At 46.3% G+C, this 229086-nt stretch overlaps 1 protein-coding gene and 1 pseudogene across 9 annotated transcripts; one reads left to right on the forward strand and one right to left on the reverse strand.

The window, feature by feature from the left end:
• Positions 1 to 47380: 47380 nt before the first annotated feature.
• LOC308255826 (eukaryotic translation initiation factor 5-like) lies at positions 47381 to 48986 on the reverse strand (annotated as a pseudogene). The gene is made up of 2 exons: positions 48873 to 48986; positions 47381 to 48595 (listed from the first exon to the last, which is right to left on the reverse strand). The product of its transcript is annotated as a eukaryotic translation initiation factor 5-like (transcript).
• Positions 48987 to 53727: 4741 nt separating this feature from the next.
• PPP2R5C (protein phosphatase 2 regulatory subunit B'gamma) lies at positions 53728 to 199396 on the forward strand. 8 transcript variants are annotated; one of them, XM_080647525.1, is made up of 17 exons: positions 54414 to 54539; positions 55450 to 55515; positions 72382 to 72544; positions 141182 to 141381; positions 164812 to 164922; positions 165985 to 166077; positions 166160 to 166290; positions 171200 to 171259; positions 173090 to 173198; positions 174867 to 174920; positions 180049 to 180219; positions 182803 to 182930; positions 185645 to 185746; positions 186998 to 187070; positions 191830 to 191946; positions 194993 to 195064; positions 196720 to 196856. In XM_080647525.1, the coding sequence occupies exons 1-16, from the start codon at positions 54513 to 54515 to the stop codon at positions 195038 to 195040; spliced, it is 1653 nt and encodes a 550-aa protein (XP_080503651.1). In that variant the 5' UTR covers positions 54414 to 54512; the 3' UTR covers positions 195041 to 195064; positions 196720 to 196856. The 8 variants fall into 8 exon arrangements, with proteins under 8 accessions (XP_080503654.1, XP_080503650.1, XP_080503651.1 ...); XM_080647526.1 differs by lacking the exon at positions 196720 to 196856 and adding an exon at positions 195149 to 195244 and having other exon boundaries at positions 194993 to 195051; XM_080647524.1 differs by lacking the exons at positions 54414 to 54539; positions 194993 to 195064 and adding an exon at positions 54170 to 54188 and having other exon boundaries at positions 196720 to 199395.
• The last annotated feature ends 29690 nt before the right edge of the window (positions 199397 to 229086 follow it).

The raw sequence follows: 229086 nt of genomic DNA on the forward strand, positions 1-229086 counted from the left end.
CCCCCTCATCATCCAAGAGTCGGGTTTCCACCTCAGTTGCCCACTGTTTATCAGTGAATTTATTTGTTTTGCAAAAATTTGAAAATATTTACTTTTGATTTGCTTTTGTTTTGCACAATTTCCATTCTATCACCAGAAATGTGTTTTTCTTTATCTCAATGGGGATGAGTTTTGGTATTAGATGTTCCCAATAAGGCACAATTGGCTTTAACTTTCCTGATTGCTTCTTCATTTCTTAATTTATTCTTGGTTTTTTTAATTCTCACCAGAGGATATTTTTTTTATTGATTTTTTAGAGAGAGTGGGAGGAAGAGGGGATGAGGGAGGGGAGAGAGAGAGAGAGAGAGAGAGAGAGAGAGAGAGAGAGAGAGAGAGAGAGAAATATCAATATGAGAGAAACATATGGGTTGGTTGCCTCCCACAGAAGCCCTGATGGGGGCCACGGATCAAACCTGCAACCCAGGTATGTGCCCTTGACTGGGAATCGAACTTGAAACCCTTTCGTGCTCTGGCCGATGCTCTAACCACTGATCCATGCTGGCCAGGGCTTAATTTATTCTTAAAAACTGACTTTACAGTTAGCCAAAGTCTGATTCCCAATTAAATCTCATCATGAATTATTATTTGATTTTAGAAATTAAGAAACAATGCTTACATGTTTAAAAAATAATAACGTAACATACTTGAAGCAAATTGGTTCTTTAATGTGGGCATTTACAGCACCAGGCAATTTTTTTGAAATGTATTTATTATACATTGCGCGTAGGTAATAGTCACATGTTGTGAATTTCATTCCAGAGTTAAAAACAAAATCAATATTTTACTGCATCCTATTTTGTTCACCACATGCTTATTTTCATTTTTACTTATATTTTTTAACATTTAATAATGCAGACAAACCTTTTTTTAAAACCCTTGAAAACTTGATGTTCAGAATCTGCAAAGGCCTCACTCAGGTCTTCCTAAATACTGTATCGGATGTCCCTTTTTACAGATATTTCTACTCCCTCCATAACGGACAACATTTTAATTAAAGCCGGAAAGTTATCATAGTCACAAAACAAGCAGTAATCCCTCCTCCCCCCACCGCGCCCCCCCAAAAAAGTCTAAGTCGTTAATTAGGCAACATAATGAGAATTGTTGCACATTGCGGGCCCTGTGCCCTGACAATTACCCCCCCACACACACCTGCCTAAATGTGCTATTGATTAGAAGAATTACCCAGCCCTGGCCAGCACCTGACCACGCACCACCCATGTTGTGTGGAAGGGGGCGGGGTGGGGGGGGAGGGCGAGCCCTGACCTCTTACCAGCATCCACCAGCTCGAATCAAGAGAGAAAGTTCTTCGCCGAGATCAATTGCCCCGGTACCGGATGGAGCCCAAGGAGCTGGTTCCAAGGTCGAGCAATTAAGAGCTAAAGCTGAAACGACTCCCATAATTGCGGAATCGCTCATTTTAACAGCCTGATTGGAAATTGTCAACACTGTGTCTGAGACTAATGAAGCAAAGGAAATGGAAAAGGTGACATTTTCGAATAATATTATTAGTAAACGAATTGACGACATGTCAGATAACAAAGACAGTCCCAATCCAGGGGTTTATTAAGTCCCAAAAAGTTTTCACGGCAGATTGATGAGTCGAGATATTAACGCCTTACTAATTGGGCTCCGTGAACAGCGCTAATTAGAATCCCTAAAGGAGAGAGTCTAGGGAGGCCCTGTTTGCTCTTTAAAATAGTCCCTAAACAAATTACTGGGAATGAAACGTTTAAAGGGTAAATTAATACTTGGAGAGGCCCCGCTCATCACGCAGGCCCTGCCTCGGCGCGCACACACGCGGCTGGGACGATGCAAGGTGTAACCAGCTCCACGTCGAGGGTGTGTTCTGGGAAGCGCTGAGGTCTCAGTCACACGTGGCATTCTTCACCGCCTCTCCCAGCTAAAGCCTGTGCGCAGAGCTGACTTCCTCGGTGAATGACAAGATCAAACGGGTGACTAAGTCCGAGCTGTGACAGTACCATCTGTCTCCGCGTCATGTGGGTGGGAAAATGGCATCGGAATAGGGGGCTCGGGTGTTTCACCCCCCCCACCACCCCCCCCCCCACAAGTGGCTGTCCAAGGAATGATATTTGTCAGGAGTTGAAGAGTGAAGAGAAGATCAGGGGGTGGAACATCGTAAATGACTCACTTAGCCATCTCACGCGGCTTGACTAAATGGTGTACTTAACCTGACAGGGTGGGACACCTACCATGAATGAACTTCACTGAAAATTGCAAAGATGATCAGGCAGAGCGGTCCTTCGCCCACGCAGGCTATGAAACACAGACTCCAGTGCACAAGCACCCAGGAATTATGCTCTCCAGCCCTTGCCCGGGAAACTACTAGAAAGCTGGGGATGAGCATTACTTACGTATATTTAATTGTAGATCTGGAAGAATCACAAGTAAATGTTATATGCTCTAACAAAATAGGAGACATGCAATCTGAAGCGGGAGAGAAAAGAGGAAATGGAATTAACTTGCGGATTATCACCTAAGTATTAGGTGGGAGACAAGGGATGTCACTTAACGCTGACAAACCATATGCTATCCACTTGCAGGTCTGAAGTTGACAATGCCTGATCATGTCTGACCTACAAAAATGACAGTTTTATAGGGCGCAAGCTAATTAAACATTATGAAAGATATTAGAATAGAAACATCCAATGAAACAAAAACACAATCTTCCCTCACTTGGCAAAGAAATGCAAACACTAAAGCATGCGGGATGTGGGAGGACCTTGACGTGAAATAAGGCCGACCCAAGGACAGATACTGTGTGATTCCGCTTGTCAGAGGTCCCCAGAGCCGTCTGGCATAGAGACAGGAAGTAGATGATAGGTTGCCAGGGGATTGGGGGGCGGGGTTGGGGAGAGGTGGGTGTTCTTGCTTAGTAGGGATAGCATTTATGTTTGGGTTGATGAAAAATTTTGGAAATAGTGATGGTTACACAACATTGTAAAGGAACTTTATGCCCTGCGTTGTACACTTTTAAATGGTTAAAAAGGATACATTTTACATTAAATATATTTTACTACAACTTTTTAAATATGTTTTTTTTCATTGATTTTTAGAGACAGAAGAAGGGAAAGGGAGAAATAGAAACATCGATGAGAGAGAAACATGGACTGGCTGCCTCCTATACCCTCCTCCCCACTAGGGATTGAGCCCACCACCTGGGCATGTGCCTTGACCGGGAATCAAACCAGCAATCTCTTGGTTCATGGGCCAGTGCCCAACCATTGAGCTACACCGGCTAGGCTACAGTTTTTTTTAATCTATTTATTTTTAATCCTCACCTGAGGACACGTTTTCATTGAGTTGAGAGAGAGAGAAAGGGAGAGAGAAACATTGGAGTGACAGTGAGAGGGTGAAACACTAATCAGTCATCTCCTGAATGCACCCTGACCGGGAATCAAACCCCGGATCTTTCAGTGTATGGGGCAACGCTCCGATCGACTGAGCCCCAACAGCCAGGGCTACAATTAAAAAAAAACATTAATAATGTTATATACCAAAACCCATTCAATTGCACACTTTAAATGGGTGAATTGTATGCTATTTGAACTAGATCTCAATAAAGCTGCTTACTGAAAAGAAAAGGGGGGGAAGCATGCTAAGTTATGCCTTAAAAAATAAGAACAAAGAAAACAGATCACCTAGAGAAAGAAATAGAATCACTGTAATGCAATATACACAGTAAACATTATGCACGGTAACACGGCAGCGCGGAGACCAGCATGTCAGTCATAGCAATGAATGCAAATAGGCTGAACTCATCTATTCAAAGAAAAAGATTTCCAATCAGCTCAGAGAGCAGCCAGCTCTAATCAGAGTGATTTAGGGAGACCGAGACTCCCAGGACGGGCGAAGGTATAGCAAGCGATGGAAACCACGCACACAGGGCGCTTGGACTCAGATATTAGACAAGGGAGAAGCCGGGCCAAAAGCATTTACAGTGACAAAGACGTTATGTTATTAGGCCGACGGAGAGTTAACGGTCAGGCATGCAGCATGTAGCCTTTGCCGGGACACAGCTCCGGGGGAGGAGGGGAGAAATGGACAGAACCGCTCTCCGGGTTGCAGACTGCGCACTGCTCCTGGGCAAGTGAACAAAACCAAATCAGGAAGGTCATAAAATAATTGAACACAAGCAAGGAGGAAGGTCTGGCATTACAGCCAAAGCGAATATGCCTTCTCCAACGTACGTGCGGCATTCACTGACACACACACACACACACACACACACACACACACACACACACATTGCCACAGTGCTTTGCCTTAAGCAGACCTGATACAGATCAACTCTGTTGATCACATCGTGGGTTAAAAGTTGAGAATTCAAAACAAATTCAAAAAAGCCAGGTTTCTGCCTGGAATTTTGTATTTTTTTTTTCCTTCCTGCCTGGAAATGTAAAATGTCTCTCAACAACTCTCAGGTGAAAGGCAAAGTACAAATTGCAGCCGCAGGGTTTCTCTAAAAGCACAGCGGCGCAGCATCGCGGGGGGAGAGTGAAGACAGTGAGGGGGAAACCAGGACTTCCAGCACTGCTGTCAGCAAAAGCAAAATAATGGAAATGCGTCCACTCAGCTCCCAGCTCCAAAGAACCAGGAGCCGAGCAACAAAGTCGCCAGTAGCCTGCACAATAAGGAAGCCGCGGAGACGGCGGACGTTCGTGAGGCGGTGGGCATGGCGACCGTGGAGCCACGTTAGGGGGGCAGCCTGGCAGGTCCTCGGACGTTACACCCTGCGTTACCCTGTGACTGAGCGATCCCCCTCCAGGGATCCACCCAAGAGAGAGGAAAACGTGCATCCCCACAGCAGCTCGGGCATGGATGTGTATAGCAGCATCCTTCATCCAAAGGGACGGTGACAAATGTTGCATCTAAAGAGAGCGGTGTTTGCACACTATTGTGAACACTAAATACCACCGAACGATACACTTGAAAGTGGTTAATTGAATGTGATGCGGCTTGCACCTCAATTTAAAAAAAAAATTAATGAGGTAGAAAGTAGGAAAAGCTATATAGAACTAATAAATCAAAATCTTGATCTTTTGGAAAAAAAATAACACACGAGAGAAGGCTTTTATTATCGGGAAGGAAGGGATAAAGCGCATGCATACAGATAGACTCGGGGAGAAGGTTACACGCTGCTGAACAGGAGTTGTTAAAAACCATAATAGACCACTCTGCCCAACTCTGTGAAAACAAATGAAAACTCAGATGAAATGGAGAGTTTTCTAAGACAGTACCATTTACCAAAATTGGTCCCAGCAAAGACAAGAAATTTAAACAGCCTATTTTCACAAGAGAAATAGAGAAAATTATGAAGGTCTGCGGAGAGAAATAGAAAGAAAAAGAAACAGCTGAAATTGGTTAGCTCTCAGAGCAGGAAACTTAAATCGATTTTCAAATGCTCAGATTCCCTCCATGTAAGGGAGAGCGAGACATCTCTGAATATACCTTTTCAAATGATTTTGAAGTTGAACCATCTTAATATTATTACATATTCATACAATTCAAGATTTGGGGGGGAAACTCTGAAATTGAATACAAACAGGAGCCAATGGATATAACTGCATATTAGTTTGATAACATCACCACGGAAGAGATACAAGAATTAACCCAAGTGCTTTTTAACCACATGAATCTGCCCGTGGACGGATAAGAAGAACTAAAGGAATCCTGGAACTTTCCTGAGACGTTTATGGCCGGCTGCTGCCATCCTTAAACTGTTTTCTGTGGAATGCAGCCTTGAGCAAAAACTAAACCTATGGGTGTTATAGAAAATCAGGGTTCTTTGTAGGAGAAGGGGGTGCCAAATGCAATAGAGATGGATGGGAAGCACCCTCCCCCTGGGGTGTTGGGGTGAAATTACAAAGATTCATTTGCACTCATTCTTCAGTGTTTACTCTCTAGCTCTCTCCACTGCATCTAGAGGTTGGTAACAGGCCTGGGACAAGGAAATTCCACATTACTTGTGCCAGGTAGTAAGAAAGCATTCAAAACTGACGGAGACGTGCGGAGATTTCACAAGAACCGGCGTGTTTGTTTAGATCATGAGCATTCCATTAGGTTTGAGCTTATCCTGATCGCTGTTTTCTACTCCATCTGGTCTCCGTCCTCTTTACCCTCTTTCTCGGCCTCCTTTGGGGTTACTTGAGTATTTTCCAGGGTTCTATTGTATCTTCTTTTTTTTTTTTTTTTTGCTTTATTCAACCTCTTCATTGTTTTTGTGCTTACTGGAAAGATTACAGCACACACCTTTAACTCACTGCCGTCCCCCCTGAATGATGGGCCATTCTGTGTGTAACGTACAACAGCAGACTTCCATGTCTTCGGTCTTGATCTTTGCGCTGCTGCCGTCGTACGTTGTTCCTTTATAAATGTATGAAGCCGACAGTGTGTGGTTACTCCTTTTCTTTTGAAAGGATTTAAATAACGTTTAAAATCCTATCTGTTTACCAACGCAGCTGCCATTTCAGACACATCGTTCCTGCGGTAGAGCTGCGTCCCTACGCCGTCCCGTTTTCCTCCCGTTGACATTTCCTTCACCATTTCCCCGCAGCTCAGTCTTCGTTCTTCTGAAAAGGTCTTTATTTCACCGTCATTTTTTGAAAGATATTTTCATTAGCCCTGGAAGCCTAGGGTTTTTTGTTTCCCCCCCCCCCCCCTTTTCACGCTTCAAGGGTGTTGCTCCACTGTCTTCTTGCTTTGATTGTTTCTGATGAGGAATCTGCTGTCATTTTCCGTTTTGCTTCTCCGTAAGTGTCTTTCCCCCGCCTCTGGCTGCCTTCTCGATGTCCTCTTTATCACCGGCTTTGGGCAGTTTGATAACGATGTGCTTTCAGATGGTTTTACTCAGGTTTCCTGTGCTTGGAGCTCATTGAGTTTCTTAGGGGGACTGAGTTGATAGTTGTCATCAAATTTGGAAACAATTTTAGCTATTATTTCTTCAAATGCTTTCTTGTGTCTTCTCCCTTTCTCCTCTCCCTCCGGGATTCCAATTACCCGCATATCAGGCAACTTGGAATTGCCTTACAGCTCACTAATGTGCTTGTCATTTTTCATTCCCTTCTCCCTGGTCCGCTTTAGATTGTTTCTATTGCTATGATTTCAAGTCCCCTAATCTGTTCTTCCCCCAACGTCCAAACTTCTGCTAATACCATCCAGTATGTTTTTCATCTCACAAATTGTTGTTTCATCTCTGGAAGTTTAGCTTGAGCCATTTATTTCCTCCGTCTCTGTACTTAACTTTTGGAACATATGGAACACAGTTATAATAGCTGCTTTAATATCCTTGTCTAACTCTAACATCTGTGTCAGTTTTGGGTTGGTTTCAACTGATTGATTTCTTTCTCCATTGCAGGCTGTACATTTCTGCTTCTTTGCATGCTTGGTAAATTTTGCTTAAATATCAGTCATCAATTTTACCTGGTTGGGTGTTGGGTATTGTTGAATTCCTTAAATATTCTTTCCTTTCTGTTTATTGATTATGGAGAGAGATGGGAAGGGAGAGAGAGGGAAGAGAGAGAGAGATTTGTTGTTCCACTTATGGATGCATGCATTGGTTGCTTATGGTATGTGCCCTGACCTGGGATCAAACCTGCAACCTTGGCATATCGGGATGATGCTGTAACCAGCTGAGCTACCTGGCCAGGGCTATTCCTTAAGTATTCTTGAGCTTTGTTCTTGGATGCTCTTAAGGTCCTCAGAAATGTTGTGATCCCTTTGGGTCTTCCTTTAAAAGGGTTGTTAAGTGGACCAGAGCAGTGCGCAGTCTAGAATTAATTCTCTCCCACAACCGAGGCAAAGCCCGCCGTGTACTCCACCCGATGCCTCATGAATCTCTGAGTGTTCCCATGTGGCTGCTTGGAGCGGGCTGTGCCAGCCCTGTGCGAGCACTGCAGACCAGCCCCTCTGCCCTTTGGTGGTCTCTCCGAGACTCGGGCAGTTTCTCCTGCGCGCACACTGATCGCTACTGAGCTGAACACTCAGGAGGGCGACCGTGCTGACCTCTGGGGCTCTGTCTGAGCACGGCTCTCCCCTCTCAGGTCCCCTGACCTGAAGACACGAGGTACCTTGTCCTCCTGGAACTCTCCCTGCAGGACCCCACCAAGCTCCACCTCAGAAACTGTCCAGGCAGCGAGCTGGGGCGATAGCACAGCTCACCTCGTTTACTTTCATCGCATAGGGATCGCCGACCTTGTGGCCTGACTCTCCGTGTCTTGAAAACCATTGCTTCATATTTTTGTCCATTCTTCGGTTGATTCAGGAGGCGGGACATAGCCAAGCCCTGCCATTCAAACAGAAGTCTCTAGTTGTCCATATGGCGTGTACCTATTCATCTATTCAGGTTTAAATACACATAATCACTGAGATATTTGGGTTTAACAAGTTCTTTACACGATCCCCCTTGATCTATATTCCTTTTTCTCTCTTTTACAATCTACTTTCAATGAATTGTTTTTTTATTATTCCAATTTTTTTGTACTCTATGAGCTTGGAAGTTATGCAGTCTTTTATTATTCTTTTAGTAGTTACCCTAGAGATTATAACATGCTTCCTGAGTTCATAAAAATCTCATATTAAATGATACTTTTATGAACAGTGCAAAAATCGTAGAGCATTTTAACTCTAGCTACCCACGCGCAAATTACAGGCCCACGTTGCCATGCATTTTCATTCTACCCATGTTTTTAACCCACCAGGGCATTACTGTTGTTCTGTACTTTCAACGTTAACTTCTATTTGCCTGTATATTTGCTGCTTTATTGTTCTTGACCTCCCTGCCCTGCTAACTTCCCTCCTGAGTTCATCCTTTTGCCTGATAAACCTTTCAGTATTTCCTCCAGTGTGGTTCTTCTGAAGCCACACTCTCCCTGCTTCTGTCTGTCCGGACACATCTTTGCTTTACCTTCAGTCTTGAAGGCTATTTTCTTGGCAGAGAAAACCCTGGTTCGGCAGCTATTTTTCTTGTAGGAGTTTAAAGATACCCTTTGAATGCCTCGGACTCCCCCTTATTCCTGGTGAAAATCCGCTGGAAGACTAAGGAAAGGAGGAGGACCCCTGCCCCTTGCTTTGGTGGGGGCCAGTGGCTGGTGTAAGGGTAACCCAGAAGCATTGCAGCCTGTTGGGGTGGGGGAGAAAAATTCACCTTAGTCATCCTGGTTGCTAGGCCCAGGGAGGGTGACCGTGGAGTTCTGGCGCCCTCTGGTGCCTGGAGGGAGACTTGTCCCATGTCTAAGAACTTCTGTGATATGACAAACACAAGGTCTGTCCCCCAATAATCCTACAAAGAAACAAGGCCAACTGTGTGGGAAAACAAAACAGTAACCAGACCACCAGCACCCAGATATGGAAATGACCGTAAACTGTCATCCATGGGTCTCAAAAGAAATATGTTTAAGGAGATGAAAGATAAGATGGAGAATGTTGGCAGAGCTCTGAAAACTCAGAGGTAGGATTGTACCTAGGCCTCTCCAGACCAGTGCAGACTCTCTCAGTCTCGCTCAGCCAGAACCTCTGGCCATGCGTCTACCTCAGCGCCCACAAGGATGGCTGGGCCCAGGGGGCTCCACCTGACTCCTACCCCAGGTCTTCCCGGTCACCACCTCCAGGACTCACCCCGCACTCACATATGTGCAGCACAAGGTGGGGTGATCAACTTTCCCCCAGGGAACCATCGATGAATGGGTGGGGCTCTGACTGGTGAGTAAACGCTTCCCCTCCTCCTCAGAGCAGAACCTGCTGAGACCCAGCCACGTCACAGCCTCTGGGAAGATGCTGCTGAGAGAGGGTGACCATCACATCGGCCACCTGCCCCATCCCTGCTGGGCCTGGACACTCCAGCCCCTCTCACTCCTGATCGCCTGATCCCCCCTCCATGAGCCAGGGCCTCCCCCTCTCTCCCCAGCTTGGCTGGTTTCCTGCAGCTGCCATGGCCAAGGACCACAACCGGGTGGCGAAAACCGCAGAAATTCTCTCTCACCACTCTCGGGAACTGATGTGTCAGCCAGGCTGGGCTTCCTCCAGAGCCTTCGGGGGAGCGGGGAGCATCTCTCCCGGCTTCTTCCAGCTTCCGGGGCCCCAGGCGTTCCTGGGCTGCCATACCCGGTCTCTGCTCCCTCTTCACGTGGAGTTGTCTCCTGCATCTTCCCACTGTGCTTGCCAGACTCTGGGTCCAAGTTTCCCCTTTTTCATAAGGACACCAGTCATATTGGATTAGAAGATGAAACATACATGTGTGTTACACACACACACACACACACACACACACACAAAATAAGAAAGAAGACAATTTTGCCATTTGTGATAACATGGATGAACCTAGAGGGTATTGTGCTAAGTGAAATAAGTCAGACAAAGAAAGACTAATACCTTATACAGGGGTCCTCAAACTACGGCCCGTGGGCCACCTGTGGCCCGCCGAGGACATTTATCCGGCCCACCGGGTGCCCCTGCCTGTCCTGCTTAGCAGCCGACTCGTCCCGGGCCCGCAGTGCGCATAGGAATTTGTTCATAGTTTTTTTTTTAAACTATAGTCCGGCCCTCCAATGGTCTGAGGTACAGTGAACTGGCCCCCTGTTTAAAAAGTTTGAGGACCCCTGTCTTATAATTTCACTTACATGTGCAATCTAAAAAAAAAATCATAGAAACAGAGTTTGATGGTGGTTACCAGGAGTTGATGGGTTGGGGGGAGCGTGTTGGTCAAAGGGACACACACTTCCAGTTTTAAGATGTGTACATTCTGAGGATCTAATGCACAGCATGGTGACTGTAGTTAATAATACTATATTGTATGCTTGAAAGTTGCTAAGATGGTAGATCTTAAATATTCTCACCACAGAGGGGGAAATGGTAATTGTGTGAGGTGAAGGAAGTGTTAACTAACCCTATTGTGTTAATATTTCCATATATATTATATACACAGACACACATACACTGAGTGGCCAGATTATTATGATCTCTGAACGCATAATAATCTGGCCACTCAGTGTATATCCTATATAATAAAAGGCTAATATACAAATTGTCCCCTTGACCGGGAGTTCAACCAGCAGGCAGGCCGGCCAACCACCCATGTCCCCTCCTCCTGGCCAGGCTGGCTGGACTCCACCCATGTAGGAATTCATGCACCGGGCCTCTAACATATATATATATATATATTAGTGGCCAAATTATTATGTATTCAGAGATCATAATAATCTGGCCACTCAGTGTGTGTGTGTGTGTGTGTGTGTGTGTGTGTGTGTATATGGTCATCACACTGTACAACTCACACAATGCTCTATGTCAATTATCTACATATATATAAAGAGCCAGGGTCATAACATCCACAATGACCGGAGGCTCGACCGAATGCCAGGCTGTGCGTGCAGCAGGCGAGCGGGCTGAACTGCTGACCTCTCAGAGAGAGAGAGAGGCATGGCTGATCAGCAGTGGCAGCGGCTGCTGGCAAGGCCCAGAGAGAAGCACGGTGATCAGACCCTGCTTCTCTCTCCAGGCCTCACCAGCAGCCAAGCCTCTCTTTCTCTCCCAGAGGTCAGCAGTTCAGCCCACTGGCCAGCAGCCTGGGGCAGCTGCTGATCAGCCCTTCCTCTGATCAGGCCTAAAGATAGGCCCGAAGATGCTGACTGGCATAGAAACCAACCAATCAAAACCAAATCTGGGTGAATTGTGAGGAGCCAAGGGCTGCCTAGGAGGCGGAGCTTTTGACGCTGACTGGCATAGAAACCAACCAATCAAAACCAAATCTGGGTGAATTGTGAGGAGCCAAGGGCTGCCTAGGAGGCGGAGCTTTTGACGCTGACTGGCATAGAAACCAACCAATCAAAACCAAATCTGGGTGAAGTGCGAGGAGCCAATGGCTGCCTAGGAGGCAGGGCTTTTGGCACTGACTGGCATAGAAACTGACCAATCAGAACCAAATCTGGGTGAACTGCAAAGGCAGAACCTAAGGTGGGGGCTGAGGAGGGGTTTTAAGGGCAACAGCTGTTTGGTGTAAGGTGTAAGAAAGTGATTCAATTTTTTAATGACAGTTTGGCAGTATAGTGCATATGGCTGGCTATCAGTCCAGATATAGGGATTATGTGTTTTTGTCTGCCAAGAGCATCTCCTCCTGCTGAAAAAGGCTTCCCCCGACCCCATTTAAGCAATCCTATTCTATATAATCTATCTATACTAATAAAAGGGTAATATGCTAATTAGACTGGGTTGACCGGCCATCTTCCACACATCTGACTTCCTTCCAAACAAAGCCATGGTGGTGGGGGCTGAAGCAGAGACCATTAGGCGCAATCAGGCTGGCAGGGGAGGGCAGTTGTGCATGAGATCAGGCCAACAGGGGAGGGCAGTTGGGGGCAACCAGGCAGGCAGAGGCAGTTAGGGGTGATCAGGCCAGCAGGGGAGGGCAGTTAGGGGCGATCAGGCAGGCAGGCAGGGGGGCAAGGTAGGGGTGATCAGGCCATCAGGCAGAGGGGTTAGGGGTGATCAGGCAGGCAGGCAGGTGAGTGGTTAGGAGCCAGTTGTCCCAGATTGCGAGAGGAATGTCTGACTGCTGGTTTAGGCCCAATCCCTGGGGATCGGGCCTAAACCAGCAGTCAGACATCCCCCAAGGGGTCCCAGATTGGAGAGGGTGCAGGCCAGGCTGAGGAACCCCCCTCCATGGACGAATTTCATGCATCAGGCCTCTAGTATCTCAATAAAGCAGAGGAGAGAAGAGATGTGAAGAGGAATAGAGAAGTAGAAAGGTCCACCATATATATATATAAAAGGCTAAACGACCGTTGCATCCGAAACAACTGTACAGATGACCGAACAGGCTGTGTGGGGTGACCAGGCTGGCAGGGGGGTTAGAGAGGGACGATAAAATGACTGAACAGCAGGCTGCGTGGGGTGACCAGGCCAGCAGGGGGTTTAGTGAGGGGCAACCAGGCTGGGGGGGGGGGGGCAGTTGGGGGCCACCAGGCCAGCGGGGGGGGGGGGCACTAAGGGGCAACCAGGCCAGCCAGGGGGGGGCAGTTAGGGGTGACCAGGCCGGCGCGGGGGGGGCAGTTAGGGGTGATCAGGAAAGCAGGCAGGTGAATAGTTAGGAGCCAGTGGCCTTGGATTTTGAGAGGGATGTCCAACTGCCGGTTTAGGCCCAATCCCCAGGATCGGGCTAAAACTGGCAGTCGGACATCCCCCGAGGGGTCCCGGATTAGAGAGGGTACAGGCTGGGCTGAGGGGACCACCACACCCCCCCCCCCCCCAGTGCACGAATTTCGTGGACCAGGCATCTAGTATATACATATATGTAAAGAAAACACATATGTAAAGAGGCAAAACCATAACTGAACAGTACTTCAGTGGGACAGAATAATAATTGAAGAAATAGTGCCCCAGAATTTACCCAAACAGTTGAAAGGGATCAAGCACAGATTTAGGAAAATTGTTAAACCCAAGCAAGAAAAGTAAGAGGAAACACACACCTGGATACATCGAGGTACAACTGTAAGAAACTCAAGCAAAAGAGAAAATGTCCAATATAACCAGACTGTGAAAGACGTCTCACTTTCAAGGAAAGCACCCTTCGGTCTCTTGGTACCTCCCCCCCAGAATTAGCATCCCCCTGGGGAGAAGCAGCCCCAAAATGCAAGGCTCACCTCCCTGGTTTACACTCCTGCCAGATTCTATTCTAGTCATTTTTCTCTGTCTCGTTATGCCTCCAATACCTTCAAGCTGATTTTTTTAAATCCAGCTTTTCTTGCTGTCATCCAAAGAGGGGTTGTTCCAAATTACCTGGGTTTTAAGATTATCAGAAGCAAGATCCAAATGTTAACGTTTAAAATGTCTCAATGATGGTATTCCCCCAAAAAGAGCTAAAGGCCCTGGTGGGTTTATAAATGAGTGCTAGCTAACATTCAAATAGGGTTGATTTCTATGTCAGTTGAAGTATTCCAAGTCATGGAAAAAGTTAGGAAATTCCTCAATTAAATTTGTGAAATCAATGTATCCTTGGCATCAAAGCTTTCTTAAGTTATTCTTTAAAAAGAAAGAAATGAACAAATTCTATTTCTTAAGATGGATGGACAAATAAGTAAAATTAAATCGAATTTGTATTAAACAAATACAATATGAATTTATTTTTATTCCAGGGAAACAATGATGTGCCATTATTAGGTAAATAATAGATATAACACATTAAAATGACAAATTGAAGGATTACAAACTAAATTGGAGTAGAAGGAAACTCCTATACTTAGACTATTTGCTGAAAGCCAACAGCAAACATCTGATCACACAGTGAAATTCTAAAGCCATTCCTATAAATATAAAGAACTCAGTATCTCCACTGTTACACAATAGTGTCTTGGAGGTGGTAGCCACGTTACAAAACATGGAAACTAAAAGCCAAAATTCTGCTTTTGACATAAGCTTGCAGAACAAATTCTTTGAGGCATAACTGACCTCACCAAAAACAGGGAGGTTTGGTGAGCTATATGAATCTCCTAAAATTATACTTAATCTCCAAGTAAAGAAGGCCATAATCCTGCCTAACAATATACAAAGAAAACAAAGACACACACATACATGCACACGCACACAAAGACACACACATACATGCACATGCACATGCACTTACTAAAGCCTGAGCATCAGGCAACCAGGAGGGGCAGGAGGGTTCTGAGGACAGAGAATGGCAGTGCCCTAGGAATGCTGGCAGACAGGAGCTCAACCTGGACATCCTACAATGATGGCATACCTTCAAGGGAGGGGTAGGTGATCCCAACTTGGAGCCATCTCTTGCCTACCAGTAAGAGATGAAGAAAATCCTCTCAGGAGGAAATCGTCCCCAGTTCACGTCCCCAGAGGATGATCAAGCCATAAGCTCATAAACAAAGATCACCAAGCATGGGAGGAGGTGAGTGGGTGAGTAGAAGAAAAACAAGCAGCACATTGGGACTCCCAGAATATTGGTGGTTATATCAGCAAATCCTATATAATAAAAGCCTAATATGCAAATAGACCGAATGACAGAATGACCGGTGGAATGACCGGTTGCTATGACATGCACTGACCACCGGGGGGCAGACACTCAATGCAGGAGCTTCCCCCAGCCCTCAGGCCCCAGGCCAGCCAAGGTGGGTGCCAACAAGGGGGATACATCACCCCACTGGTTGCCCCACAGAGGGAGGTGACCAATGGCGAGGGAGGTGGGGAGGGCCAGAGAGCGGGCAGCACCAGGCCAGCCAAGACAGGTGCCAGCGGGGGCCCCCCGGTCGCCCCACCAGTCACCCCGCAGATCAGCCCTGATCACCGGCCAGGCCTAGGGACCCTACCCATACACAAATTTCATGCACCAGGCTCTAGTAGAAAAAATGATTAAAGGAATTTGGGCACCATCCCTACTAACCGAGAGATAATTGGGGCAATATCCACAAAAACAAACAAACAAACAAAAAACAGGGAAATGATGACAAGCAATGATGCCTCCATTACAGTGAGCTCAGCAAGCATCCAGATTTTGGTTTCTAAATACCGTTTTCCTCCAAAGGGGACTTCCTTTGAGAAATAACTGATTAGAGATCTGGGTAAGGAATGACAAGGTGAGGCTGGGACAGCTGTGCTAAAATCAAGGAAATGCTCAAAACTTATTCAGTTATTGTCAAAAGATAGAAGCCAGCTGGCACTACACTGAACATGTTTAGTAAGTGAAAGTTCGTGTGTTTATATCGACATTCAGAAAAAGAGAGTAAAAGGAGAGGGAGTTTCTTACAAAAGAATGCTAGCAGGTTCATCTACAGGAACGAATGGGTTTAGAATATCACAGTTTTGAAATCACCAATAAGAGCCCTAGCCAGTTTGGCTCAGTGGATAGAGTGTCGGCCTGTGGACTGAAGGGTCCCAGGTTCGATTCCGGTCAAGGGCACGTAACATGGTTGTAGGCTCCTCCCTGGCCTGGACCCTGGTCAGGCCACGTGCAGGAGGCAACTAATCGATGTGTTTCTCTCACAATGATGTTTCTCTCTGTCTTTCCCTCTCTCTTCAAAAAAAAGGAAAAGAAAAGAAAAGAAAAGAAAAAAGAAGCCACCAATAAGAGATAGATGGTAGATATGGAAAGACAGAGATAGATAGAAATAGAGATAAAGGTAGAGATACAGGTATAGCTACAGATATAAAGAGATTGTTAGTGAGGAATTGGGTCACGTGACTCTGGAGGCTGAGGAGTGCCATAATCTGCCATCGGCAATCTGAACCCAGAAAAGCCGGTGCTGTCATTCAGCCCAAGTCTGAGAGGAACACAGGAGCCGACAGTGTAACTGCTCCCAGTCCAAAGGCAGCAGATGAGGTGAAATGTCTGACTCAAGCACTGAGGCAGGGAAAAGGGACAAATTCCTGCTTCCTCCACATTTCATTCCCTGCCCAGGCCCTAAACGGAATGGATGCTGCCCACCCACACTTGGGAGGACCATCTATGCCACTGAGTCTAGCCGTTTAATGATAACCTGCTCTGGAAACACCCAGAAATGATGCTTCATCTGGGCTCCCCACGGCCAGTCAAGTTGACACATAAATGAACCATCACAGGTCTACCCTTTGTCAGCTTGGCAGCTATAGGAATCTCCTAAAATTATACTTAATCTCCAAATAAAGAAGGCCATAATCCTGCCTAACAATATACAACCTCTCCAACCCCTGGCCCAGAAGAGGAGGAAAGAACTCAAAGACACACACATACATGCACACGCACACACGCAAGCGTGCACACACACACATACACACATGCATAGTCATCCTATATAATAAAAGCCTAATATGCTAAGTGTCTGGTCGACTGTGGGCCGTTCAACCAATCAAAGTGTAATATGCTAATGATATGCTAAGGCCGCTCAACTGCTCGCTATGATGTGCACTGATCACCAGGGGGCAGACAGTCAACCAGTTGACCAGTCGCTATGATGTGCACTGACCTCCAGGGGGCAGATGCTCTGATCCGTAGGTTAGCTTGCTGCTGGGGTCCGGCAGATTGAGACTGAGGGAGATGGGCGGGACATGCCCTGGAGCCCTCCTGCGGTCCCTCCCTGGCTGGCCAACCTCCTGTGTCTCTCCCCAGCCCCAGTCATGCACCAGTGGGGTCCCTCGGCCTGGCCTGCACCCTCTCGCAATCCGAGACCTCTCCGGGGATGTCAGAGAGCTGGTGTCATCCCGATCCCACAGGCCAGGCCAAGAGACCCCACTGGTGCACGAATTTGTGCACCGGGCCTCTAGTAGCAAAATAAAGACAAAATATTTCTGTCAATTATAGTCCTCATTTCTGTAACTGGTCACACGGTAACAGCTGGTCACTGTCCCCAGGTAAGCATCTCTCTCAGCATCCTGGCTGCCATCCACCTGGGCAGAGGGGGCATGTCAGCCACTGAGAAGTGGGCATCTTAGCCAGCACCTCACTGAGGAACCTGCTACACCCACAAGGGGTTCACATCCCTGACCGGGACCCCTTGCCCGCACCTGCTCTCTTTCTGCTCCCACATGAGCCCCGATTTCCCCCGGGTGCTCTTCTCTGCCCAGACCCGCCCCAGGATTTGATCTCTCCTTCTGGTCCCACTGACGTGGCCCCTTCCTGACTTCCCTGGGGCCCTGTGATTCAGCTAGGCCTTCCCTGCCCCCATGGGCAGGGTCTACAGGTCAGGAATGGAGAATCCTGGCCCACGTCAGCCTGGGGGTAACCTCCTAGGTCCAGAGGAACCCTTCGGGCCTGGATCCATGTGGGAGATGTGGCTGCAGAGTGGGCAGTGGGTCCCTGGGGAGCTTGTGAGTCTGGGAGTAAGGACACTTCCACTCACTCAGCACATGTTCACTGACAACTTCTGGGAGCAAGGCTGGGGACATGGGTGGAATGTGTCATCAAGGGGGGCAGAGACAGACTGGGCACAGACATGACCAATCCTTTCTTAAGAGCCCAGAGAAGGGCTGTCCTATAGGGAGACCAGGGAGGCCATCCTGGAGGAGGTGGCACCTGGCCAGACCTTGCAGGATAGGGGAGATTTCGCCATTATTATCGTGTGGCTGCTGTTGTTTTCCAGGCACCGGACAAAGGGCTTCCTCTCCCCTGCAAGCAATAAGGGGGAGGGGATCTGCAGAGAATGTAAACACCGTGACAGAACTGACTGAAAATCCTTCCAAATTCTAAGCATCCATGATAAAATACTCCTCCGGCCCTCGGGCCACGGGATACGAGTGCCGGGTCAGAAACTGGCCTGTTCTCCTCGTCTCTGTCCTGTCACCTTTGATTCCTGGTGATGGACTGACTCAGCACAGGAGGCCGCTGGGCCAGTGAAGGAACACGCCCGGCCGTGGACTTGGCCTCTCTGGTCCGACTCCTCCGTGGACTGGACAGGGTGCTGCTGACAGCCGTCCTCGGGGCCTCCCAGGGCCTTGTGCGGACTCGAGGGCACACCTGTGATGTCAGGGGCGTGGGCAAGAACGGGGACGGCCACGGGGACATACATTCACAGCCACGGGGACCACGACCGAAATGGTTCAGGCCTCGTCACGGGCCTGGTGACCGTGGAAACGCTGGTGGGAGGGAGTGGGGCCTGTAACCCACCCTGGGGCCCGACAGAGCTCCTGGGCTCACACCCAGTGCTCCGACCCCAGCACAGGCAGGCCAGCGCCGGACAGAGACCCAGGGAGGCCACCATCCAGGGAGACCCCTGGATCAGGGCTTCAGCGGCCCGGTGCCCAGCAACCCTCTCCCCACCAGAACTGGAGCCCCACGTCCTTGCTGTCCCCCAGCACCCGGAGAAGCGCCTGGCACCCAGTAGGACTTCTGTCCAGGACAGGTCCAGGGTGTAGGGAACCCACAGGAACACAGCAGAACCATAGGGATAGTAACAGCCGGGATTAAAAATCCGGATGGAGGGCCTGCCGTTCACACGGAAACGTGAGGGCTCACACACACACATGCACACGCACACACGCACACATGCACACACACACACGCACACACGCACACATGCACATACACCCATACACACACACACACTAATATGGGAGGGAGGGGGCCTCACAGCAGACCCCATCTCCAAGGCCCTTAACCACGTGCAGGCCCCTCCCAGCTGCTGTGGGGACAGTTTTGTTAATCAGCCCTGTGAGGGTCCCCCAAGGCTTCGGGGACAGGAGTTCGCTCTGAAGGGTCCAGGACAGGGTGGGAGAGAAGAGGCCTGTCCAGTCAAATCCTCCTCTTTCCTGAGGAGGCAGCGTCTTACAGGGATCAAGGCCACAAGTGGACAATTATCTACCTGGGCACAACCTGGAGTGTAATGATAGATTTTGACCACCAGATGGCGGGCAATGATCATCTTTGCTTTCAATATCTCAGAAAATGTATGGACCAGTGGTCGGCAAACTCATTAGTCAACAGAGCCAAATATCAACAGTACAACGATTGAAATTTCTTTTGAGAGCCAAATTTTTTTAACTTAAACTTCTTCTAACGCCACTTCTTCAAAATAGACTCGCCCAGGCCGTGGTATTTTGTGGAAGAGCCACACTCAAGGGGCCAAAGAACCGCATGTGGCTCGCGAGCCGCAGTTTGCCGACCATGGGACTATACTGAAGCAGAAGAAAAAGCAAGGAAGGCTTAAGTTGTTGGTCATTCCATACGTGCAAGACACTATCGCAAGTGCATTTATTTGCTCATTTGGCCTTCACAAGCACTCTGGGAGTTAGTTATCAGTTGTCGTTTTACATATGAAGAATCCAAGGCTCAGAGAGCTTGAGTAACCTGCCTGAGGCTGCACAGCAGTGACCCAGGGGTCAGATCTAACGTAGGCCTGTCTGCCCTCTGCACTCACTATACTGTTTCCCATTTGCCCTGCATGATTGCTCATGCATTCAAGTTCATGTTCCAGCAAGTTTTTTCCCTGTGATGCCAAAATAACTTGAAATGTCCACTGGACTTTGGGGCACACAGGAACCCTCCAGGCTCCCTCATGCCCGCCAGGGTTCGCAGGGTCCTGATGGAAGGAAGGAGCGGGGAGAGGTGGAGAGAGGGAGGGAGCGAGGCAGGAGGCAGGGGGTCTCAGACGGGCAGCATGGTCCACTTAAGGACCTGTGGGTGCTTCCAGGAAGCTGGCATGAGGTGAGGGGGGATATCTGTGGCTGGCAAAGGGCCCCCCAGGAAGCTATGAAGGAGCCTGGTTCTCTCTCCCCCAACCCCCCCGCAGTCCTGAAGGGCCTGTCCCCCCTTGAGAGAGTTGACTCACATATTCAGTAATTTCAAAGACTGGCTGTTAAGCACAGCCTTTGTTGAAAGTAATATATAATCTTATCAACCAGTATCACCCCAATAAATTTAATTTTTAAAAAGTAAATTATGTAAATGTACAATGAAATTCTATTGAAAACAAAGATAGTAAATATTTAAAACTTATCACCTCCTCACTGCACTACGCTTTGCTGTCACCTCTGCTCTTGAGGTATTTCCATCTGTCCGTGTGTAGAGAGGAAAAGCCTTGATCGTTGGCTACCTACACCTCTCCCCACCTCTCCCCGCCACAGCCTGGACTTTGCCTGCAAATGCAACCAAGGTGGCAGCTGCCCCGCGGGCATCTTAGCGGGACCCCACATCCCTTCCAGTGACGCCTTTTCTTGGGGAAGAATCCAGACCAGACAGCAATTCCAGAAACTTCCTCCCCTCCCTCATTATTATCCTGGCACCTCAGACCCTCCGTGTAGCCCCTCCTCCGGAGAGCACCCCTGGGCTTCACCCAATGGCAGCACCCTGACCTCCCCCCCATCATCCAAGAGTCGGGTTTCCACCTCAGTTGCCCACTGTTTATCAGTGAATTTATTTGTTTTGCAAAGATTTGAAAATATTTACTTTTGATTTGCTTTTGTTTTGCACAATTTCCATTCTATCACCAGAAATGTGTTTTTTTTCTTTATCTCAGTGGGGATGAGTTTTGGTATTAGATGTTCCCAATAAGGCACAATTGGCTTTGTTAACTTTCCTGATTGCTTCTTCATTTTTTAATTTATTCTTGGTTTTTTTAATCCTCACCAGAGGATATTTTTTTTCCGATTGATTTTTTTAGAGAGAGTGGGAGGAAGGGGGGAGGAGGGACGGGGGAGAGAGAGAGAGAGAGAGAGAGAGAGAGAGAGAGAGAGAGAGAAATATCAATATGAGAGAAACATATGGGTTGGTTGCCTCCCACAGGAGCCCTGATGGGGGCCAAGGATCAAACCTGCAACCCAGGTATGTGCCCTTGACTGGGAATCGAACCCAAAACCCTTTCGTGCTCTGGCCGATGCTCTAACCACTGATCCATGCTGGCCAGGGCTTAATTTATTCTTAAAAACTGACTTTACAGTTAGCCAAAGTCTGATTCCCAATTAAATTTCATCATGAATTATTATTTGATTTTAGAAATGAAGAAACAATGCTTACATGTTTAAAAAATAATAACGTAACATACTTGAAGCAAATTGGTTCTTTATTTATTTATTTATTTATTTATTATTGATTTTAGAGAGAAAGGGAGAGGGAGAGATAGAAACATCCATGATAAGAGAGAACCATGGATTGGCTGCCTCCTGCACACCCGCTGCTGGGAATCGAGCCCGCAACCCGGGGATGTGCCCTGACTGGGAATTGAACCTGTGACCTCCTGGTTCATAGGTTGATGCTCAACCACTGAGCCACACCAGCTGGGCACAAATTGGTTCCTTAATGTGGGCATTTACAGCACCAGGAAATTTTTTTGAAATGTATTTATTATACATTGTGTGTAGGTCACAGTCACATGTTGTGAATTTCATTCCAGAGTTAAATACAAAATCAGGAACAAGAGAGATGATATCCACAGACTCCACAAATATGAAAAGGATTATAAGGGAGTATTATGAACAACTTTATGCACATAAATTAGACAATTCAGATTAAATGCACAAATTCCTTGATTGACACAAATGATCAAAGTTCTCTCAAGAAGGAATAGATAAACTGAATTGGTTTATCTATTAACTGTTTATCTATTGATTATCTGTTCAGGGCATTTGTCTGTTAAAGAAATAGCATTTACTTTGAAAAACGTTCCCTCAGGAGAGAAACCAGGATGGTGGCATAGGTAAACACCTAAACTGCTGCCTCGCACAACAATTTCAAAACTACAACTAAAAGACAGAACGGACACCATCCAGAACCACAGGAAAGCTGGCTGAGTGGAAATTCTACAACTAGAAGGAAAGAGGAAATCTCAGGGAGAAGGAGCGGCAAAGAGCAGAGGTACGGGGACACGCGCGCAGAGAGGAAGGGCGGCGGAGTGCCTGGCTGGCTTTCTCTGGCGGAAGGGGGAAAGAAGCCCCCGACTGCACTGAACCCCAGTTCCGACTGCAGTGAACCTCAGTTCCGGGCGAAACCCTGTGGACCCAGGCTCATACAGGGGGAGTTTGGACTGTCAGGTAGAGAGAAAGGCACACGGAGACTCGGAGACTCGGGAGCCGCGGCGGCAGGGGCAGGGGTCTGGAGGCGTGAGTGCACACAAAGACTGACTGTGGAGGTTGCCACAGGCTATCCCTGGCAGAGGGGAGTCAGAGGCTCCTCACTGCACTGAACCGCAGATCCGGGCGAGCCCCTGGGGACTCACGCTCTTACCGGGGAAATCTGGACTGTAAGGCGGAAACTCAGGAAACTCGGGAACCTCGGAAGGCAGAGGTCTGGAGACCCGCCCAAGGGCAGGGCTGATGGGAAGCCGAGACTGTCTGCCCCGCCCTGAGACTCCACCCCTTCCAAGCTGAGCACAAAGGCTTTTGCAATCTGGCAAGGCTAATCCTATAAGGCTGTCTCCAGCACCGAACTTCTCCCAGCATAGACACAGCTAATCCTCACAGCCAACTGGCCTGCAGGTCAATTCCTCCCAGTGATACCAACAACAATCAAGACTTAACTACAACAAGGCTGTACACACAGTCCACAAAAGGGTGCACCAAGAGTGTCCACCTCAGGTTAACTGGGGAGGCCGACCCACTGGGCCATATAGGAAACCTAGCACACAAAGCTACTCTACCAACTCAGCAAAGCAGTGAAAAATGGGGAGACGAAGAAACAGATCACAAACGAAAGAAATGGAGGAAAACAAACGACTGGATATAGAATTCAAAACCACGGTTATAAGGCTCTTCAAGAATATCCTAGAAAAGGCCGATAAATACAACGAGACCCTCGAAGATATGAAAAAGGACCAACTACAAATTAAACATACACTGACTGAAATAAAAAATATTATACAGAGACCCAACAGCAAACTAGAGGAACGCAAGAATCAAGTCAAAGATTTGAAATACAAAGAAGCAAAAAACACTCAATCGGAAAAGCAAAAAAAAGAAAAAAGAATTCAAAAAGTTGAAGATAGTGTAAGAAGCCTCTGGGACAACTTTAAGCGTACCAACATCAGAATTATGGGGGTGCCAGAAGAAGAGAGAGAGCAAGATACTGAAAACCTATTTGAAGAAATAATGACAGAAAACTTCCCCGACCTGGTGAAAGAAATAGACTTACAAGTCCAGGAAGCGCACAGAACCCCAAACAAAAGGAATCCAAAGAGGACCACACCAAGACACATCATAATTAAAATGCCAAGAGCAAAAGACAAAGAGAGAATATTAAAAGCAGCAAGAGAAAAACAGTTAATTACCTACAAGGGAGCACCCATACGACTGTCAGCTGATTTCTCAACAGAAACTATGCAGGCCAGAAGGGAGTGGCAAGAAATATTCAAAGTGATGAACAGCAAGAACCTACAACCAAGACTACTCTACCCAGCAAAGCTATTATTCAGAATGGAAGGTCAGTTAAAGAGCTTCACAGATAAGAAAAAGCTAAAGGAGTTCATCACCACCAAACCAGTATTATATGAAATGCTGAAAGGTATTCTTTAAGAGGAGGAAGAAGAAAAAAGTAAAGAGAAAAATTATGAACAACAAATACATATCTATTAACAAGTGAACCTAAAAATCAATTGAATTAAAAATTTGAGGAACAGAATAAACTGGTGAATATAATAAAATCAGGGGCATAGAAAGGGAGTGGACTGATAATTCTCAGGGGGAAAGGGGAATGGGGGGTGCAAGAAGAGACTGGACAAAAATCGTACACCTATGGATGAGGACAGTGTGGGTGGAGGTAAGGGCAAAGGGTGGGGTGGGAACCGGGTGGAGGGGAGCTATGGGGGGAAAAAGGAGAAACAAATGTAATAATCTGAACAATAAAGATTTATTAAATTAAAAAAAAAGAAAAGAAAAGAAAGAAAAACCTTCCCTCAGAGAAAATTCCAGGTGCAGAGGTCTTCAGTGTGAATTCTACCAAACACTTAAGAAGAAATAATGCTCATCATTTAAAAAACAAACTCTTCTAGAGAACTGAAAAAGAGTGAATATTTCCCAATTTATATGAGACCACTATTACCTTGGTATTACTAAAAGGAAGAGAGAGAGAGAGGGAGAGAGAGGAAGGAAGGAAGGAAGGAAGGAAGGAAGGAAGGAAGGAAGGAAGGAAGGAAGGAGAGAGGGAGGGAGGGAGAGAGGGAAGGAAGAAAGGAAGGAGGGAGGGAAGGAAGGAGGGAGAGAAGGATGGAGGGAGGGAAGGAGGGAAGGAAGGAGGGAGGGAAGGATGGAGGGAGGGAAGGAGGGAGGGAAGGATGGAGGGAGGGAGGGAGGGAAGGAAGGAGGGAGGGAAGGATGGAGGGAGGGAGGGAGGGTGGGAAGAAAGGAAGGAAGGAAGGAAGGAAGGAAGGAAAGAAACTACAGACCTCATGCACATAAACGCAAAAACTCAAACAAAATTGTAGCAAATAGAGTTCAATAACCTACAAGGAAGGATCATACGCCCTGACCAGGGAGGCTTGTCCAGAATTCAAGGTTGAACTGCGGATCAATGCTACAACACAGATGATCTCAACATCACGGTGCTGAGTGAGAGAAAGCAGGTGTAAAAGGTCACACGCAGTATGACCCATTTGTGGGAGTTCTACATCACGTACAGCCATGGAGAGCAGGCCAGTGGTGGCCTGGGGTGGGGGACCAGGAGGGGCATGCGGGAGGACGCCCCACCGACTCGAGGAATCCGTGGGGTGGGGCCCTTTGTTATCTTGATGATGGTGTAGGTTTCCTGGGTGTGTGTCTAGGTCAAACTGTATCGAATTGCACTCTTTAAATATGCGCAGTCTATTGCACATCAGGCGATTGGACGTCGATAAAGCTGTCTGTAAAGATAAGACCAAAAATCCTGCCCGTGAGAAGGTGCTCGCTCTTCTCTTGTCCAAAACCTGCTTCCCTGCTCGGCTCTTGGCTGTGGCAGCGCTGGGCAGGCTCAGGGGACCCGGGCTGGTGCTGCGATCTGGTGACAGAGCCCAGGCCGCTGAGGGCGGGACTCCCTGGGGCTCCTGGCGGCCAAGCCCTTCCTCCCAGAGACAGTGATTCTAGTGTCACTCCTGAAGAACCCAGGCCGGAGCTTGATGCCATCACGGATGGCTCAGACCAGGGGTTCCCACACTTTGGTGACATCTGCATCAAAGGCAGGGGGTGGGGGGCTCACTGAATAAAAGCTCCAGAGCAGACTCGGGCACCTGGCCTTTATATTTATTTATTTATTTATTTATTTATTTACTTACTTACTTACTTACTTACTTACTTACAGAGAAAAAGGGAGAAGGAGAGAGAGTGAGAAACATCGATGAGAGAGAAACATCAATCAGCTGCCTCCTGCACACCGCCTACTGGGGATGTGCCCGCAACCAAGGTACATGCCCTTGACCGGAATCGAACGACGCTCTATCCACTGAGCCAAACCTGTTAGGGCATCGGGCACCTGGCTTTTAACAAGCTCCCCCAAGAGATTCTAGCATCCACAAATGCTTGCAAAGCCCTCGCTTGGGACCTGGATGACCACCACAGCACTGTCCCCCAATGCAGTGTGCCAACGGTGGCTCCTGCACGGTGGCTCAGAGGGGGAGCCGAGGGGGCCACGGTCCACAGTAAAAGGGAGACTTGCTTCCGTGGAGGCCTTTCAGGGATGAGTCAGGCACGGGGCATGGACCGGGCTTGTGGGAGGAAGATGGGCTTCCCTGCGCTCTGGGCACCCAGCAGGGACCTGCAGAGGCCCCCACAGAGCTCAGGACACTGCCCTCCTGCAGCCCCGCCTCCTCGGAGAGTGCCACATCCATAGTTTGGACTCAGCCGCCCTCACACACTAAGATGTGGTCCTGTCACAGAGAGACCTCGGACTTTGCATCGACAGAGGAGGGTCACATTCCAGCGCTATCTGTTCCCACCTTATCATCCTTTACAGGCTCAAAGGTGCATTGACTGCAGAGCTAACTAATTTGCCCTGCAGGTCCCCCAGCTCCTGGGGCCTCCCAGGCCCTGACCCCCCTTTGTCTTCTTCTTCCTTTTTTTTTTTTTTTTAATATATTTTATAAATCTTTTACAGAGAGGAAGGGAAAGGGATAGAGAGTTAGAAACATCAATGAGAGAGAAACATCGATCAGCTGCCTCCTGCACACCCCCTACTGGGGATGTGCCCGCAACCAAGGTACATGCCCTTGACCGGAATCGAACCTGGGACCCTTCAGTCCGCAGGCCGATGCTCTATCCACTGAGCCAAACCAGGTAGGGCTGTCTTCTTCCTATTTTAAAAAAATTCTCTTTTAAACATAGCAGGCAGCTAATATTCTGATTAATTTCAGACATCTCTTAATTAGGCTCTAGTGAATTGGGGGGACGGATACTTCTTTTTAGGTTTTATTCATTCCTGCAGCCTGGACTGGTATCTTCCGCACATGCTTAGAAAGTACCTTTTGTTCCCAGCATTTTGCCAGGAGGTGGGGAGATAGCTCTGAACATCCCTGCACATATGCAATTTATAGGCTAGTGGGGAGAACTGGTTTACCGCTTAGAAAATGTCATCTGAGATTCAAGGAATTAAAACTTCAAACCATGACTTTTTATGGTGACCATACAGAGCGGAGAAAGAGATTAGAGAAAACTGCTCAAGTGACTCCAGGTTCCATGAGCAAAAGAGAAACCTAATATTACACTATCTGTTTCAACAGGGGCTACCAGACTAAAGGTTAATGGGTCAGTGATTTGGCCGAGGGGGCAGCTGTCCCACTGGTTAAGTGCCTTTGTCTTCTAAAAGGTGTTCTTTCCCTACAATGAGCCTCCTGGTGTGAAAGCTTCAGGGCTCAAACTGGATCCACCCCTGAGGTCCCGGGCCACCTCCCTGGGGTAATCGCCACCATCCTGGAGGGTGGCTCTAGAGCCGTGGTTCTCAACCTTCCTGATGCCGCGACCCTTTCATACAGTTCCTCATGTGGTGGGGACCCCCAACCATAAAACTATGTTCGTTGCTACTTCATCACTGTAATTTTTGCTACTGTTATGAATCGTCATGTAAATATCTGTGTTTCCCGATGGTCTTAGGCGACCCCTGTGAAAGGGGTCGCGACCCACAGTTTGAGAACCGCTGTCAGGGGTCGCCTAAGACCATCGGAAAACACAGATATTTACATTACAATTCATAACAGTAGCAAAATTACACTTATGAAGTAGCAACGAAAATAGTTTTATGGTTGGGGGTCCCCACCACATGAGGAACTGTATGAAAGGGTCGCAGCATTAGGAAGGTGGAGAACCACGGCTCTAGGATGAACAAGGTTGTGATAACCATCGTGTCCCCCGAAGGCGTGAGTGCTGGTGCCTGGTGTCCGCCGGGCACGGCATCGCCTTGACCAGGAGCTCCTGCATCATTCGGGTTCCTCTCTCCACCAGGGGCTGAGATGAAAGTCAGGTGGCTCTGCCCGCACATCTTAACAGCTTTCCGAAGGAATGTCTTTCAATATTTAGATACTGCGGTCTTCTGATTGGTGCTGGGACGCAAATACCAAACACTCAGCCCGCAAAGGGACAAGACACGAAATCAGCAGGTTTATCATTCCACGGCTCTCAGGTGAACATGGCCAATAATGCCGGCTTAGCTACATTACCTTTGGGGCCCCAGTTCCACCATGATCTGCATGTCTGTGCACCCCACACCCTCCCACCTCAGAGAGCATCACGGTGAAGTGAGCGGGGCAGATGCAATTATGCGTCGAATATACAATATTGTGTGTGTGTGTTGAAGCATGTCACATGTTAACAACAATGAGCATTTCACAATAAGTATGTATTACATCACCTCCCCCTCCCCCATTCTGGGGGGCTGACTGGGCTTAGCTGGTGCTCCGTGATGGGGCCCTCTCGTGGGGTTCAGTCAGTGGCTAGGATTAGAATCATCTGACGACTTCGCCACTTACACAAGTGTCTTGCTGCTGCTGGAACACCCACACCTGGCCTCCTCACAGGCACGGGGCTTCCTTACAGCATGGAAGCTGCGTTCTGTCCTGGTAGAAAGCCGTTTATGACCTAGTCTCAACAGTCACATAGTTCTACACCCACCATAGCCACAGGCCTGCCGGGTTCCCAGGGGAGGGAACATATCTCCCCGCTCTGGGCAGGAGGAATGTCCTTGTCACATTGTAAAAAAGAGTGTGTGGGGCTGGAGACCTTGTTGTGGCCACCTTTGGCGCGTAATCTGACCTTTGAGCACAGAGGAAATCATTGCATTCTCCTTTATTCCATCTCTACAAGGCCTGATAGGTGGTTCTCTGAACCTGGTGGTCATTGCTGTCTGAATTATGAACTTGCAGCTAGTGAGCATGCATTTCTTTGAACAACAATCTAATTCTGACTTTTTGCTAGTCAAGGTCCTCTTCCCACTTTCCCCAGTAAACACGGTTCTGCCGTCCTTCAAGGCACGTTCGTCCCCCAGTCATGCTGGCTGCTCCTGAGGCTGGGAGTTTTGCACCACGTGTGAAGGCAGTGCCCCAGTCACATGGGTTAGCGGTTGGGGCAGGTGTCTCTGGAAGCAGGGAAACCGAACACAGTTGAAACTCAGTTGCAGTGGCTGGGGCAGGAGCAGGATTCAGACACAGCTCATAGGTCCCCGCCCAGGTGACAGGCAGTAATGGGGTGGAGCAAAGAACAGGGACTAAGGGAGCCCAAGAAAGTTTGCCAGCCAGGTGATGGAGAAGGAGAAGCCCCCAAAGAGTTAGCCGGACGGGTGAGGGGATGGGGAAGGCAAGGATGGCCTCCGGTGTGGGTGGGGGCTTGTAGAAACGCGGGAAAGGAACTGTGGTGGTTCTATTAAGGCTGGAGTGAGGGAGTGGGGTGGGGGAGCAAGGTGGGGGTGAGGGGTGAGACTGAAGAAGTCAGTGGAAGCCAGGTGGCCAAGTGCCTGGGAAGCCACACCAGGGGGTTGAGCTTCATCTTGAAGGCCCTAGTCAGCTTCTAAAGGGATTTCCGTAGGAAAGGGACTCGATCCGATTTGGGTTTTTATGGGTGTTTCTGGCCGCTGGGCACAGCGGGGTTGGAGGAGAGAGGAGTGAATTCTGGGGCCGTGTGATGGGCGCTGAGAAGCAGCGGATCCATAGTTTGAGAAGCCCACCCCCGCCATGTGCATCAGATAGGACGTGAAACACACCCACCAGCTACACTGGAAATGCAGTTCTGCCACGCCATCAGGTGTGCATGGTCCCCCTAATCTGCTCTTTCAGTTCCCCACAGTCAACTGCAGTCTGAAAATATCACGTGGAAAATTCCAGAAATAAACATTCCATAAGTCTTACAGTGCGCACTGTCCTAGGACCACTTAGCTCCCTTCCCCCCAGCACCATGTGAATTCTACCTGTGCCCAGCGTCTCCGGGCTGCGGACAGTCCCTGCCCTCTGGTCACTTAGGGGCCGTCTCAGAGATGAGAGCGGCTGTCGGGATTGCATGCTTGTGCTCAAGTCACCCCTCGTATACTGAACAAGGCCCCAAAGGGCAAGAGTGGCGATGCTGGCAATGCAGACCAGCCACAGAGAAGCCGGGAAGTGCTTCCTTTAAGTGAAAAGCTGCAAGTTCTCCACTTAATAAGGAAAGGGGAAAACTCGTATGCCGAGGTAGCTAAGGTGTATGGTAAGAACGAATCTTCTACCCATGAAATTGTGAGAAAGAATGTGTGCAGGACAATACGGTGTTTTGAGGAAGCGGGAGTGACCACATTCACATAACTTTTATTACAGTACTGGTAGCCCTGCGCACGAATCTGTGCACCCGTAGCTCTCTGCAGGGCCTGGCCGCTCCACGCCTGCAGCCCAGAGGCCCATCTGCGGCTGGATGGGGAGCGCTTGCCTCGTCACCAGGGCGACGAAGCAAGCATTCTGCCAGGCCGCTCACGCTGCCCGCTCTCAGCGGGTGCCCCCTGCCCCCTGGACTGGGGGACGAACTGAAGGGGCTGAGAGGACTGGGCGCCACCATCTTGTGGCTATGGGCGCCACCATCTTTGTGACGGAGTGACGGTTAATTTGCATATTGCCCTTTTATTAGATAGGATATTGTTATAATTGTTCTGTTTTCTTATTAGTTACTGTTGTCTTTCTGTGCCTAATTTATAAATGAAACTATCATAGGTGTGTATGTATAGAGAAAAAAACTAGTATATGTAGGGTTTGGTAGTATCCGCAGTTTCAGACATCCACTGGGGGTCTTAGGACATATCGCCAGTGAATAAGGGGGGGGCGGATACTGTATTTGAAAGATATTTTAAAGTTTGTTTTTGAAATTCTTGGTTTGTGAGTAGCACATTTCATGGACGCTGGGCTGTGACTTATTGTGTGTGCCCACATACCCACTTCTCGTATTTGGGGGTTAGGAGCAAGAGTACAGATGGAGACCGGCCACATCTGTGAGGGCTTCATACATTTCATACACGTGGCCGTGGACATCCTGGTCCCCACGTCCAAGACCCACTCACCCCGCCCCTTAAACAGTTCCCTCTTCCCTTCCTTGTGCCTAGGGGCATGCACCCAGCAGTGTGACCAGCGCTTGGAGGGACCCTGGAAAGAGACTTAGATTAGGGTTTGGTACAAGGTATTCCAGGATCCCAGATACCCGGAGTGTGGCCTTGAGGGGGTGGGATGGGCTGGTGTCCTTGGCCCTTGAAGCCAGGTGGCTATGCTGGAGGTGCTGGGTCAAAAGCTCAAGGCCCTGGGCGTGGACCCCCCAAGAACAAGGGTAGCAATGTGTCCTGAGGGATCCTTCCAAAGTAGGAGACTCGAACCCAGCAAGCGGTTTTAAGATAGCTTTATGTGCCCCGGCCAGTGTGACTCAGTGGTTGGAGCATCGGCCTACATACAGAAGGGTTATGGGTTCGATTCCCGGCATGCACCTGGGTTGCAGGTTTGATCCTTAGCCCCAATCCGGATGTATTCGGGAGGCAACCAATAAATGTGTCTCTCTCACATCAATGGTTTTTTTCTCTCTCTCTCTCTCACCCCTTCCTTTCCCTCCTTCCCTTGCACTCTCTCTAAAAATCAATGGAAAATATCCTCAGGTGAGGATTAACAACAACAAAAGATAGCTTTATGTTAATACCCAATTTAATCGATTAATAAAATTGACATAACTCCAACATAGCCTATATGTGTTTTTCTGGTCCCAGAATTTTGTGGAGGCTCCCAGTCCCTGTATCCACTGATGAGGTGGCCTGGCTGGGACCCCAGGGAGGGGTGGTGGTGGGGCTTCCGCAAATGGCGCTCAGAACACCACCTGCCTCTGCCCTCCGGGGCTTTGCTAATCGGACACAAGCCCTTCACAGAAAACAGGCAGCCTGGCATCGCAGTCTGCTGGCAGGGGCGGGCCTGCCTGCCGGTGCGTGGAGGACGGGGAGGCAGGGCCCCCTGGACTCCTGCCCCGGGCTGCGGGGCCGTGGGGAGCAGGAGCCTTTCCCAAGAGGCCTGGATGCCACTCAGGACGCTGGGCACACTGGCTCTCTCTTAGCTGAAGCTGCCCTTGCTAGAGGAATGGCCCACAGTCCATTCCTGCCCAGCGCTCTCGTCCTTCTGCCCCCTTTTATCACCTCCGGAAAACCTTGGTCAGCTGCCGGGTTGGCAACTTTGAACCCTTCCAAAACGCGCAACCTTCGAGATGTAGGGAGTTGCCTATTTTCTCATAAACTGCCCCCACCTCCACCTTTGGACTCCTAGTCAGTCCCTCCCCACCTTTTCTCCCGCACGTTCACCGCCCAGTTCTTCTTCCCCATCCCCCACATCACACATCTCACAGCCTGATTGCCAAGCATGTTATACCTGACAGAACCATCCCCACAACCTCAGTCTCAACATGAGCTGCCTCAGCATGTTGGGAGTGTCATGTTGACCCCACTGCCTAGACCTCCCCTCCCTGAGGTTCATGCTTCCTCCAGCCTTCTCTCTGCTCCTGGCCCTCTGCCCCTCTGCCTAGTGTGGGTGGAGGGGCCTCAAGGGACAGTGGGAAAATCTCAGGGCCCCCAACCAAAAGACCCTGATGTAGGCTCATCATAGTCATGTGATCTAGACAAGCTGTTAACGCTCTCTGGCCCCCGGTCACAAGGTCCCCTCTTCTGCTGTGATTGCCACCCTCCACCCCCCAAAAAAGATGCATTGGAGTCCTAACCCCTAGGACCTCAGAATGTGACCTATTTGGAGATGGATCTTTATAGAGGTGATCAAGTCAAAGTGAGGTCATCAGGGTGGGCCCTAATCCAATGTGATTGGTGCCCTCAAAAAGGAGAAATTGGGACCCACACGAGGACGACGTTGTAGAGACACAAGGAGCAGACAGCCATCTACAAGCAAAGAGAGGCCTGGGACAGACCCTTCTCTGCCAACACCTTGATTTCAGCCTTCCAGCCTCCGGAACTTCCCAGCTTGTGGCACTTTGTTACAGCAGCCCCGGGACACTAATCCCTCTGCCCTGCTGACTTCCTGAAATGGAATGACCACGTGGAGGTGCTGTGTAGAGGACAAAGGCCAAGGACTCACTCATACTGTGAGCAATCATTTGAGCACTTACAGTGTGCAGGGGCCACGCCCAAGTGCTGGGGTCAGCATGGCCAACTTGCATAAGTCCTTTCTTTGTTTCCTTTACTCTCTGGGCCAACTTTTTTTAAAAAAAAAAAAATATGTTTTTATTGATTTCAGAGAGAAGAAGGGAATGGGAGAGAGGGGGTAGAAACATCCTATCTAATAAAAGAGTGATGTGCAAATTAACCATCACTCTGCTACACCCACAAGCCACGCCCACCAGCCAATCAGGAGCAAATATGCAAATAAACCCAACCAAGATGGCTACGGCCACAGAGAGCAGGAGGGAGGCTTGGGTTTCCCCGGCGATGGAGGAAGTCAAGCTTTCCGCCTGCCCTTGCCAGCCTAGGCCTCCACTCAAGGCTACAAAGTTTCAATGATAGAAGATACATAAACCCAAACAGAAATGGCAGCAGCCAAGGAGCTGGAAAGAGCAGGAAGATAGGGTTGCCCCCGGCGATGGAGGAAGCCAAGCTTTCTGCACACCCTGGCGGGCCCAGGCCTCGCTTAAGGCTACAAAGTTTCAATTATAGAAGATACATAAATCCCAATAGAAATGGCTGCTGCCACTGAGCAAGCAGAAGGCTTGGCTCCGCTCCAGGCTACAAAATTTCAAATGTAGAAGATAAATATACCCCAGATACCAGGGCCTTCGCTTGGGTCACCAGGGGGCATGGCTGGCCTGCAAACCACCACAGGCCCCTCGCCCAGGCTGCCCCATGCCCCAAGGGAACCCCCACCCTGATCCAGGACACCCTTCAGGGCAAACCAGCTGGCTCCCACCCATGCACCAGGCCTCTATCCTATCTAATAAAAGTAATATACAGATTGATCATCACTCCAACACACAAGATGGCTGCCCCCCTGTGGTCAAAGATCCTGCCCCCATGTGGACACAAGATGGCCACCACAAGACGGCCAGCAGGGGAGGGCAGTTGGGAGGGACCAGGCCTGCAGGGGAGGGCAGTTAGGGGAAAACAGGCTGGCAGGGGAGCAGTTAGGCATGAATCAGGCTGGCAGGGGAGTGATTAGGGGGTGATCAGGCTGGCAGGCAGAAGCGGTTAGGGGCAATCAGGAAGGCAGGCAGGCGAGCAGTTTGGAGCCAGCTGTCCTGGATTGTGAGAGGGATGTCTGACTGCCCGTTTAGGCCTGGTGGGATCGGGCCTAAATGGGCAGTCGGACATCCCTCGAGGGGTCCCAGATTGGAGAGGGTGCAGGCTGGGCTGAGGGACACCCCCCTCCCCCGTGCACGAATTTCATGCACCGGGCCTCTAGTAAATAATGAGAGAGAATCCCTGAACGCCCCCTACTGGGGATTGAGACCACAACCAGGGCATGTGCCCCAACCAGGAATCAAACCGTGACCTTCTGGTTCATGGCTCAGTGCTCAAACACTGAATCACACCAGCCAGGCTCGGCCACCCTTTAAGTGGAATCCATCTCCAACTGTTACAGTTTTCGCAGCTCCTAAATAATCATTAAGGTGCATAGTAGGTACATAAGAAATGCCAATAGAATTGATTTCATTTAGATTTGTAATAGCTGCAAATGATCCAATGGACAAATTTGTATGTGGTCACAACCCACAGGTTGAGAACCGCTAGCAGGGTCGCCTAAGACCATCAGAAAACACAGATATTTACATTACGATTCATTAACAGTAGCAAAATTACAGTTATGAAGTAGCAACGAAAATAGTTTTATGGTTGGGGGCCACCACAACATGAGGAGCTGTATTGAAGGGTCACGGCATTAGGAAGGTTGAGAACCACTGCTTTAGGGCACAGGATCTTAGGCCCTAAGCGACAGCATCTATTTGCTTTCAGGACTTCATCCCACCTTGCTGGGCACAGGTCATGGCTTTGGAGACTGTTCTGAAGTGAAGTTACATTTTCTTGGTGTAGCCGACTGTAGATAAAAGGCATTTCACGCATGAAACATGCAGAATCTTAATAATCCCAATAATCCTGTAAGTCATTCTTAATAGACCTTTTGAGAGCTCTACTTTATTCTTCAGTAAGAAAGGAAGGGATGGAGGGAGGAAGAAAAAAACATACTTGGGAGTCCCTGCAGTGTGTGGACACCCAGTGATGCTGGGCAGAGGGTCTTCAGCATGAAGAGATGAGAATACCCAGCACATAATTTAGACTGCCATCTTTTCCTGCAAACAGTGAGTAATTATAGATGCCAAGTGTCTCAGGGAAAATCTGCTGGGCATATGGTCCTTTTTGGCCTTCATGCCACTTTTCTTTGCTTCTTCAGGGTCCAAAGAAACCAGCATGAATTTGCAGCTGGCCACAGCATCCCAACCCATGAAAAATAAATGAGGAAACATCTTCAAGTTCCATGGGGAACATGCTCCCATGTTCAATCCAAAACACACTTACTGAGCGTATGGTGTAAGGAAGGGTCCTCATGAAAGGAGTGTGCAACCTTGCCTGACAGCCCAGCTCCACAATCATTTATTGAGTGATTACTGAATACCAGGCACTGTGCTCAGTTGTGGGATGGGGGGTGTCGGGGGTGGGGGGAGACCAAGATGAATATGCCAAGATTCCTACCCCTAAAGGGGTTATAGATTCATGTGGAATATTCACAGAGGCACATATTTTCTTTTTCAGTCTCATAGCCACCTATAAAGGAGGCACAGTCATCACACTCATTTTACAGATGTGGCAACTGTGGCATGAAGTTCAACCACTTCCCTGTGTGGGGTTAGGAAGTAGATGAGGTGGAGTGTGGATGGAGCCTGGCTCTACACATTGGGCTAAAGTGGTAATTCCAAAAGATGTGAGAGATCACAGGGAACATTTGAGGCGGGTAGAGAGGTAAGCAGCCTGCAAGAGAGGACAAAGAAAATGCTTCCCTAGAGATGCTGAGAGGTGCAGAGAAGGAGTGACCCCAACAAGGAGACTGGGAGGCATCAGGAAGGGGGTAGATTTTGAGTTGAGTTTGAAAATTAATGAAGATTTTTAAAAATATACTAGGGGCCCAGTGCACAAATTCGTGCACATTGAAAGGAACTGCGGGCCACGAGGCTGTGGTGGGCACAGGGGCAGGACTCAGCCCATCCTCCGTGCCCTGCCCGGCCCCTCCCTCCATTGCCCCTGGTCCCCTGTCTGCCGGCAGCCCTTCTCCCAACGCCGCCGCTCCCACACACTGACCGCGCTGGCCCCGCTTGCACCTGCTGACAGCGCAGAGCGATTGGGGCCGGCACCGGTAGCAGGTGCAAGTGCTGAGTGGGACCACAGCACGCGGGAGCAAAGAATTTTCATTAACCACCAGAGGCTCACCCTGATGACAGCAACCGGCGGCCCACCTCGGTCTGGTGCCCCTGCTCACCTGCTTCACCATCCCGCCGTGGCCGATGCCCGCCATGTCCCCCACTCCGCCACCTGCTGGCAACACCCGCCACGTTGCTCGTGTGTCCCCCAGTGGTCAGTGCACATCACAGCGACCGGTTGTTCAGTTGTTCCACTGTTCCATCTATTTGCATATTAGCCTTTTATTATATAGGATTTTTATTGATTTTAGAGAGGAAGGGAGAGAGAGATAGAAGCATCAATGATGAGAGAGAATCATTGATTGGCTGCCTCCTGCATGCCCCCTACTGGGGATTGTGCCCACAACCCCATGCATGTGCCCTTGACTGGAATTGAGCCTGGGACCCTTTGGTCTGCTTGCCAACGCTCTATCCACTGAGCCAAACTGGCTAGGGCAAAAAATTGGTGAAGATTTTGATAGGCAAGGAGGCCAGGGGAGCCCAGCACAGATGCAAGCAGGAGCAGAGGCAGGACCCTGAGGGCTGGGGGTGCTGGAGAAGTTGAGAGGGATGTGGATGGAACAGAATCATCACTAAAAATAGCACATTAAAAAAATTATACACCATGACCAGAATATAAATTCCTGGAATTTATTCCTGGAATTCAAAGAGGGGTCAGCATATGAAAATCAATTGATGAAATACACCACTTAACAGAATATGGGGAATGGAGGAGCAAATGATTACCTCAATTGATGCCAAAAAATCATTTGATAATATTTAACACTACTTCATGATATAAACACTCAATAAACTAAGAATAGAAGGAAACTACCTCACCATAATAATGGCTATATGTAAAAAGCCCACAGCTAACATCCTATATAATAAAGAGGGGATATGCAAATTGACCATCACTTCGCCACAAAGATGGTTGCGCCCACAGCGGAGGCTGAGTTCCCGTAACGAACCTTAAGGAGCAATCAGCAGGGACCTGAGGCTGTGCCCACCCACCATGGGGCTTGACGGGGAACCTCAGGCCACACCCTCCTGCCCCGGTGCTGAGCCGGGGGACCTCAGGTTGCTCCTCCCTCCCCGATGCCAGGCTGGGGGACCTGAGGCCATGCCTCCCCGCCCAGTGGGGCTTGATGGGGGACCTCAAGGTGCACCCCCCTGCCCCAGTGCTGGGCTGGGAGACCTCAGGCTGCTCCCCTCACCCCAGGCTGGGGGACCTCAGGCCGCGCCCCCTGCCCAGCGGGAATTGATGGGGGACCTGAGGCTGTGCCCCCCTCCTGGTGGGGCTTGATGGGGGACCTAAGGGTGCGCCCCCTCCTGGCACCAGGCCGGAAGACCTGAGGCTGTGCCCCCCACCTAGCAGGGCTTGACCGGGGACCTCAAGGCACGCCCCTTGCCCAGTGGGACTTGACAGGTGACCTTCAGGCCACACCCCACGCCCAGTGGGGCTTGACAGGGGATCTCAGGCCGTGTCCCTCACCTGGCGGGGCTTGACGGGGGACCTCAGGCTGTACCCCCTGTCCCAGCGCTGGTCCAGGGGACCTGAGGCTGCACCCCCCCACCCGATGGGTCTTGACAAGGGTGGGACCAGCCGGGTCTGGATCTAGCCCAATGAGGGGGGGCCGGCCGGGTCTGGGTCTCATGCAATTTTGAGGCGCACATGGGTGGGCAGGGACTTGACTCTGGGTCCCATGGTGCACCCCAGACTCTGACAGGAGGAGGATTTTCATATGCATTTTACTATTTTTTTCATCTCTGACACTTCTATTATAGAGAAAGGACAAATAGCAATATTAAAATATTTCCTCTAATTAATCCCCCTTTTTTTTAAAAAAATATATGTTTTTAATATATTTTATTGCTTTTTTACAGAGAGGAAGGGAGAGGGATAGAGAGTTAGAAACATCAACGAGAGAAACATCGATCAGCTGCCTCCTGAACACCTCCTACTGGGGATGTGCCTGCAACCAAGGTACATGCCCTTGACCGGAATCGAACCTGGGACCCTTCAGTCTGCAGGTGGACGCTCTATCCACTGAGCCAAACCAGTTAGGGAAAAAATATATTTTATTGATTTTTTTACAGACAGGAAGGGAGAGGGATAGAGAGCCAGAAACATCAATGAGAGAGAAACATCGATCAGCCGCCTCCTGTACACTCCCCACTGGCTATGTGCCCACAACCAAGGTACATGCCCTTGACTGGAATCAAACCTGGGACCTCTGAGTCCACAGGATGATGCTCTATCCACTGAACCAAACCAGTTCGGGCTAATTAATCCCCTTTTAATATGCATGAATTTTGTGCACTGGGCCACTAGTACTTAATGATGAAAGACAAAGTTTTTCCTCTAATATCAGGAACAAGGCAAGGATGACTGTTTTCACTACTTCTATTCCACATAATACTTGAAGTGCTAGCCAGAGCAATTTGGTAAGAAAATGAAAAAAAGGGAGGGAGCATCCAAACTGGAAAGGAAGAAGTAAAATTATTTCTGTTTGCAGACAACATAATCTTATATGTAGAGGACCCTAATGATTTCCTTAAACAAGAAAGCTGTTAGAATTAATCAATGGATTCAGCAATGTTGCAAACATCAACACTCAAAAATAAGTGGTTTCTATCAACACTAATAAAAGAGAAAGATGCAAATTGACCATACCTTCACGATGCCCACCAGCCAATCAGGAGTGAGTATACAAATTAACCTAACAAAGATGGCGGGTTAATTTGCATACGCAGGTGCCGAGCAGCCAGGGACGGGATGCTTGCATCATCGCCATGGCAATGACACAGGCATTCTGCAGCGCCCCAGCCGCTCCGGGCCTCTGGGCAGCATGGGAAGGCGGAAAGGCGGCTCCGGCCTGAGTGAAGGCGGTGCTGGCAGCCAGGGGAAGGAAGACCCATTCTTGCACGAATCTTCATGCATCAGCCTCTAGTAGACTAATAATGAACACTGGAAAAAGGAAATTAAGAAAACAATTCTATTTACAATACCATAAAAAAAATGTAAAAAAACTTAATCAAGGAGATACAAAACTTGTATACTGGAAACTACAAAACATTGCTACAAGACATTTCTTTATTGGTGTCTGCAGACTCCAATAAGTTAATAGACATCCTGTGTTCATGGATTGGAAGGCTTAATATTGTTCAGATGTCAAAACTACCCGAAGTAATCTACAGATTTAATGTAATCCTTATCAGAGTCTCAATGGCATTTTTTTTAAGAAATGGAAAAATGCATCTTAAAATTAATTTGAAATCTTAAGGGATCCTGAATAGTCAAAGCAATCTTTAAAAAGACAATGTTGGAGGTCTTACACTTTCTAACTTCAAACATTACGAAACTAGAGTAATCAAAATAGCATGGTACTGGCATAAAGCAGACATGCAGAATAGCAGAGTAGAATAAAGAGTCCAGAAATAAACCCTCACACATATAGTCAAATGGTTTTCAACAAGGGTTCCAAGACCATTCATGGGGAAAGAACAGTCTCTTCCAGAAATGGCTTGGGAAAACTGAAAATGCAAAAGAATGAAGTTGAACCCTTACCTTACATCATACACAAAAATTAACTCAAAGTGGATCAAAGATCTAATAATGAGAGCTAAAACTATTAGCTCTTAGAGGAAAACACAGAGCTAAGACTACTGGTATTAACTCTTAGAGGAAAACAGAGAAGAAGCTTTATGACTTTAAATTTGTCAGTGATTTCTTATAAACATCAAAAGCACAGGCAACAAAAAATGGATAAATTGGACTACATCAAAATTTAAAACTTCTTTGTATTAAAGGACACAATCAACAGAGTGAAAATGCAACCTATGGGATGGGAGAAAAAATTTGCAAAAAATATATATGGTAAGGGGTTCATATCCAGAATATTTAAGGAACTCCAACAACTCAACAACAAAACAACCTAATTAAAAGATGGGCAAAAGATATTACTAGATATTTCTCCAAAGAGGATATACAAATAGGCAACAAGCTTATGAAAAGATGCTCAACATTGCTAATAATTAGGAAAATGCAAACCAAACCACAATGAGATATCACCTCACACCACTTAGGTTAGTTATTATCAAAAAGAAAAAAAAAAGTGCTAGAGAAGATGTGGGAAAACTGGAACCCTGTGTACTGTTGGTGGGAATGTAAAATGGTGCAACCTCTGTGGTAAACGGTATGGCAGTTTCTCAAAAAATTAAAAATAAAATTACCATATGATCCAGCAATTCTACTTCTGAGTATATATCCACCAATTTTAGCAAGATAGCAACCAAAACCTATATGTCCAAATGTAAAAGACATTAAAGAACAAGCCATAGTATTAGGGAAAATCCACACTGAACAAAATATACAGTATATGTCTAAACATGTTGAAATTGTTGAAATTGTAATTTAAACCACAAAAGCTATAAAATTATGCTGTTTTTTGCTAGACATTAAGTACACCTTTTCCTTCTTCCCCCAAATAAAATCATGGAACTTACTATTTAATCATACCTCAAAGCTTGAGCTTTCTGTCAGCACAAAGCAACAGCTACATAGACATAAAATGTTCATCTATCTATCCTATCTAATAAAAGAGTAATATGCAAATTGACCATACCTCCGCTACACCCACAAGCCATGCCCACCAGCCAATCAGGAGTGAGTCTGCAAATTAACCCAACCAAGATGGCTGCAGCCACATAGAGAGCAGGAGGCTTGGGTTTCCCCGGCAATTGAAGAAGCCAAGCTTTCCACCTGCCCTGGCGGGCACAGGCCTCCACTCAAGGCTACAAAGTTTCAATTATAGAAGATAAATAAATCCAAACAAAAATGGCAGCAGCTACAGAGCTGGAGAGAGCAGGAGGCTTGAGTTGTCCCCAGCAATGGAAGAAGCCAAGCTTTGGCAGCCCTGGCTTGCCTTGGCCTCCGCTCAAGGCTACAAAGTTTCAATTATTTTTTTTTAAATATATTTTATTGATATTTTTACAGAGAGGAAGGGAGAGGGATAGAAAGCTAGAAACATCGATCAGCTGCCTCCTGCACACCCCCCACTGGGGATGTGCCCGCAGCCAAGGTACATGCCCTTGACCGGAATCGAACCCGGGACCCTTCAGCCCACAGGCCAACGCTCTATCCACTGAGCCAAACCGGTTTCGGCCAAAGTTTCAATTATTGAAGATAAATAAATCCCAGATACCAGGGCCTCCGTTTGAGTACCCGGGGGGCATGGCCAGCCTGCAAACCACCACAGGCCCCTCGCCCAGGCTGCCCCACGCCCCAAGGGAACCCCCACCCTGATCCAGGACACCCTTCAGGGCAAACCAGCTAGCCCCACCCATGCACCAGGCCTCTATCCTATCTAATCCTATCTAATAAAAGAATAATATGCAAATTGACCATCACTTCAACACACAATATGGCTGCCCCCATGTGATCAAAGATCCTGACCCCTTGTGGACACAAGATGGCCACCACAAGATGGCCAGCAGGGGAGGGCAATTGGGAGGGACTAGGCCTGCAAGAGAGAGCAGTTGGGGGTGATCAAGCATGCAGGGGAGGACAGGTAGGGGTGACCAGGCCAGCAGAGGAGGGAAGTTGGGGGTGACTGTGCCTGCAGGGAAGGGCAGTTGGGGTGGCCCAGGCCTGCAGGGGAGAGCAGTTGGGGGGGACCAGGCCTGCAGGGGAGGGCAGTTAGGCATGAATCAGGCTGGCAGGGGAGTGGTTAGGGGGTGATCAGGCTGGCAGGCAGAAGCGGTTAGGGGCAATCAGGAAGGCAGGCAGGCGAGCAGTTGGGAGCCAGCAGTCCTGGATTGTGAGAGGGATGTCTGACTGCCCGTTTAGGCCCGATCCTGATAAGCGGGCAGTTAAACATCCCTCGAGGGGTCTCAGATTGGAGAGGGTGCAGGCTGGGTTGAGGGACATACACCCCCGTGCATGAATTTCGTGCACCAGGCCTCTAGTCCTATATAATAAAAGGCTAATATGCAAATTGTCCCCTCGACCAGGAGTTCCCTACCTGGATCGGGCCTAAACGGGCAGTCAGACATCCCTCGAGGGGTCCCAGATTGGAGAGGGTGCAGGATGGGCTGAGGCACACCCCCCCCCCCCCGTGCACGAATTTCATGCACCGGGCCTCTAATATATATATATATATATATATATATATATATGTATATATATATATATATATATATATATATCCATCGCAACTGAACGGACGACCAAACTGGCTGCATAGGGTGACCAGGCCGGCAGGGGGGTCAGTGAGGGGCGACCAAACGACCAAGCAGCAGGCTGCGAGGGGTGACTAGGCCTGCAGTGGGGGCAGTTTGGGGTGACCAGGCCGGCAGGGGGGGGGGCAGTGAGAGGCGACCAGGCTGGCAAAGAGGGGCAGTGAGGGGCAACCAGGCTGGAGGGGGGAGCAGTTGGGGGTGACCAGGCCAGTGGCGGGGGGGGGGGGCAGTTAGGGGCAATCAGGCAGGCAGGCAGGCAGGTGAGTAGTTAGGAGCCAGTGGTCCCAGATTGTGAGAGGGATGTCCAACTGACAGTTTATGCCCAATCCCCAGGATCAGGCCTAAACCAGCAGTCGGACATCCCCTGAGGGGTTCCAAATTGGAGAGGGTGCAGGCTGGGCTGAGGGCACCACCCCCATTCATGAATTTCATGCACTGGGCCTCTAGTATATATATAAAAACCTAATATGCAAATTGTCCCCTCAGGAGTGCAACCAGGAGACCGGGAATTCAATTGCTCACTATGATGTGCACTGACCACCAGGGGGCGGTGCAAAACAAAGGAAGGCCCCGGTCAGCAGCCAGAAGGCCCCAATTGGCCCTGATCACCGGCCAGGCCTAGGGACCCTACCCATTCATGAATTTCATGCACAGGGCCTCTAGTTTGTTAATAATTTCCCTGGCTCATCCAACTTACAATGCATATGACTTCAAAGACTACAATTTGGGGCAATGTTATGTAAACTGGAAAAAAAATTCAAGTTTCAAAACCTGCTCTTAAATTTATTTATAGGAGACCAGAGAAACCAAGATGGCAGCATAGGTAAACACCTGAAATTGCTGCCTAGCACAACCACTTCAAAACTACAACTAAAAGACAAAATGGACATCATCCAGAACCACAGGAAGGCTGGCTGAATGGAAATTCTACAACTAGAAGGGAAGAGAAAAGCACACTGAGACTCAGAGGAGGTGCTGAAGTAAAGTGCAGAGGTATGGAGGTGTGTGTGTGGAAAGGGCTGGCAACTGGGTACGCAGTTATCTTTCTCAATCGGGATGGAGACACAAGCTCCCGACTGCTCTAAACTCAAGTTCCAGGCGAGACTCTGGGGACCCAGACTCATACGGGGAGAAACTGGACTGTCTGGCATCGGGCGGAACTCAAGGGCGGCTTTCTCTCAGAGGTGCTTGCAGTGATTACCAAGGGACACTGAAACCCAGGGGCCTCATAGGGCAGGGCTGAAGGTCAACCATTGCTGTTTGCTCAGTCCTGTGGATTCCCTGAGACCCCACCCCACCCAAGCTGTGCACAGAGGCTTTTGCATATGAATGGCTTGGCCCTTTGCAATCTAAAATTACCTAACAAACTGCAGCTGGGACAGAGAGATCCAGAACATCCAAAAGAAGGCCAAGGCCCCACAGCAGCTTGCATTGTTTCACATCTGGGCCTCATCTGGACACCTCCAAACCCCAAACAAAGAAGAGAAATCTCCAGATCTCTCCGTAGCTCCTGCTGGGTGGCCTCAGGCAGAGGCTAACTTAGCACCTCCTTAGAGATCCAAGAGCCAGTGTACCAAATGGTCACAGTGGGACCATCCAGATTACAACTCCTCAGATTCATAAGGTATACACTCAGGGGGCAGACTCAGTGAGCACCAAAGCCCCACTGAAGCAAGTCTTGCCCCATAACGGTGTCTCCAGCACAGCAGTTCTCCCATTGTAGACACAGCTGATTCTCACAGCCCATTGGCCTGGAGGTAAATTCCTCCCAGTGATACCAACAACAATCAAGGCTTAACTACAACAAGACTGTGCACACAGCCCACAAAGGGTGCACCAAGGAAGTCCACCTCAGGTAACTGGGGAGGCTGAGCCACTGGGCCCTATAGGACACCTAGCACACAAAGCCACTCTAACAACACAGGGAAGCAACGAAAATGCAGAGACAAAGAAACAGGTCGTGCACAAATGACAAAAATGGAGGAAAGCAAACGACTGGATATAGAGTTCAAAACCACAGTTATAAGGTTTTTTAAGAATTTTCTAGAAAAGGCCAATAAATTTAGTGAGACCCTCAAGGATATGAAAAAGGACCAATGAGAAATTAAGTATACATTGACTGAAATAAAAAATATTATACAGAGATCCAACAGCAGACTAGAAGATCGTAAGAATCAAGTCAAAGATTTGAAATACAAAGAAGCAAAAAACACCCAACCAGAAAAGTAAAAAAAAAAAAAGAATCCAAAAATATGAAGATAGTGTAAGGAGCCTCTGGGACAACCTCAAGCATACCAACATCCGAATTATGGGGGTGCCAGAAGAAGAGAGAGAGCAAGATACTGAAAACCTATTTGAAGAAATAATGACAGAAAACTTTCCCCACCTGGTGAAAGAAATAGACTTACAAGTCCAGGAAGCACACAGAACCCCAAACAAAAGGAATCCAAAGAGGACCACACCAAGACACATCATAATTAAAATGCCAAGGGCAAAAGACAAAGAGAGAATCTTAAAAGCAGCAATAGAAAAACAGTTAGTTACCTACAAGGGAATACCCATACGACTGTCAGCTGATTTCTCAACAGAAACTATGCAGGCCAGACGGAAGTGGCAAGAAATATTCAAAGTGATGAATAGCAAGAACCTACAACCAAGATTACTTTACCCAGCAAAACTATCATTCAGAATTGAAGGTCAGATAAAGAGCTTTACAGATAAGAAAAATCTAAAGGAGTTCATCACTGCCAAACCAGTATTATATGAAATGCTGAAAGGTATTCTTTAAGAAGAGGAAGAAGAAGAAAAAGGTAAAGATAAAAATTATGAAGAACAAATACATATCTATCAACAAGTGAATCTAAAAATCAAGTGAATAAAAAATCTGAGGAAAAGAATAAACTGGTGAATATAATAGAATCAGGGGCATAGAAAGGGAGTGGACTGACAATTCTCGGGGGGGGGGGAAGGGTGTGGGTGGAGACTGGACAAAAATCGTACATCTATGGATGAGGACAGTGGGGGTTGGGGGTAAGGGCAGAGGGTGTGGTGGGAACCGGGTGGAGGGGAGCTTTTTGGGGGGGGAAGAGGAACAACTGTAATAATCTGAACAATAAAGATTTATTTTAAAAATTATTTATAGGACACTCAGGTCATTTTTACTCTTCTATAATAATAAAAGCATAATATGCTAATTAGACCAAACAACCTTCCAGATGACCTTCCAGATGAAGCCGGGGTTGGGAGGGCCGAGGTGGCCAGTGCCAATGCAGGGGCCGAGCCCCTTGCATGAATTTCGTGCATCGGGCCTCTGGTAGTAAGATAAAGCTGTTGCACTGTCCACCTTGGTATAGTAAGAGTGTACATTACCAGATGCCAATTTGAGGGACTAGAGATAAGTCTTAAAAAGTACTGTGTTTCTTCATGGCTGAATAAGGTAATCCTATATAATAAAAGGCTAATATGCAAATAGAACGAAAGGCACAACAACCAGAACAACCAAACAACCGAACAATCGGTCACTCTAATGTGCGCTGACCACCAGGGGGCGTGTGCAGAACATGGCGGGCATTGGCCACAGCAGGATGGTGGAGCAGGTGAGAGGGACCGCCAGACCAAGGCGGGGTGCCAGTTGCTGTAAGCGGGGCGAGCCTCTGGTGTTTACTGAAAATTCTTTGCTCCTGCGCACCACAGTCCCACCTGGCACTCGCACCTGCTGCTGGTGCCAGCCCCGCTCACACCCGCTGCCTGGGCCTGGCACTGGTCCTAATCACTGGGTGCCATCAGCGGGCGCAAACAGCAGCTGCCAGCCCCGATCATCCCTGAGGGCTTCTCCACCTCCCCCTGCTCCTGAGGGGCCATTGGGGCAGCAACCGCTGCTCACACCTGCTGACAGCGCCGGCCCCGCTCGCATCCACTGCTGGCGCCAGCCCCAATCGCTCCGCACCATCAGCATGTGGGAGCGGCAGCAACAGGAGCGGGGCTGCCAACAGACAGGGGACCGGGGGCTGCGGCAGGAGGGGCTGGGCAGGGTCGCAGAGGATGGGCTGAGACTTGCCCCTGTGCCTACTGCAGCCTCACGGCCCACAGTTCCTTTCAAGGTGCACGAATTCGTGCACTGGGACCCTAGTCTATATGTATATAAAAGCTTAAACGACCGTCTGACCATTCGACTGTCCGACCAGTAGCTATGACACTCACTGACCACCAGGGGGCAGATGCTCAACCCAGGAGCTGCCAAGCTGCAGTGACTTGGCAGCTGCGGTTCTCAGGTGACACACCCGGAACCAGAGAGGAGGGAGCCTGATTCTGGGGTGCTTCACCAGAGAACTGCCCTCTCGTAATCCGGGACCCCTTGGAGGATGTTGGAGAGCTGGTTTCAGCTCGATCCCTGCAGGCCAGGCCAAAGGACCTCTAGTTAAAAATAAGTTTATGCTCACATTCTGCTAAAGACCTGTTTACAATCTCAGCACCTAATAGTTTCTAACCAGCTCCAAGAATCCCTATCAGGTTAAATGATGGCTCAGTGTTCTTCAAAGGAGCCAAATGTTTCAGCAGCTTAAGTCATTCAGAACCAAAAAATTTAAGAATGACCAAAATCAAATCTTTATTTTTATAACTGTATAAATGTGATCCAAATGTGTCCATCACTAATTTTTCAAAAAGAAACATGCTGTAAATAAGCAAACTACATCTGTTCACTGATATGTGTATGGACTCCCGAGGTGTCTCATTGGGGCTTAATTACAGACCACTCCGAGCAATACGTTTTTAGCAGAAAGTGGTATAGCATGATGTTAAGCCATGTTAGCTTTTGCACATACATGTTGCACCTCTGGCTGATGATGCAGAACGATTCTCAGCATTACAGATAAGATGGGCTGCACCCACCCCTATAAATGGCCTCAATAGCAATGTCAGCGTCCTTGTTGTCAGATTTCACAGCTTCAACTTTCAGTACACTGGCAGTCTCCAAATACACCACCTCCATATTCTCATCTTCATCTTCTTCTTCACCACCAGAAGATTCCTCCTTTGCTTCCTTCAACCACTTTATAAATGGTTCTGCTTTGACACGAATCTCTTTGGCAAGTTCTTTTCAAACATATTTCTTTGAGGCCTTTTCTGACCGGCTGATGATGACCTCTTCCTCCAAAAGGTCTGCGTCATACATTTCCTTCAGGATATGTGGAATCTTGGAGATGAGCTGAGCTTGATGCACTGCTGCCGCACACTCCAAACCATGAAGAAGGTAACGTTGAGCTTTTCTATTGTGACAAAATCGTAGGAAATGGTGCCTGTATTTTTTCATCTGTTCTCTAATCTTCTCATTAGAAAGAACTTTGGTCAAAACAAGAGGTCCCATAGCTTTTACATTCAGTCTTTCTGCTTCGGCAACAATTTCTTTGTCCGATGAGTCAATAATACCATCTTCTTTCCTTTTCTTAACAAAATCAAACAGGATATTGACCCGTTCTTCAACAGTTCTTTCCAAACCATCACTGAGTGTTAGAACGTTTGCATGGCCATTCTGTGCTTCTGAGCTTCCTCAGTGGTATCCTCCCCCAGTCATCATCCTCTTCTTCTTCCACAGCATGTGGAGGGGGACTGGTTTCATTTGATGGAGGTGGTGGTGGTGGTGGTGGTGGTGGTGGTGGTGTCGTCTCTCTGCTGGGCACAGAGCTGTTTTCCTTGTCTTTGCCCTTCCTATTTTTCTTTTCTCTTTCTTTCTTTCCTGTACCACTGTGATTGTTCTCAGGTGGGTTTTTGAGAATGAATGTGTGGAGTTTACGATGTGTGTCAAGCATGCCTTGATAACCACAGGCTTTACAAGAATTAGCTATTGTTTGCTTCTTTGGTTTGACATGCAGCTCTGTTTCAGGATTCTCACACTCAGAACAAAAAACAAAATTTTTAATGAATCCATCCAACATGCCTTGCAGCCTATTATCCTCATGAGATCCATGGACAATGTAACGATCATTCTTAACATCAAATTGGGTCTGTGCTCCAGCTCACAACCAAAATATTTGGTGGGATGCGTTGGAAGCTGGTTAAGCGCCTTTGTAACGTCAACCATCTATAATAATAAAAGTTGAACGACCTTCCGGACATCATTCCAGACATCATTCCAGACATCCTTCCCAACGAAGCCCCAGTGGCGGGGGCCAGGCAGAGGTGGTTAGGGGCAATCAGGCAGGCAGGTGAGTGGTTAGAGGAGATCAGGCAGGGAGGAAGGCAGGCGAGTGATTAGGAGCCAGCGTTCCCGGATTGCAAGAGGGTGCAGGCCAGGCTGAGGGATCCCCCTCCCCCCTGCCCTGCATGAATTTATGAATTTCGTGCACCGGACCTCTACTGTTGACTATAACTGTCTTGATTCCGTTTCCTTTGCCCTCAATCTTGGCAATCAGACGGGGCATGTTGTAGCGATAGAACTGGTCTGACACACTGCGGTTGACGTTGACAGACATTCTGGCTTATTAGTGGCTTTATCAATAAGATGAAGAGATCTTTGATTGCAACTTTTTGGTACCTTCTGTCTGGAGAAGAAGAGATGACATAAATGACTGCAAAAGCTCTCGGTGTCTGACATGAAAAGTTTTTGCCACCGAGGCTGTAAGCTCCTTGCTTGTGTGCAATATTCCCCCAATACAGGTACCAACGGCTGCGCAACAGCTCGTTTTAGTCAAATAAAGACATAAACCCGCCCTAACCGGTTTGGCTCAGTGGATAGAGCATCGGCCTGTGGACTGAAAGGTCCCAGGTTCGATTCCGGTCAAGGGCATGTACCTTGGTTGCTGGCACATCCCCAGTGGGGGGTGTGCAGGAGGCAGCTGATTGATGTTTCTCTCTCATCGATGTTTCTAACTCTCTGTCCCTCTCCCTTCCTCTCTGTAAAAAATCAATAAAATACTTAAAAAAGAAAAGAAAGAAAGAAAAAAGTCATAAACCCAACGCTGCTCGCCGGGACTGGGATGAAGTGAGGCCCGCGGGAGCTGGAGTCCGAGGAGGGGCAGCGGAGGAGGAGCGCGGCGAGCAGCGGCTCCGCAGGCGCTGAGCAGCGGGGAGGGGGTGCCCAGCGACGTCCCGGGTCCACACCCGTCAGCGGCCGGGGCCTGGCGACCTGGCGCGGAGAGCTGGCGCCGTGAGCCACGCGGACGGGCGCCTTCCCCGCCAGCCAGCGTCCCTCGGCGGTCGAGGAGGCGGGGAGGACTGGGGAGGGGCGCGGGGCCGCCACCGAACGGTACACTTTTAAATAGTTAGCAATGGTGGTTTTTATGTTGTGTGTATTTTACCACTAACATACCATAAACATTTGTTTAGCCCTGATCAGTGTGGCTCAGTTGCTTGGGCGTGGTCCCAGGCACCAAAAGGTCACTGGTTCAATTCCCAGTCAAGGTGTGTGCAGGAAGGAGGCAGCCAGTCCATGTTTCTCTCTCTGTCTCCTTCTCCCTTCCCCCCTCTCTCTCTAAAATCAACAAACAACTTCAAAAAAATGAGCAGCGTAAAGAAGTTGTTTTTTTAAAAAGGTGGTCTTGCTCCCTTGCAGTTAGTTATAACCTGGGTGGCAGTTCCTGTGAAAGGCCGTCTTTCCATCTCCCAGGACAGACCTCACCTATTATCCCGGAGGGGATTGCGCTCACTGGAGCGGGCACCGCAGAGTTCCGTCCAGATGGACAATTCCTTCTGCAGGGAAGTCTGCAGACACAGTTCTGGCCTCACACCCACTCGCTTCTGCGTTGCTCACAGTAACACAGAGGGGCGGGGTGGTGTGTCCTAGCGTTTCACGCGGTTTAGACCGAGCTTGCTCCACGCGTACTGCTGACACCTGCGGCAGGAGGTGTCTTTGTCATGGGCTGTCCTGTGCACTGCAGGATGTTTAGCAGATCTAACCTCTAAATGTCAGTAGCACAGGCGCCCCCCTTCCCCCCACCCACCACCCCCGCCACTCCTCAGCTGTGACAACCAAAATGTCTGCCAGGTGTCCCCTGGGAGAAAGCATCGCCCCCATTTGAGAACCATTGATTTACAGGGTTTGAGCCAAGGCCACAGAATCTTCTCTTGCTGGAAACCAAGATCAACAGTAATTCATATAAATGTGAGGAGGCCACCAAAAGGCTGAGTTTGGACTCCCTTTGATAGTCACAGGGTGAATGTTTACATTTTATCACCTACGGCTGCCTCAATGGCCTAAAACCGTGGTCGGCAAACCGCGGCTCGCGAGCCACATGCGGCTCTTTGGCCCCTTGAGTGTGGCTCTTCCACAAAATGCCACGGCCTGGGCGAGTCTATTTTGAAGAAGTGGCGTTAGAAGAAGTTTAAGTTTAAAAAATGTGGCTCTCCAAAGAAATTTCAATCGTTGTACTGTTGATATTTGGCTCTGTGGACGAATGAGTTTGCCGACCACTGGCCTAAAACAAACTCCCCCAAACCTGATAATCTTACTGTTTACTAAATATTACCACTGATATGTCTGTTTGCATTCCCAAAGGCAATTGTGTATTCTAGTAAATAAAAGCAGCTGGGAAAGGAGACTCAGTGGAACTTGACTACTACAGTTGAGCTTTTCCCTGGCTTCCCCCCATAATCAAATGAATATTTCTTGTCTTGTGTATCAATTTGTGCATCAGCTCTTTCTCCAAGCCTTTGAACCCGAAAGCCACATTCTCAGTCATCTCCCATTCCTCCCCCTTACAGACTTATCCTCCAATAAGACCCCCTGAGAGCCACTGCCACCCTTCTTGTCCCTGCTCCATCCAGGGAACATCACTGGCCTCCTGGCCCTCTGGCTCCAAGTGGCTGGGCCAGCGGGAGGCACAGGTGAGAGAGGAGAAGGGGAGAGAGGTCGGAGTATTTCCCCTCCCTCCCTCCTTCCCTGCGCACTGGGTTCTGATGGCGACTCAGCCTGGTTCTGGGAGCGCCAATGCCTCCCTCTGCCCAGTTAGAGGAATGGAGCCAGCTCCCAGGCCATCAGCCCAAGTGTGCTGTACCCTCTGCAATCATTTGCTTGACCCCTGCATACCTCTGCACATAGATTTTTCATTAATTTACTTCCAGTTAGACCTTCTTGACTGGGCCATCTATTTCCTGACTGTGAAAACCAATAACCCCAAACTTAGGACAAGAACTCAAACTCAACACTTAGCACCCTGCAGCTATGTATCCAGGCCTTGCTTCCAGTACGTTTCTGCCACCTGCCACCCCGGGAATGTGCCCTCCCCCCTCGGAAGCCTCCTGACCCTGGGTCGCTAATGCTCTTATGCTATATGCCTCCCCACCTCATCCTGCCTTATCCCTGCCCCTGGACATAGGGATTTGGGAGGAAAAAGAAAGTAATTGTATTTCACCCTGTGCACACGGACATGGAATTATATTCTGTGCTGCTTCTCATTTTCCTCAATTCTTGGATATAAAACTTACTCAAATGTTTTTAAAACATTTTTTAGAACTTTCATAGGTTGTTTTAGAACAATCTATGACACTCCCGTTTTGAATCTTCATTTGGTTTTTGTAGAAAGTACTCCAGGCATGAGCTGCGGCGTCAGTGGAGTTTATTCCCAATCGGCAGGGACTGGTGGCATCTCTCAAAGCTCTTCAAGGGCCAGGCAAGAGGCTTGCCTTTATCTAATAGAGCTCTCTGGGTGCCCTTGGGCCTTGAGGTGGTGACTTTTGGGTGTTGCCTCAAAAGTGAATAGCACCTCACATCCAATCTTTGTCCACTGGAGGGCCACGAAATGCACTGAGCGCTTGCTGTGAGCCAGGCACTGTGGTCAGCAGCATTTACATGGACAGTTTCAATGTAATATGACTTCAGTTGCTCCCTACTCCTTCACCCCAAATCTGCAGGCAAGTTTGTAGTGCTGAATCAATAGGCCCACATTTATTTATTTATTTTTAATATATTTTATTGATTTTTTTACAGAGAGGAAGGGAGAGGGACAGAGAGTTAGAAACATCGATGAGAGAGAAACATCAATCAACTGCCTCCTGCACACCTCCTACTGGGGATGTGCCCGCAACCAAGGTACATGCCCTTGACCGGAATCGAACCTGGGACCCTTCAGTCCGCAGGCGGACGCTCCATCCACTAGGCCAAACCGGTTAGGGCAATAGGCCCACATTTAATAAGAAATATGGACATGAAACGAGGAAAAGATGAAGGGAGGAGAGCAGTGGAACTTCTCGGGTGGGGAGCACCTCCGGGGTGGCCTTGAAGGATTCACTGTCCAATCCAGGCCATGGGCAGCCCCTTTCCAGGAGAGGTGGGGCGGAGAGCTGTGATGCAAGAGTACTGGAGGCATGGACTTATCTCTGAGAAGCTCCCAGCCCCCTTAGAGCTTTGTGATCATAGTTTTAGAACTAAATCTTTTTTATATGGATTTATACTGGGTTTATTATATTGATAACATGCATTTTATTTTTAAATGAAATATTATTTAATTAACGAGGGCATTGCTCTGCACGTCCTATATTTTAACTACTTGTTTTGGAGAAACTATTAACCCACTTAAAAGACTAATCAAAACCCATTTCTTCTGCACATATAGCTGTTTGAGGTTGTGCAGTTCATCGGCAATTATTTCTCTGAAAGCCCACATTTAGACACCTGCAGGCAGAACTTACTTTCAGGACCTCCTACACACTCCTCACTTTAGGTCCTCCCTCTACCCCCCACCCCCGCCCCTTTTCTGTCTTTTAGCTTTCCCATTGCTGAGCAGCACAGAATTGCCAAAATGCTTTGCCTGGCAACTTTCAATGAAAAACGAAAACCGGGACCTAAGAGAACGCAATGAATTCCAAGTGCCCAGTTAAGATCTAGCTCCTTAATCATCGCGGGTGATGCTCCAATACTTCTCAGAAGTGAAATCCGTTCACTGCTAGATCTTACTGCCTCCTGTGTTTCTTCAATCGCGATGCCTGTCATCGGGTCTCCACTAAGTTTTGGCACTGGACAGAATGTGGGAGTAAATAGTATGCACAGCATAGTAAACTCATCTCCCCAGAGTCATTAGCGAGGTAAGAGAATCTTGTGACCAGTGGTCATAATAATAGAGGTTTCCTCGCATGGCTATGATCAAGCCAATTAAAGAATTGAAATACACTGGAGCTGCTGGAGCCTAGGGATGGGCATCGGTGGGCGGGGCCTACGTTGGAGGAGGCGGGACCGGGACTGGTAGGCGTGGCTGACGCTGGAGGAGGCGGAACGGATACAGGTGGGCGGGGCCTAACGGGGCCCGGCGAAACCGCCGCTCCGGCGATTTCCGGGCCTCCCTGCCGTTCCGTGCACTCGCGCGGGTGCCTTCGAGTGCGGCGAGCACCACAGCGAGGGGGCGAGGCCAGGAGGCCGCTGTTCGCGCCGGTCCGCGCCCCGCCGACTGCACTAGTTGTTGCCATCCGTTTCAAACGTGCTCTTTCCACGCCTTATTTGCCCCCTGCTCTCTCCATCCCGCACCTCCACCGTGAGCACCGGTCTGTCCCTGCAGCCGCAGCCCCACACCCCCTCCTCTGACTCGGCTCGGCTTTCCGGGCCGGAACCTCGCTGCTGCCGCCGCCGCCACCAGGCCTGAGACTGACGTGAGCCGGAGCGCGACAGAGAAGAGTGAGACGAGGCCCAGCTTAGGGAGCAGGGATGCAGGAGAACGTTAGGGCACGTGAGGGCGCCTTGGCCAATGGTAGGCCGCCTAGAGGGAGGGGGCGTGGCGTAGGCGGGGGCGGGGCGGGCGGCCCGGGATCGGCGGGCTGGGAAGGGGAGGGGCTGCCCGGGGGAGGGAGGGGAGGGGTGGCTCGGGGGAGGGGCGGAGAGACGCCGCCGCCGCCGCCGCCGCGGCTGCCGCAGCCTCTGGGAGCCTGGAAAAGGGGAAGCGGGAGCGAGCGAACGGCTCAGTCCCCGGGGCGGCGGCGGCGGCGGCCGGGAGGGCGCGACGGCCGGGGCGGGGGCGCTACTGCTGCTGAGGGGCCGGCAGCAGGAGCGGCAGCGGCGGCGGCCCGTACCAGCCATGCCGAATAAAAACAAGAAGGAGAAAGTGAGTCGGGGCCCGGGTCACGGGACGGGCCGGCGGGAAGGGGAAGGGGCCGCGCGGAGGGCGGCAGGGAACTGCCCGGGAGCGGGGCGCGGCGAGGCTCGGGGTCCTGCGCCTTGACCCCCCGACCCCGGAGTCCTGAGGGCTCTGGGGGCGCCGCTCTGCCCACTCCCGGGGTGGGGGCGGGGGCGGGTCGCGCCGAGGCGGCGGTGCCCAGGCCGGGGCGGGGGTCCTGACGCCCGGCGTGGGCACCGGGGCGGCGCGCGCGGTGGGCGTGAGGGGGCAGGTGCGGTCGCGGAGGTGGTTGACCCAGCCTCGCATACCTGGAATGGGGCTTCGGGGTGGGGGCTGCAGACGCCTCTGAGGGACCCCGGCCGCGGAGAAGGGGAGCGAATGGACCGCGTTTAATGCTTATGAAGAGCGGTCTGCTCTCCAGAGGGCCGCCCTGGACTCTGAAATACTATCATTATCGGGGTGGCGGCGGGGATGGCTGTGAGCGTGTGTGCTGCGTGTGCATGGGGGTGGCGGGGTGTTTCTGCTTCAGGTGCAGCTCTAGCGTTTCGGTGTCACCCCAGAAATCCCCGCTCACGGGGCTTATCTGGGAGGGAAGAAAGGGATGAGATGTGGATCTTTCAAAATGCCGACAGCGCTGTATAAATGTGGGTTTATCTGTTTCTGCTTAAAGTTTTCAACCCAAGTACGTAAAACAAGGGGAATCTGAAAATGAGTGTGTGGGGGGTGGCGTCGCAATACTGTATTTCTAATTAAACAATATGATGGAGAATTTCTAGACGGTGTTGATTAAACCCATTGTAATGGTCTGAATCCATTTTTAAACTGTATTTTGATTTATCTGTTGTTTAGCAGTCTAAAACTTTGAGAAGCCTAATTAATCCTGCTTGATGTTTCCCAGGAAGTACCAAAAGCAGGAAAAAGTGGAAGAAGTTTAAAAGAAGCACAAGACACAGTAGAACCAGAGGTAACTATTCTGAGATACTCACTTTCTACTTTTTCGTGAACAGCTCTGAGCTTAGGATAGAAAAACCGAGGCTGATAAAACTTAGGGTTTTGTCATGTTTCCCTGTGTGAGATTTTTTCTAGTGTCTGTCATCACCTCGTTTTAAGTTACTTTGGTTTTTATTATTCTACTCTGGGTAGATATGCGTGTGTCTGAGAATTGTGCCTGTTGGTGCTGCTAGTAATTTCAGTTTCATTCCCTCCACCTCAAATCTAGCAGCCATCCAGCAGAGACTGGGGTCATGGGCTCTCTCCAGCTGGAGTTGTGCATGTTCCTTTTAGCTTTCATCCTGCCCCTTCCTTTGCAGGTGCCAGGTCCCTCTCTCAGCAGCTCATTCTCCTTCCACCACCTTGCTGTGCCGGATGCTGCTGGTTTCCTGGGCCAGCTCTTTGATGTCTGATCCCCTTAGCCTCTTTCCCCAATAGTGTTGCTATATTTTTGGTTTATCTGGTTTGGGTATATTTATATAGTCTTCTACCTTTCATGTTTTCTTTCTGTCTGTATTGGCCAGTTCTGACTTCTTTTGCTTCCTCACTTGGGGATCATTGTGGAACAGCTGAAATGCCCAGTGCAGGTTGTGTCTACCCAGGGAAGTCAGTGTGGTCCCTGACACAGTTGTGCTTTGAGAGCATTTGCAGAGCCAGCCCCTGGCTTTGCCTTTTCTTCCTTGTGACTAGGCTGAGGGTCCAGGGAGTGGTCTGCAGCCAGGCGGAGCTAACAGGCCCTTTTGAATCACTGGGAGCAGAGAAGCTGCTTGATGCAGTGGCCTGGTTCTCCTCCAGAGCCGGATCCTGGAGGTCTCTGGTCTTATCACAGATGGCATTAATTTGCCAATGTCAGACCCCTTCCTGTAAGCCAAATTAGAATGAGTTCAATTCTGTGTGGCCATTATTTGCAGTATTCTGTTTTTGAGCCCCAGGTTATCTTGGATGTATTCTAAGCATTCGGCAGGTGGTTTATTCCAGCAAATCTCTTGCCCTCCCCAAATCAAAAAGTGGAAATCCTAAAGATTCCTTAACTATCTGTAGTTAGGGATTGTCTGTGCCAGTCTTTTCCTGCCCTTTCCTTATAGCAGACAATCAAGTTTTACTGTTCTTGCATTTGACTTGCTTACTTCCGTTTCACTCTTTTGACTACATTGACTCAAATGGAATTTAGTGTCTCTGAGAGGGTGCTTTTTGTTTTCTTTCTGTTAGTTTGTGGATCTTTCATTAAGGCTGCTAAGACCTCCTAGTGCTCCCCAAGCCTTTCTTGCTCACATACCTGCTCCTCTCACTGTTCTCATCACAAAGATGTATCCGTGGGTATGGTTCTTTTATTCCTGTTTTAGTGGAAAGAACCTGGCTATAAGGATGGATAATATGAAGTTTGAGCCTGAAAAAGCCATCAGTAACTGAAAGATACCAAAGCCACTAACATGTAAAATGTTTTTAAGGTGGATGGAGTTCCCAGAATGTCAGTTGAGGAAGACACTTGAGGTGTGGCCTGCATTGTCTGATGTGATGCCCCAGTTGTCTTTTTGTATTTTTTCTGTTGCTACTGTCTTGAGAGGCAGACCTACAGAGCTTGAAATTACCCCTACAAAATACTGACCTGCCAGGTCCCTCACTACTTCCTCATAAAGATACCAGAGGCAACATGGCATATTAAGCATGACACTAGGCAGATGACTGTGTAAATTATTTTGCAGGAATACAAATTGAGGCACTTAAGTTCATCTGAACTTTGAGTCGAACCTTACTTTTTTATTGTTGTTTTCTCCCCTTAGTCTTCATCTTGCTTCTTCACATCGAGTCCCACCCACTTAGCAAACATGATTGACTCACACTCTTTTCCTCTCCTGCCTCTCAGTATTACCCCTGAACTTGAATATTTTCACCTGAACGATTCAAATCAGTTTGCCATTCCCATGTTGCTTTTCAAGCCCTTTTAGTATCACATCCTCTTCAGTCAGCCCTTCGCTCAGGTTACCCTGTGAACGCACTTCTGTTAGGATGGTTCCCACATTCGGGGCTACAACCTGAGAGTGTGCAGAACAGGTATTCAGCCAGGTCAGGTTGGCCAGATTTGGGTATAACCCCCACAGGGAATATGCCCCAGAACGTGGCCTGTGGTTGAGTTACTACATGGATCTGAGTGTGGGAAGGTTGACACTATAGTCCTGGCTAGTTATAATCTAGCCTCACAGGCTTACATTGCAGAACATTTTTTGGTTCAAACAAGGAACATCTAATGGCCTGGGCTTTTAGTAAGGAAATGAAGTCCTGAGGTAAAGGATAGAGTGATATAGGGGAAGCATTTCAGCCTGGGGATTGAATGATGAAAATGCTGATCCCTGATGGTTGTAATCAATGACCTAACTGCTGTGGCCCTGTTTTCCTCACCTCTAAAATGACTTGGTGAGTTTCAGATTTGCCATTTTTTTACTATATGGGACTAGGTGTGACCCGTCTTGAAACAATTTTTCCCTGTAATATGTGTGACAGGCTATAGCTTTCAATGCAACAAAATACCAGTCATAACTACTGCGGTGCAGTTTTTGCCTGTTTCTCTTTCACATAGAATGTTTACATTTGACTTGCTTGTCCAGCTGTGTCCTGGAAATAAAAATTTCTGCCCAGTACCTACTGCTGGTTCATTTCATCGCACACTTTTAAGGAGTGAGGCCACAAATGGGCTCATGGACCACTTGTAGTGGGGTACTCTGGAGGTTGACGGAGAAACTCATCTTGGAACAGCTGTTCTTGGTGTAACACTCACATCTGTGGAAACATAACAGGGGACATCTTATGCATATTTAGAATCTTAATAAGTTGCCCAGAGAGTCCTAAAGCCCATTTTGGAGGACTAGGCCATGCGATGGTGTTTTTTGTTTTTTAATTTGTGTGCTGTGCCCAGAGTTACGATTTAAAGTGCTAATGCTTTGCCCAGCTGGCATGGCTAAGTGGTTGAGCATCATCCTATGAGCCAGGAGGTCACGGTTTGATTCCCAGTTGGGGCACACGCCTGTGTTGTGGGCTCTATCTCCAGTGTGGGGCATGCATGAGTCAGCCAATCAATTATTCTCTCTCATCATTGATGTTTCTATCTCTTTCTCCCTCTCCCATCCTCTCTGAAATGAATAAAAAAATATGAATAAGTCCGGGTGGCGTGGCTCAGTGGTTGAACATTGACCCTTGAACCAGGAGGTCACGGTTCAATTCCCTGTCAGGGCACATGCCTGGGTTTCGGGCTCGATCCTAGGGGGCATGCAGGATGCAGCTGATCAATGATTCTCTCATCATTGATGTTTCTATATTCTATCTCACTCTCCCTCTCCCTCTCTAAAGTCAATAAAAATATATTTTAAAAATATATATATATAAATAAAGTGTTAATGCTTTTTGTAAAGTGATTTGCTTTAAGTACATTTAAAGTTGTACAAGTATTGTTCCCTAGTTGTGCATTTTACATATCCTGCCTCAGCTTAGTTTTTGTTTGAAAGTCTCTACAGCAACTCTTACATAATATCTGTTGCTGGAAAGAAAGCTGAACAATCCATTCTCCAACTTGATAGCTCATTTTGACACCTACCTTTGGTAATAACTTCTTCCTCTTTATACTCTGTCTCTTTACATTCCCCTGCCTCCACCCCCTAGTATCCCAGAGACAGGGAGCCAGGCTAGCTAGGGCCCAAAGATGTAGGGCATGGAGCCATGTTTTAGAAAATAACACTGAAATTTTGAAAATATGTATTAGCTCATGTAATAATAATAACACCTGTTACATGTTAACATAAATAACATTTTTATGGAAAATACCTTTCCAAGAAAAAGTTTTTGACTTTCTAGTCACTTGTCTCTATAGCAGGGATTTTAACCAGAGTTGGAAGAAGACAAGGAAAGTCGTTTTGTTGGCAGGTGTGTTTTCTGGGGAGGCAGCTGTGACTGTCACCCTGGGAGAGTAGAGTCCCTGATTCCCCGCCCTGGAATACCAAAAGCCACTCTCTGCGGGCTCAGTTCTGAACTCGGGGTTCTGTTGGGGGCCTCCCACAGCACATTTTCAATCGTTCTCTTCCCAACTTTTTCCCATACAACCCTAGATTGAACTGTAGAGAAACTCAGAGATGACCCAAGGAATAGTACTTTATATATATATTTTTAATTCATGTGTAATTAATTCCCCATTTTTAATTGGTTCACTCTCCCCCGCAGCTCCGTTGAGGAAAGATGAGGCTCTGCAGAGAAGATGGTCAGGGATGGGAAGGTATTTGAGTTTGGCGGAGGGGAGCTAGGAGCTTACCTCCCTTGGGGCATTGGGGAAGCAGTTCTTCCCCGAGCTGTCCCCTTTCTAGTGCCCACTCTTGTCCTGCTTCCAAGCTGGATGCTTGGTAGACCCTGGGTGCCTCCCGTGAGATCTGCTGCTCTGGGGCAGACATCCCACCCTTGGTAACCTGTGTGGGGGCGGTGCTTCCCCGTAGTCCTGTGCTCTGTAGGAAGTTCACCAGTGTCCTTGTCCTTCCCCAGGAGATGCCAATAGCCCCCACCTACTCCAGTAGGACAACCACAGTGACTTCAAACATTACCGGATGCCTCCTGGAGGGCAAAATGGCCCGCTGCAGAGATCACTGCTCTAGAAAGACCCCTCCACAGAGTACATTAGCTTATAAGTCATGCCCAGCACATATATGTCTAAGAATAATGTCCCTTTCCTTTCAAGCAGCAGTGCTCAGGCAGAAGGGGTGTCAGCACCTTTACAGTCTTAAAAGTTAGCAAGGACCCAAAGAGCTTTATTTAGTTGGTTATAGTGTCTGATAGGTTTCATATTGAAATTAAAACACATTTTAAACATTCATTAATTCATCTACTAAAAATAATCACACACCCATTACATGTTATCATAAATCACATATTTTTATGAGAAATAACTATAAAATTCCCTGAGAAAATGACATTGCACTGTTTTTGCAAATCTCTTTAATGTCTGGTTTAATAGAAGAAGCTGGCTTCTCGGGTCTGCTCCTGCATTCAGTCTGTTTTGGTCACTTGTCTTCTAGCCAGTGAAAAATCAACATGATGGTTGTAAGGGCGAATTGTGTCTTAGTACTGTCATAAAAACAACTGACCCCAGAAGGGACCTAAGGGACCCCACTTTGAGAACCACTGTGGATCCTCTTCCATTCCTTTGTACTGCCCATCTGAATCCTTTCATCCTCTTAGCTGCAACTCAAGTTCATTTATCCTGAGATTTGAGGGGGATTTTTCTCCCCATTTTGGGTCATATTTTTTCCATCTTTTAAATATGAGTAGCAATATTTGCTCTGCTGATTATCATTTGTACTGCCTGGGACACCTTCATTTGTACTTCCTGGGATACCTTGATTTGCCTCCCTAACTAGATGAAGTCCTTGAAGACAGCATTTAACTTGATGCTTCTTTGCACTTGCCATTTTTGTTAGGGCCTGGAGGCAGGAGGTGTGTATAGTGGAGAGGCACCCTGCTGCATCTGTGAGAGCCACCAGCATGAGTCATGGTGACATTTTCCTAAGTCACAAGGAAATTTCATCTGAACGATTTCAGCTATAAAAAAGCTCCAAGATTCTCTAAAACATCGGGAACCCACCAAGGTCAGGGTACCAGGGTGTCTGCTTCGGCACAACATCATAGGTAATTGTCTTGCATTTTCTAGTCATTATCTCAGTTTTTGTTCAGCAAAGACTTCCCTGCTTTTTTGTCGGGTTGGAGAGCAGCCTGTGCGGAAGTGCCACTTCCCAAACCCAAACCTACGCCATCTTTGTTTTCTCCACCTGGGGGAGCAAGAGAACAAGCCTAGAAAGTTAAACTCTCCTGGAAAATGCAGTATTGGTTGAAAACATGGGATTATTTTGTTTGTTTTAAGATGAGGTTTATTATGGCTCTAAAGGGGAGCTGCTCTGAGCTTGTGCTGTGTTTGCCAGTGGGACTGTCAAAGTGCCTGAGAGCTCTGCTGTGTTAGATCTGTGCTGTGCAAGACGTCAGCCTCTGTTTGGCACGTGTGTCTGTTGAAATCAATGAAAATTAAATGAACTTGAGAAACTCCGTTCCTTGGTCACAGTAGCCACAGTTCAAGTGCTCAGGAGCCACATGTGGCTAGTGGCTGCGCTACTGGTCAGCAAATATAGAACATTTTCTGCTTCATAGAAAGTTCGATCAGACAGCTGCCTTATACCTAGCAGTGTTTTCCAAAATATTTATAATGTGAGTATATTTAACTTAGTTAGCTATCACTTTTTAATATGAAATATCAAATTTAAGATTAAATTTAAAGGAAAAGAAGACACATTGGCAAAGGAGAAAAAAGTGGATAAGATTAGGGAACGGAAGAAGGAGAGAAGAAAAGGGAATTCAGTGGTAAGATGGGAGGGAAGCCTTGACATCACTTAGTCTGGTACCCGCTACGTTCTGAGGACCTGATACGCAGAAGAAGATCTGCCATTCCCATAGGAGTGGGCCTAGGGACCCAAGGGAAAGTGTCCTTCTCGACTTCCTTTTTAGACTTTTTGTCTTTATCAAAACACAGGGTTAAAAAATGAAATCGTTTTGCCCTAGCTGGTTTAGCTCAGTGGTTGGAGCGTCGGCCTGCAGGCTGACGGGTTCTGGGTTCGGTTCCGGGTTTGATTCTGGTCAAGGGCACATACCTCGGTTACAGGCTCAATCCCTGCCCCTGTCAGGGGACACATTGATGTTTCTCCCTCTCTGTCTGTCTTTCCCCCTCCCTTCTACTCTGTCTAAAAATCAATGGAAAAAATATCCTTGGGTGAAGATTAACAAATATATTTAAAAATTTAAAAAGATGAAAAAAAAAAGTATGAAAATCTATAGTTCCCATGTCGCCTAATCCACTGTCATCGCATGGTAGAGCAACTTCTTTCCACTGTTGTGCTGATTGGCCCGACGTCCAGGACCTCCTCCTCCCCGGGAAGCAGAGTGTGTGGTAGAGGGTGGGCTCTACAGCCAGACCCTCCTGCTCACGGGACTGGTCTTTCTTTCTACCTGTCTGTCATTCTCCCTTTATCTTGGCCTTTCTCTTTCACATTGCAGATTGTGTGCTGAATGCCATTGTAGGTGCTGGGATTCGGTGCAGGACACAGCAGGGTGCCTGAACCCCTGTGGTTTACTTTCAGTGAGTGCTGTGTGCACTAGTTTTTCTCTGGGGCACTGGTGACATTTGGTGTGAGGGCATCTCACACTTTGCAGAGCAGTGGCTCTGGGGCTCTGGACACCAGTAGCTCCCTCTGGTCATTGTGTTAATCAAAACTGTAGTCACAAGTTTCCAGAAACCCCTGGTAGGGCAGGACCACCTCTGGCAGCCCCTTTGCTAGAGACCCAGGTGGTCAGAGATGGTCTCGCCAAGGTGATGATGGTAAAGGTGGGAGCAGAATGTGAAGAAGGAGCCAGTGGTGCAAAATCTGGGAAATGGAGGTGCAGCCAGTGGAAGCAGCTAGTGCAAAGGCCTTGCGGCAGGGGAGCTGGGAATGTCCTCCAGAAAGAAGGCTAATTTGGCTGAAGAGAAGTGAGGGTAGCTCAAGCAGGAGGGATGAAGTCCGAGAGATAGGCAAGGCAGGGTCCGGTAAGATCTTGTCAGCAGCCATCAGCAGGGTTTTGGATTTTTATTCTAAGGATGATAGGAAACCATTGAGGAATTTTGAGCAAGGAAGTGGGACAATCTGACTGAAGCATTTAAAAGACCTCTGCAACAGATCTCTGTGTAGGAAATAGAGCAGCAAGAATTGAAGCAAGGAGACCACTAGAAGACAAGGCCCGCTCAGATGCCTGGTGTCTTGTCTGCACTTGCAAAGATGAGGAGGCCCTGCTACAGCTGGCTGTGGGTTCTGGACTTGGGTGGCTTGTCAGCTGACTGCTTGCTTTACAGGCCTGAACTGAGAGCTGGCTTTTGTGGCTTCTGACTTATAGAGACCAGAATGCAGAACTTTGCTCAAAAGGAGCAAGCTCCAGCACTAGCAGCCTTAGTTTTCCCTAGACCAGTGGTCGGCAAACTGCGGCTCACGAGCTGCGGTTTGCCGCTCTGTTGACTAATGAGTTTGCCAACCACTGCCCTAGACAGTCTCGTTTCTTTGAAGAATCCTTTCCTCTCCTCATAAACACCTGGTTCACCTGTTGTGCAAATGTTCAGTGGCTGTGGATAGGTCATTATTCAAACCAAAGACTAAACTTTTCCGCTCCATGACTTATTCCTGCCCTCCAGAGTTTCTGAGTCCTGAGCCTCTGGGGGCCTCTGTGTGGGCAGATCACCTGCCTTCTACACCTAGCCACACCCACCTCTCCGTCTGCTTTCTACTCCCAGATATTTGTTGAATGCTCTTGTCCTGAGGTGCACCAATTACTCCCCATGCAGATTTTTCATATTGGAGGTTTTAACTTCCCCATTCTTTCATTACCACTTGTAATGGGGGCTCACATGGTTTGCTGATTGGTGTGAGTGCATGGTCAGTCTTGATCAGGAAAATCCCTTATTTTCACCTCTCAGCCAGGGATTGTTGGCTTAATGTAGGGGTCAGGAAACTTTTTCTGTAAAGGGCCAGATAGTAAGTATTTTAGACTTTGAGTGCCATACAGTCTCTGTTGCAACTACTCAACTCTACTGTTGCATCAAGTGAGCAGCCATAGATAGCATGTAAACTAAGAGCCATGGCTGTGTTCCAGTAGCACTTTTTTCACAAAATAGGCAAGGGGCCAGATATGGCCCATGGGCTTTAGCTTGATGACCCCTGGCCTAGTGGAATCCAAATCAGGTTCAGCACTTAGAGGAACTTTGGCAGAAGCTGGGCACTGTTGTTACTTCGTAGGTCTCTGTGTGGACTCTTACCTGAGACAAGCAGTGCTTATGCCCCGTGAAAGAAGTATCCCTTTGTTTTGTTTTTTCACTCCATTCACCATCTGGAAGCTATTGAGAGACCAGTGGTTTGACCTGCCCAATCTATATATATATATATAAAAGGCTAATTTGCAAAGTGTCCCCTTGGGAGTTCGATCGGGAGTTCGATCACTCGCTATGACGTGTGCTGACCACAGGGGGCGGCACAGAACATGGTGGGCGACCAGCAATGGCGGCAGAGCACTGAGGGAAGGAGGAGGCGGGGAGCCAGGAGGAAACCCTTGGTGGCTGCATGGGTGGTGAGGGAAGGCAGGGGGCACCTGATCGGCCCTGATCTCCAGCTAGGCCTAGGGACCCTACCCATGTACGAATTTCATGCACCGGGCCTCTAGTTGAACAATAAATGTCTTACATCTCATTGTGAATATTTAGACTTGCAGTGTTTGACTAGAAGGGAAGAGGTACTGCTTAGTACAGTGATCCCTTTTATGGGAAGACTTATAGAAATGAGGCTTTGTCACAATTTCAGGTGCCTACTTCGTTGTTTGAAGGAAATATCTCCAAGTACAGAAAACCTCCAAAACACTTGGGGTGTTTTTTTTTCACTCTGAATTTATGCAGGTGCTATTGCCTGGCTATACAGAAGGTTGGGGGATGGGGGTGACTGCCAGGCACTGAGATGTGCAGGTTTGATGCATCTTTTTAGAAACTGCAGTGGGTCATTTTTTCCTAAGGGTGAAGGAAAACTTCTAGAATCTTGTTCTCTCTGCCTACCAATGTGCAGCCATGCACAATGGCTGCTGTGGAAGAATTGGGAAGATGCCTGGCACGCCTTAAGCCAGGGGTAGGGAGCGTCCAGCCCATGGGCTATATAAGGCCCATGAAATCATTTGATCTGGCCCTGCCAATGCATTAGGGATGAGTTAATTCGATGTTTGACCAAATCTAGCAGGATTTTTGTGTGTGTGTTTTTTTTTATTTTTATTATTGATTTCAGAGAAGAAGGGAGAGGGAGAGAGATAGAAACATCAATGATGAGAATCATTGATCAGCTGCCTCCTGCACGACCCCTACTGGGGATCGAGCCTGCAACCTGGGCATGTGCCCTTGACCAGAATCGAATCTGGGACCCTCAGTCCACAGGCTGACGCTCTATCCACTGAGCCAAACCAGCTAGGGCAGGCTGATTTTTAAGTTGGTAATTTTGTATGGCCCACTAATCTTATCCTATATAATAAAAGGGTAATATGCAAATAGACAAATGACAGAACAACCAAACAACCAATCAAAGTGTAATATGCTAATGATATGCTAAGGCTGCTCAACCGCTTGCTATGACATGCACTGACCACCAGGGGGTAGATGCTCCGACCAGTAGGTTAGCTTGCTGCTGGGGTCTGGCCCATCAGGACTGAGCAAGATGGGCCGGGCATGCCCTGGAGCCCTCCTGCGGTCCCTCCCCAGCTGATTGTGCACCATTGGGGTCCCTCAGCCTGGCCTGTGCCCTCTCCCAATCCGGGACCCCTTGGGGAATGTCGGAGAGCTGATTTCAGCCCGATCCCGCAGGCCACTCCCCTTGGGAGGGTGACAGACACAGGGTTCATGGCTGGAGAGCGCTGCTGCGGCAGCACAAGCCTGTCCTGATCAGCTCCTGATCAGGACTGATTGGGCTCGAGCCCGTGCAGGCGCAGTGGGGCTGGGATGAGTGGGAGTGGCAGGTAGGAGCTGCAGGCGGCGTCGGACTGCAGGTTTCGGCCCGATCTCTGCAGGCTACCCAGAGAGACCCCACCCATGCATGAATTCATGCACCGGGCCTCTAGTGATGTTATAAATAATCCATATGGCCCTTGGCAGAAAAAAGGTTCCCCACCCCTGCCTTCGGCAGGCAATGCTTTTGCCTCTGCACCTCCCTGTGGGCCCGGCACTGTGCAAGTTAGTGTACAAGTTTTTGTTTGAACACCTGTTTTTAGTTCTTTTCGATTTACCTAGGAGTGGGATTGCTGGGTCCAGACCTGCCAGGGACTGGCCACTTCCCCTTCCCCTCCTCTAAGACCCCACTGCCAAAGCTTCAAGGGTTCCAGCGTCCCACACTGACAAACGCCTCTATGGAAGGGCACAGCTCTCACTTCATTGGGATAGCTTCAGTTTGAGTCTCAAATGGTTTTTCAGATCATCCCAAAGTCCCCACATCCTGCCTAGGAAATGCAGTTGCTTCTGAATGTGGTGGGGAGCCGCATGCTTGCTCAGAAAGCCAGGGGCTGCGACTTGCAGTGACAGGAAAAGGTCAGCCATTTTGATTTGGGATTGATACCTAATACTGACTTTGGTAAATAATTCCCCGTCACTGAGCCAAAAATAGAGGCTACAGTAGATCCTGAGCATCTGTCACTTCACCAAATGAGTAGATAAAAACAAAACTGCCATACCCTCCATTCCCGGAGTGACAAAAAAAAGGAAGATCTAAGTCTATTTTAGATTTTACCCAAGTCAAGTAGCTAAACATGTTCATACTTTTTTGCAAAACTTTCTTGTCATTTCTGGATAGATAAGCCAGTGTCCATGCTGTGAGTAAACACCTAAACTGGAGCAGCACAGCTGTTGTTTATCACTTAGTGTCCCTCTGGCGTTCATGCCTCCTCCAGGCTGGGCACAGTCCGGCCTTCGAAACAGGCATGCCCCTTGGCACCCAGGGCACCTGCTATTTGCATCCGCCTCCAAGAATGAAGGGGGACAGAGGGTGGCACTGGTTAGCAATGGCAGGCTCGTGCTTCCTTCCTCCAATGGTTTCCTCCCTTGCTGTGTGCCTGGCACTGGCCTCGACACTGGGTTCCTAGTTGAGCTTTCAACCTCCTGTCAGAGAGGAACCCACCATCCCAGTGTGAGAGCAAGAGAGCTGGTATGTCTCGGTGCTTGAACTTTGACCCATGAACCAAAAGGTCACCGGTTCTGGATTCCCAGTAGGGGGCATGCAAGAGGCAGTTGATTGATAAATCTCTTTCATGGATGTTTCTGTCTCTCTATCCCGCTCACTTCCTCTCTTTCTAAAATTAATAAAAACATATTTTTAAAAAGTGGGGGAGGGAGGGAGATACCTGGCTGGTATTGCTCGGTGGTTGAGCATCGACCTATGAACAAGGAGGTCACAGTTGCGGGTTTGATCCCCAGTAGGGGGCGTGTAGGAGATAGCCAAACAACGATTCTCTCTCATCATCGACGTTTCTATCTCGCCCTCTCCCTTTCTCTCTGAAATCAATAAAAATATATTTTTTAAAGAAAACAAAAAACAGAGAGAGAGAGCTAAGGCCAACTTTGAGGTCAGAGGGGTAACAGAAGAAGGAAGCTCCTGATTGTGCCTGGGGCAGTGCGAGGGGGTAGGCGGGGGTTTTCCTGAACAAGCAGAGCTGGAACAGATGAAACACTTCTTATATGCAGTGAAGTACACATAGCACAACTTTTACCACTGTTGGCATTTAGTGTGTTTATACTATTGTGTAACATCCCCACTGTCTAGTTCCAGGGCATTGTCCTCACCCCAAAAGGAAACCCTTACCCATTAAGCAGTAGCTCTTCAAGTCCTTCCCCCAGCCCCTGGCAGCACTGACTCACCTCTTCTCTTTGTGGAGTTGCCTGTTTTGGGCATTTCATGTCAGTGGATCATACAACATGGGGCCTGTTGTGTCTGGCTTCTTTCACTCAGCATCACGTTATCAAGGTCCACACACATAGCCTATGTGAGTACTTCATTCCTTTTTATGGCTGAATAATATTCCATTGTTTGGCTATAACACAGTTGTTTCATCAGTTGATGGACACTTGAGTCATTTCCATCTTTGGTTATTTTAGTACTGCTACTGTGAATATTAGCTAGTGTACGACTTTTTGTTCGAACACCTGTTTTCAGTTCTTTGTGTATGTACCTAGGAGGGGGATTGCTGGGTACTATGGTAACTCTGTGTTAAACTACTGAGGAACTGTTGCACAGCAGTCACACCATTTTTCTTTTCACCAGCAGTGTATAGGGTTCCAATTTCTCCATATCCTTCCCATCACTTACCTTCCATTTAAAAATATGTATTATAGCCACCCTGGTGGTTGCAAAGTAGTATGTCACTGTGGTTTTCATTTTCATTTCCCTGATGAACTAATGATGTCGAGCATCTTTCCATGTGCTTATTGACCATTTGTATAACTCCTGAGTCACCACCATTCGGCATATTCAGACCCCTCTCCTCCCTAATGCACAGAGAACATCCTCTGACTCTGCTTCTTCCCCTGGTGCCCCGCCTGCGTCCTTCTCCCCCACCACACTTTTCTTAATCTTCACCAGAGGATATTTTTTCCATTGATTTCAAGAGAGAGTAGAAGGGAGGAGGGAGGGAGACAGACAGAGAGAGAGAGACCGATGTGAGTAAGACACATCGATTGATTGCCTCCCGCATGTACCCCAACCAGGGCCAGGGGTTGAACCTGTAACCCAGGTACCTGCTCTTGACTGGGAATCAAATCCATGATCTTCCGGTCCACAGGCTGATGCTCTAACCAGTGTTCACACACTGTTCAAAGGTGTTGTGGATCCTCTGGGTCTTCCTGCTGCATCCTCCGTGCCCTCACTCAGCCCCCACAACCTCTGAGATATGAGTCCAACAGACATTTGGCGTTGGTGGCATTTGGTGGAGTTGACCTTCCTTCCTTCCTGAACAGCTTCTTCCCTTGGCTTCATGATGCCCCGCCTTCGTTTGCTTCGCCAACCGGGTCTCTGCAGCTCCCTTTGTCACCTCCTCCTTCACCCCTCTCTGCTCACTGCATGCTCTTGGACTAGGCGGTCTCATTCATTCCCTGACCTCAGTGACCAGGTAGAGAGTTGACTCCAGGTTGACATCTTGGTTCAGAGGATGGTTTCCTGAGTGCCAGCTGTGCAGCACCCAAGATGGAGAAGGTAGATGAGGGCAGGCCAGTCTTGCTGTCTCCAGAGTTGGTGGGACAGACAGTAACCAAGGAGGATGACACTTGGTATAACAGACAGAGGAGGAGAATGGTGTGGAGAAAGAGGGAGAGGAGTCACTGGAACTCCTCATCCCGGACACTGGCATCGCCGGGGAGGCACTTCCAACTCAGCACCTTCACAGCTTCTTTCCCTCTTTTCTTTCCTATTTCAGCGACTTGTCCCACGTCCCCATTCCTGTGTCACCCAGAGGTCTGGGAGGTCTCCCTGACTCCTCGTCCTCTTCATCCCCCACTTCCATTCCATCCTGTCAACTAGCGCCTTGATTTTCCCACAGATTCTCTGCTCTGCCCAGTGTTCCTTTTGCCATCCTCATCTCTTGTCTGGAGAACTGGAAAAACCTCCTGTGGCTCCTCTGCTTCCCTAACCATCCAGACCGGATGCCACACTGGAGCCTTAGGGGCCTTTCAGAGGGAAAATGTGTTTGTGTCATTGCCCCACTCTGACCATTTCACTTGGCTTCTAGTTTCCCTTGAGATAAGGATCACACTCTTTATCCTGGGCTGGTGGCTCTGAGGCCACCCCAGCCCCACCCTGACTCTCTGCTCTGACCTATGGCTGTGCCCAGCCTCTCGGCTCTCAATGACACCTGCCTGGACACTTCTCCATGCACACACGCGCACACATGGACATACACGTGCACACGCTGTCAGAGGAGCCTTCCTGACCTGGCAAGTTCCTTGGACTGCTGTCATGTATTGGGCAGCCCTATGTTTTTCAAAGAACTGGACAGTGTGGTGTCTAGGCCAGACAGGCCTGTCCCCCAGGAGCTGACAGTCCTCACTGGGGGAAAGACATCCACTTTGTAATCAGCAAGTGAGCATCAAGTTATAGCACGTTGGTTACAAAGGAGAAGCCTGAGCTGAGAGCTGCAGGGCGCAGGAAGGCCTGGCCCCACCTAACAGAATGGGGGTCATGGGGGAGATGGGACCAGGTTGCCTTTTCTGGAAGTCACTCTGCCAGCCTTGAGGAGGAATGATCCGGAGGGAGACACGGGAGGTGAGACCAGCAGGGCCCATGGGAGAGGAGATGTGTGGAGTCAGCAGGTCTTGGGGAGAACTTTGTTTTCTCAGGCAGTGGGAGCCTTACTCAGTGTGCCCACGGTGGGCTGTGGATACCACAGATTTCGTTCTGTTTTATGACTTAGCCAGATGGCCACTTGTAGTGTGAAGGCCATTCTGTCCAGGGAGCAGCAGAGAGCTCACCTGTTCAGGTTTGACCCAGTCGGCTTCCAAGGTGGTTATGTTGGTAGCACTGGATTTGGCATTATAAAAAATAACAGGCCCACATAAACTTCCATCTACTGGACACTTGTGTGTGTGTATCATTTAAAACAACATCTCCTGGGAGGAGCTGTTGGTGACTAAGTAATACTAAGCTTTTCTGGGGGCACTGGAGAGAACCCAGCAGGAGAGTTTTAATATGGGGAAGCCCCTGTAGGAGGAGAGTGATGGATGGGGTTTTCGAGGAGGAAAGACCCATGCTTTCATGATCACGTGAGAGAATGACAAATGTCAGGAATAGAGCCCAAGATGCCCATATTGAGGAAGAAGCTCAGACTGTGGGGAGGCAGGGAGCCCAGGCCCTTGTCCCTGTGCAGGTTCATCTGCGTGTGGAGCTCCGACAGCTTGCAAGCGTCCCGGGCCTGGCATTCTTAAGCACCTCAGTGAAAGGTAAAGCAGCGCGTACTTCTTAGTAAAACTCCCAGTCAAGGATGAAAGTAAATAGTTAGGGGTCTGAGTCGGTAGGTCTGCTCTCCTTGGCCCTGAGTGATTGGAGGGGCTTGTGGGTGTGTTATTCTAGGATGAGTTTGATGGGTACAAAGTCCATTTCTCTAGGCAGACTGCAGGGTGGGAGAGTGAGCACCTTCACTGCACACATAACCTGGGTGGTCCACACTCACGAGTGCATCTGTCAGCTGTCATTGCCTTGGCCAAGCACAGCTGAGCTCCTCAGGCTCCCTGTGCCGGCCAGTCCCCTCAGGCCTACCTGGGAGGTAGAGGGCCCATTCCGCTGTGTGCCCTCAGCACTCACCCACCTCCGCTTGAGGGTGTGCGCTGCTCCTCACCTTGCAGGAGGGCGGGCTGCGTGTCATGGGACAGCCCAGCTGTGGTGATGCAGTCGGGAGACAAGCACTGGATCTGGAGCCCGGAGATGAATGTGAGGAGAGAGCAGCTAGAAAGCATTTTCCGAGGCTCTCCTGTAGCCTCTCCTGAGTCCTGAGGCTGAGTGGTGCGCTAGCAGGGAAACTTGTCATTTATGAGCTGCTCAGCATATTAGTTTCCTATTGGGCTGCACCAGTGACCACAAACTTATTGGCTTAAAAGATCATCAGTTTTCTATCTTACAGTTCTAGAGGTCAGTAATCTGAAATGGGGCCGAAATTAAGGTGTCGGCATGGATAGTTCCTTCTGGAAGCTCTAGAGAAGAATTTGTTTCCTTGCCTTTCCCAACTTTTAGAAGCTGCCTGCACTCCTTGACTCATGGTCCCTTCCTCCATCTTCAAAGCCAGCAGTGTGGCGCATGCCAGCCCCTCTCTGACCTCTGCTTTGTCATCTCATGCCTTCTGTCTTGTAAAGACCTGTGTGGTTACCTGGCGTTCACCTGCTACCACAGGACCCTTCACCTCATCACATCTGCAGAGTTCATTTGCCCAACTGAGGTCCCGGGATTAGGGTGTGAACATCTTTGGAGGGTCATTATCATCAGCCTTTTTCATACCAGTCTGTATGGTAAATATTTAAAAGTCAAAAGGAAGATAAAGGAAATTAGGTAGACCCGTGATCTCTCCAAATCGAGCATTGCCAAAGGTGGACGGAGCCTCACAGTCCAGAAACTGTGAGGAATTAGATTATTTACAGTGGAGTGGAAGGCACTGTCCTAGGGTGGAACTTTTATACATTTTTTCCATAGTCTAATTGTGCTATAAAATAAAATCATTTGACATATTTTTGTTTTTATTTTGTAAATAGATTTCCAGCAGGAAAAGCAGCCTTGGTTCTGTCTCGTCTGCAATATCTAGTAAAATTAAGGTGCCAGCCACTCAGTCCATAGTGAAGAAAGAAAAACGGCAAAATTCCTCCAGGTTTAATGCCAGCAATGATAGAGAACTTCAAAAGCTACCATCTTTAAAAGGTAATTTTTATTATTTGTCTTTTAAAATTAAATTTTGCCTATTTAGGGAGGAGTGATGTTTTGATAGTTTGCTAGCTTTTTATACCTTTACTGTGTTTATATTCTGTAGGGTCATCTTTTCTTCTTTATGGAGTTTTTGTTTAGATTGAATGCGATTAACTTATTTACTCAACCAATATTTTAAACTCCAGAGCTACTTAAGATAAAAATCTAACCACAAATGTATTGTAGGTATAATATACTAAAAAGTAACAGAGGAAAGACTTAAAAGCTTCTCATATTAATTATAACTAAGCTAGCCAATTTTTCTTTTAAGTAATTCTTCTCTTTCGTCTGTCTCAGAACTCTACAGCTCATAAAGGAGCCACCCCAAGTCGAGTAATTGTGAAGACTATGGTAGAACCCCTTTGTTTTTCTGGTGTTGGAGGAATGAGGACTGGAATTATAGTCCTTGATGGACTTCTCCTATGAGTCATTGGGCATTACTTTACCCATGGATTTCCTATTTGAGAGGAGTCAGGGAATGGAGCGCTTTGCTTTGAATTTCCCCCAAATGGCACAGTTACCCCTTTCTACCTGAGGGTGTTCAGCCCTAAAAGTGGTCCTCCGGAGATTTTGAGATTGAAGTCCATAAAACCATATCAAAGAAAATAGGGTAAGGGCCCCAAAATCAAATGTGAACTGCTGGAAACTTTGTATTTTCTAAATCTAAGACTAGTGTAATACATAAAGAAAACATCAGACATTTTTCATATCTCAAGTACATAATAATGGGTGTTTTACAATGAATTTTCATTTCGTATGAACTTAGGAGCTTGGTGCAGATGTGTGGGCCAGTGGGATTCAGGGAGGCCTGGAGGAAGGGAGGGAGTGAAAGGTTGGTGGAGGGAGGGACTTATGGATTCTTGGATGCACTTCCTGCTCCTGGGTTGCTAGGAATCCACTCAGTGCAGTTTACAGAGCGTGTATCTGACTTTGGTTTAGCTTTGTGGTAGATAATATACATTCTAAGTAATTTTTGAGGAGTCTTCCCCTCCCAAATAATTCCTTTCTGGGGCTGTTAATGCATTTAGCAAATACTGTATTGAGTAACTACAAAAACAGGCTCTATTCTAGGTACCGGGGTACAGCATTAACAAAAACCAGGGCCTGCTCTGCTGGAGCCAACATCCTGTCCCAAGGTGGGAAACAGCCAGTGAGAAAAGGAGTGTGTGCCCGTGACTCCTTCCAGTGCCCTTAGGGTGCTGGCCACCATACATGAGATGTCTGTGGTGGAGAAGGTGTCCCATAACAATTATTGAGCCTTCTCTGTCCAAGCCCCATCCCTAATACCCATCATGAGTATTAGGCTTGGCTTCTGCCATTAGGGCCTGTGCCCGTGCTCAGGGCACCATGCAGAGGCCCAGCCCTGTGGCTTCCTTTGCTTCTTCCAAGGATTCTCTGCACAACCCTCTTTCTCTAGGTCTCATTTTGTGATTCTCAAGCTCCCTTTTCTCTTTTTTCTTTATACCAAGTAAGAACGGCATGCAGTCTGCTTGCACTATTCTCAGAGGCATCAATTTTCTGTTGTACATCCACATATCCAGGGAATTCATACTGGTCAAGTCAGTTCCCTTCACTGATTTTGTTTGATTAGTCTTTCCTGGCTGTTCTGAAACATAAGTGCTTCTGCACATATGTTAAAATAATTTTGTCTAATTCAGAAAAAATAGCAGTTGATTGGAATAACATTGAAGTTGTATGTTAATTTGGGGAAGATTGATTGACACTTTTATGATACTCTTTTCCCATCGAGGAAGATGATACATCGCTTCCATTTTTCTGGGTCTTGTGATTTTCTTTTAAGTTGCTACCTTTTCATTAAATTTATTCCTAAGTACTTTATAGTTTTTGCTACTCTTCTGACTGGGTTATATTTTTTTCATTTCTGCCTCTAATTAGTTCTAATCTAATGAAAAGCCGTTGGTTTTTTAACATTTTCTTACTCTGTTATCTTACCAAATTTTCTTATTAATCTTAGTAATTTTTTTACAAAAGTTTGCATATATAGTTCTGTCATTTGTAATTAGATACTTTTATCTTTCCTCCAATATTCATACCAATATATATTAGTTATTTTAATTTTAGGACCAGTAAAACATAGATATCAGAGATGAGAGCAGGTCTCCCTCTTTTCTCCCATTTTGGTAAAAGGCTTCAGCATTTCCTGTTTCTTGTGAAAATGACTCTTGGTTTCTGATAAATGGCCTCCACCCAGAGTGTAGATGGTCCATGGTCTACCTTCACATGGCTGTTACCGCCCCTGTGCTGGCTGGTTGGTGCCATGCACTATTGCTGAGCTTTATCCGATGTCATATGATTTTTCTCCTTGAGATGTTAACATAGTAATTGTGTGTGGATAGATTTTCTGCTTTCGAACTATCCTTACATTACTGGGATAAATCTCAGTATTGCACAGTATGTGGTGACTTTTATGTGGTTCAGTTTACTAATTTTCTGCTTCTGTATTTATCACATGGAGCTGGCCTGTTGTCTTCCTTTTTCGTATTACTGTATTTTACCCACTCTTAAGATGTGCTGATACTGGCCCGTTGTGATCTTTCCCAGAGGTGGCCTGCAGGTTTCCTGCATCTCTCTTATGCTGCTGTCCAAAGGCAGGGACTGTTCTGCAGCAATCAGACGTGGAATGACGTGTGTGCTCTCAAAGTCCAGAACACAGGGCTGAAGGTTGACTTAGAACTCAGTGGGCCTAGTGCTTTCCTCAGTGATAAATCTGTAGATTCCTTCCATGTTGGGTCATTTTAGAGTATATCATGTGTTAACTTGTACATTATGTTCTTAACGAATCTTTTAATGTCTTCCACATCTGAGGTGGTAATGTCTCCTTCTGAGCTCATTTGTTCTTTTGGTTATTTTGTTTTCAATATCATTCATTTTCACATTTATCTTTAATTATTCTATTTTGCTTTATTTTATTCTTTTCCTCATTTATTTATTTTTTTAACAATATTGTTTTTATTTTTTTACATCAAACAACAAAATAATAAACGTAGTTGCTCTTTGGATCTTTTCCTCATTTATTAAGTTAAGTACAGAGTTCACTTATTTTAATTTGTTTTTAATAATAAAAGAATTTAAAGATGTTTATTTCTCTGAATATAACTTCAGCTATATTCATAGATTATCTTTTTTTTCCAAATCATAGACTTTTTTTTTAGTCTTATTGAGGCATAATTTACATGCTATAAAATTCACTCATTGTTATGCAACCATTACCACAATTTGTTTTAGAATATTTCTATCTAAAAAAGTCACCTTGCCGAAACCGGTTTGGCTCAGTGGATAGAGCATCAGCCTGGGGACTGAAAGGTCCCGGGTTCGATTCCGGTCAAGGACATGTACCTTGGTTGCGGGCACATCCTCAGTGGGAGGTGTGCAGGAGGCAGCTGATCGATGTTTCTCTCTCATCGATGTTTCTAGCTCTCTATCCCTCTCCCTTCCTCTCTGTGAAATATCAATAAAATATATTTTAAAAAAATAAATAAAATAAATAAAAATAAATAAAAATAAAAAAGTCACCTTGTACCATTTGCCATCAATCCCCACTCCTATCCCCAGTTCCAAGCAACACTGATTGGCTTTCTGTCTTGGGATTTGCCTTTTCAGGCCATTTCCTATCAATGAAATCATGCAGTATGTAGTCCTTTACATCTGATTCTTTCGCTTGGGAGGTTCCTCTGTGTTGAGTAGTGTTTCTTTTTCTTTTCTTTTTTTTTTTTTAATGTATTTGGGTGCTCCTGTATTGGGTGCATATATATTTACCAGAGTTATATCCTCTTGTTGTATAGATCCCTTTAGTATTATGAAGTAGCCTTCCTTATCTCTTATTATGGCCTTCACTTTGAGGTCTATTTTGTCAGATATAAGTATTGCTACCCCAGCTGTTTTTTTGTTTGTATTTTTTTTTCATTTCTGTTTGCCTGAAAAATTTTTTCCCATCCCTTCACTTTCAGTCTGTGTGAATCCTTTGTTCTGAGGTGGGTCTCTTGTAGACAGCATATATATGGGTCATGTTTTCTTATCCATTCAGCCACCCTAGAGTAGTGTTTCTTTTTTAATGCTGAATAATATTCTATTATATGAACATCTCACCTTTTGTTTTTCTATTCACAAATTGATGGACATTTGAGTTGTTCTTTGGCTATAATGAATAATGCTGCTATGAACATCCGTGTACAAGTCTTTGTTTGAATATATATTTTCCTCTGTCTTGGGTTGATACCTAGGAGTGGAATTGCTGGCTTGTATGGTAGGTTTTTGTTTTTTTTAAAGAAATTCGTCAAACTGTTTTCCAAAGTGGTTGCACCATTTTACATTCCTACCAGCCACATCTGAGGGTTCCAGTATGTCCACATTCTTGCTAATACTTGTAATTGTCTGTCTTTTGGATTATAGTCTTTCTTGTGTGTGTGTAGTGGTATCTTCTTCCTTATATTTTAATTTGTATTGCTCTAATGATTGTTAATATTACACACCTTTTCATGTACCTGTTAGCCATTTCTATGTCTTCTTTGCTGAAATGTCTATCACAGCCTTTAAGTTGGATGTCCTCTTATTATTGAACTAGGGGCCCAGTGCACAAATTTGTGCACCTTTTTAAAAAAATATTTTTATTGATTTTCTACAGAGAGGAAGGGAGAGGGATAGAGAGTTAGAAACATCAATGAGAGAGAAACATCGATCAGCTGCCTCCTGCACACCTCCCACTGGGGATGTGCCCGCAACCAAGGTACGTGCCCTTGACCGGAATTGAACCCGGGACCCTTCAGTCCACAGGCCGACACTCTATCCACTGAGCCAAACCGGTTTCGGCAATTTGTGCACCTTGAAAGGAACTGTGGGCTGCGAGGCTGTGGTGGGCACAGGGGCGGGTCTCAGTCCATCCTCCACGCCCCTGCCCGGCCCCTCCCCGGTCCCCATCTGCCTGCAGCCCTGCTCCTGCCACCTCTGCTCCCATGCGCTGACGTTGCCAGCCCCACTCACACCTGCTGATGGCGCAGAATGATTGGGGCTGGTGCCAGCAGTGGGTGCAAGCAGTGGCTGCTGCCCCGATCGCCCTTCAGAAGCAGGGAGAGGTGGAGAAGCACTCAGGGGTGATCGGGGCTGGCAGCCGCCACTTACACCTGCTGACAGTGCCGAGTGATCGGAACTGGTGCTGGGTACCGGCAGCGGGTGTGAGTGGCGGCTCCAGTGCTGACAGCAGGTGCGAGTGGGGTCAGTGCCGGCAGCAGGTGTGAATGCCGGGCAGGACTGCGGCACATGGGAGCAAGAAATTTTCAGTAACCACCAGAGGCTCGCCCCGATGACAGCAACCAGTGCCCTGACTTGGTCTGGCGCCCCTGCTTACCTGCTCCACCATCCCGCCTGCTGCTGACGCCCGCCATGTTCCATGCACACCCCCTGCTGGGCAGCACACGTCATCGCAACTGGTTGTTCGGTTCTGCCATTTGGTCTATTTGCATATTAGGGTTTTATATATATAGATTACAGTTGATCCTTAAACAACATGGGGGTTAGGTTTGCCAACCCCCTTGTGTAGTTGAAAATCCATGGACAACTTTCGACTCCCCAAAAACTTAATTACTAATAGCCTACTGTTGACTGGAAGGAAGTCTTACCAGTAATATAAAAAGTCAATTAACATGTTATGTATTATATACTGCATTCTTACAATAAAGTAAGCTAAAGAAAATAAAATATTATTAAGAAAATCATAAGGAAAAGAAAATATAGTATTTATTGAAGAAAATTTGCATATAAGTAGATCCATGCAGTTCAAACCCATGTTGTTCAGGGGTCAACTATGTAACAATTATTTATATATCCTTTATAAGGTATATGGTTTACAAATACTTTATCCTAGTTTGTGACTTGTCTTGTTGCACTCTTTTGTGTGTCTTTGTAGCATAAAAGTTTTAAATTTTGATGAAGCCCAATTTATCATGATTTTCTTTTATAGATCTTGATTTTGCTATTGTATATGAGAACTCTTTGCCCAACACAAGGACACAGAGTGTTTTTCCCCGTGTTTTCTTTAGAAGTTTTATAGTTTTATATTTAGGTCTGTGATCCACTTCCAGTACAATGTGAAGTAGAAGTACCAATTCATCTTACTGCCCGTGCATCTCCAGTTGTCCCAGCTCCATTTATTGCACAAGCGACTCTTTCCCCATGGAGTTGTCTTGGCAGCTTGTCAGAAACAAAGTGACCATAAATGTAAAGATTGGTTTCTTCCCCTTCCCCTTTTTATGGTTTTGCTCTCTGCTCATGCTGGGCTCTTAGTTTTATCCCATGGATCTGAATGCCTGCTTTATACCAGAACCACACTATTTCATTGTGCCATCTCATTGTTTTACTTTGCATTTCTGTGATGAGGTCAGGTATCTTTCAAATGCTATTTTCCACTGGGCTGCCTGACATTTTCTTAATTTTTTAAAAGAGTTCTTTGTTTGTTCTGGATCTGAACTCTTTGTTGGTTATATGTGTTTTGCAAATACATTTTTCCCACTATAGCTTGTCTTTTTCCTTTTAGCCATTCCAGTGAGCTGGTTTCAATTTCTAGTTAATTGATGATGGATGAAGTCCAACATCTCTTTAGGTGTATGGCCTGTTCAGATAACTTCTTTTGTGAAGTACCTGTTTAAGTCTTTGGGCTTCTCTTTCTATTAGGTTGTACTATTTCTTAAAAATTAGATTTGTAGGAATTTAGCTATAGGTCCTTTGTAGATACAGGAATTGAACATTTTTCTTCTACTCTATTTGGAATTTTCATTCTCAAAAACATTATCACTTTGAGAGGACTTTGTATGTCCTCTTTAATTAATCTTTGTCTGCTACAAAGTAATGAAGATGTTAGCCTGTGTCTTTTTCCCCCCCTAAAACTTTATTTTACCTTTCACATTTAGCTGTACAGTCCATATAGAATTACTTTCGTATCTGTTGTGGTGTTAGAAGTCAGATTCCGGTTTTTCCTGGTGGCTCTCTGTTTGGCACAGCACCCTTGGGGGACAAGATCCTCCTTCACTCATTGCAGTCTTAACTAAGTACCATCGGAGTGTGGATTCATTCCTGGGCTGTCGCACCTTGTATCAGTACAACACTAACCATCCTAGTAGGTTTTTTTTTTTTTTTTAATATATGTTTATTGATTTCAGAGAGGAAGGGAGAGAGTAATAAAAACATCAATGATGAGAGAGAATCATTGATCAGCTGCCTCCTGCACCCTCCCTACTGGGGATCGAGCCTGCAACCCGGGCATGTGCCCTTAACCGGAATCAAACCTGGGGCCCTTCAGTCCACAGGCCGATGCTCTATCCAGCAAGCCAAACCAGCTAGGGCCCTAGTAGGTCTTGATATCTGGTAGTGTAAGCCCTTCAGCTTTTTCTTCATAATTTCCTTGGCTCTTTTCATTTCCTTATAAATTTGAGAATCAGCCATTTCTCTTAAGTCCTGGTTCTCACTCCAAGATTTCTGGTTCTCAAGGACATCAGAGATCACAGAACTTAAATATCAGGTAATTATGTACTTCATCCCATGTTACACACAAAATATTCTCAGTAAAATAAAACCAATATAACCAGTGTGATGATTGAAAGGTTAAAATTTTTTGCATTTTTAAATTTTCTTCCTCCTCCCCTTTTTATGGTTTTGCTCTCTGCTTATTGTCAGACACTTAGCCATTGCAGACTGTTCTAGCCCTCCCATCCTGTGCAAACTCATTCCCACATGAGTGTGTAGTTAGTGCTCACCACCAGGCTCCATGCCGACACTGCTCCTCTGGAGTAGGCTTCCACTTCAAACTTCAAAGAATGTCTGCCTAGGAAATCCTGGGCTAATTTTTTCTTTTTATGGGAGTCTTAGGGCTGTTCCTCCATTTCCTCTGTAATAAAGCATTGCTGTCAGAAGCTGATGTCACTTTAATTTTCTGTCTCTTACAGGTTACTTGGTCTTTTTGCTTTCATGCCTAAAGAGTCCAATTTCAGAATGTATCATTCTGGGTTGGTTTTCCACATACATGTCATGTTCTTTCTATATGTAGTAGCAGATCTTTTTCTTGGATTATTATTTTGAGGATTTGGTCTGTTTCCTTGCTTTCATTTTCTCCTGTGGCGACTCCTGTTGTATAAATAGTGACTCTTCTTTGCCTCTTTTTATTTTTGTTGTTTCTCTCTTTGTGCTTTTCATTTCTTTTTCATTTAAATTATTTTTTTTCATGTACTATTCCTTGTAAGGCATTTTACATTGCGTTTATTGGCTCTTTTATTTCTTGCCGTTAATTTTCATTTCTGAAATTATTTTCATTTTATTTTTAATTATTTACAGAGTTATATTACCTATTTCTGAGTTTTTCTATTAAAGATTCATGTTGTCCTTTCACACATTATATTATTCCTTTAATGTCTTTGGCTCGTCTTGAAGCATTAAGTTGTAGTTTTAATATCTTTTGTGGGATGTCTTTCTGACATGCTTTTACTGTCTGCAGAGATGTCAACCTGTTCCTTGTTCTTTTCCTTTCCTTATAATCACTCTGTGTGGGACTTGACTTTGATCCCTCCTATTGAGAGGGGGGAGGGGGCTGGAGAGGAGGGTTGGGTTCTAGAGCTCTAGCTTAGGTTATTTTTGTGAAATTTTCAAAAAGATGGCAGCTCACCTTCTTAGTGCCCTGACTCATCTTTTCTATCTGGACCTACTTTTCCCATTTCCTCTCTGTCCCTGCTGCTCAGTTGGGATTCTCTTCCCAGCAGTTTCTCCCCAGAGTGGCCTCGTTCTGAAAGGGAACCTCAGCTGCTGAGTTTTGAGGGTCCTGGGCTCAGACAGGTTCAGCCCCTTTAGGCTTAGCCGTGGCCATGTTGCTCTCACTACTGGAGGGTACAGCCACTTTTGTTTGCACTGCTGTTCTCAGGTGGGCTCACCCAGCTCTCTGAGTGTTTCTGCGCTGTCAGCTCCATGGGCATCTTGCTTGCAGATGCTGATATCACGCAGGTCTTATAGCTGCTGATAGTCTAGCCCCGTGGTCGGCAAACTGTGGCTCGGCAAACTGTGGCTCGCGAGCCACATGTGGCTCTTTGGTCCCTTGAGTGTGGCTCTTCCACAGAATACCATGGCCTGGGCAAGTCTATTTTGAAGAAGTGGCGTTAGAAGAAGTTTAAGTTTTAAAAATTAGGCTCTCAAAAGAAATTTCAATTGTTGTACTGTTGGTATTTGGCTTTGTTGACTAATGAGTTTGCCGACCACTGGTCTAGCCCCATATGCTTATACTATCTAATAAAAGAGAAACATGCAAATTGAGCATACCTCCGCTACGCCCACAAGCCATGCCCACCAGCCAATCAGGAACGAGTATGCAAATTAACCCAACCAAGTTGGCAGTTAATTTGCATATCCAGGCGCAGAGTGAAGACTGAAGACAGTGTAGAAGGAAGCCAAGCACTGCAGAAGGGAGCGAAGCTGCGGAGAAGCAGGTGGGGTGGCGGAGAAGGGAGGGAAGCAGGCGGGACAGCAGAGACGGCTGCAGGAAGCCCTATTCTTGCATGAATCTTCCTGCAATGGGCCTCTAGTGTGTGTATAAGAATACATTGTCACCTAATTCTGTTGTAGATGTTGGCCACAAGCTTCTGTTTTTGCCATCTTAGTTGCTCTGGATGATTTTATGTAAGAATTTGGAGAGATTAAAAAACTATACCATACTTTTTTCATAATTTCCAAAATTTGGAAGCCACCCTCCAAGATATCCTTCAGGTGTTGAATGGATAAATAAGCTGTGGTCCATCCAGATAATGGAATATTGTTCAGCAATAAAAAGAAATGAGCTATCAGGCCATGAAAAGACATGGAGGAATCTTAAATGCATATTACTAAGTGAAAGAAGCCATGGCTGCATTCTGTATGATTCCAAGTACATGACATTCTGGAAAAGGCAAAACTATGGAGACAGTAAAAAGATCGGTGGCTGCCCTGGCCAGTGGGGTTCGTTTGGTTGGGGTTTTGTCCCATGTACCAAAAGGTTTGGGGCTTAATTCCCAGGTGTGAGGGGGGGCGCACTGAAGGCAGGCGATGGATGTTCTCTCTCACAGTAATGTTTCTCTCTCCCCCCCCTGCCCCCCTTTCTTCACCCTCCCTCCCTTTCTAAAATCAGTGAGCATGTTCTCGGGTGAGGATTTAAGAAAAGAAAAGATCAGTGGCTGCCAGGGGTTGGGAGGAGGGAGGAATGAACAGATATAGTGCAGGAGAGGTTTAGGACAGGGAATCTTCTCTGTGATTCTATAATGGTGACTACATGGATGGCATTTTGCATTTGTCAAAACCCACAGGATGTACAACTGGAGTGAACCCTAATATAAATCGTTTTTAGTTAATAAAAATGTTCATGAATTATAACGAATGTACCACACTAATGCAAAAGGTTAATAATAAGGGAAACGGAAGAGACCACTTTTTTTAAGTGACTTATGGGGGATTAAATTAATTATGGACTCTATTTCTTGAGGCATTCTCCCCATTTTAGAAAAGAAAGGCTTGGGAGAAGTCAGAGTTATAATAGAACAAGGTAGGACTTAATAACAGTTAACTGAAACCATGGGACAGAAATTTAGTTGCTACGTATTTGATGTTTTGGGAAAGAAGTTGCCACATTGTTGGGAAAGTTTACTAGAATATTTTTAAATTGGCTTTTGAATGGCAGTTAAAATTTTATGTTTCTCCTCCCCACCCCCCTTTTGTGAAAATATAATACTTCAACATCATTCAGCACAACCTTTTTTCTTATATAGTTGAAAGTTTTGCCACCATGTGGATTGTTTTCCTGCCTAAAAATGAATTAGAGGAACTTAGCCTCTTGCCCATTAGTTGAAGAATAACAGAAATGGAGAGAGACGTTCCCAGACTTGACACTGCTTTCATCCATCTTTTCTCCTCTGGTCGAGTCGTGTCTTCTATCGTGTTCTGATTTCTGTGTCTTCTCCTGACCCAGTAATGAGGGGAAGGAGCCTTGGGTCTGGTGAGGCAGGTGCCAGTTCCCAGTAAATATTTACTGACCACCTGGGTTGTGTGGAGCATGGGGAGGTGGTCAGGACAATAATGGACCTCATTCTGGCCCCTCTTGACTGCGTTCTTCCAGCAGCTGGGCAGCAGAGGTGCAACCAGGGCTGCTCTTGTGAATAAGTGAGAGCTGGTCTCATGTATGACAGCCTAGCCAGGCGGCAAGCCACAGCCAGCCCAGCCCATTCTTCTTGGGCCACGACGAGGCTGTGACTCCAAGGTGAGTCTCAGGCCTCTGCTTGTCATACTCCACGAGACCCTCTGGGCAGAACCTGGGGTTTGGTGTCAGCGGGCAGCTGTAATCACAAATGAATGTTTAACGCAGGCCTTTCCCAAACCTCACCTGGATTTCTCCCAGCATCTTACATTCATTCATTCTCTCTCTCTCTCTCTTTCTCTCTCTCTCTCTCTCTCTCTCTCTCTCTCTCTCTCTCTCTCTCTCTCACACACACACACACACACACACACACACACATACACACACACACTGTTCCTAGAATGGTCCCATCTTCTTTCCAGTCCCTCTGGGGCCCTAGGGCCCTGAGTTTCCTTGGTGCCCTACCTTCCCCAATGGTGGTCTCCCCGCTGCTGGTTCTGTCTCCTCCAGTAAATATACAAAGCATAATATTTAGCATTTTTACCATTCTTTTTTTTTTTCAAAATTGAAAACATTTGTATTTTAATTTAATAAATTTTTATTGTTCAGATTATTACAATTGTTCTTCTTTTTCCCCCCATAGCTCCCCTCCACCCGGTTCCCACCACACCCACTGCCCTTACCTCCCCACACTGTCTTCATCCTTAGGTGTACGATTTTTGTCCAGTCTCTTCCCACACCCCCTACACCCCTTTCCCCCCGAGAATTGTCAGTCCACTCCCTTTCTATGCCCCTGATTCTATTATATTCACCAGTTTATTCTGTTCCTCAGATTTTTTATTCACTTGATTTTTAGATTCACTTGTTGATAGATATGTATTTGTAGTTCATAATTTTTATCTTTACCTTCTTCCTCCTCTTCTTAAAGAATACCCTTCAGCATTTCATATAATACTGGTTTGGTGGTGATGAACTCCTTTAGCTTTTTCTTATCTGTGAAGCTCTTTATCTGACCTTCAATTCTGAATGATAGCTTTGCTGGGTAGAGTAATCTTGGTTGTAGGTTCTTGCTATTCATCACTTTGAATATTTCTTGCCACTCCTGTCTGGCCTGCATAGTTTCTGTTGAGAAATCAGCTGACAGTCGTATGGGTACTCCCTTGTAGGTAAATAACTTTTTCTCTTCCTGCTTTTAATATTCTCTCTTTGTCTTTTGCTCTTGGCATTTTAATTATGATGTGTATTGGTGTGGTCCTCTTTGGATTCCTTTTGTTTGGGGTTCTCTGCGCTTCCTGGACTTGTAAGTCTATTTCTTTCACCAGGTGGGGGAAGTTTTCCGTCATTATTTCTTTAAATAGGCTTTCAGTATCTTGCTCTCTCTCTTCTTCTGGCACCCCCATAATTCTGATGTTGGTACGCTTGAAGTTGTCCCAGAGGCTCCTTACACTATCTTCATATTTTTGGATTCTTTTTTCTTTGTGCTTTTCCGGTTGAGTGTTTTTTGCTTTTTTGTATTTCAAATCTTTGACTTGATTCTTTGTATTTCAAATCTAGTCTGCTGTTGGATCTCTGTATAATATTTTTTATTTCAGTCAGTATATGTTTAATTTCTAGTTGGTCCTTTTTCATATCCTCAAGGGTCTCGCTAAATTTATCGGCCTTTTCTAGGAAATTCTTGAAGAACCTTATAACCGTGGTTTTGAACTCTATATCCAGTCGTTTGCTTTCCTCCATTTCTTTCGTTTGTGACCTGTTTCTTTGTCTCCACATTTTCGCTGCTTCCCTGAGTTGGTAGAGTAGCTTTGTGTGCTAGGTGTCCTATATGGCCCAGTGGCTCAGCCTCCCCAGTTACCTGAGGTGGACACTCTTGGTGCACCCCTTTGTGGACTGTGTGTACAGCCTTGTTGTAGTTAAGACTTGATGGTTGTTGGTATCACTGGGAGGAATTGACCTCCAGGCCAATTGGCTGTGAGGATCAGCTGTGTCTACGCCGGGAAAACTTCTGTGCTGGAGATACCCTTATGGGAGAAGACTTGCAAAATTGCAAAAGCCTCTGTGCTCAGCTTGGATGGTGCAGAGTCTCAGGGCTGAGCAGACAGCCTTGGCTTCCTGTCAGCCCTGCCCTGTGAGGCCCCTGGGTCTCAGTGTCCCTCGGTAATCACTTCAAGCACCTCTGAGAGAAAGCCGCCCTCAAGTTTTATCCGCTGCTAAACAGTCCAGTTCCTCCCCCAATGAATATGAATTCCCAGATTCTCGCCTGGAACTGGAGTTCAGCACAGTCAGGAGCTTCTGTCTTCCCCCCGCTGGAGAAAGCCAGAGGCACAACTCAGCAGTCAGTCCTCTCTGCGCACACTCACGTGCTCGCCTCCAGACCTCTGCCTTTCGCGGCTCCCCTGAGTTTCCGTGCGCTCCTCTCTTTTCCCGACAGTCCAGACTCCCCCCGTATGAGTCTGGGACCCCAGGGTCTCGCCCGGAACTGGGGTTTAGTGCAGTCAGAACTGGGGTTCAGTGCAGTCCGGAGCTTCCATCTCTCTCCCGCTAGAGAAAGCTAGCCAGGCACTCAACCGCCCGTCCTCTCCGCGCGCATGTCTTCATACCTTAGCCTTTTGCAACTCCTCTAAGTCTCTGTGTGCCCCTCTCTTCTAGTTGTAGAATTTCCACTCAGCCAGCTTTCCTGTGGTTCTGGATGATGTCTGTTCTGTCTTTTAGCTGTAGTTTTGAAATTGTTGTGTGAGGCAGCGGTTTAGGTGTTCACTTATGCCGCCATCTTGGTTTCTCCCATTTTTACCATTCTTAAGTGTTCAGTTTAGTAGCATTAAATACATTCACAATGCCCGTCACTGTTGTCTATTCACCATCCCCACCAAAACCCTGTGCTATTAATCCATCACCCCAGCCCCTGGCAGCCACCATCTGTCTCTGTGATTTTGACTCCCCTAGGTCCCTCATAAGTAGATCATACAGTGTTGTTCTTTGGTGAATGCTTATTTCACTGAGCATGATGTCCGCAAGGCTCATCCACATTGTAGCATCTGTCAGAATCTCCTTCCTTTTTAAGGCTGAGTGGCATGGACCTCATTCATTGTAGATGGACCTCATTCATTGTAGACACTCAGGTTGCAGAGCACTCTGCACACATGGCTTCACCCACCACACGTTGTCTGGAGCATCCCCCATGGGCAGAGGCTGTCTGCATGTTTGTTGTGGTGCCCAGTCCAACATGTGCCAAGAGCCCCAGAAGCACGTTTGATGAAGGAATGGAAAGCACTTCAGGGCCCCCTGCCTGTCCTTTTCCACAGAATTGCTGTGGTGTTTCCTCTCATAGGTCAACTAGAACCCATCCAGGTTCATCACTCCCCCTGCCTCAGGTTCTTTGTAAAATGAATTTGTCATTGAGAGTTGACACGAAAGCACTTCAGTCGGTCACGTGTTCTCTGTCTACTCTGTGGGTTTCCCGCCTCCTCAGGACAAGGAAGGGCTATAGGGACCTGCCTGACTTTGCAGGTTCCCCAGCCCAGGTCCCCTCACGGCGCTCAGGGGAAACTTTCATCCGTCCACTTCACTGCCTTCTGCTGGCCTGCCCTGGGGATGACGTGGTCCACCCTTCTAATCACTCGCAAGACTTTCTCCCATCAACAGGACAGATGTCTGTCCCTCTGTCCTTGCTATTGGCATCAGGAAGTCCTCTGGCAACCTTTGAATACAGCTGAATGCCAGGTAACTTTGATCTGCCTAAGGAAAGTCTATTTTAAACTATAAGTGAAGCCAAAATTTTTAGGTTAGATTCTTACCCGACAAAACATACATCGCCACACTCATAGAGTTTCCAGTTAAAGTGGTTATAGTGCCAATGCCTGTGGTTAAGATGCCTGTTGTCTAGGTCCAAAAAGACAGCTGCCTCTTAATGAAACAGCCGTAAAACTTTTTCACTAAAATGGAGCATACTTAATTTGCCTACAGAATTTACTGGGGATGTGAAAAATAAAGCCTTTGCTGAATTTAGGAACGAAAATTTGAAAGTTTTATTCAGAAATGCTCCCTAGAAATAAAACCAGTGGGAGGTGTTTATAAGCCATTTGTTTTTAAATAAAGACCAAAACGAAGTGACAGAGAATGAAGGATAATTCCTTTCTGAACCTTCATTTTGGAGCAGTACAGAGATGCTGTGTCTGTAATGTCCCGTGGGAATGCATTGAGACCTGAGACTGTTTGCCATCTTCCTTTCTGGAAGGTGCACTGCCCTGAGCCATAGCCCCTGTCCTCAGCGTTAGCTCAAGCCCTTCCCAGTGCGCCTCGGTGAAGGAGGAGAGGGGCTGGTGTCACAGATAGGCGGTGAGGCCACAGAGGGCAAGGAGGGCCCATCACAGCGGCTGGAGTGCGCACTGAGAGACTGGACCTGGCTTCTGTGTTGGGGGTGGTGGTTCTCCAGGTGATCAGGTGGCACGTTTCTCTGAGTTCTGTGCTACAGAGAAGGCATTTAAGAGTAATAAGAGAGCTTTGTAGAGTCAGAATTGGGCATTATTGCTTGATCATTCGCTTGGTAACTTAGGTTGCACACTTCTGTGCGGAGCACTGTCCAGGGCCTGGGCAGGAAGGGAAGAGGAAGGCCTCCTGGAGGGGTTAGTCCAAGCCAAGAGCCCTTCTGTGGCTCTGCCACACCCCCCACTGAACCCTGGGGGCTCCTTCTAAAGCGCACCAGTGTCCCCTGCTGCCTGCACTCACCTGTCATAGCCAGAGTGACCACGTGTGGTTGGATCCTGCGTGGGTCAGCTGCTTTTTTCTGAGCTCTCCATTTCACCGCAGCAGAGTGGTATACTCCTAACAAGCGAGGAGTAGGGAGATCACATAAACCCCTTTTGCAATGAGGAAGGGCCTCCAGCCCCAGGGTTGTTCAAGATGGCCTCTCCCAGTGCCAGGGAGAGGACTGCATTCACGCCTTTCCTAGGTGGCACTGCTGAGTGCTTGCTTCATCAGGGAGGGACTGAGCCCTGATAGCCTAGATGAGCACATAGATTCCAAGCAGCGGTGACAGCCTTTCAGTAAAAGAAGTTGTCCATACCTGATCCTTCAAGACGGAATTGACATCCTCTTACTTGTTGGTTCAGTTTGTCACACCTGATGAGGCTAAGTTTTGTTTGTGTTTTTACATACATGATCTCCTTTGTGCATTGCAAAAGATCTTTCTATCCTGTTGCCTGGCTTCCTCCCATCACAGTCCTTTCTCTGTTATTAGCCTACTGCTGAGAGGGATTCTCCCTGCTGTAACTTAATCTGTGTTTTTTCAAAAATAATTACTTTTAATTTTCATGAAAGTATTATATGCTTATTTTAGCAATACTGAAAAAAATATAGAGGGGTTTCAGAAAGCAAAAAACATTTCTAGCTATAACACTCAACAGTGATTACTGTCGATATTTGGCGAGTATTTTTTATGATTATATACTCCTAAAAAATTACACCTCTTCACTTATTTTCATTTTACAAATTTATAAATATTTTTAAACATTTTTAATGATTTCACAGAGGAAGGGAGAGGAAGAGAAAGATAGAAACATCAGTGATAAGAGAGAATCATCCATCAGTTGCTTCCTGCATGCCCCACACTGGGGATCGAGCCTGTATCCTGGACATGTGCCCTGACTGGGAATCGAACCGTGACCTCCTGGTTCATGGGTCGACACTCAACCACTGAGCCACACTGGTCAGGCTAAATATTTTTTACTAGAGACCTAGTGCACGAAATTTGTGCATGGGGGGTCCCCTCAGCCCAGCCTGCACCCTCTCCAATCCGGGACCCCTCAGAGGATGTCCAACATCCCTCTCACAATCCTGGACCGCTGGCTCCTAATTGCTCACCTGCCTGCCGGCCTGATCGCCCCTCACTGCCTCTGCATGCCGGCCTGATCACCCCTAACTGCCCCCCCTGCCGACCTGGTCATCCCTTACTGCCCACCCTGCCAGCCTAATCACCCCCAACTGCCCCCCCCGCCAGCCTGGTCACCCCCAACTGCACCCCCCCACCAGCCTGGTCACCTCTCACGGCCTCCCCACTGACCTGGTCACCCCACGCAGCCTGCTGTTCAGTCTTTTGGTCATCCCTCACTAACCCCCTTGCCGGCCTGGTTGCCCCACACAGCCTGCTTGTTCAGTCATTTGGTCGTCCCTCACTAACCCCCTGCTGGCCTGGTCGTAGACAGCCATCTTGTGAGGTTGTGATGGTCAATCTGCATATTACCTCTTTATTGTATAGGATGGGTGTAGTTTTTTACTGTGATATAATCTCTTTGAATTAAGGTAGTTTCTGATATTTCAGAATCATAAATAAAAGTGTGATGCCCTTAAAAAGAATAAAATATTTAGGAATTAACCAAAGAGGTGAAAGACTTGGACATTGAAACCTACACAATCTTGTGAAAGATATTAAAGAAGACACATATAAATAGACACCTATGTTTTGTGGGTCAGAAGAATGAACATTGTTCAGACGTCAGTACTGCCCAAAGGAACCTACAGGCTCAATGCAATCCCTGCTAAAATTCTGACAGTATTTTTTTTTCCAAAAATAAGAAAATCCATCCTAAAATTCACATAGAATCTCAAGGGACCCTGATAGCCAAAGCAATCTTCAAAAAAGACGAACAAAGTAGAAGGTCTTACACTTTCTGATTTTAAAACTTGCATAAAGTTACAATAATAAAAACAGCATGGTACTGGCATAAAGACAGTCATGTAGAACAGCATAGTGGAATAGAGAACCCAGAAATAAACCCTCTCATATATGGTCAAATGGTTTTCAGCAAGGGTGCCACCCATTCATGAGGAAAGGACAGTCTCTTCAAGAAATGGTCTTGAGCTCAGCCAGTGTTGCTCAATGGTTGAGCGTTGACTCATGAACCAGGAGATTACTGGTTCAATTCCCAGTCAGGGCACATGCCCGGGATGCAGGTTCAATCCCCTGTAACAGCGTGTAGGAGGCAGCTGATCAGTGTTTCTCTTGTCATCAATGTTTCTATCTCTCTCCCTTTCTCTAAAATCAATAAAAGTATTTTTCTAAAGAAATGGTTTTTTGAGAAAATTGAGTATCCACATGCAAAAGAATGAAGTTGGACCCTTACCTTATACCACACACAAACACTAATTCAAAGTGGATCAAAGACCTAAATATAAAAGCTAAGACTATGAACTCTTAGGGGAAAACAGAGGAAAAACTTTTTGACATTGCATTTGTCAATGATTTCTTGACTATCACACCAAAAACATAGGCAACAACAACAAAAAGGATAAATTAGACTACATCAAAATGTAAAATTTCTGTGCATCAAAAGACACAATCAACAAAGCGAAAAGGCAACCCACAAAATGGAAAAATATTTGGAAATCATTTATCTGATAAGTGATTAATATCTAGAATTTATAGAGAAATCCTACAACTCAACAATAAGAAAACAAATGATCCTATTTTAAAATGTGCAAAGGATTTGAATAGGCATTTCTCCAAAGAAGAAATACAGATGGCCAATAAGCACATGAAAAATGATCAACATCACTAATCGTTAGAAAAATGCAAATCAGAACCACAGTGAGATACTTCACATCCATTAGGTTGATTACGATAGATAGATAGATAGATGGATACTAAATGGTACATACATGCTTTGGCAAAGATGTGGAGAAATTTGAACCCTTGTGCACTGTTGGTGGGATTGTAAAATGCTGCCGCTGCTGTGGAAAACTACATGGTAATTCATCAGAAAATTAGAAATAGAATTACCATATGATTCAGCAATTCAAGTTCTCAATGTACCCAAAAGAATTGGAAGCAGGGACTTAAATAGTTTTTGTATACCCATGATATTACAGCATTATTTACATTAGCCACAAGGTGGAAGCAACCAATGTCCATCAAGGGATGAATGGAACAAGACGTGGTCCATCCATATAACAGAATATTATTCAGGCCTAAAAAGGAAAGAAATTCTGAGAATGTGGATGAACCTTGAGGACATTGGGCTGAGTGAAATAATCCCATCACAGAAAGACAAATTCTGTATGATTCCACTCACATGAGGTCCTTAGAATAGTCATACTCATAGACAGTGGAATGGTGGGTGTGGGGCTGTGAGAGGGGATGAGGAGGTAGTATTTATTGGGAGACCAAGTTTCAGATTTTCAGGATGAAAGTGTTCTGTGGATGGATGGTGGTGACGGTTACACAACAATGTGAATGTATTTAGTGCCACTAAACTATGTACTTAAAAATGGTTAAGGTGATAAATTTTATGTTATGTGTATTTTAGCAAAATTTTTTAAAGTTAAAAAAAATGTGGTGCTCACTCATGGCTACTGTATTTCTAGAATGGATTCCCAGAAGTAAAATTACTTAAGAAATCTTGACACATATTATCAAATTATTTTCCAGAACAATTTATAGATTTTTTTTGGCAGGGTTACAGCTTGCTTTTACCAATATTGCGTAATTATAATTCTTAAAAATTATTGCTCATTTGATAGGTGAAGAAATACTTTTTCATACAATTCTTGATAAAAGTTCTTTTGTGAACTAAATCATTTAAACATTGAGGCCTCAGTTTTTTTCTAACCAGTTATAGTATATTGTTAACTCCTTGCATTTGTAGCATTTATATTTCCTTTTGGTATTCAGAGGAAACATACAGAAATTTGAAATTTTTTAATGTGAGCAGTATCCCTTAGGGGTTCAGTGTTTTTAAATGTTCATTTCTGCTTGAAAATTGATGTTCACTTCCCTTTTCTTCTAAAGGCTATGGAGACTTAGGGTTGTCATTTCCATCTATTTAACTGCTTAACCCAACTCAGATATTATTTTTGGTATGAAATTAAGACTTAAGTTGATTTTCCCTTACATATAGCCAACCAGTCATCTTTGACTTTAGATTAATTATATATCATAATATTATGCTTGTATAAATATATTTATTGGTTTGGGTCTGTTGCTTCTGTCCCATCAACTTGCCTCTTTAGCCCATATCACACTGTCATTAATTTATACACTTTATAGTTGGTAGAACTGGCCTTTTTTATTAGAAGTGTTCTCATTCTTCTTCTTATTTTTCCTGGTGAACTTAAGGATTATTTTGTCAAGTTACCATAAAAATAGAGACCTAGGTGAATTTTGACTATAAACCAATTTGGGGAAGAATTAACACCAGCCTATTTAGAGTATTTACTAGAGGCCTGGTGCACAAAATTCGTGTACTTGGGGGGGTCCCTCAGCCCGGCCTGTGCCCTCTTGCAGTCTGGGAACCCTCAGGGGATGTCTGACTGATGGCTTAGGCCCACTTCCTCTGGGAGTGGGCCTACGCCATCGGTCGGACATACTTAGCGCTGTAGCGGAGGCAGGAGAGGCTCCCGCCACTGCTGCTGCGCTCGCCAGCCATGAGCCCGGCTTCTGACTGAGCAGCGCTCCCCCTGTGGGAGCGCACTGACCACCACCAGGAGGCAGCCCCTGCATTGAGCATCTGCCCCCTGGTGGTAGTGCACATCCTAGCGACCGGTCGTTCCGCCGTCAGGCCGAAACCGGCTCTCCAACATCCCCTGAGGGGTCCCAGATTGTGAGAGGGCGCAGGCCAGGCCGAGGTACCCCACTGGTGCACAATCGAGGCTGGGGAGGGACATAGGAGGTTGGCCAGCAAGGGAGGGACTGCGGGAGGACTCCAGGGTGTGTCCAGCCTGTCTCAGTCCCAATCGGCCAGACCCCAGCAGCAAGCTAACCTACCGGTCAGAGTGTCTGCCCCCTGGTGGTCAGTGCACGTCATAGCGACTGGTCGACTATCTGCCCCCTGGTGGTCAGTGCACAGTTATAGCAAGCAGTTGAGTGACCTTAGCATATCATTAGTATACTAGAGGCCCGGTGCACGAAATTCACGCATGGGGGGTGTGTCCCTCAGCCCAGCCTGCACCCTCTCCAATCTGTGACCCCTCGGTGGGATCGGGCTTAAATGGGCAGTTGGACATCCCTCTCACAATCCAGGACTGCTGGCTCCCAACCGCTCACCTCCCTGCCTGCCTGATGGCCCCTAACCGCTTCTGCCTGCCAGCCTGATCACCCCCTAACCACTCCCCTGCCAGCCTGGTCGCCCCCAACTGCCCTCCCCTACAGGCCTGGTCACTCCTAACTGTCCTCCCCTGCAGGCCTGGTCACCCCCACCTGTCCTCCCCTGCTGGCCTGGTCACCCCTAACTGTCCTCCCTTGCCAGCCTGGTTGCCCCTAACTGTCCTCCCCTGCAGGCCTGGTCACCCCGAACTGCCCTCCTCTGCTGGCCTGATCGCCCACAACTGCCCTCCCCTGCCGGCCATCTTATGGCGGCCATCTTGTGTGTTGGAGTGATGGTCAATTTGCATATTACCTCTTTATTATGCATATTACCTCTTTATTATATAGGATTACACTTTGATTGGTTGAACAGATGACCGGACACTTAGCATATTAGGCTTTTATTATATAGGATGTTTCTAGTCCAGAAACATACTTTATCTTTACTTGTTCAGGGTTTTTTTTCCCCTATATTATTGATTTTTTGTTTCTATTTTAGAGTGTGTTTCATTGGTGATTTCCAGATCACAGTCTTTTAGTTCTTTAAAGAACTACTTCATATGCATAAGGCTCAAAAGAGCATGCAGAGTCACTAAGAAAGTTGAGATCCTTTGATCTGAGACCATTAGGGAAAAATACATCAGGAAATGTCTTCACTTTTTCTTTGACTTCTAATCTGAATATTTTATATAAAGACTAGGGGCCCAGTGCACGAATTCATGCACCTTGAAAGGAACTGTGGGCTGTGAGGCTGTGGTAGGCACAGGGGCAGGTCTTGGCCCATCCTTCGCGCCCCCACCCAGCACCGCCCGCTGCACCCCTATCCCCTGTCTGCCAGCAGCCCTACTCCCGCCGCTGCTGCTCCCACATGCTGACAGCGCAGAGTGATTTGGGTCGGCGCCAGCAGCGGGTGTGAGTGGTGGCTGCTGCCCCAACACCCTTCAGGAGCAGGGGGAGGAGGAGAAGCCCTCAGGGGTGATTGGGGCCGGCAGCCACTGCTCACACCCACTGACGGCGCCGAGCAATCGGCACTGGCACCAGAGGCCGGCAGCAGGCCCGAGCAGTGGCTCCGGCACCGGCTGCGGGTGCGAGCAGGGCCAGCGCCAGCAGCGGGTGCGAGCGGCAGCTCCGGTGATGGCAGCAGGTGCAAGTGGGGTCGTCACCGACAGCAGGTGTGAGCGGTGGCTGCCAGCCCCGATTGCTGCTCAGGAGCAGGGGGAGGTGGAGAATCCTTCAGGGGCGATTGGGGCCTGCAGCTGCTGCTTGCACCCGCTGATGGCACCGAGTGATTGGGGCTGGCGCCGGCAGTGGGTGCGAGTAGTGGCTCTGGCACCAGTAGCGGGTGTGAGCGAGGCCAGCACCAGCAGCAGGTGTGAGCGCCGGGTGGGACCACGGCGTGTGGGAGCAAAGAATTTTCAGTAACCACTAGAGGCTCACCCCAATGATAGCAACCGGTGCTCCATCTTGGTCTGGCGCCCCCGCTCACCTGCTCCACCATCCCACCGTGGCTGGTCGACACCCACCATGTTCCATGTGCGCCCCCTGGTGGTCAGCGCACGTCATAGTGACCAGTTGTTCAGTTGTTCCACCGTTCAGTCTGTTTGCATATTAGGGTTTTATATAGAGAGATTCTAGGTGGTTTTCCCCCCTTATTTCTGCATTGTGATTCATCAGCACAATCTTAGGACAGGCACTTTCCTCAGCTTGTCTCAAATGAAAAATTAAAGTATTTGAGGGCAGGTCTCTATCTTTTTAAAGTACAGACCTGCAGTAAGCATGTGCTTCTGGACCCATTACCGAGCCCCCTGTACCCCTCATTCCTAGTTGTGCTTAAGTCTGAGTTCATCTGGCATCACTCTGTGGGTGAGGGGGTGATGGGGAGCCATTTCACCCACCTCCAATGAACCCAGAGGGTCAGCATCCAGAAGCTAAATTCACATCACCTGACTCCAAGCACAGGCTGTTTTTGTTAAGCCACATCTGCTGTTCAAATGGCAGAGGAGCCAGGCAGGTGTGAGGCCCCCTCAGCTGTGCCTGCTCCCTGTTGCTTGTTATAATTTTGTGGCCAGCTGTAGACTCCGGCAGCATCCTCAGCTCTGTGGAAAGAGGGGGTAGGGGTGGGATTTGGTGTGTTTTTACTTGTTTATTTGTTTTTAATTCTCACCCGAAGATATATTTTTATTGATTTTGAGAGAGAGAGAAACATTGATGTAAGAGAGAACATCCATCAGTTGTCTCCCATTCTCACCTGGACCAGGAATTGAACCCTGGTATATGTGCCCTGACTGGGAATTGATGTAACTGTCCACCCTAGTCGTGTTCCAGGTGTTTCTCCTTATTAATATAGTTAGGGACCAAAGGGTTTTTACATTCTTGTTCATAAGTGATCAAGAGGGGTGGGGGGAGTTGTGTGACAAATTATAAAAAGAGGTACGTGGTTGAGACAAACTTAGTTGTACATGTGAAGAAGTGAGGAATTTCTTAAGTTCTACCTGCCAGAGAAATTATTCTTAGAGTTTACTTGTTTTTATTTGGTGCTCATATGATATTTCTTTGTGTAGGGAATCTGTCCAACCCTCCCCCACCCCCCAGGATATTCCAATTTAGAAACTGTCTTTCTTCTTGGAACAGCTTTTTCATTAACCTTTTTTATAAATAGGAAATTAAGACCTGAGCAATAGCTTTTAATACTAGCCCCATAAAAATAATTTTAAAATATTTTTAATTTTAAATGTAAACAAAATATCTAAAACATAAAAGTATCTAATATGTTGACATCTTTAAAATACAATAAATACTGCATTTTGTTTTGTCTTTTTTAACTGCTACTTTCTATCTATTAAAGAAGTTTTCATTTTCCATATAATTTAAATTTTTTTAAGTTTTAACTTAATTTTTCCAATAAAAATTAGAGCTCAGGAAGAACCAGTGTTTGATTATTATAAGTTTATAACTTGGTGGTAGGAGAGGTTGACAAGAGTCCAAATTTATGAATTGGGACTGTGTAATATTTGAATAGCTGTTTGCTTTTAAAAAAAACACACCTGGATTGCCAAGATGCTAAATAAAATACAGACATTAAAGTCATTAGAACTAGAAAATAGAAGGCGGCCAGTGGGTATAAAATCCATTGACTTTGGGGTACCAGTTAGGGGACTACTGAAATTTCAGGTTCCGGTACAGACACCCATACACACTGGTTTTGGTAGCTCTCAATCATGTTTACAGTCTGGCGGGGTTATGGCCTCAGACCTGCCCCCTAAGAGATGGGATCTTTGCCTAAAAGTTATTGAAATGAATACTGCAGAAAGCCAAAAATGCCCAGGCTTCCCGTGCACGCTGACAGCCAAACTGAAGGCTCTTTCCATTTGCAGGTTTTTTTTTAGTGTCATTTTAAGTTGCAGCTTCCGGCCAATCGGCGGGCTCCGTGCCTGCTGACATCACGCGGCAGCCAGTTCCCTCCAGCTGCAGAGCTTCAGTTTGTCTTTTTTTTTAAACTAAAATGGAGGCTGCTTTCTTGCCTTAAGGAGTCCATTGCCTTCCCCGCCGAGTCTAGATGTTGACATGTAATAAAGCGGGGGGCAGGATGGTGGTGGATGCGGCCAACTCCAATGGGCCTTTCCAGCCCGTGGCCCTTCTCCATATTCGAGGTAAGTTATTGTGCGTTTCACTGAGTCGGAACCTTCTGTGGCTAGTTAATAAATGGCTATTGTGCTTCAGATAAGACAAGCAGGAAGTCCTTTCCAGCAGAATTCACGGTTTCACTGAAGACTTACCAGGGGCGGCTGGGCGTGTCCCTGCAGTTTGGCTTTTTACAATCTACTCACAGAATTTGAGTCTTGAGAGAGGCCTTGCATGCATAGTTCAAAGCTGGTTTTTCTGCTTTCTGCTCGCTCTCCCATCCCCCTTTCCGAGCTGTGCTGATGTCAAAGGATGTGAAGTCACCGCCTGGGGAAGGTGTTGGGTGGGGGGAGGAAGGGGAGGCGGGTGGCAGCGCCTGGCCAAGTTGTCTGTCCGTCCGCAGAGTTTCTGTTACATCTGTGTTGCTTAATACTGCAAAGGTTTCATCAGGGACACATCCCTGAATTAAAGATGAATTGCAGTCAGAAAATGTGCAGAAACCATTAGGAAAGAACTTCCTTTGAAAGGATTGTTTTCATTCTTGCTGTGGATCCTAAAAGACATATACTCCTGCTCTGAAATATCAAAATCCATTGTGGGTCCTAATTTCTGAAATATTAGTGCTTTCGTAGACACCTAGGACATATTTTGCATTTAAATTGGCTCTGTCTTGCCATCTGACTTTAATATTTAACATGGCAACAAGTTTTCAATGTGTATATAGGTTACTTTTAATAATTACAGTTTGCCTCTTATAATTTATACAAAATTTGGCTTAAAAAAACAAACTTAGCTTAAAAGACAGTTCCTATAGTAATTAATGATAGTAACATTAAAATGTGTCCATGTAGTACAATGCTTATTCTTGGTATTTTAAAATATTTGTTATGCAGATTTTTGTTTGGGTGAAATAGAACATGGATGTTAAAAGCTTCTTCAAAGCACTTCAAAATGTATATCACAGCTGTGCCTAACAAGACCATTTGACCTGTCAGAATCCCCTTTAGGAAGGGTGGGGGCACGTTTTCTAGGTGACTGAATAGTCTGTGTGACTAAAGAGCAGGGCAGGATTTTTCAGAGCCCAGCGTGGACCCAGGGATGATAAATGCAATCAGTTGGAATAAAATGGGTGTTGTTCTCTCCAACCCCCTTTACTGAAGCTGGTGGGAATGAGTGTCCGCAGTGACCAACTTATAGGTCAGGCTGTGAATTCGCTGTTTTGCTGTGTGCCCAGGAAAGAGCAAACGCCGCCGAGCATGGCATGTAGATAATTCAGCTGTAAGAGCCATGTGGGCAAAAACAAATGCAATTGTGATTTAAGTTGGCAGTACTTATTTTAAAGTATCTTATAAATAATAGACATTTTTGATTTGTGAGTTTTCTGATTTTATTAGACACTTGTGTACCAGTTATTTTTTGAACTATGAATTTATTCTGAAATGAAATAATTTTATTTTTTATCTTATACCACATTGATTTTGTTTTTTTAATTCCAAGACTTTGTTATGGCCTATTTGTACTTTCTGCTGTTGAGTGAGTGGTTGGTTGGTTGCTCTCTAACCTCGGAGGGAAAGGAGTGGAGTGCATTAGCTGGAAGGGACTTGAAGGGGTCACGTGACCTTTAGGGACCTAAAACTAATTTCTAATTCAAACGGTGGGGGTGCTTTCTAATTTCAAAACTTGAAGAATGCTTGATTTACTGTTAAGAACTTTTAGAGAAAAAGCATGTTAATTAGAGATTTAGCAAAGTGTTTTATTTATATTGGCTTTGAGAGTCTAGATCAGTTTTACATCCGGTTAGCAGCTCTGCTGTGTGTTCAGTGCCGAGGGTCATTAAACATGACTGAGAGACAGCCCCACTGCAGAAGAGCCCAGGTTCAGTGGAGAAAACCAGCAAGGACCCTGGTGCAGGAGAGACACCTGAGGAGCCAGCCCTGGGCAGGTGCACTGGATAGCAGGCCTGATGTAGTGATGCTGGGAAAGGGCCCAGGAGCAGCACCGAGGGGCTCCTCTCACCCTGGAGCACCATGGCTCCCGCTTAGGGAGGAGGGTCTTCCTCAGGGACGGGAAAAGAGCCTGCCCAAGGTCACACAGCCTGTAAGTGGCAGGGCCAGGCCTCAAACGGGCTACATTTAGATCATTTAAAAAAACCACCTCGTTTAAAATTGAAATTTGGGCTGTTTGTAGAACCTTTGCCACAGGATTAATAGCAGTTTTTTCCAAGGCCTTATCAACATCCATCTGTTTCAGCAGCCTTTTTTGTATGACAGTTTTGTGCCCAGGACTGACTTCTTCATTTATTATACAAATATTTGTCCAGTCCCTGCCTCCTGCCAAGCAGGGCCCTGTGAAGCAATGGCGATGGCCCAGCTTTCCTAGAGTTTACGGGAGGGGCCAGGGAGCAGGGGAGCAGACAAGTAAACAAATCAATACTATCACTACACTGATTAGTTGTCCCAATTGGCTTGGAGGTTTCCTTCTATCAGATAGTCTAACATTTTCCGTTAATATGGTGAATTAGCATATTCTAAAAAGTTCAAGTGTGAATGTGACATACTATTGAACACTTCTGCCTGTAGAAAGAGGGAGGTGCCTGGACCCCAATGGCTGTAAATTTAACTTCATGATTGAAATCCTGTACTTCCAGTGCTGTCCAAGAGAACTGCTCGGTGGCAGAAATGTTCTCTGTGCTATCTGTCCACTGCCGTGGCTCCTGGCCACATGTGACTGTTGAGCACTTAAAATGTGACTAGTGCAACTGAGCAGTTGAATTTTAAATTGTATTTTATTTCAAATTTAAATAGACATATGTGTCTAGTGACTGCTGTATTGGACAGCATAGCTCTGGATGGGATTGACAATGTTTTCAGTGTCCTGGCAGTTACTGTTTTTGGCTGTGATGAAAGCAACCATAGACAATAAGTAAAGCTCTCTATACAAAAGCAGGGGGCAGGTTAGATTGGGCCTCTGGTTCTAGGCTATTGCTTGAATTTTTTCACTAATCCTCACCCAAGGATGTGTTTTTATTGATTTAGGAGAGTGAGAGAGAAACATCAATATGAAAGGGAAACTAATCAGTTGCCTCCCGTACAGGCCCCAACTAGGGATCAAACCCAAAACCTTTTTGATGTACAGGACAAAGCTTCAACTGAGCCACTCGTCTAAGGCTATTGCTTGAATTTTTTAATTGCCTGTTAAGAATAGTAAAATAGCTGGCTAGCATGGCTCAGTGGTTGAGCATCAACCTAGAACCAGGAGGTCACGGTTCGATTCCCAGTCAGGACACATGCCCAAGTTGCAGGCTCGATCCCCATTAGGGGGCATGCATGAGGCAGCTGATCCATGATTGACTCTCATCACTGATGTTTCTCTCTCTCTCCCTCTCCCTTCTTCTCTAAAATAAATAAAATCAATAAAAAAATAGATATTTTTAAAAAGGAATAGTGAAATAGGTGTCATGTGGTCTTCCCTCTACTTAATGGCTTGGTGGGGTTTGGGGAACTGGGCCCTCCATAGATAGAACCCACACTTATGTCCAGAGCTGGGCTCAAAGCAGGAAGAGCCAAGCCAAAATGACATTCATGGCCAGAGAGGAAGAAAGCTATCTGATCCTTTTCCAGCTGGCTGTTATTCTGGCCTCAAGAAAGTTGTTAACTGCTCTAATCTTCTTCTAGGCCTTAGCAAGCTCACCCATCTATGAGTCTGTCTTTGAAAGACTGGTAGGGAGCCAGAGAGCAAATTACTCTTTTTGTGTAAGCCCATTCTTCCTGGGAAATGGAGGTCTGATGATAGAAAAGTTTGGTTTCTCACGAGTCTTCCTGGATCACCAGTTAAATGGAAATCTTCACCTTAGAGAAAAGTGTGCAGGAAGGCTATGTGGAGTGGTGTCATTTCCTGCTACACTCAATCTAATGGCTTAGCCAGTACTACTAGTAAAACCTGTACACACTCACGTGGGTTCCTAGATGGAGAACACACCTGTGTGATGTGCAGTCAGTAAATACTAGTGAGGACGTGCCTAGGATGATCCTCACTCCCCTAAACTAGGAAGGAAAAGTGTTTCGGTGATGACCAAAAATAAAAAAAACTCTCCAAAAGATCAAGCCAGTGACTCATTCCCTGAATAGTGCAGCAACTCAGGATTACCTCACAAACAGCTGTATGTTGTGTAACTGTCGCACTCTGCAGTGACTTTTTAGAAATGTACCTTTGAAGCTCACTGGTAGTGACCCTCTATGTAAAGATGTGTCTTTTGTGTTCCTGAGGTGTGGAACTTAACTAAAGTATCACAGGGCAGGGGGAGGCCATGTTTGTGTAAAGACTGCCCATCATTGTTAATTGGTCTGCCCTTGAACTTGGGTACAGTGTCTGCTCAGGTTTTTGGTCATGATTCCTGCCTTGCAGCAAAAGCTAAACTAGGATTTTTTCATTAGAATATGAAAAATAAATGAACAAGAGGAAGAGTTAGTAGTCAAGAAAAAATGCGTACATTTTTAATCCTAGGAAAAGGACAGACACATCACAGGCAGTGTGGTTGGGATACATGCTACTTCTGGCCCCATGGCAGGGTGGTTTCTCTAACCCTACAACACAGCATACTGAGAGGTGAGCAGGAATGGTCCTGCTGTCTCTCCCCAGGGTCACCAGCTTGTATGGACGACTCCAGGCCCCAGCCCCCTACCCCAGTGGCTGTCCCAGGAGAGGCAGTGTGTATGGAGCACCTTCAGGGTGCGGGGCCAGGACCAGGCCTCCCCCTCTGTCTGATCACTGAGCCGCCAGCACTGTTAGACAGTGTTACTGGCCTGTTCTAGTAAAGCAGGAGCACCCTCTTTGCCCAGGGCCACAGCGATGATGAAGTGGGCGTCAGCCCAGCTCCCTCTGCTCCAGGGCAGGGTGTTGAGGAGTGGCTGTAAAAGCTCCGTCAAGTGTACCCTCTGGTGGTTATGCTTTCTATACTGGAATATATTTCAGTGTCTGGAGTTCAAACTCGTCTCAGGTTTAAGGAAAGTTCGCGAAGCTCCAAGCATTCATTCACGTTGTGAGGGGGGAGTTGAAGATGTCCTTCTCTGCTGTCCCATTTCCCTTGCCCAGTCGGCCAGGTATTCATCACTGGTTTAATTTTCTTATTTCCTCCATGAATTGTAAGTGTCCTGGGGAAGGTCTTGGTCAGCTGGTTATTATTTCTCATGACGTCTGAGACCACCTCTGAGTGTAAGCACTGGTGGACTGAAAATTAAAAGTTGTTTCTCTGAATGACCACTCAGAGAATAGTTACTGGTGTGTTTCTTAGCTAATTACTTGGTCAGTCAAATAGTACTTGTCAGTCTCATGAGAAGCTGTACGAGTTACCTGGTTGAAAAAGTTGACCACAGGTAACCACTCTGCCTCGCCCACCTGATCTCTTCTTCCCTGTCAGATGGAAATAGCGCCACCAAGGATGTGGAGACAGGAAAACTCTAAAAAATGGGGCAAATTGCTTCTCTCGTGATGTGCTTAAAGAAAAGTCTTTTGAATCTTGAAAACACATTGGCTCAAGTGCACGAGGACCCACTGCTGCTACAGCAAGTAAGGTCTAGTTTTCTTCAAGCCCTTGAATTCATCATCCATAAATCAAAACCCCTTCAACTTAAAAAACAAAAAAGATGTAATAATGAAATACAGTGAGCAAATCTGTATCGGATCTTTATTCTGAAAAGACAAAATCAAAGCACAGAAGACATTGCTGGGGCAGTTGGGGGATCGTGATCCTGTTATCTGCGCAGCTGTGGCAGGAGCTGTGCTGCCGGGCCGTCCTGCTCTGGGGCTTGCAGGAGGGTCCTAGGAAGGCCTAGCATCATCTCCACAAGCACTTAAAACATCAGAGAAAAGTCACTGTGCCCAAGTGTGCTCAAATGCAGACACCTGCCAGTTCTAGGGCAGTGGGTATACAGGTGTCCTGTAGGTTTAAACTTTTCTGTAATGTTTGAGAGAAATATCTTTAAAATGTTCTGCTTTAGAAAAAGTGTGCAAAGGAAATGGCATTACTTAGAATTGTTTCCTTAATTGTGAGCAGCAGCCTTTTATGTTCAAGCTTCAGCCTTTTCCGTGTTTTCCTTTTTATTTCAATGTTGACAAATTAGCCATCTGGGTGGGCAAGGTTGAGACCCAACCGATGCTGGCAGCCTCACCGCAGGGGTACCCCCACCTGCTGGCACAGTCTCCTCCTTGCTAACTCAAAGTGGCTGCATAGACCGCTACACCATCTTACCAAACGGTGTTGGAGGTGTACACCTTTTTTTAAATGTTTATTGGCATTTTATAGGTCTTTTAAAGGGTAACAGCCTTTAAGGCACACTCTGAGAGAAAACTAAGGTTCCCTCTGAACTTGAGAGGCAGGGTGCTTGGTGGTTGAGTGTGGGGGAGGCGTTCTGAAGCCACAGGGCTGGGGTAAGCTTCCTCACTCACCCCACCCCTGCTCTAGTCTTGGGCAAGCGACTCAGCTCTCTGTGCCTGGAAATAGGAATGACATGAGAACAAGGTGACCCACCTCTGGGTTCTGTGAAGCTTAAATGAGTGTGTGTAATCCGTGTGGAAAAGGATGCCGGCCACGGTGTAAGACTCGGAGTGTTAGTGGTCGCCGAGGTCATCCCTTTTCTAGGTCATGTGTGGCACTTCAGAGCCCAGTGCCTTAACCGCACTCGCTTTATTTATTTGTATTTGTTCCTCTTGTCCTTTCACCTCCTGAAGAAATTAGCGCCATCATAGCCCTGGAGTGTGTGTGCTGCTGGTGGGTTGTGTATGGAATGTCCTCACAGGATGAGCTGAGACTCAGTCTCCAGGGCATCTCCAGGGTGTAGACTGCTCCCGTCACTTCTCTTGGGTCCATCTATTAAGTAAAATAAGAGGCCAGTATTTATACACATTCCTTCCCTCCCCATTTTAGCTCTTGTGAAAAAAATAGTTTTCACATTATATGTGAAAGAGACATTATATGTGATTATCACAAATAGGATAACTTCACTTGTCACATCCCTTGAGTTTTTTTAATACAGATGTTACTTTCCATTTGTTAGCAACTTGACTTCCCAAAACATTCTGTCTTATTGTCAAACTAGAGGCCCAGTGCATGGGTGGAGGGGAGAGGTCTCCTCAGCCCAGCCTGCACCCTCTTGCAGTCTGGGAGCCCTCGGGGGATGTCCGACTGATGGCTTAGGCCCGCTCACCCCGGGGAGCGGGCCTAAGCCAGCAGTCAGACATCCTTAGCACTGCAGCAGAGGCGGGAGAGGCTCCCACCACCACCACTGCACTCACCAGCCGTGAGCCTGGCTTCTGGCTGAGCGCACTGACCACCACCAGGAGGCAGCTCCTGCATTGAGTGTCTACCCCCTGGTGGTCAGTGTGTGTCATAGTGACCGATCGTTCCACAGTTTGGTCGATTTGCATATTAGCCTTTTATTATAAAGGATCCCATAATATTAAACTCCTGAATTCCTTTTTTGTGTTAAGATTTTTTTAATTGGGATAGTGTTTGAACTAAGTGGGACCTCAACTGTAACTTTAGATCTTATTGTTTTAAGTTTTAATGCTGTGGTATTTTTCATAGAATTTGAACTTAAACACTGTTTGGGTAGGTTTTTCCATCTCTCTCATTGATGTATGTGAACTTTTAGTGCAACATTTGGATTCTTTTTTTTATTACTATTGATTTTTAGGGAGAGAAAGAGAAACATTGATTTGTTGTTCCATTTGTTTATACATTCATTGATTAATTCTTGTATGTACCCTGACCAGGGATCGAACCCACAACCTTGGGGTATCGGGATGATGCTCCAACTGAGCATCCCGGCCAGAGCACAGCATTTGGATTCTTGTCTGCGGTTGTGTTACTCATGAGCAATATGCTCTAATTACAGTATTTTGACTTATAAAACTATGGAGAAGAATAATATTTCACTCTTGGAACAAGCTCAGTTCTTTCTGAGTAGCTGGTCCCTGGTTCTTGGTGGTGAGGGTGGCACATACGTGTGTGTTGGTGGTTGTCCACCATGTCTATACATATAAAACTGGGACTGAGCTTATCCAGGGGCAGCACTTGCTGGCCATGTTCTCAACTCGGAAGTTGTGAAGGTGTCCTCAGTCTTTACATAGGACAGCATTCACAGTAGAATCCTAGAGCCACTTTCCAGGGATCTGCAAGGCCACAACTTTCTTCATAAGAATACCAAGGCCTCAGTTGCCCTTTCACTGTGTGGCCATTTGCCCGCATGGTGCCAAGGCAGCAGTAGCTATTTACATAGAGCAAGGCAGGGTGTGCAACCAGCGGCACTGTGTGCTCCACCAGGTGCATGCAGGTCTGACCTAAGAATTCTGGGTGAAGCATGAGGTGCTTGGTTTTATTAAATCTCAACCCTGCATACTCAGCTTTTCACATTATATGATGAAGGCAAAGTCCACATAAAGCCCTCGGCACAGTGCTATCTCCAGGGGAACTGTGCAGTTGTTTGTTTGAGTTGCAAGCTAAACTAGCCACTTTCTCAGGAACATCATTTTTACTGGAAAGAACAAAAGTCAGACAAACTGGGTATTAAGATTTGAATATTTGACAGCCATTTCCTCAAAAAGAAACCAAGTGAGGCTGTCAACTCAAGGGAAACAACAGTGACACCATTTGTTGCACATGATAAAATTTAAGCTTGCAAGAAAAAAATGTGAATTTTGGAGAACTTGAATCTGCTAATGTGAGATTGACCACTGCCAGTGGTGAATGGGTGATGCTGACAAAGGGTTTCTTGACATGGACAGGAGAGGAAAATCTGCCTGACTCCACGCCAGCAACAGCCAAATGCTGCCACAAAACAGGCGTGGGCAGAGGAGACATTCAAGTGCAGGACACACCCAGGAGTTGACGTAACTGAAACACCCACCAGCACGGTTTCAGATTCCACACTGCAGCCAATCTTTGAGAAACTACCACTTGTCAAATCTTAATGTAGAAGCAAAGAACATTTTTTTCAAAGCAATTGAAATACCTCCCTTTTGTAACTAAACATGTCTGTATGAGGCTGGCTCTGTGCTCAGAAACTTCAACCGAAACAGCATATCAAACAGATATGCGAGTCTCATACAGAAGCGGAAATACGAGTGTCCCTGTCTTCTGCCAAGTCAAACACTGAGAGATGTTCCACAATGCAAGAGTGCCATTCTTCCTATTTTTAAATAAAGTTATTTTCCTAATGATACTTGAGATAACATGAGATGAGCCTCTTCTTGTTATTTTTAATGAATTAGTAAGTAAATATTTTAAACATTCTCTAATCTGGTTAATGTCATAGGTACAACCCATGTAACCTAAGCTCTTCCGGCTCCTCCATACTTTTTTAAGAGTACACATGGACCCTGACACCAAATACTTGAAAATCTTTGGCCCAGGAAATCTCTCTAGTATGGGCAAGATGTGTCCCTGACCCTGTTTTCACAAGCTTCTGTGTTTCCCACCCCCCCCACCCCGTCAAAAATAAATTGCCTAAATTCACTAGTCAGTTAATAATGCGAACAGGCCTCAGGGGCCACAGTGAGAGGCAGTACCTGAATCCGGCGCCTGTGGGGTGGGCAGTAGAGTCACCCCAGGACCCAGAGCCGCCCTTTCTGCCTTAGTCAGCTGCCTTTTTTTTTAATTTTTAAAAAATGACAAATAAAACTAAAATTCTTCCTGGCTTTATCCCCCAAATCAGCCTCCTCTTTCCTGGCCATCTCAAAGTGAATCGTTTGGAGTTTGCTGTGTATCATTCTAGACATGCATGCGTGTGTGTGTTTTCACATAAATATTATTTATATGCATTTATTCACAGAAAGTATATAGTATTTTTTATTTCTTAAGAAAAAAATTGACAAGAGCAGTTTTCAAAACCTAAACATTTTACATACTTTTAGTCTCCTGACAGTGCTCTAAAATGATTTTTGATGCTTGAGCTAATTGGTTACATTGTGTCATCCTGTAACGTGCTGTATGTACACGGGCATGGCATACTAGTAAACTCTTAGTGTGCCCTCCTAAGTCTGCTAACTTGATTTAAACTCTCAGACTAAGTGGGCATCTGGGAGGAGTGGCTAGTGGAGCACCTGCTCTTGGCTGGGATGGTCCCAGACACTTCACTTCCACAGCCTGGCAGGAGAGAGGCTCCACGCTCAGTTTTATAGTTGTCTAAATAGTGTCCACAGAGGGCCGAACCAGACCGTGAGTGACGAGGCCAGAAGAACCTGGTGCTGTCTGGCTAAAACTTAGGCTGCTCCTGCTACACCAGGCTGTGGGGAACGTGGGGTTTTGTCCCTGTGCTTGAGACCTGGTCTTCAGGAGATTTTTTTACTTCAGATAACACCAATAACCCTTCTGTACCTGCTTTTAAACATATTTTACTACTAGGGAATATAGTCAATAATAATGTAATTATTATGTACAGTGTCAGGTGGGTACTAGACTTATGGGGTGATCACTTCGTAAGGTATGTAATTTAAAATCACTGTGTTACACACCTGAAAGTAATATAATATTGTGCATCAACTATAATTGAAGAACAGATTTTAAAAATATATTTTACTAGATTTGAAAACATTGAGGTCTTGTTAATTTAGTGACCCACCTCTCCCCCCCCCCCTTACCCCCTACACACACCCCTTCCTAAATTAGATTCAGTCACACCATAATCTGGAGCTGTCAGATCTGGGTTTAAGGCCTACCTAACAGTGTCCCTTATTGGGGTCCTTGATTAAGTCTCGATCCCTTCCTGAACCTGTGGACATTTTATTAAATTTCTTATTTTCAAGGGAATTGAAAGGAAGAAGCTTAGATTGCCATTCCTGGTATCCCTAAGGACAAAAAGCACAGTGACAATGCACAGATTTCTCCCTTTATGTTATCCTTAGTTAAGAGATAAAATGCCAGTAGAAACCTGAAGTGACTGTCCAGTGAGGGAGGGGTTCTTTGTAAGACTAATAAATTCAAAAGTTTTCTTTCTTTGCAAATAAAGTCACAAGTGACATTGAAAAGTAAGAAGTAACCATTTTTAAAGAGAGGTTAACTTAATTTTACACTATAAGCCACAGTTAAACTGTGTTCTGAAATTTTTTACTTCCTCTCTTCCTACTTCCTTCCCTTAAGCCCTTCTTTCTTATTTTATCTCATTTATTTTTCAGGTGAGGCCTTCAGGTATTGAAACTGACCTTTTCTAAAACATGTGAACTCTTATTCAAATAGTGCAATGTCAGTGGTTATGAATCCTGCATTTTTATTGTTTTGTGCATTCATTAAATGCATATTAATCTTGAATTTTTGCATTTCTTATATGAGTTGCAATTATCAGTACCCAATTAAATGAATATAGATTGTCCTGCCTACATGGGTTAGAAAAGTATATTTGGGGGGAGTACATGTGTGTGCATGTTGTGTTTATGTGAAGCCAAATACCAACTTATAAAAACCAGTTCAGTCTGTAGTCTTATTTAGTATAATTGATGGGCTTCAGCATTGTTTATTTGAGCCTTTTCTCTATTTTTTAAAAGAGAAGGAAAGTCTTTAAGTGGAATGTAAGATAGGTTTGGAGCCCCTAAAATAATTGTTACACTGTACTTCATGTTTAAATGTTAAAAACAATAATAAAAGGAAACTTAAGAAGCATGTTCAGTAAAGCGTTCTTGGCAGGAAACAGGAACTTCTCAGCCTAATAGCTTTCACTGTGGCATCCATAGTAACTACAACATGCTGCCCGAGTAAATATTTATACCAGTTCAGTGTGTGTGCAACTGAGGCGGGCAGCCCAAGAGCTGATCAGCTCAGTGTCTGCCATCTTGCACAGATCTGCTGCACCAGGCCTGGCCGTCACTCATGTCTTCCAGTGTTTTACAGTTGTTTGAGAAGAGCTGATTACTGGGCGCACTCGGGACTCCCAGTCTTCAGCACAATGGACGCCCAAAGGAGAATGCTTGGACGAGTTTGTCATTAGCACCCAGGAACCTTCCTAATCTTCAAAGCTCCTTGCAAGTGTTCATTAACCGTCCTCTTTCCTATGAGTTGCAAACAGGTATTGTTAGTCCCCTTTTTACAGTTGTGGAAACCAAAGCAGAGAGGCTCCCGACTTGCCTGAGGTCCCAGGAGGAATTGGTGACTGAGAGCAGGCGAGCACTGGGGTTTTCTGACTCAGGCCGTGGGCTCACACCTCTGAGCGCAAGCGCGCACCAGCTGCTCCTGCAGGTTCCTTTATCACCGAGATCTAGCCACGCAGTACTTTGTGCTCTCGGTTTGTACAGCGGTGTAGAGTGCAGTGCAGCTGAAACCAGGCTAGTTGATCTTATGGTGTCATCTAGAACAACAAGAGATGCAGATTCTGGGTCACGAAGGTAAGGCTGTACCTTGGGGGTTCGTGGTTGTGGATGAAATGAACTCAACTGAGCCTTACATTGTCTAGCAACCGGAAGGGCCCCCTTGTCCCTTAGTATATAGCCCAGCAGCTCTGAAGACACACAGCCCTCATGACTGTTCCACTTGGGTTAAGGATTTTGGACATCTTGAGGGAGTCATGTTGAAGTTGCATTTTCAGCATAGCCAAGGAGAGTATTTCAGTGCTAAACATAACCTGGCTGCTACTAAAGGTTCCTCATGAGTAATCTTAGTTTGGTTAGATATATTGCTCTGTTGGTGTAAGGCAGTAGAGAGCTCTTGGGGAGTCAGGGAGAGAGGCATTCTTTATCTAAAAACTGGCTGTTTTAGGAGAGGCATTTATCCTAGGGGAGCCGGTACTACACAGAACTATTTCTTGATGCTGTATACAATTGAAGGGTTGTTTACACTGTGGTAAAAAAAAGGTCTATGATCCTGTTTCTGATTTACATAAAGCTGTACAAACGTCCCCCTTCCTCATTCTTTGCTTCTGCACACTCGGCATGTGTGCTCTTGCTGATGTAAGCCCTGGTGGTACAGCAGCCCTGCACTCTTTGTTGTGCCAGGTAAGGTCAAAATTAAGACCCAGAATTTTTCGTTAAGCTGGTATGACTAAGTGGTTAGAGCGTCAGCCCTCACACTGAAGAGTCCCGGGTTCCATTCCGGTCAGGGGCAAGTACCTCAGTTATAGGCTCAATCCCGGCCCCGGGCGGGGAGCGTGCCATCAATGTGTCTCTCTTACGTCAATATTTCTCTCTCTGTCTCTCCCCCTCCCTTCCACTTTCTCTAAAAATCAATGGGAAAAATATCCTTGGGTGAGGATTAACAAAAAAAAAACAAAAAAACACAAAAACAAAAAATTTAGTTAACTGAGTTCATTCAAAAGGCAGGAAAACTTTGTGTAATATACTGAACATAGAAAGGAGAACACAGTTTAGCTGTGACCTTCTGCCTTACAAAAGCCACCGAAAGCTTTGTTTCATTCCTTCAACACATTTAGAAGTCACGGCCTTGGACGTTGGCTGTGCTCAGCGCTGAGCATCTGTGCCATCACAGACACTCCTGCCTCACAAGGCACAGGGGTGACAGCAGCTTGTGGGCAGGGGCGGGGCCTCCCAGGAGTCCCACTCGAACTGCTCAGTGGTGGATCACCTCAGTGGTGGTCCCAGAAAGCAGTTGGGGACAGGGATGACTCACTCAGCAGGCTGGGGAGTATATAGTGTGGGTGTGGCGAGAAGAAACCCTGGAAAAGGGTTTTTATTGAGTAAGCGATGACTCTATGGACCTGCAGCGTCAGGGAGCGACTGAGTGGAGCAGGGGGTGCGGAGTGGGGACATCGGGCCACCTTGTCACTACAGGGGCTGGAGGGACATGTGTTAAGGTTCTAAGTGAAACTCTAAGACAAACAAGAAATTAAAAGTGATCCCTGAGCTGGTGGGATGGAGGGTTTTCACTGCGTGTGTATTTGGCCAGGTGAACATATTTTCTATTCAAGAAATTAAATAAGAAGGGAGAGCACTCAAAGTGAGAGGCATGACCTGATGGCTGGTCCTCAGTCAGAGCCACGGGCTACTCTCTCTGCACCTTTGAATTATCGCTGTGCTTTCAGTCAGTTGACTGGCTAGAACAGTGGTCGGCAAACTGCGGCTCGTGAGCCACATGTGGCTCTTTGGCCCCTTGAGTTTTTAGCAAAGGCCAGCTTAGGAATACCCTAATTAAGTTAATAACAATGCACCTACCTATATAGTTTAAGTTTAAAAAATTTGGCTCTCAAAAGAAATTTCAATCGTCGTACTGTTGATATTTGGCTCTGTTGACTAATGAGTTTGCCGACCACTGGGCTAGAACACAGCATTGAAAGGCTGAGAGCTTGGGCTTGGATGTGAGACCTGGCCAAAGGTGAGCTCTGCCCCTTCTTACCCAGCACTGGCTCCTGCTCCTGCCCGGCCTGGTCAAGTGTTGCCCGGATTTAAGAGGGCGCCATACGTAGATGCAAGGGGGCGGGGCAAGGCAGCCACCCCATAACATTCTACTCAGGGCCTCACTCAGATGGTATCATTCTGGTGAAGCTGACCTGTCATTGTGTGTCATTTAGTTGAATGAACCGGTTTTGCTATATTTCAGATATTGTCACTCTACAGCAAGCATGTCAAACTCACGGCCCGCCCGTTGACATGCTTGCTTTACAGTCAGCCCTGTCCCTTTCTTATCTGTGAATTAAGGCTGTGAAAACCAGGTCGGCTGAAAACCAGAAATGTCATTGAAGAGAGTCATCTTCAAGAGCCAAGAGGGTTTTCACAAATTTCTGGGGAGGAAGGGAATTTAAAAAGGAAGTTGGTGAAGGTAGGGACTAATTGATTTGGTTTTCCTGGTGGCACAAGAGGCGAGGCCTGTGCAGAAAATTAAGGAGGGAGGTAAGGTGGGAAGTGTGGAAAACGAAGAGGGAGCTGACCAAAGACTGGGGAGTGTGGAGTGGCCTGAAGGGCATGATCCAGGGTGGCAATCGGAACTTTGTCACAGCTAAGTCTTCAGCGTGGGGCAAAAGTAGTTTACAGTTGTTTGTATAGAAAATGGTACAGCCGTGGGCAAACTACGGCCCGCGGGCCGGATCTGGCCCGTTGGGCTGTTCTATCCGGCCCGCAGAGCCGAAAGAGCGGAGGGTTCTCTTGCTCTCCCCTCCGCTCCTTTACTTTGAATTTATATTAGTTCACACAAACACTCCATCCATGCTTTTGTTCCGGCCCTCTGGTCCAGTTTAAGAACCCATTGTGGCCCTCGAGTCAAAAAGTTTGCCCACCCTGAAATGGTACAATAATTAATACTAATATAAGAATAAACTGTTTCATGTACTCAGAGCTGTAAACCTAATTTTGCCCCACCCTGTCTCGTGATGCCAGTCCCTCATAGATAAGCAGAGAAAATATTTTCTCCAATCTGTGGGTTGGCTTTCACTTTCTTGATGGTATCATTTGCAGCACAAATGTTTTTAATTTGGATGAAGTCCAAGTGATCTAGTTTATCTTTTGTTGCTGTGTTTTTAGTGTCATATCTAAGAAACCATTGCCTAATCCAAAGATTTGCTCTTATGTTTTCTTTCAAGAGTTTTATAATCTTAGCTTTCATATTTGCTCTTTAATCTATCTTGAGTTAATTTTTGTATATGGTGTTAGGGAAAGGTCCAAGTTCATGCTTTTGCATGTGGATATCCAGTTTTCCCAGCATCATTTGTTGAAAAGACTGTTCTTTCCCCAGTGAATGGACTTAGCACGCTTGTGGAAAATCAGTGGACCATAGATGTGCGAGTTTATTTCTGGACTCTCTTCTATTCCTCAGTCTGTATGTCTGCACCAGTCTTGATTACTGTAGCTTGGTCAGAACTTTTAAAATCAGGCCGTGTGAATCCTCCAGCTTTGTTCTTCTTTTTCCAAATTGTTTTGGTGTTCGCTTCCCTGGCATTTCCATGTGAATTTTAGGGCCAGTTTGTCAGCACTCCTGGCCTCTTTCTGGAGCCCTGTATGCACTCAGATTGGATAGATGGGGACAGTGTGGCCCAGACTCTCCCTGGCAGAGCCTGACTGAGAGGAGAAACCTTGCTGTAGGGACTCTGGGCCTTGGCCCTTTGTGGTCTATTAAGAACCCCCAGAACCTGTGTTTCTGAAATCTCAGGATTTGTCATTAAAAGCGAATTGAGCCCTGGCCAGTTTTGCTCAATTGTTAGAGCGCCAGCCTGTGCACCGAAGGATCGCGGGTGCCATTCCCCGTCAAGGGCATGTACCTTGGTTTCGGGATTGATCCCCGTCCTCAGTTGGGACAAGTGCAGGAGGCAACGGATCGATGTTCTCTCTCTCATATCGATGTTCTCTCTCTCTCCCCACCTCATCCCTCCCTTTCACTCTATCTGAAAATCAGTGGAAAAAAATATCCTTTGGTGAGGATTTTTTAAAAAGCGAATTGAATTTTGCATTCTATTTCATAACTATTATAGTTTAATATAAAAATACTTAACATGATTGAACTGCATTGTAAAACTGGTATTCTAGGAAGTATATCACGTTTACCCTATGGCTTTATATACCACCCAAATGCATATTCTAGTTTAAATGCCCAGCTGGGGAAACCTTCCTCTGAGAGCTCTTGTCCTTGTAAAAGTGGCTTCTTTGGCCATTGCCATTTTGCTTCTCCAGCCCCCCCGGGCGCACGTATCTGTTCCGGCAAGTAGTAAGTCCTGACTCACACACAGATGTTGGTGTCTCTTGCGAAGCTGCTATCCTTTCTGTGGACTCGAGATAGGCTTAGATTCTGTCAGCCGTGGCCATCAAAAAGATTTCATTCTTACGGGATAAAGTCCATTTTGTTTCTAAGTTATCTTTTTTGGACAATCAAAGTTTTTGGCCAGGGAGCACACATACTTAGTTTATTTAGGTGCAGGTGTACCAAAGGCGGTCCAGGATCAGGGATTCCCAAACACCTGTGCCACTCAGGCAGCGCTTTTACCTGTCCACAGCAAAAGTAGAGGTGATGTAGTGTGAGTTTTTCACAAAGCTACATTTACTTCGTATATAGGACTACTTTTTAATCTAAGATTGTCCTTTTTAGTATTAAAATATCCTTTCTGTGTGTGTTTTTTAATGTTCTTATTTGTTAGGTTGGTAAACCAATGTCAGTCTTTAAGATTCTTTACAAATTTTACTGATCTGTGAAATCCTAACTCCAGAACAAAATTTTAAACCACAAATACCAAATTTTTACCTTGTTTACATTTGGAATTACCACATAATATTTCAGATATCTTATATAACTTAAAAGCCCATTTTTTTATTGCTTTGAAATGTCCAAGATGGGCAAATTCATGGAGACAGAAAGCAGATTAGAGGTGTCGGGGCCTGAGGGGAGGGGAAGATGTGGAGTGATCACTTAAAGGGTACAGGGTGTTATTCTGGGATACAGAAAAAGTTTTTAAACTAGAGAGAGATTGTGGTTACACAACATTGTGAATGCGTTAAGTGCCACTGAATTGTGCACTTAAAATAGTTTATTGTGTATTATGTGAATTTCACCTTTCTTTCCAAGCCCACTTTATTCACTAGTATAATTATATATACTAGTGTATATATATGTGTGTGTGTGTGTGTGTGTGTAGTGGGAGGGGGAGTGTTTTATTCAGGTTATATATATCCAGGTGAGCACACGATACATGCTTATACACACACACTTCATACACATGCTACACATACATTATTCACTTGTATCTCAAAGCATAACCATTAGAAGCTATTAGGTAGACAGACTTACTGCTTTGGAATAACAGGAAGGTTTGTTTTAACATTTTACTGAGACTCAAAGATTTCCCTGTTCTCAACCTCAGAAACAATACACATCCACCAACATTTTCCAGCCTCTCACACTGGAAAGTTGAAGTTTTGAAATCACCTTTTGAAATCTGTAGTTTCTCTTCCCACTCTGTAGTGGATCTGTTCTCCTTGTTTACTGGGACGCTGGCCACCAAGCTGAGGGCAGGGAGCCAGCCAGCTCTGTTCTGTAAACCCTGAAAGGCAGCATGCGCGCTTTCCTCCCCTCCCCCAAGAAAGAAAGGAATGGAAAAGAAAAAGACCCTGCATTATGTGTAAGTGAGTAAAATCTTTATTATGAATTCTGAGGGCAGCATTTTTTAGACTTTCTCTCCCTGCTGCTTCCAGAAGGAACCCACAGAGAGGAAATGCTGGGTTAGGGCCCCACCTGGACTTGGGGGTTCAGGGCCGATCTGAACATTCATTATTGTTCAGGTTTTTGGTTTCCTAAAAATTGAGCTTGTCACCTTAACTTCACCTAAAATACTGATTGAGCTTTACTTTCCATAGAACATTAAGATCTCATAATATTTCATAAAGTTGGAATTTTTTCAAGAAAGATGATTTTTTTTTTCCCCCTTAACTTGGATTGCGTTTGTAACTGTGTTATGTGTTGTCTGTGTTCAGATGGCTTTCTGTATACAGACCCTGGTCACAGGACAGTCTTGCGTACCCTGGTCACAGGGAGGAATTCAGACACACAGCTCCGCATGGTGGCAATTTCTGGCCCCCAAGTCCCATCCCATCACCTTCAATTGCGCCTTCCAATTGCATTTCCTCAGGGGCGAGCAGTTCAGTCCCCCTTTTGTTGTCGTTTTCCTTTTTGCAGGATTGAAATTGTGCTCCTAGAAACCGAACACTGGTTTAGTGTCCATAGTGATAAACAAGAAAAGTTTTCTGAAGTTGTCTCTTTAGTCCCCTGCTGCCACAGCTGGTTGCTTGGCATTCTTGCCTCATAAGAGCTGGAACTGAAATTAGGACATGCATGGTATTATCTGAACCTCAGAATCTGCGAGTAATAATTTGTAAAGAACGCATCTGCTTTTGCAGGCCTGTCATTGAGACAGAAGATCTTAGTTAGATATATTTATGACATAGAAGCACTGAAGTGTAATTCTTAATGATGCCAAAGTGTTCTCCCAGTGTTCTTTTTTTAAAATATATTTTCATTGATTTCAGAGAGGGAGAGAGAAATAGAAACATCAGTGATGAGAGAGAATCATTGATCTGCTGCCTCCTGCAAGCCCCACACTGGGGATGGAGCCCTCAACCCAGGCATGTTCCCTGCCTGGGAATCAAACCATGATCTCCTGGTTCATAAGTGGACACTCAACCACTGAGCCATGCCGGCTGCACTCACCCATTGGTTCTTGAAGATTCGTTGTGCTTAGTCCATAGGAGAGAGAATTTCCAAATCCATCAGCCCAGGTCGCAGTTACAGCTCATATTCACAACCCCTGAAACACGTATTTCAATGCTGTCTTCAGTTATCACAGGGGAATTGCAGACCTCTAACTTAACACTGCTCTCACCAGAACTGGAGGCAAGTCCTCAGTTGTGACTTGAAGGTTCTGATCCGATTTGGCCCTGCTTTGAGGCTGACCCGGGTCAGCGGAAGTTGGAGCAACCTGATAGGGTGTGTCTGGGAGGGACCTGGCAGCAGTATGTCCGATGAGGTGGATCATTCTAGCAAAGGTACTTAGTGAAAATTCAGCATATTGTGTTATTCTGTTAAACACACGATTTCTGTTAGTTTGGCTGAAATTATAGGTACTTGAGTTTAAAGGTGTAAAAGGAAAATTCAAGAACGTAAGGTAAAGAATACAAATATAAGCCAGAAAGCCTGTCCTCAGGAAGTTTGCAACCCAAGTGACTAGAAGGACACAAATATCAATAGTGGAAAGTCAATGGGAGCAACTAGAGGGGCAGGAGGATGGAGAAATGCTAAGTGTCCCTGCAGGATTAGGCTTCGGAGGACCAGGCAGGACAACGGCGTGGACGGGCAGGGTGCCAGGAGGGTGGCGCATTGAGCCCTTGTTGTAAATGTATTTGTTCCCCACATATTTCTGAGCACTTGGTGTCTGATAGCTGTCGCACAGGTGAAAAGTGTGAGGCCCACGATCCATGTGCGGAGAAGTGTGTGTGTGAGCAGGAGAAACAGCTTGTGCGGGGTGTCAGCCGAGCCCAAGGAGGGCGCCAAGCTGAGCTCCGCTCCGGGGGACAAAGTGCTGCTTCTTGTTTGTTTGTTTGTTTGATTGTTTTTTCACCACAATTGAAATACAGTTCTCGTTGACATCTATGATGTCTTACTGTTTAAGACATGCTATGCATTTATATAGGACATTATATCTTGGCTCCTTCCACAAAAGAATTTTGATATGGCCTAAAATGTTAGAATATATGCAACATATATTAAAAGAGAAAAGCTTACTAAAAACTAGTTTGGAGGGCCAGTTGGAGTTTCAACACAGTTTCAGAAAAAGTGTATGCTGCTCATGGGCCAGTGGGCACAGCATCTTCTTGGCTCCCTTCTAGTTTGTGATGCTAAAACCATTGCGCAAAGTCACACCGCCTGTGTGACTTAAGATGGGACATGCTACCTATCATTGTACCTCCTTTATATAAGTAAAAGAATGAGCCTGTTAAAGTTGGGTTTAATTTGTCCAAAGATACTCTTAAATAGATGCAATATTACAATGTAAATATGAAGGCAAAACTGAAAAGAACTAATTGATAGCCTGAGATTGGTGGAGAGATTCCAACACTGGGTTTCTAAACAGTTTCAGTTTATAGAACCAAAGACTGGCCAGGGGATCAGCAGAGACTGAGAGGAATTGTCTGTCTGGCTGTCCTCTCAGTCAGAGACACAGAATGTACAATAAGGGTAGAATGATCTTGATCCTCTTTTAGGACAGGCGATGGAGACTCCAGATCCTGCACTGTGTTGACTGGTAATAGTCAACTAGAGAAATCTATGAATTAGGGGAATTAGGGGTTCTTGTTCTTTATTCAGTGGGTGGCCCCAGATTCCCAAGCATGGGAGATGCACCCTACCAGGGGTACAGGAGATGATTTAGTGATCAGAGTTGAACATTGTTTTAATATTTGTCTATTGATGAATATAAAGTATATAATTAGCAAATCAAAATCATGATTTCTTGGATTACTATTGCTTAGGTCAGAGCTTAGTAAAAAGTGTGTTCATTTAAAGAAAAGCACCAAGTAAATAATAGCACAACTGGTCACAGTTGTGGAAAAATCGAGAAGCCATTGGTGAATGCCTAGTGTGGGGAGCCCTGGGGCCCCCCTCCCGTTCACTCCTTGAAGACTCTTCTGAAGAGCCCCTCCAGTCTCGAGTTTGGTTCCAAGCACAGGAGCCCTGCAGCTGCACTTGCAGGCTGACAGCCAGGATCCTGGCAGCCTGGGGGAGGGGCACCGGCAGCACAGCTCCCAGCTCCCTCCCTCTTGGCGGCCTCCATCCCTGCCCCTCCACTTCCTGGCCATTCCCCGGGTAATTTCTCTGCCTGTCTCTTCACTTCTGCTCCACGGTATTATGGCTAGTGCCAGTTACTTAACCTGCTGAATACCTGCTGCTTCTTTTGCAAAATGGGAATAATAATTCTCCCCATGGAATAGTTGTGTGTTTTTAATGAGATGAATGTGAGAGAGCTTGGCACAGAGTCCGGAACACACTAAAATCCATAATGTTAGCAGTGACAGTGGATGATTTGATCTGCCTGATTCTTCCCATGTTTCCAAATTCAGATTCCAGTTAGTGAAAACTGATGGTTGATAGCTTCAGTTTTCAGGAGAAAAGCTTCAATTTGGCCAAAACATTGCCCTCTAATCAAGTTGTTTGTTACTCTTGGCCCAACCCACCTGGTAGGGAGGTCCAGGTGTTGCAAAAACCTGCAGCTGGGCCTGCCCCTGTGCGCAAGGTGGGCACCACTGCTAACCGGCTAGTGTTGGGGCTCTCATTAGCAATGGCAGGGAGGGGGGTTCCTGCTCCAAGGCAGCCTCCCCCTTCTAGTGTGAGCTCTTTGGGCCAGCTTGGTCTGGCTGGAACAGATGTTTTAAGGAGATGGGTTACTGAAGGTCAGCTAGTAGATTCCTAGACTCAGAAAGTTTTGCACAAGTTGTTATGTGATCACCAAGTTGCCTAAGACAACTGATGTAATTATGTGGTTTATTCTTCAGAAACTACCACCCGTGGTAACCACTGTGCGTAATTTTGCATTCATTCTTGGCTCTGATCACCCAGCCCCAAAGCCCCCTCCTCCCTTACTTACATTTGGAGAGGACACAGTGTGATGGAGTGAGAGGACCTAAGTTGGAGCTCTGTCTCTCCCAACTATTGTCAAGTGAAATAACTACTCCAAAACGGAGTTTTCTCATGGGCTTGTGAGGAGGAGCAGGCAGCATGATGTTTGTAAATATGCTGTCTAAAGCACTGAGGTACTACAAGTAGGTTTTCTAATACAGCTGGGAGTGCTTTGGCTTAACTTCTGTCTTCATTGATTCCAGAGTTTGAATGATCTAGTCCTCTGGTTAACCAAGTGGTGCAATCAGGACAGTTATGTCACACATGAGGCTAGAAGCAGTGACAGCGATACTGAGGCCAGTTTCAGGAAGAAGAAGTGGTCTTTTAGATCTATACGAAAAATAGTCTTCACAAAAACAGGAGATGAAGAAAGATTATGACATGAAATGATCCTGATAAGGCATCTAGGTGTAGCTGTTGACGTCTGCGGCCAGCAGTAATTTAACCTGGATAGGTATTTTCCTCTGTGGTTCAGGCGGCGGTTCCAAGACAAATGGCTCAAGGGAAACACTCTTCCCAGACTCTTGTATCCTGGCATCCGAGTCCCTTCAATTACAAGGTCATATAATGGCTGCTTAACCTCACAGGCTGTCAGGTTGCTTCGAGCATTTGTACAAAGGATTTATGCATAAGATGCTAATTTGGTTTATCAGGAGTCTGAATGGGGATTAGAGGAGTGAATCTTGATTGTATGCTGGGAAAATCAGAAATTAACACTCCAGTAGACTACCACTAGCCTTTCCTCGTTCAGGGTGACTAGGCCAAAAAGCTCTGAGAAAAAGTCCTCAAATCTTGGAGATTCACTTTCTTAAATTCAGCTCCTGTGAGTATGTGATAAAAAAGCCTCAGAAAGGTTAGGTCTAGCAGGAGCTTCTGTTTTGCTTCCCTTTCTTCCCAGATTCCTGGAGAAGTGTGTTGCTCTCAGGAGTGTGTTCGACCATGTGAGCAGTGAGGAAAACATGGCCTTTGTCTTTTAGGCTTGGGAATCTCTGATTCTGCCTGCTGATGGCCTGGAACTGTTCCTTACAGTCCAGGGACCATGGCTCCTTGGCTGGGACCATCGAAGGGAGACTGCCTGGCACATGCAGGAATAGCAATGTTCTTAGTCCTGAAGACCAAAATCACAGATTCTAGAATCTCACACACGTTCATAGCTAGTTTTTGTGATGTTCAATCCTTATTGTAAACTAGTGCCCCAGTGCGCGGATTCGTGCACATTGAAAGGAAATTAATTAGAAGGTGACCGGCGGGGCGGGACTGGGCAAGATAGGCTGGACATACCCTGGAGCCAACCTCGCGTGGTCCCTCCCAGGTGGCTGCACCTGGGGCAGCGTGGTGGTTCGAAGGGTGCCTGCGGAGTGGACGGGTCCCTCTGGCTGGTGGGGTCCCTTGGCCTGGCCTGTGGGATCAGGCCAAAACTGGCTCTCTGACATCCCCCAAGGGGTCCCAGATTGCGAGAGGATGGTTCTCAGGTGACGCACCTCGGAATCGGGCTCCCTCCTCTCTGATTCTGGGGTGCATCACCTAAGAACCGCCACTGCCAAGTCACCGCAGCTCGGCAGCTCCTGTGTTGAGCCTCTGCTCCTTGGTAGTCAGTGCGTGTCATACCTACCAGACAGTCGGACGGTTGCTTTGCCTTTTATATATATACATAGATGGGTCATTCTGCAATTTTGGAAATTTATATCTCAAGGATCTGAAGATCTTTTCAAAATGCTATGTAAACTGAATAAATGTATTTAAATATAATATCTAAAGTTACGTTTATCCTTATATGTGCACTACTCTATGTAACAAATTGAATAAATGTAGTTCAGACTTTGGCCTTAAATCCTAAAATGAAGTGGGTAATATGCAGAAGGGCATTCAAAAGAATATAGAAGAAATATGGAAATGAAAAAGGAAGTATGTTAAGCATGTTAACCTGAAAATAAAAGGCCTTTCATAGTGAGAGGCAACAAGTATTTATTTGAGATCAAGAAGAATAGCTTTTCCTAACACACTGACTCAGGCAGAAGGCCAAATAGTGTTCCGATGAGGAGACAAAGGCAAAGGGAGGGAAAACAATTACATCCATAGAAGAAGGCATTTCTATTGGTGCAGATAAAGCTAACACAGTGATGCTAATTCTAAACAGCTTAATTTTCTGTCCACTTCTCATCAGTCCAGTAGTCATAATATCTTTGCAAATGGTTCTTTGGGGCACAAGGTTGTTTTGGCCCAGTGCAAAGGTTATTTTGCCTGCTTTAACAGTCTTCTGGTGTGGCAGTTCCGGCTCCATGTTAAAGTGGCCTCGTGGTATTGTCGTTGTTGTTTTTGACAGGCAAATGCAAAAGAAAAGCAGAGGCCAAGACCTTCATTCTAAGCAAAGGTGAATTCAAGGCAGAAAAGATTTAGGCAGTCAGGAGTGCTTCCTCACACTAAAGCACAGTCCACAGGATGACAAAACCACCATGAACATACGTGGCCTAGTGATTGAACGGCAAGAGCTGGAGGGACACAGTCCCTGAGGCCAGGGATGGAGGAAGACGCGCCCACTCCCAGAGCAGATGGTGACCAGGAGTAATTAAGTGAAATGGGGGACTTCCCCAAACAGGTGCTCACCAGGGTTTTAACATACAGTCGTTCACAGAGAAAGACTACAGTTTCTCAAAATTTAAAATGAGTAGAAACCATATTCTCTCATGTAATGCAATAAAAATAGGAATAAATGCGGAAGTAGAAGCATGCCTCCCGGTTGGTGCTGGGCTGCCTGGCTGGAGCTTCCGTGGGCATGGCCCAGCTGGTTCCTCTTTATCTTCCATGTTTCAGCCGGCACTCGTCTTCAAGGACAGGCCCCCAGCCCCATCCAACCCATCACTAGGATTTCTTCTTCCCTAAGATTGTTTTGTTGGTGTTTTGTTTTTGTTTTTACTTGCTTGTCTCCCCCACTTGAGTGTACCCTCCATGAAGGCAGGGACCTTTTCTGTTGGGTTGAAAGCTTTATCCTCAAAGTCTAGAACACTGCCTGGCCCTCAGTAGACTGAACAATGTCATCAGATGAACAACAGTTAGTAATGGGAACATTATGCTGCAAGGACCGTCCTGTGCACTTACACTGTTATCATAGCTACTCCTTACATTCATTCCGAAGGAGGCATGGCCAGTGTCCCCATTGTCCCCTTTGGAGTCGAAGCCTAAGCTCAGCCACCCACCACAAAGTGACAGCAAGGTGAGCCAGAGGACTGAGCTATGAGCAGGGCTGCCTGACGTGGGCTGTGCTCTCAGATCCCAGGCCACCCCTGTCTCCGTGAATAACCTTGAATTAAGGTGACATCTTACAAAAGTAACATGTAAAGACAGTTACTAAATAAGGATGAGAAGAAATCATCGAAACACTTTTTTAAAAAGATAGAAAAGGACCAAAATAAATTAAAGGATTTCTGTATTCTATAAAGACAGAAGGAGAAATGAATGAATTAGGAAACTGAAAACAAAAAAGAATAAAACCAAAGAGCCCATTTGGAAGAGGGTGGGCGGTGGAGGAAGGGCAAAGGCAGGCACAGAAGCCTGTGGTGGAAGTCGCCGCACAGCGTGTCACAGGTCAAAGGAAAAACGGGAGGGAACATCTCCATAAATCTGAAGGTGGCTTTGGTAAAATTCAACTTCCATTCCTTAATTTTGAGGTATTATTGTTTTTAACTTTTTGAAATAATTTCAAATGTATGGAAAGTTGTTGAAAAGTACAAAAACTTTATCAAGTTTCGCCCATTTGTCAGTGTTCTGCCACATTGACTCCAAATGGGACAATGGGGACGCTGGCCATGCCTCCTTCTGCCACATTGTCGTTCCACTCACTACAGATTTACCTTCAGGGAGACTGGTTGTCCAAGCAGCCCCTTCAGCCTTCAAGGGCCCTGGGTTTCTTTCTGCCTCAAGAAGGGCAGGGTGACCCCAGGGCTCACCCCCTTGGTTTCTATTGTCTTGTCTTCTTGAACCTATAAATCCTCACTATTTTGTGAACTTATTGGTGTCTTTAAATAAATTGTCTTAAAAATATTTTCTCAAGTTTTTCTCGCTGTAGAGGAGAGACCTTACTAGCCTTTGTAGTCATGGGGAGGGGATGGAAGCCAAGAGGTCTGTGGAGGATGACTGTTAAGGACCTCTCCCCACTCTGCTGTCCGTGCCCCCCCCCCCCCCCCTGCAGCCTGCTTTGTGGGGCCTGTGGCCATTCTTACTAGGGCCTTTGGGGCCTCACCAGTGTGTTCAGGTTGCTTCCCCACCATCCACAGCCACACCGTGTCCTGTACCCCTCTCCCTGCTGGCCAGCCAGCCTCCCTCCCCCACCTGCTCTCCGGCCAGCAGTCCCATTGCCTTGAAGGTGTGAGCCCTTCAGAGTTCACTGTCCTTTTTCGTGAAGTTTTAGGTGGGAGTAGTACAACTAGATAAGTGTGTTCCATCTTCCACCTGTAATTATAGCTACAGATTAAAGCATTATTTGTAACCTTTTTTAAAAGAACACTGAAAAAACTGGTTTAACTTATTAAAATATAGCACACATGTACAGTGAAATGCCAACCAATGTTGGATGATGTTGGTCTATTTATTGATCTACGGGACATTCTTGAAGCAGTTGAGGGAGGCAAAAATGGGGCGTTAGGAAGCCTGATGCCCAACAGCTTGTTGACACAATTCAGCATGTGGCGGGTGTGGAGACCAAGTGGGCGTGGAGACCGGGTAGGCGGTCGTCAGTGGGCAACAACGCTTCTCTGCATTTCCCTTTCGTTGTTGTTTGGATATTTTTTTATCCTCACCCGAGGGTATGTTTATTAATTTTAGAGAAAGAGGAAGGGGGAGGGGGAGAGAAAGAGAGAGAGACAGACAGACAGACATCTGTGTGAGAGAGAAACATCGATCGTTTGCCTCTGATACGTGTCCCGACCTGGATCGAACCCGCAGCCTTTTGATGTATGGGACAGTGCTCTAACCAACTGTTCGGAGTTTTTAAAAATTTCACAGTGAACATGTATCATTTTTCTGAAAACAAAATTCATCAAAAATAGGGAATACGTGTGAATATATCATATATTAGCAATTAAATATTAAGTTCCAGTTTTATTGAAAGACCAGTTATCAACCATATGCAGAGAGAGAGATTTTACGTATGGGTTTATGCCCTTGGCTTTTTATGTTTCCTGCTGCGTTACCCACTATCAGTTCCCGTCCTGGATTTAGAAAAGAAAAATCACAGGGTTCTTGCCCTGTTCCTGTCTGGAGACCCTGCTGTGTTTCTGTCCTGACTGCTGCTGGCATGCTGGTCTCTGAGAGGAGCTCCTTCACATCTCCTGGAGACTGAGGCCCGGAAATCTCAAGGAGCTGGTCACAACTGGGTCACCACAGTGTCTCATGCACCCTGGTCTGCTGGCCACTTTCCAGTTTTACTGATCTTCTTACCCTGTTAGCTTCTAGCCCTACTAACTCTCCCCCCTCCCCCCCAAAAAAAGCTCCACTATAATCCTTTATAAGCCTATCAAACTTTAAGGATATTTTTCCATCCGAATCTAGTTATGCCTCAAATTGATAGAATGGAAATGTCTGTGAACCCGCGGAGGGTTGGCTCCCTGGTGACCTAGCAGACACATGTGCTGTAATTGGATTTGGTTCGCTCAGTCTCTCACCACGTTTAAGTAGCTGCCCTCGCACTGCACCACTCGGGAACCCGAAGAGCAAAGCGGGTCCCTACGCTCTGTGCCAACACAGCCACGTAATTGAGTTCTGCACAGCCAGACACCGCCAATCGAGAGCCCACCTTTGGTTAGGGACAAGCTTAGTTGCTGAGTACAGTGCATTGGTGGCCTGTGTGGAAATGCCTGGGGAGGACAGATGGCGTTGCTTCCATAGTGAACATTTTTTTAAGGACAGAGCATAAACAGTATTGAGTGATAGAAGCTAAGAAGTCTCCTGATGCGCAAAAGCAAAAGCCTGTAGTGTTTACTGCGGACATATTCTATCTGGTACATTGCCCTGAGCACAGCACACACATTTGTTAATTCACAGGAACCCACTAGGGACAGTGATCCCCATTTTCCAATTGAGGAAACAGGCCCCCAAAAAGTAAAGTACCGTGCCCATAGGAACAGATGGAGCTGGGATTCCAACGCAGGTATCCCCACTTTCCCACCCAAGTTCTGACCCCTTTGTTCTGCTGCCAGTGGCTCAGGGACTCTGTTAGTGTTTGTAAGTGAAGGAGTTGGCATCAGAAACCAAGAGGCAGCTGCACCTCGTTATGGCCTCAGAGTGCCATGAGCATATGTTGTTTTGATTTAACTATAAAACTTGGGCCATAAAGAACAAGTTTTTCAGAATGCTTTTTACAGAGTCCTAGAATTTATAGAAGACTAGACCATGGAGATTTCCTGAAAAGGCACCAGCTTAGATCACCACCATCAACAGGCGGCTCCAATGTGGGGCACAGGGCAGCATCCTGCTCCAGGTCCCATAAATGTGCTCTGTGTCTAGCCGGGCACTGCCACTGCTGGGTACACCGGCATGGCGTTCTGTTTGTAATAAAACCCTCCGGTTTCAAACACAGAGAGCAGTCTGGAGTAAAGGTTTCAGGGGAGGGGAGCATGGTTGCCTGCCAAGGGGGGAAACTTGGAGATCAAGGGAGGCAGTAGGCCGGACCAGGAGCAGGGCCCGAGTTGGGCAGGTGACCCAGAAGCGGGTATTTCCCAGGAAGAGCACATTCAGTCGACCATCATGTTGCGCCCATCCTGTCTCAAAGACCATTGTGGCTCCAGCTCCCAGGGGAACTTCTTATGTATGGTTCCTCTTGGCACTGCTGGAAGGTTGGCACTGCCTGCAGTGGCTGCCTCTTGGCATCCCCACAAGAGCGTGGACAGAGGAGCTCCTCTTCCCAAGCCCAGGACCAGCTCACATAGCCTGAGGCGGAGCCCCATTGTACTAGCTGACTTAACCCTTACCAAACCCTGCCTCCTCAAGAAAGGAGGAATTGAATGGAAGTGTGTACATATATGATTTGAAATATAATTTCAATTTCCTTTGCAATTAAAAAAAATTTATTGAATTCATTGGATGACATTGGTTAATAAAATTATATAGGTTTCAGTGTACAATTCAATAATACATCATCTGTATATAGTATTGTGTGTTCACCACCCAAAGTTGTTTCATTCCATCACCATTCATTCCCCCTTTACCCTCTTCTACCTGCCCCCACCGCCTTTCAGTTTCTTGTGCAATTTGGGATAAAATAAGCAGAAAAAGAATTAGTTAAATGTCTTTCAACAGATACTGGAAAACTAGAGTATTTCTCATTTTAACTAATAATAAAAACATCACATGTTAAAGTGGCATGTTCTTCTCCGGGGTAGTGGGCCCTGTGGTGATACACTAAATGAATTACAGTTGTGTGTGATTTGGGCAGTGTGATGTGCTCAGGCCCTTGTATAAAGTGGCGAGAGGTGGGTGTCTCCAGGGCCAGAGTCCTTTTATCAGAGGAAGGCAGGGGCCACTACACTCCAGGCTGGTGACTTCGCTTAGTAGTTAGCTTTGCACAGCTGGGGAGCCGCCACTGGAGAATTTCCTAAAAAATAGCAGTGAGCTTTGCTTTTGTCCTCTGTGTGTGCTCCGTCCAAGGACCCACCTAGACTCGGCCTCAGAGCCGTGACTCCCCTTGTGACAGGATGTCAGGGAGGGTTTCATCACAGAACAGTGTCACCACTAATTACTCCTGCCATAAAGAGGCGTGCTCTGTGGGAGTGAGCAAGGTGCTGGGTGTCTCCCCCAGGATTACCCTCCAGTTTCACAGACCTGGGACCAGGCCCTGGCCAGTCACACCTGCCGGGCACAGGTGGACAGGCCTGCTGTGGGCTCGTCTTCCTGCCAGAGTGGCCTTCCAGTGTTTCTGTCTTACTCTATCCAAGCTCTGAGTTTAAAGCCTTCTCTTTTTAATTTATGTATTGAGATAATAAAGTGGCCGGCGCAAGCAGTGTGAAGTTTCCCTTTAGTTTATGCCTCAGGATTCTTTCTTGCCCTCTACACTGGGCAAGGGGTGAGGGGCCCTCTGTCTAAGAGGGATGCCTTATGCAGGAGTGTGGAAATCACTGGTTATGGACACCTGCAGTTTTGTCCCATCAGCATCATTAGTTAATGTGACACATTTGTTGAGCACCTGTCATTTGCTGGGCTACAGAGGAGGTGGAGGATGCCATACCCCCTCTCAGCCTCTGTTCCGCCTAGGATTACAGTGAGAGTCAGGAGGCCCTGGGGAATGCTTGTCCAGTCCCCAGGAGGCCATAGGCCACTCCCCACCAGGAAGAACTATCATTTTTCTTTATTGGCTTGTATCTTTACACTGCTGGCCTCCTACCAGGATTAGTTGATGACCAGGTGAGATACAGAGTGGAACCCAGCATAGGTTAATATTAACACTATTGCCCTAGCCAGTTTGGCTCAGTGGATAGAGCGTCAGCCTGTGGATTGAAGGGTCCTGGGTTCAATTCCGGTCAAGGGCATATGCCCGGGTTGCAGGCTAGATCCCTAGTAGGGGGCATGCAGGAGGCAGCTGATCAATGATTCTCTCTCATCATTGGTTTTTCTATCTCTCTCTCTCCCTCTCCCTTCCTCTCTGAAGTCAATAAATAAAAAAAAATGAACGTTGTTAACTAATACTAATCCCACAGGGGTGGAGATGAGGAGGTCAGCAGATCCTGGGAATGGGGACTAGAGAGATTTAGCACCAGTTTTCATCTGCTCCACCTCCCCACGAGAACGCACATGGGCCCTGATTTTGTGGTTCCCTGTACGTGTCATGATGCCTGTATCACCTTAGGGCCCTGAGTCCCAGGGTTCTCTCTCAGGTCTTGGCACACAGGCCCTGAGGCTTATTTGACTGTGTTGTCCCTTGATTCCCCCCTGCTGCAGCCCTCCAGAATTCATCATAAAAGCGTTTGTGTCCAGAAAGAACCCCTTGTATCTGTCTGAGACACAGAGAAAGGAAAGGGGGATATAAAGTAGAAACTGAAAAGAATGTGTGTATATTTTCAGCATGTCCTTCCCACAGCTCTACACTGTTCTGTCTGCTGGTAAACATATTCAAATTTTCGGAATCTTCCTTTGGCAGTTCCTTGTTCATCATATGTGATAAAATCAGCTATTTTTCCTGAAATGGTACCTGTCCTTATGCTTTAGATAATGAGCTATGTTGGTAATTGGTCACCATTTATGTACAGTAAGATTAATATTTAGTGTTTCACCAAAAGTGCTAGTCTGAGTGGAAGTTGAAGTGATATGGATCCACTCAAGGTGTTGAACTCACTTGACCTAATGGGGAGTGTCTAGCTGTTCCCCACAAGGCATTCCAGAATAAGGTCTAAACAGGAAACAGGGTCCTTGTCAACAAGTCAGGCTGTTTGGGGATTTATGTCTTTACTAGAGGCCCGGTGCACGGATTCGTGCACCGGTGGGGTCCCTCGGCCTGGCCCATGGGGATAGGGCCGAAACCGGCTCCCTGACATCCCCCGAGGGGTTCTGGGTTGTGAGAGGGTGGTTCTCGGGTGATGCACCCCAGAATCAGGCTCCCTCCTCTCTGGTTCCAGGGTGTGTCACCCAAGAACTGCCGCTGCCAAGTCACTGCAGCTCGGCAACTCCTGCGTTGAGCGTCTGCCCCCTGGTGGTCCGTGCGCATCACCAGGTCAGACGGTCGCTTAGGCTTTTATATATATAGATTCCTAGGAGTCTGACTCATCTTCATCTTTCCCTATAAAAAAGCCAAGGCTTCAAATTCAACTAAGACCACTTGAGTTTCTCTTACATGTCAGCTGTCCCAGGAGATGACGACATGTTTCTGAACATACATGTGGGTCTAAAGAGGTCATATAGCTTAAGGAACCTGAGGCTTAGATTGTCATGACTTCACCCTGTTTTTACTATAGTGGAATCTAGACTAGAAATTATTTGTTTCTTCCAGGATACTTCTTCACTGAAAAATTCACTTGCCTTAAGAGCTTTTCTGCAGAAACCAGTCTCTCCTAGCCTTCTCTTATCTCAGTGTGCCGCACTCCCTCCCCACCCAGTCCCTGGTGAGGATGCCAGTTCTCAGGGGCAAAGGGCGAGGCGAGCTAGACCTTGGCTCCAGTCACTGTTTTTTGAAATGGAAGTATCTGTCTTATAAAATTACAGTGTAATTTTTGAGAAAGGGGCAGTGGGTGGGAGGTGGTGGGGGAGCGGGTGTTGTGAGGAAAGTAAATATCACCCCTTTCTATATGTGCAAATAAAGGCGAGCTGAAGAATCACAGAAAAGCCGAAAGGGAGGGCAGATCTCTAATGTCGGAGGAGGGAGGAGAGAGCTTCAGGTTTGGGGCAAACAACTTGGCTGTGGGATCTACACAAGATCTGCTCATCCTGAGCTGGTTTCCACCCCAGACTTGACCCCTGATGGACTACAGAGTTGGGTTTAAAGGGAACATTCAATGGATTTTTAGATACTAGTTGTCTTTAAGAAAACATTATTTTAAGATGAAAGTATCCATGTAGAAACTGCTGACCAGCCTTACAATATTACCACATTTCTATGCAAAGAAGCGTAGTAGGCAGGACACCTGGAAAAGGGGCCAGAGTGCTGGGAACGGAGGAATGCTCCCTGTTTCTGACTCTTTCTCTTGGAACACTGGCTAACAGAAGCTCCATGCAGGTAGCCAGCACTGGCATTCTTCAATAGTGAGCACTCCTGTCTGCTTTGAGTCACCACTGTCACTCCATCTCCTTGACATTAGGTCGTGTAGACAATGCTTGGGGGCTCGGTGTTTATGAAATAACTAGAGACCTGATGCACAAAATTCGTGCAAGGGCCTTGGCCCCCACCGCTACTGAGGCTTTGTCCGACAGGAAGGACGTCCGGTCTAATTAGCATATTACGCTTTTATTATTATAGATAACCGCTGAAGCCTAACCACAGTGTCTCCTTGAGTCTGAGTGCTACCGAGCAGAGGGCAAACCATTTTAAAGGTAACCAGGAAGGCAGGAGACAACAGCTGTCAAGTGAAAGACATAACTTGATTTGGGGGACATTCACTTGAAAATGTATGTTAGAACGGACAAACTGATACTTGCATTTTGACATTGAGAAGTTTATTGTCATTTTGAAGAACATTGAATTAGGAACAGTTGAGTTAGGATTAACTCAACTTTGAAATTATGTGGATGCTAAGGGTCAGGGTAGAAGCTAGTCTTACTGCTTCAAATACATAAAGTGAATACTTCATTTAGTCATGTTCATCTTGCTTTCAAGTTGTAGACGTTTAGATTTATAGGGTAGGAGTTCATTGTTACCGAAGATGATCCCTGCTGGGCCCACACCTGAGGAACCAGAGCCCAGGCATCCTGGTTGCCTCCTGAGAAGATTGGGAAACTGGTTTCATGGACCAGCCTTCTCTTTCAAAGTAGATCTTCGTGTTTCCAGCATCTTAATTTCAGTCCCTCAGTCCCTTCTGAACAGATCTTTCTTATTCCCAGATCAGGTTGTATCGCTCATCTGTTAAAAGCCCTCTGTGATTCGAATCTCTCTACCACTAGTACTGCTCACATTTCTCTATCAAAGTGCCTCTGGCTATGAGATAGATCCAGAGTGCTAAAATGCCTGTTATCAGCAGTTTCTTTGAAGACCTTGGTTTTATCTTAAGTTTTTGTAGACTTTGCATTCTATTCTGATACTTGTGAATATAAATAGGTTTTAAATTATGCTACCTCTCAGTTAAATTATCTGAATTTGTTTCCTTTGGATTGATTTGTTCATTCAACAAATATTTGAGGTCCCACTGTGTGCTCAGCCAGTGTTAGCAATGAAGGCTAAAGTGGTGAACAAGACAAAGGCCCTCCTCTCTGAGAATTTCTGATCAAGGATCTTGTATTATTAATTTAGGGCTTGAGAAATAGAATCAGTAGTGTCCTAATTTAAGGTTCTGTCTTTTGGGGAGGAATTGGTTTTCCAGGAAAAAGCATCCTATTTCATCTGTCCCATAACTTCCAAGGCCCTCTGATCTGAGAAGTGGGCCCCTATAGATAATATCTTCCCCCTGGTGGTGCTTCAGTGCCTCCACAACAGGCCTCAGCCTCCTGAAGCTGACGTGGCTCCTGCTCACTCTCCTCCAAGGCCAAGCTCAAGGGACCCCAGAAAACGTTTCCCTCAACCTGCATCCCCATCCCCCAGCCCCTGGATCCCTACTGTTCCTCACATGTCTCGGTCATAGCACTTCTCACAGATTTTAGTTGTTTTCTTTTAGATCAGGTACAGTCATCCCTCCTTATCCACAGAGAGTATGTTCCAGTATCCCCAGTGGGTGCCTGAAACTGGCTAGTACTGAGCTCTACCTCTACTATGTTTTTCCTTACATATACCCCTATGATAAAGCTTGATTTATAAATTATGCACCCTAAGAGATTAATACTAGCGAATAATAAAATAGAACAGTATACTCTAATAACTATGTGAATGTGTTCTCTCAAAATATTGGTATTGTACTTTTCTCACCCTCCTTGTAATGACATGAGATAGTGTCTATGTGATGAGATGAAGGGAGAGAATGAAGTGGACATTGTGACAGAGTGTTAGACTACTGTAAAGGAGACTCGAACACAAGCTACCTCGGCACCACGACAGTTCATTTGATAACTGAGACAGCGCCTAAGTGACTAATGGGCTGGTAGCATACACAGCGTGAATATGCTGGACAAAGGGATCAGTCATGTCCTGGATGGGACAGAGTGGGACAACATAAGATTTTATCATACTACTCAGAATGATGCACGATTTGAAACTTAGGAATTGTTTATCTCCGGAATTTTCAACAATATTTTTGGACCTCAGTCAGCCACAGGTAACTGAAACTGCAAATAAGGGGGCTACTATATCATGGTTTAATTTATCTCTGTGTTGTCAATGTCTAGTACAGTGCCTGGCATGCATGATGGATAAATTTTTTAATTCCTTATGATACAGGCTACGTACTCAGGATTGGAGCCCACTCAAACCTGTTTCCATGTCTCAGTTGCTTCACACCAGATGCATTAGATCTGATAAGCAAGTCATACCCCCAATTTGTATTATACATTTGGGATCATAATTGCTTATCTTTTCTTAGAAAAAGAGGAAGAGGGAGAAACTTTATATAAATAGAAAATAATTAGAGATCACTTAGAACTTCATCTTGATTGGGAAATTTTTTTCATTTAAAAATAAAACACAACAATACCCAGAACTTAAATTCTTCAACATAAACACTATGTAGAGGAATGTTAGAAAATGTGTTGGGAGTGCGCATTTGTGCATGTGTTTCAAGGTTAGTTTGAAGGTTTTCAGTGTTGAGTCATCTAAAGCAGTGGTCGGCAAACCGTGGCTTGCGAGCCGCGGTTTGTCGCTCTGTTGACTAACGAGTTTGCCAACCACTGATCTAGAGCATTGTGGAAAAGGCTTCCACGTACATACAGTATGCCTGGGGTGTGTCATGAAGCAGCTCTGGGGACACACCAACTGGTGACAGTGGGTGCCTTTGGGAGGAAAGAGGGTGTGTGTGTGTTTGCGATATGCACATATTATGTAGCCTTTTTAATTTGAAATATAACTCACATACAGAAGCATATAAAGCAAGTACAATGCATAATTATAAAGTAAGTGCTCATGTAACCACCAGCCAGACCACGCACCCAAAAGCCCCCTCTTAGGGTCTGTATTGGTTTCAGGATGCCATTTCTATGCTTTATGTAAATGAAATCATACTGAATTAACCCGTTTTATCGCCCCTCTTTTCACTCAGCAGTGTTTTGTAAGATTCATCCTTATTGTGTATAGCTGTACTTCATTCATCTCCATAGTTTTGGAATATTGTAAGATATCCACTACTGATGGACATGGGCTGCTGTGAACAGTCTCTTACCTACGTTGTTGAGCACGTGTGTGTGAGCCTCATTGAGTGGGTTACGTGCCACAGCACGTATGTCTACCCTGCGCTCCACCCGACCTGCAGCCCGCTCAGCACTGTGGGAACTCGTGCTCAGCACCTCCCAGCACTGTGCATCTTCAGACTGTTTAATGATTGTCTATCTGTTGGGTGTCTAATGGTATCTCATTGTGGTTTCCGTTTGCATTTCTCTAGTTATTAATGGGTGACGATCCTTTCATACGTGATTAGCCGTTTGGGTACATTTTGTGAAGTGCCTGGTTAAGACTTTTGCCTACTTTTCTCTTGGTACTCTGGATTTTTCTTACTGATTTATTGGAAAAGTTAATATATTCTTCATATGAATTCATTGGCTATTATGTATTCAGGTAGTTCCCCTACTCTGTGGTTTGTCTTTTTATTCTTGGTGGTGTCTTGATGAAAAAAAAATGTTTGATTTTATATAATTCAATTTATCAGTCTTTTAAAATTCCTGTTTTTATATCTTAAGTTCTTCTCTGCCTCGTCCTTTACATAATAATTTTTCTGTATTATTTTCTAAAAGCATTCAAGCTCTGTCTTTTAGATTTAAGTCCTAATCTTCCAGGAGCTTATATTTTATTTTTATATTTAACCAGAGGCCTGGTGCACAAAATTCATGCACTGGAGGGGGGGTCCCTCAGCCTGACTTGTGCTCTCTTGCAGTCCGGGACCCCTCAGGGGATGTCCACCTGCCAGATCAGGCCTAAGCTGGCAGGCGGACATCCCTCTTACAGTCCAGGTTCCCTCTCACAGTCTGAGACCCCTCGCTCCTTACCGCCTGCCTGCTCACTGCTCCTTACCGCTCGGCTCGCTGTTCCTGAGCACTGCCGTGGAGGCTGGAGAGGCTCCCGCCACCACCACTGTGCTCGCCAGCCATGAGCCTGGCTTCTGGTTGAACCGTGCTCCCCCTGTGGGAGCACACTGACCACCAGGGGGCAGCTCCTGCGTTGAGCATCTGCCCCCAGGTGGTCAGTACGCATCATAGCGACCAGTCGTTCTGCCGATCGGTCGATTTGCATATTAAGGTTTTATTATATAGGATGTAATCCAACTTCCTTTTCTTTTCCTTTTCCTTCTCCTCCTCCCCTCACCTTTTCCTTCCCCTTTCTCCTTTCTTCCCGTTTTTCTTTTCTTTTCCCTTCCTTTCCCCTTCCTTCTCATCCTTGGGTACCTGCTTGTTCCAGCACCATATATTTAGACTGGTCTTTTTTTTTTTTTTTTTTTTTTTTTTTTCTTTTTTTTTTTTTTGCTGCTCTGTAATCTACTTGTCATAAGTCATGTATCCACATGCACACAGGCCTGTTCTGGACTCTGTTCTCTGTGGTATCTCAGGCTTGGCTGTCTTGATTAGTGAAGCTTTACAGTTAGTTTAGATTTCTGGAACAGCAAGGCCCCCTTCCCCCCCACCCCCACCCCCACCCCCTCCACACACACACACACTGTTGTTCTTCTGCCAGGATCCTGGCAAGTGTTGACCCTTTGTATTTCCATGTGCGTTTTAGAAGCCACTTATCCAGTTGCATGATCTCTATTGAGATAGGGATTGGAATTGCACTGAATCTGTATGTCAGTCCCTTCATCTGGAAGGTGTTAATCCACAGAGCCCTAGTGCAAGCATCGAACTCAGTGGTGAAGCAGTGAGAGCTTCCCTGGAAATGGGCAAGAGGTGAGGATGCCGTTCTGGCCACTTTCTCACAACTCCGGCAAGCAGCAGAACAGCGGTGGCATTTGCAGATGAAATGACAGTATACACAAAAAGCCAGAAGATTGACAGATACTTCTTAGGATTAAGGCTAAGCAAGCTAGCTGGATACAAAAGTGATAACCAAAATCATTTTTTTTTATATTGCAAAAGCAGCTAGCCGTAACCGGTTTGGCTCAGTGGATAGAGCGTCGGCCTGCAGACTGAAAGGTCCCAGGTTCGATTCCGGTCAAGGGCATGTACCTTGGTTGCGGGCACATCCCCAGTAGGAGGTGTGCAAGAGGCAGCTGATCGATGTTTCTCTCTCATCGATGTTTCTAACTCTCTATCCCTCTCTCTTCCTCTCTGTAAGAAATCAATAAAATATATTTTTTAAAAAAAAGCAGCTAGAAAATTGTCTTTTTAAAGACACTATATTTACAATAGCATCAGAACATAACAAATACCTAAGAATAAATCTAAAAAATTATGTGTTGCAAAGATCTCCACTCTCTCCAGATTGATGTGGGAAATATAAAAGCCATGAATAGTTGAGACATGGAGCAGAGCAAGACAAAGGGCAGCGTCTAACAGGCAGTGAGTCTTACTCCAAGGCTCTGTGGTGCAGGTGCGGGGAGCAGTGACCGCTACCAAAGAGTGCCCACGCCTGCAGACACGTGTCTAGGCCAGAGGACACACAGGAAACGGGGGGAAGTGGCCAGTACAGTAATTGGTGGGTGAATTTTCTCTTTCATAAACAAAATCATATTGCCGAACATTGTTTTCTTGGTGGGGGAAACGTGCCATCTGCTAAGTTCCCTCATATAGGAAATCAAGTTAAGTGGAATTTAGTACATTTTCATGAAGAATACCGAATTTAATCCAGACTGTTAGTGTTGGATATAACTTTATTCTTGTTCACTTTGTACTAAGAATGAATGTATTAGAAAAACAAGGTGACACAGAGCTGAAGGTTTGGCTCTTGGCTTTGGAGAGATTGCTCATTTGTTTTCGTTTACTTTCAGAGGCCCCACACACTTAGCTCTTGGGAAGGCAGAGTGAGCACTCAGAAGGTGTGGTGACACGAGGTCTCCGTGAAAATCGAGCTGCTTCCGCTGCTTAGCCAATAGCATGTGGGTGACCGGGCAGTAGTTCGTACCCTCCTGAGCGTACCTGTGGACATCTCCTGAGTTGGCATCCTCTAAGCCTGTAGTGTTTGCAGCTCTGTCTCTGTTTCACTGGGGTCATGGTTATTTGAGGAAAGCCATCATCTCTGCATCAGAACAGCCTGGTTCTGCTATCTTTGTGCAACTGTCCCGCAGAGATCTGGTCCTTTTGTATCTTGGAGTGTTTCTTTTCACCACCAAAACTCGTCATGTGAAAGTGGGCGTGGCTTTTTTTTTTTTTTAATCTGTCACAAACAGAGTGCACATGGTGTCTCTTCATATATACCAACAGTTTGGTAATTAAGCCTTATCATATTACGGTGTCTTATGTCATGTCTGTCAGTCCCTCTGGAAGTGTTGTACACATTGCTTGCAGCACCTGTGCAGGTGGTGTGACATGATTGGCTGTTTTGGATTGCCGTGTACAAACTGTGAGGCTCCTTACTGCCTCTCATGGTCTCCAGACTGATCACACATGCTTGGCTGCAGAGCAGTCTCAAGCACACACCTCCAGCATGTATCAGTTTATATAGTAAATGTTAGCACCTCTGACTTTTTTATTCTTTGTAGCAGAAGAAAATAAAGTGGAAGTTTGTTGTCACCTTGGGTAACCGGGGCTTGCCCCCACGTTGGAGGTCAGAAGTCAGTGGAACAAGCCCACTCTGTGTAGCTTGCTCGGTGCTACTGATGCACTGTGGGACCAGGAACACCTACCGAGCCAGAAATGGGTGCTCCCTTCTGCTCTAATGGTAACCTTCATTAAGCATCCGTTCACCATTTGTTAACTACAGGATTCCCTTTAGTAAATACGCTTTTAAAATAAGATACGCACATCCTTAAATCCACCTTCTTTGTGTTATTTCCGATGCCATGGTCAGTCTTCTTCCCTTCTCCCCCTACAGCTTTTGCACAAGGATACCCATACATTTTGCTCCTGATATCATTAAGGATTGGCCTTGAAATAATTGGAAAGTATCCCAAGTTCACCATAGCAAATCAGTGAAAATGCCAGGGAGGGTTGGGAGGGTAAAGAGACTTATACAAACCTAAGATGCTTGTGGTGGTATTTGTGGAGAAGAATGTTACAGCTCTTAACTTTAAAAATAATAAGAGGAAGTATTAATGAATATTGAGACTATTAGCCTAAGCTCTGTGATAGCCTCTTTAATGTTCCTCTTTCTGTAAGGTCAGTAGTTTCAACATAGTGTTGGACTTTTGGGTGGTGTCATGGGACTTTTCCTGGCAGGTGTCCTTTTTACACCCCTTTCTAGTCCAAGAACCCTGTCCATGAGCCTCTCCAACAGGCTGCACTTGAGTATGTTTTGGAACAACTGTGTCAAGGTTATTACTCTGTGTATAATTTAAGATTAAAGTAAGCCACTATTATTCATGGGAAGAATTCAAAATTCTTCGTTTTTTTTTAAATTCTGCTCCAAGAGGTAATTGGAAAAGTTGGGTCAAGTCTTAGGGTCATGATTGATTATGTAAGAGTCAGGCAGTCTTGGATACCAAGCACGAAGTGTAATATACCAAGTATCAATCCTGGTTAGTTTCTCTCATTTGGTTCCCTGGTTAGTTTCTCTCATTTGGTTCCCATGGGTAATCGAAGGAGTCAAGTACAGGTTATATTCTGTCATACCTCTTTATCTCCTTCAAGATTAGCAGTGCTAACTTATAAAGACTTTATTTTTTAATTACAAAAATAACTCATACTGTTAAAACATCAGAATACATTGAGGCCAAAAGCCTATTCTTTCACTGGTTTTTACTCCCCAATGGTGCAGTCCTATTAACAAAGCAGAAAGTAAGACTTTTCAGTACACTGACCAATAAGAAGCTAAATTAAGTGGCTTTCAGAACACATATGGAAACATCTGACAGGGATTAGGGATGTTATTGTTGTTGTGCTCAATTTTATTATTATGATACAGATTTTTTTTAAAAATAGTAAAATTGTAAAAATAGCCAAATGAGGTTTTTAAAAGTAAAGAGAGCCCATGAGATAATAATCACAAACTTTTATAAACTATAAATAAAAATAGTACAGTAACATCTTCACTGTTTGGAACTCTGGAAGAATTTATATAATTTCTACAAATTTGATATTTTCTTGCCTTTTTTGAGGAATTTTAAATAGAAATTTTATGGGGGATGATTTTAATTTGCTCTTCCTTCTTAATTATAATGGATTCGTTTTCGTGTTTTGGTGACAACTGAGTCTTCTTTTGTGAATGTCGGTTACTGTCCTGTGTTTAAAAGTGGCTGATGCTTTCAGGACCTTTTTTAGATGCCTGGAATGACCCCAACATCACCTTGCCTTCCGATGCCCTTGTGTTAGAGTATATTGTACAGTCACATCTGTGCTGTGCCACTTAGCGATGTGGTGGCCATGAGCAAGGCATTTGGGCTCTCAGTGTGTGTGTGCTCTCATCTCCACATGGTACGGCGGTGTCTGCCTGGCACTGTCCTTATATAAGGTCCATGGAGTGTGCTTAGAGGGCTCACCTGCCACTTCTTAGAAGCCACACAGTGTCTTGGGTGTCAGGGTGGCCCTTAGGGATAAATACAGGCTTCCCTGCAGTGCCAAGAACGTGAGAATACCCAAAGGTTCCAAATATACAAGCTGTGGCTACAAAATGAGCTCATAAGGTAATCCTGCAAACTGAGGCTGAACAAAGGCTATAAAAGTGAGTGAGGATTGAAGTCAGGCAAGGAGGCCATTCAGAAAATGAAAGCTTTTCATTGGAAAAGGCTGGATGTTTTAATGTTAAGAGACCCAAACATTATAATGACGTTACTAATTTAAAATGGTTGCATCGTCACTGAGTGATTACAGTATTTATGAATCAAATTTTGATTCCCATAGTCTCCTAAGTATTCTGTAGGCCTTAAGGCCCTTGCCCTGCTGCATGCAGTACAGGAAGCAAGGGAGCCAAAGTTCCCCACACAGTGGTTCAATTCAGGCTTGGGCATTAGGGGACAGAGAGCTGAAAAACATCATAACCTGGCACCTGCCCTCCAAAAGTGTCTAGTTGGGGAAGATGGCTACCTGTTTAGAGCAACAGGAAGTGCTAAGTGGCCAGCTCAGAGTAACACATCCGCTCTAACTTGGAAGAAGGAGAGGCCTGTAGAAGAACCCTGAGCAGGAGGTGGACAGTTAGGGTTGGAAAGAGGAGCCAGAGGACTCGGTGGGAAAGAGGTGGTGATCCCAGCGATGGAAGCCCTGCGGGCACGCCCTAGACGCAGGCTGGTGTGGGCTGGTGATCTGAGCACCTTCCGCCTCAGGACCCCTTCACACTACGACAGTGGTCGGCAAACTGCGGCTCTGTTAACTAATGAGTTTGCCGACCACTGCACTAGGAGAAAGTATATAGGACTCCACAAAGCTTTTGTGATGTGGGTTTAGCTACCAATATTGACCACATTTGAAATTAAACCACACAAAAAAGGTTTAAGCATTATTCATTCATTCATTACTAAAATGACTAACCTATTGCATGTAAACAGAAATAATATACTGTTATGAAAATAGCCATGTTTTGTAAAACAACTCTAATGAGAGGGCGGCATTGTTTTATTTATTTATTTTTTCCAAATCTTTAATGTCTGGCTTCATAGGAGATAGCTGGATTCTCCTGGGTGCCTCTGAGTTCTGTTTTGGTTGAAGTGTAGGAAGGCATGACTGGGAAGAGGAGTATTTTAATAGCCTGTTCAGATTGTTGTGGACGTTTTCTTTGATGTTATACCAAACTTAACAATGGGTAGTTTCCAGAAGGAACCTGCAATGTGGAATCTAAAACCATATTAATAGGCTGTCTGTACATTTCATCACATTAAAATCCAGAGGACTATCTTGCACTTTGAATGGCTCTTTTGTCCTTGAACGATACTGAAACACCATTTATTGATCCCTTGGAAAATACTGGTCACTGAGTTACACAAATCTTCTAAGACAATTGGCAAATCATGGACAGATTTCAGTGCCTGTATCAATAAACCCCATTGTTAGTACCCCCTGATCTCATCCTTACCCCAGGGAAGCTGTCAAACTCGCCCTGGCAGATAGTTTTCCAAGCTTCCCGGAATTCTGGAAAGACATACAGAGCTCCATTACTTTCCAACTCTACACTGACCCTCTAGACCTATTTCTTAATCTTGTATCATCCTAAAGGATAAGTGAAACCAATGTATAAATACTTGGAAAGCTTTTAGGATGGTACCTGACCCAGGTAAGCACTCAGTGATAGTTGTTATTTGTACTTTCCTGTGTCGCTGTCATCATATGTAACATGTGTTGACCATAGCCCAAAAAGAGGAGTGAAAGGTGCTTTGTGGAGCACCAGGGTACAGGCTCCGCTGGGTGTGTGCAGCCACTCATTTGGGCAAGCTTCAGACTTCCCCTGTAGGTTACAGCAGCAGCGACCTGAGGGAACGTCTTTCGTGTGACCTTTTCTTACCTTGCCTGCACCTGTGACCAGTTGTCATGTTGGTGTGAGTGTCCATGCCCCTCATTTGCCTCTTGTTCCCTTGCTCACATGGTGGTGTCTGGTGCTCAGATAATATTCAAATGAATGCATTTAGAGGGAATTTGTTTTGAACAGCACTCAACGTGGTCTTAGACTTAAGAAATATAGGAATTTTATCATACGAAGCATATGATCTGAGCAGTGACTAGAGGTTTTTTTCCTTTTCATTTATTTAAGGACTATTTAACCTCTGTTCACCGCATCCCATTTCTTTTTTCTTGAATATCTATTCAGACTAAAAATAGTAGAAAACTTGAAGTGTTTCACAATAATTTGGGGTTAAACATTTTTGCGATCAATATACTTTGCTTTCTGCTTTTCAGATGTTCCTCCTGCTGAACAAGAGAAGCTTTTTATCCAGAAGTTACGTCAGTGTTGTGTCCTCTTTGACTTTGTTTCCGATCCACTAAGTGACCTAAAGTGGAAGGAAGTAAAACGAGCTGCTTTAAGTGAGATGGTGGAATATATCACCCATAATCGGAATGTGATCACAGAGCCTATCTATCCAGAAGTGGTCCATATGGTAAGTGATTGCAGCTTAACCAGCGTGTCCCAACCCTGAGCTACACCAGGATTCTGACATCTTAGAATAAGCTGAGATACTGGAGCCTAACACAGCACTTCCCACAGAAAAGTCCTCCTGTTCCAGAGTTTGTGCTTGCACCTTGAAGAATGGAAATCTTAGCATTGTGCCCTGGATTATCGTGATAATATCAGTGAGGGAAATCGGGTGCCTCACTGATATCATGAAGAGTTAATTTATTTAATCCTTACAGTCACCAAATGGGGTAGAAATGTTAGAATTTTTATTTCTACTTATTATCTTATCTTTAAATTTTTGTGTGTGTTTTAATATACATAACCTTAATATAATAATGTCCATACATAATATAGAAGTAAACATGTTCTCCATACATGTATAGGAAAATTCTAGTGGTGGGTTCAGTGCAGATAGTGATGGGATCCAGCTGGTATCAGGATAGTCCATCCTGATTGGCTGAGCCAGCCTCCATCTGTCAGTGCTATGTCAAGACACACCCAACTCCATCCTACAGTTAACTCATGGCTGGTTTCATTCAGCCCCCAAATCTCAGCCTCTGCTGTCTCCTACTTTACAGCCTGTTTCGGGTTCTTTGCATGCTCTCACTGTGACCTCAGTGGGTACCACCTGGAAACATTTCATACGAGGCCTCGAGTTATTAACTTACTGTTTGGCACTGAACTCGTTTCTCATTATTTTTGAATTATTGATATTTTATCTGCCTTTGAAATTAGTACTCCTCAGTTATTAGGGAGTCCTTGTTGCTTAAGATAAAATTTTAAATTCTTATTTTCATTGGACTCCTTACATTCAGTGATTCTTCCCCCACCCCCGCCCAAAGCTATATATTTCAGAATTGACTAGACGTGTTGACCTAAAATGTGTTCATTTCTCACTTTCGTATGTTTGCTTTGGAAAAGAAGATGAAAGTAATGTTCTTTTTGTAATTCACAATCTATTATGTCAGGAATTGAGATCAACTTGATTATTTTAATATATTATTGTTAACTCTTTGAAGTTCCAAATTTACCAGTGTATTGTCAGACTAGGGCTGTGAAGGCCGAGTAGGTTCCTTCCCCAAACTCATTCCTGAAGAATAGTCACAGGTACATATACTGAACGGTAAATACTCTAAAACCTTACCCATTTACATTAAGGAAGATGGGGGAATATCTTTTTTTCTCTTATTAATTTCAATTCTCAATTACTTTGGAAGGCCTCCCAAATCACAAAGAAAAATCTCTATTTTCTCCTCATACTTCCATATTTTCTTGTTCACAATACACTTTATAATCCTCCTGGAATGTTTATTTTATTTTTTTTATAATACTGTGACTTTTATTTATTTTTTTAACCTTTAATATTCTTTGTGGTATGTAGCATACATAGAAAAAGGTAAATATAAATACATATATAGTTTAAAGAATAACAAAATAAGCATCCATGGACCTACCACCTAGCTTAAGAAGCAAAATATTGCTAGGGCTTTGAAGATTTTTTTTTTTTTAATTCTTTATTGTTTAATGTATTACATATAGTATTACATATGTCATCTTTATCCCCCATTGACCTCTTCCGGCCACCCCCACCTCCCAGCACATTCCCTCAACCCCCTAATGTCTGTGTCCATTGGTTATGTTTATATGCATGCATACAAGTCCTTTGGTTGATATTCCTCCCCCCGCCCCGCATCCTCCCCTGCCTTCCCTCTGAAGTTTGACAGTCTGTTCGATACTTCTCTGTCTCTATCTATTTTTGTTCATCAGTCTATGAGTGAGATCATGTGATACTTATCCTTCTCTGACTGGCTTATTTTGCTTAGCATAATGCTCTCCAGGTCCATCCATGCTGTTGCAAATAGTAATAAGAGTGCTTTCTTTTTTACAGCAGCGTAGTATTCCATTGAGTAATTAAATACCATTTTTTAATCCACTAATCTGCTGATGGGCGCTTAGGCTGTTTCCAAATCTTAGCTATTGTAAATTGTGCTACTATGAACATAGGGGTGCATATGTCCTTTCTGATTGGTGTTTCTGGTTTTTTGGGATATATTCCTAGAAGTGGGATCACTGGGTCAAATGGGAGGTTTCCTTTTTAATTTTGGGGGGAAAGTTCATACTGTTCTCCACAGTGGCTGCACCAGTCTGCATTCCCACCAGCAGTGTACGAGGGTTCCTTTTTCTCCACATCCCCACCAGCACTTGTTGTTTGTCAATTTGTTGATGATAGCCATTCTGACAGGTGTGAGATGATATCTCATTGTCATTTTGATTTGCATCTCTCAGATGATTAGTGACTTTGAGTATGTTTTCATATGTCTCTTGGCATTCTGTATGTCCACTTTCGAAAAGTATCTTAAGTCCTTTGCCCATATTTTTTTATTGGATTGTTTATCTTCTTTTTGTTAAGATGTATGAGTTCCCTATAAATTTTGGAGATTAGGCCCTTATCAGATATAACATTGGCAAATATGTTCTCCCATGCAGTGGGCTTTGGATTTTTTTTTTTTTAATGAAATAGGGTAGAAATTAAACTTTATCGTCTTCTAAAATAATTGAAAAATCATTCATCCCTACCCTATGTATTGAATTTTCCATTTCCCACATTGATTTAAGTTATTTTAAATCAAATATATTAAATTTATTTTATTTTAAATAAAATTGATTAATACATTATGTATTAAATTTATAAACATATACATTTATTCTATGTTAAATCACATGTATGTAAAGTTTTTCTGTTCTTAAGGAGTCTTGGCTGCTAGCAGCCCAAGTCCCATCCTTAACCCAAGAGAGTAGATTCTGCAGAGAACAAGATTGGCTGGCCTGGTTTGGATCAGGTGCCTGCCCTTCACCCAAGTTCGGGCCCACCTGCTGCATCAGTCTTGCACTCACATTTCACGGTGGCAGTGTGCATTAGTAGAACCTCTTAGGGTAGTTAAGTCCTGAAGACTTTTAGTTTTTTTTTTAATAATTTTATCACTTATTTTTTTATTCCCATTCTCACATTTCCTAGATTAAATACTCCCCACTTCTCCTCACCCTGTTAAAATCCTGTTCTAAATACTAGATTATCTTCCTGCTGTCTTCACTGTGTTCCGACCCTGAAATTCATGCTTGATTTCGGTGTTGGACAGTTTGCCCTCCACAGCTCTTAGCAGATACTCAGTGAGCATCCACCGTGGCCCAGGTGGGTGAGAAAATAGAGCAGTGGACCAGATTTCTGCCTGCCCAAAGCTTTTCTCCACATGGAGGACAGGCCTAAAGTGAGCCACCCAACAGTGCGTCACTTAGGTTACAGTAATGCTGTGAAGACAGTAACATGGGAAGAGGACACACATGCAAGACTGCCATGTGTCGTGTGGGGGAAGCAGGGTGCAGAGAGAAACCTTGGGCAGGATAAATTGGATCATCGCATGAAGATACGTGCTCGTGGGGTGCTTTTCTGTGTCACTGAGAGAACGGGGACAGTTCATTCTTCCCTCCCTGCTGTGACGAGGGAATGCAGGGGAGAGCATGGCCTTTCTCTTTGGGGAGCTTCGGGGGTGGAATGAGGGATGGGGCAGATAGGATTCAGGGTTTTACTTGCTGGTGGTGTTTTGCTCTACAGACAGAAGGCATGGATGAAAGGAGAGAGTGTGGTGGGATGGTACCGGCAGTGGTTCTGATCCTCTCAGTAGAATTTGAGCATCCAGTAGGAGGCCTCTGTCCAGCCGTGCCTGCACAGGCGTGCCCGGTGGAAGAGATGTGGGCCCCTCAGTTCCATTCACATGCCTCAGTGTGCTGGCCACTGAAGCAGCATCTGCCAGGCTTGCTTGAAGGAGTGTGTGTGTGTGTGGTTTTGTTTTGTAATAGTATTTTTATTTATTTTTTAATTTAAATTCTTTATTGTTTAAAGTATTACATAAGTTTCCATTTTCCCCCATTGACCTCTCCCCAGCCCCCCTACTCCCCAGCACATGCCCTCACCCCTATCTCCCCCACCCCCATCTGTGGCCATTGGTTATGCTCATATGCATGCATACAAGTCCTTTGGTTGATCTCTTTTTATAATAGTATTTTTAGATATTAATTTCCACTTACTTTGAAGAATCAAAGCTCTAAAGATATTATAATCCTTATACTTGCTTCTTACAAATATTAAACTGGAGTGCTATATATTTTTTCAAATATATATCTTTATTGATTTCAAAGAGGAAGGGAAAGGAAGAGAGAGATAGAAACATCAGTGATGAGAGAGAATCATTGATCGGCTATCTCCTCCACGCCCCCTACTGGGGATCGAGCCCCCAACCTGGGCATATGCCCTTGACCAGAATTGAACCCAGGACCCTTCAGTCCGCACGCCAAAGCACTACCCACTGAGCCAAACCAGCTAGGGCTGGAGTGCTATATTTTTAATAGATTTATTGAGAGAGAATTCACATACCATACAATATGCCCATTTAAAATGTACAATTCCATTATTTTTAACATATTTACAGGATTTTGTCATTGTCACACCTAATTTTATACCATTTTCATCACCCTAAAAGAAATCCTATACCCTTAACATTACTGACATATCTTCCTAACCCGCACCCCCAGCCCCTGGCAACCACTCATCTCCTTTGTCTTTGGATCTGCCTAACCTGGACGTTTCCTGTAAGTGGAATTATGCAGTATGTGTCCTTCTTTCACTTAGCATAATGTTTTCAAGGTTTATCCATGTTGTAGCATGTGTCAGAACTTCTTTTTAATGCTAAGTAATATTCCATTATATAGATAACCACATTTGATTTATCCATTCATCCGTTGATGAAGGGTATTTCTGCTGCTTGGCAGCTATGAATAATGCTGGTGTGAGCATTGGTCTACAAACGTTTGTGTGCAGATGTGTTTTCATTTCTCTTGAGTATTTACCTAGGGGTGGAACTGCTGGGTTACATTAACTCTGTGTGTTTAACCTTTTGAAGAACTGCCAGGCTGTTTTCCAAAGTGGTTGCACCAGTTTACAGTCCCCAACCGTGTATGAGGGTTCCAGAGTCTCCACATCATCGCCAACACATGTTATTGTCCGTCTTTTTGATGACAGCGTCACGTTGGGTGTGAAGTGGGGTCTCACAGGTCTGGATTTGCACTTCCCTCAAGGCTGTGTATTTTTATATATTATAGACTTTAGCCCTGAAGTTTTACAGAACCTTACTGATCATCTAGCTCTAGCCTGACCCTTTTTCCAGATTTAACAAATTTAGGTTCAGGGAGATGAGAATGAAAAAGAGCAAAACCCAGAGGCGAAGACTCTTGACATCTGGGTTCTCAGGCCTAAATCACACCAACTCCCCTATCTCTCCATTTCAGGCACTTTTAAATTATAACCCCCATCTGTTTTTCCCCAATTAGATTATCTAGTTAATCTGTTTTTCAGGCTTTCACACTTTTTTTTTCTTTTTTGTTATTTTTGTTTATTTGTTAAACCTCACTAGAGGATATTTTTCCTTTGGTTTTTAGAGAGAGTGGAAGGAAGGGGGAGATACAGAGAGAGAGGAACATGGATGTGAGAGAGACACATCAATTGGTAACCTCCTGCATGCATCCAGACTAGGGCCAGAATAGCCAGCCTGCAATCAAGGTATGATGTACCCTTGACCGAAATGGAACCTGTGACCCTTCAGTCCACGGGCCAGTGCTCTGTGCCAAACCGGATAGGGTGCTTTCATACTTTTTTTTACAGTTAAAACACTGATAGCAAAACCAAGTAATAGCATAGTCATTTTTTTCACAGAATTCCAGTTTTACTTAAAAGGATGACTGACAGAGAAACTGCTTATTCAGACTTGAATAATTAGCAAGCATTTTCTCAAAAATAAAATGAGAGTGTCACTTTAATGAAAATAACTGACAGTGTTTGGGTCCATGACCAATTAATTCAAGCTTTCCAGTGAAAATTTGAATTTTGGAAAATTTTTATTCACTGATGCAAGCTTCTTCCTGGTACCTCAGTTTTTCCTGTCGAGATTGGCAGCAACATGAATGAATGGGCTCTACATAATTCAGTGACCAATATTTTCCAGATGAGCAATTAGTGATGTTATAAAACCGGGTGTGGGCCAGAGAGCCATTCAAGTGCAAGACAAGACAAGTGTAAATCACAGTTACCTTATGTGATTGAGTCCAGACCCTGGTTGATAAGGTTTCAGACTCCACATAACAGTGGGCCTTTCATAAACTACCACTTGTCGAGTTTTGGTGTAATATCAAAGACGTCCCCAGGGCCCCCAGCTGGTGTGGCTCATTGGTTGGGCATCATCCCATGCACCGAAGGGTCACCGGTTCAGTTCCCAGTCAGGGTACATCCCTGTGTTGTGGGTTTGATCCCCAGTGTGAGGCATGCAGGAGGCAGCCGATCAGTGTTTCTCCCTCTCTCTCCCTCTTGCTTCCTCTCTTTCTAAAATCAATAAAAACGTGTTTTTAAAGATAGAGAATAGTCATTACCCTCCCAAAAAAGTGCTATATGCTACCCCTTTGTAATCAGGCCTTCCCCTTCTCCATTATCTCTGACCACCACCCATCTGTCCTCCAGTTCTGTCATTTTGTCTTTTCCAAAATGTCATATAAATGGATTTGTACAGTATGTAGCCTTTTGAGTCTGGCTTCTTTCACTTGGCATAATGTGTTTGAGAGTCATTCATGTTGTTGATGTACAAATAGTTCATTCCTTTTCATTGCTTGGTAGTATCTCATTTTATAGAAGTACCAGAGTTTATCCATTTTCTAGTTGAGGAAAAGTTGGATTATTTAGAGTTTTTGGCAATAAAACTATTATAAATATTCATGTATAAGTTTTGGACATAGGTTTTTATTTTACTTGGGTAAACAAGAAGGCGTGGGATTGTTGGCCATATTGTAAGTGTATGTTGAACTTTCTGAGAAGCCGCCAAACTGTCACAATGTGGCTATCCCATCTTTGCACTCCCACCCCCAGTGTGTGAGTTCTGGTTGCTCCACAGCCTCCTCAGCATTTGGTGTCATCAATCTATTTGTTTCAACTTGGCTTTATTTGCATTTCCCTATTTATTAGTGATGCTGGGCATTTTGTCCTGTGCTTAGTTATCATTTGTATATCTTCCTTGGTAAGGTCTCTATCTAGATCCTTTGCCGGGTTTTTAATTAGCTTGTTTTCGTATTACTGAGTTTGAGACTTCCTTACATATTCTGGATAGAAATTGTTTGCCAGTTATGTGATTTGCAAATATTTTCTCCCTCTGTGGGTTGTCTTTTTACTTTAACAGTGTCTTTTACAGAGTTTTTCATTTAAATAAAGTCTAATTTATTATTTGTTTCTTTCACGAGTAGTACTTTTGTTATCACATCTCAGAAGTCCTTGTCTAACCCAGGTTCACAAAGATTTTCTTCTAAAAGTGTTACAGTTCTGTATTTCACATTTAGGTCCATGATCCACTTTGAGGTTAATTTTTTTGGTATGTGGATGTCCAGGTATTCTATTTGTGGAAAACTGTTGAAAAGATTAACCATTCTCCTTTGAATTGCCTTTGCACTTCTCTCAACAATCATTTGACCATATTTGCAAGTCTTTATTCTGTTCCATTGATCTAGGGATCTACTCACTGATACCATATTGTCTTCATTATTGTCACTTTATAGTAAATATTGAGATCGGGTAGTGTGAATTCTCACACTCTTCCAAAAATGTTTGTCTATTCTAATTATTTTAACTTTCCATATAAATTTTATTTTATTTTTATTTTTTTTAAATAAATCTTTATTCAGCCGAAACCGGTTTGGCTCAGTGGATAGAGCGTCGGCCTGCAGATTGAAAGGTCCCAGGTTCGATTCCGGTCAAGGGCATGTACCTTGGTTGCGGGCACATCCCCAGTGGGAGGTGTGCAGGAGGCAACTGATCGATGTTTCTCTCTCATCGATGTTTCTAACTCTCTATCCCTCTCCCTTCCTCTCTGTAAAATATCAATAAAATACATTTAAAAATAAATAAATAAATAAATCTTTATTCAGATTATTACAATTATTTCTCCTTTTTCCCCCCATAGCTCCCCTCCACCCATTTCCCACCCCACCTTCTGCCCTTACCTCCCCCCCACTGTCCTCATCCATAGGTGTATGATTTTTGTCCATTCTCTTCATGAACCCCCCATACCCCTTTCCCCCTGAGAATTATCAGTCCACTCCCTTTCTATGCCCCTGATTCTATTATATTCACCAGATTATTCTGTTCCTCAGGTTTTTAATTCACTTGATTTTTAGGTTCGCTTGTTGATAGATATGTATTTGTTGTTCATAATTTTTCTCTTTACTTTTTTCTTCTTCCTCTTCTTTAAGAATACCTTTCAGCATTTCATATAATACTGGTTTGGTGGTGATGAACTCCTTCAGCTTTTTCTTATCTGTGAAGCTCTTTATCTGCCCTTCAATTCTGAATGATAGCTTTGCTGGGTAGAGTAATCTTGGTTGTAGGTTCTTGCTATTCATCACATTGAAAATTTCTTGCCACTCCCGTCTGGCCTCATAGTTTCTGTTGAGAAGTCAGCTGACAGTCGTATGGGTGCTCCCTTGTAGGTAATTAACTGTTTTTCTCTTGCTGCTTTTAATATCCTCTCTTTGTCTTTTGCTCTTGGCATTTTAATTATGATGTGTCTTGGTGTGGTCCTCTTTGGATTCCTTTTGTTTGGGGTTCTGTGGGCTTCCTGGACTTGTAAGTCTATTTCTTTCACCAGGTGGGGGAAGTTTTCGGTCATTATTTCTTCAAATAGGTTTTCAGTATCTTGCTCTCTCTCTTCTTCTGGCACCCTCATAATTCTGATGTTGGTACGCTTGAAGTTGTCCCAGAGTCTTCTTACATTATCTTCAACTTTTTGGATTTTTTTTTTTGCTTTTTGCTTTTTCGGTTGAGTGTTTTTTGCTTCTTTGTATTTCAATTCTTTGACTTGATTCTTGTGTTCCTCTATTCTGTTTCTGGGTCTCTGTATAATATTTTTTATTTCAGTCAGTGTATGTTTAATTTCTAGTTGGTCCTTTTTCATATCTTCGAGGGTCTCGTTATATTTATCGGCCTTTTCTAGGATATTATTAAAAAGTCTTATAACCGTGGTTTTGAATTCTATATCCAGTCGTTTGTTTTCCTCCATTTCTTTCGTTTGTGATCTGATTCTTTGACCCCGCATTTTCACTGATTCCCTGAGTTGGTAAGGTAGATATTTGTGCTAGGTTTCCAATATGGCCCAGTGGGTCTGCTTCCCCAGTTAACCTGAGGTGGACACTCTTGGTGCACCCCTTTGTGGACTGTGTGTACAGCCTTGTTGTAATTAAGTCTTTATTGTTGTTGGTATCACTGGGAAGAATTGACCTCCGGGCCAGTTGGCTGTAAGGATCAGCTGTGTCTATGCTGGGAGAAGTTCGGTGCTGGAGACAGCCTTATAGGATTAGACTTGCCAAATTGCAATAGCCTCTGTGCTCAGCTTGGATGGGGTGGAGTCTCAGTCTTGGCTTCCTGTCAGCCTTGCCCTTGCGCGCATGTGCGCTTTCAGTCCTCCGTCTTCCCCAGCTCGAGTCTCCGCCTGAGAGTCCAGACTCCCCCCACAAGAGCATGGGTCCCCAGGGGCTCGCCTGGAACTGGGGTTCACTGCAGTCAGAACTGGGGCTCAGTGCAGTCAGGATCCTCTGACTCCCTTCCACTAGGGAAAGCCTGTGGCAACCTCCGCAGCCTTTGTGCGCACTGGCCCGCGCGCGCCTTCAGACTTTTGCCTTTCCCAGCTCGAGTCTCCGCCCGAGAGTCCAGACTCCCCCCGTAAGAGCGTGGGTCCCCAGGGGTTCACCCGGAACTGGGGTTCAGTGCTGTCAGAACTGGGGTTCAGTGCGGTCGGAGGCTTCCTTCCCCCTTCCGCCAGAGAAAGTCAGCCAGGCTCTCAGCCGCCCTTCCTCTCTGCGCGCACAAAGCCCCTTTGCCGTACCTCCAATTCTCTGTGAGTTTTTCTCTTTCCTTCTAGTTGTAGAATTTTCACTCAGCCAGCTTTCCTGTGGTTCTGGATGGTGTCCGTTCTGTCTTTTAGTTGTAGTTTTGAAATTGTTGTGCAAGGCAGCAGTTTAGGTGTTTACCTATGCCGCCATCTTTCCGGTTTCGGGGGTCTCCATATAAATTTTAGAACCAACTTGTCATTGTCTACAAAATATCCATCAGGGATTTTGATTGGATTGCATTGAATATGTAGATTTGGAGAGAACTGATAACTTAACAATATTGAACCTTTCAGTCCATGAGCACAGTATATCTCCCCATTTTGCCCTTCTTTGTTTTATAGTTTTCAGCATACAGATCCGACATGTATCTTTTTAGACTCATAAGTAAGTTTTTTATTTTTGGGTACTGTTGTAATTGAGGCTGTTTATTTTCTATTTCTAATTGTTTATTGTCTATTTTTTCTTGAAGTTCTATCAGGTTTTACTTCATGTTATTTGGTATGAATATTAATATTATTTATTAGTTGAATTAACTTCTTTATCATTATAAAATGTTCTTCTTTATCCCTGCTAATATTATTTACTCCAAAATCTATTTTGTCTGATGTTACTATAGCCACTCCAGCTCTCCCTTGACTAGTGTTAGTATGATATGTCTTTTTCCACATTTATTTTTTTGATTGGATGTTGCTTTTTTATTCAGTCAAACACTCTTAATCTTTTGATAAGAGCGTTCAAGCCATTTACTTTCATTGTGAGTATTGATGTGTTGAGTTGAAATCTACCATCTTGCTATATTTTTTTTCTATTTGTCCCAAATGTTCCCTTTTTCTTTTGTTCTGCTTTCTTTTAGGTCAGCTGAGTACTTCTTATGATTCCATTTTATCTCCTTTGTTGTTTTTTAACTATAACTGTTATTGTTTGATCTCATTTATTTAACTTTTCTCAAATACATCTTTAATTTCCCTCAAGCGATAACATACTATTTCACATAGAATATAAGTTTACAACAGCACACTTCCATTTCTTCTCTCCCAGCCTTTTTGCTATTGTTGGCATACATTTTACTTCTTCATATGTTATAAACCCCACAATATATTAATTTTTATTTTTAAATAATTATCTTTTAAAGAGATTTAAGTAATTTTTAAAACATATTATATTTCCCAGATACTTACCTTTTCAGTGTTCTTTTATTTTTTAATATGTTTTTATTGATTTTAGAGAGAGAGGAAAGGAGAGGGAAAGAAATATCAATGAGAGAGGGAAACATCAATCGGCTGCCTCTTGTATTTCCCCTGCTGGGGATCAAGCCCGCACTCTGGGCATATCCTCTGACCAGAGATGAAACCCACAGCTCTGGGCATATTGAACCAGCCACCTCTCAGTGCACAGGACGATGCTCAACCAACTGAGCAACACTGTCCAGGGCTATTTTCAGTTTCTTCACTCTATTCTCTGAATCCAGAAATCCACCTGGTATTAGTTTTCCTTCTGACTGAAGGACTTTCTTTAATATGTTCGAAAGTCTTTCTTTTACTTTTGATTTTGAAAGGTGTGCTTATCGAGTTGAGGGGGGCCTCTGCAATCTCAGTGTTCTCTCCCTGCAGCTCTCTTCTGTCTGGGCCTTTGCCTTGCAAGTTCTAACCACCGTTGTCTGCTGGACTCTCCCTGGTTCTTTCTCCCTGTGCTGCAACCTGGAAGTTCTATCCAGGCAGGAATCTGGGCAGTCGTAGGACTCACTGCACTGTTTCCTAGTTCTCAGGGTCTCTGTCCTTCACCTGAAAGCCAGGGTCTTGAAAGCCATAATTCCATATAATATTTTTCCCAGGTTTTTGGTCAGGAAGTAAGGTAAATCCCATTCCTATTACTCTTAAGTGTAAGTCTCTGCTTTATTTATAATAATCAACACAGCTCCATGTAGCAATGATTCTAAAAAGATACACTGATCAGCCCTGACCAGTTTGGCTCAGTGGATAGAGCGTCGGCCTGTAGACTGAGGGGTCCCAGGTTCGATTCCAGTCAAGGGCATGTACCTTGGTTGCGGGCACATCCCCAGTAAGGGGTGTGCAGGAGGCAGCTGATCGATGTTTCTAACTCTCTATTCCTCTCTGTAAAAAAATAAAGTATTTTTTTTAAAAAAAGATATACTGATCAAAGGCTACTTGTATAATTTGTAATTCCATAATGACATTAATTGGCCAGATTATTATGATCTCTGAACACATAATAATCTGGCCACTCAGTGTATATCCTATATAATAAAAGGCTAATATGCAAATTGTCCCCTCGACCAGGAGTTCGACCAGCAGGCAGGCCAGCCAACCGTCCATGTCCCCTCCCCTGGCCAGGCTGGCTGGACCCCACCCATGCACGGGCCTCTAATCCTATCTAATAAAAGAGTAATATACAAATTGACCGTCACTCCAACACACAAGATGGCTGCCCCCATGTGGACACAAGATGGCCAGCAGGGGAGGGCAGTTGTGAGCGATCAGGCCAGCAGGGGAGAGCAGTTGGGAGGGACCAGGCCTGCAAGGGAGGGCAGTTGGGGGCGATCAAGCCTTTAGGGGAGAGCAGTTAGGGGTGACCAGGCCGGCAGAGGAGGGAAGTTGGGAGCAACCGGGCCTGCAGCGGGGAGCAGTTGAGGGGGGGACCAGGCCTGTAGGGGAGGGCAGTTAGGGGCAATCAGGCTGGCAGGGGAGCAGTTAGGCATCATTCAGGCTGGCAGGGGAGTGGTTAGGGGGCCATCAGGCTGGCAGGCAGAAGCAGTTAGGGGCAATCAGGAAGGCAGGCAGGTAAGCAGTTGGGAGCCAGCAGTCCTGGATTGTCAGAGGGATGTCCGACTGCCCATTTAACGAGGGGTCCCAGATTGGAGAGGGTGCAGGCTGGGCTGAGGGACTCACGCCCCCATGCACGAATTTCGTGCACTGGGCCTCTAGTATATATATATATATATATATATATATATATATATATATATATATATATACACACATACATACATACACTCACACACATACTGAGTTGCCAGGTTATTATGTGTTCAGAAATCATAATCTGGCCACTCAGTGTATATACATATAGTTTATGGTTAGGGACATAGCATGAAAATGGTTGGCTATACATGTATGACTAGGAAATCAGTACTTGAGCTCTGAAACTTTCCTTTTCAGTTTATTTATATAATGTAGGCTACAGAATATATAGTTTTGCTATTCTAAAGCATTCCTAAACTTTCTCACATTTTATTGCAAAAAAAAAAAAAATCAGAATATGTGGTAAAGCAAATATGTTAGAGTGTAAATGTAAAACCTAACTGGTGGCTACTTAGCTATTCTCTATAAGATTAAACTTTTTTGATTGGTATTTTTCATAACAAAATATTGGGGAATATACATCATTCAGAATCTATGCAGAACTAACCTTTGGTCCAGAGTAAATCACCTGAGAGAAACTTCCAAATTGAGTGTTATCATTAACACTAATTGAATTAAATTAAAAGTACCTTAAGTCCTCACTTTAATGTTATCAGTAGGTTCCTGGAAACTGACTTTAAGTGAAACAATGTAGTATAACAAAACTAGTTGTACCCTAGGCTAATGATATAAGCAAGAGTTAAGTTCCTGTGGCATATTTCTAGTCACAGAAACATCACTAGGTTTTTAAATGAAGACCCAAAACATTTCTCACATTAAACATTGAAATAAATGTGAGCTATACAGACACCTAAGAACGGTGAATAAAAATGAGTCAGATAATTATTTTTTAACCCACCAATTCCAGTTCAGGGTCACGGGTAGCTGGAGTTTCTCCTGGCTGCTCAGGGTACAAAGATGGGTCTACTCTGGATGCCCTCCCATTGCAGGTGACCTCACACCCACTCACACTTATACTCACACTGGGACTGTGTAGACAAAGCATTCACCTCCCATGTAACGCAGGAGGAAACCAAGTTCCTGGAGAAAACCCATGCAGATCAAGGACACCAGGCACACTCCACAGACAGTGGCCCCGGACAGGAAACAGAGTTGTTTTTACTCAGAAACATTATAACAAAACAATGTGGGACAAAATGATGTTATTGAAGGAACTGCTATATTACAAGTCATTGCTTCTCTTGTGTAAGTAATCTAATTTTAAACTCAAAAATTAAAATTAAAGAATAAACATATACATAATTATAAATGACTAGCATATTTTCATGCTTATCTGAGGACTAGAGGCCCAGTGCATAGATTTGTGCACCGGTGGAGTCCCTCAGCCTGGCCTGCAGGGATGAAGCGGAAACCGGCTCTCCAGCATCCCCTGAGGGGTCCTGGATTGCGAGAGGGTGGTTCTCAGGTGATGCACCCTGGAATCAGGCTCCCTCTTCTCTGTTTCCAGGTGTGTCACATGAGATCCATAGCTGCCAAGTCACCACAACTTGGCAGCTCCTGCATTGAGCGTTTGCCCCCTGGTAGTCAGTGCACGTCATAGCTACTGGTCGGACAGTCGGACGGTCACTTAGGCTTTTATATATGTAGGTAGTATTGTACGTTTAGTTGTGAAATAGTCATAAAATTAAAATAGTCTTTGTTTTAAAAAAATGAGACTAAATTTTCTTTAATAGGGTTTTAGGGTTTTTTTATTTGTATGTTTTTTATTTCCACAATATCTTTTTTTATATATATACTAGTGGCCCGGTGCATGAATTCATGCACATTGAAAGGAAATTAATTAGAAGAAATATTTTAATATCTCTATTCGCCCTTTCTCTATAATAGAAGTATCAACCAAATTCACGATCAACAATGACAGATTGAAACACACACGTGCAATTGGCGCCAGCAAGGGATATATATATATATATATATATATATATATATATATATATATATATACACACACACACACACACACACACACACACACACTAGTGGCCCAGTGCATGAAATTCGTGCACATTAAAAGGGAATTAATTAGAGGAAATATTTTAATATTGCTATTTGCCCTTTCTCTATAATAGAAGTGCCAGAGATGAAAGAAAATTAGTAAAATATATATGAAAATCTTCCTTCTGTCAGAGTCTGGGGCACACTGCGGGATCCAGAGTCAAGTCCCACCCGTGCGTGCATTGGGCGAGATCCAGACCTGGCCGGCCCCACCCCCGTCAATCCCGGCCGGGCAGGTGCGCATCCTCAGATCCCCCGGCCCAGTGCCGGGAGAGGGGCGCAGTCTCAGGTCCCCTGGCACACGCCAGGCGTGGGGCGTGGCCTGAGGTCCCCTGTCAAGTCCCACCGAGCAGGGGCACGGCCTCAGGTCCCCTGTCAAATCCTGCCGGGTAGGGGCATGGCCTCAGTTACCCTGTCAAGCCCCACCAGGTGGGGGGAACAGCTTCAGGTTCCTTGACTTGGTGCTGGGGCAGGGGACGCAGCATCAGGTCCCCCGGGCCGGGGCAGGGGGCGTGCCTTGAGGTTCTCTATCAAGCCCCAGCAGATGGGGGGCGCAGCCTGAGGTCCCCCATCTAGCCACGCTGGGCAGGCAGGGGGCACAGCCTCAGATCCCCCATCCCGGCTCGGCACCACGCAGCCTCAGGTCCCTGCTGATCGCTCGTTATAGGAACCCCGCCTCCACTGTGGGTGCAGCCATCTTGTGTTACAAGAACCCAGCCTCCGCTGGGCGTGCCACCATCTTGTCATGGGTGAGGGTCAATTTGCATATTATCTCTTTATTATATAGGATAAATAAACTTGCTTAATTAGACCTGCTTTCTGATTTAGCTAAACTTTTTCCAGCCCAGTGAAGCACCCCAACTTCTCTTTCAGATAATTGTCAGCAACACAGCAGTAAATGTCAACATGAAGCAGATTATTATTGTAGATCACGCAGGGAGAACAAGGGTAAAATATTTAACTGCAGCAGTGTTTGACTATATTCTGCACAGTGAGAAAACCTGAAGTCATTTTCAAGGTCCACCATTTCTTACTTCTTTTCAGTCTGGTCAAGTTTCTAAGCTTTCTAAGTCTCCATTTTCCCAGCTAATGAAAAGAAAATAGGATTCCACTGAGTCTCTTATCTACCTACTCCAGGACTTCTGTGAGGATCAAATGAGATGAGGCACATGAAAATGCTTCACAAACATTTGGTTAAAGTGTAAAATGTTTCCACCTGACTGTAAAGTAAGTCATGTTCCTGGGCTAAAGAAACTCCAAGGATGCTAGTAGGGAGAGGAAGCAGGGAGTTGGTATATGACATCATTACCCAGTGCCCACAGCCACCATTTCCAGGCTGGGCTGGGCTGTGGGCTGCATTTTGTGCCATGGGGTCTCAGCAGCATTGGCTGCGATTTGGTGGGGTACTTCTTCAGGGTGGTGGCGGGGCCTTTGTCCCACTTGGGAGAAGCCAAGTGTTGCTTTGTGGGCTCCAGGTCCATGATGCCGTTTATTGTTAAACAGGGGCATTGGGCATAAACCGGCAGTCGGACATCCCTCTCACAATCCAGGACCACTGGCTCCTAACTGATCACCTGCCTGATCACCCCTAACTGCCCCCGCCCCGCTGGCCTGGTCACCCCCAACTGCCCCCCCCACCAGCCTAGTTGCCCCCAACTGCCCCACCCCTGCCAGCCTGGTCACCCTTTACTGGCCCCCCCCCCATGCCTGCCAGCCTGGTCGCCCCACGCAGCCTGCTGTTTAGTCATTTGGTTGCCCCTCAGTGACTTCCCTGCCGGCCTGGTCACCCCACGCAGCCTGTTCGGTCATCCGTTCAGTTGTGATGGTAGCTTAGGCTTTTATATATATAGATGGCCTGTTGCTAGGGAGAGGAAGCCTGGGGTTGCTACGTGACGTCATTACCTGGCATCCACAGCCACTATTTCCAGTCTGGGCTGGAATAGGCTGGGCTGTGGGCCACATTTTGCACCATGAGGTCTCAGCAGCATTGGCTGCGATTTGGTGGGCTGTCGCTCCAGGGTGGTGGCGGGGCCTGGTCCCACTTGGGGGAAGCTGAGTGTTGCTTTGTGAGCACTAGGTCCGCAGTGCCATTTCTCTGTAAATGTCCAGTGTGCGTCACTGCAGCTCCTGTGCATCTGCCCCCTGGTTATCAGTGCATGTCATAGCGACTGATCAGACGGTCGGACACTTAGCATATTAGCTTTTTATATATATAGAGAGAGATTTTTTATTGATTTCAGAGAGGGATAGAGAGATAGAAACATCAATGATGAGAGAGAATCATTGATCGGCTGTCTCCTGCATGCCTCCCACTGGGGATCGAGCTTGCAGCCTGGGCATGTGCCCTTGACTGAAATCGAACCAGAGACCCTTCAGTCCACAGGCCGATGCTCTATCCACTGAGCAAAACTGGCTAGGGTTCCACAATATCTTTAACTCTTACTTAAGAACATAGTTGAATGATTATTAAAAAAAAAAGCTATTCAAAATAAAAATCCTATGTAATAAAAGCCTAATATGCAAATCGACCAAATCGTGGAACGACCAGTCTCTGTGATGCGCACTGACCACCAGGGGGCAGACGCTCAACGCAGGAGCTGCCCTAGCCCACAGGCCCCAGGCCAGCCAAGGCAGGTGCCAGTGGGGAACCCCTGATCGCCTCACCGGTCACCCCACAGATCAGCCCTGATCGCCAGCCAGGCCTAGGGACCCTACCAGTGCACAAATTTCGTGCACCAGGCCTCTAGTTTAATAATAGTTCTTTTCTTAAATATCACATTCTGGCATCTACTTGGAGATAAACTATGTGATTTGATGGCTCTTGCCCAGTAATTTGTTATGAAACATACCAATCAAAAAGTGGCCATGTTGCTTTAGGGAAAGGGGGACCCTGCTTCCCCCCCTGTTTACTGAGTGCTCGTCTGTGCCACTCAGGCAGTGTGATGACCTGGGAGGTGGCACTGGAGAAAGACGTTAAACCAAAAATGATCCAGCCATCCGGTTATATTTGAGACAAATATCAAGAAGAAAATGTACTGCCTGACAGATGAGCTTAAAGTCAGAGACCCAATTACAACTGGGCTCGGGAAAGGCTCCGTGACAAGCGTTGCCTGCAACTGGGATCTCAGGTGTCAGTGGAAAGTGGTCACAGGTTTTAGTAATTATGTGGCATTGCAGTTAATAAGGTGAGTGGCAGCAGGTATTGAGGACCTCGTGGGTGACGCCCTGCGGCAGGTGCTGGAGAGTAGGCAGTGAGTGCATTGTGGCGCGTGTCCTCAGGATGACAGCTGAACTTGGCCGGGAAAGCAGATTTGGACTAAGTTTACAACTAAGAAAGAGACAGTCTCTCTCTAAGATTGCTGCTAAGACTTTTATTATCCACCTAAAGTTTAAATTACATCCATTGAGTTCATTAAAAAACCTCAGTAAGAATTGTGTTTAAAATTGTATTTGGTGTATGAGCTACCTCGTGGAGAAGCAGCATCCCCCCACCCTAGAGAATGGCCAGTCCCGTCACCCGTTGGGGAGCTCTTCAGTGCCCATCGCTAGGGTTGGTAACTAACTGGCCATTGTAGTGGCTGTGTACCTGGATAATCCCATCGGTTATGTTTTCATGTTGCTTATTAAAGGTGAGGTTGTTGCCATGAGGTTTGTATTTTTGGCTTTTGTTGGGTTGCGTCCGTGGCCCTGCTGAGATATTCTGTCTGTTGCCTCTGTTGGTTTTTACACATACATTGTACTACTTATAAGTAAATATAATTTTTTTATTTAAAAAAATTGTCGATGAGCTTCCACTGCCCCCACCCCAAATGTGTCTCTTAGCAACCTGACTCAGAGCTTAGAATTTCTATTACAGGAGGAAGAGTGTCTGGAGGAACTATAATTTGGCCTTTGGTGAACTCACCTTTATAAATCCTGCTCACATGCATAAAACAGCATCACTGTCATAGCCTTGTGGTTGTGAACAAAGAACTGAATAATCAACCTTTCTTTCCTGATCATCTCTGAAATTAGATTATCAGTGTTCTCTGGAGTGAATCCCTTTATATCTTACACCTCTACGTGTCCCCTGTGCTGCAGTGACCTCTGATCTGAATGTGTTAGTACTTCCCCTGGTAGTGACTATTACAGTCATAGAAAGGCTTCGTGATACTACAGAATCATGAGGATTTTCCATAATTTGGTTTGCATCTAATTCAGTAAATGTAGCAATTTGGTACTGATTTTAAGTACTGAAAGTGGGAGTGTCAAGAAAGCTGTTGCCGCAACTGGTTTGGCTCAGTGGATAGAGCGTCGGCCTGCGGACTGAAGGGTCCCGGGTTCGATTCTGGTCAAGGTCACGTACCTTGGTTGTGGGCACATCCCCAGTGGGAGGTGTGCAGGAGGCAGCTGATCGATGTTTCTCTCTCATCGATGTTTCTAGCTCTCTGTCCCTCTCCCTTCCTCTGTAAAATATCAATAAAATATATTTAAAAAAAAAAAAAAAGAAAGCTGTGAAAGCAGGTGCTTCCTCATATTACAGTCAGTCCACGCCACCACAGTGGCCGTGTAGACCACAGGCATGTGCCCACCCATGTGGTGACTCTTTATGCTTAGTGCTTTTCCACTTCACCTGTGCCCAGTGCAAAGAGGGTTTACCCTCTTTCAACAGATGAGGAAATTGAGGCTTGGAGTGCGGAATTTGCAGTCTAGGGTCCTGCTTCTGGGTGGGAGGAGGCCTGGGGAGGCTGCCCCCCGAGGCCATGCTGCTCTGTGTGACCTGACTCTACCTGCATCAAAGCCCCTCAGCTGAGCGGGACAGTGGACCTGTGTGATCCCATCAGACTCCCTAGACCCGTGGTCGGCAAACTGCGGCTTGCGAGCCACATGCGGCTCTTTGGCCCCTTGAGTGTGGCTCTTCCACAAAATACCACGGCCTGGGCGAGTCTATTTTGAAGAAGTGGCGTTAGAAGAAGTTTAAGTTTAAAAAATGTGACTCTCAAAAGGAATTTCAATCGTTGTACTGTTGCTATTTGGCTCTGTTGACTAATGAGTTTGCCGGCCACTGCCCTAGACCAACAGTAGACACAAGGTTCCCTTTGGCTTCCATGGCATGACATTGACAAAGGTCACCTTCTCTGTTTCCCTCAGACAGAACTCCACGCATCTGGACAGCACGCTCCCTTCGAGCACATGGACATCAGCACCACGGCACTCAACAAATTTGACCCCTGTAGCTTTTGTGCTAAGAAATGTTGCTAGGATAGAAACCCAAGAGTAACTCCAAGTGGCCTCCTGTTTGCCGCCTTCTCTCCTAACCTTTTCTAGATATGAGAGTTAATGCAATGTAATGTGGTCGGGAAGGTGGGTGGAAATTACAGTGCGAGTGAGATTTGTTGCCTAAAATAAATAACTTTTTATCATTAGAGTTGGCTAATAATGACACTTCCTGGATCTAGGGTGACCATTCTTCAAGAATACCAAAATGGGGACTTCTGCATTAAAAGCAATTTGGTCCACATCCCCTTGCAGCCTCCTAGCTCAGGATCTAGAACTCACTGAAGGTACAGGTGCTGCTGATGGGCCAAGGCTGTCAGAACGCTGGGCATGGGGCTTCACCCTGAAACTAGAGCCAGCCCGCCGCTGAGTCTGTCAGAGTGCTGCCAGAGAGCAGACCAGCGGGGTAGAGACAGAGAGGTTGATGGAGCATTCAGGGAACTGTCTTCCACCTGTGGAGGTGACTGGGCCAGGCAAACGCCGTGGGGCAGGGCCAGGCTGGACTGGGGTAGGGCTGACAGCTGTTCACATGGGATTCCTTCTTCCTCAGGGACCACAGTGTCACTCCTAAGGCGTTTCAACTGAATGAGTGAGGCTCACCCATATTCATGAGGGTGATCTCCTTAAAGTCTGCTAATTGGATGTTAACTACTACCTACCTTCACAGTGACACTCACATTATTGCTTGATTGGATAACCGGGTACTCTAAAACTGACCATTGTCTTTAACCATGACTTGTGGAGTCTTCCTTTCCTGCCCCTTTTTGTCATCTTGGTGATAGCTGTCCTACCTAGCTTAACGCTTTAACCCCAGACTCCAGCCTCATCTGTGCCCTCCGGTGAGCAACTTGAGTGGGTGAAGCACCTAAAGTGGGTGAGGCACCTAAAGTGGGTGAGGCAAGGAGTGGGAACTAGCCCAGGTCCAGCAGCGGGGGCAGCGGCTGTGTGTGTGCTGCATGCTACCTAGGCCTCTACCCATGTGTGGTCCTTCCTGCACACAATGTCTGTGCTCCGGAGACCCCCCCAGAGGGGCAGCCTTCTCCCCTTTTCTTCAGACCTCTAGCCCCCATCTGGGTGAACTGACCGCTCCCTAGGCAGTTCCTGGGCATCCCCACTGCTCCTCTTATCCCTCCACCCGTGTGTCCCCTCCAGGTGCAGTGCACCCCGGAGTCACAGGCTGCTTCAGCACATCTCTTGCCACTGAAGGCTTTGAGAGGCAGGCAGTGTGTGTTTATAGACACCTCTGCCACCAGGGACACGGAGCTTGCGGCTGTCATCCACCAGCCCCCAATCTCTGAGTGACTCTCTTGGAGTCCCCCAATCATTTGGCTTTGAGGGCGAGGTTAGAAAACCCCAGATCACAAATGACACACTCCTCATGAAGGCCACAGCCTCTGCCTCTCCTCTGTGCTTTCTTACCCCTGGAAGGCACCCCCTGGGGGTGACGGTGCCCACCCAGGGTGTGGCCTTTCCTTTGAAGGGCGGGGGCGGGGGGCGGGGGGAGGAGGCGGTGTCCTCTCCACTGTCTTATGCGGGCTTTGGGATCAGGGTGCCTGGAGGAGTACCCTGGGGCCAGTGATTGAGGGTGTGCCCACTACCTGGTAACACCTGTCACAACCTCTGTTCGTTAATCACCTGTTGAATGCGAGGTCCTTCCCAAGTGAGCCCTGTACACAACCTGTTCACAGGTTCCAGACTTCTTTCACTTTCTACTGTGTCTTAGGAGCATTACTCATATTTTTACTACAAGTGTTTTCACCTATTCGTTTCTGGATTTCTAACCATTGTTTTCATCCCTCCCCTCACCCCCTGTCCTGTCTCTGCGCCCCATCAGTTGCTCTGCTGCAGCCCATCCTCCAGATGACACAGAGAACAAACTTGGTGCTCGGGGCTGTTACAGCAATGGCTAAAAGAGCAGACATTTTTCTTCATGAAAAATGATGTTACCGTTTGGGGTTCAGAATCAGTAAGAGTGAAGACAGGATGAGCTGGATGGTGGCACATGCTGGCCTCTCCTCCACAGACACATTCTAATTGTTGTCATGGAGTCGGGCTCTGGCGTAAGGTCAAGTGTTTCGATTTTGTGCTTTGGGGAGTGATGGGGCCAGGGCTTTTTCTGATCACCTGTAAGAGCCCAACTCTGTAACTGGCAGGTGGTAGGTTCAGACTCAGGTAGCTAGTCATAGTTTAACTTACTGAACTTTTTATTTATATCACGAATGTGTCAATTACGTTGTGCTTTATTTAGAGAGCTAACTTTTCATATTAACCATACAGGCATTAAAACACCTGTGCTCCAAATAACCCTAGACTTAATGCAGAAAACATCTGTTCTAAAACACATAGATTCATTTTTATGAAGTTGAAAATAAACAAAGCCGGGATGGGGGACTGGTGAAGGGTGATATAAAGATGGGGGTCCAAGAAAGGGGTTAGGAGTCCTATGAGGAAACCATCCAAGTCCCAGAGAATTTTCTTCTTAACTGTCGGGTCTCTGGGCACTCAGCCGGGCTGTCCTGTGATGATTCTTGCAGCCTGTCTGGGAATGACATTCTAGCCGCACACTCAGAAGTTCCCCGTCTTAACTGTCGCCATCGGTGTTGATTGCAGAGGCTCTGCGTCAATCACAGGGCATCCCAGCACCAAGTGGCATTTGCCATGTACCACTGTCTTCAGTTCTTAACCCCTGCTCTTTCCTTGGTAATCCCACCCTTTTCTTACCAGACTGTGAACGTTCTTCTTGCTTTTGCTCTGACAACGTGATAAAGGCCATCACTGCCCATGGCATTTGTAGGTGCTGTTAGTCTGTGAAAGTCGACAGCTCAGAGTCAAGCAGGAATCTTGGATCGCCTGTCCACAGCCATGTTTCCTGTTGCGGGTGTTTTGTTTGTTTGTTAATCCTCACTGATTTTTAGAGAGAGAGGGGAAGACAGAGAGAAATGTCGATGTGAGAGAAACACATCAATTGGTTGCATCCTGCACGAGCCCTGACCAGAGCCCGGGCCCGGGAGGAGCCTGCAACTGAGGTACATGCCCTTTGGTCCCCAGGCCGACACTCTGTCCACTGAGCCAAACTAGCTAGGGCTCCTGCTGCAGTTTTGACTAGAATCTCATTGGGGGCCCACGCTGCTTCTGAATTTTGAGAATTCCACTGGAATCAGCTCTCTTTAGAATTACTTAAGATTTTTTTTAATGTTCTTTGTAAATATTTTTAATGTCCTGGTTATAATGACAGACTATGTGGATTTTAGTTTGCAGTTAATATGTTTCGAACATTACCACCTTCCTCCAATCCTACGGGAGCAGAATTTGACCCAGAGGAAGACGAACCAACGTTAGAAGCAGCCTGGCCTCACCTACAGGTACTGAACTGTGGAATGGGTCAGAAATGGGCGTAAATGAGATGTCTATGTCCGTGGGGTCTTCCTCTGACACAGGTGCACCAGCCTGAGGGCCTCATCCCAGCTGGTTGCAGGGGGACCTCTGATCCTACTGGCATAGGCCTTGCACATCTATGTGTGCGTGAAAATGGTTTAGCAGAAGAGAGAACGTTCAATGGCTTTTCTTTGTGTAGATACTGTATATCAACTACAGAGATATGGAATTGTCAGTATGTCTTGATGGAAATGATTACTTGCTGACAGCCATTGAATTGAGACCTGGAGGACTCACACGGCATTTCCCAGTTTGGGGTACTTAGTTTTAATGTGCACCTGCTATGTGCCCCATAGCTCACCTGCTGGCAAATGCCTTTCTCAGAGTATTTGTAGGGCAGGAGGTTGATTGGGAGCATGCCTGTGGAAAGGCACTGAGCCCACCCTGAGCAGAGCGCCGGATTGGGAGGTCTGGCGGTCCGAGGAGGGGAGATGGAGAGATGAGAGACCCAGGAAGGAGCCAGGCGGGAAACAGACGGAAAAGGAGGGCTGTCTCGGCAGCAGAGCGTTCCCGCCTGTGGCATCTGGGACATCTGCTCACCAGCCAGTCCCAGCTTCTGTCGGCCTGCCTCTCCCAGGGCACTTGGAGGTGACAGGCTACAAATCCCACCCAGAGCTTGGTCCCAGCCCAGCTGTGGCTGCTGTGCATTGGGGTCTCTGAGCAGCGTGATTGAAGCATTGGTGACATCCTTTTGTTTAAATGCCATTTAAGGAGATAGTCTATGGCAGTGGTCGGCAAACTCATTAGTCAACAGAGCGGCAAACCACGGCTCGCAAGCCGCAGTTTGCTGACTACTGGTCTATGGTTCTCAGCAAAACAGTTACCATCATCAGTTAAATTAAGCCATGTAATTTAGCATTAAATCTACAGATACATGACTTTTGTAAGGCTAATATACGAAGACAAAGATTCAACTCATGGTGTATTTTTAATCTCCATTTAGTAAAATACCATGTTTTTTGACTCATTGTGTTTTTTTTTCCTCCTAGCTTGTTTATGAATTTTTCCTAAGATTTTTAGAGTCTCCAGATTTCCAACCTAATATAGCGAAGAAATATATTGATCAGAAATTTGTATTGCAGGTAAGGCACAAATTAGCTGAAACCACAAAAGCCCTACTTTACAGAGAATCCCAGGTCACTAAGTGTCTTTTTCTTCTTGAAGCTTTTAGAGCTCTTTGACAGTGAAGATCCTCGAGAGAGAGATTTTCTTAAAACTACCCTTCACAGAATCTACGGAAAATTCTTAGGCTTAAGAGCTTACATCAGAAAACAGATAAATAATATATTTTATAGGTAAGTCAGCATGGGTGACATTTCTCTTTTCGCGTGGTGATGTTTCTTTGCATACTTAATGCCCCCACTTCATCATTCCTTTGACAAGTGACCAAAGAGCACTAGTGGCTGTTTCTGAGCAGCCAGCTGGTCGTGTCCAGGTGGCTCCAGTCTGCACCTGTGTCTCCGTGCCAGGCTGGGGCTGGCCCGTCCCCCTTCTCCACCCCACCCCATGGCTCACTCCCAGCATCCCACCGCACGCCCTCCTTTATTTCAGTTTTTACTAAAACCAGTGGTTCCCTCTGGAATGCGGATAGACTGATCTGTCCAAAGCTGGCTGTTCCTTCCTCCTGCCTTTCCTTCATTCTCCCCCATTGCATCTCAGTGAAAGCAGGAGTGAGGAGTGGATCTGGAGGAAAACTGAGACTTACATTAGACGTTTGGGAATTGCCCTGTGCACCCAGGGAAAAGGTGGCCCTGCGGGGAGCAGCATGTGATGACGCAGCAGCTTTTAGCAGTCACAGCTACCCCCACCCCTAGGCCTGCAGGACCATGGAAACGGGGAAGCTGGGCACAAGAGTTTACGAGGAGGAGGGCACAGCCCCATGGCTCACGAGAGAATGTTCCAAGTACAGTGTTCACCTTGACCCCAAACCCTTCCCATCCCAGTTTCAGCACCCCCCCAAACCTTCGTCTCTGCTGCTGCTGCCTCTGAGTCACCGGCTGACCGACGCCCTTTGGGTGAACAGGTGTTAAGTCCTGGGTGGGGCCCTGGGTGTCACAGGTCTGGCTCCCCATAGTTGGCTCCCTGCTCAGCTTCAGCTCCTTCCACACCACCACCTGCAGCCTTGTTTGATCCTCCATGACGTTCTTTTCCACCAGCCCTTCTCAACCTCCCAGGCTTCTGGAAGCATCTGCTTGCCAGGAAAGCCTCCCTGGCCTGGCGGACGGGTGCGGTCTCCCTGTGAGGGCAGGCTTTGTGTCACCTGCTCTGTCACACACCCAGTACCAGCTCGTGCCCAGCCATGGTGGCACCAAATAAATGTTGATGGATGAAATACTTAATGTAGTTTCTTATCTGGCCCTGGGAGGCTCACTAAATTAGTAGTTTATTCTGTGAATTGTGGCTTCTCAGGAAGACTTACCCTAAGGCCCCCAACTCCAGGATGGCTCAGGGACAGGTCCTACTGGGGCTAGGCACAGTGTGCACATTCCTCAGCGAGAGTCTAGCAGCAGTGCCAGAGTGAGAATGCTGACCCCGCCGGAGCACCGCAAAGGCCAGGCGGGTCCGTTAGACACCATGACCAAGCAGCGGGGGAGAAAAGGGCCAAGAGGGATTGGTCAGATGGAAACCAACAGCCTCTCCGGGGATTCTGTCACCGGTTCCTCTCGTTCCGTCACCAGCCTGGCCCTAGTGTACCACCCAGTCCTTGAAGTCTCCGTGGCCTGCACTTCGGCAGTCATCAGGGTATAATCCTCTCCCTTACCTTCACACTCAGTACGGCACTCCGAGGTCAGAGCTTCCAGTGTGGGTGGGGCTGCCCTCTGAACTTCTTGCAGGTCCCCTGCGTCCATTTCTGTAGCAGCCCCGGGGAATGGCGACACACCCAGATGGTGATGTGCTTCCTGTGCATGTTCCTGGTGTATGTTCTTGGTGTCACACCTCCTTGTTAACAAGATCATTACTTGGCTAGTGTACTTACCTATCAACGTTATAGCCATTATTTAAACAAGAGGTGCAATTTATAGTCCAGTCTTTTAGGTCTAACAGTAAGCTCCACCGAAGTGGGTTTTTTGTCCTTAAATGTAGGTTTTGTTCGGATAACAGAATCACAAATAACACTCACATTAAAGAATTAAAAAATGTCTCATATCTTAAAAGAGTTCTAATTTAGAACTGAAATACTTAAAAAGGTTATTGAAAAGTTACTACACAGTTCAGCTCTCTAAATGCTCAATGCAAGAGTGTGTTTTTCCCCCCAATTATCTTTTCTATAATTATAATTATTGATACATGCAGTCAAAAATAAGCATATCAGGTACATTCCATAATAGTTTGAGTCTTCACCGTCAATACCACTTCCTCGTCATTTCATGTGAGAAAGTAATTAAAGAGGACCACCTTGGGAGAGAAATTCAGCTCATCCAAGTTCTTTCTAGTATCTTATAAGAAAAAGAATATGTCAAACATATTTGCTTCAACTTACTCAAATGTTAATGGAAAGTTCCTGTTTCTGTAGTTTCTCATTCTCATCAGCATCTCTAAGACGTGGTTTATAGAGAGCTCTAGATAGCGGTAAACAGTGGACCCAAAGGTTAGGTGTCTATGGTGGGGCCAGGCTTCAGTCCCCTACTGCTAACAAACCACCCCACACCTGAGTGGCCAAAAACCACAATGTACTCTTTCTCACAATTCTTACACTGGGGCACATGGTGTCCACGAGGGCTGGGATGGCCCCCAGCAGCTCCCAGGAGAGGGAGGGGGGCTGTCAGGGTTTAAGGGTGTAGCCGGAAGTGGCTCAGACCTCCACCCTGTGTTTTGGTCCCAGCCACGCGTGCCAGGACTGGACAGCACAGACTCAGGAGCAGAAGGTGGTTCCACCTCTTCACAAGAGGGCAGGACTTTTCCCGCAGGGAGGAGAGGAGCCCATGGGTTTAGAGAGCCCTAATTCCATTGTTGCTGAAAGAGTGAGCAACCCTCTTGCCCCCTCTGCATGGATCTCCATGGCTTCCCTCCCGTTTTACACCCTGCTTTTTGTCTCCCACTGAACAATAAGAAGGAAACTACTTTTCTATTTTTTATTCCAATTCCAAATCGGGTTAAAGTAATGAGAAATTAAGAACTTACCAATAAAAAAATATTGTTGACTTAGGAAAACGAAATGGCTCCAAAGTGAAGTCATCGCCATTTAAACATGAAAGCTGGTGGAGCCAGGTCAGAAGCAGTGCAGGGGCGAGGGGATGGGCAGGCTCCTCCCAGGTCTGAGTGAGAGGAGTTGTATCTAAAGTTGCTAAGTGGTGCTATATGCTAAGCTGTAGCTTTGTGCATTTAAACTATTTTGAATATTTCAAACCAGTGGCACAGAAGGGAGCCTTCAGGTTGAGCTTCATGAGGCGGTAGCAGTGAAGGGATTTATCTACTGGTGGCTCGGCCCCTTCCTTCCCACCCTCATTCGTCCCCCAGGCTGCCATATTCCATTCGTCACCTCCCTGCCCGTCTTCATGCCGCCACTAGATCCACTTGCATGTATGTCACTGTTTTGCTGACCCTGCCACTGTGGGCTCGGATCCGAGTGGGTCTGAGCTGACCTCCAGTCTCCATGGGCCCTGCCCACCTTCCTGCCAGTTGCCCACTACCCGGTCCAAGTTATAAACCTTTGTTCCATCTCTCCCCACTCCACACCCCCGTCTTTAAAAATCTGAGGGAAGCCTACCTCAGGGTTCAGTTCAAGAACTGACCCCTCAGTGGAGTGGCCATCCAGTAGCATATAGGTGGGCAAAAGTAGGTTTACAGTTGTTCACGTGGAAAATAATACAATAGTTAATACATAATACAAGGATAAATTGTTTTACATAGTCACAACTGTGAACTTACTTCTGGCCCTGTAGATGCGTTAGGCACATCCTGCAGGATTATTTTACATCCTGTGGGTGTTCGGCCAAGTTCCCAAACAAGGACAATAAAATTAGAGTCACATTCTTTATAAATCGCAAACTCATTTTTGGCTTAGAGCAGTCTCTAAACTAGGTGTCCATCTGGTGGACAGGAACCGTTTCTTACACCCCTCCCTTCAGCCGAATCAGCCCACATGTTGGTGGCGAACCTTTTTTCGGCCAGGGGCCATTTGGATATTTATAACATCATTTGCAGGCCATACAAAATTATCAACTTAAATGTTAGGCTGTTATTTTGTCAAATATTTTAACTCTCCCCTAATGCCTTGGCAGGGCCAGACCAAATGATTTCTCAGGGCCAGCCGTTCCCCACTCCTGGTTTAGACTGACTAACCCCAGGTGAGCAGGTGTGAGGCAGGGGCCGGTGGTTCCTGAGCAGATCCTTTGGGGAAGAGACGTTGTCCTGTTTTGTGTCTCTGTTCCCGCTCATTGTCCCACTTTATTCAATGACGTGTTAGAAGTATCTGATGGATGGATGGCAGGCTGGGTTTCAGCAAGGGGATCGAGGCCTTCAGGTTGCCCTGTGCAGAAAGCAGCGCAGGGGTGGGGCGGGGCTGTGGCAGAGAAAGCAACAAGGCGGCCCAAGTGGTCAGGAAAGAGCTCCTACCTTTGCAGAGACTAAATATTGGAGGCATCGAGATTAAGATGCCCACTTACGTTGAAATGCAGAAAAAAAATGAATTATAGAGGGCTGAGTGGATGGATCTGATAAGGCAAACATCAAAATGTTCATTGTAGCCCTGACTGGTTTGGCTCAGTGGATAGAGCGTCGGCCTGCGGACTGAGAGGTCCCGGGTTCGATTCCGGTCAAGGGCATGTACCTTGGTTGCGGGCACATCCCCAGTAGGGGGTGTGCAGGAGGCAGCTGGTCGATGTTTCTCTCTCATCGATGTTTCTAGCTATCTATCCCTCTCCCTTCCTCTCTGTAAAAAATCAATAAAATATATTTTTAAAAAAATGTTCATTGTAAAGTCTGGGTGGTTGAAACACAGGTGCTCACTGTAAAATTCTTCCAACTTTTTGTTTGAAAACTTTCAGAATGAAATGTTGGGGGAATTTTTGAGGGGCAGGCTACGAGGAGTTTATCGATGACAAGAACGGTGCCCCTGGGATGGTTTTTACAAAATCGATGTGCTTATTGTTGCCTGGCTGCATGATTTTCCCCCTAAAAGCACTGTTTTCTTATTCAGAGGATTTTAGTCTTCCCAGGTGTTACTTCACTGTCTAATTCGACATGACAAATTGCCTTTTTCAGGTTTATTTATGAAACAGAGCATCACAATGGCATAGCAGAATTACTGGAAATACTGGGAAGGTAAGTCTTTGTGTTATTGGTAGCGATTGGCTTTAGATGGAATTTATAGCAGAATGATCCAGTTCATTAAATTCAACCACCCCCTCCCCAAAGCAAGAAAACTTAAATCATTCTCTAGAACTTAAACAAGAGCTCACTTATGGAAGAGTTCAGGAGCTCTTGGATGAGAACACGCTGGATGACAAGTGTCTTCCGTTTGTGTGGTTCAGTATGTAGACTCCACCTCCTACGCTCAGGAGCATTCTGTGGAAACATAAGTTCAATTGTTTCCTCAAAGGCAATGCTAAAAATAGTCACATTAAGGTTTATATTTGACACTTAGAAGAAAAGATCATTTATTATACATTTGAGGAATTGAGTAAATGCTAATATTTCAGATTGCTTTGATTTTATAAATTTTTCATATGTATACTTATAAAATAGTTAACATTTTGAAAACTTTTATCTTAATGCAAGTAAAGTTCTTGCTTGCTGTCATTGTTTAAGTTGGTGACTATACATTTTGTGGCAGGCCTCCTAACCCACCATTCGCAGAGTCCTCAGGGTTCAGTGGCCGAATAAACTTGAAAGGGCTGTTTCACTGGCTCCTTTCGTGGGGGTTCCATGCACATTGACAGCTAGAGGTTCTGAGGAGTCCTGCAGTGAAAACTGCCTGCAGGTTTTTGTTTAATGGTTTCCAAAACTACTAAGAAGCTTTTCTCAAAGAATGCTGGTCATCCTGTGGCTCTCTGGTCCTGCCCCATAGTTCTGAGAAAAATTATACTTGCTGTTGTAGACATAATTTGAAAAAAAAATGTTAGTCCTCATGGAGATTTCTACTTCGACTAGTGTCAACACACTCGGTGGGTCTCTCTCCCTCAGTAGAGCATAGGGAGCGGTTAGGTGGGTGTCTCATACAGGTTGTATGACCTTGGGAAAATTACTTACTACTCTGCATCTGTTTCCTTATCTGTGAAATGGGAAGATAAATTTTATTCACCTGCTGGGTTGTCGAGAGGCAGGGTGAGCTCTCTGCGGTGTCCAGCACAGCGCGCACAGGCCTCCGTGTCCTCCCACGGCTAGGCTTGATTACTCGATCCTTCCAGAAGAGGGATCTGATCTTGAGGGTTCCCCCAGGTGAATGAGCATATCGCCCTTGAGGGCCACTTAAGACTAACCCTGCCTGCAGGGCCCCTGTCCCTGAGGTTCGTGAATGATGGGGAACAATTTAGAAAATGCTTTAACTGCTTTCATAGCTCTTGGTAACATTTACCTGCAGCTGCGTGATTATAAAACCAAATGGATAAACTACTCGATGTTAGAGACAGAAACTCTGGTTTGCAGCTTAAGAGGAAGACCCTCCTTTCTTTGCAGAAGGGAGCGGGTTTCTTGCTGATTTTTAACCAAAGCCGTTCTGTGCACTCAGACTCTGTTCTGCCAGCGATAGAATAATGAGCCAGACTTTCTCCTGGAAAGGGAATTCCTAAGGATGGGTGAAGGCCAAGGGCAAGTGCTGGGTATGGGCACCCTGAAGCTGGGGGTGCCAGCTGAGCTGCCTGGTCTTCGTGGCCTAAGGAAGGAGGTTTTGTCCCCAGAGACTTCCGCTGTTCTGGCTAACACCCTGTAAATCCAGACATTTAAAATTGCCCTGTAGTTACAGAGACAAAATTAACCTTGAAGGTATTTAATTTTCTTTTAAATTTCTGCTGATACTCTCCTCTTTTCTGAAACGCATCTTTTTGCTTGCTGGTTTTCATGATAAAAACTAAAACGGGGGAAAAACAGCAAGATACTTTTATTAAATCTGGAATTTGTAAATATTCAAACTGTACATGAATTCTGTTTTCACAGTATAATAAATGGATTTGCCTTACCACTAAAAGAAGAGCACAAGATTTTCTTATTGAAGGTGTTACTACCTTTGCACAAAGTGAAATCTCTGAGTGTCTACCACCCCCAGGTAAGGGCCTCAGTCGTGCGAGGGGCTCGGTAGCACGGCGGTCTTCCCTGAACATTACTGAGTCCGCAGACTGAGTCCGTCCTGTTAATTGGGAGTGCTCCTTTCTTATATCACATTATTGACTCAGGTACCAAGGCTCTGGTGATAATGAAAGAACAAGAGCGTAAAGAGATTCCTTTTAGGAGAATCAGAAAAATCTCAGGAGTGGAGAATTTCACAATGAGTTTTAAGCATAGGAAAGGGAGTGACAGGCTTGATGAAAAGAGCCGGGGAAGACTTCTCAGAGGAAATTAGTCGGTAGTATCATTTAAAATCTAGCACCTTAAAGAAAGGGGTACCTGTACATAGCACCTGTACATCCCTAGGTGGCCAGTGAAAAGGTTTGTTTTTAAACTATGGGTTTTTACAACTTTGTAAAAATCTAAATACAGTCATACTGAAAAGTAGATCCATATGTGGTTACTAACCTCTGCAGGTACCCAGGAGATCTGGTTTTTCCTTCACTCTTACTCTTCTAAGGTCCATGTAGACAGACCTCAGCGAGGCTGATGGCAGGGTGCTGGCTTTGGGCGCTCCCACCTTCAGTAGCCAGTGTGTTCCAGAAGTCCCGCTCTGCAGGGCCCCACTTAGGGAGCTTGCAGTGAGGGATAAATTGCAGAAAGAACTGTTGACCCTTGAACAACTCGGGTTTGAACTGGGGGGGGTCTCCTCAGCTTGGATTTTTATTGACTCACGTCGTTCAGACCCATGTTTAAACTGCCACACGTCCAAAACAGAAACCATCCGCACACGCCACAATATTTTGAACTTAATTTTAAGAAATCAATTTGCAACGAATATTACAAAAATAAATACAGATTACTCACAATTCGGGTGTTTTTGAATATTTTCAGCTGAAAATTCTCATGAAAAATGATTTTAAAAGTTGGTCAGGGCTGCCACTTAGGGAAAACGTTTTTTTTTATAGACGCGCAGGCGTGTGAGGAAGGTCCGCCTCTTGCGTCTACAGATGCTTGTGGCGTACAATGGGTAAGTAAGGGTCAGCTGGTGCTAGGGAATCCACGTGTGCGGAGGGCTGGCTTGAGTTACACGTGGATTTTTGTGTGCAGGCATTGGCCCCAGCCTCGGCGTTGTTCAAGGGTCAACTATATTCTTCAGATGATTCTAACGACATGGGCCTCCTGGGAAATATTTTGCTTAGAGTTTTTTTTGTTTGTTTGTTACTAACTGGTGAGATTTTACATTCAGCCCCATTGATGTCATATTAATTGTTCTGTATTAGAAATCAGTACTTCAGAGATTGAAGGTGGAACCAGATTTTAATTCGGTTTTTCCCATTTGTCATATTACTTGTTCATTAGTCTCCAAAAAACCACAGGAAACATCCTCATCAGACCAGGGCTGATGTATTGATGTTAGCCCAAAAGACAGTTTCCTGATTTCCTCAACTTTTCGTTGTACCCTGTGCAGTTGATGAGGGGGAAAACCTGTGCTGGCCTGCACTGCGGCCCATCCCGCCTTTCTGGGACACCCCCAGGGCAGCCCCTGAGCGTGTCAGATCCTTATCTCAGCAAAGGAAAGTGTTAACAGTGATGCTAGGATCCTGGAAACACAGCGGCATTTCCATGTCAGAATGAAACGTTAATGCTTTTCTCCTTTACTTGTCAGCTGGCATACTGTGTTGTGCAGTTTCTGGAGAAGGACAGCACCCTCACGGAACCAGTAAGTGGTCCTGCGCTGCCCTGTTGCCAAGCGCCACACACACACACACACACACACACACACACACACACACACACATACACACACACACACACACACGGTACTCAGTGTCGACACCCCACTGTCTGCTCAGCACACAACTGTTCAGCTCTTTCCTCTTCAGCTATAGCCCTAATGACACACTGATTCACTCGGTGTTATGGGTTTTCCAGGTGTTGTCCTTTTAGTGACAGGTCCCTAGATTGTAGTGGATTTATGCCACAATGTCACCTTGTCCCTCACTGTACTTGGAACTCAGAGTGCTGGGCAGTTGTCACCAGTAAGTTGTGTGCAGCTTAACCCTCCCCTCTTGGTTTAGAGCACATGTAACTGACTTCAGTCGGAGGGACTATAGCGAGGGTTCTAGTGCTGTTGTACCGAAGAGGCTTTGCTGTCAGTAACAGTCGTTCCCCGTCAGAGGGTAACTGTTTCCTGATCACTGCTTCATAAGTGAATGCACATTGCTGCCATTCAGTGCTTAGATTTCTCAGTTTCTTGGCATTTTATCTCTATTAAAAATACAAAAGCTATTGTAGCCTAGATTAACAAAGTCGGGCATGTCAGGTACCAGGGGAAGCATTTGAAGAAATTTTATCAGCTTTGTTGAGATATAATTCACCCATTTAATATGTAAGTTCAGTGGGTTTTAATACATTATGTTATTAACTATTTTTTAAAAATATATAAATATATATATATATTTATATACACACATACACTAGAGGCCCGGTGCACGAAATGCATGCACTGGAGGGGGCGGTCCCTCAGCCCAGCCTGCACCCTCTCGCAGTCCGTGATCCCTCTCACAGTCTGGGGCTCTCACAATCCAAGACCCCTCGCTCCTTACCGCCCGCCTGCAGCAGAGGCAGGAGAGGCTCCCACCACCGCCACTGCGCTCGCCAGCCGTGAGCCCAGCTTGTGACTGAGGGAGCGCACTGACCACCAGGGGGCAGCTCCTGTGTTGAGCATCTGCCCCCTGGTGGTCAGTGCGCATCATAGCGTCTGGTCGTCCTGGTCGTTCCACGTTTGGTCAATTTGCATATTAGGGGTTTATTATATAGGATTTTTTTTTCCCAGAAAAGAAAAGAGAGAGAGATAGAAACATCAATGATGAGAGAGAATCATTGATCTGCTGCATTCTATATGCCCCCTCCTGGGGATCAAGCCTGGCATGTACCCTGAGCAGGAATTGAACTGTGACCTCCTGGTTCATAGGTTGACGTTCAACCACTGAGCCACACCAGCAGGCTGTTATTAAGTTTTCAAATTGTGCTAAAATACACATAACATAAACTTTGCTCTTTTAGGTGTATAATTCATTGGCATTAATGACATTCACAAAGTTGTGCAACTGTCACCACTGTTTCCAAAACTTTGTCATTACCCCAAACAGAAACTACACACACTCAATACTAACTCCCCGTTCCCCTCCCCCAGCCACTGGGGACCTCCATTCTCCTTTTGTCTCTGTGAATTCCCCACTATAGGATTGTCCTGCTGTGAGGCGGTTTCTCTCAGCATAATGTTGTCAGGGTCCTTCCGTATTGTAGCAGGTGTTAGAATTCCATTTCTTATTATGGCTGAATAGTATTCCGTTGTGTGGACGGACCAGTTTTTGTCTATCATTCATCTGTCAGTGGCTACTGTGAATAATGCTGCTATGAACCTGGGGCACAGAAATAACTCTTTAAGTGCCTGCTTTCAGTGCCTTTGGGTGTACACCCGGAAGTGGAATTGCTGGATCTTATGGTAATTCTAGGGTTAGGTTTTTGAGGAACCACCAAATTGCGTCCTCCACAGCGGCACACCATGTTACATTCCCATCAGCAGTTTCTCCATTGCCCATGCATTTTTTTTTCTCTTTTTTCTTTTTTTAATAAGATAGATCCTGCTTTTTGTTGGGGGGAGGGTGGTTTCTGTGTTTTTTGTTGTTATTAATCCTCACCTGAGGATATGTTTTCCATTGCTTTTCAAAGAAAGTAGAAGGGAGAGGGGGGAAAGAAAGAAAGAAAGAGAGAGAAACATCTATGTGAGAGAGACACACCGACTGGTTCCCTCCCCCCACTCATCCCTACCAGGGACAGGAAGCAAACCCAAAACCCAGGTACATGCCCTTGACCAGGAATTGAACCCACGATTCTTTGGTGCACGGGCCGATGCTCTAACCACTGAGTAACACCAGCCAGGGCCATTGCCCATTCTTTAGTTGGGCTGTTTTTGTTATTGAGAAACAAAAGTATTAGATGCAATCTTTTAGCTTTCTTGTGAAAAGACATGAAGAAATCCTAATACTGTGTCCCTGTGTGAAACTGACTTCTGATCTCTGCTTTCTTTTAAGCTTCTAAATGCTGTGTGTAGACTCCCCTACCTCACCCATGAATTCAGGACCAGCTCTGATCACATCCCTCAGCTGCTGCCTATAGAGGTGACAGGCATCCCCTTTCAGAGTGACTCATCCCTGCACTGTCCTCCCTGGGGTCTTCTCACCCCTCTGCCTCAGCTCTGAGATTCTGGAAGCTCCCAAGGAAATGTCCACACTCCAGAATTTTTTTTTTCTTTTCTTTTGTTTGTTTGTTTTGGGGCTCCAGAATTCTTAAAGTACAATCCATTTAAAAGTCATTTTTTGCTCCCATTTGTAATCTATAATAAATATTTTTTATTTGCAAACTGTGTACAGTGCTCAAAAGCATTCTGGGCATGTTGAGCACATATATGCCGTATCGTAAGAAGAACAGAAACTCATCAGGAAGTAAAATTGTATTCTTGTTGCCCACCTGTCTCTTTAGGCCTCTACAGCCTGGTGAGAGCTCTCTCTTTCCCTAATGTGCCAGGTCAGGAAGGGGACTCCCCAGGATGACAGGCAGGGGCCACTGGCACACACCCCAGGCTTGCCAGTCTTCTCCAGAGAGCCAGCAGCCCAGAGAGTTTGCAAAGGAAAGCCCCGTTCTTGCAGTGTTTCCAGCAGCGAGCAGCCATTGTCGCCTGCTATTAGCATTCCCAGAGCAGACGTCCTCTTCTGCAAAAAGCTGTCGCACTCTGAAACAGTTGGTTATTGATCTGCTCATAGGTGGATGCAAATAGTGTGAAAAGTCAGGGCGTGACTCTGATTCCAGAAATAATACCTTTCCAGCGACATGAGTAGCTACATCAGTTGTTCTGCAGCTCGAATATTAATGTGTTTCTCCTATAAAATTCCATTTGTCAGATGACTAGGAGCCGTGGGCTGCGCAGTGATGTACATCTGCTGTACTCTTTAACAGTGGTTCCCATACATTCAGGGTGTAGTAGGTGCTTGATAAATGTCTATTAAGTTATTTTGAGCAAAAAGGAGGAGGAAAGTCATTAAGTGATGCATTTTTAAAAATAATTCCTTTTTAAGATAATTGTGTTGTAAATTATGTCAGACATCCAAACTAGGAGTGCTTTCTTTTTTATAAACTTTGGAGTTTCATAAAGTGCAATATCAAAGATTATCCAGAAACCTAAATGCCACAAGCATCGAAACAGAATTGTTCTGTATGGATGCTGCTCAGAGGCCACCATGTCTCTAACCACAGTGGTGACTTGTGTGGTCTTCAGGCTGGAATGACTAGAGGTGGGACCACCAGCCAGTACGCACGAGCCGATATTGTGGTGACTTAGCAGCAGTCCCAACACTAGCGGCTGGCTGGTGGTTCAGAAGCTAAACAGAGCTTCCAGGTAGTAGGTTACAGTCATTCAAGGATATGTGCTTACATGTAAATGCTGGCTCTGGGTTGTTGTGCTGTTATTTAGACTTAAGGTGGCCAACCTCTAGAAGCATTATTAATACTTACTGGTCTGATTGTGGTAGGAAATTTGGAAACTATAGGAATATGATAAAAGAAAGATTGCCCAGCAGAAACTCTACCTGTCTGACTTGGGCAAGGAATGGAACATCTATCATCCACAAATTAGGAAGCCACTGTCCTGGGACTGAATGTGCCTTCAAGGGTGCTGTCTAGGTGGGGTGCTCGCTACGGCCACACCGTCGCACACCTTCTACGGGCCAGCAGTCCCCAGGCAGCTGTGTGGATTTCCTAGTCTGCTCCCCACAGTGGCCCCAGGGCAGAGGTTGTTGTACCCCTGGTCTTTGGTGAGGGCTCTGGGGCACCCAGGGATTGGTGACCAGTCCAAGGTCCTGCACACAGAAGGCAGTGTGGGCCCAAGCTCAGATCCATCTGCAGCCTCATGAGCATGAGCTAATAATACCAGCTCATTTTTGTCTCTTCGATATGTTTTAGCACCATTGAAAACACTATATATAACCACACACACGTTTGTGTATAAATGTATATGAATAATCAATTAATTGTCTGTGTCACCAACAATTTTAGAACTGGCCACTTCGACACTAAAACATGTAGAATTCATGTGCTCTGTGTTTGTCCATTGGTCTTTTCTCTCTAAGCTCTCCTTACTGCCTCTTTGTTTGTTTTTACTTTTTTAAAGAAACTAACACTGAAACGGGTCAGGGAGAGAGAGTGGGTCACATACATTAAAATGGTGGTTCTAAAGTGTATAAAGTGCAATAGAATGGCAAAGGTCTGGGGCAGGTGGGAACCGTGTGGAGGGGGCAGTTGGGGGGAAGAGGGATATCTGTAATGCTCTCAACAATAAAGATTAAAAATAAAATAATAAAGTATATAAAACTTTACCTGTTTCTCTAATTATAAAAAACTCAGCTAGTGCCCTGACCGGTTTGGCTCAGTGGGTAGAGCGTCGGCCTGCGGACTGAAGGGTGGCCAGGTTCGATTCCGGTCAAGGGCATGTACCTTGGTTGCGGGCACATCCCCAGTGGTGGGTGTGCAGGAGGCAGCTGATCGATGTTTCTCTCTCATCGATGTTTCTAACTCTCTCTCTCTCTCTCTCCCTTCCTCTCTGTAAAAAAATCAATAAAATGTATTTAAAAAAAAAAAAACTCAGCTAGTAATCGACTGAATCACTGTTTCTCCTGTAAGGGAAAAAGCACCACCTTATTTTGTTGCTGTGCAACAGGGACTGAAAACCGACTTAACAAACAAATGTTGGGGCACCATGGACATCACACTGTGTTCTCTTTCTCCCACAGGTGGTCATGGCACTGCTCAAATACTGGCCAAAGACTCACAGTCCAAAAGAAGTAATGTTCTTGAATGAGTTAGAAGAAATTTTAGATGTGATTGAACCGTCAGAATTTGTCAAGGTCATGGAGCCGCTCTTCCGGCAGTTGGCCAAGTGTGTCTCCAGCCCACACTTCCAGGTATGGACTCGGGGGGAGGGTGCAGAGGGCGCTGAGCAGCTGCAGGGTGGGCTCCTGTGGAGGTGACAGATTTCTGGGTGTGGCCACTCACGTTGTGCTTCTCATGTGATGTGAAGGTAAACTTCAAGTTTTTACTTTAATCATACCTCAAAATAAGATGCTAAGACTTTAATTCTATAAAATATACTTTAGTATCTTGTTCCCATCACTGACAACATTTCTCAATAAGAACAATTAAAAAAAAAAAAGCAATTAAAAATGGCTTCTCGCCCTGGCTGGGTGGCTCAGTTGATTGGAGCATCGTACCAATGCACCAAGGTTACAGGTTCAGTCCCCGGTCAGGGCATATACAGGAGTCAGCCAGTGAACGCATAAATGGGTGGAACAACAGGTTACTATCTCTCCCTCCCTCCCTCCCTCCCTCCCTCTCTCTTTGTGCCTCCCCCCCCCCCTCTAAAATCAATAAAAGTTTTTAAATGGCTTCTCTGTAAAACTATCTTTGTGTTCAGCATGTTCCAAAATGCATAAAACCTTATTTTCCACAACTGACTGAGTAATCGATATTTATAGGTACTATGATGATAAAACCTTCAGCTCTGAATTTTCTCCATAAAGCTCTTTGTTTCTGACATCATAGAAATTCATCTCCCTTCACCCTTTAGAACAGTGGTTCTCAACCTTTCTAATGCCGCGACCCTTTAATACAGTTTCTCATGTTGTGGTGACCCCCAACCATAAAATTATTTTCGTTGCTACTTCATAACTGTAATTTTGCTACTGTTATGAATCATAATGTAAATATCTGTGTTTTCTGATGGTCTTAGGCGACCCTGCTAGCGGTTCTCAACCTGTGGGTCGCAACCGCTGCTGTAGAGCCTAAGACCATCGGAAAACACATATATTTACATTATGATTCATAACAGGAGCAAAATTACAGTTATGAAGTAGCAACGAAAATAATTTTATGGTTGGGGGTCACCACAACATGAGGAACTGTATTAAAGGGTCACGGCATTAGAAAGGTTGAGAACCACTGCTTTAGAAAAACCTAATAGTCCTGTTTTTTGTCACTACGGAATTCTCAAGTCACTTTCAGCTTTTCCTGATTTCCTTCTTAAACCCTTCAAGGCTCTCAAAGGTTTTCCTCAGTGGCTTTATTCAGCTACTCTGCCACCCCATCCTTTTGTGTCGTTGAACAGACACTTATTGTAAATTCATCATGAACAAGGTAAAAATCTAGCCACAAAATGAGCAAACCTCACAGTCTCCAGGGAGTTGGTGACCCAGCAGAGGAGGAAAAATGTGCCAGCACAGCTCCACGTGACCTGTGTACATGTTGCCCCAGCCCTTCCCATCCCTCCATCCAATTACTCCCGCTGCCCTCAGCCAGTGCCCTCACCTCCCTCGGGGACCTGCTCCATGACCACGTTTCCCCACACACACAGCACTCCATGTCCCCTGCCCCACTGCTGTTCACCACATGATGTATCACTTCTAATGGATTAAATAATTCACCCACCAAATGCCTCGTCCCTGCTGAGCGGTGTGTGCATGGGCAGCATGTGGCAGAAGGATTCATTTGACTTGTGTCCCTCAGCATATAGTCCAGGGTCGGGCATGAACGTTGAGTAAGCTGTGCCAGTGTTCTTGGTGCCCAAGAAACCATCTGCCTCTTCGTTGAAGGCTCTTTAGGGTTACAGTCTAGGGCAGCGGTTTTCAACCTTTTTCATCTTGTGGCACATAAACTAATTGCCAAAATTCTGCGGCACACAAAAAAATGTATTTTTTGCTGATCTGACAAAAATTAGATATAATTTTGGTTGATTCACAAAAATGATGATAATAATAGTAATTGCCTACCCTTTTTGCTCCAAAGTGACATTTTTAAGAAATCTGGTGCCTCTACTTGTATATAAGTGTTTCTGGTACCAAGAGTTAACCAGTCAGATGTAACTTTTTTTATATTTTGCAAATTGATGAGACCAATAAGATGCAACTCTATAATATGACCTGTATACCAGTATTTATGGTTCAAGACAGGGCATTCACACTGGTGGCCACTGTTGTGTTGGCCATTGTCTTTTTTTCTTTTCTTTTTTTTTTTTTTACCATCTAAGGAAAAAGTGGTCAATACCCCTGACTGAATAGTCAGGTGTTGTATGTTTTAAAAATTCTTTTTTTAAAATATATTTTATTGATTTTTTTACAGAGAGGAAGGGAGAGGGATAGAGAGTTAGAAACATCGATGAGAGAGAAACATCAGTCAGCTGCCTCCTGCACACCACCTACTGGGGATGTGCCCGCAACCAAGGTACGTGCCCTTGACCGGAATCAAACCTGGGACCCTTCAGTCCGCAGGCCGACGCGCTATCCACTGAGCCAAACCAGTTAGGGCCGTTTTAAAAATTCTTGAGGCACGCTGGTTGACAATCGCTGGTCTAGAGTTTTGTGAATTTGTAAAAATAATCATAATTTTCTAAGGCATTATACTTCATTATCCTACTCACAGGTGTAGTAGGAGGGACATTTGCTGAATGATTTCAGTCATGACCCGGAATAAAGCGTGCACTTCCTGTCTTCCAGGTGGCAGAGCGAGCGCTGTATTACTGGAACAATGAGTACATTATGAGCCTCATCAGTGACAACGCAGCCAAGATCCTGCCCATCATGTTCCCGTCCTTGTACCGCAATTCAAAGACCCACTGGAATAAGTAAGCAGGCTGGCCATCATCACATCTACGTGTTTTTATTTGTTTTTATTTTATTTCTCAATTACAGTTTGCATTGAACATTATTTATATGAGTTTCAGGTATAGTATCTATATGTTTTTACATTTGCATATTCTGCTCATACTTCAAGCCAGTTAAAATTGAAATCCAAGTCTGAAGTATCAGTTAAGGAACGAGATATTGATGTCTTATTGGACTTGTAGTTAAGTGGAAGTGTGGCTTTAATTTGCCTCCTTACCCCCAGTGTCCACATGTTCACAGCCGCCATCCCTGGCCATGTGAGTAGCAGCATCTTGTTAAGTTCCCTCCAGAGGAGTCAAAGGTCCCGTCAGAGCTCCCGGGGCACAGCCCCGGCCCTGGCAGGATGGCAGTGGCCACTCCATCCTTGGGACCCTCGAGTTCTGCTGTCACACACACTCTGTGACCCAGAACCACCCACTGTGCTCCCTGCCTGTAGAGCAGGGGATCTAAACCCAGCCTGAGGAACCTCACATTTGCTCTGCTTCTCCTGTCCTTTCAGGGAAGGGTAGGAATGGACTGATTTTCTCCAAAAAAAATAGAGAATATTGTCACCCAGCGTGGTGTTTTGTGATGACCAGTCAAGACAATGTTAGGGAACAAGCACACCTTGCTTTATTGCACTTCACAGCGTGTTTTCACACTTTGAAGGCAGGCCCTGGCCAGTGCTGCTCAGTTGTTGGATCATCAGCTCAAGCACTAAAGGGTGGCACGTTTGATTCCCAGCCAAGGGCACATATACTGGGTTGAGGATTCATCCCTGGCCCTGTTGGGGCACATGCAGGAAGCAACCAATCATCAGTGTTTTTCTGTCTCTCTCCCTCTCTCTCTCCCCTTCCTTCCCTTCCACCTTCTCTAAAAATCAATGGAAAAAATAGCCTCGGCAAGGATTAACAACAAAAATGAAGGCAGGACCCTCCTCCAGCAAAAAGATGACTACTTGCTCTATGGCTGTGGTCTGGAACCAAACCCACCATATCACCTAGGTGTACCTGTACACAGAACACTCTGCTTTGCAGGTGACCTTCACCTTGCTGTGATGGTTACTTAAGGTGAAGTTAACAAGTTGCCGTGTCTGACCACACCCATGACCGCTCACTGCAGTCTTGGGGCTGAAATCGTCCTTGGGTAGTCTAGTCATTGTTAATATGTTGACTTTTAACAACCTCTTTGTAGGTTTTTTTCTTTTTTATTACTTTTTCTTATATGTTTTTATTGATTTCAGAGAGAGGGAGGGAGAGGGAGAGGGAGGTAGAAACATAAATGATGAGAGTCCATTGATCAGCCACCACCTGCATGCCCCCTACTGGGGATCGAGCCGCAACCTGGTCATGTGCCCTGATGCGGAATCGAACCATGACCACCTAGTTCATATGTCAACACTAAACCACAGGCTGGGCCATTTTTTTAATTGAGTTTAGCGGCTGATAACAAAGTTCCTGTACGTGATTGAGCATGATTCCTGCCCAGGGCCAAGGAAGAAAGGTCCTTCTAAGTGCTGTCTGATTATGACTTGGGTTTTATCATAAGGTGAGTTAAAAAGTAGCTATGATTTGAAAGTTCAGGTTTTGGTGTGAGTTTTGGTTTAACTCCTGTTTTATAGCTGCTCGCAGTTCCTTGGTTTGCAAGGCTCTGCTGGCAGTTCCTCTGCCATCACTGAGGGTCGCTGCTGTGCTCCCAGAGGGCGCTGGGGCCTGAGTCACGGGGCTCCACTGGGACACAGAGCGGCTGGGCTCCCCTCCTGTGTGTCAGAGCCTGCAGCTAAGTCTGACTGAGCAGCTCTGTGGCCGTTCTATGTTCTACCTACCAAAGCTCTACAGCAGGGGTCCTCAAACTTTTTAAACGGGGCCAGTTCACTGTCCCTCAGACTGTTGGAGGGCCGGACTATAGTTTAAAAAAAAAACTATGAACAAATTCCCATGCGCACTGCGGGCCCGGGATGAGTCGGCTGCTAAGCAGGACAGGCAGCGGCACCCGGCGGGCCGGATACATGTCCTCGGCGGGCCGCATGTGGCCCGCAGGCCATAGTTTGAGGACGCCTGCTCTACAGGCATTATTAAAATTAATTTTTCTGTCCTCAGTGAATAAGATGGAAAGGAAACGAACATTTATAGGAAATAAAATGCTTCTATTATTGTCTCCTATATAATTAAACTTATCTTAGTTACACTTGTTCAAGTTTCAACATTTTTTATTCAGTTTCCGAGTAAGGTGGCTTTTGGCTCCCGAAGGAGGTTACAGGCTGCATGGCGGACTATAAGAAGAGGAACAAAACAAAAAAGAAAAGGAACAAATGGTCTGGCTGGTGTGGCTCAGTGGTTGAGGGTTGACCCATGAACCAAGGAGGTCACAGTTCAGGGCACATGTCCAGTTGCGGGCTCGATCCCCAGTAGAGCGCAATGCATGAGGCAGCTGATCAGTGATTCTTATCATTGATGTTTCTAGCCCATTCTCTCCCTTCCTCTCGCTGAAATCAATAAAAATATATTTTTATTTTTAAAGAAAAGGAACAAATGAATCAAAAGCAGCAGCTTCTTTACTTTAAAGTGCAGGAAACTTGTGAAATGAATATTGAAATAGCCTGATAAGTTTGGATGGAAATAGATTGTAGCCCAGGAGGAGGGAGAGGGTAAAAAAGATCATGTATCCTGAGTTTCAACGTGAGTTTTATATATAGGACAATACATGGCTTGATATACAACGCACTGAAACTCTTCATGGAAATGAACCAAAAACTATTCGATGACTGCACCCAACAGTTTAAAGCAGAGAAGCTAAAGTAAGTGTCTCTTTTCAAAAGTTACTCTTTCGAGGATTTTTCTCCTTAACCCTGAATAAACCTCTCGCATTGGTTTGTCCTAACATGTTATCTTTCACTTAAAGCAAAATCAATCCTTTCATACTTGGAAAGCAAAAAAAAAAACTTCGTTATGATAACTTATTTTCAGAGAACACATTTAAAGTCAGCTATTTCCTCCATTATGCTACTAGTTTAATCATTTAACTTTCAGAATTTTTGCTTTTCTCAGGGACCCTTACCGGCTGTAATGTGCAGTAATTTCTCATGTTTATTAGGCAGGCATTTGAATTACATTTTGTAAGGTTTGTATGAGAGAGCAAGAATCTTCCTCTCCACAGGACTTAGTTCTAATGTGGTAACGTCCGTGCTGCAGGCGTTCTCTGAACTCTCACCTGTGTCCGCAGAAGCAGGGCCCTGTGCTCACGCTGCCCAGGGACAGTCTAGTGACAAGGCACTGCCCCAGTGGTTACTAGTGATACCCCACTTCAGAGTCCAGTATAAACCATTGGCCGAGTTTATTCTTGGCTTGTCACTTGAAACTGGCTCAGGCAGATAAACTTGACTGAATGTAATTCACCTTGCAGTCTATATAGCCGGTGGTCACGTTTGTTATATATACAGCATGGAAGTGTTTACCTGTATGCCAGGCCCTGTCTTAGGTTCTGGCAACACAGCAGTGAGTAAAGCAAACAAGACCCTTGTCTTTGTGGGGTTTATGTCCGGGGCAGTGTGGAAAGAGAGACAGCCAAGTATAAACACGTGAGACGTGGAGTGTGAGACGATGGTACACAGCAGGGCAGGGCACAGGGGGCTTTCTTTACCTTCAGGCTGCCTGGTCCCTTCTTAGCTCAGCGAATGCAGTGTTCAGATGTGAAATGTATAAACATCGGGCTTTGCTGATGGCACACCTTCTCTCATAGAGTATCACCGTTTCTAAAAGGGAACCTAAAGATCTTGTAGCACATTTTCTGGATTTTTAGAAAAGTTGAGTTTAGTGATTGACTGAAGGTCATGTGACTCTTATTGGTGGACATGTTGAAGTTTTAGCATTTATTTTTTATCTTTTTCCTCTAACTCTTGTTGTTTTTGTATTTTTTCATGCCCCATGTATTGTAATCCCCACTGTGAATGAGACAGGACTACGTCACTGCCCATTCAGTGTTTTCCCCTTGAACGTTTTCTTGAATTTAATTCATTTCTCTAATCCAGTGACATTTTATTGTTTTTCAGAGAGAAGCTAAAAATGAAAGAACGAGAAGAAGCATGGGTTAAAATAGAAAATCTAGCCAAAGCAAACCCCCAGGTACTACAAAAGAGAGTAACATTTCTTGAAACCTTCTAGGGTGTGACTGTATGTTTTTATAAGTTAGGCCTGTGGCTTCGTCATGGGAAGGAGGGGAATTGCGTTCACTAACATTGTTTATGAAAATATCCATAATAAAAATACTTTCCAACTTTTGTACAAGTACTTCGTTTGCCCCAAAAAGTTTTTACCACAGGATTGACACGTTTTCTTCTGCTTTTAAAATGATATATGAAATTGATGAATATACTGTGGTAAAAAGAAAACCAGGCTACAGGCTTTATTTGGACCAAGACTGTAATTTGCTTTCTCTTGCAAATATCATAGATACTGTAACTCAAACTATATTTCCTTCTCTTTAATAACAAATTTTAAAAGAAATTAGATTTGGGATAGATTAAGTATAAAGTTTATGTCCTTTTTCCTAAAATGAGGTGTCTGTGGGCTGAGCCTTTTGTCCTTAAAAAATTGCCTGACTTCTGCCATGTGAGCACCTGCTCTGAGCCAGGAGGGCCCTCTCGCTCTGTTGGTGAGCACAGGTGCCCTGCCTTCCCGAGTGGCCAGCCGTGGAGCCGTATCCTAGGTAGCACTAACTCTTGGGCTGGCTCCCAGGGTGCCAGGCCCTGGGGCTGGAGTTGTGGTCTCTGGCGTTCTGTCTGCGGGTCCGGGTGACTGGAGCACTGTCTCTGCAGACGTTCCCCGTCAGTCATCGCAGGGTTTGGCGGTCATCATGGGGCCTGTGCTTCCTGAAAAGCGTTTGTGTGGATCTTTGCCACGTTGAGAATTCTCAGGCTTCCTCCAACTGCCCAGAAAAAAAGAAAAAGAAAAAAAAAGATTTTTCTTTATGAGGAGAGCTGCTCAGCTTACCCCCCAAATCCTAGTAGGTTCAGTAAGGTGAACTAACTGATAAGCCATCTATTCCCTTTTATGAGAGGGGCACATAAGTAATTATTATCCAAGTTGGTGTATAGTTTTTAAATCTCTCACATTTAATAAAAAGCAATACATGAATATAAAGATACGTTCTGTTTACCCATAGAATCCCGTATTGATTTGTATTCCCTTTGCTAAAACTACAGTCAAGAGACTTGAGCCATGGGAAAACTAAGTGACATTCTTCAGTGAGTCCTGATTCTGCCTGACACCAGCAGCCAGCCTTATTCTACCAGTATACACCCCATGCTTCTACATCGAGTGCTACTTTAAGATTACTGTGGAACTGTATAGTACTTAACTTAGATAGATAGCTATGGGTATCTACTTTAAAGAATGGGATTTATGCCCTAGCCAGTTTGGCTCAGTGGATAGAGCGTCAGCCTGCAGAATGAAGGGTCCCAGGTTCGATTCCGGCCAAGGGCACATGCCCTGGTTGCAGGCTCAGTCCCCAGTAGGGGAGTGTGCAGGAGGCAGCCGATCAATGATTCTCTCTTATCATTGATGTTTCTATTTCTCTCTCCCTCTCTGAAATCAATAAAAATACATTAAAAACAAAACAACAAAAAAGAATGGAATTTATGTTGAAAGAAAGGTTAAAATACATTTGTTTTAAAGCACAGGAAAACCATAAATCTGGGCAGGTATAAGTGCAAAGGGCAGTCAGTCCCGGCTGGACTGTCAGAACCTAACCCTAACCCTAACTGTCACATACTGGAAACCAGCACTCTGGAAACATGTACCATATGTACAAATCGGAGTGTCTGATCTAATTGGTATTAGCTGGAATATAGAAATACCCTCATGGGAAGTTTATAAACTTTAGCATTACGAAGGGGGAGTGCTGGTGATTGTGTTACCAGGCTGTTTCACCTCGGAGCGGTAACAGGTTTTCCTTCTGAGGTATGGACTGTTCTGAACTCTCTGAGCTTTCTGACATCACATTTCTGTTCCCTGCTCTCCTTACAAATGTCTCGGTGGCCAGGACGGTGCACTCACCGGGGACCCGCACTCTGGTCCGAGCACTGTCCTGACTCCTCATCTCTGTGTCAACACTGTCTGTGACTCGACCCCAACAGACCTGTCTGTGTGCAAACAGAAAATACTTCATGACTAATCTCAGGGCCAGAAATCAGGGCTTTGGACTTGTTTTAATTCTCTAGAGAGAATATCTTTCTGAATTCTAATCACTGCTTGCATTCACAGCAAAGAGTAAATTATTTCTTATCTCTGTAACAAAAATAGTTGGGGCTTTGAAGCTTGGTTCTTGATCTCAAATCTGCCTTTTTGAGAATTGATTTAATAGTTTCCTTTTTAAAGATGGATTCCTAGTAATTCACTGTCTGTTTACTGACATGTATCAAGAAGTCTTCTGGATGGTCCCTATTTTTTTCAACCATGTTATTTGGAGTTCTCACCAATGTGTGCGCTGTGGGACCCTGGGAAAGGGTTCTCAGTCTGTCTGACCTAGCAGTGGTGGCAGCTTCGTGGAGGTTTTATTGTCATACATGATTTAACTTTTTAAATCATGAGATGGTGAAGATTTCTAACATAAATGTCATTTGACTACTTATTTCTCCCTGACTTGCATGGGCCTCGTGGGAAGTGATGACAGCATCTGAACTCTTAGTGTAGCTCTGGTGTGCGACCCTCACCCTTTGTGAACTTGAGCCTTGATGGAGGTATCTATCCCTAGTAAGGACCCTGTCCTGCCACGGGACATTGGTTTTGCTGTGAACGTTTCGTAGCACCTGGTTGACACTTTTCTCTGTCTTGGGCCCAGTGAGGACCTTGCCAGGTTCCGTGGAGCACACTCCGTTTTCGCTCAGAGGAGCCAAAGCTGCTGCTGGCTTAGCACAGGCCCTGCGCCGCCTGAGTGTTGCAGTTATTGTCACTTCTGTCTGGCCCAGCGGCTGCGAGCCCCGAGAGGACGAGGCACTGTGCTGTGTCACTAATGATGGAATTTTCCCAGTACGAAGATGAGAACAGGGCACAGCCCCCGGCTTCAAGGAGCTAACGGCCATGAGGGGGCCAGGCAGGGCCAGAGTTCAGTTCAGGCAGTCAGATTGTAACACGCCGAGTGATGGTGGCGGGAGGCTGGATCCTGCCTTCAGCGGGAGGCACATGAAGAAAAATGCAGGTATGGGAGGCCATAGTCCAGGGCTTAACCATTCTGAACCCGTGGGAAAGACTCAAGTCAGAGAGAGGACAGCAGGGAAGCCGAGCTGTTCAACGCAGGTGGCCTCTGGGCGATGGAGGGGGCTCTGGCTGCTCCATTCCAGGGCCAAAGCTGGAGACGGACAGAAGTGTGGGCTTTGTTTCCAGAAATGTGTGCCGGTGTTAGTGTCATGAAGAGCAAGGTGGCCCAGTCAGACTTGCCATTCAGAAACTCATCTGGCAGCCGCGGAGGGGCCTGGAGGGCTGGGCACTTAGGAGGGGCTCTGCTGGGCACTGAGGGGATCCGGGAGCCCACTGGTGTTGAAGAAACAGCGAGGGTGTGGCCCGAGTGAGTGGAGTGAGTGAGTGAGTGAGCGGCCATTACAAGGACAGGGTCCAGGGGGACATGGAAGGCACGGTGAACAAGGTGGGGTCGAGATCCCACAGGGCGCATGAGACAGGCAAGCACTGTCATCGGGGACGGCAGGGAGGTAGGAGGGGAAGCTTCAGGGATGGTGGCGGACAGGTCCAGGAGGATAGAAACCAAAAAGTGGCTTAGCAACCAAGAGACGGCACCACTGACAGCCTGGTGGCTGAGGTCCCATCACAGAGCTGAGGGCTCAAAGCAGGTGGTGAACTGGGCGGGGGGGGGACACCAAGCGTCATTCCTGGAAGCTCACTGGTGGGAGGGAGGAGGTTAGAGGCCAGAGGGCAAGGGGACCCCCCCCCCCCCGAGGCAAAGCGTGGAGGGTGTGTGAGAGAAGGGCAACAGCTGCCCCTCGCTGCCCACTCGGAGTCTCAGTCCTCGTCAAATGGGCCATGGCACCCACTTTATGGGTCTGTCACAAGACATGGAAGCCCTGGAATAGCACCACTCACAGCAGACTCCTGGGTTTCTTCCCCTTGTCCTCACCCTCACAGAGAAAGTGGACACTAGATGGTCACGGTAATCTGGCTGTTTCAAGTCTCTTGGCTCAGTAACAACCCTCTGATCTTATCCCCGTGTACACTCAGATAAACACAGTCTGAGAGACCCGTCTGCAATTCATACCAAGCCCGGAGCCCAGGGCCAGTGGGGAGGTGACAAGGGAGCCGCTGGGAGGCCCGTGGGGCTGGGCCCGGTGGACAGGAGGTCCTAGACTTGGGGGTGCACTGGTCCTTCCCTGCAGCGCCAGCTCGGGGCAGCAGCTGTGCGTTCTGGGTGTGGACAAAGGATGTGGTCCATGGTGGGGCTCAAGCAAGTTAGGAAAATGGGGTAAAGGATCCAGAAAGGAAGGTGGGAGAGAAAAGGGTGCACCTCACCAATCAGCAGGTGGTATGCAAAGGTTGGGAGGTTAGAGGTGGCGGTTTCAGTGTGAAACAGGCCCTGGTGACCAATCCAGGTTGTGCCCTCACTGCTTATGTGGGACCAGGACACCAAAGGCTGTGAGGCAGGTGTCAACACCTGTCCCCCGGCCCCAGGGGCCGGGATGGTGGAGCGACCACTGACACCAGCTCTGCCTTCCACCTGCGTGTGACCAGAACTGTAGACACTCCAGGTGGTCAGCAGCAGGTGGAGGCAGCAGAGGGCCCTGGGGAGTATTGGTGGGGAGTCGTGCCCAGCCAGGAGGAGACCCTGGCGTCGGACCCCAGGCGCTAACAGAGAGTGATTCCACACTTTGCATTGCAGTACACAGTACATAGTCAAGCGAGCACCATGAGCATCCCTGTTGCAATGGAGACAGATGGGCCCTTATTTGAAGATGTGCAGATGCTGAAAAAGACAGTGAACGAAGAGGCTCGCCAGGTAAACGTGCGCAGAGCTCAGCTGAGAGGCGCTCGCTGTAGATTTGCTTTGAAATGCACATGATTGTGTAGGTGAGGTGCTGTCCAGCAGTCTTTGGGAGCCAGAGATAAAAATTAAACTTTGGTAAACTTACAGGAAACATTTATCTGTACATCTCAGTGATCAGTTTACTAGAAACAGTTTTTAAGAATGAAGTGTGTGCCTGCAATTTGTCTGTTCGTTTATCTTAACAGTAATCCCCACCCTTAAATGTCTTTCAGTGTTAACTTTGAGCAAAAAGTCAAAAGCTTCGCAGTAATGTCTTGCCACTCTTTTCCCTCTGCCTCCCTCCAACTTCTCTTAGTCCCCATTAGTCATAGTTACGGCCAAGCTCAGCAGCCCAGACACCAGGGTGGAGCCTTGCCTCCCTCCACTCAAAGAACCGAAGAACCGTTGGGCCTCTGAGGCCTGTGCAGGACCCGGGCTCTGTTGGAGTTCCCAGGGCTGCGGACTCTGTCGGAACTACCGCACGTCCTACCTTGCTCGAGTGGTTTTGTTTCCACTGTGGTGGAACTACCTACTTAGATCCTACTGTCCAAATATAGACTCTTATTACTGAACAGGGAATATATACAACGTGGGCTACGGAGAGGTGACGCACTAGCTCCCGCCTGCGTGCGCACAGCCTTGTGGTGCTGTGCCTCTCTGTCCACGGAAGCTGATGTGGTCCTGGTCGGGCTGGGGATCTGGGCTGACTCTGACTTTGAACTTTAATCCCCTCCGACCAGCAAGAGTTTCCAAAGACACCAGCACTGGGATTCTGACACGTGAACATGGAGTGGCTGGAGTTACACCTGTGCTGTGTGCAAGTGGTTCCTAAGTGCTCATGTCATTCGGAACGCAGTTAAACAGACGGGGGCGGGGGTAATCTGTTTGATTTTAATTCAAGTAAGTTGTATTCCCCACCTGGTCAGATAGGATCAGACGTTTCCCAGAGCATACGATCCAGACCATATAGACTGTGCTGTCCTACCCACAGCCACGTGGCTGAGCGCTGAAAGGTGGCCATCAGCACTGCGTGTGCGGTCACTCAAACTCAGGAATTCCCAGGCTTACTGTGAGGGAAAGAATGTCAAAACATTTCATTCGTCATTTTTTTATTATTGATTATTTGTTGAAATTAATATTTTTAACATTATACTGTATTAAATAAAACATTAAAATTAATTTCACCTATTGCTATTGCTTTTTCCTTTTTTGACGTGGCTGCTAGAAAATTTAGAATTACTGGTACATACATAGGTGGCATTACCTTCCCATTGGGCGGCCCTGGTCTGGACTCTCTTTCTTGGTGCTGCAGGAGGAGGTGCCCATGCTGACCATGGGTCACACCACTTCCACCAGCCAGCTCCTGGCTGTGGGTTAAAATAAAAAGCAGGTGAATTCGTGCTTCTTTCAGCTCATCAAATCTTGGAAATACTGAAAATACAGTGGTAAAATTCACTATACCCCTAGAAACTTACTTTTTACTTAATCTAATTGCACATCATAATTTCCTCACAATATTTTTATCAATGAAATAGACTTAATAAAAAGCATAAAATTCTTATATTTTTCTCCATTTGTGGGAGTATTAATTTTCTTACTTGATTTTTTTTTTTTTTAGTTTGGAAGGAATTTGAGGTCCTCTTTTTGATTACCATTTTGGTTCTACGGCTTAACGTGTGCTAAGGACAGGACAGCCAGCCTGTCACCTGCAGACATCCAGAGGAGATCAAGCCAGTGCCCTTGCCAGGGAGCCTGCCTGTGAACTTGTAACCACATGTTCGTTTTTAAGTCCATACAAAGTTGAGAAGGAAACATGATTTACAAGCCAGTTCTTTCACATTACATATTTTAGAGTTGGAGAATTTTTCTTTTCAGTACATTCTCTGACTTGATAATTAAAGCTAGGAAAAGAGCAAACAGTATCCGAAATGTAATGAACATAATACATAATGGTGTAATTGATAGGCTTCTTTGTGATTTAGGGCCTCCTCTGTAACATGTTTGTGTTTTCATGATCCTTGAAATTAGATTACATGACTCGGTGTTTTGTGTGATTGACATTCTTACAAAAATTATTCCTCCACCCTTACCTTTAGGTTTCTATGGATCAGGTTGAAAGACTCGATACCATGAAGATGCCAGTTCTCCCCAAATTAACACAATCTCAGTCAGAATCCCAGAAGACTTCTTTTTTTTTTTTTTTAGAAATTGATGAGCTGATTCTAAAATTCATGTGGTAATACAGAGGACCGAGAATAGCCAAATTAATGCCAATAAAAGAATAAGGTTGGAAGATAACCACTCCCCAATTTCAAGACTTACAGATTTGTATGGATCAATTGAAACCTCCTCCCAATCTCTATCTAGATGAAAATAGTTTTAGTGCAGTTTCTTAGGTATAATATTTGATATGATAGACCAGTGGTCGGCAAACTGCGGCTCGCGAGCCGCAGTTTGCCGCTCTGTTGACTAATGAGTTTGCCGACCACTGACCTAGACTCTCGATTCCAATAATTACAGGCTGTTGTTGTTCCTTGTGATTAAGCCCCTCTCCCAGAGGTCGGCAAATTCATTAGTCAACAGAGCAGCAAACCGCTGCGATAGACCATTCTTAACTTGAAAATGTTTACAGTCCTATTCCTGAAATTCTCAAAAACACTGTTGTTAAAGCAGAGAGAAGATACCGAGATTCAGGGGGAAGATGTACGTGGGTGATTTGGATACCAAATTGACATAAGAAGCTTTAGCTAAAAATGGCTCAAGTGCTGGCTCGGCGTGACACGTGAGGCACAGGACAGCATTGTAGGAGGAGAGGGGGAGGTTCTAAGGCAGTGGAAGGTAGCTGGTTGGAATATTGCGGAGGAAGTCAACTGTATGCTTACCTGTCAGACCATATTTGCATTTCTTTTGAGGAACTTGAATAATTCTATATAGAGCATCCTAAGAAAACTAGTAAATTTCATGTGAATGACATTTCTACCAGAGACATTTAAATTGTTTACAATTCTCATTTTAACAGTCGGTCGGGAGAAAAGCAGTGCCAGCCATGCAAATCAGGAAGGTGTAGAAAGACGGAAGGTGGGAAGTGCAGGTATTCTTTACTCAATCCATAGAGTGTTAAGGCCTTTCTGTGGAGGAAAAGAAGTGACATGAAGTATTTTCCCTGTCATTCCAGCTTGTGACGGTGAAGACCAAGGAATCTGGTCCCTTAAGGAATTTTTATTAATTCTCCCCTCATTTGAGTAGTAAAGCCATGCACAGTGTGTGCGCCCAGCCCTGGTGCTCTGTGACCACTCACTATGTAAATGCAGTCTCTCAGCTCTGCCACATGCTGAGGAGCAGGCCGTTTCCTCCAGCTGCACCCATAGCAGGATGTCATGGTCATGCCTCTCTGTCTGTCTGTCTGTTCCGTGTGTCTTGTATGTTCCATCCACAATCAGCATGTCTGCCAGCACGTCCCCTCCACCAAGCACTACTCACCTAGGTGACCATCTGCATGGTGCCTCCTGCTCCTGTTTCTCTGACCTTTTCCCCGGGTGGTTTGTGAAGTTATTCTCTGCTTTACACATCGATTTACCAAGCCTGCGCGGAGCAGCCCACTGCGCCAGCACGCCTCTGCCCTTTCCTTCAGAAGCCCGGGTCTGTGTTCCCAGTTTGCATCTGCTGCTCCAGCGCCAAGGTGTTTGCTGTTGCCTTTTTCCCTCTGGAATGCCTGTCTCAGCAGTCAGGAATACTTCAAGTATATAAAGTCTTGGTTTTGTTCGGCTTTGCTTTGCGTTCTTTTACCGCTCACCCTGAAATGGACATAAAACTCAGGGCAGAATTTCCCTCTGAGTTTCCCATGGGTCGAAGGCAAATCCGCTTCACAAACAAAAGCCCTCTTACAAGTACTGTGACCGCAACAGGCGGGTGCCCCTCTGTCTCTGACGTGGATGGCTTCCCTGAGCCATCTTACACCAGTTTCCAGGAGAAACCAAAACGCCTTCCTTTACCATGAATGAATATTAATATTCAAATAACATTTTAGAAGTCATCTAAAATGATGTCACACAAAATTCTTTCTAAACTCTGACAGTATTGCTGTTCCCGTAGATAAATTTGCAAAGAGCCCTGAGACATGTTAGCTCTGCAAAAAATGGGAACATTTCATGTATGACTTCTGCAGGTCCTTGAAATTTCCATTAAAGTGAAGTATACAGGCTGTACTGTAAGGCATCTGGAAACTAATGAGAAGTTGTACCATTATATTCTTTTTGTTGTCAAATTAATGACTTAACACATATTTTCTCTGGTAGACGCTTGTTCGCCAAGTGACTTATCTGTAAACAATGTCTTCTTTTTGATGGAGACATTAGATAGGAAGGAAGGCTTGGTTCACGCTCAAGTTTCTGACTGACAGTCCTCTGCATGTACATGGTGTTTGGATGAGTTAGATGGTTTGTTGTCATGTTTCCAAAATACTGCTGTTAACACAGTGGCCATGGGCTTGACCGAACTGGTGGATTTGCAAAATAGAGGTATTGAGTAATCTGTGCAAACCTATACATTTTAAAAGACAAAACACAGTTGTGTGCACACCATCCTTCACACTGGTCATGAGATTATTTTTAATGCACGTGGCATTTTGGGGTAGTTGCCACAAGAGGAAATACTTGCCTCTTTGCCTGTCCTTCAGAGTGCAGAGGGGCCCTGGGTGTGTGGGGACAGTGTGGTTTGTAGTCAACGCCCCTGCGTTTGTAATTACAGGCACAGAAGGACCTGAAGAAGGACCGGGCTCTGGTGCGCCGCAAGTCCGAGCTGCCTCAGGACCTCCACACCAAGAACGCCTTGGAGGCTCACTGCAGAGCCGACGAGCTGCTGTCCCAGGACGGCCGCTAGCCGCCCGCCTGCCGGCTCGGTCCTGGATTCTGTAGAAAACACATACTTTTGTGCCATACAAATCAGTTACACTCAGAGTCAGAGCTTTCTTCGCCCCCGTCCTGTAGGCAGTAACGCACTCCGTCCCCAGCTCGAGATTAGGAGTTCAAACAATGGTGACTCAGACCCAGGCAGAGCCGGCCACGGTGTCCCCGCCACGGTCCCAGATATGACAGCGAACCAAAATCAGAGCTAAGGCAGCACCCTGATCATCACCTTCACCTTCTGCCCAAATGGAATTGGTGATTGTTTAAAATAACTAGTTCTAAGAGTATCACTGTTTTTCGAATCAAAGAAACACTTTAAAAAATTTCATATTTTTAAGACTTAACAACCTTTGAAGTTGTTTTCATGTGATTGTTTACACCAGCAATGTCTTTCTGTTTTTGATGTGTGTTTTTTTCAATTTCATTGAAATGATTTTTTGCTGTCATTGTTCTAACACAGGAAAAGTGACAATCCTCAGCCGCTGTTTCTTCCTGAGGTGTCCTTCACTTTGAGCAGCGACATGTGCATCATGTCTGACTTCTTTCATGTATTTCTAAAGCCATATTTGCCCGTAGGTGTCTGGCACCAGGACTCCAGGAGTAAGCTCATAGGAGAAATTGATTTTACAAAGAGCTCTTTCTGCCTCCCTTGGCTAGAATTGGAATTTTTAAAACGATGTGTTCATTTTTGGGTTTGCAGATTTTCTTTTTCTGTCCGTACATGTTGTTGCCCTTTAACAAGGCTCTTGAATTAATAAAATTAGAGTCTCTGAGAATCCCACACTTGATAGAAGGCTAGAATGAGAACATTTTGAGTTAAGCCAGTTCTTGGCCGGATGCATCCTGCAGCTGCCTTTGGGCAAACAGCAACACCGTGCACGCCAGGCGCTGGCGTGACGCTCATCCGTGTGTGACGTGGCTCTGAGAGCCGAGAGGGAGGGGCAGGAGGGTGGCTTCAGGTGAATCCCTGTGTTGAAACGAGCACACATTATATGCACTTCTGAGGAAAGTGCCGTGTCTGAGTTTTCATCAAATGCTGCTATATATTTCCCAGACTTCCTTGCATGTGTTGAGCTTCTCGTTTTCGATGGAATAGCACGAGGAAAATTCTTTAAACTTAGTGCTTTGTATGTTTTATTTCTCTCAGGGTGGCCAGTATCTTGACTTATTTATCTGCTTGAAAGCTACTTGAGATGTGTACTGCTCTCCTAAACAAGTGATGATCCTAGGGTGTTTTTGTCTCCAGCATAAGATTATAACTAATGTTAAATGTCTTTATGCATAAAAGATGCAACGTGGCTTCTTTTAGGATCTGTCTTCTATTCGAGGTCTTGGTATCCACTCAAACACTGTAAAAGCAGACAATTGTTCCCTGCCACTTAAGTCCACAGACCATGTATGTCCCGTGTCTTGGGGGGAGGGGACTTCCTGTGTGGAGCACACGTGCTGGATTCAGAGTGCCCAGCCGCGAGTGGAAAGCCCGCTGCGTGAGCAGACACACTTCCTGAGAAACTTGACAAGCATCTGTCCATTTCACCATTATGAAATTTGCAATTTAAAAAAGATTAGATGCCTTCTCCTTTTGAGGGAAAAAGGGTGCTTTTTATTGTATAAAGCAGCATCTTCTGTATTTTGATATACCATTGTTTGAACTTCCGTCTTTGGCTGACAGATGCTCAGATAGCCTTGATTTTGGATGTTCGGTATGTTTGTGAGAGAGCTTCCTGGAAGACTCTTTTGCCCTAAAAAATAGCAACATTTCAATGTTTGGGTGATTGTGTAAAGCTCAAAGTATCAGAACATCTTCTGTCTAGGTTTTATTTCTGCTCTTTATTGAAGACAAACATTCACCAAAAAAGGGAAAAAGCGTTTTGAGAGAAACTAATTTTCTTTGACAAGAGTATTATTTAATATTTTGGCCTATTAAAGTTTTCCTAGTTAGTATTCAGATGTCCTGTGCTAATTGTTCAACTTATATATTATTATATAGATACATTGTTTATTCTGTACCAACTGATTTCAAAAGTACTACATTGAAAATAAACTGGTGACTGTTTTTCTTCATAAAGTTCTGCGTTTGGCATCTTCACTCTTTCCCAAATGTACATCAGAAATGTCACTATTCCGAGTGTCTTTTTAGTGTGGCTGTAGTATGGCTTCCTTTTAATATTGTACATACATTGTATCTTTGTTTTATGGTAATAATAAAAATGTAGACTTCATATTTTGTACAAAATGTCCTATGTACAGAATAAAAAAGTTCATAGAAACAGCAAAAATAGGTAAGTGGCACAATTATTTTTCTTTAGAAAATATCTGTAACTTTATGCTTTAGTGAAATGTTAAGTACCTACATATTTTTTAACATTTTGTAACTCAAAACTTTTTGTTTTGACATTGTTTATGAAGAGAAACTTCATACACTTGCCATTTAATATGCTCTTTTATCTAATTTTTAAAAACTCTAAAAATGGTGTATTATATGGACTAAATAAAGAACATGTGAATTTTAATGCTCATCATGAAACTAAATGTAGCCATGGTGTTGGGCCAGCTGCTTCTGACCATTACCGAGTCACTGCCAGGGTCGGGCGGCCTAGCCCAGGACACTGGCTGGAAGGAGGGCAGGCATCGCTGGCGCCGCTCCAGGCTGGTGCCTGCTGTGCGGCCCACAATGGCAGGTCCCGCCCCAGCATTCTGTAAACGCATTTTAATTTCCCTACGGGCAAAAGTAGAGGTGTTTTCATACCGGCCACCTCCCTTTCAGCCAAATGTGCATTGGAACACAGTTTGTGGAAATGGATTATTTGAGCCCTGATCACATTTAAAATGATGCTTGAAGCGTCTTGAAAAGAAGAGTAGACTCACTGAGAATAGGAATGTGGGGCCTTGGGGGACCCACCTCCTGTGCGGTGGAGCTCATTGTCTGCACCGAGGCTGTTGCTGAGAAGCCGTGAGAGGAGGCCTGGGATGGAGGAGGCTTCATCACCTCCACAGTGCGCCTGGTCGCCATTCCAGCAGGTGGTGTGCGCTGTGCTCCTTAGTGGCCTCATCTACCAGATGGGGTCTGTGACTCCTCCTCCCAGTGGAAGAGGTCACACTGGTAGCTGGGTGCAGTAAAGAGTCCGCCCCGGGCGGCAGGCGGGTGGCCCCAGGACCTCGCTGAATGTCTGTGGCCTGAGTGTCTGGTAACCCTGTGGAGGGGTTTGGGAACCACAGTCCCCGCTTCCACTCCCAAAACGCTGTTTCCTCGGTGCAGCTTCCTCGTCTCCCATCTTGGATTGGAGGAAGCCAAGGTGTTTAGCAACTTCTTCAGCTCAAGAAGAATTCTCCAGAGAACTTAGAATAGACGCATGCTGCGGGTTAAGTCCAGCTTCTTGCTGTACTTGCTTCACGGTAGCAAGAGGCCTCACAGCCAAGTTGAACTGGCCTTGTGTCTCCTTCCATGAAGATTGGTCTGACACTCAACAGTAATGACAATAACCGATTCCTTACCACCACCTTTATGCCGCAGGCTGGTGGAGGTGCCTCGTTTTCCCGTGTTGGTCAATTCTCACAACGCGTTGACAAGTGAGGAAACAGGCACACAAGGGTTAAGTCACTTTCCCAAGGTCACACAAGTGCTGAATGCAGCCAGGTTTCAACCCAAGTGGTGTAGCCCTGGTATTCCTCCCTTCACCACTGCAGACACTATGGAAATGCCCAGAGCGTTTTAGGGGAAGGCCACGAGCATCGCCAGAGAAACCTGCAGTGTCGAGGGGTGGCCATGAACACGGAGGGCTTCTGACCTAGAACTAGAACCTCCAACACCATGTAGTCCAGTGGCCGCACCCACACTTCAGAAGCTGTTTTTATGTAAATTCTAATATTTTACTTCAAAAAAATGTTATATACCAAATTTCAACACTTTGGAGACCAGCAACTCATTAGCTTTCGTTTTCATTTAACTTTCTCACACGAACCTATAAATTTTTCAAAAATTCAGCTCCTATTTGTTTAATAGATGTGTGGTTTATATAAGATTCATTGAGTGGGGGGGGGGGCCAGAATGGGTTTCACTACCACAAAATTTAAAATCCACTAAGATAACACTTTTTTAGAGAAAGAAGTAGATCCTAAGGGTGAAGAGACGAGTGTTCCGCCACTCTGGCGTGCTTGCTCATGTTTTCCTGCTTTTTCCAAAAGTATTATGTAAATTCCGTAGACTGGGAGTGGGGAGGGGAGTAAAGAAACTAATTCATCTTTTCTGTCCAAAGCTTTTCCTGATCACATCCAGGAAAGTGTAGGGTGAGCCACAGAGCTGGGACATGCTCCCACTCCATAGGCATCTAGGATAGTCGGGTTGGTGTGGACTTGCTGGTAAGTGTAGTGTCTCAACATACACACCCTGAAGTGATTACTACAATAAGTTTAGTTAACTTCCATCTCATAATTACCATAAAAGTTAGTTCCTGCAATAAAGCAGCCAGTAGCAGGCACTTTGGGTAACTCAGCACAGTTGGGAAGGAAGGAGAGCAACGTGGACTGTGAGTGGCTTTCACCCAGACTCAGGAGCTCCCATGGACCCCCTGGAATTATATCTGTATATCTTTTCTGCGGGAATAGCTTTTATCAAATGAGTCTGTGTACCAGGAATTTTGCTTCCCCATACACACACACACACACACACACACACACACACACACACACACACTGATCCACACGCACGCACAATTAGAATACGGACTTGCGTTAGGGTGGATCCTCGCACTAAATTGTGATATCAAGAAGTCTTCGAAGGCATTCAATAAGTAGGAAGGTAATTTCAATAAATACACTTTATAATAGAAAATAACAGCCCTGACTGGTTTGGCTCAGTGGATAGAGCGTCGGCCTGTGGACTGAAAGGTCCCAGGTTCGATTCTGGTCAAGGGCATGTACCTTGGTTGCAGGCACATCCCCAGTGGGAGGTGTGCAGGAGGCAGCTGATCAATGTTTCTCTCTCCCTCTCCCTTCCTCTCTGTAAAAAATCAATAAAATATATTTTTAAAAAAGAAGTCTGGTCTCACCCTAGCTGCTTTGGCTCAGCCGATAGAGTGTAAGCCTGCGGACTGAAGAGTCCCAGAACGATTTGGGTCAAGGGCACATGCCCAGGTTTCAGGCTCAATCCCCAGTAGGTGACGTGCAGGAGGCAGCCAATCAATGATTCTCTCTGATCTTTGATGTTTCTATCTCCCTCTTCCTCTCTGAAATCATTAAAAATATATATATATATATTTTAAAGGCTGATCTGTCAGCTGTGGTAGCTTCATTAGAGTCTTCATTTCTGTCTCCAAAACGTGTCTTGTAGAATTGGCCTCGAGTTAGGTGTAAAGGTCAGGGCACCAGGCCAGTGACCCTTTCCTCAGGGATCTCCTGGAGCCCCAAGTTTCCCAGACAGGTGAGTGGAGCCAGGGGCACCTGTTCATCATTTACTTGTTTAGAGGGTGTTTAGACCTTATTGAAAAGGGTTCTTCCAACCAAAGTTACCCGGAGCAAGCATTATGACCAGAGAGGGAAGACCAGAGGGAGGCCAGCTCCTGAACAGAAACGGGGCCTTGCAAACCCCTATGTTGGGCACCGGGTGGACGTTGCCACAGACCCACACAATCCAGGCTGACCCCCTCCCCACCCCCACGGCCATATCACTGGTTGGTCTTGAGCTGAAAGCAACTGATACACCAAGTATGGTTACTGAATGAGTTGTTTTAATGCTTTTTCTCAGTGTTGTCAAAGTCCAGGTGATTCTAGAGTGAAAATTCCTGCAAGGAAATCTAGAGGTTGCTTCTTCCAGAACTGATTCTTTGTGAGTTTCAAGACTGGAACAAAAAGCCTGCTGATAGAATGAAACCAGTGAAGCCCAAACACTGGAGTGATGGGCAGAGAGAAGCAGGCTTTCCAGGTGCTCTAGGGATGTCAGTGGGAAGGGGGCTGCCTAGTTCAGGATGCCCCCAAGGCCACCCTCAGGTTCAGTAGTTCCCTAGGAAGCACAGAAGTGAGCACAGCTGTTATACCTGTGGCTATGATGTAGGAGAATGAAAGGATGCACAGGGCAGGGTCATGGTGACCGAGGGCAGGGTCATGGTGACCGAGACCAGGCTCAGAGCTTCCAATTGTCCTCTCCCTGTGGAGTGTTGTCATCCAGGGAAGCACACCACAGCCCTAGTGTGCGCAGTTTTATTGGAGGTCAGTCACGTTTACATGGCTGACCTTAGTGTCCAGCCCCTCCAAAAGGTGAGCTGATATTGTGCAGCCCAAGACCCAGTAGGTAAATCCCACTGTTGGCATTGACTCTCCAACATGGCCCAAGGCCCCAGGTACAAAGACACTCCTATCAGGTTCAGGGGCAACCTGCCAGAAGCCGGGAGCAAAGGGTGGCCCTCTCTGGGCAGAGTGAGTCCTTCACTGTCTAGCAACGTAGAACAGTGGCTGGGCTCGTGTGGTTCAGTAGTCTCCAGTGTCTGGCGCTGTGCCCGACTCCTTCACCCCAAGCACATAGGCTCAATCGGTATTTGATGGAAGGACGAGTGAATGAGCATTCCCGAACGAAAAGCACGACCCCGGTAGGGAGGCGTGCAATCAAGTTGCGTGCAGGTAATAGCAAGCATTCCTGCAGGAGTACATTGAGCCGAGTGCAGAGAGTAATTGGGAGAAAAAACATTAGCATATTCTCCTCGGTCTAATAAGCACGTCTTTGAACACCTGTACCAGGCCCTGCGCTGACAAAGCACACAGACCTCGCGGGGCCCTGATAGTCCTGTGCGAGTTCTCAGCATGAGTCTCATGGAAGCCTCTCCCACCCCAAATCCACAGCTGCACCTACACACCCTATTCTGCATATAATCTGAAGGGGGATCACAGCCCCCGGAAGCCCAGTCAAGGACCGCGGCTTAAATACCCCTATTCTAGCTGCAACAAGAGCAATCAAGCGAGTGCTTGGAAGGCAAGCCAGCTCACGACAGACATGAGGAAGGAACCGAGGGCTTCAGAAGCCACGGGGACAGGGGCCTGGAGGCAGGAAAGGACGGCGGTGGGAGGACCTTGCGTCCACGTTTTGAAACTTGTCCCAATTTTCCATGCAATGGGAAGCCGAACCAAGGTTTCAGGACGAGAAGCGCCATTAACTCAAGCCGACTCAGAAAGATGACGCAAGCGGCGCGCGAGGTGGTACCAATAAGCGCTGCCCCAGCCCTGCCCGGTGCATTGTGGGGCTTAGAGTCACCAGCCGGCTCTCGGATCTCGCGAGCGAGCGAGATTCACGCGGATGACAGCATTGAGCCGGGAGGGGCTGTTTCCCCCCTCCTCGGAGCAAAGTCCCGCCCCCTGGCAGGGATGGGCCAATCCTAAGGCCTCCCAGTCCTAGCCTTGGAGATTGGTCCGAGCGCTCACATGACCGAATGGGACACGTGGCCAAGGTGGCGGGTTGCTTGAAACCGGTGTCTATCTGTGGCGAGAGGAGGCTGGGGAGACATAGACCCCAAAGCGGGGCTCGGAACGGTGAAGCTCGCAGCTGCCTCCGGTTCCGGCTTCCGCACGCGGCCGGCTGTAGGGCGGGTTCGTTCACTTACAAAGTAAGAAGCCCGCCCTCTGCGTCTGGACCTCGGTTCCCTCGGCTGTGCCGTGGGCACAGTGTTGCCCGAAGAACAAGGTGGCCCGAGGCCTCCGTGAGGCAAGGTGCGTGGAAATGCACTGCCGGGTGTGAAGCGGAGACCCCGCGTCAGCTGCTCAGAAAGCCGATGGTGAACCAGGTTGTTGCGCAAAGTAGAGCCCCTGCCTGTGGCTGACTTCAGCGACCAATCGTAGATAGGTACGTGGCGGTCCTGCACCCTCTGGGTGAGGGCCACTTGCCTTTTGTTACCTTAACTAAATCTACGTCAGCAGTGAGGTTTCAGTAGCGTCCAGGAGGCGGAGAGACTTTGCTGAGGCCGCACAGCCTGGAAGTGGAGGAGCCAGGATTAGACCTGTTCACTGAAAGGGCAGAGACTCCATTTTTGTGCTAGGCCCTTCATCCTGTCCCCAGAATAAACCTCCCTTCCGGGAAAGACCACAAGAAAGCAGCTAGGCCCGAATTAGGCTATGCCATAGCATGCTCCTTCACCCATCAGGAGGGAGCAGGGCATAGCTCAGACCCAGGAAGGTGTTAATCATTTCCTGCCCTTTGTGCCCTAAGAACCTGCTGTAAAGCCCTGGTGTAAGTCCCTGCTGTAAAACCCTGGAATAAAACCCTGACCTGGAACTGACCAATTGGAGTCAGCCAACTCAGGGGTCCAACCCTCCCCTTGCCCCAGACCCCTATAAAACCTTTGTCCTGTTGAAGCTCGTGCTCTCTCTCTCCACCTCGCCTCTACGCTGGTGGGTATGTGTGGGACTGAGCTCAAGCTAGCTCGAATAAAGGCTCTTTGCTTTTGCATCGGACTCGGCTCCCTGGTGGTCTTTGGGGATCACGAAATCTGGGCATAACATTTGGGGGCTTGTCCGGGATCCCCAAGACCCCGGAGGGAACCCCGACCCGGAGAGCCTGACTGGCCATGGTAGGTGTCTGTTTGTTCTCTGTCTCTTTTGTGTGAGCTCATTTCTGAAATTCTGGTAGTGCCTGGCGCGGTCTAGGTGGACGCACTGGAGGACCACGGGCCGGAGGATTCAGAAGACGTTCCGATCCTCCCGGGAGGGACGTGGAATCCCCTCCCAGGAGGGACGTGGATTCCCCTCCAGGATCTGAGACGAGGCAGGTTGCTCCCGCTGGTGGGTGTGAGGTCGTCTAGCTTTTGGTTTTGCTTCCACGGAGTTGGAAGACTGTTCTTAGGGGCCCTCTGTTTGTCTGTTTCTGTGTTTCTCTGTTTTATTTTATTTATTTTTTTTTAAATATATTTTATTGATTTTTTACAGAGAGGAAGGAAGAGGGATAGATAGTCAGAAACATCGATGAGAGAGAAACATCGATCAGCTGCCTCTTGCACACCTCCTACTGGGGATGTGCCCGCAACCAAGTTACATGCCCTTGACCGGAATCGAACCTGGGACCTTTCAGTCCACAGGCTGACGCTCTATCCACTGAGCCAAACCGGTTTTGGCTCTCTGTTTTATTTTGTGGACTTACTGGACGGACATTATGGGACAGACTCAGACTACTCCTCTTAAGTATTATGATCGACCATTTTAAAGAGGTCAAGGGAAGAGCTAACAACCTCAGTGTGGAGGTCCAGAAGGGTCGGTGGCAGACTTTTTGTTCTAGCGAGTGGCCAGCTTTCAATGTCGGATGGCCGCCAGAGGGAACCTTCGATCTCCCTACCATTCGCCAGGTCCGGGGTGTCATCTCTCGACCCAAGACGAGTCATCCCGATCAGCTCCCTTACATTATTACTTGGCAGGACCTTGTGGAGGACCCACCCTCTTGGCTTAAGCCCTTCCTAGCTCCGCGCCCTCCGGAGCCGAAACCTATTCTTGCTTTGCAGGGAACAGAGAAGAAGGAGGAGAAGAAGGTCACCCAGCCATCAGCTCCCCTCTACCCTGTCCTGCAGGGGGGAACTGAAGAAGAACTAATTTTTACTCCCCCGTATCAGTCCCCTAGGGTGCCAGAGGGACCCAACCTTCCCTCATCAGGGGAAGCAGACGCTGCTCCAGGAGCGGAGGACGGGGGAGTTCCAGTGGGGAGCCCGCCCTACACCAGACAAAGGGCTCAGAGGGAGCAATCTGCCCCCGTCGCTGACTCCACTGTTAAGACTCTACCCCTGCGAGCCACCGTCCCCCAGATGAGAGGGGCAATCAGCCCCGTCACTACTGGCCTTTCGCCACTAGCGACCTCTATAATTGGAAAGCTCAAAATCCTAAGTTTTCTGAGAAGCCGGCAGGGCTTATTGATTTGTTATATTCTGTCCTTTTCACCCATCAGCCAACCTGGGATGACTGTCAGCAGCTTTTGCAGGTCCTGTTCACCACCGAGGAGAGGGAGAGGATCCTCAATGAGGCCCGAAAGCCGGTTCCGGGCACGGACGGGAATCCTACCACCAACCAGGCTCAGATAGATACCTCCTTTCCTCTAACTAGGCCTGAATGGGATTTCAACACGGCAGAAGGTGAGGAGAGGCTCCGGGTCTACCGCCAGACTCTAATGGGGGGTCTTCGGATGGCTGCTAGAAAGCCGACTAATTTGGCTAATGTAGGGAATATACAGCAGGAGAAAGATGAATCTCCAGCAGCCTTCTTAGAGCGGATCATGGAGGCATTCCGTACCTATAGCCCCATGGATCCAGAGGCTCCCGAGAGCAAGGCGGCTGTTATCATGGCCTTTGTAAACCAGTCTGCTGCAGACGTTAGGAGAAAACTGCAGAAGATAGATAGACTAGGGGAGAAAAGTCTGCAGGACTTGCTGGTAGTAGCCGAAAAGGTGTACAACAACCGGGAGCCCCCTGAAGATAAACAGGCTCACGCCGTGGCAGCTGCCAGCAGTAAGCAAACCCGAGACTTGGCCAGGATTCTGCTGGCTACCACCGCGGACTCCCCCGAGGAACAGGATCGCCACCTCCGACAGCTTGCGAGTGACCGGAAAAGAGGTAAGGAGACCGCCAGGGAAGGGAGGCGGAGGCTGCAGAAGGATCGGTGTGCTTACTGCAAGGAGATAGGGCATTGGGCCCGAGAATGTCCAAAGAAGACTGGCGGGAAGGGAAGCAAGACTGATTGAGTGAAAGTCTTAGAGCTGGATGAACTGAGTGACTAGGGGAGTCGAGGTTTGGACCCCCTCCCCGAGCCCAGGGTAACTCTTAGAGTGGAGCGGACCCCTGTTGACTTCCTTGTCGACACCGGAGCGCAACATTCGGTCCTCCGCACACCTCAGGGGAAGCTAGCAAACAAGAAGTCCTGGGTACAAGGGGCAACTGGTATGAGCCAGTATTCATGGACTACCCGAAGAACGGTGGATCTAGGGACGGGACGGGTATCCCACTCCTTTATGGTAATACCGGAATGCCCCTACCCACTGTTAGGACGGGACTTACTGACCAAGATTGGAGCTCAGATAACTTTCAGAAAAGGGGGGCCTCAGGTCACCCATGGCAAGGGCCACCCCATCCAGGTCCTGACCCTGAAACTAGAGGATGAGTACTGCCTCCACCAGGAGGCGCTCCCGAGAGAGGATAACTTGGACAGATGGCTGCAAGAATTCCCCACAGTTTGGGCAGAGACGGGAGGGGTAGGACTAGCTGCTCACAGGACCCCAGTCCTAGTGGAGCTAAAGCCAGGAGAAGGTCCGGTAAGGATCAAACAGTACCCCATGTCTCAGGAGGCCCGGAAGGGAATCCAGCCACACATCTGGAGACTACGGAGTCTAGGGGTACTAGTTCCCTAGAACACCCCCCTACTGCCGGTCAAGAAGCCTCACACAAATGACTACCGACAGGTGCAGGACCTCCGGGAAGTGAATAAAAGGGTAATGGACATACACCCAACTGTCCCCAACCCATATACTCTCTTTTTTTTTTTTTTAAATAAATCTTTATTGTTCAGATTATTACAGGTGTTCCTCTTTTTTTTTTCCCCCATAGCTCCCCTCCACCTGATTCCCCACCCCACCCCATGCCCTTACCCCCCACCACTGTCTTCATCCATAGGTGTAAGATTTTTGTCCAATCTCTTCCCGCACCCCTCACACCCCCTCCCCCCTGAGAATTGTCAGTCCACTCCCTTTCTATGTCCCTGATTCTATTATATTCACCAGTCCATTCTGTTCTTCAGATTTTTTATTCACTTGATTTTTAGATTCATTTGTTGTTAGGTATGTATTTGATGTCATTTTGTTGTTCATAATTTTTATCTTTACCTTTTTCTTCTTCCTCCTCTTCTTAAAGAATACCCTTCAGCATTTCATGTAATCCTGGTTTGGTGGTGATGAACTCCTTTAGCTTTTTCTTATCTGTGAAGCTCTTTATCTGACCTTCAATTCTGAATGATAGCTTTGCTGGGTAGAGTAATCTTGGTTGTAGGTTCTTGCTGTTCATCACTTTGAATATTTCTTTTTTTTTATTATTATTAAGGTATTATATGTGTACATATCTTACCATTGCCCCCCCCACCCCACTCCCATACATGCCCTCACCCCCAATGTTTTGCATCCGTTGGTTACTCTTATATACATGCATGTAAGTCCTTCAGTTGATCTCTTATTTCCCCCACCTCTCCCTAACCTTACCGCTGTAATTTGACAGTCTGTTTGATGCTTTACTGCCTCTGTATCTATCTTTTTGTTCATCAGTTTATAATGTTTTTCATTATCCCCAAATGAGTGAGATCATGTGGTATTTTTCTTTCATTGACTGGCTTATTTCACTTAGCATAATGTTCTCTAATTCCATCCAGGTGCCTACAAATGGTAGTAATTCCTTCTTTTTTATGGCAGCATAGTATTCCATTGTGTAGATGTACCATAGTTTTCTGATCCAGTCATCTGCTGACGGGCACTTAGGCTGTTTCCAAATCTTAGCTATTGTAAATTGTGCTGCTATGAACATAGGGGTGCTGCTATGAACATAGGGGTGCATATATCCTTTCTGATTGGTGTTTCTAGTTTCTTAGGGTATATTCCTAGGAGTGGGATTACTGGGTCAAATGGGAGTTCCATTTTCAGTTTTTTGAGGAAACTACTTTGAATATTTCTTGCCACTCCCTTCTGGCCTGCATAGTTTCTGTTGAGAAATCAGCTGACAGTCGTATGGGTACTCCCTTGTAGGTAACTAACCGTTTTTCTCTTGCTGCTTTCAAGATTCTCTCTTTGTCTTTTGCCCTTGGCATTTTAATTATGATGTGTCTTGGTGTGGTCCTCTTTGGATTCCTCTTGTATGGGGTTCTGTGCGCTTCCTGAACTTGTAAGTCTATTTCTTTCACCAGGTAGGGAAAGTTTTCTGTCATTATTTCTTCTAATAGGTTTTCAATATTTTGCTCTCTCTCTTCTTCTGGCACCCCAAAAATTTGGATGTTGGTACGCTTAAAGTTTTCCCAGAGGCTCCTTACACTATCTTCATATTTTTGGATTCATTTTTCTTTTTGTTTTTATGGTTGGGTGTTTTTTGTTTCCTCATATTTCAGATCTTTGGTTTGATTCTTGGGGTATGTTGATCTACAGTTGAGTTTCTGTATATTCTTTATTTCAGACAGTGTATGCTTAATTTCTGACTGGTCCTTTTCCATTTTTTGGCATTCTCATTAAGATCCTTAAAGGTCTCACTAAGTTCCTCAGAGGTTTTTAGAAGATTCTTGAGTAACCTTATAAATGTGGTTCTGAACTCTGTCGTCCAGTAGTTTGCTTTTTTCCATTTCTTTCATTCGTGACATGTTTCTTTGTCTCCTCATTTTGCTGCTTCCCTGTGTTGATGGAGTGGCTTTGTGTGGTAGGTGACCTATAGGGGCCAGTAGCTCAGCCTCCCCAATCACCTGAGGTGGACGCTCTTGGTACACCCCTTTGTGGGCTGAGTGCAAAGTCTTGGTGTAGTTAAGCCTTGATTGCTGTTGGTACACTGGGAGGAATTGACCTCCAGGCCAATTGGCTGTGAGGACCCGCTGTGTCTATAAAGGAAGAACTGCTGTGCTGGAGACACACTTATGGTGCAGGACTTGTTTCAGTGGGGCTTTGGTGCTCACTGAGTCTGCCTCTTGAATGTGTCACTTATGGATGTGAGGAGTTGAAATCTGGTGTCTCACACTGACCACTAGGTACACTGGCTTCTAGATCTCAAATGGGGTGCAGGTCAGCTACTGTCTGAGGCCACCCAGCAGGAGCTATAGCGAGAACTATTTTTCTCCTCTTTGCTTGGGGTTTAGAGGTTTTGGAGCTGTCTGACCCGGGCTGCAAGTTTGCTAGGTTAAGCTGCAATAGGGCAGGCCATTCATATGCTAAAGCTGCTGCTTGGAGCTTGGGTGGGTTTGTAGGTTGTGCGGGGCGGGGTCTCAGGGTGTCACTAGGCTAGGGCGTGGCAAACAGCTATGGCTGCCAGTTAGCTGGCTCTGCGTCTCCGACCGCGTCCCGTGCCTCAGCACAGTAAACAATTATTCCTGCACGCAGCCCTGCAAGCAAGCCACCCTCACTTTCCGACCCAATGGCAGACAGTCCAGCTTCTCCCCATAGGAGTTTGGGTCCCCTGCGTCTCCCCAGAAACTGGAGTTCGGAGTAATCGGGGGCTTGTCTCCCTTCGGGTTGAAAAAAGCAGGGCTCCTAGTCGCCCACCACCAGCCTGATTCGCACGCCTCCGTACCTCAGCTTTTCAGCGCTTGTGCACGTCTCAATGCTCTTTTCTCTTTCCTTCTAGTTGTAGAACTTCCACTCAGCCAGCTTTCCCGTGGTTCTGGGTGATAGACGTTTTGTCTTTTAGTTGTAGTTTTGAAATTGTGCGAGGCAGCAGTTTAGGTGTTTACCTACGCCGCCATCTTGGATCCTCCATCCCCATATACTCTCTTGAGCTCCCTGGCGCCCTCCAGAGTCTGGTATACTGTACTAGATTTAAAGGACGCCTTCTTCAGTCTGCCGCTGGCACCCCGAAGCCAACCCTTGTTCGCCTTCAAGTGGCATGATTCGGAGGTGGGCTACAGCGGACAACTCACCTGGACACGACTGCCTCGGGTTCAGAAATTCGCCCACCATCTTTGACGAGGCGCTACACGAGGACCTGGGTGAGTACAGAAGGGAGCACCCTGGCCTCACCCTCCTACAGTACGTAGATGACATCCTGATTGCTGCTGACATGGCCGAGGACTGTGAGCGGGGAACCCAGGATCTGCTGGCTACCCTGGGGGCCTTAGGGTACCGGGCATCCGCGAAGAAGGCTCAGATATGCAGAGAGAGGGTGAGTTACCTGGGGTACATCCTGGAGGGCGGACAGCAGCGGTTATCAGATGCTAGAAAAGAAACTGTCCTGAAGATCCCTACGCCCACCTCCCGAAGAGAAGTAAGGGAATTCCTAGGATCGGCCGGCTACTGCCGCCTCTGGATTCTGGGTTTTGCTGAGATCGCCGGGCCCCTATATGAAGCTACCAAAGAGGGGAAAGCATTTGAATGGACTGAGAAAGAAGAGGCTGCCTTTAATCAGTTGAAAAAAAGCCCTCCTAGATGCCCCGGACTGCCAGACGTTACAAAGCCCTTTCACCTCTTTGTAGACGAACACAAAGGAATAGTGAAAGGGGTTTTGACTCAAGCCTTGGGGCCCTGGAGCCGCCCAGTAGCTTACTTGTCTAAGAAGCTAGATCCAGAGTGCCGGCTGGCTACCGTGCCTAAGAATTATTGCGGCAACAGCGCTCTTAGTCAAGGACGCCAATAAACTGACCCTGGGGCAGGAAATCTGGATCACAACCCCGCATGCCATTGAGGGAGTCCTGAAACAGCCTCCTGATAGATGGATGAGCAACGCACGTCTGACCCATTATCAGAGCCTTCTGCTCAACCCCCCTAGAGTGCGGTTCCACCCCAGTGCGGCCCTTAACCCCGCTACTTTGCTGCCCGACCCTGACCTAGATGCCCCACTACATGACTGTGCGGGAATCCTAGAGCAAGTACATGGATTCCGGAAGGACTTAACCGACTGGCCTCTCCCAGATGCCGAGGCCACTTGGTTCACAGATGGGAGCAGCTTCATACGGGATGGGCACAGGTACACGGGTGCAGTGGTGGTCACTGAAACAGACACCGTGTGGGCAGAAGCTCTACCCTCTGGGACGTCAGCCCAGAGAGCAGAGCTTGTCACCCTCACTAAGGCGCTGACGCTGGGAGCTGGAAAACGGCTCAGCATCTACACAGATAGCCATTATGCGTTTGCCACAGCTCATATTCATGGGGCAATCTATCAGGAGAGGGGGTTACTGACGGCAGAGGGACGGACTATAAAGAATAAGCAGGAGATACTCAACCGGCTTACAGCCTTATGGCTTCCTGCAAAGTTAGCCATCATCCACTGCCAAGGGCACTAGAAGACTGATGACCCGGTAGCAAGAGGTAACCAAAAGGCTGACCAGGCAGCCAAGGCAGTGGCCCTTACTTCAGTCCCCACCATGGCCCTACAACTACTGGACCCGGGGGACCCAGTTTTACCAGACCGGCCCAGATACTCCCAGGAGGAGTTGCAGCGGATCAGGAAACTCCCCCTGGCCCAGGAGATAAAGGGGTGGTGGTATACACCGGACAAGGAGCTCATACTGCCAGACCGGCTCGGAGTCCCAGTGTTAGAATGCGTGCACCGGTCCACCCACCTGGGGGCCCGGAAATTAAAGGACTTAATCCGACATGCCGGAATCAAGATTTACCAACAGGACACTCAAATAGATCAGGTTGTATCCGCCTGCAAGACCTGCCAACTTACGAATGCGAGGGCCAGGACGAGTGAAAAAGGGACCAGACTCCGAGGAACTAAGCCGGGAGCACAATGGGAGGTCGATTTCACCGAAATTAAGCCAGGAAAGTATGGTTATAAACATCTTTTAGTATTTATAGACACCTTTTCTGGGTGGGTAGAGGCATACCCCACCAAGCATGAAACAACTCAGACGGTAGCCAAGAAATTGCTAGAAGACATCCTACCCAGGTATGGATTTCCTGCTATGATAGGACCAGACAACGGGCCAGCTTTTATTTCACAGGTAACACAGGCAGTAGCCAAGGCTATAGGGGCAGATTGGAAATTACATTGTGCTTATAGGCCCCAGAGCTCAGGGCAGGTAGAAAGGATGAATAGAACCCTAAAAGAGACCCTTACCAAATTAACCATGGAGACTGGCGGAGACTGGGTGGCCCTCCTACCTATGCCCTCTACAGGGTGAGGAATACTCCCTACACCCTAGGTTTCACTCCCTATGAGATTATGTTTGGTAGGCCACCCCCTATCATTCCTAACCTTAAAGCTGAGCTTCTTGCCAGAACCGGTTTGGCTCAGTGGATAGAGCATCAGCCTGTGGACTGAGGGGTCCCAGGTTCGATTCCGGTCAAGGGCATGTAACTTGGTTGCGGGCACATCCCCAGTGGGAGGTATGCAGGAGGCAGCTGGTCGATGTTTCTCTCTCATCGATGTTTCTGACTATCTATCACTCTTCCTTCCTCTCTGTAAAAAATCAATAAAATATATTTAAAAAAAAAAAAAAAAAAAAAAAAAAAAGCTGAGCTTCTTGCTGAATTTGAAAATCAGGAATTGTCTTTTTCCTTGAGAGGGCTCCAGAGGGCGCACGAGGACGTTTGGCCACGCCTCCGTGCCATCTACGAGGCTGGCCCGACCCCGACACCTCATCAGCACAGGCCGGGAGACTGGGTCTATGTCAAGAGGCACCGCCGAGAGACCCTCGCGCCACACTGGAAGGGTCCCTACACTGTGGTGCTGACAACCCCCACCGCTCTCAAGGTAGATGGCGTCGCGACCTGGGTCCATCACACCCACGTTCGGCCAGCGGACCCCTCCGTGATCCGGGAAGACTTCGTCACCAAATGGAGCGTCGATCAAGATCAACGCAACCCGCTCAAGCTCAAGCTCAAGCTACGGCGCACCCACCCCGCCTGACATTGGTAACTCTGTTGACTCTGTTCGTTGTCACCCATGCTGCCGGGAGTCCCCATGCCCCTTACAATCTTACGTGGCAGATCATAGACACCAACTCGGGGACAGTACTTAATCAGGCTTCCCAGATCCACCCCAAAGACACTTGGTTCCCGGACCTCTACGTAGACCTCCTTACCCTTTTTCCCGATGGTAGTCATGGCCAGCCTCTGGTGGGGGCTAAGGACATCAGAGAGTTCCATTTCTATGTTTGCCCCGGGCCCTCACGGACTCCACGGGGCCACACCCAGAACTCATGCGGAGGGGCGGAGGACTACTTCTGCGCTTCCTGGTCGTGTGTCTCGACCGGGCACATCTGGTGGACTCCCCCGAAAACCGGGGACCTGATAACCGTGACACGGCCGGAGGCGCCACCTTGTCCTGGGTGGGGCATTGGCTACTATGTCCGGAAGGACCTCTGTAACCCTGTACGAATATCCTTCACGGAACAGGGAAAGAAGGCGACAGGATGGGACACTGGAAAAATCTGGGGGATCAGAATATATGACAAGGTGCGGATGGGGGCCCGAGACCAGGGGATGCTGTTCACCATCCAGGTACAGGTAGCCCGGCAGCCCTCAGCGGGGGTAGGGCCAAACCAAGTACTGGCCCCCCAACCTGCCTCTACACGGGCGTCCCCGCCCAGGAGCACCCGGCCCTCTGCCTCACAGCCCTCTGCCCTCACTGCCCTGATCTGCACCTCAACATCTGACACAGAACCCCTATGGAGCCTGGTCATAGGAGCATATCATGTTTTAAACACTTCCCGACCTGACCTGACCGAGTCCTGTTGGCTCTGTCTAGATGTCCGGCCACCATATTACGAAGGTATTGCTATTAGGGGCAATTATACAACGGCCCCCAATTCCAGCTCCTGCAGATGGCAACAGGCCACTGCGAGACTAACCCTCCAGGCAGTAATAGGGCAAGGTACTTGCATAGGCCGAGTGCCCCCTGGGCAATCACATCTTTGTAATAACACCCTATCAGCCCCTAGTAGGACAGCTTACCTACTCCCCCCCGAAAATGCGTGGTGGGCCTGTTCCAGCGGCCTCGCTCCCTGCGTCCACTCCCAAATCCTCAACTCCCCAAAAGAAGGCTTTTGCATACTCGTCCAGCTAATCCCCAAGCTAGTATACCATTCGGGGGAGGAAATACTTAGCAGGTTAGGTTCAGCTAACCCCCGAAGTAGGAGAGAACCTGTTACAGCCCTAACTCTGGCCGCGCTCTTGGGGCTGGGACTAGCAGGGGCAGGAACCGGGATATCCTCGCTGGTCATACAAGACAAGAACTATGGAACCCTAAGAGCAGCCGTTGACCTAGATATAGAAAGAGTTGAAAAATCCATTACCCATCTGCAAGAATCCCTTACTTCCTTATCTGAGGTAGTACTCCAGAACAGAAGAGGATTGGCCTTACTATTCATGCAGCAAGGAGGCCTATGTGCAGCCCTAGTGGAGGAGTGTTGCTTTTATGTTGACCATTCGGGAGTTGTTAAAGAATCCACGGCCCTCATAAGAGGGACTGCAGAGGCGGAAGTTAGAGAAGGAGTGGTCTCAGTCCTGGTATGAGTCTCTGTTCAACTGGTCCCCCTGGTTAACCACCCTTATCTCAGCCCTCGTCGGGCCCCTTGCAGTCCTGCTGCTACTGCTGACCTTTGGCCCCTGCATCATCAACAGGCTAGTTCAGTTGTCAAGGAACGAATAGGGGTTGTTCAGATGATGGTTCTAAGTACCCAGTACAGGCCTCTAGCAGCAGAAGGTGAGGTAGAAATGCAAACCGTCCCATGATTGGGCCCGTAAGTTCCAAGACAAGGGAGGAATGAAAGGGCAGAGACTCCATTTTTGTGCTAGGCCCTTCATCCTGTCCCCAGAATAAACCTCCCTTCTAGAGAGCAGCTAGGCCCAAATTAGGCTATACTGTAGCACATTCCTTCACCCATCAGGAGGTAGCAGGGCATAGCTCAGACCCAGGAATGTGTTAATCATTTCCTGCCCTTTGTGCCCTAAGAACCTGCTGTAAAGCCCTGGTGTAAGTCCCTGCTGTAAAACCCTGGAATAAAACCCTGACCTGGAACTGACCAACTGGGGTCAGCCAACTCAGGGGTCCAACCCTCCCCCTGCCCCAGACCCCTATAAAACCTTTGTCCTGTTGGAGCTCCGGCTCTCTCTCTCCACCTCGCCGCTGCGCCGGTGGGTATGTGTGGGACTGAGCTCGAGCTAGCTCGAATAAAGGCTCTTTGCTTTTGCATGGGACTCGGTTCCCTGGTGGTCTTTGGGGATCACGAAATCTGGGCATAACACTCACCCCGCAGACCGTCCGCCAGAAGGCTCTTGCACCCTGAAAAGTGAGGGTGGGCAAACCAACTGGGAGCACACACACCCTCTTTTCGTGCAGTCACCCGGGCCCCCAATGACATACCCACCCTTTCCCTGCTGCTTCCTGTTCAAAATTTGGTGGCTGGAGGATGGAGCCAACAGCTTCCCAGTCTCCCCTCCCCACCGGGCAGAACTATCGGTGTCTTGAGCCCATTACAGCAGGGGCAGTTGGGTGTCACGCAGCTCCTGGAAAAGAAGGGGAAGGAGGGAGGGGCCTGGAAGCCAGAAGTGGAAAGGAGGGGGTGAGAAATGGGACAAAGCCCAAAGAGAAATAATCACCACAGCTTGGTTCGTTCAGTTCAACAAGTGCCTATTAAACACCTTTCTAGGCACTGCAGATCTAGCTAAACAAGAGAAGCAGAAATCCCTGCCCTTAGAGAACTCACCTTCTAGTGCAGGAAAAAGACAATAAACAAGATCAACAACATTCATACTATATTAGAAGTGGTAAGTGCTACTGGGGAAAAACTAAGCCTGGGGAGAGGGATAGGAAAGGTCTAGGACAGTGGTCGGCAAACTCATTAGTCAACAGAAGCGGCAAACCGCGGCTCACGAGCCACAGTTTGCTGACCACTGGTCTAGGACAGGGGTCCTCAAACTACAGCCCACGGGCCACATGCGGCCCGCCGAGGACATTTATCCGGCCCGCCGGGTGTTTGCCGCCGCTGCCTGTCCTGCTTAGCAGCCAACTCATCCCGGGCCTGGCCGCACTCTCCAACTCCCCTCCTTCTCTCTGTCTCTCGACTCCACCTCTCAGTCTCGGGTGTGATCGGACGAGTCACCAGCTTGCCTGTGCAGAGCCTGCTGCTGCCTGAGGACCGAGGTAAGAACAAGTTAGGATTTATTTTTTTTTGAAGTAAGGAGGTCTATTTTTTTTTTATTTTGCAGTTAGTAGGGCCTTTTTTTTTTTTTTTTTGCAGTTAAGGGGGTCTTTTTTTTCTGAAGTTAGGAGGGGGTTTTTTTGCAGATAGGGGGCGCCTTTTTTAAGTTAGGAGAGCCTTTTTTTTTTTTAAGTTGGTTAGTTGGTTGGGGTGGTTTCTAGGGGGGTTGCATCACAGTGATAATGCAGATAGTCAGCACTCAGTGCAAATGCAAATTGTCAGTGCTCAGAGGTAATGCAAATGGTCAGCGCTCAGAGGTAATGCAAATAGTGCTCAGTGGTAATGATAATTGTCAGCGGTCAGTGTTCATGCAAATGGTCAGTGCTCAGTGTTATCGCATGGGGGCCCCAAACTGGTAATCTGCCTAGCGCCCCATGGGAACTTAATGCGGCTCTACAGACAGCCGAGGAGTAGGAAACCCAATTTAATTGACAGTAAGTGCATTTATATTTTGATTGCTATTCAGTTGTGTATGATGTTGTATGTTGTGTGCTGTGTAAGCCCCGGTTCACACTGTTGTGATCTCTGAGCAGTGCAAGTTCAGCCATATGCTTGTATGGCTGAACTCGCATTAGATTTGGAAGAAAAAAGGCATACGTGCCTTCTTTTTTCCTGCAGTGGAATCTGATTGCATGGGTCTTCTCACCCATGCCATCAGATTCCTGTCCGAGTTCACAGATCGCAGTATGGTTTGCACAGGGTAGTGTGAACTGGAAAGATGGTGGAGGAACCGGCTCTGTAATTGTGCTGGTTCCCCCAACGCACCAGTGTGAGCCTGAGGTAAAAGCGGAGTTCCACCAATATGGGCACTGGTGAGGCTGAAATGATGTGGACTGGCAAGGCTGCATTGACGGACACTGATCAGACTGCATTGATGGGCACTGATCAGACTGCATTGATGGGCAGTGCAGTCTATATGTCTCTATGTGGGCAAAGTTATTGCTGGTATATTGTTTTAGTAGCGCTGTGTATATATATATTGGTATTTTACTAATAGCAATTTGGAATCCCTAGGAAACAATGATATCAAGAAAGAGAAAAACTGACTCTGTGTGTAGGATATTCAAAGAACAGTGGACTTATGATTACTTTTTCATGCAGTACAAGGAAAGAGCTGTGTGTTTGATATGCCAGAATATAGTGTTTGTGTTCAAAGAATGCAATTTGCGTCGACCCTATCAAACTCAACATAAAGATAAATATGATTGTTTGGTTGGAGAAGTAAGAAAAGATAAAATATTAAAACTGAAAAATACATTGACAACTCAGCAAAATACTTCTGTGAAGCAGAAGCAGCTAAATATTTCATCACTGCGAGCAAGTTTTCAAGTTGCCAAGCTAATAGTGTGCACTGGCAGACCATTCGTGGAGGGAGAATTTGTTAAAGAATGCCTTCTTTCTGTTACCAAAGAGGTGTGTCCAGAGAAGGCCGATTTATTTAGTACAGTGAGTCTTTCAGGACCTACAGTTACACGAAGGATTGAAGAAATGGGAGACAATTTGCATCAGCATTTGCAAAACTCCACAAAAAAACTTCCCTATTTTTCATTGGCACTCGACAAAAATAATGATGTTCGTGATTCTGCACAACTTCTAATTTTTATTCGTGGGACGAATGACTATTTCGAAGTCACAGAAGAGCTTGCTGCACTGCAAAGCATCAAAGGAACAACTACAGGAGAGGATATCTATGAAAAGGTTTGCCAAACTGTGAATGGTTTGGAGCTGGACTGGGCTAAACTAGCCAGTGTGACAACTGATGGTGCTCCTAGCATGGTGGGGTCTACGAAAGGAGTAATTGCTCGCATTAACCAAGAGATGGACAAACATAACCATTCTCATCCAATAGTCATACACTACCTCATCCACCAACAAGCACTGTGTAGTAAATCACTGAAGTGGGACTCTGTTATGAAAATTGTGGTATCTTGTGTTAACTTCATTACGAGCTAATGCACTAAACCACAGACAATTTTAGGAATTTCTGTCTGAGCTAAATGTTGCCTGTGAAGATGTTCTGTACCACACAGAAGTTCGTTGGCTCAGTCGAGGGAGAGTTTTGAAACATTTCTATGACTTACTTCCACAGATTACAGCTTTTCTGCTTTCAAAAAACAAATAAGTACCAGAGCTCAATGATGCAGAATGGAAATGACACCTTGCCTTTCTGACAGATGTAACAGAGCTACTCAACTGTTTCAATGTGCAACTTCAAGGAAAGGGGAAGCTCATCTGTGATATGCAATCACATGTGAAAGCATTTGAAGTAAAATTAGGCCTCCTCATCAAACAAGTGAAGGAGGAAAATTTCTGCCATCTCCCCACAACTCAAAATCTGTTAGCGGGAAAACCATTGGTTGCATTCCCAAACAAAACATGTGTGGATTCGCTGGAAAAGTTGCAAAAGGAGTTCCAATTTAGATTTAAAGAGCTTCATCTCCATGAACAGGACATACAGCTTTTCCGTAACCCATTTTCTATTGACATTGAAAATGTGGATACAATTTACCAAATGGAACTGGCTGAACTGCAGAATTGTGACTCTCTGAAAGACGCATTCAAGTCAAGCAGCCTTCCTAATTTCTATGCATCTCTCCCCTCTGAGACATATCCTAATCTCAGGAACCATGCACTCAAAACGGCAACCATCTTTGGCAGCACTTATGTCTGTGAACAGACTTCTTCCAGAATGAAACATCTGAAATCTCCAACCAGATCTAGACTAACTGATGCACACTTGCATCACTTGTTACGACTAGCAATGACAAATATGGAACCGGACATTGACCATCTCATTAGCCAAAAGCAGGCCCATAGTTCCCATTGAAATACTGGTAACTTTGTTGATTTAACTTTACTTGTTCTTCATTTTAAATATTGTATTTGTTCCCGTTTTGTTTTTTTACTTCAAAATAAGATATGTGCAGTGTGCATAGGAATTTGTTCATAGTTGTTTTTTTTTAAACTATAGTCCGGCCCTCCAATGGTCTGAGGGACAGTGACTGGCCCCCTGTTTAAAAAGTTTGAGGATCCATGCCTGGCCGGTTTGGCTCAGTGGATAGAGCGTTGGCCTGCGGACTGAAAGGTCCCAGGTTCGATTCTGGTCAAGGGCATGTACCTTGGTTGCGGGCACATCCCCAGTAGAAGGTGTGCAGGAGGCAGCTGATTGATGTTTCTCTCTCATCAATGTTTCTAACTCTCTTTCCCTCTCCCTTCCTCTCTGTAAAAAATCAATAAGATACATATTTTAAAAATAAATAAATAAATAAATAAATAAAAATAAAAAGTTTGAGGACCCCTGGTCTAGGAGATGGGGACAAATATACATAAGGGGCAGGTGAGGCCTTACTGAGAAGTTACTTTGAAGGAAGTAAGGGAAGAGCATTCAGGCAGAAAAGCACAGCACATGCAAGGGCCCTGGGGTGGGCGGGAGCCTGCAGTGGAATGGGAGTTTGAATAGTAGGAGATAGTCAGAGATATAACTGGTGGCCACAAAAAGACTTGGAATTTAATTCTCAGTCAGATAAGGCCTTTGTAGGCTTGTGAGACAGCCTTCCCACCACCATCCCCTGCAGCCTCTTTGCTGTGCTATTCTTCACCAAGCTACATACATCCCAGGGCAGGAAAGCAGTATGCCCTCTACTCCCCAGGCCTCACTGGCATCTCTGTCATCTTCACCCAGGGAAAGGGAGCAGCCCCTGCTCATGACCCCAGCATCCAGCCCTCTTCAATAAGGTCTTGGACTTTGATTCTCCCATTCCTGATCCCCACCCCACCCTGTGGCATCTTCATGGGGACAACCTGGCCCTGACTGGTGCGTCTTCACAGCCCAGGTCTGAGCTGCAGGCCGCCGCACAGAGTTTCCTAGGTGCTGAGATGGCCAGTGGGGATGAAGTCACAGCACTGCGTGTCCTAGTGGGGCTGCTGCACACAGGTGTGTTGTCACTGCACAGAGAGGGGCCTGCAGCTTTCCAGACTGGGCACAGCCAGTTCGGAACTCCCTCACCCCAAGTCCCAAAGCTACCTGCCAGCCCCATCAGCCCAGCAGCATGTCTGGCTGGTCCTGAGGTTCCTGATCTGGCCAGTTCCTCATCAGGGGACCGAAGATGAAATCTTACCACCTGCACCTGCAACTTCTGCTACAGTCATCAGAGGCACCCAGCAGATGAAGCTGTTGGCAGGTCTCTCGCATTTTATGACAAGACTATATGCCACTTCAGCCCTGGCTAGTGTGGCTCAGTTGATTGAGCATCGTCCCGTACACCAAAAGATTGCCAGTTCGATTCCCGGAGTCAGGGCACATAACCAGGTTTCAGGTTCCATCCCCAATTGGTAACCGATCAATGTTACTCTTTCACATTGATGTTTCTTTCTCTCTCTCTCTCTAAAATCAATAAAAACATATTTTGGGAGGAAAAGACTATATGCTGCTTCAGTATAAAAGTGAATCAGATGCTGCATTAGAAACCAGTGTGTTGCCATTGCTCACACGAGGGATTTGCCGAAAGTTTATCTTCGTGCCACATCAGACGCATGCGTGTTTGGCCCATGGAGTCGTAGTTCCCTTCCATCCCGCAGTCCTGAAGCTTCCATGGTTCAGGAGTTGGGGTGCTGGTCAGGTTACTAAGCTCTCTGCGGGACACCAGTACTTTCATCCTCTAGGTCTGCTGTGGTAAGTTACCCCACACTGGGTGGCTCAAACAATAGAACTTACTCTCACACAGCTCTGAAGGCTAGACCTCTGAAATCCAGGCGTCAGCAGGGCTGGTTCCTTCGGAGACAGGGAGAATCTGTTCAGGCGCCAGCTCCTGGCGTTGCCAGCAACCTTGGTGTCCTTGGCCTGTAGTGCTCTTCCTTCCCATGTAGGCCTGTGTGTCTGGGTCCAAATTTCCATCTTGTAAGAACCCCAGTCAGAGACATTGAAGCATGCAACAGACTGACAAATTTCAGAGGGAAACGGGTGGCGGGGGGGAAGGTTAACCAAAGAACTGACATGCATATATGCATAACCCCTGGACAGACAACAGTGCAGTGAAGGTCTGGGGAGAGGGCCGGAGCGGGGTGGAAGGGATCAAGGGGGGCGAGGGATGGGAAGACATCTGTAATACTTTCAACAATAAAGATATATTTAAAAAAAAAAACAAACTGCCAGTCATTGGATTTAGGTCCTGCACTAAATGTAATGACATCTTCATTAGATCTGCAAAAACCCCTTTTATAAATAAGGTCACATTCACAGGTACCCATGAAGCATAGTAATTCCTCCTTTGGAAAACTGCTGTTTGAACTACTCTGTTATTCTTAGACAGTCTCTTATTCTGTAGGTCAACTCTGTTATTTTTAGGTAGTCCCTTATTTAGTAAAATAACTTTTAGTTTAAATAATAAAAAAAGATAAAAACTTAGCTGTCTAACCTTGCAAGCTAGCCATCTGATGTAACAGGCTAATGCTGATACTAATAATAATTCCCATATTCTTATGCCAAGTATTGGTTCATTATGTATCCAAGGTTACAAACTGTCTGTAACAATAACCTACACAGAGCTCTTTGTGAAATTTGCAGATAAAGAAGCTCAAAAGGTATAAATACGGGAAACTTCCTCTATGCTGGGGCTCAGAAATTTGGAAAACACTTCCCTCTGGGCCTGCGCGAATGAAGATTCCTAATTAATTGGCTCATTAAGGCGTCTCGTATCTATCTTGCTGATTTACGACACAACACCAGGTGTTAGGACTTCAACATTTTGGGGGACACCATTCAGTCCACAACATGTGACATCCCAAACCCCCAGCTGTCCAATGCAGTGACTTCATGAAGGTGCATCGAGAACTTTGTACGTGTCTCCTCTTCTCAGTCTTTTTTTTTAAATATATTTTATTGATTTTTTACAGAGAGAGGAAGGGAGAGGGAGAGAGAATCAGAAACATCGATGAGAGAGAAACATTGATCAGCTGCCTCCTGCACACCTCCCACTGGGGTTGTGCCCACAACCAAGGCACACGCCCCTGACTGGAATCGAACCCAGGACCTTTCAGTCCATAGGCTGACGCTCTATCCACTGAGCCAAACCAGTTAGGGCCTCTTCTGAGTCTTGAGGAATGAAGGGGTGCATTGTGGCTGCCACTGCGACCATGGGTGGTGATAAGCTGCAAAGGCCTGGGAAGGATTAGACAGGGATGTAATGCATGTGACACAAGCGGTGCTTAGTGCAAGTCTGTAATATAGAAATAAGCCGGACTGTTTCTTTATTAGTTGGCTTTGATGTGTTTATCTGTAACTTGGTTACTGAATAATCTTTTCATTTTTAAAGTTCGATCCTTTTAGAATTACTCTGCAATTCACCTGGACAGGAGTATTCTGTTTACTCCTGACCCAAAGATTTATTCCAGCCCTAACCAGTTTGGCTCAGTGGATAGAGCGTCGGCCTGCGGACTCAAGGGTCCCAGGTTCGATTCCGGTCAAGGGCATGTACCTTGGTTGCGGGCACATACCTGGTGGGGAGTGTGCAGGAGGCAGCTGATCGATGTTTCTAACTCTCTATCCCTCTCCCTTCCTCTCTGTAAAAAATCAATAAAATATATTTTTTAAAAAAAAGATTTATTCCACGCCCACAGCGAGCAGGACACAGGTTCAAGCAGGGACACGTGCAGGATTTGGTGTTAATCAGGGGACGTCCTGGACTGCATGGAATCACATTCCAGCTGAGGGTGCGGACCATGAACAAGAAGCACATGAGTGTCACACCAGGAAACATGCTCGGGAGAAAAACAGAGCGATAAGTAAAGGGGAGAGCGGCAAGGGTGTTACTTTGGAGAAGGTGGTCAAAGAGGTCCCATCTGAAGTGTCACACTTGAGCAGAGCTGTGACTTAGAAAAGGGGCCAGCCAGCCAGCCCATTAGGACCCTGGAGGAAGAGCATTCTGGAAAGAGGAAAAGACCCTCAGGCTGAGGTGTGCCTTGTGCCATTGGGGGCAACAGGAGGTCGGCAAGCCCAGGGGACAGAAATGGGAGATGGGTCCGAGGGAGAGCCAAGGGCCAGGTCACTCAGGGCCCACGTGGGCAAGCCAAGGACGTCTTTCCCTCTGAGATGACAACAGTGGGACAAATATAAAACAAATCCGAGGTGGTGACTTAACCCAGCCATAGCAATAATTCTTCCAAATACAGGGCAGGAGTTGTTAGAAAAGATTTTTTTAAAAGCAGGAGCCAACTTTGTACACTGCCCATGAGAAACCACTTTAAATATAAAGGCCCCAACAGGTTAAAAGTAAAGGATGGCCCTAGCTGGTTTGGCTCAATGGATAGAGCGTCAGCCTGCGGACTGAAGGGTCCCAGGTTCGATTCCAGCCAAGAGCACATGCCTGGGTTGCGGGCTCGATCCCCAGTGGGGGGCATGCAGGAGGCAGCCAATCAATGATTCTCTCTCATCATTGATGTTTCTGTCTCTCTCCCTCTCCCTTCCTCTCTAAAATCAATAAGATATATATTTTAAAAATAAAAAAATAAAAAGTAAAGGATGGAAACGGATATATCACACTAACACCGATCAGAAGAAAGATGGAGTGCTTGAATGAATGAATCCTTGTAGATTGGGTGTGCTAAAATGAGACAAAAATAATCATAGGGTAAATGCTGCTACTAGGAATAAAGAGAGACATTTCAAAATGGCAGAGGAGGCCCTGGCCAGGTAGCTCTGTTGGTTAGAGTGTCGTCCTGATATGCCAAGGTTGCTAGTTCAATCCCCAGTCAGAGCACATACAAAAATCAACCAATGAATGCATAAGTAAGTGGAACAACAAATCAATATTTCTCTTTGTTCCTCTCTCTAAAATCAATCAATTTTTAAAAATCATAATAAAGGGTCAGTTCATGAAAATGGCATAACAATGCCTTATGTTTATTCATCTAATAACGGCCTCAAAATACATGGAGCAAAAACAGATCTAACTACAAGGAGAGAGACGAATGCTCAGTCATAATCCGCAAGTTCAAGGCCTCTCGGTGACCTATAGAACCTGTGGGTAGACAATCAGTAAGGATGTAGAGCAAGCATGTCCAACTCAAAAGGCTAACACAGGCCAAATAAACAAGGTTTAAGTGTATGTGGGCCACAAAAAAACAAAAGCTTCAATTTTCATAGAAACGTAGGTTTATTTCGATAGAGACATGCTGAATACAAAGGGCTGAAATAAATGAGTAATCATTAACAAAATAATAGAACATTTTAACAAAAATTAATATTTTTTCTTGAACATTAACTTACCAGACACTGAATAACTGCACAAATTAATAAGGGTAATGCAAATAAACCTTTTTTTTCTTGTTCTCCTGAAGTGAAATATTTCCTGTTGCACACTCCAAACAAGTCAGTCCAAGACTAATGACGTGGCCATCGGCTGCTAAAATATTCGCTGCTAGTATTAGTGGAAAGAAATGGTGCGCCTGCGCGGAAGGCACAGAAGGGAAATGATTGCAACACAATTATCGTAATTAGTCATTAGCGAATGTTGTGGTTCGTTATTAATAATTATAACATGGGGGAATAAGGACACATATGTAACACCTTAATCAATAAAGAAATTTAAAAAATAAAAAATCAATATCCCCCCCCAAAATAATTGTAACAGGATATTGTAAAAATTAAGTTATGAAAATTTAATTAAAACGTTTCTTACATACCATTATATTGGCTAGACTGCAAAAATATTCGTTGTGGGGCTGCATGCGGCCCACCGTGCATTTGACATGCTTGATGTAGAGGACTTGAACAGCACTTTCAACCCATGTGGCCTAATTGGCAATTCCTAGAACACTCCACCCAACAGCAGCAGAATGCTTCCTGGGGTGGGAGTCACGTGGAGATGTATTGAAGGTCACAAAACCAGGAGGCCCACTGGGGAGGGAGCGCTGATGGAACACAGATGCCATCTGAAGGCTGAACATTGGGCCCCTCCAACCTGCAGGGGTTGGAAAGAGGAGAGGATCCAGCAAAGGAGATGGAGAAGGAACCGTGGTGATGAGGACCACCAGGAGAATGTGGCCACCAAAAGCCAGGTGAAGAAATGTTTGGGGGTTGGGGGGGGCAGGGTGTTAATCCTGTCCAATAATCAGCAAGATGAGGACCAAGGGCTGCTCACTGGATTTGGCCATGGGGAGGTGTGGTTGACCTCCACAGGAGCACCTGCACAGGAACGTGGGGGTGGGTTCAGAGCACCCATTGGTATGTTCAAGGCTGGTGAGAGGCAGGCCCCACGTAGACTCACTTTCAAGGAGTTTTGCTGAAAAGGGCAGGAATGTTTGGCAGGGTTTTCTCCTTTTCCTTTTGAAAGAAGGGATGCACTGGACAACCATTGGGAAGAATTTAGGAGGGGGGAGAACATTTGGGAGCAGGAGGAGACTTTCAGAGGCGCTGTCCATCCATGAGAAGGGATGGGATCCAGTGCTCTCAGGGCCGGCAGGGTGGCCTTGGCTGGGGACACAGTTCTTACGTAAGAGAAGGGGCCAGGGCACTGTCAGGGGTTCAGAGAGCCTTTACTAATGGGCGGGCGGTGGGATGCAGGCTGAGCCACGGGCTGGCATTGCTCTGGACGAGTGACTCAGGTGACCTTGGGAAGGTGAGCCGGAGGCGCCTCCGCGATGGGTAGGGAAGCTGGCTAGGGCGGGCCCTTCTGGCCCCGAAGGAAGTGCCATTGTGCGCGGGCTCCTCGGCGCCACCAGAGGGCGTCAAGACACCGCACCATTCTGGTCGGGGTTTCTTCCCCTCCAGCCCTGCAACCCTCCGCAGCGGGTCTCAAAGCCTCCAGGGTCCCTTTTTGGTTCCAGGCTTACTTGGGGTTCTGGACTGGGAACCAAGAGAGAAAAGGGGGTGGATCCTGGGAGGAGCTTCGTAAGAAAGCACCCCGTAACCCTATGCCCTATAGGTGGGTGGAGCCCCGCGCTGGCAGCAGCTGGGAAGGTCAAAATCCAAAGTGCCCTGCGGAACAGACCCTGCTGCCACCGCCAGCACCGCGTTCCCCGGGGGAGGGCATAACCAGCGCCCATGGGATGAATGAATGAATGAATGAATGAGTGAATGATAGGGCCAGCCCAATGTGGAATTTTGAGGGAGAGGAGGGGAGATCCCTGGGGCAGATCCTGAAAAGTGCTGGGCCGGCGGGGTTTGCACTGAGGCGCTCGGGCCACCTGGGTTGGGAGCGGGGGAGGGAGAAGGAAGGTGGAGGTGAGACTGAAGGATTCCGACTTGAAGAGCCACCAGCGCAGTACTTTAAAGAGTGGATGCGGCCGCCTCCGTGTAGACAGCACATCTCCAATTTCCGATAAAATACAAGTGCCTCCCTAGCAGCCATCATTTCCTATCAACTTAGAAGGAATCCCGTCTCCAGCACCTCCGGCCCCCTGCCAATTAAAAGATGATTCCACCGGAGACAAGAGACAGCTGAGATACCCAATCCACTAAAGCAGTGGGGGCGGCCAGGTTTGGGCTGCAAATCCGGAGGCCGCGGCCCTGTTGCGCAGGCTGGGGGCCAGGTTGCAGATGCTGGAGTCGCTTGGATGCTGGAGCGGCTGTCTCCAGGTCGGTGCTGACTCACCGTGCAGCCCTCAAGCAGCCTCTCCCTCTGCTAGGTTGCTGCTGGATTTCTGGGTCTCAGATGGTGTGCAGGCAGTTCAGATTTCACTGACCTGCGCCTAAAAGATTTTCCTCTGTCCCTGTCCCTACAGCCCCCACCCCAGGACATGGGGTTGGGAGAGAACTCAGCAGAGTGCCCAGCACTGAGTGAGCACTCAGTGCTAGCTGTTGGTGGGGTGATTATTCATTACCGTTGTGATCATAGTGCAGACTCTTCGCAGCTGCTCTTATTGTTCTCCAAAGGCTATTTCTATCTGCTTGGGCATATTACCCAAGGGTGGACTGCAGGGCAGGAGGGCAGGATAGTAATCTCTCCCTCCATTAGCTCCTTAAAGTCAAGAATCTGTTTAGTCTTCTTGTTCCAGCAGCCGCTGGGGGGCCTGGCACCTGGTGATGGAGCAAGGATAATTTTATGTCTTGAAGTTTTCCAAAGATGATTTGGGGAAATCAAATCATCCCACCATCCTTCCACCAATCAGGACTCAGCTCTCTGACTGTGCACTTTGATATAAAAATAATGCCTTTGGTTTCCCTTCCTTCACACAATTTAATAAGCAAGTTATAAATTTGAACTATCAAAGGCCAATTTAAGGAAACTGTCATCTCTAAACCAAGAATGTGTAATAGACAAACAAACCAAGAATGCAGGCCACCTAGATTCTGGCTCTGATGTCATTTCAGTGTAAGGAGGAGGTCCACCTGGATGGGAGCCGGGGACCCTTAGCCCACAGGCCTCTCAGCCCCACCTAGTGT

This window comes from Plecotus auritus (assembly GCF_963455305.1).
Source record: "Plecotus auritus genome assembly, chromosome: 1".
NCBI classification, from domain to species: domain Eukaryota; kingdom Metazoa; phylum Chordata; class Mammalia; order Chiroptera; family Vespertilionidae; genus Plecotus; species Plecotus auritus.

Excerpts from the sequence above, each read along its gene's own strand:
- PPP2R5C (XM_080647523.1), top strand. The coding sequence starts at position 54,513 with ATGCCGAATAAAAACAAGAAGGAGAAA. Across the intron at positions 72,545-141,181 it reads AAAGCTACCATCTTTAAAAG|ATGTTCCTCCTGCTGAACAA; the intron begins GTAATTTTTATT and ends TCTGCTTTTCAG. Across the intron at positions 141,382-164,811 it reads ATCCAGAAGTGGTCCATATG|TTTGCAGTTAATATGTTTCG; the intron begins GTAAGTGATTGC and ends TGTGGATTTTAG.